Source organism: Phacochoerus africanus, chromosome 9, assembly GCF_016906955.1.
Source record: "Phacochoerus africanus isolate WHEZ1 chromosome 9, ROS_Pafr_v1, whole genome shotgun sequence".
Lineage (NCBI taxonomy): Eukaryota > Metazoa > Chordata > Mammalia > Artiodactyla > Suidae > Phacochoerus > Phacochoerus africanus.
Genome location: NC_062552.1, coordinates 99,505,937 through 99,728,646, shown reverse-complemented (window position 1 = coordinate 99,728,646; position 222,710 = coordinate 99,505,937). Strand labels below are relative to the sequence as shown.

General features: G+C 44.2%; 6 protein-coding genes and 1 long non-coding RNA gene across 17 annotated transcripts; 3 read left to right on the top strand and 4 right to left on the bottom strand.

Annotated features, from left to right (window-relative positions):
* The first annotated feature begins 477 nt into the window (after positions 1-477).
* Positions 478-73,279, top strand: MIDEAS (mitotic deacetylase associated SANT domain protein). Of its 5 annotated transcripts, none has more exons than XM_047796763.1 (13): positions 478-977; positions 48,030-49,707; positions 51,340-51,639; positions 57,772-58,117; positions 60,399-60,465; positions 60,955-61,097; positions 61,191-61,294; positions 62,012-62,087; positions 62,789-62,877; positions 65,421-65,570; positions 67,220-67,432; positions 68,956-69,152; positions 69,714-73,279. In XM_047796763.1, the coding sequence occupies exons 2-13, from the start codon at positions 48,265-48,267 to the stop codon at positions 69,892-69,894; spliced, it is 3,309 nt and encodes a 1,102-aa protein (XP_047652719.1). In that variant the 5' UTR covers positions 478-977; positions 48,030-48,264; the 3' UTR covers positions 69,895-73,279. The 5 variants fall into 5 exon arrangements, with proteins under 5 accessions (XP_047652719.1, XP_047652721.1, XP_047652718.1 ...); XM_047796765.1 differs by lacking the exon at positions 478-977 and adding an exon at positions 1,851-2,601; XM_047796762.1 differs by lacking the exon at positions 478-977 and adding an exon at positions 28,893-29,430.
* Positions 73,280-73,892: 613 nt separating this feature from the next.
* PNMA1 (PNMA family member 1) lies at positions 73,893-76,156 on the top strand. The gene has a single exon (XM_047796768.1). The coding sequence runs from the start codon at positions 74,683-74,685 to the stop codon at positions 75,742-75,744; it is 1,062 nt and encodes a 353-aa protein (XP_047652724.1). The 5' UTR covers positions 73,893-74,682; the 3' UTR covers positions 75,745-76,156.
* Positions 76,157-83,508: 7,352 nt separating this feature from the next.
* On the bottom strand, positions 83,509-127,323 carry DNAL1 (dynein axonemal light chain 1). Its single transcript, XM_047796780.1, has 8 exons — positions 127,250-127,323; positions 113,320-113,358; positions 107,634-107,743; positions 104,607-104,662; positions 97,356-97,411; positions 89,872-89,998; positions 88,858-88,998; positions 83,509-83,781 (listed from the first exon to the last, which is right to left on the bottom strand). Exons 1-8 carry the CDS (start codon positions 127,250-127,252, stop codon positions 83,741-83,743), a joined length of 573 nt encoding a protein of 190 aa, XP_047652736.1. The 5' UTR covers positions 127,253-127,323; the 3' UTR covers positions 83,509-83,740.
* Positions 127,324-137,191: 9,868 nt separating this feature from the next.
* ACOT6 (acyl-CoA thioesterase 6) lies at positions 137,192-143,400 on the bottom strand. 3 transcript variants are annotated; one of them, XM_047795219.1, is made up of 4 exons: positions 142,944-143,400; positions 139,647-139,849; positions 137,810-137,852; positions 137,192-137,400 (listed from the first exon to the last, which is right to left on the bottom strand). In XM_047795219.1, the coding sequence occupies exons 1-4, from the start codon at positions 143,398-143,400 to the stop codon at positions 137,324-137,326; spliced, it is 780 nt and encodes a 259-aa protein (XP_047651175.1). In that variant the 3' UTR covers positions 137,192-137,323. The 3 variants fall into 3 exon arrangements, with proteins under 3 accessions (XP_047651175.1, XP_047651174.1, XP_047651176.1); XM_047795218.1 differs by having other exon boundaries at positions 137,192-137,852; XM_047795220.1 differs by lacking the exon at positions 137,810-137,852.
* Positions 143,363-217,416, top strand: LOC125135273 (uncharacterized). 5 transcript variants are annotated; one of them, XR_007136939.1, is made up of 6 exons: positions 177,760-177,869; positions 207,874-207,933; positions 208,230-208,449; positions 212,606-212,710; positions 216,504-216,602; positions 217,303-217,416. It is a non-coding gene; the product is annotated as an uncharacterized LOC125135273 (long non-coding RNA). The 5 variants fall into 5 exon arrangements; XR_007136936.1 differs by lacking the exon at positions 217,303-217,416 and having other exon boundaries at positions 216,504-217,266; XR_007136937.1 differs by lacking the exons at positions 177,760-177,869; positions 216,504-216,602; positions 217,303-217,416 and adding an exon at positions 143,363-143,419 and having other exon boundaries at positions 212,606-213,411.
* LOC125135271 (peroxisomal succinyl-coenzyme A thioesterase-like) lies at positions 174,124-177,671 on the bottom strand. Its single transcript, XM_047795222.1, is given in 4 exon segments — positions 174,124-174,446; positions 174,448-174,876; positions 175,666-175,868; positions 177,209-177,671. Coding segments are annotated over 4 exon segments (1,257 nt in total). The 3' UTR covers positions 174,124-174,284.
* LOC125135272 (peroxisomal succinyl-coenzyme A thioesterase-like) lies at positions 214,235-218,378 on the bottom strand. The gene is made up of 3 exons (XM_047795223.1): positions 217,806-218,378; positions 216,640-216,842; positions 214,235-215,314 (listed from the first exon to the last, which is right to left on the bottom strand). The coding sequence occupies exons 1-3, from the start codon at positions 218,260-218,262 to the stop codon at positions 214,724-214,726; spliced, it is 1,251 nt and encodes a 416-aa protein (XP_047651179.1). The 5' UTR covers positions 218,263-218,378; the 3' UTR covers positions 214,235-214,723.
* Positions 218,379-222,710: the final 4,332 nt, after the last annotated feature.

Sequence of the window (222,710 nt, the reverse complement as noted above, 5' to 3'; positions counted from 1 at the left end):
AGAGTTACCAGATCAGGAATTCTTCCCGAAAGGCTGCTCTTTAACTACTTTGTTGCTATTTATCAGAAACCAGAAAGATAGTTTTTCCTGTTATGCTTTTTAATACGGCGAGCAAATTTATTTTGAGAATGATAAATTTCAGAATTACTCCTGCCTGAAGCTCCTCTTGTCAGGGCTCCACCCTACCCTCCAAGTCACTTTTGGTCCATGACGAAACACGGAATGCATCAGGCCCCAAAGAGATCTGTGAATTCAGTGTAAAGGAGGAGGTGGAAATCGCGGGGGAGGATTTTGAAACTATTTTGCAGCCCCAACTTGGGCGCTGAAAGAGCCCCCTGAAGGCTGATAAATACGGAACGTCCTGTGCCCATATGATCAGTGGAAATGACGAAGAACGTGCAGATCCTATGAGGGGATGTGAGGAGAGGAGGCTTGCGTTTTAAGGTCCAGTTTAGTCATTATTTGGTTAAAAACAAAAAACAAACCAAAGCAAATACACAGAGCACTCTGCTCTCTAGCACGACCTAGCCTCAACGCCACACTGAAAAAACTTTCTCTTCCTACTTCCTCACCCTTTGTTTCTCCTGGAACCTCAGCTTTGGGTCCCTGAACCCCAACACCATCTCCTCCACCACCCAGCCTGAGAGGAGGCGCGACTTCACTTCTTCCGCGCGAAAACGACCCGGCTGGAGCGAGCTTGACCGCGAGGGGTGCAGGCTCGGCGGACCGCTGCCCTCTTCCTCCCGCAGCCGAGGGCGCGCAGAGCCGGGGGCGCGGGCGGCTGCAGGGCCCGGCGCGCCACCGCGCGCGAGCTGCTGGGTCACAGCCCGGGCCGCGCCACCCGCTCCGCGAGGAAGTGACGACTGCGCCGTCCCGAGAGCAACAAAGTTTGAGTCTGCGGGCCGTGTCTGCGGGCCGTGCTCGCCTGCGCCCCGCGCCTCGCACCCCTCTGAGTGGCCCCGGGATCCAGCGCGCAGGTGAGCCGCGGGGCTCGGCGCCCCCTTCGCTGCCGGGGCGCCGACGTGGGGCTGGGAAACGTTCCGGGCCGGAGCTTGGCCGCGCGGGCGGGGATTTGGCGGGCCGGGCAGGGCCGGCTGCGCTGGGCTTGCGTGCGGAGGGCGCTGCAGGGAGGGAGCTCGGCCGAGAGCCGGGCCTCGAGCTGAGCCCCAGTGGTCGCAGGTTTGCCGCGGGACTTAAATCAGCCAGGGCTGCAGCCGGGCCGCTCCAGGCGCCGTTGGCGAGCGGAGGGGTGCAGGGAAGGGGCTTCCCGCGGCCTGCGTCCCGGGCTAGTCGTCCGCCCGGCGCCCCCCATCCCCACAGGCTGGGCGCAGCCGCCCTCGAGTCCCCGCCCGGTGCTTCCCAGGGAAGCGTGCTCTTCCTCTTCGCAGCCCTCGCTGAGGTCGCAGGAAGGAAGTTAAAGGAACTTTCCCCCCATTTTTCTTTGCTTGGCCCCTCAGTGACGAAGAGCAGAGCAACTAGGAAGTTTGGGAAAACAACCCTACGCATTTCCAAAAAGCAAATCCAGAATTGCCCCTTAAGTCCCTTTTGAATAAATTCCGCTGACACCCCCCCACCCTTTCTCCTCCTACACCACGTCCCGAACCTGACAGTAATCACTAAGTCCTAACACTTTGCAATTTAGCCATAAAAACTGTCAGCACACCCACGTACATATGTGAGTGTTTTCTATATAAAACTGCAAAACCCACTTCCAGTGGACTCTGTGGCATCTCGCTCTTTACTGTTTGCAAAAGCTGCTAGGGCTTCGTGAATGTGCTTGGGAACTTTGGTGGTGATTCCCGCCGCCCTCTGTAGCCTCGTGGCGCAGGGTTGCTTTTTTTTTTTTAAAGAACAGCTGAGAAGTTTGTGACATCCCTGCAAACTAACTTGGGACTGGCGGACCTATGCCGGGTGGCTCCCAGGCTCCCTGGTTTGGAGTCTGCAAGTGCAGTAGCAGCGGCCCGTGGTGAGGACGCGTCAGTGTGTGCAGGAATGTAGGTCCCTACCGTGGAGACTCCGACATGGGATGTCTAGAGGTTGAATGGTGCAGTTCCTAGCATCAGCTTCCTGCCGGCCTGTAATTACAGCGTGATTGCACAGTCAGGCATTGTTGGCGTGGATGTTTATACACAGGCTATTGTGCAAGACCTCGGTGGCAGCGAGCAAAACGCAGATTTGCATTGCAAATCCCCAGAACAGATCTGGGCCTGAGCTGCAGTGGCCAAGTTCTTTTTGGCCTTTCACCTTAGCTAGATGATTTATTTCCTTGCCTCTCCCTTAACCTCGGACAATTTGCCACACGCCAGAGACGTGAAGTGTACCCAGGAGGGCAGGATCCGTTCACTCCTACCTCAGGCAGCCTGAACGCTGTCCCAGGATTTGTACCCTTATTTGTGCCTGTAGAAAATGTGGGATGACATCAGCAGGAAGAGGAGATGGGAGATGGCTATCGACCTCCCCAAACGGGAAAGCAGTTTGAATTAGCAAAATTGCATGGTGGCTGGATCGGGGCCTGCTTGCAAAGAGGACACGTCAGACATGTGTGACTGGGCTGGTGAGCTAGACTTTGAGCCTTGAAATGTCAGCTGCAGAAGTATATAGGTGGGTCCTAATTCCTTTATTGTGTTCTGGGCAAAGGGGAACAGTGCTGCAGCTTTTGAGACTGTGTGTCTGTGACAGTGTCTGGGCTGGGGGTGGGGGAGGCGGAGGAGTGACTCATGTTCATTTTCTCCCAAGGAGTCCCGGGGCCCCCTTCGTGAGTGAAGCCTGCTGCCCAGAGCAGGTTGGGGGTCCACACACCCATTGAGCCGCTGGGCCGCAGGAAGGGAGCTAAGCTTTCAAGTGTGGAAAGAAGGCAAACAGGTTCTCCCTGAAGGCCTCAGAGGTGGCTGACTGTAGCAGAGAGATTTAAACACAGTCAAAAACATGTACAGGATGCACGCAGGGCCATTCTTCAAACATGCCAATTCTCAGCCCATTCTCTCCTTGCCCTCGGCAGAAGACTCTGCCAGGGCAGCGCTTGGCCCTGCTGAGAGTACTGTATGAGTTGGTGGCACCGCCTTGCTGCTGGGCTGGGGCAGCCTCTCTGCTCAGTGTGGCAGGTACTGATGGCTTTGGCACCCCAGAGCTTCCCCATGCCTGGCCTTCTCCCCAACCAGGTGACTGAGTTTCACCTGGGGGGAAATGCACTTTTGCAGTCTTGTTGTGCCAACTGTGTGTCATGGGCACAGTGACCATGTGTCAAGTCAAAGTGTGTGTCAAGGTTGTGTGCTTCCAGAGACTCAAGGAGAAACCTGTGAAATCAGGACATTTCTGGAAAGTCGGGGACCTGCAGACATAGTTGCCACAGGGGAATGAAGGTTAGAGTAAAAATATCACTCAGGTAGGAGTTCCCATGAGTTGCACAACCCTTTGTTTTGGGTACATCTGGGCTTTTACTGGATTTGACTGTCAAGGTCCTGTTAGCTGTAGCCCCAGACTGGGGCTGCTTTAGTAAGAGCCTAACTGGAGTCCAGCACTAGTCTGGAGGGGCGGAAGAGGGGAACGAAGGAAAGGCAGCTTTTTTTTTTTTTTTTTTTCCTGCTTTTTAGGGCCACACCCGTGGCACATGGAAATTCCCAGGCTACGGGTACGAATTGGAGGTACAGCTGCTAGCCTACACCACAACCACAGCAACTCGGGATCTAAGCTGTGTCTGCGACCCACACCACAGCTCACGGCAACGCTGGATCCTTAACCCACTGAATGAGGCCAGGGATCGAACCCGAATCCTCATGGATCCTAGTTGGGTTCATTAACCGCTGAGCCATGAAGGGAACTCCTGGGAAAGACAGCTTTGCCTTTGCAGTCCTTTGTGTAGAATGTGCAGAGACTGAAACTGCTCAAAGGCCCTCAGGGAGTGTGGGCGGGAGAGTGGAGGAGAGGAGCCCCTGGCAAAGGCCAGAGAAGGGGAGTTCCTGTTGTGGTGCAGTGGTTAATGAATCCGACTAGGAACCATGAGGTTGCGGGTTCGACCCCTGGCCTCCCTCGATCAGTGGGTTAAGGACCCGGCGTTGCCACGAGCTGTGGTGTAGGCCGCAGATTCGGCTTGGATCCTGCATTACTGTGGCTGTGGTGTAGGCCAGTGGCTACAGCTCCAATTAGACCCCTAGCCTGGGAACCTCCATATGCCGTGGGAGCGGCCCTAGAAAAGGCAAAAAGACAAAAAAAAAAAAACCAAAAAAACAAAGGCCAGAGAAGGAAAAGAATGGATGTGTGTACATGTGTAACTGAATCACTTTATTGTACAGCAGAAATTATCACAACATTGTAAATCAACTATACTTAAAAAAAAAACTTTAATTAAAAAAAAAAAAAAAAGGCCAGAGAAAGAGGACCCTCTGGAATTGTGGAGCCATCTGGAACAGTCACCCACCTGCCTGGCTTCAGTTCAGCCAGGCTCATTTTTGTGCATAGCTCGGGCCCTTCCCTGGCTCTCTCAGCTTTGCCTCTGCATTCACAGAGCTTGCCCTGAAGTTGTACACAGCCTAGTTTAAGACCGGAAACTTAATCCTGACTTCCTCTCCCACCTTACGTAAATGCTGATTTATGGCCTAAAGTTGCTGCCCAGTTCACAGTCCCAGAGCAGCCCTGCCCCCTGCCTCACCACCCACAATTAGGAACACTGTTCAGAAAGTTCTGGAGTTCCTGTTGTGGCACAGTGGAAACGAATCCGACTAGAAATGATGAGGTTGCATGTTCGATCCCTGGCCTTGCTCAGTGGGTAGAGGATCTGGCGTTGCCGTGAGCTGTGGGATAGGTCGCAGATGTGGCTTGGATCCTGCGTTGCTGTGGCTGTGGTTTAGGCCGGCAGCTGTAGCTTCAATCGAACCCCCAGCCTGGGAACCTCCATATGCTGCGGGTGTGATCCTAAAACAGCAAAAAAAGAAAAATGCTCTGAATCCAAACTTGAGAATTTTTTAAAAAATCATTGTATTGTTTTAAGAGGAGAAGCTATTTGGGTAGTTAGGAAACTCCCAGCAACTTTGGCAAAAACGCCAAGGCGCCACGGAGAGAGGCAGATGGAGAAGTGCCCTGCAAGAGGGCGGTCTTCGTATGGAGGCCTTTTATGCTCTCCAGGCCCAATATTTATATTTCTGTTCATCTGCCTCCTCCCAGCTGCCTCCCTACACCACAGTCCTGTGTTTTGACATCACAACTAACCTCCAAAAAAGGAGGCAGAACCCTTCCAGCCAAAAGAGGGCATTCCAGACTCTGAAGAAAGTACTGCCGTTTTTTCCAGACGCCTGGGAGTTCTAGCCTGCAAATGTTTCCTTCTTTAAAATGTACGTGCCTCCTTTCATTTCTCATTCTCACTGAAGCATCTCTTTGTGAGACCTTAAACCTTTTTTTCTTTCATCTCCGTGACACAGGGCAATGCTTTACGACTTTCTGTCTCAAGTGCCACTTGAAATACACACAGGTCTTTGAATAAGCCTGGGATAAAGGGCTCCTCTGTAATCTCACTTAAAACGCCTGTTTGCAAGGGTCACCCTCCTGCTCAGCAACCTTCAATGGCTCCCCACTGTCTACACGGCAAGGATCAGACTTCTAGGCTGATAGTCAGGGCCTCCCACACAGGGGTCTGGCCTCCTCTGCTCTCCGGCCCTAACCCTCTGCTCTGACCCAGTGACCCACTCTGTGTGTTTGTCCAGACTGCTGGTGGCAAGCACTCCTACCTCTCAGGCTTCCTCAGACGTCTGGAAAGCCTCCTCTTTCCTCTCTTCCGCTTGGCTCATTCTTGCTCTCCTTTGTAGCCCTGTTCGTGTTCCCGTCCCTAAGAATTTCCTCTCTTCCACCCTGTGGGCCTCTCCCTGGGACTCCAGTAACATCGGGGCCCCCGATAAAGAAAACCTTGAAACCCGGTCTAACGGATTTTCAGCTTCTCCTTTGGACCATAGCTCTGATCATACCCTTCATTTAGCATCTTAAATGTGCTTTCGGGTGGATCAGTGTTACCACTTTTTATTTAAACGGCAAGTCCCTGTTTTAAATATCTTTGTATCCCCAGCCCTGGTCTTCAACTCATAGCGACTCCCAGTGAATGTTTGCTGGTGGTGAGGAGGAGGAGGAGGATATAGCAGATGCAATGGCCTTCAGATAGTGATCACTGTACCTAGGGATACACACCCAAGCCAAGCACCAAGGACCATGGTTCCCAGTCTTTATGTTCTGAACATTTACCTGGCCCTGCCTCCTTCTGCCTCTTAGACCCTCTCTGGGGCCTCCTGGCTTTGCACCTCATCGTTCTACTTCTTTTCCAGCACCTCATCCCTCCAGGTGCCAGACAGTGTCTGTCCAGCTTCAGCACTGGCTCCTCCTTGTCCTGATTTGGGCCCAGTTGACGTGGCCCACAGTGTCCTATGCCTGAGCACTGGCTCTCAGGGGAGAGCCTTGGTTACCCGCATTGGCCTGGTCTTCCAAGAGAACCAGACTGATAGAAGGAGGTAGGGCCAGCTCCCAGGCAAGACTTGTGAGGAAGGTAAAGAGATGCCTCCTGGTTGATTGCAGCTTTGAGTTGCCTAAACAGGTACCAACCTATAAAACTAGGCCAAACTATAAAACTGAGTCTTGGGGAGATCCTGGCTAAACCCTCACCTCAGCCTTAACTAGGAGGATTCTGTTGTCTCCTCCCAGTTCTCATGCTATTAATCTCAACCTTGCCATATAAGCTTTCTTTTTAAATAGAGATATAATTCACACACCATAAAATGCATCCTATACACTAGATTCCTTAAAATTTCTGTTTTATTTAAAAATAAAACCTGATAGACCCCCCTCCCCCCCCCCCACTTTTCTACTTGAAAAGATAATATACAACCCAAGTGCCCATCAACAAACGAATGGATTGGATTTCTCTTTGGGTCTAGGGAGTTAAGGATCCAGTGTTGTCACTGGGTCAGTGCTGTGGTACAGGTTTGATCTCTAGCCTGGGAACTTCCACATGCTGTGAGAATAGCCAAAAGCAAAACAAAACAAATGAATGGATAAAGAGGTGGTGTATATATACAATGGAATATTACTCAGCCATAAAAAAGAATGAAATTCTGCCACTTGCAGCAACATAGATGGACCTGGAGAACACTATGCTCAGTGAAATAACTAAGACAAAGACAAATACTGTATGATACCACTCACTGTGGAGTCTGAAAAAAATAATACAAATGATCATATATGTAAAACAGAAACAGACTCACAGATATAGAAAACTAGTGTTTACCGAAGGGGAGAGGAACGAGGAGGGACAAATTAGGGGTATGGGATTAAGAGATACAAACCACTGTGTGTAAAATAGATAAGCAACAGGGATATATTGTATAGCACAGGGAATTATAGTCATTATCTTGTAATGACTTGTAATGGAGTATAATCTGTAAAAAAAATCCTGAATCATTATGCTGTACACATGAAATGAATATACTACTGTAAATCAACTCTACTTCAATTTTTAAAAAATGGGTTTAGGCATATATGTAGTTCAAAATTCAAAGCAGGTAAGTTATTTAGTATAAAGTAAGTCTCAAAAATAGTTTCAACATTGATGGTAGATTACTGTATAGACATATACATACATACATAAATGCACTAGAATTAGAAAAATAATAAACACCTACTTTAACCTTGAGGGAAGGAAGGAAGACCTTTTTAAAGAAAGAGACAAAACATAACCCATAAAAATATTGATAAATTTGATAACATAATACTTTGAAAAAATGAATTTCCCATCCTCTAATATTCCCCATTTCTTCAATCCTTCAGTGTCCCTGTCCTAGGCAACGACAGTTTGTCATCTTTCAGCTATGCTTCCAGATGTAGTTTCTGCACATGGAAAATATGAAGGAAGTTCCTGTCGTGGCACCATGGAAACAAATCCAACATGAGGATAGAGGTTCGATCCCTGCCCTTGCGCAGTAGTAGGTCGGGGATCTGGTGTTGCCGTGAGCTGTGGTGTAGGTCGCAGATGTGGCTCGGATCCACATTGCTGTGGCTGTGGTGTAGGCCGGCAGCTGCAGCTCCGGTTTGACCCCTAGCCTGGGAACTTCCAAAAAAGCAAAAAAGAAAATATGAATAAATAAATACATGCTGGCATAGTATACACAGCGTTCTGCATTCTGTTTTTCACTTTTAACGTAACTAGGAGATTGTTCTCTATCAGTGCCCAGAGAGCTGCCTCATTTTTTCCATTGCTTAACTTGTATTCCACTGTATGAAAATACTGTCCTTTACTTAACCAGTCTACTTTTGAAGACCGTTTGGGTCGTTTCCAGTCTTTGGCTATTTTATATAGTGCTGCAGTCAATATGTTGAATTCCCTTTTTTTTTTTTTTTTTTTTTTTTTTGGTCTTTTGCCCTTTTAGGGCCGAACCTGCAGCACATGGAGGTTCCCAGGCTAGGGGTTGAATTGGAGCTGTAGCCACCGGCCTACGCCAGAGCTACAGCAACTCCAGATCCGAGCCATGTCTGCAATTTGCAACACAGGTCATGGCAATGCCAGATCCTTAACCCATTGAACAAGGCCAGGGATCAAACCTGCATTCTAATGGGTTCCTAGTCGGATTCGTTTCCACTGCGCCACGACAGGAACTCCTGTTAAATTCACTTTTAATTGAAAAGTCTTGATGAACATAGATGAGTGAAACTGGGATTTACCTAGAAAACCTTTTCTGAAAAGTTATGCATAAACTGCACTTCATAAACCAATATTGTTTAGAATCTGCTGTTTCCCCAAATAATCTGCTTTTAGAACTCTGGGACCTTTTACAACTTTTAGGATCTCAGGGACTGTTACCATCCAGCTCCTGGTTTTTGTTGTTGTTGTTGTTTGGCTGTGGCTATGGCATGTGGAGGTTCCTGGGCCAGGGATTGAACCCATGCCGTAACGGCGACCTGAGGCACAGCAATGACAACGCTAGATCCTTAACCTGCTGAGCCGCCAAGGAACTCCAGTCCAGCTCCTGTTTTGTAGGAACTGCAGTTCTCAGAGAATTTAAAGCTGGGAAGGGTAACGGCAGTAAACTAAGATTCAGAGAGGATGAGTTACTTCTCTAAAGCCAAAAGTATTGAATGAAAGAGTCAGAGCACAAAGCCCACGTTTATTTCCTTTCACCCTCCTGCCTTGATCATCTTAGCATAGTCATCCGTTCCAGCCTGTCTATTTGTAAACCGAGGATTTTGTTTACATTTTCCCATCTCTTCAGTTTCCCTAAGACAGTACACAAAGATTTAAAAAGAAAAAAAATTTGTGGGGGGCGGGGGGGAAACACACCAAAAGCCAGGTGGAAGCAAGGTCTTTAAGAAGAGAGTGGGATGCTAGAAGGCCCGGGAACATGGCCCCAACACCCCTGAGGATGGCCAGCATCCTCACTGGCCATTTACAGAACAGCAGCAGGGCTCTCAGCACTGCACGTGGCACAGCAAGGGGTGCAAAGTGGGGTCCCACCAGCCCCTTCCCTCAATGGGAGCCTGGCAGTCGGCTCTGAAATAGGTTGTACCCAAAAGGAAAAACAGACTCAAGGTGGATCTGTCTCCTAAAAGGATGGAATTTGGCGGAGTTGCATTTTCTGGGGGTCAGGTTCAAAAGTCAGTGGGTCAAGGAAAAGTAAGAATATGATCCAGATTAACCTCGGAAGTCCCCTCGAAGGGCACCAGGTGGGCGGCAGACATGCTGGCTCTTGATACTTAAATTCATCTTAGGCTGTTCCTCTAGTTCTGGAAGAAGTTGCAGTTTCTGAGGTTGAGCACCAGATGAAGTAGTTGGCTTGAGTTTGGTATGAGATGTGTGTGTGTTCAAATACTACAGTCTCGCTCAGCCTGCTCAGATGCTCATACTGTGGTATCCTGCAGGCAGCAGGCTTGGGGCTCTTAGCCCACACCCACCCGTGAATAGATGGCGGGTTTCTAAGTTAGGACATAATCAGAGGCGGTTAAGCAAGAAAGGCTCTGAGGACAGGTGAGCAGGGTGGAATGGAGAGCTCCATGGAGTGGGTTTTACCTGCAGGATTGCAGAGGAAGAATTATGCTTGGGGTGACCTGTCCTTGCTGTGGGGCTGGGAGAGGGCAGTGCCATGTGGAGCAAACGCTTCTCTCTGCTCTAAGGCCCTAGCCCCCCGTGTCCTCCCCCTTCTCCAGTCTCCCCTCCCCAGCCTACCTACTGCAGGCCACTGTCACAGGCCTGCAAGGAATCTACCGCGTGAGTGTCCACTTCCTCTGTGGCCTCCCAATAGCATGTGTTTGGGACAACTTAGAAGCCAAAGCCACTCCCTGCTGCCCACTTCCACTTGCACTTGAGGTGGGGAAGGGCTCTGGATTTTCCGCAACGAGACTGTGCTGACCTACCTGGTAGGCATTTAGGATCCGAAATCCCAGTTACATAGAAAAAGGCACCTGGCCTCAGCAGTAGCAATAGAACCCCACCCATCAGTGGTTTGTGGAGTACTTTCCCTCACGTTCTTTGTTCTTCCATTTGCTCCTGCCATGTGCATTTATTGAGTCTCTATTGTATACTTAGCTCTCTGCTAGGTACTGAGGGTACAAAGATAAAGAAGAGTCACCTTCCCCCTTTAAGGTGTTCAGTCTGTGAAAGAGACAGACATGCACAAAAGCCAAGAGCCGTCAGTGTCACGGATGTCAGTGTGGAAGTGTTCAGGGGATCTACAGGGCTCAGCGGAGGGACTGGTCACTTCTGCCAGGCCAGAAGGGAGATGACTATTCAGGAAAGTCTAGGAGAGCCCCAGTGCCATGCATGGTACCTGTGCTTGGTGAAGGCTGTGGAGGTAATGAATGAGAGGCTTTTTGGAGGAGCTAGTGTTTGTGTCCTGAGAAATGAGTAGGTGTCCACCAGGTGGCCAAGGGAGTCCTGGCATTCTAGGCACAGAGAGCAGCTCGGGCAGGGCCTGGAGAGGAGGCGTGATGCAACTTTGTCTTCTCTGGAAACTTCAAGCAGCGGGAGGTGATGTGGCCCTGGTGGGAGAGGGTGTAGGAAGGGGCAGGCAGGGGCCAGGTCATGGGCCAGTCATTTGTGTCAGTGAAGAGGTTTGGATCTTACTCTGAGGGCAGTGGGAAGCCACTGAGGGCCGATGGCGTGTGTGTGTGTGTGTGTGTGTGTGTATGAGAGAGAGAGGATCAGATTTCCTTTTTGAAAGCTCACTCACGTGATGTGGTGGATCGACTGGAGATGGGAAAATGGGCAGCAAGAGACCAGTGGGAGGTCCCCAGGGTGAGATGGGCATCTGTGCCAGGGTGGTGGGAGAAAGAGGAGCTGGATTAGGAAGGTGTCAAGGGCGTTGGGTTGACAGGCCTTGAGGACCCACCAAATGTATAGGGCAAGAGAGAAGTCAAAGTGTTTGCTTGGGTTTCCACTTGAAATGGAGGAGGAGGAGGGGTGGATTTTAGGAGAGAGACAGTGGGTCTAATTTCGGCCCTGTTGAGTTGGAGGTGCCTGCGGGACATCCAGGGGAGCTGTCTAGTGGGTAGTTGGACGTATGAGTCTGGGCAGGAGGCATTGCCCCCTCCTTGAACTCTAACCGAGCTACTCCAAATAAACATATCATTTAAGTAAAAATGATTACTTTCTGGGCAGCTACGGCTTCAAGACAATATCCAGACAAACCCGATTACCTCCTGTTAGCCCCCTCTGTCTATCAGGCATTCTGGAACAGATGCTCGGGAATCACCAGAACACAGAAGGCGATTGGAGCTGGGGAGCTGAGATGCTTTCCACCTGTGGAAAGCATTGGGGATCAGCATTTAAGGGATACAGTGTGAGGGAGTCAGCAGTGGAGACCAGAAAGGAACCAGTAGAGAGGAAGAAAGCCAGGGGAGCATGGTGTCAGAAGCCAAAGGAGGAAGGAGCTTTGCATTTTATGACATCAGGGACCACAATTTTGTGCAGCTAGTATCACACGCGGTAGAGGGAAAATTCTCTGTGAGTCTGTATCACACTGAGTTGAAATTGACCAACTAGTGATCATTGAGGACATCAAGAAAGAAAGGACTGAAAAGAATGATTGACTTAGCAATTAGAAGGTTACTGGGGCTTTGCCATGCATGGGGGCTTCTCATTTGATTTAACCTCCCTGAGAATAGGTATCACCTGCCCCAGGTTTGGAGTGACAGGTGCACGTTCTAGAAACCAGATTTCTTGACTCCAAGTTCACCTTTCCCTGAGCTGATGGGGAAATAGGGAAGAGTCCAAGGGAGTGGTAATCCTTTTACTATTTGATACTAAGGCCGCAAATTGGGGCCTCTGGTCAGAACCAGGCTTAGGGTGGTTGTTCTATTCAGCATTTACCACATTTGTTCATATTTGCCACTATCAGGCGGCTGTGATCTTCTCAGATGTGTGATTATTTAAATGAGACTCTTGGAGTTCCTGTGTGGCTCAGAGGTAACAAACCCCACTCATATCCATGAGGATGCAGGTTTGATCCTTGGCCTCTCTCATGAGCTGTGGTGTAGGTTGTAGATGCAGCTTGGATCCTGAGTTGCTGTGACTCATAGGCATAGGGCAGCAGCTGCAGCTCCGATTGGACCCTAGCCTGGGAACTTCTGTATGCCACAGGAGTCGCCCCCAAAAAAAGACAGAGAGAGAGAGAGAGAAAATAAATATAGGAAACGCTGTCCCCAGAGGAAAAGATAGAAGCTTGAGCATAGGTGTTGTGTAGGGGGTCAGAGGAGTCAGTGTGGAGGTAGAAGAACATGTTGAGATAGTCGGGTCTTTGATCTGTAAACAGCAGATACTGACTCTGGCTAAATTAATAAGAAAAGGAATGTTTTGGAAGGATATCTGGTGACTCACTGAATATCCTGAAATCTGGAGAAGCAGGCTCCAGAATCAATCAGGACCTGTAGGAAGTTGAGTAGCTGGAACCAAAGACAAGATGATGATGCCACTGGCCTGGCATCACTGCTGCCAGCTAACCTGAATGCTGCCACCACCTCTGGAATGGGTTCAAAACTCCCTGACTCTTTGTGTCACTCAATCCAGAGGCAGAGCCCAGGCTGAGCGTCCTATTGGCCAGCTTAGGTCACATGCGCATGCTGTCATTGTTGGGGAGGAGAGGTTACAGCTTCCCCAGTGGCAGGTGGAACTCTCCCATCTCCAAGGGCTCACAACGCCAAGTTCCTGGAACCTGGGAGAGGTGTCCACCACAGAAGCCAGAGCCATTCTAGTCTCAGACTGGGATGATTGGGAAGTACTGGACATGGGAGGAGGTGATGGGGCAGCCCCCGTAAGCCACTGAAAATCCGTATCTTTGTGTGTGTGTGTGTGTGTGTGTGTGTGTGTGTGTGGCATATGGAAGTTCCCAGGCTAGGGGTTGAATTGGAGCTTGGAGCTGTAGCCGCCGGCTTATACCACAGCCACAGCAACACAGGATCCGAGCTGAGTCTGTGAACAGCACCGTAGCTCACGGCAATGCCTGATCTCTAACCCACTGAGTGAGGCCAGGGATCAAACCTGCGTCCTTATGGATACTAGTCAGATTTGTTTCTGATGAGCCACGACGGGAACTGCCATATCTTAATCTTTTTGGACATTTTTCTGAATCCGTTAGTCTCCAGCTAAACCTTAGGATTCTTACGTGCTGTGGAGATCTGGCCTTTCATTAGCAGTTGGATTTCTCCTCTGGAATCTGAAAGATTCCAGTGGAAAAGAGAGCTCACCCAGCATCTGGACCCTCCCTGCACATTTGATGCCACTGGGAAAAACTTCAGCGCTGCCTTGTAAGGACAGATGCCAAGGCTTGGCTCTCTCTGGCCAACAGGCAGCTATAGCATGAATTCTGCTTCTCCGCTGGGGTTGGGCAAGACCCATAGACCCTGAGATGTGCGAGAGGTGCTACCTGGCTATTGACTGGAGGTTGGAGTTTGAGCTTCAGGATTGGTTTGTGAAATGATTAAGGTCCAAAGCCAAAGGACTGGCCCTTTTTGTGTTCTGAAGATGTCACCCTAGTGGAGATGTTCTAGCCAATATCCTGCCTGAGAGAGAGCTAAGGGCGCTAGGGCTTCATCTGCCTGGGGCTGTCAGCATCGCCAGTCCCATCCCTGCCTGGTTTCTGCATCCGAACACGGAGGTGGTGTTGGTTAGGTGAGTGCCAGCTCCCTTCTTGCCCTCGGATCCTCTAGTTATAGCTCTTCAGAGGAAGGACACTTTGCCTGAAATCTTGGTCATTCATTTCCAATAACCTTAGACCAAGGAATTAATTTCCCTTAAAAAGAAAATGCAGTTCTGAACCTACAAGACTCGTGGCTGTGGTGTCCGCCGGTGTTTCAAAACCATTTCCCTGGTGCCTGGAAATGGGGAGCTGCTGCCTCCACGGAGCTGGGTGTGTCAAGGGCCGGGTTCTTGCAGCCCACACTGGAGGTGATTCTGGAGGCTGAGGCCTGATCACCCACGTGGGGTCAGGGCGGCCCCCGGGTGGAGGGACGGAGCAGAAGAGTTCCCAGCCAGTGTTGACTCAGGCACAGTTTATACTGACTTGCCCATTTTTGTCCAGATGAAATGGAATTATGTTAAAAACAACATTGAAGTGGAAAAGAAGTCTTGAAGGATCTGAGTTACTTTATTAAAACACAGCTTTGGGGAGTTCCCATGGTGGCACAGCAGAGACAAATCTGACTAGGAATCATGAGGTTGTGGGTTCGATCCCTGGCCTCACTCAGTGGGTTAAGGATCCGTCGTTGCCGTGAGCTGTGGTGTGAGTCGCAGACGCGGCTCGGATCTGGCATTGCTGTGGTTGTGACATAGGTCAGCAGCTGCAGCTCTGATTGGACCCCTAGCCCAGGAACCTCCATATGCTGTGGGAGTGGCCCTAAAAGGACAAAAAAGATAAAAAACCCCAAAAAGCAAAAAACCACAGCTTTGATCGTGTTACCCCTCTTAAAAACCTTTGAGAGCTGCCCAGGTCCTGCTGGAGAAACCTCACACTCCTCAGAAGGGCTCCCAAGGGCCTCGTTGGTGCCCAGCCCACCTCTGTACCTCTTCTCCTGATGCTTCCCCTCCCCCAGGATGGCCTGTATGTTTTCCATGTGCCTTGTGCATTATTGTCCTTCTGCCTAGAACATTCTCCCTGCCCTTTTCCTTCTGGCGGACGCCCACACCACCAACCAGAAGTCACCTGCTTCCTTGCTGCCTTCCTGAGCTGCCACTTGGCATATCTGCAGGCAGGCTTCCCCACGGGAGGACATTGGCATCAGCTGTGTGCAGCTCCTCCCTGGCCTGGCATGTGTCTGGCACACAGGTGTCCTGTGCTGGGACTGGGAGGGTGCCTTGAGGGATGTGAGGGTGCAGTGGGTGGGCCCAGAACCTGGCCTAGGTCAGGGGGTGCGTGAGATTGGTGAGCTGACAGCCTCCCTTTGAACCTGCTGGTGGAGCGACTGTCGTGGTGGCTTTGCTGTTTCTCTGAGCCTGAGTGAGACCCTGGTGAGGGTGGGAAGGGGATTTAGGGCCTCAAAGCCCAGCACCCGGGCCCCCCCTTACCCTGTGGCGGGAAGCTGGTTTAAAGGTGACAGAGACTTCCCTCCCCATCAGCCCAACCCTTGAAGAAAGATAAACACCAGTTGCCCTTGGCGGACCCTTAGCATCCATGCCTGCGTTGTCTGCTGGCTTGGCATGGAGAGGGTATTAGGGAGAACATGTCGGCAGACCATGAGAGGGGACATTGAGGCCCTAAACTGCAAGCCCCGTTCAGCAGGGCCCTGGTCAGGACAGGCTGTGTCTCTTCCTGTTAGAGGAGGAGGAGGAGCGCTCCCCTGACAGTGACTGCGGGGTGCAGCCGGAACCCCAAAGCAGGCACTTGGGGTCTGTTAACATGAGACACTTAGACCACACGTGGTTCTCTACTGCTCAGAAATTCCTTCAGCCTAGGCACGGAGTCTGGCAGGTGGTGTTTTTATGGTGCCTCACGGTGGGACCTGGGCTTCCTCTCAAGGGCCTTCTCAATAGTTATCTGGGGTCTGCACCCACTTAGAGAGAGCCATGGGGGAGCATTTTTCTGCCATGGCTGATGAGGTGGACTTTCTTTCTTAAGAGAGTTTCTTTCTCCAAGTTGTGTCTCCCTGGAGGCTGAGCCCACGCATGGTTGGGCCTCCTTGACTGCTGATGAACGCGTGGCTTCTGTTGTTTGCAAAATATGTTTCCAGAACATGAAAGCACATGGTATTTCTAAAACCTCCTTTAGGAACCCCTTGACGTGTGTCTTTGTTCTTGGCCTGGAAAATCAGCTCAGAGGAAGCTTGGGTGGTGGGGTGGGTTTGATGTCCTCGGGAGGTATTGGCCTGTTAGGGGAGGGATCTCTTTGGGGATCTGCCTCCGTGGGGTCTGCCCCCTCCTCCTTTCCGTATCCATTCTCCACTTTCCTGTCCACATCTCTGCTCTCCTTCCTCATCCCTCCCCATTAAATCAATAGAGACACCTCCAATTTCCATTCAGTCATGGGGTTTGGGAGTTCCTGCTGTGGCTCAGCAGACGAACCCATCCAGTATCTATGTGTATGCGGGTTTGATCCCTGGTCCTGCTCAGTGGGTTAAGCATCTGGTGTTGCCTTGAGCTGTAGTGTAGGTCACAGGCACAGCTCAGGTATATCGTTGCTGTGGCTGTGGTGCAGGCGGGCAGCAGTGGCTCCAGTTGGATCTCCAGCCTGGAAACCTCCATGTGCCACACCTGTGGCCCTTAAAAGACAAACAAACCCATGAGGTTTGTGCTCCGGATGCCTGACCCACTGGGGAGTTGGGAAAAGTGGATTTTAAGGGTAGACCTTGATTGATTGGAGATGCCATCAGGTAAACTACTTTGGAAAATAGTCCAGGTAACACGTACAGAACAATGTATTTTTAAAATGTAGAACCTGAAGCTATAAAAATGTTAATTTCCTTTCACATATTAGTTTTACTTTTGGGAATTTATGCTAAGGAAATAATTCTAGAAAGGAAAAGAGCTATACGCACAGAGATATTTATAGCAACATTGTTTAAAATAGCAAAAAACTGTAAATAGCCTGAGTGTTCCACAAGGCTGTGTAATCTGTGACACCTAGACTCAGTGGAATATTGTGCCGTTGTTCAATTGATATGAAGACGATAGGGATTCATGGGAAAATGTTGAAGAATTTTCGTGAAAAGATGGTTTCTGTTTTAGCAGGTGAAATCGTGCAGACACTTGATGAGTGTATGAAAATGGATTACATTGGCTCTGGTATAAATTGGCATAAAGTTCACTTATGATGGAGCATGATGGAGGATAATGTGAGAAAAGAATGCATGCATGTGTGTGTGACTGGGTCACCTTGCTGTTTAGTGGAAAATGGACAGAACACTAAACCAGCTATAATGGAAAAAAAAAATCATTAAAAAAATTGGCATAAGGTAAATGCAAGATTTAGGTGAGGTGGTTATGAATGGAGTGTTTGAAATTACTTTATATATATTATATTTTATATACTTTTATATATTATACAATGTATAGTAATATACTTTATAATACTTGTATAATATACACTTGTATTTTATATATTGTATCCTTTTCTTTTAAAAAGACCTTAACGTATCAAAGTCTTTGGATCTGAGTGGGAGGGAGGCCAGGGGGAGGGACTCCAAGCCTCTCATCTGTTACCACCTAAAAGAAGGAACTGCTGTGTCTTATCAGCCACCAGCACTGCAGGGGCTGGCGAACTCAGATTGGCTAACTGAGTCTTTTAGGAACCAGAAGCCTGACTTCATAGGCTGGCTAACTGTGTAACTTCAGGGTTCCCAGGGTGGACGCTGCCTGGTGCAGGTGATCCCCAAGTGGCCTCAGAGCCCAGGTGATTGCTCACACCTGGGTTTCCAGGGAACCAGCCCAGCGAGCACGTGTGGCCCTGAAGCTCTGGCTCTGAGCCGCCCACTCGCCTTGAGGCTGCCTGGTCCTGCAGGCCCAGCTGCAGAGGGAGGCAGATTCTTTCTTCTGCAGTTCACACAGGCAGGGAGCCGGGAGGGTATGCTTTGCAAACTGACCTCCTGCAGCCCTGCCTGACCCAGATGGAGCCCCAGTGAATTCATGTCTTGGGTGTTTGCAGTGTGGCTCATCTTTATTAGAGTGGTGAAACTCAGAGTTGCCCTTTAGTGCCAGCCTCATAAAGCCCCCCCCCCCTCCCCCCATGCATCCAGTCTACCTCTGGCTTGGCTCTCTGGGCCCTCTGACCGCTCCCATCTTGCCATGAACTCTGCTGGGACTTGCAGCTGCAGGTGTGGCCTGTGGCCGAGCAGCTGACTGTCTTCTGATCACCTTCTGACCACCTGCTCGTATCTCTGGCATCTCAGAACCTTGGGACGCCTAGTGAACGGCCTTCTGACCCACCACTCCTCTTGGGTTTGCCTCCCCATGTGGAGCCTTTGGTTCTTGGTGGGGGGCACGTCCTTGCACACAGAGTGTCTGTTTGGAGGGCCCATGATCATTCTTTCCCTGTGACTAGGGCAGTCCAGGGCGGGAAGTGGAGACTCCTTGTATTGTTTGGACTCCCGAGGTGGGTGGGAGCTGGAGAGCCCTGGGCAGGTTGGAGCCTGCTAACACAGAAGCCTCCACAACAGAACGTGTGGAGAGATGGATTATCACAAGCATATATCCGCTAAAGCCTGATTCCAGAATTGTCAAAGATTTGGAGTTTGTTGTTCCACGATCAGACTGAAATAGGGCCTTGTAGCTGGAGGTTTGCCAGGGTCAGAGCGAAACTGGAGAGTGTGTTGGCGCCGGGCTGGCCTGGATACTCACAAGGGGTGCTCAGGCCAGGTTCCCGTCTTCCAGAACACGGAGGCTTGGGGGTGGGTTTGGAGGCAGGGGTGGGTGTGAGGGGTATCCATGTGCTTCCCTAGAGTATGGTGTTCATGCCTAGATGTTGTGGTCCCATCCCCACCCCCTCCAGGGACCGGGGGCCACCTCCAACCGGATCATGGCTGGTGGTGTATTAACTGACACAGAATCTAAGTAACAAGCAAGCTGCCTTCCTGAGCCCAGGACCCAGCTATAACTGCTCGTCTCAGTTCCCTAATTTAGAGACCACGTGTGTGCCCCAGGGTTGTCAGCAGCTCAATTTCTTGATGCTTGAAACACATTTCCATAGAAACAATGCTATAAATGGTGGTTGGGTTCCTAGGCTAGCCCGCAAAGAGGACCAGTGTCACCTCTGAAGTTGCTGAAATAAGGTATTAGTAAAATTGAGAGCGCAAATGCAGCAGTAAGAGTTAGCACTCAGGACGTTGGGGGTTAAATGGTGTGGGTTTATTTGTGTAACTTTGATTCTTTCATGAGAGGTGTCTTTCAGGGCTCTCCTGATAAGGGAAGCTCTGGGGCCCTCCCCCTGCCCACAGTCATAACCCCTCCTCTCCTAGTTTACATTCCTTCTTCCTTCCTCATCAAGCCTGGGGCCTGAGCCTACCTGTGCCCTGGGACCCGGGCTGGGGTATTTTTATGCTGAGGAAATCCTGTTCAATGGCCTTTATATCGTCCATAGCATCGTCATCGCAACATCATTATTGAACCCACTAGATCCACTTAGCAGAGTAAACAGTACAACTTAGCAATTTACATTGTTCTGAATTCTCCTCCGATAGCTGCCAGTGATCCTGTGGAAGTTCTAACTTTATGATTCTACCTCTATGCTTTCTCTCTACTGCCTCTGTCGCCTAGCATGATTTCATCAAATGGTTTCATCAGATTTTTTCTCTATGTCAATCCTTTCATAGTTCGTTCTGTTACTATACCGTATTGTTTATATGAATGGATTTCCTCTTGGGGAGTCTTTATACAGGTGCTATGAGCATCTTTTGTAAAAACTCCTTTGTGGTGGCATTTTAAATTGTTTTCATGGGTTCTGGTCCCCTGACCATAATTGCCTGGTCAAGTCTGAAACACTTGCCACACAATGCCGAATCAAATTCTAGAAAGATGACAACATTGTAAAGCAACTACACTTTAATAAAATTTTTAAAAATGGAAAGAAACCCCCCCACACTAATTCTAGAAAGATTTGAATGGCTTATAATGGCACAGCAATGTATGTGCAGCTGTTTCCTGATGACCCTGCCAGTAGCAGCTTTCTTGTTTATTTACTGATTTTCAGGTTGACTCTGGCCTTAATGGGTCCTTAATGGTGTTCTAATTTGCATATCTTAAACTACTGCTGAGACAGTACATTTTTCCTCCTGATGACTTACTGCTCATGTTTCCGTCCGTGTCAAACCCTGCTCGTCTTCTGGGGCTGCAGAACCTCCCCACTCACATTTATCTCCTTGAGCCACTTTTCTGTTGGGAAATACGAAGTCCTGCCTTCCTCCAGCCTCCCTCCCTGGGTGGGGCCCCGCCCCTTGACCCAGGCTCACTCACCTCCACACCTGCCTGGTTCACCACCGCAGCCGCTCCCTCCATTGCCCGCATGGCTCAGACTGGCTGGCGCGGTGGGCATGGGGATGGGAGTGGGAGAGGTTGGGAGGGACAGGCGGGGGGTGGGCTGCGATGGAGGCAGAGGGGAGGTAGGTGCAAAGCAGCACTTGCTTGTCTGAGTGGGTCATAAGTGACCTCCTTGGAAGAGGGCCGAGCTGGGAGATTTTGGGAGGAGCCACAGGTTGTGAGGGCTGGAGAGGGCGCTGGAGTTCATCCGGTGTAAGGGTCACCCACTCAAAGGCCTGTAGGGAATGGGGGGGATCGCAATAGCAGAGGCCGGCTGGTGCAAGAAAGCAGCACAAGAGGGATGATAAACAACCGTGACCCATGGCCCGAGAAGGGGTGGAACCTGCGTGTGCCCCATCGCGGTGCCTCCTGTGGCAGTGCTGTTTCCTTTAGAAGGCCATGCCCTTTGTGCTGCTGCTTGGCTGCAACCCCAAGAAGGAGGGAGTGTGGCCAGTGTTCCAGTTTTTTTCGTGGCAAACTAGAAACTCTGATTTTTAGCTTAAATCTCCTGATGTAAATAAACATTGACAATAAATGTAATTCTATTAAAATAAAACACATTCATTGAGTCAAATATGCTATATCTGGGAGTGAGAATGGCTTGTGCGTCTCCAGTCTGTGACCCCTCATTATTTGACTTTTTTACTGGGCAAGCGCAGGCCCAGAGAGGCATCCTTGTACAGCAGAGAAGGACCCAGAGAGCCCAGTGGTGAAATTCCACCTGTCTGACTTTGGAAGAGCTGTTTAACTTTTTTTTTTTTTGTCTTTTTAGAGCTGCACCCACGGCATATGGAAGTCCACAGGGTAGTGATTGAATCAGTTACAGCTGCTGCCCTATGCCACAGCCACAGCAACTCAGGATCCAAGCCTAATCTGCGACCTATACCACAGCTTATGGGAACGCTGGATCCCCAACCCCCTGAGCGAGGCCAGGGATCGAACCGGCATCGTCATGGATGCCAGTCGGATTCATTTCCGCTGAGCCACAACAGGAACTCCGGATTAAGCTCTTTGAACTTCAGCTTCCTTGTCTATCAAATGAGGGTGATGGCTTCCTCTCAGGGTGCTGGGTAGATCCACTGGGCTTACATTGTGTCAGGCTTAGTTGGTGCTCAATAAACGTGTTCCTAGGTCTTGTGTGGGGTCATCCAGAAAATGAGCAAGAATTAGTCTTAGATCTTTGTTCTCCCGGCTCCCAGTCCAAAGCTTGTCCTACATCACCTTGCTTTCATGGGACTTTCCCTAGGTGTCCAGACACAGGGGTCCTATGATCCCTGGGGAACCGCAGTTCACTTTATGAGAACTTGCCCGACAGCTCCAGAGCTCAGGTAATGGGGACTTAAGCTCTGTGGACTTTGCCCTGAAGTCTCCAGAACCCAGGAGATCTCAGGAGGAGTAACAGTAGCAGTAGTAATAGTAATAGCAATCATGATGAAAATAATATACACCATTGAACCAAAGAAGCCTGTGATTATAAAATGACCATTCTTTTGGAGCTCCCTCTGTGGCAAAACAGGATAGGCTGCGTCTTGGGAGAGCCGGAATGTGGGTTTGATTCCCGGCCCAGCACAATGGGTTAAGCATCCAGCATTGCTTCGTTTGAGGCTGCGGCTTGGATCCCTGGCCCCAGAGCTCCATATGCCGCGGGGCGGCCAAAAAAAACCCCCAAGAACCCAACACCATTATTTTATGCACAGCTATGAAAGTTGCTTCTGATTAAACCATAATGTGCTCTCAATTGTCAGATGTATCCTGATTTCAGAGCTAGTAAAATGGGGGAGGGAATGTGCATTTTAGAATGAAAAAAAATGAAATAGTAAGGAAAGCAGTGATAATCGTTACATTTTATGGCTTACCTCAGCTTTTCACAAACATAATTTTATGCATGCGTTTATCAACAAGCATTAACTCAGCACTCACCATGGTCAGGTGCTTACAAGGTGACTAGGATCTAGGCTGTGCCCTTTATTTTAACTCCACGGCGCAGGAAGCAGTGCTAGGACAGTGTGTAGGAGATGGAGTCAAGGTAAACAGAGGAGGCCATGGGAATAAAAGAGAGTGGCTGTTCTGATCTTTAGGGACAGAGACCGAGACAGTTTGGGGTGCCTGAGATTGATTTAGGACCTCTTCTCAGGAAGAAGGGAATGAGGGAAGCCGATTTGGATTGAGGAAGAAGCTACGCCAGGAAGAATGTGTTGCAGCTGGAGCTAGCTTCAGCCAGCTCCCTCAGGGAGCCCTGCAATGTGAATTGCACCACTGCAGATTTATCCTCCCTGGAGGCAAGGGGGTGCTGACCTTTTGGACCCCCTCCTCTGCAACCCTCCCACTCAATCATTGGCTGCAGTGCTCTCTCCCAACAAAGGTGATCTCTGAGGAGGGGTCAGCTGTGAGCCCTTAGCAGCCGACATTCACAGTAGCTGGGACATGCTGCACCAAACTGATAAAGGAGCCCTGAGAGGGCTCCTGCAGTGTACACTCCAGTGGCCATTCTCTGCCTGGAGGAGTCAAGGGAGGCTTCTTGGAAGAATCGCCATGAAGCTCAAATCAAGACCAGGGTGTGTGTTTAATTTAACTTTGGACGAAAGTGAAGGGGGGAGGAGCATATGTGAGAAAGCAAGCATATTGGGAACTTCGGGCTGTTTGGCTGTGTGGGCCTTGGGCTGGAAAGTAGAGCAGAGCTGGATCATTCCAGAAGTGTAAGCGCCGTACAGTCTGGCTAACAGTGTCAGCTTTTGCAGTAGCTGAGGGGAGCTATTGAAAAGGGCTGTGATCACTCTGGTGTCAGTGTAGATGGTTAAGTGTGCAAGACTAGAAGATCAGTTGGGAGATGAGAAAAAATGGTAGCCAACATTTATAAAAGACTTATTATACACCAGATGCCTTTTTTTGTTTTGTTGTGTTTTGGGTCATTTGTTTGTTTGTTTGTCTGTTTTGGCCACCCCTGTGGCATATGGAAGTTCCCCGGGCCAGGGATCCAAGGTATGCCACAGCAGCGACCTGGGCTGCTGCAGTGACAACATCAAATACTTAACCTGTTGTGCCACAAGGGGACCCCCAGACACTGTTTAAGTTCTTACGTATCATTCCCCATTTTGCACATGAGAAAATCAAGTGGGGAGTTCCTGTTGGGGCTCAGTGGTAGCAAACCTGACCCGTATCCATGGGGACTTGGGTTCCATCCCTGGCCCCACTCAGTGGGTTAAGGATCTGACATTGCTGTGAGCTGTGGTCTAGGCCTGTGGCTACACTGCAGCTCTGATTCAACCCTAGCCTGGGAACGTCCGTATGCTGCAGGTGCAGCCCTAAAAAGACAAAAAAAAAAAAAAGTCAAGTGGTTGAATAACTTGCTCAAGGTCATCCAGCCGGTGTGAGCCAAGATTTGGACTCAAGTCTCAGCCTGTACATTCCCCTGAATGTGAAGTTTGCATTCTAGTTCAAGATGCAGCATTTGTATTCGTTTTCATTTACAAAATACTGCGTTAAAGCATGCTCAGTGCACATACTCGCTCTCGGAGGTCTAAGTTCCTCCCGGTGCACAGACACAAGGTAGGACAGCCGAGCTTCAGAGAACAACCAGAGAAGGAGTCTGTCGGGGGCTAGTTCTGCAGGGGATGCGGGGCTTGCAGAAAAGAGGTCTTTGGGAAGCTGACAGCTCTGGTTCTGTGAAGAAAGGGAGTTTCTGTCCCCGTGGCCCTGCTGGCCTGCCCTCCCTGGCGGCCACACCTGTTTTGTCCTTCTCTCTATACCCAGCCAGACGTCTCTCCCAGAGTGACAGCAGCAACTGGGGACATCTGCAGAATCTCCCTCTCAGGCTTGACAAAGGCACTCAGAACCTGGCCCAGGCCTGTGAGAGAGGGAGGTGGAGGTGGGGTAGGTGGCGGGGGGTGGGTGGGCACTGGATGGGGACAGCTGTGGGCTGCTGTGGCAGGCGTGGCCCTGCCCCGGAACAGGTGAGGTAAATGTGAACTGGGGCGGAGGCCCCCTGGGCTTTCAAGGGTGAAAGAGAAGACAGTGTGGGACTTAAAGAGAAGACAGGGTGGGACCTCTCAGGACACGGTGGCTTAACCTCATGGCTGGGGTTATAAGCTCCCTGCTCCCTCGGAAAGGACGTGGTAAAAAGGGGTGAAGAGAAGACTCAGGTGTCAAAGGAGTGTCCCTGTTCAGGATGGGTGGGCGCACTGAGGAGAAGCTTGGTGGGAAGGACACAAAGGGCGGGAACTGTGCAGAAGCCTGGAGAGATACCGGGATGGGTCCCTGAGTCAGTTTTGGATGGAGCCCAGCAGAGGGTCACCCTGAGTTTAGTGGGGGTGGATCTGGGGTTTTTTTTTGGCTTTTTTGTTTGTTTGTTTGTTTGTTTTAGAGGAAAAAGAATATTGACTGGGTTAAGTTCTTGAAAGGGAGAAGCCAGGTTTGGGAGAAAGGGATATAGGCTAAAACAGTTAAAAAAAAAAAAAAAAAAAGTAACCTCTTACAGGCACATAAGCATGATACAGTTATAAGGTAGTTTTTTGTGTTTGTGATTCTCCAAAGTCTCTAGAAGGTAGGCATTCTTTTATTGTTTGTGCAGCAAATAATTACACGCATCCCTTAGGGACCCAAAACATGAGAACGTGTCAACTTTCCTAAGATCACACTGTGGACGGGCTTCAGGCAGGTAGGACCCAAACTCAGTCCTGGTTCTTTCTACAACCTTCTCTTTCTTCCGTCGTAACTGTACGTAATGAGGTCTGAGAGGTAATACTTGTATTCTGAAAAGGGAAATGACAACAGGGACACAGGGAACATAAGAGACGTAAAGAACCCAGCATTGTGGCCTTGTGATTTCCTCAAAGGTCTTTGTACCCCCAGTTCCCCACATTCCTGCAAAGGTTGGTTATTCACTTGAGCAACCATGTGTGCTCGCCTTGATGAAAAGGCCTGACAGAGAAAGGACAGTGGAAAAAGGACAAGAAAGTAGGCATAGAGTTTGGGGTGAAGAAAATGTCTTTTTTTTTTTTTTTTTTAAAGGATCACACAGGTGGCATATGGAGGTTCCCAGGCCAGGGGTCAAATTGGAGCTGCAGCTGCTGGCCTACATCAGAGCCACAGCAACAGGGGATCCAAGCCATGTCTGTGACCTACACTACAGCTCACGGCAACACTGGATCCTTAACCCACTAAGCAAGGCCAGGAATCAAACCCTCATCCTCATGGATACTAGTCAGATTTGTTTCCATGGCGCCACAACGGGTACTCTGAAAATGCCTCTTAAATCATGAATGATGGAAGCAGAACATTAATAGAGGCAGGTGGTTGGGGGTGAGAATCTGGCTTCCTTGGAAACTCTTTTCTCCTTTTAATAACAGCTTTATTGGGATATAATTCACATACCACAAAATTCACCCTTGGAAGCTTCTCTCTCTCTCTCTTTTTTTTTCTCCTAAAATGTCATTTGATTGTCTTTTGGTTGCTTTCAAAAAAGACTTAGAAAAGAACTTTTGGGAGCCTGAATTGAGCCCTTCTTTCCTCTGCAATTCTATTTTTTAAAAATTAAAGTTGAGGTACAGTGTTGTGTCAATTTCTGCTGTACAGCAAGGGGACCCCGTCACACGTGTATATATACATTCCTCTTCTTATATTATCTTCCGTCATGGTCTATCCCAAGAGCATCAGCCTTGGAAGCTTCTTAATGGTCTCAGTTTGTCCCAGAAGTGGACACTGGTGATGACCGCTCAGGGCAGTGAGGGATCAGTCTGAGCGGAGTCCAGAGAGCTGATGTGGTTCTGGCAAGCCTCTCTAATGGCTTCTTCTGCCATCACTGGGACCCAGGGTTTGGAATCCTGTCTAGGGTTCTTTGCTTCCTGGAGCGCTTCTCAGCCATCACTTGCTGGGAACGGGAGCTCTGTACTCCTTTCTTTCCTCCAGTTTGTAAAGAAGCTTGATGGTACAGAAACGCTCGCTGTGTTCTTAAGGTCCCTGGACCACCACTTTTTTTTTTCCCCTTCCCCTTCCCCAAAGATCACCCTTCTTAGCTGCTGCTGTAGGAAGAGCTGGAGCTTCTAAAACCAAAACTTTCACTTCACACGTCAGTGATTCTGCACTGTCATATCTGCAGCAAAACTGACCTCCAGGGCTTTCCCGGAAGAGCTGCAGCTTTCTTTACACATCCTCATCTGCCTGCCTTTGGGAGGGAGACTTCTCCTGCCAGGCACAGGCCATCTGGGACCGTCTTGGGCCCTCCTCCCCGACACAGGCACATGCCCCTTCTCCTCTCTGCTTCCTTTGTGAGGTGACCTGCATTTGGAAGTCTGAATTGGGGTGAAAACATGTGCTGCCCCAGCAGGGCTGTTCCAGGTCACCAACTTCAGGTTCTCATGCATCCTGCCATCTACCTCTGCTCCCTGTGCTATTTCCTGGGCCTGGCCCAGCAGCCCAGCGTGGGACAGGGAGGAAGTCCTGACGGGACAAGGCTGAGGAGTGCCCTTTGGAGTGGCTCCCTCTTGTTCCCTGGAGCCCAGGCCCTGGCTCCATGGCGGCAGGTTCTTCGAGGAATGTGCTCCCCAGCCGAGGTTCTGCTTGGTGGGGAACCTCCCTGGGCTGGTCTGCACTGGCTCTCTGGGGGCTGGCTCTGGGCCTGGGGGAGGTCAGGACACCTGCAGGTCTGCAGAGGAAACTGGCAGCAGTGGCAGTGGAGACCAAATGGCTTGGCTTTTGCTTCCCTCACTTGGATGAGGTGTCAGTGGGAGAAACAAAACAAAACAAAACAAATAGAGAAAACAAAAAGGCTTTATACTGAGCCTCTGCCAAGAGGCCCGAGAAAGTCTAGCCTCTACTTAGGGGCCTGCATGCCTAAGCACCCCAGTCCCTCAGCTGCTCACTGCCTTCCTCTGGGGGAATTGGGAAGAGGAACAGAGAGGAGGAAAAAACTATAGGCTTGCCTTGTGATCGTGTGCAAGTCACACCACCTCTCTGAACCTCAGTGTTCTCATCCATACAATGAGCAGGCCGAGACGCCCTCACACACAGGGTTGCTAAGAAGGCTGTGTGTGGGGACATGCTTTCAGAATTGTCAGGAACAATACTGTCAGAGCAGATGCTAAATCCAAGAGTCTGGGCTTTTCTTTGTGGGTTTCCCTGGCTCCCCCCCTTCATTTTTTACTATGACAGAATCATGGATTTTAAACTGGTAGGAATTTTAAGAGGTCATCCGGTCCAGTTCCCTGGCATAATTATCTTTATTTTGCCTATAATAAGACTAAGTTGTCATTACTGTGACATGTCTGTCATGCCATGCAGACCATGATGCAAATAATTCCTTTTCCCCCTGGGTAAGGTGTGAGCTCCAGATACACACAGGTGCCCCTGCCAGCAAAGGGGTGGAAGAGGACAGGAAGGTCATACCCCTTGGGAGCAAGTGTGGTTATTGGAAGGTTTCTAGTCAGAAAGTATCAGCATTGGCTCTGTTATCCCCTGGAGGCCGGGGGAGGGGCTTGGTGGAGAAAGTCCTTGCCTGGCGGGCTCAGAGGGACTGAGAGAATTACATTCTGCTGCCCCTCTCTTTCCCCTTGAGAAAGCAGGGTGTGCACCTGCTTCTCAGGACTGGCCACAGGGGAAAAGCAGGTGCCAGGACACAGTATAGTGTTCAGTAGCTTTTCCTTCAAAGAAAAATCTCCATCTGACCCATCTCCTTGGGAGAAACAAAAAGGAGCCAGAAAAAAAGGGCTCCCTGCTCAGGACTTTTCTTTTGGCTCCTGGAGCCTCATTGTTTCGGGGGTGGGGTGGAGGGTGGGCAGCAAGAACCTCCTGAATAGCAGAAATGTTTCCCATCTTCCCGCCAGTTGAGGAGGCATCAGGGAGGGTAGGGAAGGAGGGGAAAGAGAGATATGCAGTGAAAAGCTGCCCAGCTCTGGCCTCAGTCTCCAGGATTAAACCCAGGAGCTTTCAGCACCAAAGTAATTGAGATATGGGTCTTTTATAGGGGCTAAGACCAGTTTCTCAATAACCTTTACACCACTAGGACGCTGATAATCCAAAAAGTGAAACTTGGGGAGACGGTTAATAAAGTGCCTTGGCGAGGACGGTGCATGCTTTGCCGTATCCCAAACCAGAGTTTTCTTTGTGGAAGAAAGCGACTTGTGTCCTCCCCAACATCACACACATACTTTCCTGGCAGGCCCGATGGGTTTCCAAACATTTCGTCACCGTCTCCTCCTGACCTTGGTGTGAAAGGGACGAGCCGCGTGGCCTGACGGTTCCAGCAAAGCCGTCGGGGGCGCCGGCCGGGGCTGGGGGAGGGTGGCGACTGACTCGGGAGTGGAGGTGAGGTCTGCTGGAAATCCCCAGCCCCGACAGCCGCCGGAGGTTTAAAGACGCCTTCCCGAGCCTTATTTGGTCGCAGGAAGTGGGCGGCGCCGGGCCTGCTGGCTGAGAGGCCGACCCGAGACAGTTGTGCTGATGAAGTGGTAGAGCTGGTTCCTGCTCGCCGCGGTGCCGCGCGCGCCGGCCGGCCGCTGGGCGCTCCGCGCTCCCAGCCCTGAGTTGTGCAATCCTTTGTAGCACGCCAGAGTCCTCCTCCTTCGCTGTTGCCTCTCGCTCTCTCTCGCTCTCTCTCTCTCTCTCTTTTTTTTCAAGCTGTGAGCTCAACCGATGAGTCAGAGCAGTGCAATCCTGACACTGCATCGCAGGACTGGGGGTGACACGGAGGGAGGGAGAGCAATCGCGAGGCGGACACCACTGGCGCGGGGTGCGCCGAGGCTCCTGCGCCGCGAGCGAGGGGTGACAGCCCGCGCGTCCCGCCCGGGCCCTGCCAGCAAACTTCCCAGCCTCGGGAGGCGCGGGCTGGCGGAAGCCGTGCGAGCGCCGCGGGGAGGCGGCGGCGCCTGTTTGTTTTTAAAATCGGGAGTGCGTGCAGTCGGCTGGAGTCTGGGAGGCGATCGAAGGCGGCGGCTCACGGCGGAAGGGGAACAAACCAATGGCGGAGCTCGGGCACGAGCGGGGTAAGTGGGGCTGCCGAGCCGGCGACCGAGGCCTGCACGCGGCTCGGCGCTGAGCCTTCCCTGGCGGCGGCGACCAAGGGACCCCGGGCTGCGCGCAAGCAGTGGCGGCTGGGTGCGCGGGCTGCAGCTCTGCAGGCGCGGCCCGGAGCGGGGGCGCGCGGCTGTGGGGAGCGCGGCGCGACAACTTCTGCGGCCGGGGCGGCCGTGGGAGCCGTGCGTGTGTGCGTGTGTTTGCCGCCCTGCCACCCGCCCCTCGGAGGCCCGCACCCCCGGGCCGCAGCTGCGTGTGCAGCGCCAACTCGCCGTGTTTGTGCAGCTACGCAGCTCGCGCGCGGCTCCCGCCCACCCGGGCGCGGCCCCGGCAGGAAAACCCTCCCAAGCCGCCGGGCCCGCGGCCGCGGTCGCGGCTCTGGAATACGACTGCTCCTCCTCCGCCTGAGCGAAATGTGGTGTCCTCAGAGACCCGCTTGCGTGACAGAGCCCAGGGCCGGGAGGCGCGGGAGGGGCTCACGAGCTGCGGAAATTAGGCACGGGATCCCCTTTGCCTTCCCATGTGCACGGGAACGTGGACGTGGAAACTCTGCGTCGGGAGTTGGGGAACAGAGATGTAGGGGTGGCAGACAAGCGGAGCTAGTGCAGCAGAGGCCTAAGCTGGAGCGTTTCGGGCAGGCGGGCTGGCCTGATCCCGCGCCCCCGGGCGCTGCCGACTCCTGGAGCACCTCAGACCTGTCATCCCCTCGTCCGCTCCGCACCGCCGCGGCCTGCGGAGCTCTCCCGGTCGCCTTTCCTTGTGCTGCATTTGGTAGCGCCTGTGCGGAACTCGGGAGGCCAGGTTTTGTCTGGACCCTGCATACAAGCTGGCTTGATCATACTCCTTCCAACTCACACGTCCTGGACCGTGCGCACCGGGTTGCACCTCTAGCCATCCTAGACCCCCCGCGCCCCCCCACCCCCCCGCCCCCAGCTTCAGGATAGGGGCCTGGGGCTGTCAAGCCTCAGGAAGGCAGACCTGGAGGACTGGATATTCCATCCCAGCCTCCAGAGTGAGCTGCTGGAAGGATGAAAAGGGGAAGTTACTTGCCCCCACTTAAAACTTTATTGGTCACAACTTTGGTGACTACTTCCTGCTTCCATCGCCCCACCTGGGACCTGTGTGCCATCCTTGCTCAGGGGAGGATGGGATAGGGAGAGCTGGCTGCTGGCCGACCCTGGGTGACTGTAGAGGCCGCCTTGGCACGTGTGTGCAGGGGATCCCTGTTGGCAGTTGTGGCTGGGGGGAGGGGAGGTCCGGCTCGTCCCAGTAGGGGGAGTCTGGCCTGGTGGTAGCCTGGAGGTCTGGCCTCTTCCAGGCCCTGCGGCTTCAGGGTTGAGACTGGAGGCCTGGTGAGGATGGAAGAGCCATAGCTCTAAGGAGAAGCCTCTCCTCCCTGTGGGGCCCCCACTGAGGGAAGAAAACCACCAGGATTGTTCCAGAACCTCTTGGGGATGGTGAGGCACGTGTCCCTTTAGCATCAGAGAAATGCACCCGTTTCACAGGCCATTGGAGGGCTTCAGGATGAAGGGGAAGGGAGACTCCGTCCCAGGTTGGAAATTCATGGGTCCTCTTTTTCCTCCTGCTCTGGACAGTGAATGGTAGGGGTGTAAACATTCAACTACTGTGATAAACCATCTCATTGCATGGCTCTGACTCAGTCTCCACTCTAAGTGGATTGGTCTCTGGGAGGTTACTCTGGTCTGAGTAGTTCCCACGGGGACAGGGAGCCAAGAACCTGGAGGGTCCCTACACTCCCCCTGGCTTTGTCAGCCCCTCACCCCACCCTAAGAAAGAGTACCCTGGAGTGCCCATGGGGATGAGAGTTCAACTTTTAAATGTGGGATTTAAAAATAGCTCCAGTGTTTAGCCCTGTAGGCTGCTGCTTTTAACAAATGAAGAAGAGACAATATGCAGTCACAGATTTCAGCTGAAGGCTGCAGAACTCAGGGGAGGGCTGCCCAGTGGCCTCTGAGCTCTTGAGTAGAAGGACTGGGGGAGGGGACACACGGGACAGTGTCCTGGAGGGGGCTTGGGCCCAGTCCAGCAATCTTTGGCCTTGATAGCCCCTCTCCTGCAGTTGGGTCTCCCAGAAGTCAACCTTGCTCATGGCCACCAGTGGCTGGGAGCTTCCTGCTTATCCTTCTAATCCTGTTTCAAAGGGCATTCCTTTGGAGAAGACTTAGCCTTCTTCTGAACACTCATCTCCACCTTATGCAGTCATTTGTGTACATACTGTAGTGCGGTGGTTAAAACATAAACTGGGAGCTAGAGTCTGTACCTTCTGCATAGAGTTGTGGTGAGGATTTTGTGAGTTACTACGAATATATCAAATCCTGAAGGCACATTTTCAGTATGATTGTAGCCTCTAGTATATCCCCTGTGTTATTCCCACGGTGTCCAGTACCTAGTAGGTGTTTAATATGTATTAGTTGAGCAAGGAGTGCCTGTCATGGCTCAGAGGAAATGAATGACTAGCATCCATGAGGACGAAGGTTTGATCCCTTGGCCTTGCTCGGTGGGTTGAGGATCTGGCGTTGCCATGAGCAGTGGTGTGGGTTGCAGATGCGGCTTGGATCCTATGTTGTTGTGGCTGTGGTGTAGACCGGCAGCTACAGCTCCGATTCGACCCCTAGCCTGGGAACCTCCATATGCCTTGGGTGTGGCCCTAAAAAAAAAAAAAAAAAAAAAAAAGGAGTTCCCATCGTGGCACAGTGGTTAACGAATCCGACTAGGAACCATGAGGTTGTGGGTTCGATCCCTGGCCTTGCTCAGTGGGTTAAGGACCTGGCGTTGCCGTGAGCTGTGGTGTAGGTTTCAGACGCGGCTCGGATCCTGCATTGCTGTGGCTCTGGCGTAGGCCGGTGGCTACAGCTCCGATTCGACCCCTAGCCTGGGAACCTCCATATGCCGCAGGAGCGGCCCTAGAAAAAGACAAAAAAAAAGGGTTGGTCCATGTGCTGGTGAACCAGTCTCTTGGCACTGCCCTATGACTGGCATTCTGGAGAGTGTGTCCCAGTAATCCTGCCCCCAGCTGGACCTCAGGGTGAAACAGTTTGGAGCTTCCTGCCTGGGAATCTGCTAACCTGGGCATTTCCTTTAACCAGGCCAATTGGCACCCTTCCTGCTTGTGTGTGTGCATTAGTGTAGAAGCAGCCCGGGGGCTCCCGTCTTCCCTGACATCCCAGAGGCTGCAGGAAATGCATCCAGGGGTCGAGTTCTGTTGGAAGAGTAGCTTCCGCACAGGATCGCTCTGTGTGTGGCTGAACTAAAACTCCACGAGCTGGATGGGAGCTGGGTGGAGTGTGCTGAAATCCCCAGTTCTTACTTACGGGATCTGCATTTGCATTCGAAGCAGCATTCAGGATACCCTGAGACTGTGAGCTCATTTTATGAATCAGAAGCATTACAGCATAACTTTGGTGTTGGAAACTGCTATTTGGAATCTGGATCACCCTCCCTCCACCCCAAACACACGTTCACTTACAGGGGCTCTTACAGTCACACAGGAACAATAATAGTTATGGGGCCTCAATTCAGATTCCAGAGCCATCAAGCAAAACTTGTCCACACCTACTTCCGCCCCCACACTCAGAACATCATTCCTGGATGGTGTGTGGACAATAACTTAGGCAGTGAGTCTGAAGGAAGCCTGGTGGGTGCACAGGAACCAGGCCTGGGCAGACCTGGGTTTGTACTCCAGCTTCCCCACTTGCCGTGTGGCTTTGGCATTGGTTAATTTCCTGAGCCTCAGTTTCCCTGCCTATATAATGGGAATGATAATAATTCCTCATAGGATTGCTGCGAAGGTTAAATAAGATTCTGCATGCAAAACGACTGGCACATAGTAGGTGCTCAACAGATGACGGCTAGCATTTTACAGGTTCCTACCATGCCCAGCTCCTGTTTGCCTTTTGCCCCTTCCAGGGAAGAGGAAATAAAGGGGGCGTCTCTTTTGTGGTCGGAGGGCACTGGGGCTTGTGTAAATGAAGCTCATCTCAAACCCCCTAAGCCCTGGGCACATCTGTGGGATATGCCCCAGCCTAGATCAGCCCAGACCCTGGTGCCTGTGAATTTTTGCAAGAGATCTGTCCCTGCAGCCAAGGGTTAAGGGCTCAACTTCCCAGAGCTCAGATTGTGCTCTCAGGAACCTATCTGCCCAGGCCTTAGGTGGAACTGCTCACGTGAGTGGGAGGAAGTCAGCTTTCTCAGCCAAGGAAAAAGTCCCCTTGTCTTCGCTTCACCTGCAGCCTCCCAGTATGACCTCAAAGGAGGTCTGGGTGGAGCCTGTGGTGGGATCTGCTCCTAGGAGCACTTTGGCTCTTTTCCCAATTGAAGTAGCAGGGGCGGGGTGGGGGGCACCAAGATAGTATCTAAGAAGAAAGTTGCCACATGTAAGAAGAGAGCTGGGCTTTTGCTAGAGTGAGGGTCTGGGGCTCCCTGACCGACTGGACTTGCTGGCTTTGCTGCGGCCGGTGGGGAGGAGGGGGGCTGGAGGCCTGGGGCGGTCCTGGCCGGGGTGCTTGATCTTGCTCTTCCTGGAACACAGCCCAGTGCTGTGGCCAGCTGGGGAGGGTGCTCCCTGTTCCCTCCGCCTTTCTCTCCAGCCACAGGGAGCTCCCGGTGAGTGTTATTTTCCAGGCAACACTTCTTCCACCAGGAGTCCTGGGAAGGGGGGAGGGGGAGCAGAGCAGCCGGGGCAGGTTTGCTGAGGCCCAAACTTGGAGAGAGGCAAGTCCACCAGGCTGGCAGCCAGAAGGGGGTTCCCTTCTGAGGCCCCCCATCTTCTCTGGGGAAATGGGGTCCAGAGGGGAGGAAAAATACTGAGGGATTTCGAGTCCCAGGTTTTTCCAGCAGCTGGGCAAATGGGGGCCCCGGTCTGGCCTGCTGTTGCCAGAATTTGCCAGTTCCTTGGAGGGGAAGGCCCTGGAGCTCAGAAGGGAGCTGAGAAGCGTGTGTGAGTGATAACTCGAGATCCCCAGTGTGCATGGAGGCTGCTCTCCCCGCTGCCTCCTCCCAGTCTGCTGGCAGCTCCTGCAGCCGGTACTGGCTGGCCTCAGCTCCCTCCCTGACTTTGTTTTGTCTGACCTCCCCTGCTGGCCCTGGGTCATGGTCCTGGGCTCCCCGGCTCCCAGGAGTCATCCCAGAGCTGGAGAACGCTTTGGAACCTCTAGTCCAACTCCTTCACTTTCAAATGGGGAAGCTGAGAGGCATCGGGTTCCTTGAGGTTCACTGTCCCCACTTTCGCCTCAGAAGCCAGGAGAGAAGAGCTGCTCCTGTGTCCTGCCCCTGGTCCCTGCCCCTCCCAGTTTGGAAACAGGGAGGGCCACTTCAGTGCAGGAAGAACCCAGAGCAATACTGTCTCAGCTCCTGGGTGTGGCCCAGTCTTCAGCTGGCTCCATAGTTATTTATTTGTCTGTGTGTGTGTGTGCAAGTGAGTTTTTTGCGGTTGGGAGACTGGATCTGTCTGAAAGCAGAAGTACCCATGCTCTGTGGGCTGTGCAGCCTGCAGCTCGGACCGCACAGGGACAGTCGGGAGAGGAAGACAGGGGGCAGAGGCCCCTCTGCCTGGTGGCTGCTGGTGCTCTTTTGTCCCTGCACAGTGCTCGCAAACACTGTGAGCGTTAACAGTGTAAACAGTCTTCCCATGTTGCTAGCAGCTGCCTTTCCCTGCTGGCTTTGGGCAGAAGAGCTGCCAAAAATAACCAGGCGGGCACTTCCACTTGTGGGACATTCACTGTGGTGGCCTCGGGGCAGACTTACTTGCCCCCTTCAGGCTCTGGTGCCTCTGGTGTCCCTGCTCGGACTTTCTGTGGCCACCCTCTCACCAGCCCCCCTCAGGTGATGGCACTTTCTCTTTTATTGCTCTGAGAATGAGCCCAGGAGGGTGGAGGCTCCATTATGGGCTTGGAAGCCCTGCCAGGTTCTATCTGGAGACTCTTGTCCCACCATGTCCCTGCAGGCCCTGCTGGCACAGCTGGGTCCAGGGGAGGCCTGTGCTGAGTGTGCTCCTCCTGGGGCCCCAGGCCAGATGCCCTGCGTGCCTGCAGAGCCCGGCGCTGTTGCTGGGACTCCTCGTCTCCGTGTCCTGTTCCTGCCTGGCTGTGGAACTGGAAGAGTCAGACCATTTCATTCCCTGCCAGATGTTGGAGACTGATAATGATCTGTCCCCTGCCCAGCAAGGAAGAAATGAAATCATATTTATTGAGCCCTGTAGATCAACGATAATAGAAAAAATAGAAATCTTTTTAAAACATTTATTGAGCCCTTACTTTGTGGCAGGCGTGTATATATATGCACACACGCATCTCATTTAAGCACACAACTGTGAGATGAAGATATTGTGCCCATTCACTGGAGAACTGAGGCCCACAGAAAGGCAAGTGATTGGAGAAGCCGGGATGCACAGAAAGGCAAGTGATTGGAGAAGCCGGGATGCATTCTGTTTGACCCTGAAAACCCTGTCTTTTTACTGTGCAGCTCCTATACTTCTCCAGGCTGTTTTTGTGTACACAGGGAATGATGCCTTGACTCTTGGAATGATGTGTCGATGGTAGGAATTCAGGCACCATGAGAATGGCTGATAGGGGAGATATTTTGGGCTGGGGTGGGGAAGACCCCTCCAAGGCCTCCCTCTCCAAACACTTCACAGGGCAGCCAGAAGCCCTGCCTGAGCCACAGGGCCCTGCTATGGAGGGTGACAGGCACCTGGGGGTGGCTAGAGCATCACTAATGCATGGGTGGAAAGGCTTAGTTGAGTCCTCGCAGAGACCTTCCAAACACCTCCTCCTCCCCAAGTATCCCAGCCTCTGTCGTCCTGAGAACAGCACTGGGACCATAGGCCAGGGTAGGTGGGATCCTGGGCTTCACTTCCTGGCTGCTGGATTTGACCCCAGGGCCCATCATTCCAGCTGGCTTGGCCTGGGTCCCAGAGAGCCTGGTTGGTGTGTACTTGGGGCTTGGACTGGATGCTCTGCCAGCGCCCAGTGCCAAAGGCCTCTGGGTGTATTTCAGGAACAATAAAGAATAAATCAACACAGGAGGAAAGGGCCTGCCACAGCTGCTCAGAGACTGGAGAAACGCGAGGAATGTGTGAGCATTTGGCAGAGGCCCTGGATCTTGACCGGGGCCTGAGAAAGGCCATGGCACTGACTGGGTGGCTGGGCGGGTGGGACAGGCAGCTGGCTCTCTGTGCCCATTCTGCAGCCCATCTAGGGGGCCCCAGCCAGCCTGTGGAGACCAACCCCCTCTGCTGGCAGCAAGCTTTTGTGTTTCTTGGTCACTAACAAGTTTTGGGGAGCCATATTATCCCTATTCTTTTCCTCTAAATAGCAGGATACCCCCCACCCCCCGCAAAACCCCTCTCTTCAGGCCATAAGGTAGGTCTCGGCCCCTTCTAGAGCTGGCCAGGCAGAGAGCCTGAGCTGATGAAGGCATCACACACCAGACACCCTTCCCCACCCCCGCCCGCTCCGCCTCCCTGCTGAGAAGGAGATGCGGCAGCGCAGGTCTGAGGGTGCGTTGAGTGTGAGAACATCCCTTGGGTGGCCCTGACCACAGCTCTACCCAAGTAATCAGTTGCGTGTTCCTGGGCAAGTCACATTACCTCTCAGGGCTTCAGTCTCAACAGCCGTGAAATGGAGATTTGGATCCATGATCTTTGGGGTGGGTGGGCACTATCTGTGTCCCTTATTCAGGACGTGCAATGAGCAGCCATCACTTAGGAATTGAAGTTCTTAAGAAGAAACCCTTCCGAGGGTGGGGGCCGGTGCTCACAGCCCTGGTGGGGGTCATTTATGCTGGTAGGAACCCAAGCATGGACTGACTTGACCCAAACTCCGGGATGCCAGGGGACGGGGCAGGAGCCTGGGCCCCATGGAGATTTGGGGCGAGTCATGGCTTTATTTTTAAAGAGCTATAGGCCAACTGTGGGTGTGAGGTTGGAGAGTGTGGGAGGGATGTGGTTTTCTCTTGAACTGAAGATGTTGAGCCTTCACAGGGTGGCCCAGTGGCAGTGATGACCAGTAGCATCTTCATCTGCAAAGCCACTCGCCTCCCAGGCCTCTCTCACTCCCCTTTCTTGGCCAGCCACACTTCCAGGACAGGACAGTGGTTTTTAGGCCAGTAGAAGCTGCCCTCCAGGAAGAAGAGATGAACAGCCCAGAGGCTGCTGCCATTCATCCCAAAGAGCCTGATGTGAACCCAAGCAGGAGGCTGAGCCTGAGGCCCTGAGAAGGGGCTCTGGGTTCCCAGTTCTGGCATTCTCTCTATCCTCCTGTGACCTCAAGATCTTCAGGTGCCTCCTTGGGAAAGGGGAGCATGAGAATCCATGTCATGAGGATTAAACAGGATCATGTGTGTAGAAGGCTCAGCACCGGACTTGGCACATAGGACCCTCCAGAAACGTCAGAGGTGGTGATGATGGCAAAGTAGAAGCCTTATTTTTGTGATGTTGGGATATTACTTTGGCCCCAAGTCCTGCCCAGTATCTTGCCAAAAGGCGGGGCCTTCTGAATGGAGGCCTGAAACCTTGTTATCGGAGTCCTGGATTCTGGGCTGTGCCTTGCTCCTGGCTGTCGATCTGCAGGCAAGTTTCTTTTCTTCTCTGGGCTGCTTTGTGGAATGAGGAATTGCACTGAGTGAATTCCAACACCCTTGATATTTGGAATCTGTTTGGCTTGCTCAGCTGGGCCCTTCTTTGCTGGTTGGCTCTAGGGAGAGGACAAGCCACCTTTCTCCATGTGGTGTGGAGGCCTGTCCTCCAGAGGGAGGTTCTGCTGACTCTGCAGCTTCCAAATCACCTCTGCACTCCTCCCACCTCAAAACACCATGGGCTCTCTTAGCTTCCAGGGAGTCTTACAGGTGCCCACGATCTTGAGGGGAGCCTGTTTCTGCAGACTGGGGCTGGGCCTCTGTCTTGGGGGGAGTGTTAAATACTACACTCTACTTGGAAATGGCCCCAGGAAAAGCAGCGCTCTGGGAGGGAGCCTGAGAAAGGGGAGGGTCCACAGCTGGCTTTGTGGGGTTCTCATGTAGCATTCCTTCTGAAGTCCACAACAAGTGTAGGTTTGGAATTTTTCTGATGATGCAAAGACCAGAGACATTGAAGGCCGACGAGATTGTGAATCTTGCTTCTGCCACCTTAATAACAGAGCCTCAGTTTCCCTTTATGGAATGGGGTCAATAAGATCCCTGGATGGGAAGTTTGTATACGTGGATTAGGGTTTGTCAAGTGCCTGGCGTGGGGGAGGTGCTCTTTAAATGTTAGCTTCCTTCTTTTGGGAGAGATCTGCCTTCTGGACATTCTGTAGACTGTCTGGGGGAGTGAAAATATTTGCTTGTGGCCATTTTCCCAGGGAGAAGCAGGGCTGCATAACAAGCTGTTACAGCCCTAAAGGACTGTCCTCCCTCCATTCTGGGATCAAGCTTGGGGTCAGGTTCAGTATGTGTCTGGTGCGGGAGATGGGAGAGGGGTTACCCAGGCATTTGCAAAAGTCTGAGGTCTGTAGCTTCCTAGCCCTGTGCACAAGGTGTGGAGAACTTGGGCTGAGTAAGAAGGGAGTGGTCTTTCTGCGCTGTGAGAACTTGGCAAGTTACTTCTAACCTTCATTTCCTATATAAATTCCTCAAATTTCCTTCTATTTTGGGTTTCTAATTTTATCTCATTTTGATTGGAGAACATACTTCATATGATTTCAGCATTTTTAAATTTATTGAGACTTGTTTTTTGGCCTAATTTATGAGCTATCCTGGAGCATATTCTGTGTGCCCTTGAGAAGAATGTATATCCTGCTGTTGTTGGGTGGAATGTCCTGTGGATGTCTCTTAGGTCTATTTGCGTAATAAATAGTTTTCAAGTCTTCTGTTTCCTTGTTGATTTTCTGTTTAGTTCTAGCCATTATTGAAAGTGTAGTAGTAACAACTGTTATTGTTGAATTGTCTCTTTCTCCCTTCAAATCTGACATTTTTTTGCTTCATGTATTTTAGGGGCTCTGTTGTTAGGTGCATATATGTTTATAATTGTAGTCTCCTCTTGATGGGTAGATAACGTTTATCATTATAAAATGTCCTTTTTTGGGGGGTCTCTAACAAGAGTTTTTGTCTTAAGTCTATTTAGTCTAATATTAGCATAGCTGTTCCAGCTCTCTTTTGGTTGCATGGTATATCTTTTTCCATCCTTTATTTTCAACTTATTTGTGCCTTTGAAGCTAAAGTGTCTAAAGTCTCTTGTGAATGTTTTTTTAAATCCATGTTTCCACTTCTGCCTTTTAACTGAGGTGATTACTTTTAAAGTAATCATTGAAAAGGTTGGATTTATGGCTGCCATTTTTGCGATTTGATTTCTATCTATCCAATGTCTTTTTTGTTTCTCTGTCACTCCTTTGTTGTCTTCTTTTGTGTTAAACAGACACTTTAGAATATACTTGTCTTATAAAATGAGACAAAGAAAAGTGAGGGTTAAATAAGATGTTGCTTGCAATGCACTCAGCACAGTGCCTGGCAGATAGTAAGTGCTCAGTAAACATGGGCACTCAGTTGGGTTGTAAGCACTGTATGAGCCACAATCAGTCCCAGGGCTCACAGGACCCCTCATGCCTCCTGGGCAGGGCACAGCACATTGGTAGGTAGCTCCTGGCGGAGTGAGAACACTGGATCCTTGGAAACTGCACTGTGCCAGACCCTGACCCTCTAGCCTTCTCCCTGCTCCAGTGCCTGGGACCACCTGGGCTGCTCGGGAAGCACTGTGGATTTCACACCTTGATCCTGTCCCCTTTACCAGACCCATGAACCAATGACAGCCAGCAGGGTGCGATCCAGACCTGGTCTGGAGTTGGCAGGTTTGGATTCGAATCCTAGCTCCTCACTTGGGACCTCGGGCTGTGACCTGGAATAGGTTACTTTTTAGAGCCAAACTTTCCTCACTTTCTCAGACGGGAATAAGTGGTTATACAAGTAATACTCACATACATTGGGCACTTGGGCAGTGCTGGTGGCTACCATTTATTGTGGCAGCTGCTCATTACAAAGATGATTCCTGGACACAGCCCCCCTGCTCCATCCCCAGCTCCGAAATTCCTCAAAGACAGAAACCAGTGAGTGGCGGCTCCTGGACCAGACACCTGATTACCTGACAACCAGTTCACTGCCTTCTCCATTGGGCCACACCGCCTCCAGGCTCTGCTTCTCCCAGCCGTGGTGCAGAAGCAAAAGGGAACTGAAGAAGCATTGTGGGATGGTGGTAAATGCCAAGTAAGAGCATGAAGATTCAGTCAGAAAGGGCGAGAACAGTATGTGCCGGAGGGCTGCCTGGAGGAGGTGTGCCTTAAGGGACAGCAGGTTGTCAGCGTGGAGGCAGGGCTTCCAGGCAGAGGGAACAGCCTCCAGCAAAAGCTCAAAGTCAGGGAACTCTCCCAGGGTCACCTGTTCCTTCTGTGTATCTCTAGCCCCAGGACAGGCCACCTTGCATTATAATCAGTGTGTGTTTCTGTTTTTCTCTCCTGTTGGACTGGAGCTCTGTGTGGGTGGGGACTGTACCTCATCTTCTGTGTCTCCCCAGAGCCTGACTTAGAGCCATTGCTCAGCAAATGCTTGTTGAGTGGATGAAGGGACAGTGGGCAGGCCTGCTGGGCTGTGGAGGGTGTGTGTACATGGGAGGAAGGGGTGTAGGCAGGGCAGGTTATGTTAAGGGAGGTGCCTGTGAGTGGCTTTCTCTGCATGTTGGTTTGGGGCAGAATCTGGCTTTGGGGCTCAGGCACAGACTCTAGGGAGCCCTGCCCTAGACCTGCTGTTGAGCCAGGCCCTTCCAGGAGGGGAGGGCTGAGCTGGAACAGCCTCTTGTGGCGTGAGCCCTGTGGAGCACAGAGAGGTTGTAAGGTCCCCATGAAGCCCTCTCCAGAGGCTCAGTCACGGAAGGGCTGACTGCAGGGACACTTGCTTTGTCTTTTCTGGAGAGAGCCCAAACCTGCCACCTGCCACTTTCCCCTCTGGGAGTCCTGAGTTCTGTGGAAGGGATTTCTTGGGCTGCCTGTGATCCTCTGTGGCCCTGGCCTAGGGGGGAGGCAGCCAGTACCCCAAGCCTCCTGCCCTCGAGCGTGGGTGAGAGCTGGGCCCAGAGGCTCTATCCTTTCCTGGCTCTGCCTGGGGACTTGATGGTGTCGTGTCTTTCTGCCTCAGCTTCCCGCCTATAAAAAAGGCCCTGGTTATCCTGGCTTTCACAGACATCCTGGGGGTATTCGTGGGGCAGTGGGGGAGGGGATGATAAAGGTAGACACCCGAATGAAGCCCTGGGGGCCTCTTAAGGCAAAGGATTGCCCTCGCATAGGTATCCCTTTACAAGCATCTCAGTATTGGCATCTCTATAGTCAGAGCTCAAACTGCAGCCAGCTCCAACCCCGGCCAGGCCTTCTAGCTTGATGGCTGAGACCCCCGGGACTCAGGACGCCCCGACCTATCAGCCTTTGGATTTCAGAGCTGAAGTTCAGTCTGGAGAAGTGATAATCCGGGGGACTCCCTCTGGGCAGGGAACGGGTACATCACAGGGCCTGCTCTCTCACACCCCTGGGGGAAGTGACACTTGCAGAAGGCAGGTTCTCATCGCTGTGGCTGGCGTCTCCTTCCTTACTGGTTTTACCTACCCCTTGAGAATGAGACTTGTGTGTCCAGTGGCTTGGAGAAATGGGGCCCTTCAGCCTGGGTGTGAACTCCCAGTTAGAAGGGGCCACACAGCATTGCAGATGACTGCACTGTGCCCACACGGAAGGTCTGTCTAGAGCCTGGGCAACTCTAGTTGGCCCAAGATGGCAGTTCCAGGCCACTTGCCCAGACTGGCTATAACCAAAGGCCCCAGAGTATCTGGAGAGAGTTTTTCAGGATCTGAGCCTGGATTAGATGGCCAGCTGGGCCATGCTGGGCTCCTCTCATCACTGTCCCTGGCATCCTAGCCAGACACCTTGGTGTCCTGAGGCTTAGCCCAGCTGTGCCAGGGCAGGAGGTGAACAGATCCACAGGCTTGTGTCCCTGGCCTTGGTCAAGACAGGGTGGGAAGCCTTGAGGAAGAAGAAGGGGGCAGCCGTGGGGCTGGCCCTTTCTCAGTTGTCCTGCATGTAGTTTGGGGCAGTGAGTGACAGTCAAGGGGCAAGTGGCTTATGGGCCTGCAATTGGAGAAGGATTTGTGTTCAGCTTCGTTGAACTAGGCCTGGGCCTACTGATGGGGTGGGCTGGGGTGGGGCTAGGAGGCTGGGCCTCTTCATCTGAGCATCATGGGGCATGCCGGTGTGCATCAGGGAGAGAGACCGGAAGTCAGGGTTGGGTAGGAGCCCAGGGTGGGTGGACACACTGGCCATGAGTAGTGCCTCTGCCCAGGCATGGCTCTGACTCACCTTGGGTGCAGTCTTGAATGAGCAGCCTGAGAGGTTCCTCTACAAGCCATGTGCCAGGATGACGATCTGCAGACTCTGTCCCCTGGAACTTGCTGTCTGCTGCAGACTAAGAAATAGGCACCTGGAATTCAGTATGCTGAGCCCAGCCGGTGGGGGGCGGTTAGGAGGTATTATGGGCTCAGAGTGTAGTTCCTGGCTCAGCCTTGGGGTGAGGGAAGACTTCCTAGAGGAAGTGGTGTCTGAGACCTGAAGGATGAATAGGATTTGGTCAGATGGAAAGGGTGGGAAGGTGTGCCGGGCAGAGGTACTACCTGATCAGAGACCTGGAAACAAAGTAGGAGCAGTGTACTCGAGTGGGAATAGCACGGAAGGATGGCTCCAGCATGGGGTGTTGAGAGAAGTGGCAGGAACTTAAGTCTGCAGAGACTTGTGGGCCTGATAACGAGTTTAGACTTTGTCCTAAGACAGCCTCATTGGTGCTCAGGGAGCCGGCTGGAGATTCGGGGCCTTGTTGGATTCGGGGCCTAGAGATTCGGGGCCTTGTTGGATGCCATCTCTTGGTCTGTTTTGCCTCTGGTTGGAGATGCATGAGCTCTGACTCCTCCTCTTCCTAGTACAGAGTTTGTGGGGCTAGGGGTGGCACAGGTAAGAACATTAGCCTGAGGCTTGGAGCATTAGCCTCCAGGGGTTGGGGCGGGGGGAGGGGGAGGCTTCAGTCTGCTCTCATCCCCAGATCAGGGCTCAGGTCCTGTGGCTGCTGGGAACCAATCCGGGTACCCTTTTCCTGGTCTGTGTAACCTTGACTCACAACAGTCTTGCCTCTCGGATGGCTGCACTGAATGCCCCAAACTTGTGAGTTGCTCTGGTCCCCTCAGGGGTCACTAGGCCTGGCCCCATTGCCCTATGGTAAGGGCTCACTGGACTGTCCCAGCCAAAGTTGGGCACATGGCTGGGCTACTGATGGCCTTTGGGGGGGGCGGGGGGCAGCATGTGTTCAAGTTGCCATCCTTGGAGGGCCTGGTGTCGCCACCAGCACAGAACACCCAACGGCCTTTGCAGCACCTTCCTTCGTGTCTGAAAAACACATGTGTGGGTTCAGCACTGTTTTCTTAGTGCACATGCTTTCCTCTGCATAGAGAAAGTGCTTCTCACCATAGGTCCTCCTGAAAACCCATAGGTCCCTGGCGTTGAGATCAGATTCTTGCTGTATCTTCTGCCCAGGACTGTTTGTGGTGTGGTCAGAGACTGGTTGCAGCAGTGAGGCTCTTGGAGGAAGGGAAGAGTGAATTGAGCCTTAACAGACAGTCAAACAGACTGATAGAGTGGGTGTAAGTGTCTGGGGCCCCATGATGTCTGTGGGTTTCCTTTTGCAGTGTTTCTGCATCCGTTGTCAGAGGCCCCGTGGCTGGTCCCAGGGGCGAGCTGCCTTACAGGAGTTCCTCATTAGACCCTCCTCCCTGCAACCCCAGGGAGTAGGCCCATCAGTCGGCAGCCTTCGGAAAGGATGGCTTCCTTCCTCTTCCTCCCTGTGAGGAAGGCCAGGCTGACTTTTCTACCTGAGGGACAGAGGAGGAGGGCTGGGGCAGAAGAAATAGGAGGAAGTGGCTCAGTCCGGCCAGGCTGCAGGCTGAGCGGTAGGAGTAGGGTATGAAAGCTGGAAGCCCCAGCAGCAGCAACCAGAACTGAGGCAGGGCTGGGCTTGCAGGGGCTGGAGGGTCCTGGCCTGGAGAACGAGGCCAAAGCGGCCAGTGGACTCCCCTGCCTGTTGGCATCTCTATGGGGAGGTCTCTTCCCTCCCTCCCTTCCCATAGGACTAAGGGTCCCAGCTGTACAGGGCCGGATAGGAGAGGTTTACCTGCCAACAGTTCAGATGAGGGTAAGGGGCTTCCCAGCGCCAGTGAGGAGGGATATCTGTGTTCAAGAAAATCCTTGCTCTGAGACCAAAGATTGGGAGCATGCTGTGGAAAGGAGGTGTGCAGAGAGGGCCCTGACGTCCTAGCCCCCTGTCTTAGGGATAAGGAATAAAAGCTTGGTCTTGGAGTCAGGCAGACCTAAGTTCAAGCCCTGGCTCTGTAACTATAATTTTCATGAGACCACTGGCAAGTTACTCAACCCCTCTGCACCTCATCTAACTCAGCCATAAAATGGAGGTTAAAATGCCAGTGCTTCCTGCTTTAGCTTCATGCTGTCTTGAAAACATGTGCAGCACACTTAGGATCTGCCTGTACCTGTGGCATAGGGAGGTTCCCAGGCTAGGGGTCAAATGGGAGCTGCAGCTGCTGGCCTACGCCACAGCCACAGCCATGCCAGATCTGAGCCGCATCTGCAACCCACACCACAGCTCATGGCAACACCGGATCCTTAACGCACTGAGTGAGGCCAGTGGTGGATGGAACCTGCATCCTCATGGACACTAGTCAGGTTCTTAACCCACTGGGCCACAATAGGAACTCCTGTTGTTATTATTATTGCATATACTAGCTGCTGCTGCTGCTGCTACTACTACTACTACATGCCCTGGTGCCTCTCCTCCTACCTCTAGGGTTCCCAGGCATCTTCCACTCTTTTTCCATCCCCCTAGTTAACCACCTTTCTTCTCTGAGGGTCCCAGGCCTGGGTGTCTGTGCTCTTAGCACTGTTAGCAGCCTTCCAATGGGGGTGACAGGGAGGCCTCTGCAGAAGCTTCAGCCTCTCTTGAATTGGCCCTTTGATTTCTTCTAAACAATTCTTGGCCCAGCTTTGGAAACCTACTGTGGTGTCCAGACGAAAGGCCCTCCTTGTTGTGCACAGTGGGGGATGGGAGGTAGACCAGCTGAGCCTGGCCCTTCCTGGCCTGACCAAGCAGCTGCAGGTGAGCCGGCCTGGAGCAGGAGCAGCCCTGCCTTGGATCCCTCTTCACGGACTCCACCCGCATCTCCCCTATCGCTGAGCGGCCATCCTCGTGCCTGGGTACCCTGCCTCAGACACACACGTGCACCCAAGCCCATCTGCCACGTGGACCTTCCCTTCCTCCAAGCCCCAAGCCTGTGCTGTGGCTCACAAGGCGACAGGGCTGTGATGTGATTGGGGGGGGGGCTGTCTGTGTACAGTAGGGGAGGGGAGGCTCCCAGTTCACGGGAGGCACGTGGACCTGCGCCCTCCACCTCCCCCCTTCCCTCCCTCCTGCACGTTCTTCCTTCCTGGGTCTTGCGTCTGCGGACACACACATACTTATAGCTGGTTTGTGCTGACTGGAGAGGCAGAGCCTGAGATCTGGAGCCGGGACAGTCCCACCCTGCAGCTTCAGGATGGCGCCCGGGGTTATTTTCGGTCTGGCGGCTGGCTGTGGGGCTCTGCTCTGAATTGGGCTGGCTGTCAGGGAATGAGGGTTTAAAAGCAAGAGGGCGGGAGGGGGGGGTGTTCGGGGAAGCGGTTTCCGTGGCCTCAGCCGTCTCGGCTGGTCCTCGTCCTCCCCGTGTGCCGGGGCCTGGGTGACTGGGGGTCCGCCTCCTCTCCCCCTCCTGCAGCTTCCAGAGGCGAGACAAAGCGGGGCGGGGGGGGGGGGCGAGCAGGGAGCGTCGCTCTCGCGGGCTGCAGGGCCTGGGAGCTGAGGAAGGAAATGGAGGAGGAAGTTCCTCCCCTTGGGGTGCTGGGTGAAAGTGAGAGGCAGCAGGGGGCGGGAGCGCGGCACGCCCGCTGCTCCTGGAGGGGAAGGGCTGGGGAGCTGCGGAAGCCTGCGGAGGAGCGATAGCGCGGCCGCCTCCCGGGGGTCGGGGCATCGCCGGGGGCAGCCAGGGCTTCGTACTAGAGCCTGCCCGTGTGCCCAGCCCTGCTCCGCTCTCGGCGGCTTTCCTAGGAACTCCCGGAGCTGCTAACCGTGACCTCGAGCTTCTCGGTTCTGACGTCTGAGGTCAGCCTGGACCTGCAGATCCAGTCCCCAGGGCTTCCTGAGCTCTCTCCCCCGCCCCCCCAACCCCCTTCTAGACTGAGTGGCTCAGGATCAGAATCCTCTGGCAAAGAGGTGGGTCTTGTAGGTGCTCCCCCTCCCATCACCAACCTCCAGGGGGGGGGCACCCCTCACACAGTAAACAACAGCAAAAAAAACCCTCTCTGAAGAAAGAAAACGTCTGAATACATGCAAGTGATAGGTGTCAGTTATAACCTGCATGTAAGTAATAAAAGCACATGTAAATGAAAAATACTGGTCTCAGTTCTTTCCATTGTGTAGCAGGATAAATAGAGCAACCTGGTTTTGTTTTTGTTTTTAAAATCAAGTTAGAAAACAAACACAGGAACACTGTGAGCCCTTAGTCACGCCATGTCCTGGAGAAACCTTCTGGACCTGAGAAGTTATAAGCAGTCTGCACACCCGCAGTATTGCAGCTCTACTATTCCTTTACTCCAGATGCCAGGCACTCTTTGGCAGTGGCGGAGGCGGGGTGGGAACTGTTGACCAGCCACCGGGCTGGATCCTGTCTCCAGCCAGCAGAGGTTGCAAAACAGGTTCTGTGCTGTTAGGGGAAGAATCAGCAGCCATAGTTCCACCCAGCAGCTCCTCCCAGGGGTGGGGCTAGAACTGCACACACCCTTCTGGGGCCTTACCTACCACCGGTGCTTGGGCCTGGGACTCTGCAAGGGCCTGGTGGGGCTTCCGACCCTTGGGCTGCACAGTTGGGAATGGCTCCTGTTTCCTCCCCTTTCCGTCTGAGGTCTCAGAGCAGGAGTGTCAGAGGAGGCAAAACTCCTGCTGGGTCTGGTGGGGAGGCTACTGCCTGGTCAGATGTAAGAGGACCTGCCTGGCTGTCCAGGGCGTTGAGGCCTGGCTTCAGAGGAGAAGAGAACCCAACATGGCCGTTGCCACTCCTTATCCCAGCTTGACCGAAGGCGATCAGGCTGGATCTCAGCCTTGGCAGGTGTCTTTGTGCTGCATGCAAGTTACATAACCAAATGCAGCAGTCCTGGAGCCTAACCAAGAGGGCGAGGTGGTGGGACAACAGGAGAGCCCCAGGGTACCCTGAGAGATGTTGCTGCCTTCTGGTGGCTCCCCCGTGGTCCTGGCTCCTGCCTCACCAATACTGCTCTGCACCCTTGGGCTTGTCCCCAGGAGGCCGTGGAACCGAAGGGCCCTTGAGGCCCTCCTCTCACACTTGTGCTGACCTCTGGAGCATCATGGGAGACTGTGGCTGATGCTATTGCTCTTCTGTCTGCAGGCTCCAGAGCCCTGTGGAGCATCATGAACTGCGAAGAGTAGAGAAGCCCAAGGGCCTCTCTACAGCGAGGAAGGAAGAGCCAGCAGTTCCTTCTCCCTGTGCCTGACTACATCATCCAGCATTTTCTCTGCCCCCATTGGCTGCCGGACTAGGGCCAGGCTTCGAGCAGGACCATCCCCCAGGGGATGGGCAGCCGGTGAAGTAGGTCTCACTCCGGGGCCCCGTTGGCCACACCATGAACCTCCAGGCCCAGCCCAAGGCTCAGAACAAGCGGAAGCGTTGCCTCTTTGGGGACCAGGAACCAGCTCCCAAGGAGCAGCCCCAAGCCCTGCAAGCCCCCCAGCAGCCCCCGGCCCCTCCTCAATCCACCAGAGTCAAGGAGGAGCCTTACTTTGGGCAAGAGGGTCCAGCAGGGGCTGTCCCTGCCTCCCAGCCTGTGGAACTGCCCCCTCCCAACAGCCTGGCCCTGCTGAACTCTGTAGTATATGGGTCTGAGCGAACCATGTTGTCCCAGCAGATGGGCTCAGTCAAGTGGCCCAACTCTGTGATGGCTCCAGGGAGGGGCCCAGAGCGTGGAGGAGGTGGGGGTGTCAGTGACAGCGGCTGGCAGCAGCAGCCCGGGCAGCCTCCACCCCACTCAACGTGGAACCGCCACAGCTTGCCCCTCTACAGTGGACCCAAGGGGAGCCCTCATCCTGGCATGGGGGTCTCCACCTACTATAACCACCCCGAGGCACTGAAGCGGGAGAAGGGAGGGGGGCCGCAGCTGGACCGCTATGGAAACGCCGTGCGGCCAATGATGCCACAGAAGGTGCAGCTGGACGTAGGGCAGCCTCAGGCGCCCCTGAACTCTTTCCATGTGGCCAAGAAGCCCCCAAACCAGACGCTGCCCCTGCAGCCCTTCCAGCTGGCATTCGGCCACCAGGTGAACCGGCAAGTCTTCCGGCAGGGCCCGCCTCCCCCCAACCCTGTTGCCGCCTTCCCGCCGCAGAAGCAGCAGCAGCAGCAGCAACAGGCAGCCCTGCCCCAGATGCAGCTCTTTGACAACTTCTACCCCATGCAGCAGCCGCCTTCTCAGCAGCCCCAGGACTTTGGCCTGCAGCCGGGCGGGCCACTGGGGCAGTCCCACCTGGCTCACCACAGCATGGCACCCTACCCCTTCCCCCCCAACCCTGACCTGAACCCAGAACTGCGCAAGGCCCTCCTGCAGGAGTCAGCCCCGCAGCCTGTGCTACCTCAGGCCCAGATCGCCTTCCCCCGCCGCTCCCGCCGCCTCTCTAAGGAGGGCGTCCTGCCTTCCACCGCCCTGGATGGAGGTGGCACCCAACCTGGGCAGGAGCCCACCAGCAACCTGTTCCTACATCACTGGCCTCCGCAGCAGCCACCGCCTGGCCCCCTGGGGCAGCCCCATCCTGAAGCTCTGAGATTCCCACTGGAGCTGAGGGAGTCGCAGTTGCTGTCTGACGGGGACAGACTGGCACCCAATGGTCGGGAGCGGGACGCTCCTGCCATGGGCAATGAGGAGGGCGTGCGGGCTGTGGGCACAGGGGACTGTGGGCAGGTGCTACGGGGCGGGGTGATCCAAAGCACGCGACGGAGGCGCCGGGCGTCCCAGGAGGCCAATTTGCTGACCCTAGCCCAGAAGGCAGTGGAGCTGGCCTCACTGCAAAACACAAAGGTGAGAGGGGCGTGGGCTGGGGGCAGACCTGGCAGAGGGCAGGGCGAGCCGTGTCTGGGGCCAGGGGAGAGCAAGCGACTCCAGGTTCACAAGGGCACTTTTCTCACTTCATTGAAGGAAATAAAGAACCCAGCCATTGCAGGGAGTTCCCACTCTCTGCATGCGAAGAATCTTTTCACAGGTGTATCCATACCTGAAGGGAAGATGGAGCTTATACACACGCAAGGTCGCAGGGCAGGAAAATTCAATAGACCCTCATGGGCTGGCTTCTTGGGGACTTTGAGGGTTGGGCGTCGGGGGAGAGGATACCATTTCCAGATCCAGTATGCTAAAGCTCAGGACTGTAGCCGGGCTTACACATGTGGTTCGACTTGTCAAAATGCATTTAACTGTAATTGAAAAGAGGTGCATTTTGTTGTGTCTAAATCATATGACCAAGTTGATTTAAAAGCAAGGACAGTCTTGGAGTTCTCTTGTGGCACAGCGGGTTAAGGATCTGATATGGTCACTGCAGTGGCTTGGGTCACTGCTCTCTGGTGAGGGTTTGACTCCTGGCCCAGAAACTTCTGCATGCATGCCGCAAATGTAGCAAAAAAAAAAAGAAGAATAAAAGAAAAGACAGGCTAAATAGGGAAGAATGAAGAGAATTTGAGCACCTATGTTGTACTACTTTCTTTTTTCTTTCTTTCTTTTTTGGCTGCACTCATGGCATGTGGAAGTTCCCGGGCCAGGGATCAAATCCAAGCTGCAGCTGTGGCCTTTGCCACAGCTTAACCCACTGTGCAGGGCTGGAGACCGAACCCACACCACCACAGAGACAACCCACTGCACCAGAGGAGGACCTCTTGTACTGGGAGTTTCTTATACCCGACCACACATAATTTCTCATTAAACCCTCATTTTATTGCTAAAGAAGCTGAGACCAGGAGTTCCCTTGTGGTGCATGAGTTAAGCATCCGGCATTGTCACTTCAATGGCCTGGGTTGCTGCTGTGGCACGAATTGGATCCTGGCCTGGGAACTTTCACATGGTACATGCGTGGCCAAAAAAATAAAATAAAGGAAGCTGAGATCCAATTGGGGAATTTCCCAAGGTCACAAAGGTAGGATAGAAGCCTAGTGTCTGATCCAGAGGTGGTGTTTGCCCCTCCCTTCACCAGAGACCTCAACCCCCAAAGCCTTTAGGGCCAGACCTATACATAGGCGGCTGCAGAATGTGACCTCACTCCAGCCAGTTGCCAGTGGGGTGATAGGTACAGGGCCCACCCTTACCTTGTCACAGGTTCCGTGCTTAACTTTCTTTTGTAGTGATAAGTTTTAAATACTTAGATACTATTTATCTGCCACTCACTGCGTAGGACAAATAAAATCCATCTGTAAGTCACTTGAGGCCTGAGATGGCTATCTGGGGACTCCAGCTCCGGGCCAAGACGGGAAGTCTTGGAGCGTATTTAGGAATAGGGTGGGGAGGGGGTAAAGGGTGATCAGGGAAAGGCCAGGTTGCAAAGACCACCGGGAACGGGTCACGGATGGGTGCTCGAGTCCCTGAATCCAGTGGCAATAAGGGTCTCAGACCAGCAAATCAGTACTTACCTTCGAACCCTCTCCATCTTCTCTCCATCTCCGTCTCTAGGATGCCAGTGGCTCTGAGGAGAAGCGGAAAAGTGTCTTGGCTTCAACTGCCAAGTGCGGGGTGGAGTTTTCTGAGCCTTCCTTAGCTGCCAAGCGAGCCCGGGAGGACAGCGGGATGGTACCCCTCATCATCCCCGTGTCTGTGCCTGTGCGGGCTGTGGACCCAACTGAGGCGGCCCAAGCTGGAGGTGTAGACGAGGATGGAAAGGGTCCTGAACATAACCCCGCTGAACACAAGCCATCGGTCATCGTCACCCGCAGGCGGTCCACCCGTATCCCTGGGACGGATGCCCCAGCTCAGGTATGAGAGGCGCCCCCTGCAAACACCTCCAGGACCTGAGTGCTCTTGGGGGGCCTAGTACCTGATGGGAAAGAAGAGAACATGGCAGGGTGGGAGGGAGTCAAGCAAGCTGTGAGGATATCATTTCTATTTTCCAAATGAAACTTGGACACATGCACTCATGGGGGACAAAGAGACAATTTTATACTTGAAATTGGGACTACTTAGGAAAACCTAGGATATGTGAGTCTCTGATTTTAGGTCAGCACATTTTGAGGGGGCCTCTGATAGGGGTCAGGCCCTGGGCTAGGCCCCCGAATGTAGAACCAGTGGCTTGTTCTGTCAATCAAAACGTGTATATTGAAATCTCCCGCTAAGATTGAGGTTTTATCTCTTTCTTTTTAGTTTTGTCAGTATTAGGGTTATACATTTGGATGCAGTGTTAGTTCTATTCATTTAGAACTGGATTAGACACTATTATCATGAAATACTTCTATCTTTAGTAATTTTTTTTTCTTTTTAGAGTCTACTTTGTCAGATATTTTGCTTTCTTTTGGTGAGTGTGGGGTGGGAGGAGGATGAGATGTGTATCTTGCATCTTTTTACGGTTTAGCCTTTCTGTATCCTCTAATTAAGGTGTGTCTTTCAAGGGGTATATAGTTGGGGTTTGTTACTATCTGTTCTGACAAGCATTATCTTTTCATTAGAGCATTGATACAGTTTGCATTTAATGTAGTTACTGATAAACTTTGGTTTAAATCTGCCATCTACTCTTTGCTTTCTATTTATTCTATCTTGCCTTTTCTTCCTTTTCCCCCCTTTTTTGTTTTCCTTTGGATTGATTGGGTTCGTTTTTCCATTCCCCTTCTCTATTGATGTATCAGTTATATACTTATGTGTTGCTTATTTAGTGATTGCCATAGCAGCCTTTCTTACCTGGAATTCTATGAGAGAACGAAGCCCTACGGAAGTCTGAGTAGCTGTTTTCTCAATTATCTGGAGTAAGGTACATAACCAGCACCACCATAGATGTGTAGGAGAGAAGTTAACTCATCAGGTAATGAATGCCTGTGATATTAGAGCTTGATTCTCTTGTTGAGAAGGAATCCTAGAAGTGAAAATGCATTGGCTGGAGTTTCTGTTGTGGCTCAGCGGGTTAATAAGAACGTGATCGAGTGTCCATGAGGATGCAGGTTCGATCCCTGGCCTTGCTCAGTGGGTAAAGGAGCATTGCCACAAGCTGCGGCCTAAGTTGCAGATGTGGCTCGGATCTGGCATTGCTGTGACTGTTGTGTAGGCTGGCAGCTGCAGCTCTGATTTGACCGCTAGCCAGGGAACCTCCATATACTGTGGTTGCAGCCCTAAAACTAAAAATAAAATAGTGAAGTAAAGTAAAATAAAATAAAATACTGACTTACTGAAATCTAATATGTTAGTGTTTTTCTGCCCCCCTCCCCTTTTTTCTTTTTGGCTGCACCTGTGGCATGTGCAAATTCCTGGGTCAGGGATTGCACTCACGCCACAGCAGTGACAATGCCGAATCTTTAACCACTAGGCCACCAGGGAACTCCTACTTTACCTCTTCCTGGACAATGCAAACTTCTTATAACCCTTTAACTGCATTTTTTAAATTTTATTTTTAACTCCATTTTCCACCAATCCCTAACATGTAGAATTATTGACATGAATTTTTATTCTCTGTATATGTTAACATTGACAGGACCGTATAACACTATTATTATTTTCTTCAGTTGTTGTTCATTTTAGATTTATTCAAATGTTAGTGTTTTGTTGCTTTTTTATGTCTTCTCATATCTCTAAGCTTCCATCTCAGCTCCTTTATATGCTGCTTGAAGAACACTCTGTAGTTTTTCCTTTAGTGTGAGTCTGAGGGTGATAAATGTTATTAGTCTTTGATTGTCTGAAAATGTTTTTACTTCATCTTCATTTTTGAAAGATAACTTTGCTGGGTAAAGAATTCTGTGTTGATAGTTTGGTTTTTTTCTTGGCACTTTAAAGACATCCTTCCATTGTCTGCAGGCTTCTATTGTAGTTACAGTGTTGAGAAATCACTATAAGCCATATTATTCCTCCTTCGAATGTCAGGTATCTTTTTATCTTGTTGCTTTTAAGATTTTTGGTGTCAATTGGTTTTCAGCAGTTTTTGCTATAATACCTAAGTATTGTTCTTTTTTGTATTTATCCTGCTTAGCTTCTTGAATAGTTCTTCTGCCCCATTTTCTCTCTCTCCTTCTGGGACTCCAATTAAACATTTTGTTAGCGCTTCTCACCATATTCCTTATTTTTGTCTGTCATGCATTTCTCTGTTTTCTACTTTTTTTTTTTTTAGTCTGACCTATCTTTTAGTTCTCTAATTCTCTTTAGCTGTGGTTAATCTGTTGTTAAGCCCATTCATTGAGCTCTGATCTTCAGTTATTTTATTTTTTAAATGAACTTTTGGTTTGTTTTTAGAGTTTTTAGTTCTTTGATGAGATTTTCAACTTCGCCTTTTATATTATTGCACAACTTAAACCTAGTTTTCTTAAAGTTTATGTATCACTCCATTAATGGGATCCCTGTTTGTCTGTATCTATCATCTGCTATTTCTTATATTTCTTGTATTCATTTATTTATTTTTTCTTATGGCCATACCCATGGTACAGGAAGTTCTCAGGTCAGGGATTAATTCTGAGCCACAGTTGCGGCAATGCTGGATCCAATCACCCGCTGCACCAGGCCAGGGATCAAACCCACAGCCTCCACAGGTGCTACAGTCGGATTCTGTACTCACTGTGCCACAGCAAGCACTCCTACTATCTCCTTCTTTCTTTCTTTATGGCTGCGCATGAGGCATACGGAAGTTTCCAGGCTAGGGGTCGATTAGAGCTGTAGCTGCTGGCCTACACCACAGCCAGAGCAACAAGGGATCTGAACCACATCTGTGACCTACACCACAGCTCACAGCAATGCCAGATCCTTAACCCAGTGAGTGAGGCCAGGGATTGAACCCGGGTCCTCATGGATACTAGTCAGGTTCATTACCACTGAGCCATGACAGGAACTCCCTCTGGTTATCTCTTATTGAATGTCAGACATTATATGAAAAATTGTTGAGGTAGTTAAAGACTGGATGATATTTGTCTTCTACTGGAGAGGATTTGTTTTCGCACCTGACAGGTAGGAAAGAGCATAAATGATCCTGGATTACTTCAATTTAATCAGATGATCTGAAGCTGGGCAATTATTCCATTCTTTTTTTTTTTTTTTTTTGCTTTTTAGGGCTGCCCCCATGGCATATGGAGGTTCCCAGGGTAGGGGTTGAATCAGAGCTGTAGCCTCTGGCCTACACTACAGCCACAGCAATGCCAGATCCGAGCTGTGTCTGCAGACTACACCACAGCTCACAGCAATGCCAGATCCTTAACCCACTGGGCAAGGCCAGGGGTCGAACCTGCGTCCTCATGGATGCTAGTCAGATTTGTTTCTGCTGAGCCGTGACGGGAACTTCGAAAACTAGTCTATTTCTGATTTACCTTTATTCTAAGGATACAGCCCTTTGCAGTCCCAAGCCAAAACCTGGGGGTTTACCAGGCTCTCCTTCCTTGGCAAGCTCTAAACTCCAGTTTTTATTCTGCTGGCTTCTTGAATTTATGAAAAGCTCTACTCAGTTTCTCGGCTTCTCAGTGGCCTCTTCCATGACAGCATCTATCTCTAGGAAAGACACAAATGCTGGTTTCACCTCTTTGGCGTTCCTTTTTTCCTTGGCTCTTGACTCTTGAATTCTTTGCCAGGTAATTTGCTCTTTGATACCTCCAGAAATGTGCTTTTCCTACTGAATCTGGATTTTTTTTAGTCATTCTCAGCTGGAGAGTTGGCCTGCATGCCTCTCGTGAGGAAGGAGAGCTCTGTGAACAGCAGAGTCTCTGCTCTCTGGATCTTATTCTCTGGTTGGAGGCTGGAGGCTAGAGACCTGGGCACTTGTCCTGAGGATGGTAGGAAGGAGCCTGAGCAGCTGCACAGTCCAACCTGCCCATTTTAAAGATGAGGAAATAGGTCCAGAAAAGGCTAGACACTTACCTAAGGCCATACAGCCAAGGAATAACAGAGCTCGCCCTGGAATTTTTATCTCTTGAATCCTGCCTGAGTATTTTCACTACACCAGGCTTTAAGGAGGCCTGTCTGCCTATTTATCTATCTGTCTGTCTTTGTATTATAGACATTTTCAGTCATGCGCAAAAGCGGAGGGAATGGTATAACGAACATGGATGTTTAGCCATCCCCCTCCGTTTACAGTTTTCAAAATACAGCCAGTCTTCTTTCATTTGTACCTGCACCTTCTCCCGGCTGGTCTTCCCTGTGCACTGACCCCTCTCCCACATTCCCTGTCGCTGTGGCAAAAAAAATCAGTTTTTTTTGAAGCAGATTCCAGATATCACATCATTCCATCCATAAATACTTGGGTTTTGTACTTGAAGTACATCATATATAAGGATTCTTTTCCTTCCCTCCCCTCCTTCCTTCTCCCCCTCCCACTTCCTTCTCCCCTCCCACTTCCTTTTCCCCTCCCCCCTCCTTCCTTCCTTTCCCCTCCCCCTCCTTCCTTCTCCCCTCCCCCTCCTTCCTTCTCCCCTCCCCCTCCTTCTCCCCTCCCCCTCCTTCCTTCTCCTTCCCCCTCCCCCTTCTTCCTTCTCCCCTCCCCCCTCCTTCCTTCTCCCCTCCCCCTCCATTCTTCTCCCCCTCCCCCTTCCTTCTCTCCCTCCTTCCTCCATCCTTCTCCTCCTGCTCTCTTTCTTTCCCTCTCCCCCTCCCTCCTTCCTTCCCACAATACTACTATCACACCTAAAAAATCAATATGAAAAATATTGGCAGGTATTCAGAATAGTAGAAATCCATTTCCTTATAAAATCACAAATTACTACAGCTAGCTGAGTTCATGTTGGACTTCTTGTCTAGCAAGTTCGGGGCCTTTGGCGCCACTGCATTTTTTTCCTGTGCGTCATATCATTCCCCTAAGGGGGGAAGCATGAGCAGTGCCATCTCTTCCTGGTCTGTAGCGGAGCAGAGAGGGCACAAATGGCTAAAAGACACAGCCAAGGCCTCACAGGAAGTCACAGCCCTCCGCCTGAAGGCCTTGTGGGAGCTGGAACTGGGGGTGGGGTGGGGAGAAAGCCTGTTGTTCCCAGGCCCACGCAGTCAACATGGCCAGTCTCACCTGCGTGCCCAGGGCGCTGGTCCATGTCACTCACCCTGGAGGGCCCCCTGCTCTTGAGAGGATGGGGATGGAGCAAGGAAAGGCCTCTGTCCTGTTCGGCCTGCCTTCTGCTCTGTCTGGAGGCCCATGAGGCATACCAGGCAGGGAGGCGTGTAAGCCAGGGGCGCTAAGCTTGGACAGCACCAGTAGGTTGGCCTGTGATAGCAGGACTAAGACTATGCGAATGAAAGTTCTTTAAGGACAGGACCGTCCTGTTCATGTGTGAGTCCATGCCCAGCTCAGGTCTTGGCACACAGTACAGCCGCCATCTAATGCAGAGCTTTGAGTTTGTACTGACAGTAGCCAATGTGGGTTTTTTTTTGGTTTTTTTGTTTTTTTTTTTTTGCTTTTTAGGGCTGCTCTCGTGGCATATGGAGGATCCCAGGCTAAGGGTCTAATTGGAGCTGTAGCTGCCTACACCACAGCCACGCAGACTCCAAACCGAGTCTGCAACCTACCCTACAGCTCACGGTAACACTGGATCCTTAATCCACTGAGTGAGGCCAGGGATCGAACCTGCATCCTCATGGATGCTAGTCAGATTTGTTAACCACTGAGCCACGACGGGAACTCCTGACAGTAGCCAGTATTGATTAATTACTATGTACCAGGGACCGTCTGAGTGACTGCCACGCATTAATTCATTTAGTCCTCAGAGCCACCCCATTAGGTAGGCATTTGTTATTCCCATATTAAAAATGACGATGCACAGAGAATTAAGTCATTTTAAATGGTCAGTGAAGGAGGCAGATCCTTGTCCAAGCCATCCGGTTCCCGCGTCTAGGCCTGGTGTGTGGTGGGCGGACTAAACTCCAAAGGTGAAGCTGGCAGGCAGTGGTCAAGACTCTAGTTTTCCCAGGACGTAGGAGGCTGAGCCATCTCGGTTCTCTTTCCTTCTCCAGGCTGAGGACATGAACGTCAAGTTGGAGGGAGAACCTTCAGTGCGGAAACCAAAGCAGCGGCCGAGGCCTGAGCCCCTGATCATCCCCACCAAGGCGGGCACTTTCATCGCCCCTCCTGTCTACTCCAACATCACCCCATACCAGAGCCACCTGCGCTCCCCCGTCCGCCTCGCCGACCACCCCTCTGAGCGGAGCTTTGAGCTGCCGCCCTACACACCACCCCCCATCCTCAGCCCCGTGCGGGAAGGCTCCGGACTCTATTTCAATGCCATCATGTCGACCAGCAGCATCCCAGCCCCTCCTCCCATCACGCCAAAGAGTGCCCATCGCACCCTGCTCCGATCTAGTGAGTGACCCCCCCCCAATCTCCTGGGCATCCCTGGGGGCAGGAAATGTGGGAGGGAGGGCGGCGGGCAGGGAAGATGCAGCTCATGGGGCTGCTGGGGACTGGGCTGCAATGCTGTGGGGAAAGGAGCTTTGCTCCCTCTCTTCTGAGAGAGAGAAGGAGGTTGTCCGGGTTCAAGGACATGTTGGGGTCAGGGCAAGGAGGTGTCAGCCCAATGGCTTAGATTTAAATTCCAGTTCCATCTCCTTAGAAAAGAAAATCATGGACTTGGAGAAGAGACTTGCAGCTGCCTGATGGGAGGGGGAGGGAGTGGGAGGGATCGGGAGCTTGGGTTTATCAGACACAACTTAGAATAGATTTACAAGGAGATCCTGCTGAATAGCATTGAGAACTTTGTCTAGATACTCATGTTGCAACAGAAGAAAAGCTGGGGGAAAAATGTAATTGTAATGTATACATGTAAGGATAACCTGACCCCTTTGCTGTACAGTGGGAAAATAAAAAAATAAAAAAATAAAAATTCCAGTTCCACCCTATACTGTTACATCCCCTGTGGCAGTCGTAGAAACTCCCTGGACCTCAGTTTCATCAGTATTTGAATAAGGATATCAGGAGTATTTGGTTAATGGTGAAATTACTGATATGTAGTGAGCTATTTTCTAGAACCACAAATAGCAGTTTCCTATGGGTCAGCCTAGTGGCTACCTCACGGGGTTGTGGTGAGTTTCGGATGCATTAACATACATAAAGAAAGCACTTAACATGTGCCGGGTGTGTCACATTTGTTCTTAATATTATGTGGCAGATCCTTTCTCCTGAGTCTCTTAAATAGTCATTTGGGCCAAAGCAGATCTTTTGGCTGACCTGGGTGGTGAATTGCTGAAAAATGCGGCTCACTCCACATAAGAATTCATTGCCCTTGAAAAATGGGCTAATCCTATCTCAGGGTGATGGGGGACTAAGGGAGATAATTGACCAAAGGCAGCACCAAGGTGAGGCAGTGCCGGCCCTGGATTAACCTTTGACCCTGACCTCCCCGTGGCACGGCTCTCTGGTGCCCCCTGGTGTCTGTGGGTGAGAAATGGCTCACCCTGGGCTGGCTGGCCTCAGGCTCTTCCACTTCTGCTTGGAAGCTTCCAGGCTTCTCTCCCTGCCTGGGTTGTGCAGAAAGACACTGTGGACACCAGATTGGTGGCAAAGAAGAGGACTGTCCGTGCATGAGTGTTTTTCTTGCACTAAAATAAAGCCTGAACTGGGTCCTGTGAGGGCACCAGTAATGTGTGGGACCCCAGGGTCTGTCCTAAAGAAAATGCGGGTTCATTAGGGTGTTGCCATGGATGCTTGGGAGACAGGAAAGCAGAAGTTCCAGGCAGAGTGGGATCAGCAGTCAGTGAGACCCTAAGCTCAGACTGCAGAGGCTGCTAGTCTGTGGTGGTGAGGAGAGCTTTAATTTAAGAGAGGGTGGGGCTACAGCTGAGCTTGAACTAGGAAGCAGCCAGAGGGTGGGGAGGGCACACTAGGCAGATGAAAGGAGAGTGCGGAGGCCCAGAGGTGGGTCTGTGCAGGGAGCAGGAGGGGCCTCGAGGGAGCCGTCTGCTAGGATAGGGGTCCGGGCAAGGCCGTGGCGGGAGGCGTAGTTGGAAGGGAAACTGCCTTGAATGCTGCGCTGAGGAGCTGAGCTTTTCTCTCAGGTTGCAGAGGGGAGTCAGCAGAGATGTTTGTTTTTGGAGCAAAGCAGTGTCTTGATCGTGTAGGGCATTGAGATTAGCTCAGGAGAACCCCAGGCCGGGAAGTGAGAAGATAATGAAAGAGTGATCTCCTTCTCCACCTCGCTTGCTCGCGTGGCAGAAGTTGCAGCCTTTCTACCAGAGCAGCCGTAGCTGAGAGTTGGACCTGATGTTGCAGCATGGGAGCTTCCGGGTCGGGACCTGGCTCTGGTAGTGGAACTGGTAGTAGTGGTAACAGCAGTAGCTAACATTTACTGAGGGCTGGGCTTGGTGCATGATTTCATTCAATCCTCACATCAGCCTAGGAAGACAGGTAGTAATAGCCCCTTATAGCAGGTGCGAAAATGGAGGCACCCACACATTTGGTAAAGTCACAGCTAGTTGTCACCGTTGCAGGCTGCAGCCAGGACTCAGGGGGACTGATTTTGCAGCATGAACCTCTGTGAGTCACTGCTGTGGCTCTGGTGCTTACACAGCAGCCACCTAGGGTTGGGGAGAGTGGCTCTGCTGAAGGGAGGAGGGTGCCATTTACTAACCTGCCTTTTGTCCCATAGACAGCGCTGAAGTCACCCCGCCTGTCCTCTCTGTGATGGGGGAGGCCACCCCAGTGAGCATCGAGCCGTAAGTGCAGCCCCGCCTCGCCTGGGGGGTGAGGAGGCCCCCTGGGGTGTAGTGTGTGCAGGTGGGCCCTGAAAGGAGGAAGGTTCTGTGGGCTGAGGGCTGAGCAGGCCGTGCTGGGCTTTCGCAGTCAGCCCTGGGCTGCGCCACGGATCCCTGCCCCCAGCTTCTGTGCAGAGGTCACAGGGGAGGAAAGGACCAGCTCAGAGTGAATTTTCCCCTGAGGAGCCATAGAAGGGTAGACCAAAGGACTCTCCCTGCCTGTAAACCTGGAGCTGCTTCTCCCCTTTTCAACCTCTGGGCCTTGCCTTTCTGGCAGCACCAGTGCTGCTTGTCAGGGCGTCTCCACAGGGGCCTTTCCCTGACACTGTGGCCTTACCGTGTCCAGCCTCTGCCAACCACCCCCTGCTTCTTCTCCATCCCCAGGGAGAAAGTCAGGTTCCCCATCCCCACACGGTGAGGCCTCAGTCCCTACCCCTTCCACCCCTGCAGGCGGATCAACGTGGGCTCCCGGTTCCAAGCAGAAATCCCCTTGATGAGGGACCGCGCCCTGGCAGCTGCAGACCCGCACAAGGCGGACTTGGTGTGGCAGCCATGGGAGAACCTAGAGAGCAGCCGAGAGAAGCAGAGGCAAGGTGAGAGGGGACAGGCCAGCCATGGGTGGCGAAGCCCTGCCCCGTCCCAGCCCAGCCCAGCCCTAAAAGCACTCTTCTTTCCTCCCTCGGCAGTGGAAGACCTGCTGACAGCTGCCTGCTCCAGCATTTTCCCCGGAGCTGGCACCAACCAGGAGCTGGCCCTGCACTGTCTGCACGAATCCAGGGGAGACATCCTGGTGAGACAGCGGTTGGGGGAGGGCCCTTCGGGGAGGCTGGCACAGATCCCTGTCTACTGCCACAGAGCCAGGCCTGCTGATTTGAGGCAGGCGGGAGGGTCTGACCAAGCTGTGGATGGTAGTGGGCTGGCCTAAGGGAGTTCTGGTTCCAAGCTCAATTCTTTGCTGTGTAAGGTCCACCACAGGCTCTGCTTCTGGGTAGTGGGTCCCTATCCTCAAACAGGGCCTTCTGTCTGTGGCTGCCTGCCTTGGGGGCCATATGTTCCCTTTTATTTTTTTATTTTTTATTTTTTTGCTTTTTTTAGGGCCGCACTCATGGCGTATGGAAGTTCCCAGGCTTGGGGTCGAATCAGAACTATAGCTGCCAGCTTACGTTACAGCCACAGTAACGCAGGATCCCAGCCATATCTGTGACTTACACCACAGCTCATGGCAATGCCGGATCCTTAACCCACTGAGAGAGTCCAGGGATCAAACCCGCAACCTCATGGATGCTAGTCGGGTTTGTTAACTGCTGAGCCATGACGGGAACTCCCCGTATGTTCCCTCTTAAGAGGCCCTGAGCAGCCCAGCCCCTGTGACCTTGCCATCCTGCCAGACTTCTTGCCCTTCTGCAGTTCAGGGGGCCAAGAGTAAGTGCCCACCCTTCGCAGAGGCCTGAATTTTGCCCATAAGACCCCTGCCAGGGCCCTGATCTTTCCTTCACTTCCCTTTCAGGAAGCGCTGAATAAGCTGCTACTGAAGAAGCCCCTGCGGCCCCACAACCACCCCCTGGCAACTTATCACTACACAGGTGGGCTGGCAGGGTGGACCTGGGGCCGTGGGGGGACTCCTCAAGGGGCCGGCTCGGTGCCAAGTCACAACCCGGGGTAGGGTAGGGGTGGGGAGGTGGCGGGTGTATAAGCCAGGAGCCAGAGTGAGGGAACGGACACCAAAGCTGGGGTAGCTTTCAAGGGGCTTCCTGGACCTGCAGGGAAAGGGAGACGGCTGGGAGCAGGTGGGAGCCCATCTTGGCAAAAAAGCCCAAGGTGGGGGCATAAGGGGCAGGAACCCAGTGAGTGCCATATAGACTGGCACGGGGTGCCTGGAACTTAGACGACCCCTGGAGTGCCACACCCCATTCTGGGTGCTGTGCTTTTAAAAGGGACATTGACCAGGTGGCATAATCAGAGCCGTTGGCATCACCCCTTGCTGAGTGGTACATCCCGTCTGTGTCAGGCAGAGCACCCAGGGATCCTCGTGCATTGTCTCAGGCTGCGCCACGGCTGGTGAGGTGGCGTCTCTCATTAGTTCCCATTTCACAAGTGGGGAAAGTGAGGCGCAGGGGCTAAACGACATGGCTAGTAAGTGGCCGAGGCAGAGCATGGAGCCCGCCCTCAGTGGCTGCACAGCTGGCGGATGGATGACCTCGTCCTTTGCTGCTGGTCAGACTTGCCCCCGCAGGGCTCACAGTCCCGCCCCCCTCCCCACCCCGCCTCCCTCTCTGCCCTGCAGGCTCCGACCAGTGGAAGGCGGCGGAGAGGAAGCTGTTCAACAAGGGCATCGCCATCTACAAGAAGGATTTCTTCTTGGTGCAGAAGCTGGTGAGCTGGGGCTCAGCTGTAGGGGCAAGTGAGGGGCAGGAACTGGCTGCATGATCTGGGGGCTCCTTCTGCCAGTCGAGGGGCCCTGCAATTGCTTGTCAAGCCCTCTTAAAAAACCCATCAATGGAGTTCCCTTCGTGGCTCAGTGGTTAGCGAATCCAACTAGGAACCATGAGGTTGCAGGTTCGATCCCCGGCCTCGCTCAGTGGGTTAAGGATCCGGCGTTGCCACGAGCTATGGTGTAGGTCACAGACATGGCTCTGATCCTGCATTGCTGTGGCTGTGACGTAGGCCGACAGCTACAGCTCCAATTAGACCCCTAGCCTGGGAACCTCCATATGCCTCAGGAGCGGCCCTAGAAATGGCCAAAAAGACAAAAAAAAAAAAAAAAAAAAAGATCAACACCGCTAAGTGGCTTCAGAGACATTTTTCTAAACAAAACCAGAAGGGAAATGATCAGGCCTTTGCCCCCTGCTTCTAGCCCCTTTCCCTCACCTCAGGGTAGTGTGGCCCTACCCTGAAGCCTCAATCCAGGGGCGGGGGGTGAGTGGGCTCCAGAACCAGTGGTGCCAAACTTAAAATAGTGACTTGCCTCAGGGAGAAGGAGAAGAGGAGGGGCAGTGAGCCATACCCGGGGCTGGAGTACTTGGAAAGCCACAATTAGTATCTGGGAGGAGCGGTCACCCTGAGAGCTAGCAAGGGACTGGAACTGCCCTGGCGGACCTCTGCCCACTTCCTGTCGGACCCAGGGTTTCCTTCCAGTAACTCAGCTGATCGAGGAGAGGAGCGTAGTTTTCCTAGAGTTCTCTTGTCCTCTCTGCATGTCCTTCTGGGAGAGTAGAGCCTTGCTCATCCAAGGACTTGCATCTTCCCACCAGCTCTGTCTCACGATGCCTGGGCTGTGGGGAGAGTGAGCCGTGTGGACCGCTGAGGGAAAAGAGCTTCCCAGAATGTGCTCCTTCCTCCTGGGATCGTAGCTTGTGCCAGGGACACCCCGGGCCCTGGACCAAGTGCTGATAAATTCTCCTATAAGGGCCCTGTTGTGATGATAGTCGTTTGCTAGCTCTCTGATTGGGCAAGATTGCCGGGAAGTGCATGCCTGTGAAGCTCACTGAGGCGCCCCTAATGCCTTAATGAAAAGAGCAGACCATTAGTCAGGCAACCAGATGATCAGAGGGAATTGATAGTAAAAGTATAAACAGGATCTAATTAATAAATTCATGACTTGGCCATTCCTGGGATGAATCATGTCTGTGTCCTGCTCACGCACAGAGGGCCCCCCGACCCCTTGGACCCTGTAGACAGGACCCCCCAGCTGCCAGTGGCAGCCCAGCAGTTGGCTGAGCAGTCTGGGAGCCTGGGGGGAGCGGGGAGTCTGACAAAACAGCTCTGTGTGGGGGAAAGTCATCCAGAAATGAAGCCTAGTGGCTAAATGGATTTGTGAAATGAGAGGGCTCAGGTTTCAGAGCTTGGGGATCATCTCATCTCACTCCACTCACCACACCAAGGACTCCAGACATAGCCATTTAGTGGCCGAGTTAGAAACAAGACTTGGCCTTCTGGAGTTCCCGCTGTGGCGCAGTATGTTAAGAACCTAACTGCAGCAGCTCGGGTCACTATGGAGGTAGGGGTTTGATCCCCTGCCCAGCCCAGTGGGTTAAAGGATCCGGTGGTGCCGTGGCGTAGGTCACAGCTATGGCTCAGATTCAGTCCCTGGCCTGGGAACTTCCGTATGCCGCAGGTGCGACCATAAAAATTAAAATTAAAAAAGACTTAGCTCCCTGCTTCCACTTTAGATTTTCCAGGGCTTTTGTGTTGGTCTCCCGAGTTCCTCCCCAGCATAGGACACCCTGACAATTCTCTGTCCTCATTTGTCCGTGGCCGCTCCCTGAAGAGGAATGAAATTGTTTGCCTGGACTGATGTGGAGAGGCTGTGTTGCCAGGTCTAGGCTGGCTTCAAATGTAGATGGTGCCCAGACTTTTTTCCCTTTCTTTTTATTTTGAAAAATCTCAAGCTTATAGAAAAATGGAAAGAATAGTAAAATGAACACTCAGATACCTCTCAGATTTACCAGCTGTTAACATTTGCCACATTTGCTGTCTTTCTGTGTCTCTATATAAACCCACACGCATATTCTCCTTCTGTTTTAATTAATCATTAAAAGTAAGTTACAGACCTCATGACACTTGACCTGAATATTTCCTGAAACAAGGATATTCTTCTATAAAACCATAGCACCATTATCACACCCAAGAAATTTAAGTTGATACAATACTCTCTAATATGCAATTTGTATTCACATTTCCCCAATGGCTCCATGTTGCCCTTTTAAGCTTCTTAAAAAAATTAGTGCTGAAGCGTTGGTTAATTGGTCAGTGGTCTGTGCAGAGCAGGTGTGGGAGACATGCTTGTATTTCCTGGGTTCATGGGGTTTAGTGTCTGCTAAAGTTAAGGGGGACATGCAGAGATAAGAAGGGCTGGCATACCCCCAGGCAGGTGAGCTGAACCAGGATGTCTGACCCCAGTTTTGGCTTCAAACCAGATCCAGACCAAGACCGTGGCCCAGTGCGTGGAGTTCTACTACACCTACAAGAAGCAGGTGAAGATTGGCCGCAATGGGACTCTAACCTTCGGGGATGTGGATACAAGTGATGAAAAGTCGGCCCAGGAGGAGGTTGAAGTGGATATTAAGGTGACTCCCTTCCCAGCCTCAGCTGCTTAGGCTGAACTGGGAGCCTGAGGCCAAGCTCTCCTGGCGGCTCTGGAGGGCTGAGAGAGGAAGGCAGTGTCCCTGACAGCCCCAAGGAGCTGATATCCTGGGCACTGGCCCTGAACCTTTGGGTTCGCCCTCTCTGTGCCAGTGTCATCAGAGTAGTACACTGTGTTGATGCAGAACATTGGGGATATTTCACCAGCATCAGCTTATTGTCCCGTCAGAGCCGAGCTCTCACACTCTTGCCCAAGCTTGAGGCCTTCCTGCATCACCCTTATGAATTCTGCTATATCCGCATCCTACCACCTGTTGTGATGACTGTATTTGTCATGTCCACACACCACCTGTGGTATTACTTAATATTTTTCTTTAAATCAACTCATTTTTTACTCAAAAAGGAAGCTTTTCATCACAGTCACAAATAGAAAACCAGTGCTGCTTGCCACAGAAAGTACTGGTAAAAATAAATATATATGGAAACCAAACAATGTTACTAAATTTTAGCTGGATACTGTTAGCCTCCAAGGCTCTGCAATGAAGCCTGACTTCTCCTTGTTAAGTCTAGAGAAGTATTAAAAGACACGTTAGGAGTTGCCATTGTGGCTTAGCGGGTTAAGCACTTGACTAGTATCCATGAGGTGCAGGTTTGATCCCTGGCCTCTGTGTAGGTTGCAGATGTGGCTCAGATCTCACATTGCTGTGGCTGTGGTTCAGGCCGGCAGCTGCAGCTTCAGTTCAACCCCTAGCCTGGGAACCTCCATATGCCACAGGTGTGGCCCTAGAAAAAGAAAGAAAGAAAAAAAATGACTATTAACACCAGCTTGAGACCCTGTCCTTGACATGATCAGGATTGGCAGAAAATTGAAAAGGAATGTTACTGAATTCTGTGTCCATGTATCCACCTAACATTACCTTGGGGGTCACAAGTCCACACTTGCTGACATGCTGCTCTAAGACAGGGTGTGATACAGTTCCCATTTTGCCGATGGGAAGGAAGTAGAGATAAAGAAAATGTTCCCCTCATGGCGCAGTGGAAATGAATCCAACTAGGAACTGTGAGGTTGGAGGTCGATCCCTGGCCTCGCTCAGTGGGTTAAGGATCCAGTGTTGCCATGAGCTGTGGTGTAGGTCACAGACGCAGCTCGGATCCCGAATTGCTGTGGCTGTGGTGCAGGCCGGCGGCTACAGCTCCGATTCGACCCCTAGCCTGGGAGCCACCATATGCCCAGCGGGTGCGGCCCTAAAAAGAAAACGTTACAGAGATAGTTTAGAATGGAGTTCAAGGCTGCTGCCTGGCTCCACCAGACCACCCTGTCTAAGGATGTGCCTGTTGGACACTCCCAGAAGGACAGGTGGCCTGTGGGGAGGGACTGGCATGCTCCCTCCCTGCCCAGCTCCGTCTCAAGGGCTCAGTCTTGTCCTGAGAGTTTTTTGGCCTCAAGACTCCCTCTCCTCTTCCAGACAGGCTAGCCATGGAGGGTACAGAGTCCTAGCACAGAAGGCTGCACTGGGCCAGGCCAGGCAAGCAAGACCAGCAGGGGCTACTGAGCCCGTGGATGGGTCAGAATTGGTGCAAATGGCTGTGTGACCGAGTTAGAGGCTCACCACCCTATTTTTGTCCCCGATAGACTTCCCAGAAGTTCCCAAGGGTGCCCCCTCCCAGAAGAGAGTCCCCAAGTGAAGAGAGGCTGGAGCCCAGGAAGGAAGTAAAAGAGACCAGGAAGGAGGGGGAGGAGGAGCTGCCAGAGACTCAGGAGAAGGGGGAGCAGGAAGAGGGGCGAGAGCGAAGCCGGCGGGCAGCGGCCGTCAAAGCCACGCAGACACTACAGGCCAATGAGTCGGTAAGTGTGACCTCCACTGCGGGAGCCCCAGGCCGGGGGGACAGCTGGAGCTGGGCCCGGGGGCTGTGGGAGGGCAGAGCGGGAACGTGCCGACCGTGATCATCATCGTGGTAGGAAAGGTACCAAATACTTTATGTTACGAACTCATCTTATCCTCCTAACCCCACCTGGTAGGAATTGTCATTATTCCCATTTTACAGATGAGGAAATTAAGGCCTAAGACAAGACAGCTAGTAGGCAGCCTGACTCCAGAATCTGCTCCTAATTTTACACTACACTGCTTCTGTGTCTGAGATACAGAGGACAAAGTCTTTGTGAAAACCCATAAGGTGTGTGGGACATTGGGGGAGGATTCCTTAGAGCTCAGACAGTGCCCCTCCTAAGAAAGCTGGGTCCCAGACAAGAATGTCTGAACCAGAGCCGGGACAATGGAAAGAGCAGTAATGGCCACCTGACACATGCGGTCTGCAAAGTGCTTTCCTTTTCTGTCCATCATCTCATTCATTCCTCACCATAATGCTGTAAAGTGTCAACCCCCACCTTGCACACGGAGGAAACTGGGTTCAGAGATGCTAAACGGCTTGCCTGAGGTCCCACCCCAGGTCCTCCTAGTGCAGTGCTCTGCCCACCACATCACAGGCTAAGAAGCAAGACCTAACTGCCAGAGCAGTTCCTTGTCAGAGAGAGGTTCCCCCAAGAAAGAGTAGGTATGGGAACAGTCTGTTGGGGAACTACCAGGAGAGTCTTTGTTTAATTCGTGCTCTACCCTTAGGCTTGCAGGAAAACCCCTATGAACTGCACCTACACAGCTCTTTGCTCCCTTCTGATCCTTGGCTGTGCTCTTTCTCCAAGAGCTGTGCTCTGTGTACACACTCCATTGAGTTCTGCTGAACTTGTATAAACACCTTCCTGTGCGGTTGACACAGTGCACATGCTTGTGACTTACAATGACCATTAGGGGCTCCCCTACCCAGGGGCCATGGTTCAAAACCCTGAGCAGCACCTCTCCAGGTCTGCGCCAGGGATCCTGTGCTCTCTGGCACCTGCTTGGCATTTCCCATGGTGGCTCATGTTGTCAGGAGCTAGTAGCTGCCTGCACATCTATCCCTTTACACTGGAAGCTCTCTGACAGCAGGGGCTCCCACCATCTCTATTCCCAGCACCTGGCCCCTTACTCAGGTGTGAAGGTCATTTATGAAACAAAGTCATGTACAGATTGACTGAAAACATGAACACATGTCATTGACTAAGATACCAAGACCCCAGCCGGATGCACCAAGGAGCCCTATAGCAGCCAGGGCTGTCCCGCAAAATTCCTGTACCAGCAGCTTTGTTCAAATAGACCTAGTCAAAGACTGAATAGGTTTCCAAAAAGGCAGTGAGTGGAGATTCTAGGGGAAGATTCTAGGGGACCATTTGGCAGGAGTGTATGATCCTTAAGAGCCTTTGGTTCGAGAAGATTCCAGAATTTGGAATCCTGCCTTCTCCAAGTGTCTCAACTCTCCTTGTTTGACCCTCTTCAGGCCAATGACATCCTCATCCTCCGAAGCCACGAGTCCAACGCCCCTGGGTCTGCGGGCTGCCAGGCCTCAGAGAAGCCACGGGAGGGGCCGGGGAAGTCACGGAGGGCACTACCTTTCTCGGAGAAGAAGAAAAAACCGGAAACGTTTAATAAGACCCAGAATCAGGAGAACACTTTCCCTTGTAAAAAATGTGGCAGGTAAGAAGGCGGGCCCAGCCTCCCCTGGGACCTAGCTGGTTGGAAGCGGCTGGGAGTCATCCCAGCTTTCCCCTCGTCTCTGAATTGGTTCAGAGAGTTTCCAGGGCAGTGACGTTCCTTGGCAGCTTTTAGAGGAGGGTTTGATGGGGAGTCCCCTTCATGGCTCAGCGGTTAAGGAAGCCCCACTAGGGTCCATAAGGATGCAGGTTGGATCCCTGGCCTCGCTCAGTGGGTTAAGGATCTGGCGTTCCCGTGAGCTGGTCGCAGACAGGGCTCGGATCCAGCCTTGCTGTGGCGCAGGCCGGCGGACTTGCCCCCTAGCCTGGGAACGCGTGCAGCCCTAAAAAGCACAAAGAAAAAAAAGAGGGTTGACGGAGGTGAGTCTGGAGCGTGTCCCTCCGCTTAGTGCCGGGCACATCCGGACAGGGCAGGGCGGGGGGGGGGGGGGGTCCCCGCCCCTCCCGCATCCTGCACCCCCTCCCCCAGCACGCATGCGCGCCCCGGTCTGGCGGTCCCAGGAGGCGGGGGCACCTCTCTCACCAGAGCCGCTCCCGCCTGCAGGGTGTTTTACAAGGTGAAGAGCCGCAGCGCGCACATGAAGAGCCACGCAGAGCAGGAGAAGAAGGCGGCTGCTCTGAGGCAGAAAGAGAAAGAGGCCGCGGCCGCCGCGGCCACCGTAGCCGCCGCCTCCCCCCACCAGCCAGCCCTGCGGGAGGAGAGCGGCGCGGGCGAGAGGGGCTGATGCCCGGCGCTCCGAGCCCTGTCCCAGCCTTGCCTGACGCCTGCCAGCACCGGGAGAGAGCGATCACCTGGACTTGTCTCTGCGAAACGAACATGACAGTTAAATAAATGGCTCTTTTATTTATAAAGGCCCCGGGAGCAATGGAAAGGGCTGCGGGATCCAGTTCTTCTTGCATTTGGTCTGTCGGAAGTTGTCCTCGTGCTTTTCTGGGACTGGGAGAGTCCCTGCTCCCTGGGGCTGCCCTTCGGGAGGGGCTCCGGCGCTGCCACCGCTGCCTCTCACGTGGATCTCTGCTGAGCAGTCTCATCGCTCCCTCTTTCTTATCCGGCTCCCGTTGGTCACCGTGGAGAGCCAAGCACAAGCGCACCCCCTTTGCAGCATTAATTCCCCACGCCAGGGGACCTGCACGGGCCCTGCCCCATGCCCCGGAAAGAGGGACTCCTTGAAGGGAGACTAGTGACCAGCTCTGAGAGAGAACTCAAGCCTGGCACGCGTGCTGTCTCTCGCATGATTGTCCAGGCCATACTGCGCCAGTGACTGTCCTGAGAGAGGCCACCTCCTCCCTGGGAAGGAGTCTGCCAGAATGGGTGCAGGGAGAGAGACCAGGACTGGTACCTATCCCTTTGCTGCTTGCTAGCAGCCTGCTGGGGCTGGAAAGTTTTCTCACATCTTTGGGGAAGGGGCCGGTGTTTCTTTGCAAGCGCTCAGCCTCCTTGAGGAGAAGGGACTGTGCGGAGGATGGACGCTGCAGGGTTGCTACGGGGCTGGGCCTGAGGGAGCTGTTGAGAGGTTTTGGCTCTTCCTGCTCCCCACCTTTTTGCCACATGCCTTTGGGCCCCGGAGGCTGCTAAGGGAGCTTAGCCTACACCCAGCCCGCTCCTCCTTGGTGCAAGATCCCTGCCTGCCTCAGTCTTGACCTTGGCAGCTGCCACCTAACCCCACCCTACCTTGTCTAGTGCCGAAATCCACAGCCCAGCCCTCAGTCCTGCATGCTGGAGATTTCTGGATCCTTCCCTGGGAGGGGGGAGGTCTCCTAGCCAGATTGGACAGGAGCCTTCATTCCTTGACTTGTGTCATTTGGGAGCTATTTATTTATTCTTAATATTTAATTTTTAACATCCTCTCAGGGACCAGGGGCTTCCTTCTTTCCAGAGGCCCAAGTGCATTTATCCCAAAATAAGGCACCTTCTTGGCACCCACCCCCAACCCCCAGTCCCAAGACCCTGAAGTCCCTCGCCTTGTTGCTCTGGAAATTTTGCCAATAGGAATGATAGTAGCACTGAAAGATGGTGGAAAGGTGGAAGGTGTCACAAAGCCACACAGACTGGGAGGATCAAGGGAGAGCAAAGGCAGTTCTTGTTGCTACCTCTTCAGCAGACTGTCAAGTTGCCTGAGGGGACTGGCTGGAAGCCAGAATTCTGGTTTCGTTTCTGGCTTGAAGAAGCCATATTTGGCATCTCGCTACTGAAGTGAAGGGGCTGGAGGTTTCTGGAGGCCCCTTCACTTGCCAGTCCTATAGGAAGACTGAGTTACTTTCCTGATCTCGTTATTCACCTTTAGCTGCGTAAAAGCAGTTCTGGGTGCATGCAAGTATATGACAGGTTAGGAAGGAGCCAAGAAATATTCATTCTGATCTGCCAATGAGATAGCCTAAAGGCATCAATGTTGGTAGCTGGGAGTGGGGAGGGAGTTTTGTTTCTAAACTATGCACTGTCAGGTCTTTTTTCGCATTCACTTATGTATTCATATGGTTATACAGCAGGAGCCCTGCTATGGAAGTAACAAAATTCTTTCCCTTCCCCAGTTCCTGATGGCTACCTAGGGACCTCTAGCTTCCCGTTAGTTTCTTCCTTAGGCTTCTATAAACTCAATGGCCCAAGATTGCAAAAATCTGACATACTTTCCAAAAATAAGAGGGTAGCAAATTTAGGCTCTCTTCTAAATCACTTGTGTAATATGAGTGCCTTTGCAGCTTCTCCCCAAAGTGCTACTTACGTTTCCCAAGGTTTTTTCTATTTGAATTATGTTTCGTTTCAGGCCTCTTTTTTGGACATGTGGCAACAGAAACCTCCTTTGTCTAGAGTGATTCTCCTCTTCTAAGCCCAGAGAGACCAGACCAGGTGAATGTAGGTGGAAAAGATCAAGATGGTACCTCTCTGTATTAACCCCAACTGACACCATGTTTTGAAAGGGTTTACGATCCAGGATGGATTCATATTTAGAATGTAATGCGAAAGGTAAACTGTTTAGAGGGCAGATGCAATTGTGGCAAGTGACCTGCCAATAAAGTAGGTGCAGCCATAGAAGCTGGCATAGGCTTACCCTTTATGGTGCTTTCTCTCTGTGAACATATCAGGCTCGTGTTGTTTTTTTCTTTTTTCTTTTCTGTTCAGAGCTGTTTGCTTTAAGAAGTTAAGTGAAAACACCTTCAGCTTTATAATGTCCTCTGTACACCACCTTACATACCCATCTCGCAGCCTCCAGCTACACTCACCTAAGGGCATGAGATTAACCTAGTGCCTGTGTTCTAGACCATTTCTGAGGTCTCTTAGCCACCCAAGGAGACAGGGCTTCGGCACTGTCCTCCATGCCTTCAGCAACCCCTGTCACAGCTAAGGTACACACCTATCCCTTTGGCTACTCCACTTCCACCCCTGGCACAGAGGTCGTGTGCTGCTTATGTCTAAAGGGATCCCCTATATTTAACTGCCTCAATGACCTAACCTCTTTCTTCTCATGTGCCAGATGTTAAGATGAAGGAGGAATACAACACATACACAAGCCTCAGCTGTTTAAATATGTTTTTACCGGGGCTCAGTTTTCTCAGATGGTATTTATTACCAGTGGCAAGCCTAACTCCTTAGGTTTACAGGAAGTATGCATATTTTTATAAAACAATTGTATGTCCTCCCCATATTTTGCTGTATTAATATTTGCCTCTAACTAACAATTTGCAGCTGTTTCACCTTTTCCTCATTTGTCTCTTAGTCAAAGGCCTTGTTGGAGGGGACAGAGCACAGGAACAGCCTTGATAGTCTGTAATTATTGTACAAATATTTTAATAGCATATAAATAAGTATATTCCTTTTATTTTGAAAAAATCAGACACTGCCTTTTGTGTGTTTGCTGCCTGTGGCACCCTTTTTTAAAAGACTGTTACATATTAAAATAGTGTACATATATATAAATATTACCTCTTTTGCTGTACAGTTGTGATAGACCAGACGGAAGATTTTATTTTTTGTGTGCTTTTTATAAAAAAAAAAAATTAACACACTAAAGAAAATCTTGCTGATGTGATTGTAATGTACCTATGTAACTTATTTACTTTTGAATGTTCTTCTGTATCTTTAAACCTTTTATTAAATAAGGTTTTAAAAATTCAGAGTTGAATGCTGTGTCCTTTGGGGGAAAGATTTATTATCTCACCATCTGGGATTGTAAGTGTGCCTTGGTTTGCTTCCAAAGGATACTTGACATTTTTGAACCATAAGGCCTGTTTTATCCATGATGCCAGGGCAGGGGAAATAACACACTAGCGTTTGCCGGGTTACTATTCGTAGAGATCTAGATCTTTTTACAACATTTTAGACAAGAAGAAGTCTCAACTCACTGGGATAAAATTTAGAGGGTGCAGAGTGCAGTCAGGTGGTACAGGGTATTTTCTTATACAGCATTGCCTCTGAACGAGCGACGTGAGTAGACAAGTCTTTCTTGACGGACGGATATCATCTTAAATCCACTCCAGAATTATATTATCTTTTAAACACAGTGCTTTGTTAAGAAAAAAAAAAATCTGGAAAATGCGAAAAAGGAAATGCGCGGTAAAGGAAATTAACGCCCGCGGCCCCAAGCTGCCACCATGGCAACCATTCGCCCCTGCAGGCCGCTAGAGCTCCGGCGTCTCGCGTCGGTGGTTGCCGTGGCTACGCTCGCGCTGGCAGGGCCGCGGGGGGCGGGTCGAGGCGGGTCGAAGGCCGGCCCCGCCCTCCACTGCGGCAGTCAAGACTAGGCTGGCTGCGGGTGGGACCGAGGCGCAACTGTGCAGCTCCAGCCCACCTCGGCCCGCGGTCGCCAGCGTGCGGGGCTGCCGCGGCCTGCCTGCGACTGCGCCTGCGCCTCCTCTAGCCTGGCTTCCGCATCTTTCCTCCGCCTCTGCTGCCTGTGTTCTTGGTCCTTGGCGTCCTCGCCGCCCAGAGGGATACGTTTGCCCACGAAGAAGCGCTCTCGGGCTGGCCTCGCTGCCGCCGCTGTCTTTCCCTTAAGACAGTCTTTCCCTCCGGGGGCGGCACTAGTTCTTGTCTGCGGAGAAGCGGCTCCTCGCTCGTCTGAGGCGTGCTCCGCTCTGGCAACGAAAGCTTGCACCCTCCGGGAGCAGCAGCGAGTGCCTGGCGCCCAGGCTGCGAAGAGGCGGCCACGTCCCGCGATCAAGCCCAGCGGCTCCTGCTTTCGCCGCCCGCCTTTTTTCCTCGCCTCTGCGCTCCGACGCGACACCTTGCCTGTAAGTGGAGGACCCGGCCTGCGGACCCCGACCGGAGACACAAGATGGCGATGGCCATGTGACTGAGCATCCCCGAGGCTTCGTTCCGAGAACGCGGAGGCCTGGCTTTGAGGGGCAGCGAAAAGAGGAGAGCAGGACACTGGTGTCGTTTGTTAAACGTGATTGACTCCCTCGGGCATATGGGGGGAGGTGGCGGTGGGAGCGTCTGCTATTGTCTTCAGTTTTAGAGCACAGGGAGCCACAGTCTAATTGTATTTGTAGAATTGGGGCCCTTGATAGTTGGGAAAATGGCGATGACACTGCTGGAAGATTGGTGTAGGGGGATGGATGTGAACTCCCAGAGAGCCCTGCTGGTCTGGGGGATCCCTGTGAACTGTGATGAGACCGAAATCGAAGAGACCTTTCAGGCTGCTATGCCCCAGGTGCCCTATCGAGTGCTTGGGAGAATGTTCTGGAGGGAAGAGAATGCCAAAGCAGCCTTGTTAGAGCTCACTGGTGCTGTCGATTATGCTGCGATCCCCAGGGAGATGCCAGGAAAAGGAGGGGTCTGGAAAGTAGTCTTTAAGCCCCCCACTTCCGATGCTGAATTTTTAGAAAGGTTGCACCTCTTCCTAGCAAGAGAGGGGTGGACCGTGCAAGATGTTGCCCGTGTCCTTGGGTTTCAGAACCCCACTCCGGCCCCAGGCCCCGAAATGCCGGCAGAGATGCTAAACTATATTTTGGATAATGTTATTCAGCCTCTGGTTGAGTCCATATGGTACAAGAAGCTGACGTTGTTCTCGGGAAGGGACATTCCGGGGCCAGGGGAGGAGGCATTTGATCCCTGGCTGGAGCACACTAATGAGGTCATAGAGGAGTGGCAGGTGCCTGATGTAGAAAAGAGGCGGCGGTTGATGGAGAGCCTTAGAGGCCCTGCCGCTGATGTCATCCGCATCCTCAAGACCAACAACCCTGCGATTACCACCGCTGAATGCCTGAAGGCGCTGGAGCAGGTGTTTGGGAGCGTCGAGAGCTCTAGGGATGCGCAGGTGAGATTTCTGAACACATACCAGAACCCGGGAGAAAAATTATCTGCTTATGTGATTCGTCTGGAGCCTCTGCTGCAGAAGGTGGTTGAGAAGGGGGCCATAGATAAAGATAACGTGAACCAGGCCCGCCTGGAGCAGGTCATTGCCGGGGCCAATCACAGCGGAGCCATCCGAAGGCAGTTGTGGCTGACCGGGGCTGCTGAAGGGCCGGCGCCCAACCTCTTCCAGTTGCTGGTGCAGATCCGCGAGGAGGAGGCCAAGGAAGAGGAGGAGGAGGCTGAGGCCGCCCTCCTGCAGTTAGGCCTGGAGGGGCACTTCTGAGTCCCAGGAAAAGGGGCGTTAGTTCAGACCTAGATCACGGCTGCTTTCATTGTCTCTGTGATGTCTTACAGGTGTGTCTCCTGCTAGTAAAGACTAAGCGGTGTTTTTTGTTTTTGGGCGGGAGAGTCCGGCCTGGGTATTCATGTGTCATTAGCACAATCGTGCAGGGGAGCACCAGATCTGCTGCAGCGCTCGTGGGTCATGCTAGCTACAATGCCAGGGAAAGGCTTGGACGTGAGTGCTCATTGCAAGCTATCATCATGGCACCATCATCGGTTGTGAAAAATGTGGTCTCGTGACTCTTCCCATCAAGGTAATTAGATATGAAATTGCATGTTCAGATGTATAATGAGTGCAGGGCCTGGATACCAAAAGAACTGTTCAGTAAAAAATGTCAACTGTTTACTCTTAACTGTGGTGAATAGTTTTTGTGTCTACCGTAAATTGTTCCTGGTTTATATTAATGGAAAGAAATGTGAATAAGATATTATTCAGCTTTACAGTGCAGATTTCTTATTGTACATCTTTAAAGATCTAGATCAGTTTAATTGAAAAGTGTTCTGAGACTACAAAATGGGGTGTTAGAACGATACTGCGCTTACAGAGCTGTGTAAATCAAGTTTTCACTGTGTAAGATGCAGATATAAAATGCATGGGGAGGTTAATAGGAACCAGTTACAGCATCTATTCCCCCATTTCAGATCTTCGTCATTGAAGAGTAGTTTACCATGTTCATGCTGATTCTAAATGTTTTAAATTCAAAGTTATCAAATACATGTATATTAATAAAAATATTTTTTAAATTCTCTTATTTTTCTGCAACGTATAAAAATTTTCAGTGTAATTAAGCTCTGTATCTTCATTTTTTCAGGAAGATTTCCCCCAGCACTAAAAAAATCCCCCAAACCTTAATTATTTTACTTTAAGCTTTGTATCATACTATGTAAGTTTAAATTGCAGTACTTTTTAATATATTCAATTTCTGCATATTTTCTACAAATGTTAGAAGGCAAAATAGTGAGTATTAACTTATTATAAAATGTTATAACATCCTGAAATAGGGTTCAGGAAGTTATCTAGCAATGCCTTTTCCTCCCCTTTCAAATTCTTTTTCAGCTAAAAATGTTTCACAGGAATAATAACTCATTATATCTGCATAAAATTGTTTCAGTTTTTCAGCAGCCATTTTATATCGAGTTTAAAAAGGGACATATGGCTCAATAACATGTTTATTTGGTTGTAGAGAGATTCAGTGACTGAAGATGTTCATCTTTTGAAATTCTAGTAAATCCAGAAGTGATTAAAGGAACATAAGTGTTCAGTGGGGGTTTTCCCCTAGTGACAAGGCTTTAAATTTATAGTCAGCCTTTGCGACAATCGTAAAGTAAAACATTTATTTATACGGGCTAATATTGGTATATGTGCCAACAGATTTTTCTTGCACACGTGTGTCCTCACTTCCCATATCTGTACCTCCCTGTCTCCTCTCAACACACGCATCTCTACAGCTTTGACCTGCACAACAGATAATGCAGATCTTCGCATATCCCCCCCACTCCCCCCCTTCCCCGCTCATTTCCACAGGAATGGCTCTGGGTACACTTTCCTCTCCTCTCACAGTCTTATCTTCACACATTCACTCCCATCATAAACATACTCTCTCCTCCCACACACACATATACACACATTACACTCAGAGCAAAAACAAATGATGGCTTTTTTTTTCACCCAGTAAATCATGGGCGTCCTTCTATGTGTACATAGGGATGGACCTTCTTTTTATGGCTGCTGAGCTGATTGCATATTAGGAGGGACGACCATCACTTAGGATTCTTTTATTATATATAATACTGTATATAGCTACATGCACATATTTAATGCAATACCATATACACAGAAAACAATGTCAGGATTCCTGATGTTTACCTTTTGTTCTATAAAACAAAGAAAAATAATGTGCTGTTTATGATCTGAATTAAGGTTTTCTCTTTATAGGCTCAAATTTAAATCTTTATGCTTTTTAAAGGAGGACAGCAGAAGAAACAGCCTCATAGCCAAAGAATTGTGGACGAAAGAAGTAGAAACTGCACTATAGTCTCATTCTGTGACCAAAATTACATTTGACTGAATGTGTGCTGGGAAAATGTGTAATATTATTGCTACTGTTGAGTTCTTCCCGTTTCTTGTGTATCATAAAAGGACTGGCCAATGTCAGGTTACTCCAGACCACAAATCAAAGGCTTATCAGCCAGCCTTTTACCTTGTACACTCCTGGAAGTGAGGAGAGGACTAGGAATGGCCACGTGCAGTAGTAACTTGCTATCCCTGGAAGTGCCCTTTCCAGGATCCTAGTCATTTGAGATGGTGCCCAGAGAACTTCTGGGGAAGACTTAGAAACTTGAGAGAGGAGACTATCATTGTAATAAACCACTGAAAAACAAGTTTAGCATAAAGAAATGAAGGAGTTCTTGTAGTGGCTCAGTGTAAACAAATCTGACTAGTAACCATGAGGTTGTGGGTTCGATTCCTGGCCTCGCTCAGTGGCGTTGCCATGAGCTGTGGTGTAGGTCACAGACACAGCTCAGATCTTGCATTGCCGTGGTTGTGGCGTAGGCTGGCAGCTGTAGTTCTGATTTGATCCCTAGCCTGGGAACTTCCATATGCCATGAGTGCGGCCCTAAAAAAGCAAAAAAAAAGAGAAATGAGTCAATACCCCCCCCAACCCTTTTTACACACAGAAGCTGTGTGGAATGTTATCCAAAGGCTGTATTTCTTCGGAAGTGAATATCATTGGAAGTTTATGTGGTTGGTTTATATTAGCTAAAATTAATGGACATGTAACCAAAAAAGATACAAACTAATTTTTTTTATAAAATAAGTTTATTACTATTTTAAAACAAATCTGACAAAATAACACTCAGAAACTCAACATTTCTAAATAAGTTAACACAATAAGTTTAGTCATAAAGTCATGCTACAAAAATCCTGCATATAAAAGATTATTACCAAAGTATTAATAGATGTTAAAATGTTCTTCAGAATGGAGTTGGTGCTAGAAGCCAGACATTCTGGAATGATGCCCGTGATCATGACTGACAGCCTAGGAGACATAGCCGGCCATGTGTATATTCTCTACAGCTACCAACTCACCAGTCTTTCGACAGGATTGATCCCTCTAGGCAATAGCACCTCAGAGGCAGGAACCCTGCTGATCAGAGGCAAAGAACTTCCCACTCTTGTAACATTAGCCAAACTAGCCAACATCTACATTAATTTTTTAAAATCTAGATGTAGGAAAGATAACTCACAAAGTTTCTATTCTGAGTAGGAGAATTCTACCTGACACATCTGCTAGAGGGGATGACGTGATGTGGCAGACATGGAAGACGGCACCACGGACGGAAACATGGAAATCGTGACTCTGATTATGTCAAGAGACAACTACTGCTCAGGTGGGCTTAGAACGAGCAAAGATGAGGTTTGATTGGCCAATATCCACATGCAGGCTAGGTATTTCACCATCTGCCCTTTGGGAGTACTTTCCACCAACATCCAGTTCATTTTAAAGTGCAAATCTACTGAAAAATAGTTTACTCTCCCCCACCCCCTTGTTAAATTTGCTAGGTCATCATTTGGTTGGCTAGTTCCCCTGTAACTTGCCCAATATGGGAAAGTAATTAGAATTCTGTTATGACTTCTCCAAGTGTCTAGTGAAAATTTCTCTTAGGTCTGAAAAAGGTAAGATTCCGTCTAGTTTTTTCCTTTCAGTTTTCTTTCTTTGCAGTAACTGGTAAACTTTGCAATAACTTTATAAAAAGGCAAGCATAGAGATATAGATGTGGGATTTCTAAAAGTTCAGTGATTTTTTTAAAAAGCATACCCTTAATTTTTTTTATTGCACTTATTTTATAGTTTAAAAAATTTCATGCTCAAGTGAAGATAAAGGAATATGGTCAAGTTAGCTGTATGAGAAGTTCCAACTCTGCTACACTGAATCTTGTTTCATATTTAATTCTTTACAGACACATTAAGCAGCCCAAATAAAGAAAATGTGTGTCAGAGGAACTAATTTCTGGTAAAGAATAACTTTCAGTTTAGCAGTTAGTTTTCTCCCTTTACCAGTACTTATAAATGTTAAGGTCCTGGTGAACTGACAGATTGCAGTTAGACTAACGACTCATGATTGATATTCTGACACTTCTCAGTTTTTTTAAGGTAATGGTTAATTCCAGCCTTTCAAGGCCCTATACTTTTTCCTTTTAGTCCTAAGAAAAATCCAGGTGGAAGTCCTGGGTCATAAATTACCACCTTCAACTCTACTTACACATCACCAACTCTGAGAGTAAGTCAACAGTTGATTTATTTCTTACTCTTCCTTATTCTACTTCAGACCACTGGTAAGAGGTAACAGAAGAAGCATTTATTCAAGTCAAAATTCCTCTTTCTACACAGGTACCACATTTCTGTCTTACACCACCTCTATTTGTAGAACAGGTCCAGTACCCATACCAAAGTTACTGCCTAGTTATCATGACCAGACATTCTTCTGATCACATTCAAAGTCAGTGTCTACAGCAGCTACTTTCATTTATGATTACCAAATTTTACACAATATTTTTCTGTATTTTGTGATGCTACAGTCTGCAGACTTTGTGCATTATTGGATAAGGAATGAGTACGTTAAATAGACATTTAAAAGAATGATGATCCATTTTCTAAAGTACACTCAAAATGTTAGAGACAAAGCAACATCTATCATAAAGTTGGACTCTGTTGATAGTAAGAGAGAGGTAGGTTAATAATTATTGTCCTCAGATAAGCAAGAATGCTAAATAATCAAAGCTGAGATACTGCTGAAAAACATAAATTGAACCTTCCAGCCCTGAGTTTCTAATGTTATGTGAAAATTATTAAAATAAGCACTACAAAAGGAAACACTTGTGACCATTTCTTTCCATCCATGATTATTAAATACTCCATCTTCTCTTAAATAACAACTCAGGTAGCACAAGGCTGCAGAGTGAAAATAAATGGACCCTGGACAAAAGGAATGTCGCTATAAAGCACTAGTATTAACCAGGAGCGAATTTATTCCTACCCTTCTGCCCCAGAGGAGAGATGGCAATATCTGAAAACACTCCTGGTTGTCACGACTTGGGAGGAGGTTCTACTGGCATCTAATGTGTAAAAGCTAGAGGTGCTGCTACACATCCTATATGACACAGGACGGCCCCCCACTACATTATCCAGCTGAGAATATTAATAATGCCAAGGCTGAGAAACTCTGGTTTAAAGGAACAAACTCCTATTAACAGCGAACATAAAACCCTTTCAAGCCCTGACTAGGTAATAACAGCCATAAGCTTAGAGTTAAGGAACATGGGAAAGTTGAATTCCTTGGTAGACTAAAATAACATTTCCTATGAAAAATAATGTAGACTCCATTATTACAAGAGTAGAAGAAACAGAATGATCCACTAGAATGGCATAATGCTTTACAAAGGGAGCACAGAGAGAATCCATTCCAAGCAGGTCAAATAGCTAATCCGAGAAGCATAAACCAAAGGCATTTAATATCAGCTAAATTTGCAGCAATAAAGGACAATTTAAAGAATGATTCAAGAGAACATTCTGAACTTTTTCATCTACCTCATCTTCCATTTTCTAGTCAGTGGATTCTGACTTTAGTTCCAAGAAAAGGATATACAGAAGTCATTCAAATATTTGTTGAATAGAACGGAGTTATAAATTTTGTGGGAAATGGACACAGAAAAGCACCTTACACTTCTCTGAGAACTACCAGTGATTAAAAGACATTAAGAAACAAGTAGAAACAGAAAATTAGTTTCTATATACAGAATTCAGAAAAGCCAAACACCAATACTGTAAGACATTTTATAAATAAATTCAGTATGAAGTCATTCACTCTCTATTATATTCACTTCCAGAGTAACTTCTAGAAAATACATCCATACATAGCAATATGGCTTCAAGCTTACCTACTAGATGAAGTGCAAAGGACAATAAAAGAAGATCATCTTCCCTCTTGGTTAATACAAGGGACTTAAACATCACCAAGGGAACTTCTCATTGCCTATGGTTCACAAAAGAAATACCCAAAGGCTTTGAATGTATAAGACAGTAAAGATTTCTTCCTATCAGATGATAAGGAAGAGCTAAAAGCTAAAAAACTGTTAGACTTTTATTTAGCACTGATTGTCAAAGCAGTGGTCCCTTTTGATCAGAGTAACTCGGAGAAAAATCACATAATTTCTACTTAAATGATAGCTGAAAACATCTGAAAGCCAGGACTACTTATTCAAACACCTTTAAAGAACAACTCTCCCCTCTAGACTGATTTATAAAAGGAAATGGGAAAATAAGAATCAGCAGTCTCTGGTTGAGGGACGACATTAGGCACACTTTGGCAGAGGGCCTCTGACTTTTGCAGTCTATCACTGATTTGGCCATGGCCTGCTATGGACTACACATCCGGTTCCCAACTACCATACCTCACATTTTCCAAAAACCATTTTTTTCTTATAAATTCTAAGCTTGGCATCCAACTATCGCTCTGCAACTTTGAGGTTAAACCACCTGCAATGCTTTACAGAAGAGGCAATCCTCAAAATACTGCCGTTTGCCTAGGATTCCATAATGAAACATTCCTTTTCCCTCTAAAACCATTTATATAATGCATTTGAAGAGCTGTTTCAACTTAGAATTTCTCTAAAAATATAATATTAAATTTCACTTATTGAAAGATACCAAATCCAGTCTTTAAGTGCTACACCCCTATAACAACCACTTCTCCCACATGAGGGACCCAACAGACCCAAGTTATTAGGGCAAATTTTTAAAACTATGAATGGCCAATATTTCAGCTAGGAATCCAAATATAACTACTGCTTATATATATTTCTTTATATAACATATAAGAACTATAAACCAAAAAGTGTGCCTAAAATCAGGCCCACATGTGTAACAAGGCCAAAGTATTAGTTAAAGGAGTGATCATGACAGTCATTTTAACCACTGACCTGGGTCACAGAATGACTGGATGACTGTGCATAGGACTTGAGTGGCCATGCAGGTAAACACCAGCTAAATTCCAGTTGACAATGCACATACTTTTGGAACAACACATAATTAAATATAACATAGGCTATAAGGCCTCCAAGATACTCATTTTTCCATTTTTCACTATAGCTTTTCCATTGGACTTTGGAGTCTTGATTCTAGGGCTGCTGCTATATTTCTCAGAGGAACTCTTCCCAAACCAAAGGTATGACACATTTGTGCTTCAGTGTTATAAAGAGATGGACCTTTAGGAAAGACAGTCTACAGACTTAAAAGTTAAGTATATATTTTTAAATGCCTGACCTAAAAAAAACCTAAGCAAAGAATAAAGAACCACGTTTGTTCCTTTGTTGTTAAAAATGACTGGTCTATAAAGGTTTCAGTAGATGGGGCCACAGCAGTATGGAATGGAGACTGAAGACAAAAATTGAAAATTTGTAGTTTCTAAAAAGAGAACTAGGAGTTCCCACATGGCTCAGTGGTTAATGAACCCAAGTAGCATCCATGAGGACGTGGGTTTGATCCCTGGCCTCACTCAGTGGGTTAAGGATCTGGTGTTGCCATAAGCTGAGGTGCAGGTCGCAAACACGGCTCAGATCCCAAGTTGCTGTGGCCCTGGCATAGGCCAGCGGCTACAGCTCTGATTTGACCCCTAGCCTGGGAACCTCCATATGCTGCAGGTGCAGCCCTAAAAAGACAATTAAAAAAAAAAGAACTAGAATATATAAAGTTGGTGTAACTGTTTTGGGTGAGAGACACTGAATAGGTTAAGAGAAAAAAAGGTAGGAATGAGAGATTGGTTTTATCTTAAGAATCATTTGCCCCACACAGAATCTTTAAAATAGACAACTATATAAAACTTATCTATTGTTCTTATGACATTTAAATAAGTTAACACAAAGTGGAAAATGTAGTATTAGTTATCTTCTTCCTCATCTTCTTTAATTACTGGGGTACCTAAAATAAAAAAGAAAATTATTTCTGGTCATTCTCAACAGATTATTAAATTCTAAATGAAAATATTTTTCTATTAACCTGAGGAGCTCTGAGATGCTGTGAAGTATGCTGTAATAAAAATAATAACATAAAATAATCTTTTTAATTTCCAATTATCCAAAAAGCCTCTCAGGAGAATTCTCAAATGAATTAGTAAAAGTAATTATAAATATTCAGCTCCCAAATTCAGAGTTGCAAATTAAAACACCTTTAGGTACTAGGTAGAAAGATAAAGCCCTATAAACACTAAAAACTTTGTATGTAAAATATAGAGGAGTTCCCTGGTGGCTCAGTGGGTTAAGGGCCTGGTGTTGTCACTGCTGTGGTGCGGGTTCAGTCCTGGGGCCTTGAGCAGATATGACCAAAAAAACCAAACAAGCACAAAGAAATGTTCATTTTTCACAATAAAATATTCAATCCTAGTACTGTCAGAATTTGAATCTTTATGTTACTCTTCCAAATATTAAGCACTGGGAGGAAATGGTGTTGGGGGGGGATAACAAAAGCACAGAAAACAAAATACATCTGCAGGCTCTCACTGGGCCAAGAACCACCCATTTCCAAACTCTCACATTTGAAATGTGCCCACAATCTGACCCTAGTCAACTATTCAGGCAGACACCCTCCACTCCACATAAACCAGTCAACTCATAGTCTCCCAAACTTGTGCTGCAAACTCCTACTTCTGGACTCTTGGTTAACAAAGTTCCTCCACTTTGGAATGCCCTCCCCAACACCCCTTCCATCTAGGCCCTACCTTTAATTAAGAACCAACTCCAGTGCCTCTTCCTATATGATGATTCTTTATGGCAATGAGCAGAGTTTTACCTCTCTGCACTCGCCACAGCATGTTTGTGGTGGTGGGGGGAAGAGTGAATGGTTCATTGAAATATACATAAAAAGCACACAAATTATACATGTACAGATTGATAAATGCACACAAAGTGAACACATCTGGTAACTCTTAGGTGGAAAATGAAACAAGGCCTGAGAGGACAAAAAGTCAGCATAACCCAGCTGAATCCAGACTTGCAGACTCCTTATTGAACAGGCCCATGTAACGGACTGAGTTCCCTAGAATAAAGATAGCCCCAAGGCCACAGACTACATGGCTCAACAAAACGACCCCTGTCTATAAAAACCCAAGCACTACCCTGCAGGGGGAACCTGAGCCTTGCTTTCTCAAAGCTCCTGACCACTCCGTAGGTCAATAAACCCTGCTTGCAATCTCAGTGCTCCAGCCTCTGCTTCCTTCTTCCCACCGTTCTAACGTTCTTGGTGCCAACACCTGGGAGGGTTACCTGGCCCTCCTTTTCAATCCCTTGGGTCACCACGAACACTCCAGGCTTGAAGGGACAACTGAGGACACCAGCCAGAGCTACTCTCTGGGGTGTTCCAAAGGTCCCTCTAAGTCCTAGGGGCAAGTAGTTTCAGCCCAAAAGAGTAGAAGCCTGCCCTACTCATCCCCTCCAACCTCTTCTCCCTCCCCACCCTAAGAGTGCCCATGTGTGAATAGACATGTCCCAGAAACGAAGCAAGTGTGCAGTCCCAATCCGCAGTTCCATTCATATCTCTTGGTGACTTCATAAGGCATAGGCAGTCCTTTTGGCCCAGCTGGGCCAAAAGACCTAGTCGGGGGTCTATACCAACTTGCCAGTAGCTAAGGATTTCTTGCAAGGGAGACGGACGAAGCAAATATCTCCTTTCGCCCTAACCCAGGCTTCCATAACACATTTTTTCCTCACTTTCGACTGACTGAGCTCTGAAACTGCAAGCACCCACTGATGATTCCTGCCACTCCGCACCCCACGTCAGCCTCCAATTCACAACGGGTGTAAGAAAACCATCGAATCAATCACAGACAAAAGGGTAAACTCCATTCTGGCCTTACAGACCTATAGATACCACCAGATTCCTCCCCCCACCCACCACAAATCGACGCCCCTATTCAGGAAGAAGCTATAGAAAAAGAGACTTTCGCCCCTTTTCCTACTAAAAACAGGGAGGAATCTTAGGCGGAAAATGAAACAAGGCCTAAAAGGACAAAAAAAATCAGCATAACCCAGCCAAATCCAGACTTGGCGACTCCTGCTTAACGAACAGGCCCAAGTAAGGGATGAGTTCCCAAAGACAAAGAGAGCCCCAAGGCCATAGACTACAAGGCTCCAAAAAGTGACCCCTGTCTATAAAAGACCAAACACTCCCCTGCAGGGGCGGGGGCTGAATCCTGCTTGCTCAGAGCCCCTGACCCACTCTGTTGGTCAATAAAGCTGCTTGCAATCGCACAGCTCCAGCCTCCGCCTCCTTCTTCCCCACCATTCTAACAGTAACCAGCTCACAGATTAAGAAGAGAATGGTACTGGAACCACCAAACCTTCTGCAGCCCCTTTCCAGTCACTGCCCCCCCCACAAAAGGTATATTCTATCTTTTTTTTTTTTTTTGGTCTTTTCTAGGGCCGATCCTGCGGCATACGGAGGTTCCCAGGCTAGCGGTTGAATTGGAGCTGTAGCCACCGGCCTACGCCAGAGCCACAGCAACGTGGGATCCTAGCCGTATCTGCGACCTACACCACAGCTCACAATACCGCATCCTTAACCTACTGAGCAAGGCCAGGGATCGAACCCACAACCTCATGGTTCCTAGTTGGATTTGTTAACCACTGAGCCACAACAGGAACTCCACAAAAGGTATATTCTATCTTAATGTCTAACATCATACATTATTTTGCCTACTTTTTATGTGTGTAGTGAGAACTTTTAAGATCTACTCTCTTAGCAACTCTCAAGTATACAACACAATATTGTTAACTACAGTCACTATCATATGATTACTATCTTAATTGTGATGGTTTCAGAGGTATATACATATGTCAAAATATATACTTTAAATATGTGCAGCTAACTATATGTCAATTATACATCAATCAAGCTGTTAAAATGTTTTTGGGAGTTCCCGTTGTGGCACAGAGGAAATGAATCCAACTAGGAAATATGAGGTTGCAGGTTCAATCCCTGGCCTTGCTCAGTGGGCTAAGGATCCAGTGTTGCCATGAGCTGTGGTGTAGGTCGAAGACGTGGCTCTGATCCTGTGTTGTTGTGGCTGTGATGCAGGCGGCAGCTGTAGCTCCGATTCGACCCCTAGCCTGGGAACCTGGCCGCGGGTGCGGCCCTAAAAAGCAAAAAGAAAAATAAAGTTTTTGGAGTAGGAAAAGAGCTATTTAAGAGCTTTCTACGTCAATAATTCCCAACTGGAGGACAGATGAGCACATCTCTAACAGGGAGCCATACCAGAATCACCTGTAAAACCTTTTCAAACTGTCTAGACCTCCCCGACTCTTTCCTCAGGGATTCTAAAATACCCCTCCATAGAGATGCAGTCTCAACAGCTGTCATAGTAAGCTGGGGTGGATAAAAGGGGTGAGTACTGAGCTTTAGATAGAGATGGTAAGGGAGATATGGAAAGATACTGAATAGGAAGGGCACAGTGGCAGGGCATCAGGGGTGGTTAGGAGGGGAGAGGAGTTTTGTTTTGGATGTGAATATCAGTATGAGTATGGTGATGAAGATATAAGGAAAATGTACATTTGGTACATGGTTGATAAAGATGATCATCATGTAGCTGGATAATTTGTTTCTTCTAAATATTTTCCTTTCTCCTCCTTCAGTCAGGTAGGCTAGTCAGCTCTGTGCATCATTGCTTCGAGGGTAGTGTGGAAAAGCAGAAACAGACCATCAGACTTACTGGCCTTTGTCTTTGAAAAGCCCAAGAAGATCACTGGGAAGACAGAGTTTGTGAGAAGATGTAGAATGACAAGGAAAAGAAGGAGGGGATAGTGAGACAGTCTAAGGAGGGGGATCTCCTTAGACTAGAAAGATATTTTCCCGGGCTGGCAGAAAAGAAGGAAGTCTGTGGTTCTACAACAGTCAGAATCCCAGCCGGGCTTCCAGATAGCCACTGGGAGAAGGAAAGACCCAGAGAGGTTTGTGACTATTATCTTTTCCAGTTTGTTTTTTTATTTTTGTTTTGTTTTGCTTTTTAGGGCCATACCCACAACATAGGGGAAGTTCCCAGCTAGGGGTCAAATTGGGCTGTAGCTTCCAGCCTACACCACAGCCACAGCAACACAGGATCTGAGCCACGTCTGTGACCTACATCACAGCTCACAGCAACATCGGATCCTTAACCCACTGAGCGGGGCCAGGGATCGAACCCACATCCTTATGGATATTAGTCTGATTAGATTCTGCTGCTGCACCACAATGGGAACTCCTATCATTTCTAGTTTTTAGATCACAAATAAAAGTGTTTGGTAAGGTTAATTAACTATCACAATGACAAAAAAGCTATTAAGTTATAGAACTGAGACTTGAAGCCAGTCAGTCAGGGATCTCTCCTGACACTGACACATATCTTAGATATTGAGAAACTAAAATTATGGGGAGAGAGAGAACACTAAAATTTTGATGCAACTGTGAAAAAGCAACTGCTCACCATTCATGTCTAATTATTTTGCAAAATAATATCTTTGGGACTTGAGAATAAGCCTAGGTTTCTTACAAGCTTTTGGTTTAGGGGTAATCTTATACCAGTCTAAATATTCTAGAAGTTTTTCATTTCACCTTGGCCCAAACCTGGACCATAAAATTCTATGGGAGTTCCCATTGTGGCTCAGTGGGTTAAGAACCTGACATAGTATCTGTGAGGATGCAGTTCGATCCCTGGCCTCATTCAGTGGGTTAAGGATCTGGCGTTGCTGCAAGCTGCAGTGTGGGCTGCAATGACGCTCAGATCTGGCATTGCTGTGGCTGTGGTGTAGCCCTTAGCTGCAGCTCTGACTCGATATCTAGCCTGGGAACTTCCATATGCCACAGGTGCAGCCCTAAAGAGAAAAAAAAAATTCCTATAGACATAAATGGCCTTGTAGATGAGAGATAACCTATCATTTTCTTTAGTTTTGTTCCTTTTCATGATTCTATTCTAAAAAATTAAATTCTTATACCCAGATAACATTTGCAAGCTGGCCCAGAATCACTTACCATCTAGCTTTTTCAGTTTGGGCACTCTCTTGGTTGCCTCTTCAATCCAGTTCCCCTCAGCAGAATGTTTCTCTTCCAAGGGATTGCCTACAAACACCAGGTCTTCTAGGCAGGGCAGTTCTGCCAGCTTCACAAACTCAGCTATAAGTACAAAGAATATATTCCATATATGGCAGTTCCATTCCAACTTTGACTATTATGATTTTGGGGGTGAACTCCAATATTACTAGCCCTCAGCTTGCAACTATTCAGAACAATTGTTGTTTAAGATTTTGAAGGAAGAGAAGTTATACCATATAAAGTCATTCTCTGAAGACATTATGAAAAGGGAGGAAAAGGGAGACATACCTCTTCTACCTTTATGCTAGTCTAAGGATGGGATAAGAAGAGGAAATGAGGTTCAGAATAAACAAATCAGTTGCCAGTGACATGTCTTCTCTATGCTGTACTGCATCAGTACGGGCTAAGCTAAGCTGCCTTTGTCTCTGCCCCTTCCCTCATCTCTGAGTTCTTAAAGCAACTCATTTTAGCTTCTATTGTATAACTTATCACATAGTTTTATAATTATTAATTTATAGGCTAACCTTCCTCACTGAACTGTGAACTCCTTAAGGGCAGGGATAGTGTCCTATTCAACTATGTATCTCAAGAGCCTGGCATAGTTCATGGCATATAACAGGGCTTTAAAATGCTTAATGGATAATGTACAGTAAAGAAGAAAAGTAGTATATATGTAAAGTAAGTCTTCCATCTAAGAATTATTAGACTGATTCCTTTTAGCCTTTGGACAATAATTTAATATTTTCATGATTAATAGGACTAGGACCTATTCAATTATAATCATTCTAAGTAAACATTTAAATATAAATTTCAAGTGTTTAGCTGAAAGATAGGAATTATAGGTATTTCCTTCTGTATTTAGAAAGAGATGTCCCCATTTTGTATCTTGTTCCCTATTGGGCTATTTTCTATAAACACAAGGTAGAAGATTAGCAAAGAACCAGCCTTACTTACCCCAGTCTTTTACCAGATTATTAGACATATAGAGAATCTTCAATTTCTTCATTACATGGATCCCTTTCAACTTCTCAATAAAATTATAGGAAATCCACAGTTCTTCTAACGTATCCCCTACTGCTTCCTGAAAAAGAAAGCAATTTAATTTACATGTTTATTTTTAAGTTTTCCTTCTGTCCCTTTCCTTTAAACATAAAGACAATGGCCTTCAGAGAGAGCTGAGACCTACTTGTCCCTGGCAGGAGAGCTGAAGGCTGCGTGGGAGTTTTTTCTCACTAAGAAAGCCAAGTACAACATTTTCTTCCTCTCTTCCAACTGATATGAACTAAGAATAGTTACTGAAATCACCAAGAGGGGAAATAATAGCATGATTTTATCACTTTTATTGAATAGTATGCTTTTCGAATTACTTCCCTATACCTGTATTATTTTAAAACATTTAGGATAGGCAAAGGCTATTTGATTTCTGTTATAGACAGATTAAGGTCTTTTTATAAGATCACAATGCTATTAAATAGCATTGGTCTAAATTACCAGGGTGGTTTTTTTTCAACTATTTATTATGGAAACTTTCAAACATAAGTTGAAAGAATATTACAGTAAACACCCATATATCCACTACCCAGCTTCTACCATTAACATTTTACTGTCCTTTTCCTATCATGTATCTGTCCATCTTTCCATCTTGCTATCTGTTCATCAATTCACCTTATTTTTTTGATGTATAAAACAAAACCCATAGTCCTTCAGTTATAGTATAAAGATTATATCACACTGACTCTTTTTTTTTTTTTAATGTCTTTTTGCCATTTCTTGAGCCGCTCCCTCGGCATGTGGAGGTTCCCAGGCTAGGGGTCGAATCGGAGCTGTAGCCACCGGCCTACACCAGAGCCACAGCAACGTGGGATCCGAGCTGCGTCTGCAACCTACACCACAGCTCACGGCAACGCTGGATCCTTAACCCACTGAGCAAGGGCAGGGATCGAAATTGCAACCTCATGGTTCCTAGTCGGATTCGCTAACCACTGAGCCACAACGGGAACTCCCACACTGACTCTTAAACACTCTATATAATCAATGGTGACACAAAAACTTTTCCTTCTTTCATATACAAAAGACAAAATGTAGAGATTATTTCTTCTTTAAAAAACAAACAAAAAAGACTAGGCAGACTCAATCTTAATGGAAAGGAACTGACCTACATACACATGGTAACTTGTAGAATGCAGGGCCCAAAGACAACAGAAAGAATAAATATACCCTGGATAAAAATCCTTAATGCATTTCCCATACTGATGGAACCAAGGGGTAAAGCTGAGAATGGAGTGGCCTGAGTTAGTTGTGTGTGTCATCCCAAGCCCGAAAATTTATCTTAGTTTCAACTTTCTGAGTAGAAGAAACAACAGTTCTCAAAGTACCATCCTGGCACTTTTATATCAGAATCTTGTGATTTAACCAACTCCCCTCAACTACTATTCTGATATCTTCTCTCAAAGGATCTAATTAGTATATAATACATATCTTTCAGAAGAGGGGAATCAATTTTCATATAATTTAAACTCTGCTGCATATATTTTCATTGCACTGTAGCCCCATCCATCTCATGTCTCCAATTTAGAAAGTGTGAGACAGTAGGAAAAAAGAGTGATTAAACACTAATTGGAAAATGTGGGCTCAAGCCTGGGTTCTGCCATTAATTTAGTGCCATTTTACATGTGCAAATGAGGACTCCTGATCAATTTCACATAGCCAATTTGATTAATTCCTCAAATAGCCAATTTGCAGAATCTAATCTTTTACTGATTTACTGAGAAATTGTTTAACTACCTACAAATTATAGCAATTTGTTTTAGATAGGGTAGGATAGGCTAGAAATTACTTTAAATAGGATAACTTCTGAAGATGTCTTTGTGCTTTGTTGTTGGCTTTTTTTTGGGGGGGGTCATACCCAGGGCATATGGAGGTTCCCAGGCTAGGGGTCTAATTGGAGCTGTAGCTGCTGCCCTGCACCACAGCCATAGCAATGCAGAATCTGAGCTTCATCTGCAACCTATGCCACAGCTCATGGCAACGCCAGATCCTTAATCCACTGAGCAAGGCCAGGGATCTAACCTGCGTCCTCATGGGTACTAGTCAGATTCGTTTCCACTAAGCCACCAAGGGAACTCCTGAAGATGCCTTTGTGCTTTGTTCACTCACTAGAGGTGAGTTTCAGTTTAGTTTTCAACCATTTGTATGCAGCTGTTTTGCCAAATTTCAGTACCTCTGGGGACTTGGAAATGTAACTTTGCAGAATGAGAATTTCTTATGCATACTGATAACAAATGTTGTATAGATTTTGTCCAGAGCATAGTTCTGTCTTTCAGTACATTTTCAATCTATTCCACTGCCTTTTGTACTTCCCTAAATTAGATTACTGTTTTCATGTGTTTTAGTCATCTGAGAAGTGATCATTATCTAAAATATGAAACTGAGGAGTTCTCTTGTGGCACAGTGGGTTAAGGATCTGATGTTGTCCTGCAGCAGCTTGGGTCACTGCTATGGTGCAGGTTCAATATCCCTGGCCTGGGAACTTCCACATGCCACAGGTAAGGCCAAAAAAATAAATAAAATATGAAACTGACATTCTACGAAGACGGACTGACAAATCCAACAACTGGGATAAAACAGCTGCAGTACAATTAACACTAAATAAAACCTTAAAAGTTCAAAAGGTGTTGAAACCATTCCAAGCAACAAAATTCTCTATATATTTGTAAGCAGGAAATAAAGACAAAATTTTGGTGAAGAAATCTGGTAAATGCTAATCAGCAAAATCTGGCTAAGTCTGTGTGGATCAATTTAGTGAAATCTGTCATTCAATAAACTAGCCATGGAGGTCCCTTCATGGCTCAGCAGTTAACGAACCCAACTAGAATCCATGGATCCATGAGGATCTAAGAGGATGTGGGTTCAATCCCCAGCCTCGCTCAGTGGGTTAAGGATCCGGCATTGCCATGAGCTATGGTGTAAGTCAAAGACATGGCTCAGATCTTCTGTTGCCGTGGCTGTGGCACAGGCCAGCAACTATAGCTCTGCTTCTACCCCCAGCCTGGGAACTTCCATATGCTGCACGTGAGGCCCTAAAAAGCAAAACAAACAAACAAACAAACTAGCCCTTTGGAGAACTGGACACTGTTATGGGAAACAGTTCTGCGGTTCCTCCAAAAATTAAAAACATTTGAACCAGCAATTCCCACAACTGGGCATACACCCAAAAGAACTGAAAGCAGGGTTGCAAATAGATATTTAAATACTCATGTTCATGGTAGCATTTTTTACAACAGCTAAAAGTTAGAAACAACTCACGTATCACCTATATTGATCAGCATGTTCTCATGGAAGGATATTCCTGATATATTATTGAATGAGAAAGCAGGAAAAATATGCCCAATATATTATCAATATAAACATATGACACACACGCACTCACTCATACATGAATGAACATGCACACACACACAGATATCTGTTAATTTGGATGTGCATGGAAAAAAATTTAAAGTATACAAATATTATTTCTGTTACTGCATGGAGTTGGGGAGTGAGGTAGGGAGAGGAACGACTTTCACAGTGTACTTCTATATTTATGAATTGATTTGTTTTTTACAATTATAGCTAATACTCTTACACCTAAAATTTTAATCTGTTTTTGTAGTTAATAATAAAATACATGGTCACTCAGTAAATATTTATAGAGTGCTTACTACATGATCAAGCACCAGTGTAGATGCTGATCTACAAAACTGACATATTTATCAGGATTCGTATGTGTGACAGAGAGAGAGACAGAAGACAGAGGTATTATCTAGCTGAACCATCACTTGCTTATTATTTTTTATTGATTGATTTATTTATTTCACTTTTGGCCGCCGCACAGCATGTGGAGTTCCCCAGCCAGGGATCAGATCCGAGCTGCAGTCTTGACCTAAGCCACAGCTGCAGCAACACAGATCCTTAACCCACTGTGGACTGGGGTGCAGTGCTCCCAAGACACCGCCAATCCCCTTGTGCCACAGCAGGAACTCCCTAGTGGACTGTTTTAGATATGGGGTAGTTAGGTATCTTTTGAGGAAGTGACATCTGAGCTGAAGTGTGAAAGTTAAGAAGAAGCCAGTAATGTAGAAATCCGGGGTAACAGAGCTTTTTTTTAAGGCAGAGGAACCAGCAAGCACAAAGGGCCTTAGTTAGGAATCAACAACACAGCATGTTCAAGGCAGAGAAAGAAGGCCAATGGCTGGAGGTTGAACTAGGAAGAAGAGTAATATGAAATGAGATCCAAAAGGAAAGCAGAGGCTGGCCAAATCCCATATAATAATGGGCTTGTAACATACCTTAATAATTTACCTAAGTAGTTTTAAATAGACACCTTTCCTAGATTCCATGTTTCACTCATTAGAGTAGTCATATTTAACTTACTGAGGCAGCTAGTCAAATCATGCTATGAGGCTGATGTGTCTAGATGAATAAATCAGTTAGTATGGGAAATTACTGGAAGTCCAGCTTCTCTATCCCTATGCAGATTTATTTTCTTTTCATTTACTCATAAGTAGTAAAGCTTTGGACTGGTTAAATGTTATTTTTGGTGTGTGTGCGTGTGCGCACGCGTACACACCCCCCCCCAGAAAGAAAACCAACTGTTGGGCATTATTGATAGGAGTCTCTAGAAAGTAAAGAGATCTAAGCAAGTGATGGTTCAGCTAGATAATATCTCCATACATGCCTTTAATCCTACATCTCCATACATGCCTTTAATTCTACATCTAAATTTCTTTGTGGTTTCAAGGTATATGTTACATTCCATGGGAGAAATTATATACCACACCAATACTTGAGAATGTGGTGTTATGTAAATACCTGGGGGAACATCAAGCATCTATCATATTGGTCCTAAAAATCTGGGGGTTCATTTCATTGCAAACTTTCTTTACAGATACTTCAAAGTCATGTTTAGTCTGAAGTATAATAAATTCAGAATTTTGGTACTACAATTTAATATTTTACCCATTATGAGTATGTCCCTATATTTGACATTTTTACCATCTAAGGCTCAAAGAATGAAGGCCAAATGTTTTAAAATTTACCAATTATTTAGAACATAAAAAATATTTTTTATGTATCATCGAGATTTTACTCATCATGTCTAGCTAGAAAGCAAACAATTCATCTACTGGTTATTGTTTTGGAAAAGAAAACTTCTTTTGTTTAACTAAAGAATGTATTCTCTAAGAATCTGTAAAATATTTTATAAATTTCATTTTATTCCTTTTTTTTTTTTTTTGCTTCTTAGGGCCATACCCACAGTATATGGAGGTTCCCAAGCCAGGGGTCTATTCAGAGCTACAGCTGCTGGCCTACACCACAGCTACAGCAATACCAGATCCAAGCCACATCTGCGACCTATACCACAGCTCAGGGCAACGCCAGATCCTTAACACACTGAGCAAGCCCAGGGATCGAACCTGCATTCTCATGGATCCTAGTTGGGTTTGTTAACCACTGAGCCACGAAGGGAACTCTAGCACAAGCCAAATTTATGGGAGTGGGGCAGAGACCAGAGGTACAAACTATTTCAGAATTTTTATGAAATATTTAACAATAAGAACTTTTAAAAATTATTGTCTTTGGGGGAACGTACACAAGAAAAAGAAATTAGCTTCATCTTTTCTGAAATTGCTTAGTTTTACAATATTGTTTCATCTCAACATCTTTGCAAGGAAATTTAAATGGCCAATAAATTTACAAATACACTATCAAAAACTTAAAAATTTAAAAATGCCCAAGACTGGTAAGGGAAAATGGGAACCCTCATACATTACTGGTGGTAATATATGAGCTATCCAAAGAGTAACTTGATAATACGTCACAAAAGCCTTAAAAGAAATTTATACCTTTTGACCCAGCAATTCCATTTCAAGGAATTAATCCAAGGAATTATTCATAGATGTGTGTAATAATATAGCTAAAAGGAGATTCATAACAGCATTGATTATAATAACTCCAAACTGGAAATAAATAAGTAACTGATTTAAATAAATTATGGTACATTAATAGAATATTATGCTGTCATTAAAAAAAGAATATGGTTGAAAATTATTTTAAAAACTTAAGTCAGGAGTTCCCGTCGTGGCGCAGTGGTTAACGAATCCGACTAGGAACCATGAGGTTGCGGGTTCCGTCCCTGCCCTTGCTCAGTGGGTTAACGATCCGGCGTTGCCGTGAGCTGTGGTGTAGGTTGCAGACGCGGTTCGGATCCCACGTTGCTGTGGCTCTGGCGTAGGCCGGTGGCCACAGCTCCGATTCGACCCCTAGCCTGGGAACCTCCATATGCCGCGGGAGTGGCCCAAGAAATAGCAAAAAAGACAAAAAAGACAAAAAAAAAACCTTAAGTCATATCCTCTGATAAAAAACCTCCGATGCAGAGTTCCCATTGTGGCACAGCAGAAACAAATCCGACTAGGAATGATGAGGTTGCAGGTTCGATCCCTGGCCTTGCTCATTAGGTTAAGGATCTGGCGTTGCCATGAGCTGTGGTGTCGGTCGCAGATGCAGCTTGGATCTGGTGTTGCCGTGGCTGTGGCTGTGGCTGTGGCTGGCAGCTGTAGCTCCAATTCAACCCCTAGCCTGGAAATTTCCATATGCTGTGTGTGTGGCCCTAAAAAGCAAAAAAACAAAACAAAACAAAACCTCCACTGGCTTTCCAAGACACTTTGGAAAAAAAAATCTAAAATCTTATCATGTCCTGTAAGGACTGGTTCTTGGCTCCCTCTCCAACCCCACTGAGAGTAATTCTCCCTCACTCAACTCTTGCTCTTACTCCAGCATACCAAATAGCTTCAGTTTCAGGACGTTTGCACTTGCTATCTCTCCTCAGTCTGGAGCTCTTGTCCCTTGGTTACAGTCTCACTATAGCTATAGCTTACATCCACACTTCCAGAGAGGACTTCCCATCAATCTACATTCTCTTTTACACCTTGCTTTTATTATATTCATCACCACCTGATATATTATACAATTATTTTCTAGTCTGTCTCCCTCCACTATAAGTTCAATGAGAACGATATCTTTATTTTATAATCCTGCTATATCTCCTCTAGTACCTAGAACAGTGCCTGACTTAGAGCAGACAATCAGAAAATACATTTCATGAATTTGTTGAATGAATGAGTGACATGGAAGAAAATTACCTTTATGTTTAAGTTAAAAAAAGAGATGCAAAATAATATGTTATAGTATGATTTCAATCTCAAAGATATCAAAGAATAAAAAAAAGGCAAGAAAGATGTCAGTCAAAATGTTAGCAGTATTTAAATTGTCGGTGGTTTATAGGTACATTTTATAGTTGTTTTTCTACTTGTAAACTTTCTGCACCAGACAAGTATTATTTGTATACTCAAGAAAAAGAATGTATGATTTTTTTAAAGTAATAAATAACGACCTACCAGTCCATTTAAGTTCTTTATGTTATTTCTTCCTAAAGACAATATCCTCAAGTTTTCTGTATAAGAAAGAAAGCAATTTTTGGTTTGTTAGAATCAAACTACACAATTGCTATAAATCTAATATAATAAAGCCTTAACAAATGTTATATAATAGATATCCTTATATAATGACTGTATTTTAAAAAAAGTGGTAATTGAATAGGAAAAAACATCTAAAGTAAACACTGCAACTATAATTGCACATCACACTAATATTAAACTGTAAAATGGCTAGCTATTTGAGGAGTTCCAGTGTTGCCGTGAGCTGTGGTGTGGGTCACAGATGTGGCTCGATCCTGCATTGCTGTGGTGTAGACCAGCAGCTACAGCTCCGATTCAACCCCTAGCCTGGGAATCTCCATATGCTGAGGGTGTGGCCCTAAAAAAAAGACAGAAAAAGGAAAGAAAAAGAAAATTTGAACTTTAAATTTGGGAGCATATATATTTTAAATATCTTATATTATGAGGACTTCCACTAGAAAACAGAAATTCATGCATAATCCACCTTACTCCACAAAGGAATAGAAGTGAAATCAAATAAATTAGTATTTTAAAAATCTTTTGCTTTCATTTTTTAAAATAATTAGATTGTGATTTGGTTTTAAAATGTCTATTTGTATTTTTTAAAGGATGTTTCTATTTGTACATCTATATGCTAATTCTAGAAGAGAAGAAAGTAGAAACAGTGGTTGGTTTTGGGGAGGAACTGAGAATAAGTCTATGGTCAGCGGAAGATATTTTTAATTGTAACTTCTTTCGGACTATTTGCATAAAACCATGTACATATATTGTTTTAAAAAATTAAAGTAAAAGACTTCTAGTAAAACACAGGCAGCCTCATTTCTGTCCTAAAAAACTACTGTGATTACTTACGCACAGGTTATATATTCAGTTTTCACAACTTAAACTTCTATAACTATGCTGTCCAATCTGGCAATTACTAACCATGTGTGGCTATTAAATTTAATTAAAATAAGTACAATTAAAAATTCAGTCACACAAATCACATTTCTTCAAGAGCTTAATATTGATATACGGCTATTTGCAACTGTATTGGGGCAGCGCAGATAACTCTATCGTTTGGCCTGTTCTGTAATGTCCATAATTCACTGGCTAAGAACATATTTCCAGTTAACTGAGTTCCAATCCTAACTCTCTAGGGAAGCAACCAAACCTCTTTGAATCTCAGTTTTATCATATGCAAAATAAGGAAATATAGTATCTTTCTTATAAGAACACATGGATTTAAATGAGATAATTGTCTCAAATATTCATCATAATGCCTAATCCATGGTAAATACACAATAAATGGGGTGTGTGTGTGTGTGTGTGTGTGGTGTATACAGTTATATAAACTTTGGTTTTAGTTTTAGTTTAGTTATATAAACTTTGGATTTAGCTTAATTTAGTTTAATTTAAAATTTGGTTAATTTGGTTAAAATTTGGTTCAATTTAAATTTAGTTTAGTTTAGTTATATAAACTTTGGTTTTAGTTTAGTTTAATTTAAAATTTGGTTTTAGTTTAACTATAAATGATTTTAAGTTATCTTTTTTTTTTTTTTTTTCTGGCCTTCCCGGGCCAGGGATAAGACCTGAGCCGTAGTTGTGACCTAAATCACAGCTGTGGCACTGCCAGATTCTTAATCCACTGTGCTGGGCCAGGGATCAAACCTGCGTCCCCGGTGCTCCCAAGATGCCACCAATCCTGTTGTGCCACAAAAAAGGAACTCCCAGAACAAGGTATTTTAAAAGTGATCTAATTCATGCAAAATAATTTAAATATTGAAACAGACCTCATGTTATAAGCTGAACTGTCCACCCCAAATTCATATGTTGAAGTGCTAACCCTCAGTACCTAAGAATGTGACTGTATTTGGAGATATGTGACATCATTTTAGGTAAAATACAGTATGACTGGTAATCTTATAAGAAGAGGAGATTAGGACACAAATGGAAACAAGCCATGTGAAAACAAAGGGAAAAGTAGGCCATCCACAAAGCAAGGAGAGAGGCCTCAGAAGAAATCAATCCTGCCTATACCTCAGTTTCAGACTTTTAGCTTACCCAACTATGAGAAAATAACTTTCTGTTGTTTAAGCCACCCAGTCAGTGGGATTTGTTATGGCAGTCCTAGCAAACTAATTCTATATAACTATAAATGTGTAAAAATTAAATATTCGACGAGTTCCCACTGTGGTGCAATGGGTTAAGAATCCGACTGCAGTGGTTTGGGTTCCTGCTGTCATGGAGCTAATATTTGGCAGATAATAAAACGAATAAGTATATTAAAAAAAATAAGTATATTAGTGGCAAGTGTAAAGCCGAAAGAAAAGCAGTTAAACAGAATGAAATGTTACAGGGGTGGGAGCATCTAACATTTTAGATAGAAGGTGACTTCTAAGTAAAGACTCAAAGGAAGTGAAGCAGCTAGCCATGAGGATTTCTTGAGGAAGGACAGGCAGAGGGAGTTTCAACTGTAAAGGTTTTAAAGCAGGAACCACAGCATAAGTAGCTGAAAGAATGAGAGGAGAGTAATAAGAGATGAAATTAGCAGGATAATAGCCTTACAGGGGATAATGTGAGAGAGAAGTCAAGAAATTACCAAAAAGTTTGGCTTGAACAGCTGGAAGAATGGAGTTATCACTATCTGAGACAGACATACAAGAAGCTGGGTTAGCTATGGCTGCGGAAGGCTATCAGGATTTAGTTTTGGATATTTTAAGTATGAGAGGTTCACCAGACAGCCAATGGAAATGTCAGGCAACTGAATATGTGAATCTGGAGTTCAGAGGTGATACCTGGACTAGAGATATAAATTTTGGAGCCATTAGCATATAGATGGTAAAGCCATGAACTGGATGAGATAATCTAGGGAGGAAGTGAAGATAGAAAAGAGAAAAGATCCAAGAACTGAGTCCTGGGATTCTCCAACATTTAAAATTCAAGGGCACCAGACTGGGAAGAAGTAGCCAGTATGGCTAGAGGAAATCTGAAGGGTACAGTGTCCTAGGAACCCAATACTGAAATTGCTTCAAAGAGGAAAGAAATCAACCAAGTCAAAATACACCCAGGTCAACTAAGATAAGAAGTGAGATATGACCTCAGAAATTGGAGATAACATATATGCAAATCTTTAGAAGATAATATCAATCTTTATATATGTAACTCCTGGAGTTCCCACTATGGTTCAGTCCATTAAGGATCTGGTGTTGCTGCAGCTGTGGCACAGGTCACAGCTGTGGCTCGGATTCAGTCCCTTGCCCAGGAACTTCCACATGCTGCAGGTACAGCCATTAAAAAAAAGAATAATAATACAGCTCCTTTAAAAAAATACACATGAAAACAGTAATGAAAGTCTAAGCTATCTTATTTATTGTTGTATAGGGAAGTAAATCATGATATCAAAGTTAATAGATTAAATGTTCTAACATTACACCACTATGTATTTTCCATATTTTATATGCTGCATAAGTAGAGGACCCCTAGAAGGAAAACACTTTTTTGCTTCTTAGGTCCTGATGAAAATCAAAACAGTGTCTTAAAGTTTTACGTTTATTTATTTAGTAAACTGAAAGAATAAAGTATACTTTTTTACCAACAAAATTTACTTTCTAATTGTTAATATTAATTAATATTCACATGGTACAGCTTTTTGGTCACACTTTTGAACATAGTCATGTCATACAGTTTTCTAGTCACAGATTTGGTACAATAAATATAAATTGCCGTTAGGATTATTCTGCCTTATAACCCCCCTGTTAAATAGGAACACCTGCTTATTTCAGATCCTCTCATCAGAGCATGGGGGTAAGACTACAGTGCTCATGAAAGGAAAGGGGTGGGAGGCAAGCTAGACTCATATATTCAACCTTTTATATGGATCAGTTGGTTTCATTTTGTTTCACAATCACAGAACATCCTCTCTGTAAATTGCAAAAATACCGTTTGTTACAAGCAGAACTAAAATAAGTCAAGTATAGCAATACCTGGTACAAATGTCTATACTCTCTCATTCCACAACTACATCAGACATCAATAATTGATCAAAGTACTCTTTTCCTCTGTATTTTTGGAACTCTTCGTAATACAATTTTGCTAAGAGCCTATTACCAATTGACCAAGGAAAATATGAATTAAAACACATTATCTGCACTATATAGAAGATTATCCATTTTCATATTGTCATAGTCATATTTTTATGAAAGGAAAGCATGTTATTGATGCTGATAAATGTTATCAATTTAGTCTCACTTAAGCAAGCTATTTCAATTACAGACAAACTGAAGTAGAGAATAAAATGAAATATCAAATTATTTAATGAGTCAGTGAAAATTGGAATAGAATCATCTTATACACATCTCTAATAGTAAACAACACTTCCTCACTATATAAATACTGAATAAAACTCTGAGTACAGTAGAGCGGAGGAGATGGCTTTTTAGAACAGAAGATAAAAAGATTAACAAGATGTGATCCTTGCCCTCGAGGAATTATCTAAAGATACAGAACATATTCCTTAATAACTATAATAACAGCTAAATTTTTTGAGTATTTATATACATTAGGCACTATTCTAAGCACTTTAAACACACTAACTCATTGAATTGTCACAATAACTATATGAAGTAGATAATTGTTATAATCCAAGATAGACTGTTATAAATCTTCCCAAGAAGGAGTAATGACGATGGAGATGAGAGAACTCTTTAGAAGTCTCCATCTAAATGATGTTTAAACTTGGCATTCTTAATCTTAAATTTTGTTTCTTATAAGGTTTTCCTGTTATAGGAAGGGCTTGTTCTCAATAAAAAGCACTGCATTAAGAAGTGCACAAGGAGTTCCCGTCGTGGAGCAGTGGTTAACGAATCTGACTAGGAACCATGAGGTTGCGGGTTGGATCCCTGGCCTTGGTCAGTGGGTTAAGGATCCGGCGTTGCCGTGAGCTGTGAGCTGTGGTGTAGGTTGCAGACACGGCTCAGATCCTGCGTTGCTGTGGCTCTGGCGTAGGCCGGTGGCTACAGCTCCGATTCGACCCCTAGCCTGGGAACCTCCATATGCCGCAGGAGCGGCCCAAGAAATAGCAACAACAACAACAACAACAACAACAAAAACACAAAAGACAAAAAAAAAAGAAGAAGAAGTGCACAAAATCATAAAAAACAATGATGTTTTGGGGTGTGAAGAGGGTATTAGATGCTTTTGGATGACTGAATGCAACCTTAAGGCATTTGGTCTTCTACTAAGCAAGGGGGAGTCATTAAAAGTCTCTGATCTGGAGGAACAATAACGAGAACTGTATTTTTAAAAGAAAACTCTCATGTCAGTGCTGAAGGTCAACTGAAGAACGGAAAGATAGACAAGATCAATTGGAAGGGTATCACAAAAGTCCAAAGTGCTTTTTCAAACTGTGGGCCATGTGAAATCAACTTGGTGGGTTGTGACAAGCATTTAAAAAATGTGAAATCACACTAAAAAATTTTATATTGGAATCTATGCTATAAGGGTAAATACTCTTACAGATTTTAAATCAGTTTATATGAGTATGTATATTTGATATATGTATTCATTGAATGCATGTACTAAGCATTAAATTTTTTTTGGCTGTGCTCACAGCATGTGGAAATTCTGGGCCAGGATCAAACCTGTGCCACATCTGTAACCAGAACCACAGCAATGACAATACAAGATCCTCAACCTCCTGAGCCACGAGGGAACTCCTCAAATATATTTCTTACTGTAGGAAGTGCTAAAAAATATTTGAAAAACATGATCTATGGGGGAGATGATGAGAGTCTACATTAAAGCTGTAGCGTCTGGAAATGGAAAAGCAACAAAATATTTGGGAATTCTTTAAAGAGTAGAGTTAACAGAATTTAGTGATGAACTTGGACTGTAGAGTTTGAGAAAAGTAAAGGGAAAATATGATAGGCTAAATAATGGCTCACCAAAAGATACCTACATCCTAATCCCTGGAATCTGTGAATATTACCATATATGGGGAAAAAAGTACTCTGCAGACATGGTTAAGTTAGCATCTGAAGATGGGGAGAGTATCCTTGATTATCCAGGTGTTTCCTAAATGCAATCACATGTATCCTCATAAGAGGGTGATAGAGAAAGATATAACACAGACCAAAAAAAAAAAAAAAGAGAGAAGGCAATAAGTCCACAGAGGCAGATACTGGAGTGCTACAGTCACAAGCCAAGGTATGTGGCGGCCATTGGAATTTAGAAAAGGCAAAGAAGAGATTCGACCCTAAAGCCTTCAGAGAAAGTGTGGCCCTCTCAAAACCTTCATTTCAGCCCAGTGAAACTGATTTCAGACTTTTGACCTCTAAAACTGTAAGGAAATACAATTTTTTTTTTCCTTTGGCCGCATCTGCAGCATGTGTAAGTTCCCGGGCTAGGGATCAGACTTTTGCCACAGCAGTGACCCAACTGCTGTACTGACAATGCTGGATCCTTGACCCACTGCACCACAAGAGAACTCCATAAATTTCTGTAGTTTTAAGCCACCAAGTTTCTGCAGCCACAGGCAGAAACTAGCACAGTTGCCTTGGCAACTGAGAAGTTGTCAATGTTATTAACAAAGACAAGGTGCACAGGAGAAACAAAGATGGTGAAGAATAAACTTTTAAATATAACAAGTATGAAACACAAGATAAATCTGAACATAAAAATATATAATAAAACTCTGATTTTTCTAGTTAAGATATTTCAATTCTAATTCTATAAAGGTTTTTAAATGTCTTTAAACTGTTCAGGTGTCACGTTATCTCTAATTCTTTGGATAATCAAACTTAAGACAATATAGGATTTCCTGTCGTGGCTCAGTGGTTAATGAATCCGACTAGGAACCATGAGGCTGCAGGTTCGATCCCTGACCTTGCTCAGTGGGTTAAGGATCTGGTGTTGCCATGAGCTGTGGTGTAGGTTACAGACATGGCTCTGATCCCGCATTGCTGTGGCTGTGACGTAGGCCGGCTGCTACAGCTCTGATTAGACCCCTAGCCTGGGAACCTCCATATGCCTTGAGTGTGGCCCTAAAAAGACAAAAGACAAAAAAAAAAAAAAGACAATATATATTCTGTTATCTGACAATTACTGTGGTTAAAACAGGTGCCAGCGTCTAGGATAATGTAGTGTCTCTGGAATGTCTATTCCAAATAACTAAAAAAATCCAAGAACCATCTGTTACTGTGCATCACTTACTTAAGCCATTCAGGTTTGCAATTTTTTCAATGCAGTTTGTAGACAGTGAAAGTTTCCTAAACAAACGAAAAAAAAAAAAGCAAAAAGAAAACTTGAATTAATAAGAAAGAAAGTTAATGGTGTATCAGAAATTATTCAAGTGCCCATAGAAGATGATACTGAAGTCATGTCTTGTTTTTACACTGAATCCTTTTTTTCCTCTCAGACATGGTATGTATTCCTTCATTTTGAAATCTTCACACTTTTTTGTGATTATAGAAGTTAATATGCACTCATTGTGTAAAATTTAAAAAAAACTCTTTGAGGGAAATTTGATGTTATCTATTAACTTTTTAAATGCATGTATTCTTCAATATAGTAATTCATCTCTAGGAATATATCCTATTGAAATACCAATGCAAATGACTAAAGATACATGAATTAGATTATTTATTATTATTTATTATACTATTATAATAGAAAAAAGTGGGAAAAAATCTATAAATATCTATCAGCTGAGGAATATAGATAAGCAAATACTATACTACCACTAAAACCAGCAAGATTGGGCTATAGATGCCAAATTGGGAAAATATTCATGTGTGTATTGTAAAAAATCATATGTAATTCTAACCAACCCATGCATTTCCCCAGAGATAATTACTTTTTAATAGTTCATACAAGTTTTTCCAGATTTTTTCAGTACATACTTTAACTGTTTAAAAAAAGTTTTTAAAGAGATCATAATTACACATTCTTAGTCTTCCTAACTTTCTTTCTTTTTTTTGTCATGCCTGCAGCATATGGAAGTTCCAGGCTAGGGATTGAACCCATGCCACAGCAGAAACAATGCCAGATCCTTAACTCACCAAGTCACCAGAGAATTCCAATTAGTCTTCCTTTCTTAATAAAAATGTTTAATGTCTTAGTAAATTTCATGCAAAGAATATAATAAAAGCTAACTTTATTGAACATTTTATGTGTCTGTAATATGTATTAACTTACATATTAACTTAGTTAATATGTATTAACTAAGTACTTCATATGTATTAACTATTTTAACCATCATAACAATCCTATGGAATAAGTATAATTATCCATATTTTATAAACAAGGAAACTGAGGCACAAAGATGCAATTTGCCTAATATTACACAGTCAGAAAGCAGCAAAGTCAAATTTAAAACCTAAAATAACTGGCTTTAGGACCTGTGATCTTATCCTTTCTGATGTGACCTGAGAGGAATTATTCATTTTGGGGGGCTTGAAACAGTAAAAGCCATTACTGTACAATGTAAATTACTGGTCAAATCTGTGTATTTTCTAGTTATTCCCCACTCCTAGAACTACCAGTGGAATGAAAAATGGAGTGGGAAATCTGGGAATATGGTTGGGGAATAATTATTTAATTGTTGTTTAGACAACCTTCCCAAAGACTGTCAGAAAAAATGAATATGGTGACTCTTTCTAAGCAGTTTTTAAGAAGGTACTTTATTATGGGGTACAAAACCTTCTCAAATGCTTGCCTTTGAAATGGTTTTATGATAAAAAGACATTTGGCCACTTTGAAATAATACTCTTTGAAATCATGATTTTGAAGCCAAAAACACATCTAAGGTGGATTTTTATGTAATACACTGTGTTCTCATCACAAAGGACAGGGTGCATACAGTAACTAAAGATGCTTGCTTTTCCCTTTAATTCCAAAGACAGGCATTAGTCTAACGCATGGTTTCACAAATACATGTCTAAGAATCACTCAGATTGCTTATTATAAATACAGATACTAGTTTCATCAGTAGATTCTATTTCTGTAAATTTGGAGTGGGGCTTATCTCCTGCACAAGATTCTTATGTAGGTAGTAAGGCAACCATCCTTAGGAAAACACAGGATGAAGAAATCAGAAAGAACCTCACGTGATTCTGTAACATTCTACAGCCCTGACAAGACAGTGCAGCCTGAGAACATGGTATAATTGTCTCAAATTAGCCACAGAATCCTGTTAAAAAGCACATATTTAGAAAATAAGTTCAAAAGGGAGTTCCCATGGTGGCTCAGCGGTTAGCAAACCGCACTAGCATCCATGAGGACTAGGGTTTGATCCCTGGCCTCACTCACTGGATTAAGGATCTGGTGTTGCCCTGAGCTTTGGTGTAGGTCGCAGATGCAGCTCAGATCTGGAGTTGCTGCGGCTGTGGTGTAGGCCAGTGGTTACAGCTCCTATTCAACCCCTAGCCTGGGAACTTCCAAATGCCGCGGGGCGCGGGGTGGCCCTAAAAAAAGACAAAAAAAAGGGAGGGGGAATTAATGTAGATCTGATACTTAAAAGTCATGGGAAAATAGGATTACAAAATAATAAGTGTAACTTGATCCCAGTTAGGAAAAAGAAAATTGGAAGGCTCTACATCAAAATGTTAACACTGATCCTCAAAGGGCGGTGCAATTTTGGTTGCTATTATTTCCTTTTCTTTGTGCTTTTAATATTTTCTAGATGGTTTATGGGGTATTTTCATAATTTGTCAATACTATACTTATTTAGAGGCATAAGAGATTAACACTGCAGCTCCGATTCAACCCCTCGCCTGGGAACTTCTATATGCCACGGGTGCAGCCCTAAAAACTGAAAAAAAAAAAAAATTCTAATATGAATGTCATCTGAATTTCCATATTAAATATAAAAGTGCTGTTTCTCTTCTAAAAACAAAGCAAAGAAACTCTCAAGAGCTTAACTTAGGCAACATCTGCATGAACAAAACCAGCATTGATTAATAAGCTGAATTTGGCATGCTGATGTAGGTTTTAATAAAAAAAAATTCTACTGTAAAAAATATTGTATTGTTCAGAATTACTCTATTAATAATCGTATAAATTAATAATCTTTTATGTTTGGCCTTGTCAAAGGGAGAATCACATTAAGCAAAAGAAAAAAAAAGATAAACAGAAATGAAGATCACAGAAAACAAATATGTTTTTCTAGTTTGTGTATTTGGAAAAGGAAGGGAAATTTAACAGCAATACAGAAGGAGAAAAAAAGACATGAGAACTTACTCGCAATTAGAAAGTGTGGACAAGGATGCATCCATCTTCTCTATAGGGGGAATCTGAGCATATAGCTTTATCTCTCTGGCTTCGGATGGCTTCTGACTGGTTTTTTCTTCCTATAACAAAAATTAATTCAGAATGAAATGTTCTCAGATTGTAGTGGAACTAAAAAAGCCAGAATTTCCCAAGGCTTTTCAACATTTATTCAAAACAATTATTAAAATATATTAATTCTATACATTCTTGAGAGTTCACTTATTGATATTTAACTGAACCTGATAACTAGGCTTATGTGTGGCTGATTCAGAAAATTTACTGCTAGATCTCAACCAAATGGAAAAGAGGAGTTAATAAAACTGTTGGAGACCAGTGAACTGCTGAACTCGGCAGAAAGCAAACTTGGTGTGGCAAAGCCAGAAAAGCATGTATGCCTACGCAGAATTCTCAAGTACAGGGTGTCCTTCAAAGACAAGATAAGGGACTTATGCATTAACCACCCCTGTTCTATAAACAGCTGCACTGTGTCCTAAGGGTATGCACCAGTAACTTCCATGCTAGTAGTTCCCTTTGATATCCCTAGGAAATAGCTTTGTCATTGCCTACGCCTGTTCTTGCCCACTAATTGCATCACCTTCCTTAATCCCACCAATCTCATCACCTTCCTTAATAAAAGTCATGTGGGCTAAAGCCTAGGGCCTTTGTTCTGCTGAACAAAGTGCCTCCTGGTACCCCATTTTCTAAGTGTAAAAGAGTCTTGTGTGTTTTGTTATACTTTGCCGTCCCTCTTTCGGGATCTCCCATTGCCCTGCAGTGCTGGATGCAGCATAAAGCAATTTTTATTCCTATAATTTAAAAATCCTTTAAGAGTCTATCAATTAATAAACAAAAATAAAACACAATAGGAATTCCCATGGTGGCTCAGCAGTAACGAACTAAACTAGTAGCTATGAGGATTCAGTTCGATCCCTGGCCTCAATCAGTGGGTAAAGGATCTGGTGTTGCCGTGAGCTGAGATGTAGGTCGCAAACATGGCTCAGATTTGGTGTTGCTGTGGCTGTGGTGTAAGCTGGCAGTTACAGCTCTGATTCAACCCCTAGCTTGGGAAATTCTTTATGCCACCCTAAAAAGAAAAAAAAAAAAAAAACCCACAACATAAAAAACATTTCCCTGGGAGTACCCATTGTGGCTCAGTGTTAATGAATCCAACTAGGAACCATGAGGTTGTGGGTTCGATTCCTGGTCTTGCTCAGTGGGTCAAGGATCTAGCGTTGCCGTGAGCTGTGGTGTAGGTCGCAGACGTGGCTCGGATCCCGCGTTGCAGTGGCTGTGGCGTAGACTGGCGGCTACAGCTCTGATTGACCCCTAGCCTGGGAACCTCCATTTGCCTCAGGTGCAGCCCTAGAAAAGACAAAAAAAAAATTTCCCTGGGAAGAATTCCTTGTCCTTAAATAACCTTTTTCTAAGTATCAGATGCAGATGTGTAAGATCAATTGTTTTTGTCATCTCATCTTCCTCTTCTATATACAATTTAGTCTGAGTTAGAATCCTCGAATACCAAGAATTTTGGAAGATTAGCCTCTTTACAACATACCTGAGGTCAAATTTATTTGGTCTACAATAATTTACTACTAAATTCTATCTTAGAGTTTAATTTCAGTACTAAGTACACAATTTAAACTTGAACTTCCAGGATACGCTGCCTCATATTTTCTAGTTCTCTCTCCAACAAAACAATAAAAGAAGTTCCTCCAGTTTAGGGACCATTTTCTTTGCTTTCCTATGTTTTCTATAAGCTAGTGTAACATAAGACACAGACACAAAAGAAGCTTATTTTAAAAAAATCAAATCCTAACACATCAATAATAGAAAAATATATAATCAGTTGAAAGAGATCTAGTACACACCCACTCAGTACTTATTTTTGTGCTATACATTTGTAGGTTAGAAGAGGGGAGAGAGACATCTATAAATCCTCAATAAATGTTTAGTTTATCAGTGCAAGAATGAACATGGGAGTTCCCGTTGTGGCGCAGTGGTTAACGAATCCGACTAGGAACCATGAGGCTGTGGGTTCGATCCCTGGCCTTGCTCAGGGGTTAATGATCCGGCGTTGCCGTGAGCTGTGGTGTAGGTTGCAGACACGGCTCGGATCCCGCGTTGCTGTGGCTCTGGCGTAGGCCAGTGGCTGCAGCTCCGATTCGACCCCTAGCCTGGGAACCTCCATATGCCGCGGGAGTGGCCCAAAGAAATAGCAAAAAGACAAAAAAAAAAAGAATGAACATGATGTCTTCAAACAATCTTAAAGTCAAAGATTTATGGCCATAATGTAATCTAGAAATAGAACCTACAAACCAAACCAAAAAACCAACCACTTGTTATTATAAATAGATAAAGTACTAAAATCTGATTCAAGGAAATTGAATCTAATCCTCAGAATACTCAATACTTTTTTATTAAACAAAACAGATTTTTCATTAACCAAGCAGAAATGAGTTTTTAAAATGCAACCAGGGCAGTTCCCATTGTGGCTCAGCATGTTAAGAACACGACATATTGTCTGTGAGGATGTGGGTTTGATCCCTGGCCTTGATCCAGCATAGCTGCAAGCTACAACGTAGATCACAGATGTGGCTCAGATCTAGTGTTGCTATGGCTGTGGTGTAGGCCTCAGCTGTAGCTCTAATTCAGCCCTTAGCCCAGGAACTTCCATATGCCAGAGATGCAGTTCTAAAAGGAAGGAAAAAAAATTAAAATGCGGGGTACACAAAAGTTTATAGCCTCTAAAACAATAATTTAAATACTTCATTATCCTATTACTTTGTCTATTTTCCCTAGACACCAAATTTCTTGAAAGACTTTTTATTCAAAGCCCAGCTACAAAAGCAAAAGGTACATTGTTATATAAAAAACAACTGATAGATAACATAGTTAAAGAAGTTATCACTGGGCATAGAAATTGAAGATCCATTTCTATACTCTATGGAAATTCTACCTATAATGCTGAATTACCACTGTTCAAACTTCATAGAATGTTATAATCAAAATATTTGTCTATATTTAAGGCACTTTTTTTTTACAATGTGGTTTTCTCTCTAATATTACTTTTTTTTTTTTTTGGCTATTCCCAGGGATCAAACCCATGCCACAGCAGCAACCAGAGCCACAGCAATGATAATACCAGATCCCCAACCCACTTAGCCACCAGGGAGCTCCATGACATGCTTTTTAATAATGTATTTTGTGTGTATATTATGCATTTTTTCTAGATATATTTAAAAAAACTTTTTTTTGGCCGAGCCCACAGCAGGTAGAAGTTCCCAAGGCAGGGACTGAACCTGCACCACAGCAGCAACCCCAGCTGCTGCAGTGACAATGCCAGATCCTTTACCTAATCTAACCTAACCTAAGCCACAGGGAACTTTGAACTGAAATGTTCCAGATATAATTAAATGTTCCAGATATAATTAAAGCACTAAATAAGTTTAAGATATACAGCATAATGATTTGAGTGCATAATCATGAAATGATTACCACAAGTTTAGTGAACATCCATCATCTCATATATATATATAAAATAAAAAATTTTTCCCTTGTGATGAGAACTCATAGGATTTACTCTCTTAACAACTTTCATATATGACGTATAGCAGTGTTAATTATATTAATCATATTGTACATTACATCGCTAGTACTTATTTATCTTGTAACTGGAAGTTTGTACCTAATGACCGCCTTCATTCAATTCCCTCTCTCCCTCCCTCCATCTCTGGTTATGTCTCCTTCTATGAGTTTCTTTGTTGAAATATAATTGACCTAGAATACGATGTTAGTTCCTGGTGCAAAACATAGAGATTCAGTATTTCTAGGAGTTTCCAACTAGTTCTGAGTAGCATCCATGGGGATGCAGGTTTAATCCCTGGCGTTGCTCAATGAGCTGGGGATCCGACATTGCTGTTAGCTGTGGTGTAGGTTGCAGACATAGCCTGGGAACCTCCAATGCCTTGAGTGGGCCCCTACAAAGCAAAAAAAAAAAATTCTATACATTGCAAAATGATCATCACTTTTTACAGATTTATTGGGATATGACTGACACATAACATTGTGTATGTTTAAGGTATATAATGTGATGCTTTGATACTAACCTTATTATGATAATCATTTTGCAATATACATATATTCGCAATATATATATTGCAAAATTATTACCAGAATAAGGTTAGTTAACACACCCATCACTTTACATAATAATTTTTTTGTGTATGAGAACATTTAAGATCTACTCTCTTAACAACTTTCAAGTATATATATAATACAGTATTATTAACTATAATCACCACGTATATATTAGATCCCCAGAACTTATTGGTCTTATAACTGTATGTCTGTACCCTCTGTCCAATGTTTCCCCATTTCCCCCACTCCCCAGTTCTGGCAACCACTATTCTAATATGTTTCTATGAGTTCAGCTTTTCTAGATTCCACATATAAGTGAGATCGTATAGTATTTGTCTTTATCTAATTTATGTCACTTGGCTGATGCACTCAAGGTCCATCCGTGTTGTCACAAACGGAAGGATTTCTTTCTTTTTATGAATTAGTAATATTCCATTATGTATAAATACATATTTTCTTTATCCATTCATCCTGTGATGGATATTTAGATTGTTTCCAGGTCTTGGCTATTGCGAATAATGCTCCAATGAACATGGGGTATCTCCTCGAGATAGTGATTTCGTTTCCTTCAGATATATCCAGAAGTAGGACTGCTGCATCATACGGTAGTTCTACTTTTAATTTTTGAGGAAACGCCATACTGTCTACCATAGCACTGTACCAATTTACATTCCCATCAAAGTGCAAAAGGGTTCCTTTTATTCCACATCCTCACCAACACTTTCCTCTCATTTTTTGGATGACAGCCAAAACAGGCATGAGGTGATATCTCATTGCAGTTTTGATTTGCATTTCCCTGTTGATCAGTAATGTTGAATATCACTTTAGTATTTTTATTTGATGTCTTTTCAGTTGTCTATGCATGATTTTCATTTGTCCACATTGACTGTTCCTGTTCTAACCTCCAAGAGGTTAAAATCATTTGTCTAACACCTAGATAATCCATAACACATATCATTCTATCACCTGAAAATGACGTGTAGTTTAATGATGATAAAGTTGAAAAAGAAAATGTATTATAACAGAGATTCCAGCCACCTTAAAGTAACAGATGGATAGTCCTTCCATATTTAAAATTTTCAATGGCCAGATTTTTTAATTGAAATATTTATTCAGATATTTGAAGGTCCATCTGCAGTTATAAAAAATAATACAGAGAAAAAAAATAATACAGAGATATCCCTATACACTTTGCTCAGTTTCCCCCAATGGTAATATTTTAAAAACTATAGTATATATCATAACCAGATATTGATATTGATACAATCCACTGATTTTAATCATATTCCCAATTTTACTTGTACTCATTTATACATATGAGTGTGAATGTATTTGCATGTGTGTATTAAGTTGTATACAATTTTATCACATGTGGACTCATGTATCCACTACCATGGTCAAGATAGCTAAACAGTTCAAATAGTACAAAGATAAATGGTATTAAATGGTCAGATTTAAATGACTATCCAAAAATTCTCCTTATATGGTTTCTAAAAGAAGTAAAAACTCATAAACTTACCCATCTGGTGAGGGCTTCTTTGATTGTTGTTGCTTTTGCCTTAAAAAGAGGAGAAGAAACAAAGCTGTCTTTATTGGTGTGATTTGTTGATTCAAATTTCATGTAATAATTATTATCACTGGCATCTATCATTAAAAATTTAACTTCTGGGAGTTCCCATTGTAGCTCAGTGGGTTAATAAGGACCTTCCTTGTATCCATGAGGATGCAGGTTTGATCCCTGGCCTTACTCAGTGGGTTAAAGGATCCAGCATTGCTGTGAGCTGCGATGTAGGTTGCAGATGCAGCTTGGATCTGGCATTGCTATGGCTATGGCATAGGTCGGCAGCCGCAGCTCTGATTCAACCCCTAGCCCAGGAACTTCCATATGCCAAATGTGTGGCCCTAAAAAAACAAAAAAACTAACTCCTTTCTTTGAAACTTTATATGCAAAGGGAATGTTTTTTGTTTGTTTTTGCTTTTTTTGAGCTGTACCTGTGGCATATGTAAGTTCCTGGGCTAGGGGTTCAATGGGAGCTGCAGCTGCTGGCCTTTGCCACAGCCACAGCAATGTGGGATCTGAGCCACGTCTGAGGCCCACACCACAGCTCGTGGCAACACTGGACCCTTAACCCACTAAGCGAGGCCAGGCATCAAACCTGCATCTTCATGGTTACTAGTCAGGTTCATTACCACTGAGCCACAACAGGAACTCCTGCAAAGGGAGTGTTTTAATATTCTGAAATCAAAATGACTTCTTTAAGTAACTCTGAGAAATTAAGGAAATCATGATGTAATGTCATATACTTCACTTCCACTTGGTTTATAAAAAACATACAGCTTTCAACATTGATATTAAAACATAGGTTATTTCAGTGATGCTAGGCTTTACATCTTTTTTACATTTTAATATCTTTGAAATTTGGATACATCTTTTTTTTTCTTCTTTTTTATTACTCAAATGAATTTAGGATACATCTTATAACTAGGAAATTTATAAGTGCTGCAGCCAGGTAGAACTGATGAAGTTTTAGAAAAAAAAAATTTTTTTTTTTTGGCTACACTGGTGGCATGTGGAAGTTCCAGGGCCAGGGATCAAACCTGTGCCACAGCAGTGACCTGAACCACAGCAGTGACAATGTCAGATCCTTTCCCATTGAGCCACCAGGGAACACCAAGAAAAATATTAACCATTTTATTTAATATACATGCTGTGCTGATTTTTATGTTTGTCAAAGGGTGACGTGATAAAAATGAATTCCGGAGTTCCCGTAGTGGCGCAGTAGTTAACAAATCCGACTAGGAACCATGAGGTTTCGGGTTCGGTCCCTGCCCTTGCTCAAGTGGGTTAAGGGTCCGGCGTTGCCGTGAGCTGTGGTGTAGGTCACAGACGCGGCTCGGATCCCGCGTTGCTGTGGCTCTGGCGTAGGCTGGTGGCTACAGCTCCGATTCGACCCCTAGCCTGGGAACCTCCATATGCCGCGGGAGCGGCCCAAGAAATAGCAAAAAGACAAAAAAAAAAAATAAATTAAAAAAATAAAAAATAAAAATAAAAATGAATTCCCTAAATACATATAAAATAACTCTGTCAATAAGTCTAAAATAAAAAATCCTAAGTGATATAAAATTATGTCCTAGTTTAATTCCAACTTTTTCTCTTTCTTAGAAGAACATAAAATAATGTGCACCTTATAATCAATAGTGTCTTAGATTCAATTTAACATGACATTAAAAACTTTAAAAGAAAATGAAGACATCTTATGGATCATTCCTGGAGCTCATGAAAAAGAGAGAGAGAACATTAAACAATAACAAAAGGAATTATGTCTACAAAGTAGAGATATACTAATAAATAACACTTGAGTTAAAAAGAAAATCATATGTTAGAGAAAAATCATGAAATAAAAGACAAAGAATGTTAAAATATAAGGAACATAACGCTTAAAAGCAAACATGCATCAATACATGTATTTAAAAATAAGAGGGGGAAAATAAGACGATGGAGTCGAATGACTCAAGCTCAACTCCTCTCATAAAAACACCAAAATAGCAACCATCTAGTTAACAAGCATCCACAAAATAGACTGGAAACTACCAAAACAGATATCCTACACCCAAAGACAAAGAAGAAACCACAATAAAATGGTAGGAGGGGCACTTTCCCAATATAAGCAAAACCCACACTCACCAGGTGGGCAACCTACAAATTAGAAAATAACTATAGAATTTCCCGTTGTGGCTTGGCAGGTTAAGAACCCGACTAGTATCCATGAGGATGCAGGTTCAATCCCTAGCCTTGCTCAGTGGGTTAAAGATCTGGCATTGCCACAAGCTGTGGTGTAGTTTGCAGATGCAGCTTGGATCTGGCATTGCTGTGGCTATGGCCCCTAGCCTAGGAACTTCCATATGCTGTAGGTGTAGCTGTAAAAAAAGAAAAAAAAATGAAAATAACTATATCACAGAGGCTCTCCTACTGGAGTAAGAGTTCCAAACCCCATGTCAGGCTCCCAAGAATGGGGGTCTGGCATTGGGAAGAAGAGACCCCCAGAGCATTTGGCATTGAAGGACAGTGGGGCTTGAGCATAGGAGCTCCAAAGAACTGGGAGAAGCAAAGACTCCACTCTTGGAGCGTGTACACAAAGTGCCATGTGCACTTGGTTTCAGGGCAAAGCAGGGACTCCACCAGAAACTGGAATGAGCCAGACCTGCCTGTGGGTCTTGGAATGTCACTTGGGGAGACAGGGGTTTCCTACAGCTCTCTGTTGGGGAATACTGGATACTTGAGGCAGAGGTCCCAGGTGTTAATCATAGGTATGAGGGCTCCTGGAGGCTGCCATTTTGTAAAAACTGACCCCACCCAATACCCTGCAGGTGCCAGTGCTGAGAAACCCCAGGCTGAAAACCTGACAGGGTGGGAACACAGACCCACCCATCAATAGACAGGCTTCTTAAAGACTTCCTAGGCACACTCACATCTAATCCTGCCCTTTGACACAGACCTATCCACCAGAGAGAGGAGACCCAGCTTCACACACCAGGGAGCAGGCACCAATCCCTCCCATCAGGAAGCTGGCACAAGTCCCTGGATCAATGCCACCCACCGGGGGCAGATACCAGAAGCAAGAGGAGGTTGTAACTATGCAGCCTTCAGAAAGGAGACCACAAACACAAAAAGCTAGAAAAAATGAAATGGCAGAGAGTTACATTCCAGATGAAGGAACAAGACAAAAATCCCAGAACAACTAAATGAATTGGTGACAGGCAATCTACATGAAAAAGACTTTAGAGTAATGAGAGTTCCTGCTGTGGTGCAGTGGAAATGAATCTGACTAGTATCCATGAGGATGCAGGTTCCATCCTTGACCACGTTCAGTGGGTCAGAGATCTGGCATTGCTGTGAGCTGTGGTGTAGGCTGCAGATGTAGCTCTGATTCAGCCCCTAGGCTGGGAACTTCCACATGCCAGAGGTACAGCCCTAAAAGAGGGGAAAAAAAAAAAAAAGACAATAGAGTAATGATAGTAAGGATGACCTAAGATCTCAAGAAAAAAATGGAGGCAAAGATCAATTAATTACAAGAAATATTTAACAAAGAAATAGAAGATTTAACAACAGAGAGAGATGAAAAATACAACAACTGAAATGAAAAATACACTAGAAGGAATCAAAAGCAGAATCCATGAGGCAGAGGAATGAATAAGTGAGATGGAAAACAGGCTAGTAGAAACCACTAACACAGAACAGAATAAAGAAAAAAGGATGAAGGGAGGAGTTCCCTTTGTGGCTCAGTGGTTAAGGAACCCAACTTTGATCCCTGGCCTCTCTCAGTGGGTTAAGGATCCAGTATTGCCATGAACTGTGGTGTAGGTAGCAGATGTGGCTTGGATCTGGTGTTGCTGTGGTGTAGGCCAGCAGCTGTAGCTCTGATTCGACCCCTAGCCTGGGAACTTCCATATGGGGCAAATGCAGCCCGAAAAAGAAAAAGAAAAGAGAAAAGGATGAAAAGAAATTAGTATAACCTACGAGACCTCTGGTACAACATTAAATGCAGCAACATTTGCATTATTGGGGTCCCAGAAGAAGAAGAGAGAGAGAAAGGTCCTGAGAAAAATATTTGAAGAGATAATAGCCAAAAACTTCCCTAACATGGGAAAGGGAAACAATAATTCAAGCTGGGGAAGACTAGTGAGTCCCATATAGGATAAACCCAAGGATGAGCACCCTGAGACACATATTAATCAAATGACCAAATTTAAAGACAAAGAGAAAACATTAAAAGCAACCAGGGAAAAGCAACAAAAAACATACAAAGGATCCTCAGAAGGTTATCAGCAGATTTCTCAGCTGAAACTATATAGGCCAGAAGGGAGTGGCAGGATATATTTAAAGTGATGAAAGGGAAAATCTACAACCAAGAATATTCTACACAGAAAGGCCTTTGTTTGTATTTGACAGAGAAATCACATTCTTTAAGACAATCAAAAGCTAAGAGAGTTCAGGACCACCAAACCAGCTTTATAACAAATGCTAAAGGAATTTCCTTAGGCAGGAAAAAAAGGCCACATCTGGAAACAAAATTCAAATAAGAAGCTTCACTGGTAAAAGAAAACATAAGTAAAGGTAGGATATCATCCACACGCAAATATGATATCAAAACCAACAATCAGGAGGAGTTCCCAATGTGGCACAATGGGATAAGTGATGTCTCTGCAGCTCTAGGATGCAGGTTAGCATCCTGCACACAGTGGGTTAAAGGATCTGCCATTGCTGCACCTGCAGCATGGGTTGCAACTGTAGCTCGGATCTGATACCTGGACCAGCAACTCCATATGCCATTACGCAGCCAAACAAGAAACAAAACAACAACAAAAGCAATCATGAGACAAGAAGAGTATGACTACAGGATACTGGAAAGGCATTTAAAATTGAGACAGGGAGTTCCCGTCGTGGCACAGTGGTTAACGAATCCGACTAGGAACCATGAGGTTGCGGGTTCGTTCCCTGCCTGTGCTCAGTGGGTTAACGATCCGGCGTTGCCGTGAGCTGTAGTGTAGGTTGCAGACGCGGCTCGGATCCCGCGTTGCTGTGGCTCTGGCGTAGGCTGGCAGCTACAGCTCCGATTAGACCCCTAGCCTGGGAACCTCCACATGCCATGGGAGCGGCCCAAGAAATGGCAAAAAGACAAAAAATAAATAAATAAATAAATAAAATAAAATTGAGACAGCAACTTCAAACAATCTTGTATATAAATAGATTGTTATATCAACACTCATACTAATCACAAACCAAAAATCTACAATAGATTCACAAATAAGAAAAAGCAACCCAAACACAAAATAAAGATAGTCATCAAACCACAAGAGAAGAGAACAAAAGAGGAAGGGAACAAAAAAGACCAACAAAAACAAACCCAAAGAAGTAACAAAACAGCAATAAGAACATACATAGCAATAATTACTTAAAATGTAAATGGATTAAATGCTCTAAGTCACAGTATGGCTGAATAGATATAAAAACAAGATCCACATATATGCTGTCTACAGTATACCCACTTCAGATCCTAGGGACATATACAGACTGAAAGTGATAGGATGGAAGAAGATATTCCAGACAAATAGAAATATAAAAAAACTGAAGTACCAATCCTCAAATCAGACAGATCAGACTTTAAAATAAAAAAGGTTATAAGAAACAAAGAAGGATTCTACATAATGACCAAAGGATCAATCCAAGAAGAAAATATAACAATTGTAAATATATATGCACTCAACATAGGAGCACTTCAATGTATAATGCAACTGATAACAGCCAGGAAAGGAGAATAACACAATTATAGTGGGGGACTTTAACACCCCACTTTCAGCAATGGACAGGTCATACAGACAGAAAATCAATAAGGAAACACAGGCCTTAAGTGATGCTTTAGATCAGAAAGACTTAATTAATATTTATATAACATTCCATCCCAAAGCAGCAGAATACACATTCTTCTCAAGCACACATGGAATATTCTCCAGGATAGATCACATTTTGGGCCACAAATCAAGCCTCAATTAATTTAAGGAAACTGAAATTGTATCAAGCAACTTTTCCAATCACAATTCTATAAGATTAGAAATCACCTACAAGAAAAAACTGTGAGAAACATAAACATGTGGAGACTATACAATATGCTACTGAACAACCAATGGATCACTGAAGAAATCAAAGAAAAATTTTGAAATACCTAAAGACAAATGAAAACAAAAACACAATGATTTGAAACCTATGGGACACACACAGCAAAAGCAGTTCTAAGAAGGAAGTTTATGGCAATACAACCTTACCTCAGGGAACAAGAAAAATATCAAATAAACAACCTAAACTTATACCTAAAGCAACTAGAGAAAGAAAAACAAAGAAAACCCAAAGTTAGTGGAAGGAAAGAAATAATAAAGGTTAGGGCAGAAATAAAGGAAATAGAGACGAAGAAAACAATAGAAAGGGTCAAAGAACAAGCTTTTATTTGAACAGCTTTTGTTTGATCTTTGAAAAGATAAAAAAAATTAATAAATCTTTAGCCAAACTCATCAAGAAAAAAAAGGAGAGGGCTAAAATTAATAAAATTAGAAATGAAAAAGGAGAAGTTACAAATGACATCACAGAAATACAAAGGATCAAAGTAGACTACTTACTGAAAGCAATTATATGCCAATAAATGGACAACCTAGGAGAGATGCACAAATTCTTACAAAGGTACAACCTTTCAAGATTGATCAAGAAAGAAATGGAAAATAAGAACAGAACAATTACAAGCACTGAAATTGAAGCTTTGATTAAAAATTTCAAAAAAAAAAAAGTCTAGGACTGGATGGTTTCACAGGCAAATTCTATCAAATATTTAGAGAAGGGATAATACCTATCTTTGTGAAACTATTCCAAAAAACTGCAGAGAAAGGAACACTCACAAACTCATTCTACGAGGCCACCATCGCCCTGAAACCAAAACCAGAAAAAAACAAATCACAAAAAAGAAAACGATGGGCCAATATCACTGATGAATATAGATGCAAAAATACTCAACAAAATATTAGCAAACAAAATCCAACAATTCATGAAAAGGATCATACACCATGATCAAGTGGGATTTATCCAAGGTATGCAAGGATTTTTCAATATCTGCAAATCAAGAGGTATGATAGATCACATTAACAGATTGAATAAGCACCATACGAACATCTCAATAGACACAAAAAATTTTTTTCCTTTCCTTTTTCTTTTCTTTTCTTTCTTTCCTTTTTTTGTGGCTGCACCTACAAAATATGGAAGTTCCCAGGCTAGAGGTTGAATCAGAGGTTCAGCTGCTGGCCTATACTACAGCCACAGCAATGCAGGATCCAAGCCACATCTGCAATATATGCCACAACTTGCAGCAACACTGGATCCTTAACCCACTGAGTGAGGCCAGGGATTCAGCCCACATCCTCATGGATACTATATCAGGTTCTTATCTGACTGAGCCACAAGAGGAAATTTCAGAAAAACTTTTGAAGGAATCTAATGCCCATTTATGATTAAAAAAAAAAAAAAAAGTTCCATGGAGTTCCCTTCGTGGCTCAGTGGTTAACGAATCCGACTAGGAACCATGAGGTTGCAGGTTCGATCCCTGGCCTTGCTCAGTGGGTTAAGTAAGGATCTGGCATTGCCATGAGCTGTGGTGTAGGTTGCAGATGTGGCTCAGATCCTGCGTTGCTGTGGCTCTGGCGTAGGCTGGTGGCTACAGCTCCGATTAGACCCCTAGCCTGGGAACCTCCATATGCCGTGGAAGCAGCCCTAGAAAAGGCAAAAAGACCAAAAAAAAAAAAAAAAAAGTTCCAGAAAGTGGGCATAGAGGGAACCTACCTCAACATAATAAAAGCCATATATGACAAACCCATAGCAAACACCATTCTCAACAATGAAAAGCTGAAAGAAATTCTGCTTAGAACAGGAACAAGACAAGGATGCCACTCTCACCATTTTTATTCAACATAATTTTGGGAATCCTGGCCATGGCAATCAGAGAAGAAAAAGAAATAAAAGGAATCCAAATTAGAAAAGAAGTAACACTGTCTATGTTTATAGATTACATGGTACTGTATATGCTATACACAGAAAGTCCTAAAGATGCCACTAGAAAACTGTTAGAGCTCATCAATGAATTTGGAAAAGTTGGTGGATAGAAAATTAATACACAGGAGATCCCATTGTGGCACAGTGGAAACGAATCCAACTGGGAACCATGAGGTTGTGGGTTCGATCCCTGGCCTCACTCAGTGGGTTAAGGATGCAGCGTTGCCGTGAGCTGTGGTGTAGGTCACAGACGCTGCTCGGATCTGGTGTTGCCGTGGCTCTGGTGTGGGCTGGCAGCAACAGCTCTGATTGGACCCCTATGGGCTGGGAATCTCCATATGCCATGGGTGCAGCCATAAAAAGACAAAAAGACCAAAAAAATAAAGAAAGAAAGAAAGAAAGAAAGAAAAGGAAAAAATTAATACACAGAAATCAAGTCACTTCTATAAACTAACAATGAAAGATGAGAGTGAGAAATTAGGGAAACAATCCCATTTGCCATTGCATCAAAAACAATAAAATATATAGGAATAAACCTACCCAAAGAGACAAAAGACCTGTACTCTGAAAACTATAAGACGCTGATGAAAGAAATCAGAGATGACACAAACAGATGGAAAGAAATACCATGCTCTTGGACTGGAAGAATCAAAATTGTCAAAATGACTATACTACCAAAGACAAGCTACAGATTCAATGCAATCCCTATCAAATCACCAATGGCATTTTTCACATAACTAGAAAAATATATTTTAAAGTTTGTTTGGAAACACAAAAGACCAAGAATAGCCAAAGCAACCATGAAAAAGAAAAATGGAGCTGGAGGAAGGCTTGAGACTATACTACAAAGCTACAGTCATCAAAACAGTATGGTACTGGCACAAAAACAGAAATATAAATCAGTGCAACAGGATAGAAAGCCCAGAAATAAACCTGCCCACCTATGGTCAACTAATCTATGACAAAGGAGGCAAAAATATACAGTGGAGAAAAGCCAGTCCCTTCAATAAGTGATGCTGGGAAAACTGGATAGCTACATGTAAAATGAAATTAGAATATTCCCTAACACCATACACAAAAATAAACTCAAAATGGATTAAAGACCTAAATATAAGACCAGGTACCATAACACTCTTAGAGGAAAACCAAGCTAAACACTCTCTGACATAAAACACAGAAATTTCTCTTCTCAAATCCACCTTCTAGAATAATGACAATAAAAATAAACAAATGGGACCCAATTAAACTTAAAAGTTTTTGCACAGCAAAGGAAACCCTAGACAAAATGAAAAGACAACCCACAGCATGGGAGAAAATATTTGCAAATGAAGCAACTGACAGGGATTAATTTCCAAAATATACAAACTAAACATGAAGCTAAACTAAAAAATATATATATACAAAAAAACATCAGAAGGCCTCAATAGACAGTTCTCCAAAAAAAACTACAGCTGGCCCCAAAACACATGAAATGATGCTCAACATCACTAATCATTGGAGAAATGCAGATGTAAACTACAATAAGGTATCACCTCACACCAGTCAGAATGGCCATCATCAAAAAGTCAATAAACAATAAACACTGGAGAGGATACAGAGAAAAAGGAACCTTCCTACACTGTTGGTGGGAATGTTATTTGGCATTACCACTGTGGAAAACAGGATGGAAATTCCTCAAAAAACTAAAAATAAAACTACCATATGATCCAGCAATCCCACTCCAGGGCATATATCTAGAAACTCTGACAAAGAATGGGTATATGTACATATGTAATGGAATCACTTTGTTGTACAGCAGAAATTATCACATTATAAATTAACCACACTTCAATAAAACTTTTAAAAAATAAAAAATAAAAATGAAAGATGGAGTTCCTGCCATGGCACAATAGATCAGCAGTGTCTCTGCAGCCCCAGGACACAGCTTTGGTTCCTGGCCTGGCACAGCGGATTAAAGGATCTGGTATTGCTGCAGCTGCAGCACAGATAGCAACTATCGCTTGGATCTGATCTGTGGCCCAGTAACTCCATATGCTATGGGGTGGCCAAAAAAGACACAGAAAAAATTTTTAATTTTTTTAATTAAAAATTTTTTTAAAATAAAAGAGAACAAGGGATAGAAAACAAGGAGACTAAGCATTCTAGAAAAAGTACATCATTAAGTACAGAATGTAATACAAAGGAAGAAATTAATCAAACAGAATGGGAGGAAAAAAGATGAACAAAATTAAAAGTTGGTTCTTAAGTCTCTGGCAAGCCTGACTGAGCAAAAAAGAGAGATATTAAAAAAAAAAAGCAAAAGGAGTTCCCGTCATGGCTCAGCAGTTAACGAATCTGACTAGCATCCATGAGGATGGAGGTTCAATCCCTGGCCTTGCTCACTGGGTGAAGGATCTGGCTTGCTGTGAGCTGTGGTGTAGGTCGCAGAGACGGTCCTGCATTGCTGTGGCTGTGGTGCAGGCCAGTAGCTACAGTTCTGATTTGACCCCAGCCTTGGAATCTCCATATGCTGTGAGTGCGGCCCTAAAATGCAAAAATAAAAAATAACATAAAATTTTTAAAAAGAGCAAAATATAGAATAAATAAGTGGAGGGATGGATGGACTGAGGGTTTGGGATTGGCATATGCACACTGTGGTATGGAATGGCCAACAGGGACCGGCTGTACAGCACAGGGAATTCTATCCTATATTCTGCGATGATCCATATGGCAAAATAATCTGAAAAAGAGTGGATGTGCGTACATGTGTAACTGAATCATTTTGCTGTATATCAGAAACTATCAAAACACTGTAAATCAACTATACTTCAATAAAACTTCTTAAAATGAAAAAAAGAATAAGGGGGAATAACAGATACCACAGAGATTTTAAAAATAAAATATTATAAGCAAGTATATAGTAATAAGTTTGAAAATCTAGACAAAGTATGCATTTCTATAAAAAACAAAAGTACCAAAACTGTCATAAAAAGAACCAGAAGTTTTGAAAAGACCAATAACAATTTTAAACATTAAAAAGCTAATCAAAGAGATTTACCCTCTCTCTCCTCCCCTAAGGCTCTAAGCCTAGATAAATTACAAGTGAGTTCTACCAAGCTTTCAAGGAACAGATAGATATTCCTTGTTACACAAGTTGTTTCAAAAACCACAAAAAGGAGACACTGCCACCATATTTTATGAAACTAGAATAACCTTGATGCCATAACCAGATAAGGAGCCCGCTTTTACTTTGCACACAGATTTGAAAATCCTAGATACAATATTAGATCTCTGAAAGCCAATGGTGTATAATTATCATGGTCAAAAACAGCATATTCCAGGAACATAAGGATTGTTTAACAACAGAAAAATCTATATATGCAAATCATTTATTAGTGGATTAAAGGGGGAAAATCACATTTATTACAGAAAAGTACAGAAAAAGCACTTGATAAAGTTCTATATGTCAGTAAAAACTCTCAACTAAGGATTAAAGTGAAATTCCTTACATGATAAAAGCTACATATCAAAAAGCTTTAACAAATACCATACTTAATGGAGGAATTAATTTATTTGAGCAAATACTCATTATTACCTCCTATGTAATCAATAGTGAAAGAAACATTCTTTCACTTGCTTTGGATAGATCAGTGAACAAAACAAAGATCCCTGCCTTCATGGAATTTACATCTATTGGTGGGAGACAGATGGTAAATAATAAATACGATAAATAAATAAATAATACAGTATAGTATATTTAGGAGGTAACAATTACTAAGGAAAAAGAAAAAGCTGAGCTTGGTAAGGAGTATTAGGATGTGTGTATATATGTGTGCAGGACATTTATTTTAAATAAGGTAGTCAAGTTGGCCCAATTAGGAAGTTAACATTAAAAGTATTCTTGGGTGTTCCCATTGTGGCTCAGAGGAAATGAATCCATGAGGACACAGGTTTGATCCTTAGCCTCACTCAGTGGGCGTTATCATGTGCTGTGGTGTAGGTCACAGACGTGGCTCAGATGCCGAGTTGCTGTGACTTTGGTATAGGCCAGTGGCTACATCTCCGATTCCACTCCTAGCCTGGGAACCTCCATAAGCCTCTGGTGCGGCTCTAAAAGACAAAAAGACAGAGGAAAAAAAAAAACAAAAAACAAAAAAAACCTTACCCTAATATTACATTTTCTCAAATAAGAAAACTTCATTCATGGAAAGTAATACACTTATGTACCATTAAAAAAAGATGCTGGAGTTCCCGTCGTGGCGCAGTGGTTAATGAATCCGACTAGGAACCATGAGGTTGCGGGTTCGGTCCCTGGCCTTGCTCAGTGGGTTAAGGATCTGGCGTTGCCGTGAGCTGTGGTGTAGGTCGCAGACGTGGCTCGGATCTTTCGTTGCTGTGGCTCTGGCTTAGGCTGGGGGCTGCAGTTCTGATTCGACCCCTAGCCTAGGAACCTCCATATGCTGTGGGAGCTGCCCAAAGAAATAGCAAAAAGACAAAAAAAAAAAAAAGATGCTGCCAATTATATCACACCATCATATTTCATAATACAAAACTATGAAAAAAGTGTCCAATTTCTGATTTTTCAAAGAAGTCAGAAATCTATGTTATGATGTAAAATATCATTTCATGACATTGGAAGCTAATTTTTTAAAATTAAAAACATTTGTGGGACTGTATTTATGTATTTCTAGAGGGACCCAGAACTGGAAGTTTGCTTCCTCTAATTACTAGTTTTGATTCTTTATTTGAAGATTTTCAATAATTCTCAGAGTTCATCCTTCCAGAATTATTTAGGGCTGGTTATTCCTTTACCTGAATATAAATCTAGATTCCAGAATTTTTTACTTTCCTTGGTTTTCAGCTAAACATCTGTGGAATAAAGTAAGGAAAGCAGAGGGGAAAACTTTTTTAAAGAGTAGCATTTAATCTCATGGTTGAGGGCAGGCATGGTTTCCTCATCATTTCAATGTCTGTCCACTTACATAGTAATGGAATCACGAAAAGAAGAAAACTAGTTAAACTTATTTTTACAAACATCTCAACAGGCAGGAAAATCACATACTTTGCTAAACAGCTTTGGCGGGGTCTGTAACCAACCAACAACATTCCTTTTTAAACTACTAGTTGGAACTACCAAGTATGTAAGCATGACAGTGCTCACTGTAAGAGTTGAGGAGCATCACTAGGTAAAATCATTAATTCATTAAGAGCTTTGATTGGATAGATTTCATAACCAAGACAGCAGTATTTCTCAAAGTGTTGTGGGGCGCCCTTCGATTTTAGATTCACTTGAAATGCATATTCCTGAACCCCATTATATAAAAAATTCATAATCTGCACTCCGATTTAGGCCAAAGTCATACCTATGCATACTGAAATTTGAGAAACACTACCCTAATATATTCTATCTAGAGAGGGTTTTACAATGTCACTAATAACTGAACTGACAGGCGTTCAGAAGGCAACCTGAGCACATCACAGGTTACAAATACGGCACTCAGTGTTACACATATTCCTCTGGTAACCAACACACACACACCCCATCTCACCAGGGGGAATTTACTTCTCTGTAAAAAGATATCCTTATTCACACTCTGCCCTCCATCGCCTTTCCCACTCTAGAGCGCTCTTTTTCGAGAATTTTCTGCTCTGTACCCTCCACTTTCTCTGCCAGAGTCTCTCCACATTAAACCAACCTCCAACCCGACCCAGGCCGTCCTTCACCGCAGACCACCCGGTGCCACGGCTTCTCTGAATCCACCGAGCTAGCATCCGGCTCCCTTCCACTGTTCAAGGATCATCCCCACCATCCACTCTCCGCCGTTTCCCTTTTCCATTTCCAATCTTCTCTCGGCTTTGGCTACGAGGCCTGGAGGGTACTCACCATTCCGGCGGTTGCTACTGTCACTGCTCTGGTTGCTAGGGCCCGCCGGGGTCAGTGCGCACGCGCACTTCTCGGAGCTCGCCGCGGATCTCTACCCCGGCAGCGATCTTTTCTCTCCGCCCTCGGGGTGGCGCGAGCGGGGCATTGTGGGACTGTGCGACCTTCACCCGGGTCCTCCCGCTCCACGGCTGCCTGCTTCCCAGAGACTGCAGGGCAGCTACTGGTGACGTCAGGAGGGCTCGGCGGCTTAACTTCGTAGAGAGGTCAAGAGATGGCTTTTTCTGTTGTGAAAGTAATTTCAGCTAATCTAGAGTGACGTACCTGTCTACATTTTAAAACTTTAAAACCTCCCAGTAACAATTGCCCCTCCCATGAAGGAACTTTAAAAATCCATTGCCCTTGCAGATTGCCCTTCCCGTTTCTTGACTCCTTGCTGTCATTCACTTGGCCGTCTGACTGAGAATACCTGGACGCGGCTGAATTTCTTCAGTTAGCTTCCCCCAACCCCTTCAGGCGGCTGAAAGCATGAAATGTTGGTTTTACATAACCAAGGTTTCCTTTTTTTACCCCCAACTATCGAATTAGCCAAAAATCGTAAAAATACCCAGAGTTGCTAGGGGTATGGAGAAGGGGGGACACATACATACACTGCTGTTTGTAATTGATACAGCCTTTCCCGAGGCTGTTGGCAATAATGTTTTAAAAGCTTTAAAAACTTTTGCACTTCTATGACCCAGCAGTTCCACTTCTGGGACTTCATCCTGAAGAAATAATCAGACAAATGCACAGAGATATACATTCAGAGTTTTAATAGCAGAAAGAAAACCCAATGTCAACAAAAGAGGTATTATTAAGCATCCAAAAAGTGAAATAAATACTTCCATTTAAAATGTTGCCGAGGGGAGTTCCCGTCGTGGCGCAGTGGTTAACGAATCCGACTCGGAACCATGGGGTTGCGGGTTCGGTCCCTGCCCTTGTTCAGTGGGTTAACGATCCAGCGTTGCCGTGAGCTGTGGTGTAGGTTGCAGACGCGGCTCGGATCCCGCGTTGCTGTGGCTCTGGCGTAGGCCGGTGGCTACAGCTCCGATTCAACCCCTAGCCTGGGAACCTCCATATGCCGGGGGAGCGGCCCAAGAAATAGCAACAACAACAACAATAACAACAACAAAAGACAAAAAAAATAAAATACAATAAAATAAAATGTTGCCGAGGGAGTTCTCCGATGGCCTAGCCGGTTGAGGCTCCTGTGTTCTCTCCACTGTGGCTCTGGTTGCCGCTGTGAGGCCTAGGTTCAATCCCTGGCCCAGGAATTCCCATATGCTGCCTGTGTGGCAAAAAAAAGGGAGAAAAAAATACAAAATAAATAAAAATTAAATGTTGCTGAAATGCATCTATTCACATGCAAAGATAGTCATGATGTATTAAAATGCAAGTTACCAAACAAAATGGTATCATCCTCTTAAAAATTACACATAGCACACCATATATACGTAACTGAAAGGATATCATGAGTGTTTAATGGCTGTTATGGACTGAATTGTGTCCCCTCAAAATTCATATGCCTTTACGGAGGTAATTAAGGTTAAATGAGACCATAAGTCTGGGGCTCTAATCCAATAAGGACTACTGTCCTTATAGGAACAGGAAAAGACACTGGGAATGGTATGCAAAAAGAAAAGGCCGTGGGAGGACACAGTGGGAAGGTGGTCATCTGTAAGTCAAGAACAGAGGCCTCACCAAAAACCAAGCCTATCTGTTCCTTGATCTTACATTTCTAGCCTCTAGAACTGTGAGAACAAACTTCTGCTAAGCACCCAGTCTGTGGTATTTTTATGACTTGCAACACGAGCCAACTAATACAATGATCATTTTGCTTGTCTGTTTTCTTTTTTGGTTGTGCCTGCAGTATGTGGAAGTTCCCAGGTCAGGGACTGAATCTGCACCACAGCAGTGACCCAAGCCACTGCGGTGACAACACCAGATCCTTAACCTAATTTATCTTCCTGTGCTCTGTGAGATGCTACATCACCATAAACAGAGCCCTTCCAAGGCCTGCCATCCTTGCTCACGATAAAAAGGAAATGGGCACTGGGTTTTTCAAAGGGCATACACCTTTCCCGATAGGCTGGATCCAAGGGGTCTTCCACTGTTTCTTTAACATCATATACTCCTGAATCAGTGACAGAAATTTTGTCTAGGTTAAAAGGCAGTCCTGACAGGATTAATCTACCACATGTACCGGCAGTAGTTGTGTTAGAGATGCAGTCACTGATGCTCACAACTGCAGCTGTATTTGGGAGAAATCTTGCCACAAAAACACCAACTCTGACCTTTTGCCAGAACCAGTCGCTCCCATGCTTGGACCTTTGACCTGGAGATTGAACAAAAAGAAGACAAATAGTTCCCTTCGTGGTGCAGCGGAAATGAATCCCACTAGGAGCCATGAGGTTTCAGGTTCAATCCCTGGCCTCACTCAGTGGGTGAAGGATCCGGTGTTACTGTGAACTGTGGTGTAAGTGGCAGACAAGGCTCAGATTTGGCGTTGCTGTGGTTCTGGTGTAGGCTGGCAGCTGTAGCTTCCATTAAGCTCCTAGCCTGGGAACCTCCATATGCTGCTGGTGTGGCCCTAAAAAGACAAAAGACAAAAAAAACTGATTTGAAAATTGGTAAGACTAAATCCTATATCTCCAGGATTCTTTTATACATCATACAAAGATATTATATAATTATATAATTTTTTAAAAGATACTATATAATTATGACTATATTCCCCACAATGTACACTTCACACCTGTGATTCATTTATCTTACAACTAGAAGTTTTCACTCCTTAATCTTCCTCACCTATTTCTCCTCCTCCCTCTCCCCCTGGGAAAACACCTGCTTGTTCTCTGTATCTATGATTCTGTTTCTGTTTTGCTATGTTTGTTCACTTGTTTTTTTTTTTTTAAGTTTTAAGTATAGTTGATTTACAGTGTTTTGATAATTTCTGCTGTACAACAAAGTGATTCAGTTATACATGCACACACATCCATTCTTTTTCAGATTCCTTTGCATATAAACCATCACAGAGTATAGGGTAGAGTTCCCTGTGCTATACAGCAGTTCCCCATTGGCTAGACATTCTATATACCACAGTGTGCATATGGCAGTCCCAAACCCTCAATCCACCCTTTTACCTACCTGTCCCCTTTGGTAACCATAAGTTTGTTTTCAAAATCTATGCATCTGCTTCTGTTCTGCATAAATTCATTTGTATGCTTTTTTTAGATTCCACATATAAGTGATATCATATGATGTTTGTCTTCCTAGGTCTGACTTACTTCACTTAGTACAATAATCTCTAGGTCCATCCTTGTTGCTGCAAATGTTATCATTTCGCTCTTTTATATAGCTGAGTAATATTCCATTGTATATATGCACTGCATCTTCTTTATCCATTCTGCTGTCAATAGATACCTAGGTTGTTTCCATGTCTTGACTGCTGTAAATAGTGCTGCAATGAACTGGGGTGCATATATCTTTTCAAATTATGGTTTTCTCGGCCTAGACACCCAGGAGTGGGATTGGTGGATAATATGGTAGTTTTTTGTTTGTTTGTTTGTTTTTTGGGGTTTTTTTTTAGTTTTTTGAGGAACCTTCATACTGTTTTCCATAGTGGTTGTACCAATTTACATTCCTACCAACAGTGACCCAAGCTTCTGCAGCTGAATTCTTAACTCACTGAGCCACGGCGGAAACTCCTTCTTATCTATTTGATGACAGCCTTTCCAACAGGTATGAGGTGCTAACACACTGTGGTTTTCATTTGCCAAATGAGTCCATTTTAAATACATTTCTCTCTACCATTCCACTTACCTTTGAGTGACTTTGCACAAATGTAGCTGTATCCTCAAAGTAATCTAAATTTAAGTCTTTTATGATTGGAGGTAGATCTTCATAGCCAAAATATGGCAAAGCCAGAGTAGCAAAACCTTGACAAGACAGGAGACTCACTCAAGATTCACTTAACCCTCCATCATGAAACATGTCAAAATTAAACCAGGAAAAGGACTATCTCTACAGGAGAGTAGTTTAATCCTGGATTATATGACAGAACATTTAATGGACTATGATACTCAGCTAACATTTTCTAAACCAAATTCTAGTTGTATAGTTTATCTTTTTTGTTTTTTAAACATTTGCCTATCTGCTTTGAGAAGAAATACCTGTTTTGGTCAAATGGGTTTATTGTTGTGGGTGAAATAGACAAACAGTCTATGCTGAAGTTGCAAACATATAAAAGTTTTTATATTTTTCCCTCCATGAGGAAATCACTAGGAAATGGAAAAAATTATGAAAATTAGCTTCCAAGAAATGGAAAGTGTTTTGGTTTGAAGTCTAAGTCCTGGAAAATTTAAGTAAATAGTTCTGCAGGATTTGTGAAAGTATAATATCTCATTAAAAAAAAAAAGATCCTGGAGCTCCCTTGTGTTGCAGTAGGTTAAGGATCCAGCCTTGTCACTGCAGTGCCTCGGGTTGCTGCTGTACCATGGGTTCAATCCCTGGCCAGGAGAACTTTCACATGGTGTGGGAGTGGCCAAAAAAACCCTGAGAATTTCTGTTTATTTTGTTTCTTTAACTTAATCCCCAGTATGGAAATTTTCTAGGGTCTTATAGGCTATTTCCAAAAAATCCCACTCTCTACTCCCCAGCTACAAAAACGTTAAATCTCTCATTTAAAAGGCTCTTAATTGTTCCTAAGGATCCTGAAGGTGAGAGTAGGGGACAAACCAGTCTGGGCTTTTAAAAACCAATTTCTCTCATTGATTTGCTCACTCAGCCTGTATTTACAAAGGTCAGAGTTTAGAGAGCTCAAAGACTTTGCACCCTGATTTTAGCATCACCTAGCTGTGTCATTTGGTTAAAACACTTTAGGCCTTGGTTTCCTCATTTATACTATAGACAGACTGTTCTCTGATCTATGAAATAAGCAACACAACAGTTTTCTCATCATGGTGAAAGTCTCCAAGGTATTAGAGTATATCAGACAACAACAAAAGGTCATCCTATCTTAACATGAAGGCAGTGCAAAAAAGTGACCAATATGGTGTGACTTCAGTCATTTTAGGGCTTGAACAGATACCACTGACAGATAAAATTTGTATCCAATATTCTTGCCATTTTTTTTTTCAAGAAATGATAATGAGAAAGTTTAAACAAAACTCTGCCTTCTGGAGTTCCCATCGTGGCTCAGTGGTTAACAAATCCGACTAGGAACCTTGAGGTTGCGGGTTCAATCCCTGGCCTTGCTCGGTGAGTTAATGATCCGGCATTGCCGTGAGCTGTGGTATAGGTCACAGACGAGTCTCAGATCCCGCGTTGCTGTGGCTCTGGCATAGGCCGGCAGCTAGAGCTCTGGTTGGACCCATAGCCTGGGAACCTCCATGTGCCGCAGGAGCGGCCCTCGAAAAGGCAAAAAGACAAAATAACAACAACAACAAAAAATCTCTGCCTAGCAGAGAAAGGCAAACAAGCATTTAAAGCTACAAACTGTATAGCAATTTTAAGTTTACTAAGAGCAAACCTGCAAGGTATATGCTTGCAAGCAATAGCTTCTATAGACTAGGAGTTAGGATGGGCAGCTGGCAGAAGAGAGGTATCCAAGCAGATTAAATTTAAATATCCTGGCCATCACTTAGGGGAATGAATGTCCCATCTGATGTCTAGGCAACAAAATAAAGGAATTAAGACACTCGTGTTATTTTCAGTTGATAAGTTAGCTAGCAAAGCCAGTTTCATAAATCCATTCCCTAAATTTACAGGAAGGCCCTCTGCATAAAAGGCCTCACATACCAGGGGGCAGAGAAGCTGTGCAGGCGGCTAGCTAGCAGACCAGTGGGGTGAGTGCACTGTTTTGCTTCTAAACTGCTTCTCTGTGTGCTCTCAAACATGTGCAGTGCTTATAATAAACTATGTATTTTATAGAGTCTGTTTCTTCATAAAATTCTTACTTACAATGCAGATAAGATCTAGAAACTCTGCATCCAGCCACTAGCCTCTGATGGTTCAGCTGCTAGGATTCATGGTTTTCACCCAGGCTGCTCAGTTTCATCTCCTGGGCAGGAACTAAGATCTTGCTTCAAGTCATCATTCACTGCTGTCTCCTGGAGATCATTTGGAGAATGTAAGGCTGACTCCTAGTTTTAGAAAACAGCTCAAGGAATTTTGAATCTGCTACTCGTATCCACCATCCAGTGGCCATGAATATTGGATTTTGTGCATCTTTGCACATGCCATCTGAAAAAACAGAATGCCTTCCACAATCTTTCATCTTCCCTGTGTTCAAAGACCATTTAAAATAAATGTAGACAATACCTTAGTCGTGATACTTTGAAAGAATTAAGAAGTCTTTGTGGTTTCCAGTTGGCTGAAATTTGTAACAGGTTGATACAAATTTTTTTTTTTTGTCTTTTTTGTTGTTGTTGTTGTTGTTGCTATTTCTTGGGCCGCTCCTGCGGCATATGGAGGTTCCCAGGCTAGGGGTCGAATCGGAGCTGTAGCCACCAGCCTACGCCAGAGCCACAGCAACGCGGGATCTGAGCCGCGTCTGCAACCTACACCACAGCTCACGGCAACGCCGGATCGTTAACCCACTGAGCAAGGGCAGGGACGGAACCCGCAACCTCATGGTTCCTAGTCGGATTCGTTAACCACTGCGCCACGACGGGAACTCCTGATACACATTTTTTTAAATGACCAATGGTTGACAAAAACATGTACTTGCTTTCAAAATGGTTCATTGCAGAGTTCCCATCGTGGCTCAGTGGCTAGCAAATCCGACTAGGAACCATGAGGTTGCAGGTTCGATCCCTGGCCATGCTCAGTGGGTTAAGGCTCCAGTGTTGCCGTGAGCTGTGGCGTAGGTTGCAGACACGGCTTGGATCCCGAGTTGCTGTGGCTCTGGCGTAGGCTGGCAGCTACAGCTCCAATTCAACCCATAGCCTGGGAACCTCCATGTGCCGCAGGAGGGACCCAAGAAATGGCAAAAAGACAAAAAGACAAAAAAAAAAAAGCTTCATTGGCCTATCTCACCTTGATGGAAGTCACAGGCATTAGGTGTACAAAGGAAAGAACAATGGGCTGAATTTGGTTTTATTTTCTGATTTTTGTTTTATTTTTTTGAAAATATCTCCAATTAAGTATCTTTAAGCTTCAACTTCTTTGAACCACTATGCTTCAAGAAAAAATTACTGACAGCCATTTAAAAATAAAAACCAATATGTTAAAAATGGTCACATTTCTTTTTTCTTTCTTTTTTTTTTTTTTTTTTTTTTTTTGCTTTTTAGGGCCAAACCCTTGACATATGAAAGTTTCCAGGCTAGGCGTTGAATCAGACCTACAGCTACAGCTGCCAGACTACACCACAACCACAGCAATGAGGGATCTGAGCCATGCGTGTGACCTATACCACAGCTCATGGCAATGTTGGATCCCCGACCCACTGAGCAAGGCCTGGGATCAAACCCGCATCTTCATGGATACTAGTCGGATTCATTTCCACTGAGCCACAAGAGGAACTCCTTCTCATCTTATTTTTAAATTATTTTATGGTTGCACCTGTGGCATATGGAAGTTCCTGGGCCAGGGAATGAATCCGAGCCACAGCTGCAACCTGCACTAGGGATCGAACCCCCACCACCACAGCAAGCCAGGTCACTGCAGTCAGGATCTTAACCCACTGCACTACAAGAACTGCTATTTCTTTCTTTCGCTTTCTTCCTTTCCTTCTTTTCTTTCTTTCTCTTTCTTTCTTTCTTTCTTTCTTTCTTTCTTTCTTTCTTTCTTTCTTTCTTTCTTTCTTTTCTTTCTTTCTGTCTCTCTGTCTGTCTGTCTGTCTTTTGAGGGCTGCACCTGTGGCATATGGAGGTTCCCAGGCTAGGGGTCCAATCAGAGCTGTAGCCACCAGCCTACACCACAGCCACAGCAATGAGGGATCTGAGCTGCATTTGCGACCTACACCACAGCTCACGGCAACGCTGGATCCTTAACCCACTTAGGGAGGCCAGGGATCAAACCCACAACCTCATAATTCCTAGGCAGATTTGTTTCCACCGTGCCATGATGGGAACTCCAGGAACTGCTATTTCTTATCATTTTAAATATGAACTCTCCAATTTGGTTTATGGAGCCTCCATTATGTGACCCTCAACTTCGCTTTGACTTACCGGTACATCAGGCAGCTCTGCACTATTGGATCTTATTTCAGCCTGAAAGGCAGTAGAGCCAAAGGAACCGTGAAGGCCATGGACTTCAGAGGTAGACTGACTCAGTGCTTACATCAGCCAGATATATTTCTTAACCCTCCAGGGTCACAATTTCATAATCTGAAATAATAAGAGCTAGTATTTGAGAGTTTAGATATGTTAAGTGCTTTACTTAGATTATCTAATCACAACAGCCCAATGAAGTAGTTTCTGTTATTATCATTATAATTATCCCCACTTTATAGATGAGGTATTAACTTTTTAGCCCTTACTTTTCTCACCATCCTGGCCACTTTCCTTATAATTTCTTCCTATGATCTCCTATTCCAAAGGAATCTCTAGAACAGCAGGACCACCTGGGAGTGAGTTAAGCAGAGGCTCCAAGGATTCAAATCACAGAAAATTATAATACATAGTGAATAACTACCCTCAACACATATTTATACCAAATGGTCAAAATTACCTCTAAGGAATCCTTCTTTTCAATAGTTAAGATCTAATCGGTATTTACTTGTATAGACACAAATGCTGAAAGACAGCCCAGCAAACCAAGTGATGTGACTCAGAAAAATGTTCTTGTACTTGGAGAAGACCCTCCATTCTGGTCTCATGACTCTAGACAGTGCCCAGTACAAGGCAGCGGATTGATACGACTGATCTCAGTCCTTTGCAGGAGGAAGGTAACAGGAACAGATGGTGCTGGGAAGAAGTCTAATTTGTCAGGTAAATCCTGACATCAAAAGATTGTGTCGAAAATCTGCTGGCATCAAGGAATGTCTCTAGGCAAGGCAGCCAAGAACTGAGATTGTTTTTTGTTTTTTGTCTTTTCTAGGGCTGCATTCGTGGCATATGGAGGTTCCAAGGCTAGGAGTCTACACCACAGCCACCAGCCTACACCACAGCTACAGCAATGCGGGATCCAAGCTGCATCTGTGACCTACACCACAGCTCACAGCAATGCCAGATCCTTAACGCACTGAGTGAGGCCAGGGATCGAACCCACAACCTCATGGTTCCTAGTTGGATTCTTTAACCACTGAGCCACGACGGGAACTCCAAGAACTGTGATTGTGAATTCAGATGGTAAATGCAGAGGAAGTATGTCAACCGTATGTAGCAATAAACTGTTTTGCTTACAACAAATTTGGTCATAAAGGATTCGATTTTACTTTGTAACATATCCTTTACAAATTCAAAATTTGTAAAGTTTGAATTTATCAGTAAGGAGTAATTGAGGTCTAGGGCTTCATTCATAAAATACAAGCAAAGCTTAGGATACTAAGTATGTCAGTGCCCCCCAAACTTCAGAGCAGGGTTCAGAGTCTATTCTTTAAGGGACTTGAGTGGGCAGGTTCCCAAGATTCAGACATGGTCAGTTAGGGCCCAAATATAGTATATGAGACTCTTAGCAGTAGAGAAACTCAGCCCTTGGAATGAGGACACAAGGCCAAAGCTAGGCCAGCAATTGAGAGTTGAGCAGGCACTTCTTACATTTTTCCTGCTTAAGGTTAAGACTGGTCCTATAGGTAAGATCAAAGTTAAGCCTATACCTTGGGAAAAGTTCAGGGAGGAAGGGGATGGACCCAGCAGTGAAGAAGGTAGGACTGCTAAGGCTGAGAATACAGTAGGTCCTAACAAGGAAACCAAGATGATTGCTTTATCACAAAAAGGTTCCTAGGTGCTCTGGAAAACCCAATTCATGTTTTATGAGTACGATTTTTATTAATAGTATATGGTTTATGGTTACAATGTTACAATTTGCTGGGCTTGACAGATTTTTTACCATTGAGATGTTTATGGAAGAAAGTTTGGATTTGCTGCCATGCATCTACCTGTGCCCTTGAGTGAGCCTTTGGCTCACCTCCATAGAAGATCGGTTGGTCCAAAACTGCATGCACAGAGGCTCTACAAAGAGGAAAATAAGGTGGGTCAATGCAATGACCAGTTCCTGGGTAGTAGATTATCTGGGGTCTGTCTTTCCCATGAGCTTGTAACCGTTCAGAGGCTACATGAGCATAGAATTCACTCTTCCAGTTATGATCATCCATGCCAACAATAAACAGGAAGGGGCCCTGGGCCTTCTCCAATGGAATAAGACTTTGTTGGTTGGGTTTCTCCAGTGGATTGTTCCAAATATCCATCAAATTTAAAAAGCCTGACTCAGTGATTGTATATTTCCCCGGGTCACTGCTGAGATGAGGAATAATCATATCCTTATAACGCAGAGGAGCTATTGTGTTGGCCACACAGGCATTGATAACTACAGTGGCTGTGATGCCCTTCAAGAAAGAGGCCATTGAGAGGCACAGGTCACCTCCTTTGGAGAAGCCAAGAAGTCCAACACTAGGGCCTTTCACCTGATGAAGAGAGAGAGAGAGAGGACATGACTAGAGTTCAATAAATAGAGAACTTTAATTGTGATTTGACATTCTCTAGGCAGCTGTCTAAAATTCCATTTGCTTTCCTTCCTTATACAACAATCCACAAAGTTCAAATGTATCTTCTAAAAAGCAAATCGGGGAGTTCCCATCATGGCTCAGCAGAAATGAACCTGATTACTATCCATGAGGACGCAGCTTGGATCCCTGGCCTTGCTCAGTGGGTTAAGGATCTGGCGTTGCTGTGAGCTGTGATATAGGTCACTGATGCAGCTCGAATCTGGTATGGAGGTGGCTGGGGTGTAGGCCGGCGGCTACAGCTCCAATTCGACCCCTAGCCTGGGAACCTCCAAAAGCCGTGGGTATGGCCCTAAATAGACCAAAAAAAAAAAAAAAAAAGGAAATTGATTAATCTCCTAGTACAAAGACCCTCCACTAATATTTATGGCAATGGGGTCAAGACTACACACAGAGGCCCACATACCCTATACTTAATTATTTAAAAGTTATAAATATTTAAAAGTTAAATAAAATATATTATTTTTTCGTATCTTGAATAAATATACCTCCATAACAACTTATAGGTTCAGGTTCAAATTTTAAATCTTGCAACTCCTTGAAGTTCTGCAAGAGAACATGGCATGGGGGAGAGCCAGCCCCTGGTCCCAGTCCCTGGTCCTTGGCCAACTCTCCTCTTTCTATCCCTGGCTCCATTATGCATCTTGAGGGCCCTCTCACAGACATGTGTGAACACACCAGCCTTTATGTTTAAGGCTTAGGTATATTCATATAAATGGTCTTGGAGAAGAGGCATAGGGCCTGGAGCAGGATCAGAGCTGACTGGCAGACAATTCTAGGGTTCCAGATCCAAAGGGCATGTTAGGAAGGGCTCCTGGGTTCCAGGTAGACACATTCACTAGGTCCCTCAAACTCTATACCCTGTGGGCAAGGATGCAGCCAAAGAAAGGCCAGAGTATAGTTATCTAAAACAAAAGGTCCAGAGCAGAAGCCCCTTGTGCTTAGGTATAAGGGCAGAACTGACAGTATGGTGTCTTCTTGTTCCTGGGACCTGATCTCCCATAAATAAACAAATCATCACAGTTTAAGATCATACAGGTTTTAGCAGTTCTGCTGAGACCAGTCCCTGAATTCTAAGAGTTAGAACTTGCAGAACATCTTATTCTTTTAACATTACAATGTTTGGGTTTAAGTCTAGATGTGGCAAAGAGTATGTATTCCATTTATAATCATGCCAAACTAGCTTAATTAATTTTTGCAGTCTCAGAAAAGGAATTTCTTGACAAAAACATAGTATCATTAACATACTTAAAATTAATGAGTCCTTAATATCATCAAACACACAGCCCCTATTCAAATGTCACCAGTTGTCTCAAAAATCTCTTCCAACTTTTTCCTTTATACATTTACATTAAACTTATACATGAGAAAAACTGAATCCCAGAAAGGGTAACTGCCTTATTCAGTATTATAAGGCCACTTAGTGGTAGATGCAGAATGAGAACTTAAGGTTAGTAACTTTTGAGTCCAGCTCTTTGAATTCTGGTCAAGAATTAAAGGGAACTAAACAGTTGAGTCCTTAGGGGTTAAAGGGAGAGAGGTAGAAATGAAAATAATAATCCTAACAACTTTTGAATGAGCCTTTGTGTCTCATGGCAGATTTCCAGCCCTGAGTGTCCTGGTAGATCTTTTGGCTCTAGCCCTGTGTCTGCTCTACCCTCTTTCCTCCGCATTCAGGCAAGCACAAGAACATACCTTCGAATGCTGTAGCATAAAGTCCACAGCTTCTTCAAAGTAGTCCAGGCTCACATCATTCAAATATTCAGGGAGGTCTTCAAATCTAAAATAAGCCAGAGCAAGCACAGCAAAACCACGTCCGGCCAGGAGGCTGGCCCTGTATTCACAAAGGCCACCACCACTTCCAAACAGATCGATGATTCCAGGGAAGGGTCCTGTGTCTAGAGAGCACCACAAAAATCATAAGGCATTTTAGACTCTCAAAAGACATTCTTTTTTTTTTTTTTTGGCCACACCCATGGCAAGCAGAAGTTCCAGGCCAGGGATCACATCTGTACCACAGAAGTGACAACACCAGATCCTTAACCTGCTAAGCCACCAGGAAACACTTCAAAGGGCTTTTTTTTTTTTTTGCTTTTTAGGGCCATACTGGTGGCATACGGAGATTCCCAGGCTAGAGGTTGAATCGGAGCTACAGCTGCCAGGCTACACCGCAGCCACAGCAACACAGGATCTGAGCTGTGTCTTCGACCTACACCACAGCTCACGGCAACACCAGATCCTTAACCCACTGAGCGAGGCCAGGGATTGAACGCACAACCTCATGATTCCTAGGCAGATTTGTTTCCGCCACACCACAATGGGAACTCCTCAAAAGGCATTCTTGAGTTTCAGATTTTGGCAGTCAGCAAAGAGAAGTTTTTAAAGAAAGGAAGGTTGGAGGAGGAGGGGTTAGTGGAAGAGGACCCTTTTTGTCTTTTTTTTTTTAATAACCTTCGGGGAGAAGGGAGGGGAGCAAAATAACACGGGATTAGGTGTACATTTTTTTTTGCCTTTTTTTTTTGCTATTTCTTGGGCTGCTCCCACGGCACATGGAGATTTCCCAGGCTAGGGGTCTAATCGGAGCTGTAGCCACCGGCCTACGCCAGAGCCACAGCAACGCGGGATCCGAGCCGCGTCTGCAACCTACACCACAGCTCACAGCTCATGGCAACGCCAGATCCTTAACCCTCTGACCAAGGCCAGGGATCCAACCCGCAACCTCATGGTTCCTAGTCAGATTCGTTAACCACTGCTCCACGACAGGAACTCCAGGTGTACATTTTCAATCACATTTTCCTCAAAAAAAAAAAAAAAACTGTGAATGCTTTGACAGCCAGAAGATGCTCTACATATACAAGGCATTATTAGACTATGCCCCCCACCTCCTTATATGCTCGGCTCCAGCCTTAAAGAACGCCATCCCTGAATGTGCCATGTGCTCTTTGGCCCCTGAAAATGGTATACACTATTCTCCTCCTCTCGCCACCTTTTTTTGACTTGGTTGCATCATCAAGCTTCAAATCTAAGTTTAGATCTCCTTTCCTGGAAGCCATCCCAGATCCTGCCTAAGGCTGAGTTGAATTAGATAGCCTTTTATATGTTCCCACCAACATCCTGGGTCTGTATTTCCCCTTTCATAGCATTTGCCACACTTACAGATCCCAATACAGTTGCCTGTATCCTGTATTAGGCAGTAGTTGCAGTGAGGCCCATGTCTGATTTTGCCAACTATCGCCCCTTGTATGTAGCATAGTCCTGGGCTTTATAAGTATTTGTTAAATGAGAGAACTTTTCTGCATTATTTACAAAAAGCTGTTCAGTCAGAAAACAACAAATTTTAAATGGATCACATAGTAGATACTAAAAAAGTTAACACAAGATTGACTTGATTTAAATATCAGGTACAGGAGTTCCCGTCGTGGCGCAGTGGTTAACGAATCCGACTCGGAACCATGAGGTTGGGGGTTCGGTCCCTGCCCTTGCTCAGTGGGTTAACGATCCAGCGTTGCCGTGAGCTGTGGTGTAGGTTGCAGACGCGGCTCGGATCCAGCGTTGCTGTGGCTCTGGTGTAGGCCGATGTCTACAACTCCGACTGGACCCCTAGCCTGGGAATCTCCATATGCCGCGGGAGCGGCCCAAGAAATAGCAAAAAGACAAAAAACAAAACAAAATAAATATCAGGTACCATAACTGGGCAGTGAAAGATTTTTTTTTTTAATGAAAGTCTTTAGAAGATTCTTATTGAGTCAGTCAGTATGATATTTATTGAGCTCCCATTATATCCCTGTGTGAAGCCTCTAGGAATATGGAGATATAAAGATGCATAAGACCAAATTCCAGGTCCAGAAGTTTACAACTGAGTGTGAAGTGACTAGTAAGTTATGAACTGCTGAAGCAGTGAAAGAACAAAGCAGGGCCTCTTGTTTTGGAGAATAATCACAGAATTCATTTAGGGATTCTGTGAGCAGTGGCAACTCCCATTATTTCTATACAGCGGACGTTTCAGTCAGGAAATTTGTGTGTGTGGGTTTTTGTTTTTGTTTTGTTTTTTTTTTTTTTTTTTGCTTTTTAGGGCCACACATGTGGCATATGGAGGTTCCCAGGCTAGGGGTCAAATCGGAGGTGTAGCTGCTGGCCTACACCACAGCCACAGTAACACTGGATCCTTAACCCACTGAGTGAGGCCAGGGATCAAACCCGAAAGAAACCTCACGGTTCCCAGTTGGATTCATTTTCTCTTCACCACAATGGGAACTCCTCAGTCAGGAATTTGCTTGGGGGTGTTTCAGGTGTCTTGCTTACAGGCCACTTTTACATAGAATAGAAAGTACCTTGTTTTTACTTAAACTAAGGATTTTTAACCTCAGCACTACAGGCATTTTGAGTAAGATATTTGTTCCGTGGCTGTGCATTGTGGAAATTCAGCAGCATCCCGGGCTCTACCTGCCAATAGCACCCCTCCCCCAACCGTAACAATCAAAAATGTCCCCAGATATTGCCATATATCCCCTTGACAGGGGTAAAATCATCCCAGGTTGAGAACCACTGACAGACTGTTTATGAGAGGGGGAGGGGATCTTCAGGGAGTTTTTTGGTTTTTAGTATTATGGGACACTGCCTCTATCTCCAGGTTTGAGTGTCCTTGGAAGTTTGTTGTGAAAGAAGGCAAATATCACTCTTGCACACCAGAAGGCATTGCCTATTATTGGCATCTTAGAGCTGCATGGCTGGCACAGCAGTTCTCAATAAATACACTTTGAGTATGCCGAATGCACTTTTCAGCATACAGCTAAGGAAGTGGCAGTATCTCCAGGAAGTGCCCTGAAATTTAGGGAAGAAATTTCCACCCAGAATCGATGATAGACTCTGGAGCTTAGGGACGAGTTTAGGAAAGTTCCACAACTACTGGGTCCGCACGCCAGGAAAGGGGCCGCCCAGCGTATCGCGGACTCCAACGGCTTTCCATACCAGCCTGGGAAACTGGCGGCTCACCTGGAGGCAGGAAAAGCGTGGCGCGCACCCGGCCCGCGCGCACCGGCTCGCGCCGAACCCCGGGCGGCAGGAAGTCGCGCTCGTGCACAGCCCGGCCCAGGAGCCGCCCGCCCTCGGGCTCGTGGCCCTCGAACACCTCCAGCTCCACGGCGAAGGGCGTCTGCACGTCCCGCTTCACCAGCCGTAGCAAAGGCTTCTCGGGCTCCAGAGCCCAGAAGAGCCCCATGGGCTCGAGCCCCACGAAGCTGCCGCCCAGCGCGGGCGCGCGCGCCAGGTCCAGCTGGCCGTCGGCGTCGGCGCAGTAGCGCGCGTGGGCCCTGAAGAGCGCGCCCTTCTCGTCGCGCAGGGACGCGCGCAGCGTGACCGGCTGCTCTGGGGCCAGGCCGCGCACAGCGATGCGCACCGGCTCGTCCCAGCAGCAACGGCCCGCGGGCTCCAGCGTTACGGTCGCCGCCATCCAGATCCTGGCGGAAAAGGTGAGGCCCAACTCGGCTTGGCAGTCACGGGCTGGGCCCGGTGTCTCTCCACCTCCCTGGGAGGCAGGCTCAGTTGGAACCTTGCGCTATTCCTATTGGGTGGCTGGGGGGATACTTGCTAAACCGCTTTGTGAGGACTCCTAGAGTTTGTGCAGTGCACTATTGCCTGAATGGAAGAAAGTATCGGTAAAATAAAAGTTATGGTAATTATTAATCCTGCAGTTCAACGTGGAGAGTGTCGAAATAGAGGTGCAGAGACTGTTAGAACCAAAGGAGTGGGAAAGACAGTGGCAGTTCCAAGAATCTTGAGTTGCTTTTTTGTTTGTTTTTGTTTGTTTGTTTTGTCTTTTCTAGGTCTGCACCTGGAGGTTCCCAGGCTAGAGGACTAATCGGAGCTGTAGCGGCGGGCCTACGCAATAGCCATACCAGATCGGAGCGGCGTCTGTGACCTAGCACCACAGCTCATGGCAACGCTGGATCCTTAACCAACTGAGCAAGGCTAGGGATCTAATGGCAACCTCATGGTTCCTAGTCAGATTAGTTTCCACTGTGCCACGACGGGAACTCCTTTTGTTTTTAAATTCTTTAGTACCCAGGCCAAGGATGAAACCGGTGCCACATTAGTGACCCAGGCCATAGGGGTGACAATGCTGGATCCTTAACTCACTGAGCTTCCAGAGAACTCCAGAATCTTGAGTTTTAGAAAGCATCACAGAAGTTCCTGACTTGGCTCAGTGGTATAGGAACCTGACTAGTACCCGTGAGGATGCAGGTTCTATCCCTGGCCTTGCAGTGAGCGGTGGTGTAGGTCGCTGATGCGGCTCGAATCTAGCATTGCTGCGGCTGTGGCATAGGCTGGCAGTTACAGCTCCTATTTGACCCCTAGCCTGGGAACCTGGGAACTTTCATATGCCACAGTTCTGCTCTAAAAAGCCCCCTCCCCCAAAAAAGCATCCCAGGTGATTATAATTAAGGGAGCGGGCAGTGGAAATATAGTCTCAATCCTACCCTTACCCCTCAATCCCTTATCAAGCCTTTTTCCTTGAGCTAAGGATATCTACAGCAGATTTCAGATCAGGTAGATACTTACGGAGTGAGACCTCTGTGGGTTCCAGTCTGACCCTGCTCTTTAATAACTTGGTGTGCCTTAGAAAGTTATATAATTAAGCCCTGAATCCAGTTTCCTCAACTGTAAATAATTTATTGTGATTGTAAATGGGCAAACATGTGGCTTACCATTGCACTGATACTGAAGTAGGCACTGAGGAAGAGTTTTGTTCTTCAGCTCACTCATCTGCTCACTGGCAGTGTCAGTTTTGAGTTATATGGGGGTTCTGGTTTTAAAACTGGGTAATTGGAGGAGAGTTTCATAAAGGGACTATTGGCAAAGGCATGGGCAAAGTTAAAACAAAACAAAACAAAAACCAGTAAGGTTTGCTGCAGAACCTTGGGCCCCAAAGGCTTGAAGGGGAGAGGGTTGCCTGCAGGAGCTATGGCTTTCATGGAGGGAGGGCAGGCAACTTGTGGTGAAGTGGCAAGAGTAAAAAGTATAAACACCTTGATCTCACTCTCCTCTGGCCATTTAGTAACTTGCGAATGCCTCTCTTTGTCTGATCACAACCACTCAGCTCAGCCTATCTGGATACAAAGCAGGGTGAATAGAGCATGTAGAAAATGTCCAGGAAATGGAAGCTCAGTAAATACTTATTAACTGGACAATAAAAGATCAGAATAGACCTCAGACCTCAGAATTCCATGAATTTTTCCTGTTGCACCTCCTGAAGTAATTATTGCAGCATGTTTTAAATATGTGTTGTTTAAAGTGTTATGGGGGTTCCTGTCGTGGCACAGTGGAAATGAACCCAACTAGGAACCATGAGGTTTCGGGTTCGATCCCTGCCCTTGCTCAGTGGGTTAAGGATCCGGTGTTGACTTGAGTTGTGGTGTAGGTCAAAGATGCAGCTTGGAGCCCGAGTTGCTGTGGCTGTGGCGTAAGCCAGTGGCTACAGCTCCAATTAGACCTCTAGCCTGGGAACCTCCATATGCTCTGGGTGCAGCCCTAAGAAGCAAAAAATAAATAAATAAAGTGTTATCATCTTTCCTCAATCTAGCAACACTAAACTTACAAAGAATTTACGTGGGCTTCAGTAGCCACCAGCACGGTTGCATTCAGATTCCAGAAAAGCTGGGAGAAAAAGGGCCTCTTCCTTCCCCTTCTCTGATGCCCAGGGTGCTGTGAAGAGGCACTGAAATGGCTCTCTGGCATATGAAGGAAAAGCAGCTAAAAGGAGTTTCCGTCATAGCTCAGCAGTAATGAAATTGAATATGTCATAAAAACACTTGCTACAAATAAAAGTCCAGGACCAGATGGCTTCACAGGCGAATTCTACCAAACATACAGAGAACTTATACCCATTCTTCTTAAACTTTTCCAAAAGGTTGATAAAGAAGGAATACTCCCAAAGACATTCCATGAAGCCACCATCACCCTAATACCAAAACCAGACAAAGATACTATCAAAAGAGAAAATTATAGGCCCATGTCTTTGATGAATATAGACACAAAAATTCTCAACAAAATTTTAGCTAACTGAATCCAACAGCATATAGAAAAGATCATACACCACGACCAAATGGGATTCATCCTGGATTCACAAGGATTGTTCAACATATGCAAATCAAACAACATCATAAACCACATTAATAAAGAAAAAGTAAAAAACTGCATGATCATCTCAATAGATGAAGAAAAAGCATTTGACAAAGTCCAATATCCATTCATGATAAATACTCTTACCAAAGTGGGTATAGAAGGAACATAATGTAATAAAAGCTGTTTGTCATCGCTTCACTCTTCACAATAGCCAAGACATGGAAACAACCTAAATGTCCAATGACAGATGAATGGATTAAGAATATGCGATACACACACACACACACACACATACACACAATGGAATACTACTCAGCCTAGAAACAAAATAATGCCATTTGCAGCAACATGGATGGAACTAGAGACTCTCATACTAAGTGAAGTAAGTCATAAAGACAAATACCATATGATATCACTTATATCTGGAATCTAATATATGGCATGAATGAAACTTTCCCACAGAAAAGAAACTCATGGACTTGGAGAACAGACTTGAGATTGCCAAGGGGGAGGAGGAGGGGGAGGAGGGTGGGATGGACTGGGAGTCTGGGGTTAATAGATGCAAACTATTGCATTTGGAGTGGATAAGCAATGAAATCCTGCTGTATAGCACAGGGAACTATATCCAGTCACTTGTGATGGAACATGATGGAGGATAATGTGAGAAAAAGACACACACACACATATATATATATATGACTGGGTCACTTTGCTATACAGTAGAAATTGACAGAACACTGTAAATCAACTATAATTGAAAAAATAAATCAAAGTTAAAAAATAAAATAATAAAAAATAAACCCCACTTTCATAGGTTATGACAAATGTTGAGAATTAAAATATCAACAGAGATAAATCACTGGCTGCTGAGTGAGAGCAAACTGCTGTTGATGTTTAAAATATATTGGGATTGAGGAGTTCCTTTATGACCCAGTGGGTTAAGCTCTTTCTATAGAGAAACAATGTCAGCCATAGTTAACATAAAATTCATTGTTTGCTATAATCCTCAGGCAACATCCCAGATCCATCTACTTTTCTGATAACCCAACTGAATTAAAGGGGAAAAGCCTGAAGGTGGGGAAAGACTCCCAGTTACTGTAGTATCATAGGTATCAACTCACTGGTGATCCTGGGCCTGGTGCTATTTCCTATTCCCATTTTGGTAGGACAAGACAGTTCCCTGTTTATGTTTTTAGCAACCAGTGTACTATCCATTTAAGTATATTCTTTCTCCAAGATAGCAGTAACTTAACTTCAATAATATACTCATGGTTGTATCAATGTTAATTTCCTGATTGTGATATTTTTACTATGGTTATATAAGATACCAACATTGAGGGAAAATAGATGAAGAGTATAGCTAGACTATTTTTTGCAACATTTTTGTAAGCCTAAAAGTATTGCAAAATAAAAAATGTTTAAAAATCTCAGAGAGTAATGAAACCACCCTAGTGGATTCCTTTGGTCCTCTGTTGGATTAGTAAGACCTGTCCACCTCAGATCCTTACTCCTCCATATCCTGAACACTTAGTCTTTCCAATTTGATTGAGGTTTTCAGGAATTTGAATTATGTATGATCCTGTATCTGAAAATCTTGAATATTTCTCTTGTCCAGAACGTCTGGACTAAGGCATTTGGTTTGTACAAATAAATCTGATGTTGTAATGCATCTAGGGAGAAAGGACATTAGGGTCACATGTCTCTCTCTTTGAGGGGCCTTATCCTTAGAGTTTAAGGGACGGCTCTCTACATTCAGAGAGATTAGGTTAAAAAGAAAGCACAGTTTTCAGAACAGCCACTTGCTGTCTGGGTACAAAAACTGTTTCATCCTTATCCTAGTGAGCCCTCTCTTGGCTCATTTCCCAGAACTTTGAACTATGGAACTTACCAAATTGAGAGCTTGCCAGAGTTTTGCCCTAGCTGCCGCTGTTACTAGGAAGTTCAGATGCTACATCAATGACTTGTAATTTTATTAAATCACCCATGAGCAATGTCTAGGTATTTTGGCCAAGCAACTGTTGTATGGACAGAATGAAACACTGGCTCACAAAAATACATTCTTCTTTGCCAATTCTTTGTTTATCATCAACATCATCCATCCCTTGCAATAGCTCTGGCTCTAACTCTTTGTAGAAATAGTTATATGCAATGGTAGGATATAAATCTTTAGGAAAATAGAAATGTCAATTTCTTTGTATTTTGGTGAAAAGCAGATCATTTGGGCAACTGGGTCAGCCTGCCTCACGATGATTAAATGGCCTCTTTAAAAAAGTAATACATGATTTCTTCTATTATATTGCTACAGTCATTCTCTAACATCCCATAATTAGGGTCATGGTAATCTCATGGAACCCAGAAACAGGGCATCCAACTCTTAATGTCACATTCAGAGGAGAATCCTCACTGTGAGACTCTGCCTTCCCCAGGTTAACCTGGTCAAGGTGAATATCCCTCTGCCTTTATCCTATGAGCCTAGTACCATATAACATAGACTTTCCAGAAGTCTGGTAGTACATTATAATGAGAACTGGGTTTCCTAATGAGTCATCAGACTTCTTCTCAGAACTGCATCTATTAGTCGGCCCTTGGTAGCCTTCCTCTTTTACTGCTACTGATTAGTGGGTAAGTTTGAGGTGATTTAATAGAGAAGAACTAAGTACATGTATAAATAAATTTGACCTTCAACATCCTGAAAGGAGAAGTGAGACAATCCAGCTGAATGCTCCCTGCCTGCTCTGGTTTCTTTGACCAGGAAAAACAGCCAGGAGACACAGTACCCATATCTTCCCATCCCAAGCTTTAAACTCTAAATCTTCTGCCCAGATAGACCTTCTTTTCACAATACCACAATTTTATGTTATTCCAGGTTCCCCCTATTTGAAAGCTGATTTATAAAGATTTGTATCTTTATAAATCAGCTTTGAAATAGCTGATTTATAAAGCTGATTTATAAAGATTTGTATCTTTGAATTTGCCTTGGGAATATTTGCATTTATGTTATCATATGGGAATAGCATGGTACAAGCCGTGATGTTCCATGCTCTCCTAAAGACTGGTGAATGAAGAAACCTATATCACTGCTATTGTCATTTTCTTATCAGCCCCTGTCCTATCCCCCATCGGTGTAGAACTTATATACTTCATTACTATCCTTTCATTGGTTAACCTAAAAATATAAACATACATGCTTAATTTACCAAAGGCTCAAGTTAACCAATATTGTTACCTTCTTTCTAAAAATACCAGGCCCTCAGTACATTGTATTTTTTAAAATTTCAATGAATTTTATTATATTTATAGTTGTATAGCCATCATCACCACCTCATTTTAGAACATTTCTGTCCCAAACCCCCAGTCTATCCCTCCCCCTCAACCTGTCTCCTTTAGTAAACATACATAAGTTTTTCACAGTCTGTGAGTCTGTTTCTGTTCTGCAAATAAGTTCATTGTATCCTTTTTTTTATATTCCACACATAAGTGGAATAAGTAGATAGCATATGATGTTTGTGTCTCACTGTCTGACTAAATTCACTTAGAATGATAATTTCTAGGAGTTGCTGTTGTGGCTCAGTGGTAATGAACCCAACTAGTGTCCATGAGGATGCAGGTTTGATCCCTGCATCAGTGGGTTACGGACCGGGTGTTCCGTGAGCTGTGGTACAAGTTGCAGATGCAGCTTGGATCCCACATTGTTGTGTCTGTGGTGTAGGCCGGCAGCTGCAGCTCCAATTCAGCCCCTAGCCTGGGAACTTCCATATGCCATGGAAGACAAAAAAAAAAAATGGAATGGTAATTTTTAGGTCCCTCCATGTTGCTGCAAATACCATTATTTCATTCCTTTTATGGCTGAGTAATATTCCATTGTGTATATGTGCCACACCTTCCTTACCTACTCCTCTGTTGATGGACATTTAGATTGATTTCATGTCTTGGCTATTGTATACAGTGCTGCAGTGAACACTGGGGTATATATATCTTTTTGTGTCATGGTTTTCTCTGGATAGAGGCCCAGGAGTTGGACTGCTGGATCATATAGTAATTGTATTTTTAGTTATTTGAGGACTCTCCATCCTGTTTTCCATATTGGTTGCACCAACTTACATTCCCACCAACAGTGTAAGAGGGTTCCCTTTTCTCCATACCCTCTCCAGAATTTATTGTTTGTAGACTTTTTGATGATGGCCATTCTGACTGGTGTAAGGTGGTACCTCATAGTAGTTTTGATTTCTCTGATAATTAGTGATGTTGAACATCTTTTCATTTTTTTTTTGGCCATCTGTATTATTCCTTTAAGAATTGTCTGTTTAGATCTTCTGCCCATTTTTTGTTGGGGTTGTTTGGTTTTTTGGTATTGAGCTGCAGGAGGTGTTTATATATTTTGGATCTTAATCCCTTGTCAGTCTCTTCATTTGCAAATATTTTTTTCCGTTCTGTGGGTTGTCTTTTTGTTTTGTTTATGGTTTCCTTTGCTATGCAAAAACTTTTACATTTAACTAGGTCCCATTTATTTATTTTTGTTTTTATTATCATTACTCTAGGAGGTGAATCTGAAAAGATATTACTGTGGTTTATGTCAGAGAGTGTTCAGCCTATGTTTTCCTCAAAGAGTGTTATAGCATCCAATCTTATATTTAGGTCTTCAATCCATTTTGAGTTTATTTTTGTGTATGGTGTTAGGGAATGTTCTAATTTCATTATTTTACATGTAGCTGTCCAGTTTTCCCAGCACCACTTATTGAGGGACCTGTCTTTTCTCCATTGTATATTCTTGCCTCCTTTGTCATAGATTAGCTAACTGCAGGTAGGTAGGTTTAATTCTGGGCTTTCTATCCTGTTCCACTGATCTATATTTCTCTCTTTTTCTTCCTTCCTTCCTTCCTATGTGTGTTTGGGACCATACCTGCAGCATATGGAGGTTCCCAGGCTAGGGGGTCAAATCAGAGCTGTAGCTGCCAGCCTGCACCACAGCCACAGCAATGCCAGATCCAATCGGCATCTGCAACCTACACCACAGCTCACAGCAACGCTAGATCCTTCACCCACTGAGTGAGGCCAGGGATCAAACCTGCGTCCCCATGGATGCTAGTCAGATTCATTTCCGCTGAGCCACGATGGGAACTCCATCATTAGGGGATCTTGCTGAAATGCAGATTCCAAATCAGTAAGTCTGAGGTGTTATCTGAGATTCTGCATCTATAACAAGGTCCCAGGTGATGCTGATCCTCCTGGCCAAGGACCACATTTTCTTTTTTTTTTTCTCTTTTTACAGCCACACCTGTGGCATATAGAAGTTACCTGGCTAGGGGGTCGAATCAGAGCGGCAGTTGCAGGCCTATGCCACAGCCATGGCAACACTGGATCCAAACAAGCCACATCTGTGACCTATGCCACAGCTTGCAGCAATACCAGATTCTTAACCACTGATCAAGGCCAGAGATCAAACCTGTGTCCTCACAGAGACTACATTGGGCCCTTAACCTGCTGAGCCACAATGCGAACTCCCAAGGACCACATTTTAATGAGCTGAATTTTAGAAAAATTACTTTAACATGAGGATGAAGATAATGTGGAAAAGAGATTAAACTGCAAAAGCAAATAAGAGATGAAAAGAGCACCTGATATGAAGCATGGCTATAGGGTAGATATGAGGGGGATAATATGAGAAAGGAGGGATATACTTGGGTCTGTTGATGGGTATGGGAGGGAGGCAACGGGAACAAGTTAGTAATCAACAAACAACTGTTGTCTGTTTTGGTTTTCCTGAATGCATTTTGATATCTGTGTGGAATATGTTGTCTCCAATATTAAGAGTTTATTCATTTCATTCCTATTATAATTTTAAATGATCGCCTTTAGACAATACAGGTTATAAGTATGTGGAAATGAATTTTGTTTCCTAATTCCAGTTTATATAGCTCATTCCAAGTTTTGAACAGTCTTGAATTAAGGTATGTTTACGGGATTTAACAATTTTAATTATAAACACACACACAAAGGTGTATGTCCTCAATCATTATTTAAAGTATATATTTTTTCCTATAGGTTGTACTGAATGAAGTTTGAAAAACATTGGAGTGAAAAATGGTTATTATTGTCTAATAATAGGGTACTGTATCTATAGTACTAGAGCACTAAATTTCTCTCCTACTTATTATTATTTTTGTCTTTTTGCCTTTTCTAGAGCCGCTCCTGCGGCATATGGAGGTTCCCAGGCTAGGGGTCTAAGAGGAGCTGTAGACGCCGACCTATGCCGGAGCCACAGCAACGTGGGATCCGAGCCGCGTCTGAAACCTACACCACAGCTCACGGCAACGCCAGGTCCTTAACCCACTGAGCAAGGCCAGGGATCGAACCCGCAACCTCATGGTTCCTAGTCGGATTTGTTAACCATAGTTCCACGACAGGAACTCCTCTCTCCTACTTACATATCTGAGATACTTAGATGGTACCTGGCTTTGAGATCATCTCTCAACTCACCACTCTCAGCAAATTGTTCCATTTTGTTGCTTGTATTATTGTTAATAATTCTGGTGAAATATTATAATTTGCGTCACTTTTTTTCTTAAAAATCATTATCCAAAGAACCAAGCATTTATATTTTAAGGACAAAGATCCCTCTTTTATCTGCAAACAAATAGTAAGAGAAAAATTTTCTGTTTTATACTAGTTTATCAGCTTCCTATCTTTTGTGGTCAACTCCAAGGCATAGTTGGAATACCGTGTTATGGTGGAATACATTGTATTATATCTTTATAAGACTCCTAGAGGAGACCAACCCAGACAGGAGACTCACTTGTCTTCTTTATTTGCAACTGTGCGTATCTTGGATAAGATTTTTTCAGGGGGCAGTAAGTCAAAGAACTCTATTGTTATCACCTAGAATAAAGAACATTGAGTGGGATAAGATTGGTTGTCAGACAACTGCATAGTTGGATTTTCATATATTCCAAGGGCTACTGCCTATAAGTTGTATATATGCCATGTGTTTCATAACTTGGATGATCATCAATAACACCTTTTCTAGAAGGGACTGTCCAACCCCTGAAACGGCTAAAACATCCAGCCTCAAGTCCTCTTTCCCCAGTCAAAAGTATTTAGGAATCTGGGAGTTCCCATCGTGGCTCAGCAGAAACGGATCCGACTAGAAACCATGAGTTTGTGGGTTCGATCCCTGGCCTCGCTCAGTGGGTTAAGGATCTGGCGTTGCCATAGGTTGTGGTGTGGTTTGCAGACGCAGCTCGGATCTGATGTTGCTGTGGTGTAGGCTGGCAGCTATAGCTCCAATTAGACCCCTTGGCTGGGAGACTCCATATGCCACGGGTAAAGGCCTAAAAAGCAAAAAAAAAAAAAAAAAAGTATTTGAGAATCTAGACATTGGGTTTCCCATCCAGTTGGCATCAATACTTGTGAAATCTCAAATACAAATGGAAGCACTTGGTGGTATCTGCCCTCCTAAAGAGATAGTGGTTATGCATCAGTAGCATGGAACTTGGGCACTTGCTCAATTATAGGCCATTCCTGCATGGCATCTCTTTCCCTCTGGTCCATCTGGAGAATAAAAGCAGAATGGGAGCTCCTGTTGTGGCATAATAGGATTGGTAGTGTCTTGGGAATGCTGGGATGCGTGTTCAATGTCTGGCCCAGCACAGGGGGTTAGGGGTCTGGTGTTGCTGCAGCTGTGGCTTGGTTCATGTCCAGGGTTTGGATCTGATCCCTGGCCTGGAGCTCCATGTGCCACAGGGAAGAAAAGAGAGAAAGAAAGAGAGAGAGAAAGAAAGAAAAGCAGAATGATATCATACCTGTTGGACTGTGAGGTGAGTACAGCCTTCGAGAAGGCATGAAAATCTGATCCTGGCATATCCTCTCTCTGATCCACAAGTGTAGTTCAGGTTTAACTTAGGAGGCCAACATTTATTGCCTGCATCTCTGCAGTATTGTCACTATCAGTCAGACCCAGATGCTGCTAACTGAAATGGTCTTTGCTAATGTCCTTCCAATGTTTCTTTCAGTTTTGCAACCTAATTTTTGCCTACCCAGTAGACTAAAAATGAAAAAGAGATTTAGACCACAAAGCATTGTTCCCACTGGTGGTCCTTTGCACCTTGAGTGTGGTCCTTAATTAGGATTTCTGTACGATAGGACCTTGAACATCTTAATGAGGTGATGATATCCTTGGATAAACTGAATGGCATTTGCTATGTCTTAGAAGACGAATGCTCCAATTGTCGAGAACAACATGTAAGTAGAAACTTGGACTTCCCAGAAAGAATTACTAGAAGGTAGTAGGAATATCATTGTTGGTGTATGATCAGCTACACTGGGACTAAGCAATATTTACTTTAACCAGTGCCAAAGCTTATATGGTGCCAAGCTTTGGCCACACCCAAAAGAAAACAAAAACTACCATTGGAATCCAAAGATTTTAAGGAAAATGCAGAAAATTAGTACCTTTATACAAACTGTATATAGTTCACCCAGAGTGGACCAAAGCCTTTTCATGTCTTTATGAGTATGAAGTCAAATAGATATGTGGCAGCTGGCTGGCATTTGTGTGATGCGTGAAGATCTCAGAAGGGATTATGTAATATAGAGGACACTCCTTGTGATGTACTCTATCATCCCTTCTCATCCTGTAAGATTAAAATTTAATGGAGTTCCGGTCATGGCTCAGTGGTTAACGAATCCGACAAGGAACCATGCGATCCCTGGCCTTTGTTCAGTGGGTTGAGGATCCGGCATTGAAGTGAGCTATGGTGTAGGTTCCAGGCGAGGCTTGGATCCCGCGTTGCTGTGGCTCTGGCATAGGCCGGCGGCTACAGCTCCGATTAGACCCCTAGCCTGGGAACCTCCATATGCCGCAGGAGTGGCCCTAGAAAAGGCAAAAAAAAAAAAAAAGGACAAAAAACAACAATAACAACAAAAAACAATAAAATTTAAAGATGTTTGAAATTTCAATTATGGTGGGCAAGATATTGTATCTCAGAAGTGCAGGGTAGTAGAGAACACCATAGTAAGACAAGAAGATCATCACTGTAAGAATACCAGTCATTCATGTATTTATGAGAAAGATATAGAGGAGTTGCAGTACTGGTGGACATTTCTACACATAGTAGGAAGTTCAAGGAGTCCAGCAGAAGGCCCAAAGCCTACCAGTCAGTAGTTATCACCAATTTATTTAAACTCAGTTTACAAGTTTAAACTGATATGTGTAGAGAATTAAAATTACTAGTTCATTCTCACATGATATGTAAGTTTATCTGAAAGAACCAGGATCATAAAGGAGATATTCCTCATTGAAGACCATTATTTGTTGCTCTTTTTGTAATAAAAATCCTTTGGTATTTGTATGTTGTTGCTGCTATGGTATATAAATATCTTGGATAAATTTAAGACATGAAACACTTCCAGGGGGTCATCTCAGGCTGTCATAGGTTGGGTAGGGAAGGTCAGAGGAAATCAGACTAGCCAGGATATCTCAAAGATAGACTTGAGAAGCAGGGTAAAGAACTCAGAAAAACAAAGTGGAGATGGATTGCTCTTCTTGAAGTCAGTATTTCTGTCATTAAAAGGATGAAATGCAAAGATGTAGTAGAAATAGAATGCAGATATCAGATAAAGATGATAGAAATACATCTGCCAACCATCCTTTGAATTACAACTTCCCCCACTGCTCCTTTTTTGTGAGTCACTTGGGGATACATAATGCAGTTCCAAATGCTGGTGGGGTAACTAAGATGTGCAAGAAGCAGAAGGTTGTAACCTGAGACAGGCAACTTCCTTGGAATTTTAAAAATCTGTATTCCTTTTATTTTTCTTTTTTCCTTTTTTTTTTTTTTTTTTTTTGGCCATCCTGCAACTCCTTGGAGTTCCCTTGGCCAAGGATCTGATTTGATCCACAGTTGCAACCTACACCTCAGGTGCAGCAGTCCCAGATCCTTTAACCTCCTTTGCTGTCCAAGGATCGAACCTGCAACCTGGTGCTGCAGAGATGCTCCCAATCCCGTTGTGCCACAGTAGGCATTCCTGTATTCCTTTTTTTAAAAATTAAATATTGAGGAGAAGAATAATCTGTCACATAATAAAATATGTGAGACTTTAAAGAAAAATAATATGACTAATACCTAGGATTAGTAACAGAACTTAGCTTTACTTCTTATTTTTTTTTTATTTTTTATTTTTGTCTTTTGTCTTTTTAGAGCCACGAATGAGGCATGTGGGGTCCCCAGGCTAGGGATCGAATCCTAGCTGTAGCTGCCAGCCTACACCACAGCCACAGCAATGCTGGATCCTTAATCCACTGAACAAGGCCAGGGATTAAACCCTCAACCTCATGGTTACTAGTGGGGTTGGTTAACCACTGAGCCACAATGGGAGCTCCCTCCTACCTTTACTTCTGAAGCACCCATATGTTCCACTCTGATCCCACTCAAAGGTAATTACTTTCTTCAATTTCATGTTTATTATTCCTTAGTTTTCTTCATACTTTTATCATATTTGCATCTTCATTTATTATTGAATTATAATTGACTACAATATCATATCAGTTTCAGATGTACAAAATAGTAATTAGAAATTTTTACACATTACTAAATCATCACTATAATAAGTCTAATTATCATTTGTCAGTATGAAAAGTTACTACAGGACTGTTATTGACTATATTCCCTATACTGGACCTTACATCTCCATGACTTATTTACTTTATAACTGGAAGTTTGTACCTATTAATTCCCTTTCACCTATTTCACCTACTCCCTTCCTCCCCCTCCCTTATAGCAACCACCAGTTTATTCTCTGTATCTGTGAGTCTGTTTCTTTCTTTCATTTTTGCTTTGTTTTTCAGATTCCACATACAAGTGAAATAATATAGTGTTTGCCTTTCTCTGTCTGACTTCTTTCATTTAGCGTGGTACTCTCTAGGTCCAACCATGCTGTCATGAATGGTAAGATTTAATTCTTTTTTATGGCTGAATAATATTTTCTCTGTGTGTTCATATATAGATGAATGGATAAAGATGTAGTGTACACGTACGCACACACACACAATGGAATACTACTCAGCTATAAAAAAGAACAAAAATTTTCCATTTGCAGCAACATGGGTGGACTTAGAGGGCATTATGTTAAGTGCAATAAAATACACAAACTAAAAAAAATACAACAATCTAAAAAATACAACAAACTAGTGAATATAACAAAAAAGAAACAGACTCACAGATATAGAGAAAAAACTAGTGGTTACCAGTGAAAAGGGTGGAGAATTGTTAGGGTTATCTATATATAGTATCATGTCATCTGCAAATAGTGACAGTTTTATTTCCTTTCCAATTTGAATGGCTTTTATTTCTTTTTCTTGCCTAAATGCTGTGGCTAGAACTTCTAATGCTATGTTGAATGAAAATGAAAAGAGTAGGCATCCTTGTCTTGTTCCTGATTTTTTTTTGGGGGGGGAGGGGGCGTGTTCATAGCATATGAAAGTTCCCAGGCTAGGGGTTGAATGGGAGCCACAGCTGCAGGCCTCCACCACAGGCACAGCAACGCCAGATCTGAGCCCTGAGTGTGACCTACACCACAGCTCATGACAACGCTGGATGCTTAACCTACTAGGTGAGGCCAGGGATGAACCCACATCCTCATGAATACTAGTCAGGTTCATTTCTGCTGAGCCACATTGGGAACTCCTGTTTTTTGTTTTTTGTGGTTTTTTTTTTTTTTTTTTTGCCCTTCTCATGGCATGTGGAAGTTCCACAGCTATGGATTAAACCTGTGCCAAAGCAGTGACAATACCAGATCCTTAACACACTGAACCACCAGGGAACTCCTTGTTTCTGATCTTAGAGGAAAAACTTTCAGTTTTTCACCATTGAGTACGATACTAGTTCTGTATTTGTCATATATGGCTTTTATTATTGAGATATGTTCCTTCTTACCCCCTTTGTTGAGTTTTTATCATGTATTGATGTTGAATTTTGTGAGATGCTTTTGCTGAATCTAGTGAGGTAATCATATGACTTCTTACGCTTTTTTTTATTAATGTGGCATATCACATTGATTGGTAGATGTTAAACCATCATTGCTCCCCTGGAATGAGATCCACTTGATCATGGTGTATAATCCCTTTAATATATTATTGGATTCATTTTCCTAATATTTTGTTGAGAATTTTTACATCTATGTTCATCAGGGATATTGGCATCAGGGATTTTCTTTCCTTTTTTTTTTTTTTTTTTGGTCTTTTTGTATTTTTCTAGGGCTGCACCCATGGCATATGGAGGTTCCCAGGCTAGGGGTCTAATTGGAGCTGTAGCCAACGGCCTACGCCATAGCCACAGCAACTTGGGATCTGAGCTGAGTCTGCAACCTACACCACAGCTCATGGCAATGCTGAATCCTTAACCCACTGAGTGAGGCCAAGGATCAAACCTGAAACCTCATGGTTTCTCATCGGATTCATTAACCCCTGAGCCACAACAGGAACTCCAAGGGATTTTCTTTTTTTTTGTAGTGTCTTTGTTTTAGTAACAGGCTAATGCTGGCCTAGTAAAATAAGTTTGGAAGTGTCCCTTTCTCTGTACTTTTTTGGAATAATTTGAAAAGTAATAGTATTAACTCTTCGTTAAAATGTTTGGTAAAATTCACTTGTGCACTCATTTGAACTTGACTTTTGTTTGTTGGGAGGGTTTTTTTTCGTTTTGTTTTGTTTTTAGGGCCACACCCACGGCATATGGAAGTTCCTGTGATAGGATTTGAATTGGAGCTGCAGCTGCTGGCTTACGCCACAGGTGTAGCAACACCAGATCTGAGCTGCATCTGTGACCTACACCGCCACTTACAGCAATGCTGGATCCTTAACCCACTGAGCGGTGCCAGGGGTTGAACCTGCATCCTCATGCATATTTGGGTTCATTATGCTGAGCCACAATGGGAACTCTGATGTATCTTTGTCTCTTGTTTAGAGGTGCATGTTCTCAGGTCCTTTTCAGAGGAAAATTATTTAGAATGTAGCCATAAATTTGTTATGTCCATGGGAGGAGGTGATTTCAGGGTCTCCATACACCTTCTTCGACTGCTCTGTTTCACCGTATTTTTTTCTTTTGCCAAATTTTGAATCTTACATAAATGAAAATATTTATTATTTTCACTTGATCAAAGTTAATATTTATTAGCTGTATGCAAATCTTAGGAGTGCATTCCACTCTAAAAAATAATATCTTTATGTGGTCTAATGTATATAGCATACAACTCATTTATTTAAAGTGTATAATTTTGTGTTTTTAGTATTCACAGCTTATACAACCATCACCACTACCTAATTCCAGAACATTTTCATCACCCTCCCCAAAAGAAGCCCAGTACTCACTAGTAGTCACTTTCCATTTCCCTACAACTGTTTCCATTCCCAGTCCTAGGCAATCACTAATCTGCTTTCTGTCTCTATAGATTTGTTTATTCTGGGTAGTTCTTATACATGGAATCATACAGTATGCGGTCTTTTGTGACTAGCTTCTTCTATTTATAATGCTTTCAGGTTTCATCCATATCATAGCATGTATCAGTACTTCCCTCTTTATTGCTAAATAGTTTCTTATGTGGATATACCAAATTTTATTCATTCATTGACTGATGGACATTTGAGTTGTATCCACTTTGGCTGTTAGGAACATTGTTGCTGTGAATAGTCAGGTATAAGTTTTTTTGCATATATGGTTCTCATTTGTTTTGGATATATATCTAGGACTGGAATTGCTGGGTCATATTGCAATTCATTGTTTAACTTTGGAGGCAAAGCCAAATTTCCTAAGTGGCTGCACCACTTTACAGTTCTACCAGCCAAGTATGAGGGTTCCAATCTCTTCACACCCTCACCAACACTTCTTTATATCTTTTTTATTATAGCCATCCTAGTGAGTATAAAGTGGTAGCTCACTGTGGCTAAATTTGCCTTTTTCTGAAGCCTAAAGCTATTGAGAATCTTTTCATGTGCTTATTTGCCATTCGTATATCTTCTTTGGGGAAATATCTATTTAGAACCATTGCCTATTTAAATTATGTTATATGTCTTTTTTTTTTTTTTTTTGGCTGTGCCCATGGCATGTAGAAGTTCCCAGGTCAGGGATCAAACCCACATCCCAGCAGTGACTGCAGTGACAACACCAGATCCTTTAAACTCTAAGCCAACCAGGGAAATCCAATCATTCACTTTCTAGATTCTATCCTTTAAAGTGGAAATTTTTTTTATTTTAAAGATGTCCAACTTATTTAGTGCCTTGCTTGTGTTTTTTGGTGTCGTAGTTAAAAAAACTTTTTTTTTTTTTTTTTGCAATTTGCTTTTGTTACTTAATATTTCCCCTGACATTCGTCTATTTTATGTTAGGCTGCTGCCACTTATTAATTTTCACTGCTTTATGGTACTATGTCTTTTGAGTAGTCCACAATTTATCCATTCTACTGTTAATAGTCATTTTGATAGCTTCCAGGATTTTGCTAGTATAGTGCTGCTATGAATATTCTTAGTTTTGTTCCGGGTGCATATATAAAGAGTTTCTCTAGGATAAGTGTTCTCAAAGTTGGTCTACAGACCACAGGGTAAGGGTCAAACCAATTTAACAATAATAGTAAGATAATATATGCCTTTTTTACTGTGGTGACATTTGTACAGATGTTGCAAAAGCAAGGATGAGTAAAATTGCTGCTGCTTTATCAGTAATAAAGGCACTTTAACAGTGTCAGCAATTATTGCATTCCTCACACTAGCAAGAAAAAGAAAAGAAAAATGCCAGTTACTATTAGGAATTCCTTAATGAAACTGTAAAATTTATTATTTTTAGTAAATTTTCATCTTCAACTTTTTCTTTCTTTTTTTTTTTTTTTTTTAAGGGCTGCACCTGTGACATACAGAAGTTCCCAGGCTAGGGGTCAAATCCAAGCTGCAGCTGCCGGCCTATGCCATGGCCACAGCAATGAAGGATCCAAGCTGAATCTTCGACCTACACCACAGCTCACGGCAACACCAGATCCTTAATCCACTGAGCAAGGCCAGGGATTGAACCCACATCCTCATGGATACTGGTCAGGTTTGTCTCCACTGAGCCACAATGGGAACTCTCACATTCAACACATTTTTAAAATATTGCTTGACAAATTGAGAAGTACACCACAAGTACTTCTGCTGCAACAGAAGTATGATGGTTATCTTAAGTAAAAACATTTCTGTGATTGAGTTGTGGGCTAAACTAGCCACCTTTTTCATAAAACACCAATTTACTTGAAAGAATGATTGACAAAGTATGGTCATTAAAGCTTGGGTATTTGGAGACATTTTTCTTTTTCTTTTTTTTTCTCTTTTTGAGATTATCATTCTACTTATTTTTTAAAATGACTTTTATTTTTTCCATTATAGCTGTTTTACAGTGTTCTGTCAATTTTCTACTGTACAGCAAAGTGACTCAATCACACATACATATATACATCCTTTTTCTCACATTATCCCCCATCATGCTCCATCATAAGTGACTAGATATAGTTTGAGGACATTTTTCTTTTCTTTTTTTTTTGAAATTTTATTTTTATTTTTTTTACAGAATAAAATACATATATTTAAACACAGTTACATTCACACAGATTATTATATCATGGATCTTAAGGAAGAAATTAAGTGACTCCCTCTGGAGAAGTAGAATGGAAAATATGCTGAGACGAATAGGAAATTTATTCTATACCTTATCCCATTTTGTATGGCTTTCATCTTTACTGTTTAGTATTATCTATTACATTTCAATTTTTCTTTAAAAATTAGCATTATATTAAAATTGTGTATATTATGTAACTAAAATTTATAAAGAAGAAAGCCTTATATACCATTAAATATTTTATATAGCATAATAAAAAAAATAACAACTGGTAAGAATAACAAAAATAATACACCCTCTGAAAATAAGTAAAATATGAAATGCATAAATTTGTTAAAAAACAGTGTAACTATATAAATATGTCCTCACAATTTGTTACATCTTATTGATTCTTCAGTATAGGCATTACACCATTCTAGGTGATGTGATAAACAAGACATTATAGACATTACATTGTACCATGGAGAGGAATGGTTATTAATAATACAATTGTAGAACTGTATTATTTAATTGTACAGTTGCATTATTTAATTATAATTATCAAAAATTCTTTGATGGAAAGGAAATAAGAATCAGATCTAAGAAGACTTCAGCATTCCAAGAATGATATCAAATGACTCCCTTCATGGTGGATTATGCACTTACTTACTATGAGATATATTTCTTCTCCAGAGATTCCTTGTTTGTGTATCAATTGTAGATTTTTGGTTTGCAGTTATTCTGAAGTTTTGATGTAAGAGTCTGTATGTATATGAGATTGTTTTAAGCTGTTGTTCTCTTAATTGCAAGTTCATCTTCAGTGTCCTGCATTTGTACCCACCTCTTCTCATGATTTCAGATTTTGGTGGTATAATTGTGCATGGATTATTTTGTATCTTTACTGTATATATACCTTTACTGGTGAGCCTTGTCATTTGTGGAATTTTTGTTTTCCTGTTGTTGTCTTTTCTTTTCTGCCTAGAGAAGTTCCTTTAATATTTGTTGTAAGGCTGGGTGTTCCTTTAATATTTGTTGTAAGGCTGGGTTTAATGTTGCTGAATTCTCTCAGCTTTTGCTTATCTGTGAAGGTTTTGATTTCTCCTTCAAATCTGAATGAGAGACTTGCTGGGTAAAGTAATCTTGGTTGGAGGTTTTTTCCTTTCATCACATTAAGTATATCATGCCACTCCCTTCTGGCCTGCAGAGTTTCAGCTGAAAAATCTGCCGATAACCTTATCGGGGTTCCCTTGTATGTTACTTGTTTCTTTTCCCTAGCTGCTTTTAAGATTTTCTCTTTGTCTTTAATTTTGGTCAGTTTGATTAATATGTGTCTCAGTGTATTCCTCCTTGGGTTTATTTTATATGGTACTCGTTGTGCTTCCTGGATTTGACTGAGTGGTTCCTTTCCCATGTTAGGGAAGTTTTTGGCTATTATCTCTTGGAATATTTTTTCTGTCCCCTTCTCTCTCTCTCTTCTCCTTCTGGCACCCCTATAATACGGATGTTGGTGCATTTAATGTTGTCCTAGAGTTCTCTGAGACTCTCTTCGTTTGTTTTCAATCTTCTTTCTCTTTTCTGTTCTGCATCCATAATTTCCACTAATCTGTCCTCCACCTTGCTTATTCGTTCTTCTGTTGCAGAAACCGCAAAAACTGTGGCAATGGAAGGAGACAAACAGCACTCGGAGATATGGAAAAGCAAGGTTTATTCAGCACCAGTGCAGGCTCAGAGGAGTCACCTCCAGAGTCTGAGCACCAGGTCTTTGTTCTCAGTAACTTTTATACACTGCAGGGTCTTGATTTTCCCATGTAAGCATCCCGGACCTCCCCCATCCCCAAGCAGACAGTGTTCCTCCCTAAGAAACTGAGCAAGCAAGGTTACAGAAGTGGAACTGATAAGCAATGCTGGGTACCTAATTAGCAGGGCTGCTGGCTTGGACAGAGAGCACACAGTTGTTACATTATTACAAGAAGGGTGGCATAGTGATGAGCACAGCTGGAAAGGCTTGCAGCTGCCTTCTTAGCCAAGGGGGGGTTGTTCTTTAGTTAAAACTCCATTTCACTTCTGCCTCCTGTATTCTGCTGTTAGCTGCTTCTAGGGTATTTTTTATTTCAGTTACTGTATTTTGCATCTCTTCTTGTTGAAGTTTTATATCTTGTATCTCTTTGGTCAGTGTTTCCTGTAAGTTAATCCATCTTTGCCTCCAGTTTATTTCCAATGTCTTGCATCATCTTCAGCATCAACAGTCTAAAGTCTTTTTGCTGGAGGCTGAGAATCTCCTCATCTCTTAGCTGATTTTCTGGGGTTTTTCCTTTCTCCCTCATCTGAGTTATCGTTCTCTGTCTTTTTGTTTTTATAGGTTTTTGGTGTGGTGACGTTTTTACAGATAATAGAGTTGTAGCCTCTCTTACTTCTGATGTCTGCCCCCCTGTGGCTGAAGTCGGTATGGGGGGCTTTCTGTAGGCTTCCTGATGGGAGGGGCTGATGCCTGCCCACTGGTAGGTGGAGCTGATTCTAATCCCTCTGGTGGGTGGGGCTTAGTCTCTGGATGGGATTAGAGGCAGCTGTGTGCCTGAGGGGTCTTCAGTAGCCTGTTTGTTGAGGGGCGGGGCTGTGATCCCACCTGGGTTGTTGTTTGCCCTGGGGCTTCTCACCATCTGACTGAGGGGTGGGGCCTGATCTTCCCTAAATGGCCACCTCCAGAGAATATTTCCGAGAGCTTTGCTTTCAGTGTCCATCCCCTACAACAAGCCACATTCAACCCTGTTTTCCCAGGATGTCCTCCAAGAACTGCAGTCAGGTTTGACCCAGGTTCCCATGGAGACTTTGCTTTGCCCTGGGACCCAGTGCACGTGAAAGTGTGTGTGCGCCTTTTAAGAATGGGGTCTCCGTTTCCCCCAGTCCTGTGGAGCTCCTGCGCACAAGCCCCACTCGCCTTCAATCCCAGATGCTCCAGAGCTCTTTCTCCCAGTGCCAGATCCCTGCACGTGAGGGTTTGATGTGGGGCTCAGAACTCTCACTCCTGTAGGTGAGTCTCTGTGAACCAGTTAGTTTTCAGTCTATGGAGCTTCCTACCCAGGAGGTATGTGGTTGTTTATATCACAAAATCGCCCCTCCTACCTCTTGATGTGTCCTCCTCTTTTTCTCCTGGAATAGGGTATCTTTTTAAGGTTTCCAGTCCACTTGGGTAGAGTGCTCAGCCTTTAGTTGTGAATTTTGTTGTTTTTAGGAGAGAAGTTGAGTTCCAGTCCTTCTATTCCACCATCTTAATCCCCTCTCCCCCAAACTAGTGTACACTTAAACTCAAACTAATACCAGGACATTTTTCTAAACTGAATTTAGCTTACTGCTTCAAAGAAAACAACTTTGTTATCAATGATGAAATTTGACCTTTAAAGAGAAAATTAGCATTTAGGAAAAACTGCCTATCACTGTGAGTCTGATAATTTCCTGATACTTAGACTTTTAATTAATTTATTTTTTGGCTGCACCTCTGGCATATAGAAGTTCCCAGGACAAGGACAAAATCTGAGCTGCAGCTGTAACCTATGCCACAGCTGTGGCAATACTGAATCCTTAAGCTACTGCCCCACAGTGGGTACTCCTTTGGCTTTTTAAGTAAATGAGATCGGCAGTATGTAATCACTACTGTGATTTTTTTTTTTTTTTTTTTTTGTCTTTTAAGGCCACTCCTGTGGCATATAGAGGTTCCCAGGCTAGGGGTTGAATTGGAGCTACAGCTGCTGGCCTGCACCACAGCCTCAGCAACACCAGATCTGCACCGCATCTGCAACCTATACCACAGCTCATGGCAATGCTGGGATCCTTTGACCCACTGAGTGAGGACTGAGTGAGGTCAGGGATCGAACTTGTGTCCTCATGGATACTAGTTGTGTTCATTACCACTGAGCCACAACAGGAATGCTACATGTATCTTTTTTTTTTTTTTTTTTTTTTGCTATTTCTTGGGCCACTCCCGTGGCATATGGAGGTTCCCAGGCTAGGGGTCGAATCGGGAGCTGTAGCTGCCAGCCTACACCAGAGCCACAGCAACGCTGGATCCGAGCCGCGTCTGCAACCTACATCACAGCTCACGGCTACGCCAGATCCGTAACCCACTGAGCAAGGGCAGGGATCAAACCTGCAACCTCATGGTTCCTAGTCGGATTCATTAACCACTGCGCCACGACGGGAACTCCCATGTATCTTTTTGAATGAAACTTTTGTCTGGATATCCGCCTAGGAGTGAGATTGCTGGATCATGTGGTAGTTCTATGTTGAGTTTTCTGAGGAACTTCGATACTATGTTCCACCCTTTAACATTTCTTTTAGGGTAGGTTTACTATTGATAATTTTTTTTTGTTTTTTGTTTTCTTTTCTGAGAAGTTCTTCATTTCTCCAAATCTACATGATAATCTTTCTAGGTAGAGTATCCTAGGATGAAGTTTTTTCCCTTTTAGTATTGTGAATATATCATTCCACTTTCTTCTGGCCTGCAAAGTTTCTGCAGGAAACTCAGCAGATAGCTTATTGAGATTCCCTTATATGTGACTCTGCTTTTCTCTTGCTGCATTTAGAATTCTCTGTTTAAGTTTTGCCACCTTATTTATGATATGTCTTGATGTGGGTCTGTTTAAGTTTATCCTTTTTGGAAACTTCTATGCTTCCTGTACCTGGATATCTGTTTCCTTCTTCAGGTTTGGGAGTTTTTCAGCAGTGATTCATCAAATACATTTAAGAGCCCCTTCTCTCTCTTCTCCTTCTAGAACCCCTATAATGCAAATTTTGGTACACTGCATTTTTCAAAAAGTGGTAAAGATATTGATTTATATTAGATAGTTGATAAACCAACAGAGACCCACTACAATGAGGTAATAGAGGAGGAAAATGGGACATTTTTTAATCCAAAAGAAGAGAAAAAAAACACAACCATAAGAGAATACTATGAACAATTCTATGCCAACAAATTTTATAACTTAGAAGAAAACATACTGGAAAATCCCACTAGAAAAGGAAAATATGTAGTGAGGGCTGAAGGTTAACCACTTTAAGGAAATACAATGAAGATTCAAAGGCAAAAATACTGTAAAAGCAACTATAACTACAGTAAACAGTTAAAGGATAACCATAAACATGTAAAATGTGACATCAAAACCACAAATTGTGTGTGAGAGGAGTAAAAATATAGATCTTTTCAAATGTGTTTGAACTTAAATGACTACCAGTTTAATAAAACAAGTAGATATAGATATAGGTCATCATATATGACACCCATGGTAACCACAAAAACCTACACTAGATATGCAAAAACTGAATAGAAAAGGAACACAAGCACACTACTGAAGAAAATCATCAAAGCACAAGGAAAGAAAGAAAAAGAAATAGAGAACTACAAAAACAACTGGAAAACAAATAAAATGACAATAAATACATACTAATAAATAATTACTTTAAATATCAATGGACTAAATGCTCCTATCATGAGACATAGCTGAATGGATAACAAAACAAACAAACCCAAGACCTATCTGTGTGCTATCTACCAGAAACTCAGTTCCAGCTAAAGACACACACACAGAATGAGGTTGAGGGAATGGAAAAAGATATTTCATGCAAATGAAAACAACCAGAAAGTGAGGGGTAGTGATAATCATATCAGACAAAATAAACTTTAATACAAAGGCTCTAACCAAAGACAAAGAACGGCATTATATAATGATAAAGAGATCAGTATAAGAAGAGAATGTTATACTTGTTATCTACTATTAACCTTTTTTCACTATATTCCATTTCCTCTTTTATTTCTATGCTTCTACCTGAGTTGTCTTCTTTCTTTTTTTTTTTAATTTTAATTTTAATTTTATTTTTTTGTCTTTTTGCTATTTCTTGGGCTGCTCCTGTGGCATATGGAGGTTCCCAGGCTAGGGGTCTAATCGGAGCTGTAGCCGCCGGCCTACGCCAGAGCCACAGCAACGCAGGATCTGAGCCACGTCTGTGACGTACACCACAGCTCACGGCAACACCGGATCCTTAACCCACTGAGCGAGACCGGGGAGCGAACCCACAACCTCATGGTTCCTAGTCGGATTTGTTAACCACTGGGCCACAACGGGAACTCCTAAATTGTCTTCTTTCTAATTGAAGAACACTTTTTAGTTTTTCTTCATTGTGGGTACACTATAACAATTCTCTCAATTATTATTTTTCTGAAAATAACTTTTTATTTTATTACATTTTTTCAGTCAATTTTATGAAGAATAAATACTTCCATATTTAAGGACCTATTTTGCTAGAATATGCTTCCCGGTTGTCAGATGTTTTCTCTCAACACTTTGAGAGTTTTCCAATGGTTTATGGTTTCCATTATTGCTTTTGAGTAGTCAAGTATTAGACTTATTGTTACTCCTTTGCATGTTGCCTTTTTTCCTGTGGTTGCTGGTAAGAGTTTTTAATCTTTGCCTTTTTTTTCAGCAGTGTTGCATTGCTTGTTGTTACATAATAAACAATTCTGTGGGCAGAATGCATTTTCCAAAGATGACTGCAACAAATAACTCCCATCTCACTTGCCCTTCTAGAAATGTGCCATTCTCCTATCACTTGATAGAATCTGTACCTATTTCCCTTGCACCTGAGGTCTTTGTCTCTACCTCAACCAGTAGTACAGCTGAAGCAATGCTATGTGACTTCCAAAGCTAGGTAATAAAAATGCCATGTATTTTTGTCTTTTTATCTTGGAACTTTTTTTTTTTTTAATGGCCACACCTGCAGCATATGGAAGTTCCCGGGCTAGGGATGGAATCAGAGCTGCAGCTGTTGGCCTAGACAAGAGCCACAGCAACACTGGGATCTGAGCCACATATGTGACCTATATCACAGCTTGCAACAATACCAGATCCTTAACCCACTGAGCGAGGCCAGGGATCGAACCTGTATCCTAAAGGACACTATGTCAGGCTCTTAACCCACTGAGCCACAATGGGAACTCTGGAACATTTATTTTTGAAACTCAGATATCATGCTGTGAGAAAGCTCAAGCAGTCTATGGAAAAATTCACATGCACAGGAATCACAGGTGGCTCTAGGACTAAGTGGCAGGTGGAACTTGGAAGGGCTCCAAGGAAACTATTAGTGAAAACCTGAAGGGTCTCATGAAGGCCATTACTGATGGCCTAAAGGAAAGCAAGATAAATTATTTGAAAACTGGAGGTGATATAAAAAAGGGAAGATATACCTAATGAATTAAGTGATCTAGTTGAAGTGATTTCCCAGCAGAGTACTGACAGTTTACCTGGATTCTCTTGTTGCATGTGACAAAATACAAGAGCAAGAGGTGACTTAAAGAATGAACTGCAGCAGGGAGTTTCCTGGTGACACAGCCGGTTAAGAATCCATTGTTGTCACTGTTGTGGCGAGAGTTCAATCCCTGGTCTGGACACTTCCGCGTGCCATGGGCGTGACCAAAAAAAAAAAGAACAGATTGCTAAATCAGAGGCAACCAGGACTTGATAAGTTTGACAATACTGTTTCTCCTTTCCAGTTTCTCCCTTTGGTAAATTATTCTGTAATTAAGACAGGGCTTTGGGAGTTCCAGTTTTGGCTCAGCAGGTTATGAACCCGACTAGTATCCATGAGGATTCAGGTTTGATCCCTGGCCTCATTCAGTGGGTTAAGGATCTGGCGTTGCTGTCAACTGTGGTGTAGGTCGAAGTTGAGGCTCAGATCCCAAGTTGCTCTAGCTGTGGCATAGGCCAGCAGCTGCAGCTCCAATTCAACCCCTGACCTGGGAACGTCTATATGCCACAAGTACAGCCCTGAAAATCAAAAATCAAAAAAAAAAAAAAAAAAGACAGGGCCTCAGAGCAAAGTGTAATCCAGGGTGGTTCTGTGCCAGAGCCTTTTGAAGACCTCAGAAAGATTCAAGGTAGTGCTTCACAGCGCATTTCAGGATGACAAAAGGCCCTCAAAGATTTTAAAGTGTACATAACAGATCCTGTCTATTAGGTAACAGAGCTTCTGAGAGTCTTAAGGATGTTGTCCTGCAGCATCCTCGCAAGGAGCCCCAGATAGAGAAGTTCTTATCTCAAACAGATGTGTGGTGGTGTATTGCCTAATGAAGTGAACCTCCACTCATATTTTTAGAAAACCAACATAGTTCTTAAGAGAAATATTCTGAAGGAAGCACAATGAGTTTGAACTAAAAGAGAAAAAGTAGTAAGAGACTTTTGAATGCATCATCTTTGGAAGCAGATCCAGCAGGATTTCTAGTTGCCTATTTATATTTCTTATGGGAAATGCAGGTTTCCACTCAGGGGGCAGAACCAAGAGCTACAGAAAACAGAGTAAACTGAGCACCAATGGAAGGAAACATGTTCTCAGCTGGGTTTCAGAATTGCCAGGGGCTAGACTGTGATGTGCCTTCCATTTTCTCCATTTTTGAACAGGAACTGTCTGTAAGAATTCTCTCATACTTGCCCATGATTGTATTCTGGATATGTGTGTGAGAAGACAGTTAAGTTAGTTGTTTCTTTAGTTCAGAGGTCTTCAAATTGAGAAGAAAGATACTCTAGGATGGAGTTCCTGTCATGGCTCAGCGGAAATGAATCTGACTAGCATCCATGAGGACACGGATTCAATCCCACCCTCACTCAGTGGGTTAAGGATGTGGTGTTGCCAAGAGCTGTGGTGTACGTCGCAGACACAGCTCGGATCCCATGTTGCTGTGGCTGTGGAATAGGTTGGCAGCTACAGCTCTGATTTGACCCCTAGCCTGGGAACTTCCGTATGCTGCATGTGTGGCCCTAAAAAAACAAAGAAAGAAAGAAAGAGGAGTTCCAATCATAGTACAGCAGAAACGAATCCGACTAGGAACCATGAGGGTGTGAGTTTGATCCCTGGCTTCACTCAGTGGGTTAAGGATCCAGTGTTGCCATGAGCTGTGGTGTAGGTCCCCGATGCAGCTCGGATCTGGTGTTACTGTGGCTCTGGCATAGGCCCCCAGCTACAGCTCCAATTAGACCGCTAGCCTGTGAACCTCCATATGCCGTGGGTGCGGCCCTAAAAAGACAAAAGACAAAAAAAAAGGGAAGAAAGAAAGATACTCAGAGAGCTATACCCAAGCAACTATACCTGAGCAGCTTCATCTGCACCTGATCCTGACATAAATGATACAATCTTGGGCTTTGAGCCTGAGCAGAATGTTATAATGCAATGAGACATTTGGGAGAAATGTGAAGGAGGGGTCAGTATGTAATACATGTAGGAGGAATGTGAACCACTGTAGCCAGAAGGCACATTTTCTGAAGATTGTTACAATGTTTTCCATTCCACATACTCTTCTAGAACATTTCTGCTCTCCTTTTGAGAGGTGGACTCTATATTCTCCTTGAACTTGGTGGGTTTTTGTGATTGCCTTGACCAGTAGAGTACAGCAAAAGTGATGCTACGTAACTTCCAAGACTAGGTCAAAAATAGGTCATGCGATTCCGCCTTGCTATGTTGGGATGCTTGCTTTTGGAACCCAGCCCAGTTAGCCATTGTAAAAGGCCACAGGGAGAGGACTGAGACCCTGTGAACCCAAAGCCCTCCCTGAGGTCCTGGCAGACAGCCAGTACAACTTCCCTGCCGTGTGAGTGAGAAAAATGAATGGATAACGTTTTAAGCCACTCTGTCTTGGGGTGTTTTTTTACATAGAATAGATAACTGAAATGCACTCCAGAACATAATCATGTAAACAATATTTTGTTCCTAAATCCACAGTTTGGACAGCGATTGACTGGGACAAGTATTCTCTGCCTCAGGAAATCTTAAGTCTTCACTGGGCAGATTCAAATAGCTGAGGGCTAGCATCTTCTGGAGGTTCTTTCTCACTCACATTTCTAGTACTCGGGCTGTGATGACCAAAGGCTGGGCTCCACTGGAACAGTCACAGGAAGTGCTTACACTTTGCCTCTCCATGTAGTTCGGGTTTCCTCACAGCATCACAGCCTCACAGTAGTCAGACCTCTTAGGGTGGTTCAGGGTTCCAAGAGCAAGTGTTTCCAGCAGACAGGGTGGGACCTTCATGGCCTTTATGACCTGGCTTCTGAAGTCATCAACTCTGCTCTACTGTACGAATCGAAGCAGTCAGAAATGTATGCAGATTTGAGGGGAGGGGACATAGATCTCTCACTTCTTGGTGGCAGGAATGTCAAAGAAAAGAATTTATGGCTATGTCATGAAACTGTCACAAATGAGTTTTCTGTGATGTGTTAAATATCGTTTTCTATGTAGTTAAATTGAAGTTTATAGGTGTTAGGAACTAAGTGTCCCCCGTCCTATTCATATGGTAAATCTGAAACCCCAGTGCGATGGTACTTGAAATAAGGGCCTTTGGGAGGTTGTTAGGTCTAAGTGAAGTCATGAGAGTGAGTCCCCCATGACAAGATTAGTGTCCTTATGAAAAGAGGAAGAGAAACCAGAGCACCCTCTCTCTCCAACAGGTAAGGACACAGGAAGAAGGCAGCTGTCTGTAAGCCAAGAAGAGGCCCCCACCTGGAACTGAACCTGCCAGAACGTTTATCTTGGACTTTACAGGTTCCCGAAATGTGAGAAAGAAATGTCTGTTGTTTAAGCCACTCCAATTACGGTATTTTGTTATAGAAGCCTGAGCTAATAGACAGTGCTTCTGGAATATGTAGCTTGATGTCTTTGTCAGTTTTCAAAAGTTCTCGGCCATACTCTCTTCAAATACACTTACACAGTGCTTTGTAGACTTGATACCGCTAAGAATGTCACAGTATGCTTTTCCAAAGTCTCCCCTTAGAGCCAAGAAGGAAGAAGGAAAATAGGTCACAGTCACTCACCTTTGGAAGAGAATTTAGATTTAATTATTCCAGAGCCAGATGCTCCCCTTCTTTTTTTTGGCGGGGGGGGAGGCTTCACATATCATGCTGAAGTTCCTGGGCCAGAGATCCATCCCATCCCACAGCAGTGACACCACCAGATCCTTAACCTGCTGTGCCACCAGGAAACTCCTGGATGCTCCCATTATGCTAACTCCTCCTCCCAAAGTATTCTTCTCCCATCTCCATGAGAAAAAGGTCATTTGTCTTTCCTTCTATCAACACCTTTTGGTAAACTTTTGGTCAACAGAATTTCTACCCTGCTACCAGTAGTTCAACCAGTAGTAAACACTGGATGGCCCTTCTCTCCCAGTGATAGAAGAAGTAACCCAGTATTTGTTCAGCTTTGAATTTCATCTGTGCCTCAAAGTGTTAAGTAAAAACATCTAGATGAAAACACCAATTTTAATAGGATGCTTTTACTACTTTGATACCGCTAATTGAATCTTCTTGAGTAGGCATGTGTTACATTAGAAAAATTAGTGAAAAAGTAACACTCAACAAAATTACCTGAGATACATCATTAATACAAATGACATGAAATTTTTTTTGGGGGGGGTCTTTTTGCTATTTCTTTGGGCCACTCCCATGGCATATGGAGGTTCCCAGGCCAGGGGTCGAATCGGAGCTGTAGCCGCCGGCCTACGCCAGAGCCACAGCAACGAGGGATCTGAGTCACGTCTGCAACCTACACCACAGCTCACGGCAACGCCGGATCCTTAACCCCACTGAGCGAGGCCAGGGAGCAAACCCGCAACCTCATGGTTCCTAGTCGGATTCGTTAACCACTGCGCCACGACGGGAACTCTGAATTTTTTAAACTTTATTGAAGTAGAGTTGATTTACAATGTTGTGTTTATTTCTACCCTAAAGTGACTCAGTTATACATATATATTCTTTCTCAGTATTGTTTATTGCAGGATATTGAATATAGTTCTCTGTGCTATTTGGTAGGGTGTTGTTTTTTATCCATCCTATATATAATATTTTGCCTCTGCTAATCCCAAACTCCCCATACTTCTCTCCCCTCCCCTCCCCTCTTCCCCCCTCTTCCCCCTTGGCAACTCTAAGTCTGTTCTCTATATCTGTGAGTCAGGTTTGTTTGATAGATATGTTCATTTGTGTCATATTTTAGATTCCATATATGAGGGATATCAATATGGCATTTGTCTTTCTTTTTCTGACTTACTTCACTTAATATGATAATCTCTAGGTCCATCCATGTTCCTGCAAATGACTTTATTTCATTCTCTTTTATAACAGTCCATTGTGTGTATATTACACACACACACACAGACACACACACACTCCAACTTCTATATCCATTTATATGTCAAGGGACATTTAGGTTGTTTCCATGTCTTGGCTGTTGTAAATAGTGCTGCTGTGAACATAGGGGTGCATGTATCTTTTCGAATGATAGTTTCGTCTGGGCGTATATCTAGGAATTGGAGTCCTAGAGCATATGGAAACTCTTTTTTTAGTTTTTTGAGGAACTGCCATACTGTTTTTCGTAGAGGCTGTGCCAGTTTACATTCCCACCAATGATGTAAGAGAGTTCTCTTTTCTTCATACACTCTCTAGCATTTTTTATTTGTAGACTTTTTAACGATGGACCAATGACAAGAGTTTAATGTTACCCAGAGGATAGTTGATTCACAGAAAAAATATTAAACACTAAAATCTGATCTTGAATCTCTCTTGTCAAATAACAGACCAGTGCATTACAATTTGGGGGAAGCTCCAAGGTGTTTGGAGAAGAAGGTTAGAATTTGCTTCCAAGCATCTATCTGGGCCTTAGAGTGAGCTCTGGGTTCCCCACCCCAGATCACCGGTTTGTCCAGTAATCTGTGCAGGGAAGCTGGACACATGGGGAAGTAAGGAGGGCTCAATGTAATGCCCAGTCCCAGGGTAAGAGATGATCTGGGCTTTTCCCTTTCCATGGGCCTGTAACCGTTCTGAGGCTATCTGGGCATATAACTCACTCCTCCAGTTATGGTCATCCTGACCAACAATGAAGAGGATGGGCCCCTGGGCCTTCTCTATTGGAATCATGCAGGGGTTCTCACATCCCCCCACAATATCATTCCTTATATCCACAATGTCCAGGAGGCCTGAGAAAGCTACCTTCACTCTCCTCAGGTCATGGCCCAATGGTGGGATGCTAGTCTCCTTGTAGTATATGGGTTTGTTTCCATTAAATCCAGATCCATTGATGGAAACTGTGGCTGAGACGTTCTTCAAAAATGAGGCCATGGAGAGACAAATATCAGCCCCTAAAGAAATTCCCAGAAGCCCAATGCCTGGGCCCTTTACCTGTAAGACAAGAAGGGAGAAGAATCAAGAGTCATGAACCGACTCAATAGAAAAATGTTTTTCTAAATGCAATTAGAGATGCTGCTAGTTTTAATTTGTGAATTGGCCACAGAGACTCAACCTCAGCCAACAGAGGAGTTTCTTCCCAAGTAAAGACCATCTTGCTGGACACATGGCACACAAATCTTAAACTCACTGGACAATTTGGAAATTGGCTGCAAATGTCCAGAGAGTCATCCACTAGAAAATGCTGAGTCATAGAGCCTGTGAAGTTCAGAGTCTCATTTAGGTGGAATTAAAGCGTCAGTGATCCTGGGTATCTATGTGGAACCAAATTCTGTTCTAAGAAGTGAATCATTCATCAGAGTCCATCTACATATACATTGCCCAATGATTGACTTGATAGAAACCAAGTAAGACTTCATAGTCCAATTGAGTACTTCTTAGCTTCTGAAATGGGTGGACAAGTTTTAATCAAAATCTGAGAACATACCCTGCTATCAGAAAAATAAAAGATTAAAAAACAAGCAGGCCAAGCTAGAAACTCCACTTGCTCACAAGAGGAATTTTAACATTACTACATCATTCCTTGAAATAAACTATCCATGAATTTTACAGTGAATTCTGCATTACTAATCCACCTTTTTCCACAGTGAAAATAGAGTAGGAGATAAAGCCAAAGAAGTCTCCAAAAGAAATCTCAGAAAGAAGAGATCAGCATCAAAGCCCACAAAGTGATGCCCTCTCTAGAGGTATTTCTAGAGATATGATAAAGGACTTTAGGAGAACCTGGGTGTGTTGAAGCATGTAGCACAGGGCTTCTTCAAAGTAGTCCAGATGTATGGTGTCGAATTTCTTGGGGAGATCTTCAAAGTCGCAGTAAGCTAGCGCCAAGGTAGCAAAGCCATGGCCAGCTAGAAGACTGGCCCGATATTCCAACAGGCCTCCTCCCATACCAAAAATGTCAATGATCCCTGGGAAAGGTCCAAGTCCTAGAGAAAGTAATAGTATAAAGGAAAGATATTACATAATTTAAAGAATTCGCTTTCTGGAGTTCCCATCGTGGCGCAGCTGAAACGATCCAACTAGGAACCATGAGGTTGCCGGTTCAATCCCTGGCCTCACTCAGTGAATTAAGGATCCAGTGTTGCCATAAGCTGTGGTGTAGGTCACAGGTGCGACGCGGATCTGGCGTTGCTGTGGCTCTGGTATAGGCCAGCAGCAACAGCTCTGATGAGACCCCTAGCCTGGGAACCTCCATATGCCATGGGTGCAGCCCTAAAAGGACAAAAGACAAAAAAAAAAAATTTCACTTTCCTTTTAGAGAGCTTTCTAAATTATTTGGTAGGATCCTGTGAATCAAAGGAAAGACAACTCCAAGTCATTCCCGAAAAGGGGTACAAATTCCTTATGTGTGTGGGGGTGATGGTGAGCGGCAGATGTCTACAAGATACCTTCTCTTCAGTGAGTTTATCCTCTACATGAATTTATGAGAAATTATCTCCAAGGTCCTAAGAATCTTTTTTGGGGGGGAGGGGGGGCCTGCACCTGCAGCATTTGTAGGTTCCCAGGCTAGCTATCGAGCTCAAGCCTCAGCTGCAACCCAAGCACTGCAGAGACACCATCAGATCTTTAACCTGCTGCTCCACAGGGGGAACTCCCTATGAATCTGTAAGTGAGAGCAACCAAGTCTAATGACTGACTACCTCATAAAAGGAGGAATTTCACGTTTTAGACAGTGTTGATTCTCAGTGTTGGACACAGAAATTACAATCCTGAAACAAAGTTTTATGTTATGTTCCACCAACTCTTGGTGTTATTTTTGGTTCAGGTGACTACTTAAAGAAAAGGAAATACCAGACAAGGCTTTAAGTGAGGAAGGCAGTGAAGTCTGAAAAGTGATCTGTGGTAGACAGGAACATAAGTGAATAAGGGGCCCAATCTAATCAGGACACTACATAGGGAGATAATAGCAATAGATTCCTTAGCCATCATCATTTAGTGCAGCAGCGACTGGCTGATACCTGCTGAGATCTGTAGGGTAGTTATTAGTAACAAAGTGAATCTACCGCCCCAAATCCAGTCTTTTCTTATCTTCATAACAGTGCCCACTTCTTTGGGATATTATAAAAAGTAAATGAGGTAATGCAAACAAAACGCATAGAACAGAGGCTAACGTATCAAAAGCCTCTATTGCTGCTGTGAGGCAACTGATTTAGTTAAGACCTGCTTCCGTGATCATGCTCCAGAGCCTAACTCCCCGGGAAGCAGTATCCAAAACCACGCGGGGCCTAGGGAACACATTAGCGCGCCCCAAGCACCCCAGGCTCACCTGGAGGTAGGAAGAGCGTGGCCCGCACCCGGCCCGCGCGCACCGGCTCCCGCCGAACCCCGGGCGGCAGGAAGTCGCGCTCGTGCACTGCCACGCCCAGGAGCTGCTCCGCCTGAGGCTCGGGCTCGTGGCCGTCGAACACCTCCAGCTTCACGGCGAAGGGCGTCTGCACGTCCCGCTTCACAAACCGCCAAAAAGGCTTTTCGGGCTCCAGAGCCCAGAGGAGCCCCATGGGCTCGAGCCCCACGAAGCTGCCGCCCAGCGCGGGCGCGCGCGCCAGGTCCAGCTGGCCGTCGGCGTCGGCGCAGTAGCGCGCGTGGGCCCTGAAGAGCGCGCCCTTCTCGTCGCGCAGGGACGCGCGCAGCGTGACCCGCTGCCCCGGAGCCAGGCCGCGCACAGCGATGCGCACCGGCTCGTCCCAGCGACAGCGACCCGCAGGCTCCAGCACCACAGTCGCTGCCATCCCAACCACCTACAACAGCGGTCTGGACCTTGAGAGGGGACGTGCAGGCGGCTGAATTTTGTACCAGACTGCGTGGAGCGTCCTGGGAGGCCGTTCGGGGTCAGGCGTCGCCTGGTCCGGGAGCTGTCGGAGGATGAGCCGCCTCAGCAACGTCCTCGGCCTTCAGGTTCGGGACCCAGCGCTCGCGACTGATCTGAGGTAAAAGCACCAGGTCGTTCTCCAGGGGCGGGGCAGGGCGCGGCGCACTGGGGCGACCTGCAGCCCGGGTTTGGCTCAGAACCCACCCGCCAACGCCTCTTCTCTACCTCAGTCCTCTCTCATTTGTTGAAGTGAAACTTGTTGGGTATTGATTCATGGTGGAACCAGAGCTGAATGGCTTTAGGCAAAATTCCAAGAATTCCAGCCTCCCTTAGGAAAAGGACAACCTAAAACAAAAAAACAAAAAAACAAAAAACGAAAAAACCGTTAATGAGTTATACATATAAAAATGCATAAATCTTAAGTGTACAGTTAAATGAATTTCACAGCTCGAACATACTCGGGTAACGAAGCATAGCGTTCCAGACGCATCACTACCAGCGTCAAGGAAAAGAATCCGTAAGCAGTCTAAAATAAGAATAGAAAAGTTTTCTTCGAGCCAAACTGAGGACTTAGTCCGGAAGCCAACTTCCCAAATTACTCTGAGAAACTGCTCCAGAGAAGCAGGATTTTTAGCATTGTTTTATATCTTGTGGGAACAAAGAAGTTTTAACAAATTGTTTACATTTCTTAATTCAAAAAGAAAGAAAATACACACCAGTACATGTGAGTCAGTATTGGTCTTGGCACCCAAGGATGGAGTCTTGTCATCTTGTCATCAAAGGAGTACCAGCATTGGCATCCCAGGAAAAGTTAATCTTTATTTTTAACATGGCCATTGTTTTACTTCTGGTCAATATGTCCTTTTCTCTAATAATTAAAGTAGGTGTACAATGTGCGTTTAAAAGACCACAGACAGGCTATTTTAGTTAGCATAAAATTCAAGTTAACTCATATATAAACCAGAATGACTTCTTGTATCTCAATATGTGAAAATTTCTTTCCTTTTTTTTTTTTTTTGGTCTTCTGTCTTTTGTCTTTTTAGGGCCACATCCACGACATATGGAGGTTCCCAGGCTAGGGGTCAAATCAGAGCTACAGCTGCTGTCCCACACCACAACCACAGCAACACCAGATCCTTAACCCTCTGAGCGAGGCCAGGGATTGAACCCCAACCTCATGGTTACTAGTTGGGTTCATTAACCACTGAGCCACGACAGGAACTCCCTGAAAATTTCTTTTAATCATCAGCACTCTAGAAGTCACCCTAATTCCTGTGCCAGGTACTTTCCCTTTCCCCAAGGGACTCTTCATTACGACAAAACAAGCTAATTTTTCCCAACTCTGCATTTTATGATGAGTCCTACAGTGTCCCTTTTTTTAATGTCTACTTTGCTTGCTATTATATATTGTTATTGTCGTGTGCAGTTGTAGATTGCTCATGAACACTGCTAAATAGTGTTCCATTTTGTGATCATAAAAAAAGTATTAATTGGCGTTTCCACTGTGGCAAAACAGGATCAGCAGCATCTTGGGAGTGCTGGGACACAGGTTTGATCTCCAGCCAGGTACAGTGGTTAAGAATTCTGCGTTACCACAGCTGCAGCTTAGGTTGCAGCTGCGCCTTGGTTGCAACTGCGGCTCAGATCTGATCCCTGGCCTGGGAACTCCATATGCTGTGGGGGGGGGCAAAAAAGAAAAACAAAAAAGAGTGTCAAATTTTACTGCCTGTGAACATTTGGTAGGACCTAGTTTGGGACTCTTAAGAGTAGTGCTCTGAGTATTCAAGAAGGTTGTTTTTTGTTTTGTTTTGTTTTTTTGTCTTTTTGTCATTTCTTGGGCTGCTCTCGTGGCACATGGAGGTTCCCAGGCTAGGGGTCTAATCAGAGCTGTACCCACCAGCCTACGCCAGAGCCACAGCAACGCAGGATTCGAGCTATGTCTGCAACCTACACCACAGCTCACGGCAACACCGGATCATTAACCCACTGAGCAAGGGCAGGGACTGAACCCGCAACCTCATGGTTCCTAGTCGGATTCGTTAACCACTTCACCACAATGGGAACTCCCATCAGGAAGTTATCTTTTGATAGTCACATGTGCATTTCCATGGGGTTAATACCTAGGAGCGGGGAATTCCCTTTATGGTGCAGTGGCAATGAATCCAACTAGTAACCATGGGGTTGCGGGTTTGATCCCTGGCCTTGCTCAGTGTTAAGCATCTGGCGTTGCAGTGAGCTGTGGTGTAGTTGGAAGATGTGCCTTGGATCCAGCATTGCTGTGGCTGTGGCATAGCCCTGCAGCTGTAGCTCCGATGGAGCCCTAGCCTGGGAACCTCCATATGCAGCGGGTGTGGCTCTAAAAAAAGCAAAAAAAAATCCAAAAAACCCCTAGGAGTGGAATCGTTATGTCATAGGGAATAAGAATGTTGGGCCTTAGAAGACGCTAAAGGTCAACCTTTTGAATGTGACGCTGGAAGCAATATAGGTATAATATTTCAGGGATGCCCAGCATTTTTATACAGTATAGAAATAGGTACATTTTAGCAATGTCCCACCTGTTTACATACAAAATGTAACAAGTTCATAAAACACTGGGAATATTTTTCAAATATTGGGGAAGAGGAACCTGAGGTTTTGAGAATGTTAAGCTGCTGGGGACTAGCCTCTAACAACTGTCAGATCTTGACTAACTGCAAATGTGAAATTCAGCAATGGGCAGCAGCATTGTGGTGAAACATAGAGTCCAGCTCTGGCTTCAGCATTGACTAGTTCTGTAGTCTTAAGCACGTTTGTCTTTGGGGGTTTCAGAGTTCTTGTGTGTTAACATGATGAAAGTTTCCTATATGGGGCTCAAAGTGATAATGTATGTGAAAGTCTTGGAAGAATACTGAGAAGGAAAATGTAATGTTTGATTTCATAGTAGTCAGAGAGTGAGCCCACCTGTGTTTTCTTTCTCATGGTCTCGATATATTTGCCAAAGGTTTACATACTGCTTTTAAATTCCTTTTAAAGGAAAAAACAGGGAGTTCCCATTGTGGCTCAGCAGAAACAAACCCTACTAGTATCCATGAGGATTGAGGTTCACTCCCTGGTCTTGCTCAGTGGGTTAAGGATCCAGTGTTGCCGTGAGCTGTGGTGTACGTCACAGAAGCTGCTTGGATCCTCTGTTGCTGTGGCTGTGATGTAGGCTGGCAGCTCCGATTCCACCCCTGGCCTGGGAACTTCCATATGCCACTCTGCAGCCCTAAAAAAAAAAAAAAGAAAAGAAAAGAAAGAAAAGAAAACACATGTTTTCCAAAGCAGATGTAAGCAACACTGAAAAGTTTACAATGTAGAATGATGTCTTTTCTCTATCCATGTTACTTTCCCTCAAAAATGAGTGCATCCAACTAGATTTTGATTCTGAATGTTTAAAGTAGGTAAATATATCGGTGTGTGAATACACTATAGTATTATACTTTTTGTCATTGTTTGCTTGCTTTTTAAAATTAAAAACAAGTTACATTTTGGAGTTCCCGTCATGACACAGTGGTTAACGAATCTGACTAGGAACCATGAGGTTGTGGATTGGATCCCTGGCCTTGGTCAGTGGGTTAAGGATCTGGCGTTGCTGTGAGCTGTGGTGTAGGTTGCAGATGCGGCTCAGATTCTATGTTGCTGTGGCTCTGGCGTAGGCTGGTGGCTACAGCTCCGATTCGACCCCTAGCCCAGGAACCTCCATAGGCCATGGGAGCGGCCCTAGAAAAGGCAAAAAGACACAAAAAAAAAAGCATATTACATTTTAAAATTATTTTCTCACTTCATCCACTTTAATATAAATTTTAATTTTTAAAATACTACGGACATTATTTGTTAAGAAATTTTAACTTTACAGTTAAACAGAAAGTATAGAGAATTCCCAGATCCCCACTTTCCCTTCCCACACAATTTTCTCTATTATTAATATTTTGCATTACTGTGGAATGTTTGTTACATTGGATGGGCCAATTTGATGCTTTATTAACTTAAGTTTAAATTCAGGTATACCTCCTTTTATTGCTCTTTGCGGATATGGAGTTTTTTACAAATTGAAGGTTTTTGGCAACCCTGCATCAAACAAGTCTATCGGCATCATTTCCCAACACCATTATTTTTAAATTAAGGCATGTACACTATTTTTAAAGACATAATGCTATTGCACATCCAATAGATTACGATATAGTATAAACATAATTTTTATATGCACTGGGAAACCAAAAAGTTGATGTGACTGGTTTTGTGATAGTCTGAAGCCAAACCTGCGGTATCTCCAAGGTATGCTTGTACCCTTCCGTAGAAATTGGCAAATGCACAATGTCATGTTTCCACCATTAACAGCTTCCTACGGAATAGTTTCATTGACCTGAAAATCCTGTGTGCTTCACCCACTTGTACCCTCTTTCCATCTCAGGCAACCACTGATCTTTTTACTGTATAGTTTTTCCATTTCCAGCATGTCATATAGTTGGAGTTGTACAGTATGTAGCATTTCATATTGTCGTCTTTCATTTAGCAATATGCATCTAAGCTTTTTCCATGTTATTCTGAAAATTTATAGCTTACTGCTTTTTATTGCTGAGTAATAGTCTCTTGTATGGATGTACAGTACATCAGTGTATATGATTTGTTTATCCATTCACATGTTGAAACACATCTTTGTTGCTTCCAAGTTTTGGCAAATCTGAGTAAAGCTGTTGTAAACATCCATGTGCATTTTTTTATGTGGACATAGGTTTTCAGTTTATTTAGATGAATACCTAGGAGATTGATTGCTAGATCATATAATAAGGCTACAATTAGCTTGTTTATTTATTTATTTGTCTTTTTGCCTTTTCTAGGGCCGCTCCCGAGGCAGGTGGAGGTTCCCAAGCTAGGGGTCTAACCAGAGATGCAGCCACTGGCCTACACCAGGGCCACAGCAATGCGGGATCCGAGCCGCGTCTGCAACCTACACCACAGCTCACGGCAACACCGGACCCTTAACCCACTGAGCAAGGGCAGGGACCAAACCCGCAACCTCATGGTTCCTAGTCGTTAACCACTTCACCACAGTGGGAACTCCAACGATTAGCTTTATAGAAATAGGTAACTGTCTTCCAAAGTGGCTGTACCATTTTGCATTTTTACCAGCAATAAATGAGAAGTCCTCTTGCTCCATATCTTCTCTAGCATTTGCTTTTGTCAGTATTTTAGAGTTCAGTCATTTTAATAGGTGTATAGTATACGTCATTGTTATTTTAATTTGCAGTTCTGTAATGATATATGATGTTGAACATTTCTTCATATGCTTGTCATCTATCTTCTTTGCTGAGGTATCCATATCTTTTGCTGGTTTTTTACAAATTGTATAATTGATCTACACCTTATGTTAGTTCCAAGTGCATAACATAGTCATTCAATATTTCTATACATTAAAAAATAATCACTTCCATAAATCTAGTTACCATCTGTCACCATACAATGTTATTACAATATTATTGACCATATTCCCCATGTTATACATTTCATTCCTGTGACTGAATTACTTTGTGATTGAAGTGTGTGCTTCTTAATGTCCTTTACCTGTTTCACTGAACCACTTATCCTTCCCCTCTGACAACCACTCATATCTTCCCTGTATCTCTGAGTCTATTTCTGTCTTGTTTTGTTTCTTTGTTTCTTAGATTCCTTATATAAGTGAAATTATACAGTATTTCTCTTTCTCTGTCTGATATATTTACTTAGCATAATATCCTCAAGGTTCATCCATGTTGCAGTAAGTTGCTGGATTTCATCCTTTTTTATGGCTCAGTAATATTTCAGAGAGAGAGAGAGAGAGAGAGTGTGTGTGTGTGTATGTGTCATCTTCTTTAATCTGTTGATGGATATTTAGGTGGCGTCTGTATCTTGGCTATCGTAAATAATGCTGCAGTGAACATGGCGTACATGTTTGAATTAGTATTTTTGTTTTTTGTTTTCTTTAGGGAAAAAAACTCAGCAATGGACTTGCTGGATCTTATCAGTATGCTATTTTTAATTTTTGAGGAACCTCCATACTGTTTTCCAGAGTGACTGCACCAATTTACATTCCCACCAACAGTAGAGGAGGATTCATTTTTCTCTACTTTCAAGCTGGCACTTTTTTTTTTTTTAACGTTTTGGTGATTACTCTTTATTTTTAAAATTTTTAAAATTATAGTTGATTTACAATGTTGTGCCAATTTCTACTGTTCAGCAAAGTGATCCATACATACATATGTATACATTCCTTTTCTTATATTATCTTCTATCCCAAGAGATTGGATATAGTTCCCTATGCTGTATAGTAGGACTTCATTGTTTATCCATTCTAAACATAATAGTTTGCATCTACTAATCTCAAACTCCCTATCCATCCCACTCCTTCCCTCCACCTTCTTGGGAACCACAAGTCTATTCTTTATGTCTGTGAGTTCATTTCTGTATTGTAGATAGGTTCATTTGAGGCTGGTACTTGTTTGTGGTCTTTCTGATAATAGTCATTTGACAAATGTGAGGTGATATCTCATTGTGGTTTGATTTTCATTCCCCTGATGATCTGCATGTCTTCTTTGGAAAAATGTTTATGCAAGTCGTCTGCCCATTTTTTTAACAAGTTGTTTGTTTTTGTCATGATGAGTTCTATGAATATTTTAACAATTAACCCTTTATCAGATATATTGTATGCAAATATCTTCTCTCATTCAATAGGCTGTCTTTTCATTTTGTTGATGGTTTCCTTTGCTCTGCAAAAGCTCTTTAATTTGATGTGGTTCCACTTGTTTATTTTTACTGTTTCCCTTTAATGAAGAGACATATCCAAATAAATATTAAAAGGAATGGATATATGTATATGTATAACTGGTTTACCTTGCTGTACATCTGAAACTACCTAACTTTTTAAGTCAACTATAATCCAATAAAATTTTTAAAAATATTGCTAGGACCATTGACAAGGAACATACTGTCTATGTTTTCTTCTAGGAGTTTCAGGTTTTACATTTAAGTCTTTAATCCATTTTGGGTTTATTTTTGTGTATGGTGTGAGATAATAGTCCAGTTTGATTTATTTGCACTAGCTGACCAGTTTTCCCAGCACTATTTATTGAACAATCTATCTTTTCACCATTATGTATTCTTGTGCCCTCTGTCCTAGGTAAATTGTCCACATAAGCATGGATTTATTCCTGGGCTTTCTGTTCTGTTCTATTGATATATGTGTCTGTTTTTACACCAGTGCTATAATGTTTTGATGACTATAGCTTTGTAGTGTAGTTTGAAATCATGGAGGATGATCACCCCACCTTTGTTCTACTTGCTCAACATTGCTTTTGGCTATTCTGGGTCTTTTGTGTTTCCATAAAATTTTAGGATTATTTGTGCTAGTTCTGTGAAAAAGGACCTAAGCCACAGCAGTGACAATATTGGATCTTTAAGCTGCTGAGCTACCAGGGAACTCATAAAGTAATTATTGATAAATATGTACTTATTGCCATTTTATTAATTGTATTCTCGTTGGTTTTGTAGCTCTTTTTTGTTTCTTCCCTTGTGATTTGATGACTATAGTGTTATATTTATTTACATTCCTCTCTTTTGTGTGTGTTTGTTTATGTATCCATTATAGAATATTGTTTGTGGTGGCCAGGAGGTTTTTAATCATAGAAATCCACATGTATATGTGATTATTTGAGTTTCTCATATCTTAATTTCAGATTCATTTTAACCACTGTCCATTTTTACTCTCTATACCCCACCCCCACTGTTTCTTGTTTGTGATGTCATATTTTACATCCTTTTATTTTGTGTATATCTTTTTTTTTTTTTTTTTGCTTTTTAAGGGCTTCACCTGCAGTATATGGAAGTTCCCAGGGTAGGGGTTGAATCAGAGCTACAGCTGCTGGCCTACACCACAGCCACAGCAATGCGGGATCTGAGCCACATCTGCGACATATACCACCGCACACTGCAGTGCTGGATCTCTGACCCACTGAGTGAGGCCAGGGATCAAACCCGCATCCTCATGGGTTAGTCAGATTTGTTTCCACTGTAACACGAAGGGAACTCCGATTTTGTGTATGTCTTAACTTTTTTTTTTTTTTTTTTTTTTGCTGCCCTGCAGCATATGGAGTTCCCAGGCCAGGAACAGATCTGAGCTGTGATTATGGCCTAAGCCACAGTTGTGGCAGTGCCTTTAACCCACTGTGCCAGGTAGGGATGGAACCTATGTCCTGGCACTGAAGAGAAGCTGACAATCCCATTGCACCACAGCAGGAACATTCTTTTCATATTCTTTTACATTATGGTTTATCAAAGTATAATGAATGTAGTTCACTGTGCTACTCAGTAGGACCTTGTTGTTTATCCATTCGATATATGATTGTTTGCATCTGCTAACCCCCAATTTCCAATCCATCCTTCCCCTACCCCCCTGACTACTTTGTCTTTTAACTTTGCTTTATAAGAGGTTGATCTACCCACCTTTACTGCACCTTTACCAACAAGATTTCTTCTTTCATACTTTTAATATTTCTAGTCGTGGCCTATTCTTTTCTGCTAAGGAAAGTTTTTTTTTTTTATTGTTTCTTTTAAAGTAGTTTAGTAATGCCAAACTCTTTTGGTTTTTGTTTGCCTTTAAAACTCTATCTCTCCTTCAAATCTGAGTGATAGCCTTGCTGGGTAGACTGTTCTTGGTTGTAGGTTTTTTCTTTCATCATTTTAAATATATTTTGCTGCTCCTTTCTGGACTGCATAGTTTCTGCTGAAAAGTCTACTGACATTCTTATGGGGGTTCTCTTGTATGTTATCAGTTGCTTTCTCCCTTGCTGCTTTTTACTATTCAGATGAAAGTTCTTTATACATTCTAGATACAAGTCCCTAATATATATGCGATTTGGAAATATTTTTTATCATTTTGTGAGTTGTCTTTTAATTTTTAGTAGTATCCTTTGATGCATAAACATTTTCAATTTTGATATCCAATTCATTTATTTTTTTCCTGGGAGTTCCCATCGTGGTTCAGTGATAATGAGCCCAAGTAGTTTTCATGAGGATGTGGATTCAATCCCTGGCCTCATTCAGTGGGTTAAGGATCCAGTGTTGCTGTGAGCAGTGGTGTAGGTCACAGACACAGCTTGGATCCCTAGTTTCTGTGGCTGTGGTGTAGGCTGGCACCTATAGCTCCAATTCAACCCCTAACCAGGGAGCGTCCATATGCCACAAGTGCAGCCCTTAAAAAAAAACAAAAACAAACAAACAAAAAAACCCAACCATTTATTTTTTTCTTTTGTTGCTTATACTTTGATGTCAAACCATTACCTAATCCAAGGTTATAAAGATTTACTTCTTTATTTTCTTCTAAGAATTCTGTATGAGTAGCTCTTACATTGATGCCTTTGGCCCAGTTTTTAGTTGATTTTTTGTTTGTTGTGAGGTGAGATTGAAATGCATTCTTTGCATGTAGCTGTCCTATTGTGTCAATACAATTTGTTGAAAAGATCATTCTTTCCCCCTTGAATTTTCTTGTCAAAAATCATTGTAAATGTGAGAATTTATTTCTCGAATCTCATTTCTGTTCCATTGATCTTTTCGTCTATTCTTAAGCATATACCATGTTGTCTTAATTACTGTTGCTTTCTAGTAAATTTTAAAATTGGGAATTGTGAGTCATCCAGCATTATTTTTCTTTGTCAAGATTATGGGTTTCTTGAGTTTCCATAGGAATTCTAGGATCAACTTGCCAATTTATGCAAAGAAGCCAGCTGGAATTTTGATGGCGTTTACCTTGAGTCTGTAGATCAATTTTCAGAGTCTATTAGGTTGCCAGGTCTTGCAGCTACAGATAGAGTGGCTGAAACAACAGAAATTTATTTGGGGGCAGTTTTGGAGAGTAGAAATTCAAGATCAAGGTGTCAGCATGTTTCATTTTTCCTGTGCCACGAGGGAAGCATCTTTTTCAGGCCTCTCTCCTTGGCTCATGGATGACCATCTTCTCCTTGTATCTTCACATGCTCTTTTCTCATGCATGTTTGTTTCCTAATCTCCTCTTCTTATAAGGACACCAGTGATATTGGACTAGGGCCTACACATATGACCTCATATACTTTACCTCCTTAAAGGCCCTATTTTCAGTACAGTCACATTCTGTCATACTGGGGATTAGAACTTAAACATATAAATTTCAGGGAGCCACAATTCAGCCCATAATAGGAAGTACTGCTATCTTAATGTAGATCAGCTAAATTAACTAAGACTTAATATGAAGTCTTCTTTTTTGTTTGTTTTTAGGGCCGCACCTGAGGCATATGGATGTTCCCAGGCTAAGGGTTGAATCCGAGCTACAGCTGCTGGCCTACACCACAGCTCATGGTAGCACTGGATCCTTAACCCACTGAGCACGAGGCCAGGGATTGAACCTGCAACCTCATGGTTCCTAGTCAGATTTGTTTCTGATGTGCCACAACGGGAACTCCAGAACTTAATATTAAGTCTTTTGATCCATGAAATGAGATGTCTTTCCATTACTTAGGTCTTTTGTTGTTGTTGTTGTTGTTGTTGTTGTCTTTTTGTCTTTTTTCCTTTTTTTAGGGCTGCACCTGAGGTATATGGAGGCTCCCAGGCTAGGGGTCCAATCAGAGCTGTTGCTGCCGGCCTACACCAGAGCCATAGCAACGCCAGATCCGAGCCACATCTGCGACCTACACCACAGCTCATGGCAATGCCGGATCCTTGACCCACTGAGTGAGGCCAGGGATTGAACCCACAACCTCATGGTTCCTAGTCAGGGTTCGTTTCTGGTGCACCACAACGGGAACTCCGTAAGTCTTCATTATTTTTATTCAACAATGTTTTTAATTTTAGGGTCTGCTTTTGAGCAAACCCAAACATAAATACTCTTCAGATTAAAAAAATAAAGTTCCTATATTTTCTTGAAATACCTTTATCCTTTATATTTTGATCTTATTAATTGCAACAAGTTTAGAATTGTTATATTTTCTTGGCGAATTGAACTTTAAAAAAAAATCATCATCTCCTTTACCTATAATTATACTTTTTTGCCTTGGACTCATTTGGACTGATATTAATACAGTAACCCCAGTTTTCTTTTTCTTAGTATGTACTTGATGTATCATTTTCTCGGTTTTCCTTTTTAAAGTTATACACATACACACACACACACATTTTCATGGCCATGCCCATGGCATGTGGTTTCCCAGGCCAGGAATTGAACCCATGCCATCACAGTGACCCAAGTCATTGACAAGACAATGCTAGACTAGTCTGACAATTCATTTATGTTAACAGGCAAGTTTGATCCATGAATAATTATAATGACTACTGATATATTCAGATCTTTCTACCATTTTATTGTATGCTTTCTCTATGCTTCTTTTTTTTTTTTTTGTCTTTTGTCTTTTTGCCTTTTCTAGGGCCGCTCCCGCGGCATATGGAGGTTCCCAGGCTAGAGGTAGAATCGGAGCTGTAGCCGCCGGCCTATGCCAGAGCCACAGCAACTCGGGATCCAAGCCGCATCTGTGACCTACACCATAGCTCATGGCAATGCTGGATCCTTAACCCACTGAGCAAGGCCAGGTATCGAACCCTCAACCTCATGGTTCCTGGTCGGATTCGTTAACCACTGTGCCACGACGGGAACTCCCTCTATGCTTCTTTTGTACTTCTTTCTTCCCCTTTTTGGATTTGATAAGGTTCTTTTTTTCTTGCATTTCTCTTCTCTTCATATGTAAATGAAACATTATTTTATTTTAGTAGTTATTTTTAAATTTTTGTTTCTTTAATTTTTTATTGTAGTTGATTTACAATGTTATATCAATTTCTGCTGTACAGCAAAGTGACCCAGTTATGCATATATATATATACACACACACACACATATATATATACACACACATTCTTTTTCTCCTATTATCCTCTATTATGTTCTATCCCAAAAGACTGGATATAGTTCCCTGTGCTGTACTGTAAGACCTCATTACTTATCCATTCTTTTTTTCTTTTTTTTTCAAGAATGAGGATAAAAACATTTTAATATATACAAGGTCCTAAATTGCACTTCTCTTTCACTCTTTCTTTTTTTTCCATTATGGTTGGTTTACAGTGTTCTGTCAATTTCTACTGTACAGCAAAGTGAAAATTTTTGAAAATGTAACTACTTCTAATGGTTACTATTGAAATGTTAACAGAGTGGACAGTTAGAATCTTTACCTTTTTCTCAAATATGACAGATCTTAGAATAAATTTGTCCATCAGTATCCCCTAAAGATACCAAAATCTACAAATGATCAAGTTCCTTATATAAAATGGCATAGTATTTGCATATAATCTATTAACATCCTCCTATGTAGTTTAAGTCATCTCTAAATTATTTACAATACTTAATATAAAATGTAAATACAGTGTGAAAGCTGTTATTATTTGCCTGAATAAGCAAATTCAAGTTTACCTTTTGGGAACTTTTTGGCATTTTTTCCCTAATTTTTTTTTCTTTTTTTTAGGGCCACACGTGTGGCATTTGGAAGTTCCCAGGCTGGGGATCAAATTGGAGCTGCATCGGCTGCCCTATGCCATAGCCACAGCAACACAGGATCTGAGGTGTCTTTGACCTACACATAGTTCATGGCAACCACGGATCCTTAACCCACTGAACAAGGCCAGGGATCGAACTTGCATCCTTATGGATAGTAACTAGTCAGGTTTGCTCCCTCTGAGCCACAATGGGAACTCCTCCCTGAATTTTTTTTTATTTTTATTTTCCCACTGTACAGCAAGGGGGTCAGGTTATCCTTACATGTATACATTACAATTACATTTTTCCCCCAGCCTTTCTTTTCCCTGAATATTTTCTGTGGATTTTAGTTGAATCCACAGATGTAGAACTCATATATTTGGGGGGCTGGTTGTACTTTAATTCTGATCAACCTTTTCATTTTTCATATTATTGTTTCTTCCTCTTTTCTGTGTCTGTAGTATCTGCTTTACTTTTTTGTCAGTGCCTTCTTTCTTTCATTGATATGGTTAAATTGTTAAAACTTTATTGAGTTGAATGATGAGGGTTTTTTTTTTATATACTAATAAGTTGATTTAGGGCTATACTTCACTTCTCAATACCAGTATGGTTACATTTGATTTTATATGAAGTACTGTTGACCCTTAAACATCTGAGGGGTTAGGGGCAGCAACCCCCAGTGCAAACACCTGAGTATAACTTTACAGTTTGTCTTCTTTATCTGTGGTTCTGCATCCACATATTCAACCAGCCATGGGTGGTGTAGTACATATTTATTGAAAAAAATCCATGTATAGGATTTCCCATCTTGGCTCAGCAGAAATGAATCTGACTAGCATCCATGAGGACACAGGTTCGATCCCTGGCCTTGCTCAGTGCGTTAAGGATCTGGTGTTGCCGTGAACTGTGGTATAGGATGCAGACAAGGCTTGGATCTGGCATTGCTGTGGCTGTGGTGTAGGCTGGTGGCTACAGCTCTGATTAGACCCTTAACCCAGGAACTTCCATATGCTACAGGTGTGGCCCTAAAAAGACCAAAAAAAGAAAAAGAAAAAAAGAAAAAATTCCATGTATAACTTGTTCTATTCAGTTCAAACTTGTGTTATTCAACAGTTAACAGTATTTTTTCATTATTGTTTCCTCATAATTTTCAAATAGCTTTCAGTTTCCTATAGCTACTTTTTAATCCAAGTTATTTAGAAGCAGCTATTATATAAATTGAAATTTTAAATTTTTTCTCAAGTAATTTCCACATTGTAGTAAGTATTAGGATAGGAAAGAACATAAAATGCAACACAGCAGTCTTCTTTTCCACCCCTTCTCTGTCCCAAAATCTCATGTTCTTTGAGTAACTTCTTTCAAGTGTCTCTGTTTTCTGTTTTCGCTAGTTTTTATGGTTACCTCCATTATATTATGTAGTGTGCCTCTTTTTCTAATTCTTTTTTTTTTTAAGAGCTGCACCTGCAGCATATAGAAAGTTCCTGGGCTAGGGGTCGATTTGAGCTGCAGCTGCTGGCCTGTGCCACAGCCAGAGTGATGCAGGATATCAGCCACATCTATCTGCCTCAGCTTGCAGCAATGCTGGATCCTTAACCCAAGGGAGACCAGTGATCAAACCCACATCCTCTCAGACAACATGTTGGGTTCTTAACCCACTGAGCCACAACAGGAACTCTGTCTTTTTCTAATTCTTAATTTTTGCATATTAGAATTGTTCACAGTCTCAATTCGCTTCTTCTTTCTTCCTCTTCGCAGTGTTTGATAAATTTATTATTATTTTTGGCTCTTCTTTTGGTTGTTTTTTTTTTTTTTTTGGTCTTTTGTCTTTTGTCATTTTAGGGCCATACCTGCGGCATATGGAGGTTCCCAGGCTAGGGGTCTAATCAGAGCTATAGCTGCCAGCCTATGCCAGAGCTACAGCAATGCCAGATCCAAGCCGCGTCTGCAACCTACACCACAGCTCACAGCAATGCCAGATTCTTAACCCACTGAGCAAGGCCAGGGATTGAACTGGCAACCTCATGGTTCCTAGTTGGATTCATTTCCACTGCACCATGACGGGAATTCCTCTTTTGGTTGTAATTTTAAGTAACATTTAAATCTTCTTGTTTTACCAACTTTTAATTAAATCTGTGACTTTAGAAGATAGAGCTATTAGGAGCTCCTATGTTTTCCAAAGTGTTTAAAGTTCCACTTTTCATCTCTCCCAGAAGGGTGTTAATACTCCAAGAGGGTTGTAAATCTTTATTTCTTATTTCCTTAAATGGTATTTAGAGCACATAGTTTGTATCATAATACTCTTGGGCCTTTGTTGAATTTTTTAATGTTCTATATACATTGTCAACTTTTATAAAGATTCCAAGATTATTTGTAAAGAACATGTATTATCTGTTAGGAACAAAGTTTCCAACTCTCTTTTTCTCTCTGGCTCTGTCTCTGTCTACTCAAATTTATTACTGATATATTCATATCTTCTATATACTTATTGTTTATCTTATATCTGTCAGTCTCCAATTAGTTTAAATACTGATATGATTATTGTAGATCTTTAGTTTTCTTTTTGTTTTTCTAAGATATTTTCTTTATATATTTGAAACTGTATTTTTGGATATAGAAATGTCTATGACCATTCTGTTGTCTTGCTAGATTGCATATTTTAAGATTACATAGCTACCAGAAATAAACACTGTATTTCCCCACCTCCCTTGCAGCTTGACATGGACACATAACAAAGTTCTAACTAATAGCATGGAGTCAGAAGTAGAAGGTGAAAACTTAGGAAAGTATTCTCAAGGGAGATAGTGTGCCCCTCCCCTGCCCCTTTCTTCTTCCTGCTGGCTAGAATCCTACCCAGTAGCTGGAACTGGAGCAGCTAGCTTTCTTTGTACCATGATGGTGAAGCTACTTAGTGATGACAGCAGAGCTAGGGCACGTGACACTGCAGAAAATAATCCTTGCACCCTGCCACTTACCTGCAGTTTTTGTGAGAGAGAAATTATCTTGTTTAAGCCACCGTTTGAGGGATTTTCTTTCACTACCAATCATCTCTACCTCTAATGCTCTTTCTAAATTCTGTTGTGATAGTTGGGCCCTTTATCACAGCACATCTCATAAGACTAAAGAAACTGTGGTAACTCAGAAAGGAGGTTCATATGATAGGCAGCCGAAGAAATGATCCGTTATCTACTTCATTAGAATTGGTGCAGAGTGGGGAAATTTCAAAGTCAGAAGGAACAGTTCTTAGAAAAGATCACTCTCACTTTTGACACCAATAGTAAGTTTGGGTGAGGCTGGGGTTCCCAGAACCACCTACCATTTCAATGATTTTCCTGGAAGGACTCACAGAACACAGTGAAAGCTATCATATTCCTGGTATGACTTATTACTAGAAAAGACACATATTAAAATCAGCCAAGGGAAAATGTGTATAGGGCAGAGTCAGGCATATTTCTGAGGTGAAGCTTTTGTTATCCTCTCTGGTAGGATCAAGACATTACTCTTGCCCACTTTCCTTGGATTGTAAATATGTAGCCTACCTAATCCTTGGGGCAGACCCTCCTTGCCTGCCTGCCTGTATCCCTCACAAGTGTCCTATCTTAATAAATCTATTCCTTGACTATCAAACAAACAAACAAACAAACAGACAAACAAACAAAGACATGTTACTCTCCTGGCCTTGATGTGCAGTAATTTGCACAAGGAAGAAGCTCACTTTAACCCCAGTGTTTAGAGTTTTATTTGGCTTCATTACATAGACATGATTGATTGATTGTACACATGGTTGATCTCACCCCTCAGTCTGCAGGATGGTTTGGTATCCAAAGCCCCCACTCTGAATCACACTATTGGTTTTCTGGTGTGGACAGCCCACACCCTAAATCATCTAGTGGGACCCAAGTCCCTCTAAGGAAAGATACTTATTCAGCTATAACATTCCAAAAGCCCAGAGATTACCTCCTTGTAGCTAGGGTAAAAACCAGGCCTCTCTTTTGGTAGTGTTAATTCTTCAACACACAATTGGAAAATTGTTAAGACTTTCTTTTCTGTATAGAGAGAGGCTTTTACTTTGAAGCCAAAAGTTGTCTACAAATACTCAGCCTCATCTCCGGTGACCACATGCATCCCAAGTACAGAGTGATTTTATGTGGTGGCTGTGTTTTCTCTTAAATTCTTTATCTTAAATTCTTAAATCTAAGTAAACTTGGTGCTGGATGAAGTCTGTTCTGTGTTGTAAATGGGTTAATCCCAAACCACAACCATTGCTACTAGTAGAACAGAGTAATGTTATTGTCTTCTATGCCTTAATTTTTTATCGTACACATCCCATCTCCTGTTTCAGCAAACTTGTAAAAGCTTTTCTCATCTCTTCCTTCCTATCCCTAATTTAGCTGTTAGTCATGTCTGTTTTCTTTTTCAGCTTATCTACTGAATTGTGTATCTCAGTAATCATATTAGTCATTTCTAATAAATTCTTTTCTCAGATTTAAAAAATTTGCAACTTTTTCTTCTTTTCTGATAAAATATTCTCAATATCAAATCCTAGGATGTCAGTGACAGTTTTTTCTAAGAGATGTGATTCCCTGGATAATCTGTGTTTACTTTTAGATCACTGATTCTGTTTGTTCAATGTGGTTCTTATGGTTCATGCTATTGGTTTTCCTTATAGTCCATTTATATTTATAAATGAAGGGTTAGACTAGTGAGGTTAGGTATAGCTTGCATGTTTCTTCTGAACTTGTAGAAGTCTTTTTTACCCCCCCAACAGGCCTCCTCCTGAATGAGAAGTGGTTGTAAGTTCTATGTAAATGCGTGGGGTGTGTGAATGTCACTACATGCTTAACATCAGGTCCCTGAACAAGCAGACTCACTGGGGACAACCTTCCTGTCTCCATTTTAAAAATGGGGTGGGGGGGCTTTTTTCCTTTCTTCTTGAACTGGAGGTATTTCGTGTAGTCCTCCCTACACACACCTACTCCTGCCTTTTCTCCTCCCTGCCACACCCCCGTCTCTGTCGCCTCTGTCCATTGTGGAAATATTAAGTCCATATATTTACCAGTGTGCTTCCCCAAGCAGATTATTCACATTTTATCGAGTGTCATCTCAAGTATTCCCTGGGCCAAAATGCCCCAGGGACCCGTAGCTCAGTTAGGATGTGTTTTCAGACAGCCTGATTGGTTCCCAATGCCATAAGCATCCTGAATGCACTTTCTGGGGGGCCGTGCCTGCTGGCCTTTAGAAGTTCCTGGGCAGGGATCTAACCAGAGCCATAGCAATGACAATGATGAATCCTTAACTACTAGGCCACCAGGGAACACCCTGAATGCACTTTTACATTAGTTAATGCTACCATTTATTTCTCCTTCCTGGAAAATAGAACGACAACAATATTTCCTGGCCTCCTCTGTAGTTTTGAAATTTATATAACTAAGTTCTGTCAGTGGAGTGAGGGCAAAATGATGCCCTCTAGGCTGGACATAAAACATGATTCCCTATACTCTTTCCATGCCAATCTTGGAAGCCAGTGTAGGTGTTCTGGTTGGCAAAACTACGTCATTAAAAACAGCCTGAATTCATAAATCAAGGCTTATACAAGAGCTACTGAAGATTGGTGCCCAACTTGCTTCAAAATGTGAGAAGAGTGATAAAACTTAGGTGCAACCAAGATATCCTTCAGCTTGTCTATCCAGTAGGTTTCATTGCAGACAGTGGACTATTATTCAGCAATAAATATAAAATGAGCTATTAAGCTATGAAAAGATGTGGTAGAATCTTCAATGCATATTCCTAGTTGAAAGCCACCAATCTAAAAAGGCTACATTCTGTACAGTTTCAACTTCATGACATTCTGCAAAAAAGCCATGTTATGATACTTTTGACTAAAGTCATAGAATGTATACCACCAAGAGATAATCCTAATGCAAACCAGGGACTTTGGGTAACAATAATGGATCTGTGCAGTCTCATCAATTAGACTAAATGTAGCACTGTGATGTGGGACGTTGATAGTGAGGGAGGTTGTGAATGTGGTGGACGGAAGGGCATGTATAGGAAATTGCTGTATCTTCTCAATTAACTGTGAACCTAAAACTACTCTAAAAATAAAATCCTTACAGGAGTTCCTATTGTGATTCAGAAGGTTACAAACCCAACTAGTATCCATGAGGATGTGTGTTTGATCTCTGGCCTCACTCAGTGGGTTAAGGATCCAGCGTTGCTATGAGCTGTGGTTTAGGCCAGCAGCTGCAGATCTGATTTGATTCCTAGCTTGGGTATTCCCATGTGCTGCAGGTGTAGCCCTAAAAAGCAGTAAGTAATAAGTAAATAAATAAATAAAGTCCTTTTTAAAAAATAAGGACATTTATTGGATAGAAAGTCAGGAAAAGTCCTGGCTTCATATTTGAGTGATCCAGTAGCTCAATGATGACACCAAGAATGGTTTCTTTCTTTCCACTCTGCCATTCATAATGTCATATGGTGGCTGCTAGAATCATTGGGGCTTCTTGTATCTTTGTCCATGTTTTCTGGGAGAGAGAACATCCAGAATTCCATATATGCCACCTAAATCACATAGTTTCCCCTGGATAGAATGTTGCGATGGACCTAAACTGAGAAGGGATCACTATCATTGACCTTGCGGTCTCAGTGGGGGTAGCATTCCCTGATGCCTATAGCTGCAGGAGATGGCCAATTCAGGAATGAAAATCAGGAATTCTTTTTTTTTTTTTTTATCTTTTTGCCTTTTCTTGAGCCGCTCCCGCGGCATATGGAGGTTCGCAGGCTAGGCGTAGAATCGGAGCTGTAGCCGCCGGCCTTCACCAGAGCCACAGCAACTCGGGATCTGAGCCGCATCTGCGACCCACACCACAGCTCACGGCAACACCAGGTCCTTAACCCACTGAGCAAGGCCAGGGATCCAACCCGCAACCTCATGGTTCCTAGTCGGATTTGTTAACCACTGCGCCACCACGGGAACTCCCAGGAATTCTTATACCAAGGAAAAGGGTAATGTTGCTGGGTAAGCACTTTACAATATCCCTGAGGGCACTGGAGGAGATACATTATGGTATTGAAGTTAGAACCAGAAAGGAAATTTTTAGAATTTAGAGAAAGAAAATATGGGATTAACAGGCATTATAACTATTAATAGGACCAATTAGGAATGTGGAAGTTGGTTTTTGTTTGTTTGTTTTTGGTCTTTTGTCTTCGAGTGGAAGTTCAATCAGAGCTGTAGCCACTGGCCTATGCCACGCCACAGAAACACAGAATACAAGCCATGTCTGCAACCTATACCACAGCTCACGGCAGCTCACGGCAACGCCAGATCCTTAACCCACTGAGTGAGGCCAGGGATCGAACATGTGTCCTCATAGATACTACTTGGGTTCGTCAACTGCTGAGCCACAATGGGGAATATGGAAGTTGTTTTTAGAAGACTCTTGTGCTTTAGATTTTAACTCAAAACTTCATATTAGAAAAAACATGTTAGGAAACAAGAAGAAATTAAGCACATAACAGTATTTCACAAGATGAAAGTTCTCCCTCAGTTTATCTTCATTTCTCAAAGTCAAGTCACTGTGGTGAAGGGTTCAGGGGATGACACACCAAGATATATCACTTTGGCATGTTGGTTATTTTGAGCTAAAGGCACTCGGAAAAAGGCAGGTGCCAGAAGGGCATTCATCTCTTTTTCTCCTTGAAAGCAGAAGACCAAAATCCCATGTAAGAAGTGCCCTTCCTATATCTGCAGGAAAGTTCAGTCTTATCACCAGAAGTAGGACTCAAGGCTGAGAGAATCCTGTACATGACCTGGTCACAGTAATTTTGCTTCCTTTAGTCTCTCTACATATTTTACATTTCCACAGTTTCTACGCTGTTCAATCTAGTATTCTACTCTGTTCAGTCTAGTGCTTAGGTTTTTCCACTTTGGGTCTTTTTTCTTATTGAGACTTCAATGTACATGTAAAAATAAACTTGGTATGCTTCTCTCTTGTTAATCTCTCTTATGGCAGTTTTACTATAAAGCCCACCCAGAAACTCTAAAAGGGTAGAGATAAAGTTTTGTCTGCCCTACACAGGTGAGATAAGGTAAAACCACACACATTCCTAGTAGAAATTTTGTTGATATTGAGAAAGTAACAGGTACTAAAATAGAGGACAAATAGAAGTTTCCAAAATGAAGAGGGAGGCAAGAAATCTGTGTCAAATTCCTAGAAACTCTTCCAGATGAATCTCTCAACAAGTATGGAAGATACAATATTCTTGTCAGTAAGCTCAAACAGCAGGCTGTCTGAACTCTCTGAATTACAGAGAAGGGATGCCCCCAAGAGGTATATATATATATTTTCCCATTAATTAATTAATTTATTTTTCTATTTTATTTTTTATTACTCAATGAATTTATTACATTTATAGTTGTACAGTGATCATCACAACCCAATTTTATAGCATTTCCATCCCACAACCCCAGTGCATCCCACCACCCCCAACCTGTCTCCTTTGGAAACCATAAGTTTTTAAAAGTCTGTGAGTCAGTATCTGTTCTGCCAAGAAGTTCATCGTGTCCTTTTTTAAGATTCCACATGTCAGTGAAAGCATTTGATGTTGGTGTCTCATTGTCTGACTGACTTCACTTGGCATGCTAATTTCTAGGTCCATCCATGTTGCTAAAAATGCTGTTATTTCATTCCTTTTAATGGCTGAGTAATATTCCATTGTGTATATGTACCACCTCTTCTTGAGCCACTCCTCTGTCAATGGACATTTGGGTTGTTTCCATGTCTTGGCTATTACAGATAGTGCTGCAATGAACATCGGAGTACATGTGTCTTTGCAAGTCCTGGTTTTCTCTGGATAGATGCCCAGGAGTGGGATTGCTGGATCAAATGGTAGTTCTATGTTTAGTTTTCTGAGGAATCTCCATACTGCTTTCCACAGTGGTTGCACCAATTGACAGTTCCACCAACAAGGTAAGAGGGTTCCTTTTTCTCCACACCCTCTCCAGCACTTACTGTTTGTAGACTTTTTGATGATGGCCATTCTGGCTGGTGTAAGGTGGTCCCTCATTGTGGTTTTGATTTGCATTTCTCTAATGATGAGTGATGTTGAACATGTTTTCATGGGTTTTTTTGGCCATCTGTCTGTCTTCTTTGGAGAACTGCCTGTTTGGATCTTCTGCCCATTTTTTGATGGGGTTGTTTGTTTTTTTGGTATTGAGCTGTAGGAGGTGTTTATAAATTTTGGAGATTAATCCCTTGTCAGTGGGTTCATTTGCAAAGATTTTCTCCCATTCTGTGTGTTGTCTTTTTGTTTTGTTTAGGGTTTCCTTTGCTGTGCAGGAACTTTTCAGTTTGATTAGGTCCCATTTGTTTATTTTTGTTTTTACTGTCATTACTCTAAGTGGTGGATCTGCGAAGATGTTGCTTTCGTTTATGTCAGAGAGTGTTTGGCCTGTTTTCTGCTAAGAGCTTTATAGTCTCTGGTCTTATATATAGGTATTTGATCCATTTTGAGTTTATTTTTGTGTATGGTGTTAGCAGTGTTCTAATTTCATTCTTTTCCATGTGGCTGTCCAGTTTTTGCAGCACTACTTATTGAAGGACTGTCTTGTCTCCATTGTGTATTCTTGCCTCCTTTGTCATAGATTAGTTGGCTGTAGGTGCGTGGGCTTAATTCTGGGCTTTCTATCCTGTTCCACTGATCTATATGTCTGTCTTTGTGCCAGTACCATACAGTTTTGATGATTGTTGCTTTGTAGTAGAGTCTGAAGTCAGGGAGCCTGATTCCTCCAGCTCCATTTTTCTTTTTCAGGATATCTTCTGGGTCTTTTGTGCTTCCAAACAAAGTTTAAAATAGTTTCTTCAAGTTCTGTGTAAAATGTCCTTGGTAATTTGGTAGGGATTGCATTGAATCTGTAGATTGCCGTAGGTAGTATAGTCATTTTGATCATATTAACTCTTCCAATCCAAGAGCCTGGAATGTCTTTCCATCTGTTTGTGTCATCTTTGATTTCTTTCATCAGTGTCTTATAGTTTTCAGAGTACAGGTCTTTTGTCTCTTTAGGTAGGCTTACTCCTAGGTATTTTATTCTTTTGGATGCTATGATAAATGGGATTGCTTCCCTAATTTCTCTTTCTGCTCTTTCATTGTTAGTATATAGAAATGCCATTGATTTCTGTGCATTAATTTTGTATCCTGTGACTTTGCCAAATTCGTGGATGAGCTCTAACAGTTTCCTGGTAGCGTCTTTAGGATTCTCTAGGTGTAGTATCATGTCATTTACAAATAGTGATTGTTTTACTTCTTCCTTTCCAACTTGGATTCCTTTTATCTCTTTTACTTCTCTGATTGCTGTGGCTAGGACTTCCAAAACTATGTTGAAGTGTAGTGGTGAGCGCAGACATCCTTGTCTTGTTCCTGATCTCAGCGGGAATTCTTTCAGCTTTTCACCATTGAGAATGATGTTCACTGTGGGTTTGTCATATATGGCCTTTATCATGTTGAGGTGGGTTCCCTCTGTGCCCACTTTCTGAAGGGTTTTTATCAGAAATGGGTGTTGGATTTTGTCAAAGGCTTTTTCTGCATCTATCAAAAGTTTCATATGATTTTTATTCTTCAGGTTGTTAATGTGATTGATTTGTGGATATTGAAGAATCCTTGCATCCCTGGGATAAATCCCACTTGATCATGATGTACAATCCTTTTAATGTATTGTTGGATGCAGTTTGCTGGTATTTTGTTGAGGATTTTTGCATCTATGTTCATCAGTGAAACTGGCCTGTAGTTTTCTTTTTTGTGGTATCTTTGTCTGGTTTTGGTATCAGGGTAATGGTGGCCTCATAGGATGAGTTTGGGAGTATCCCTTCCTCTGTGATTTTTTTGGAGTAGTTTCAGAAGGATAGGTGTTAGCCCTTCTCTAAATGTTTGATGGAATTTGCCTGTGAAGCCATCTGGTCCTGGACTTTTGTTGGTTGGAAGTTTTTTAATCACAATTTCAATTTCAGTTCTTGTGACTGGCCTGTTCATCTTTTCTATTTCATGTTGGTTTAGTCTTGGAAGATTGTATCTTTCTTATAAGAATTTGTCCATTTCTTCTAGGTTTTCCATTTTGTTGGCACATAGTTGCATATAGTAGTCTCTTATGACGCTTTGTATTTCTGTGATGTCTGTTGTTACTTCTCCTTTTCCTTTTCTAATTTTATTGATTTGAGTCCTCTCTCTTTTCTTCTTGATAAGCCTTGCTAGGGGTTTATCAATTTTGTTGATCTTTTCAAAGAACCAACTTTTCATTTCATTGATCTTTTCTATGGTTTTCTTTGTTTCTATTTCATTGATTTCTGCTCTGATCTTTATGATTCCTTTCCTTCTGCTAACTTTAGGTCTTGTCTGTTCTTCTCTCTCGAGCTGCTTTAGATGTAAAGTTAGGTTGTTTATTTGAGCTTTTTCTTGTTTCTGAGGTGGGCTTGTATTGCTATAAACTTTCCTCTTAGAATGGCTTTTAAAAAAAAAAAGAAAAAAAGAAAAAAAAGAATGGGTTTTGCTGCATCCCGTAGGTTTTGGAGTGTTGTATCTTTGTTGTGATTTGCTTCTAGGTATTTTTTAATTTCCTCTTTGATTTCTTCAGTGATCCATTGGTTGTTTAGTGGCATGCTGTTTAGTCTCCACGTGTTTGTGTTTTTTGCAGTTTTTTTCTTGTTGTTGATTTCCAATCGTATAGCATTGTGGTCAGAAAAGATGCTTGATATGATTTCAATTTTCTTAAAGTTACCAAGCCTTGATTTGTTGTCCAGGTTGTGATCAATCTTAGAGAATGTTCCATGTGCATGGAATATGTATTCTGTTTCTTTTGGATGGAATGTCCTATAAATACCTATTAAATCCATCTGATCTAATGCTTCATTCAGGGGCTGTGTTTTCTTGTTGATTTTCTGTTTGGATGATCTGTCCCTTGCTATATGTGGGGTGTTAAAGTCCCCCACTATTATTGTGTTATTGTCAATTTGTCCTTTTAAGGTTGTTAGCAGTTGCCTTATATGTTGTGGTGAACCTATGTTGGGTACGTAGACATTTAAAATTGTTATATCTTCTTCTTGGATTGATCCTTTGATCATTATGTAGTGACCTTTTGTTCCATCCTCTCACTTTCAATTTGTATGTGTCCCTATAAGTGAAGTGGGTCTCTTGAAGACAGCATATATATGGGTCTTGTCAATTTTGTTTTTCTTTCTCAAGATTATTTTGGCAATTCGGGTCTTTTTTTATTTCCATATAAATTTCTTCTAGTTCTGTAAAAAATGTCATGGGTAAGGTGACAGGAATTGTATTAAAAGTGTAGATTGCCTTGGGTAGTATGGCCATTTTAACAAAATCAATTCTTTCAATTCAATAACATGAGACATTTTTCTGTTTCTTTGAATCATCTTGAATTTCTATCATTTTATAGTTTTCAGAGTATAGGTCTTTCACCTCATTGGTTAGGTTTATTAATAGGTATTTTATTATTTTTGAAGTTATTTTAAATTAGATTGAGGTTTTTTGCTTTCTCCTTCTGATAGTTCATTATTAATGTAGAGAAAAGCAACAGATTTCTGTATATTAATTCCTGTATCCTGCAACTTCACTTAACTCCTTAATTCTAACAGGTTTTTTGGTGGAGATTTTAAGATGTTCTGTATATGGTATCATGTCATCTGTAAAAAGTGATAGTTTTAATTCTTCCCTTCCATTTGGATGGCTTTTCTCTTTCTTATTTGATTGCTATGGCTAGGACTTCTAATACTATGTTAAATAGAAGTGGCAATAGTGGGATTTCCCACTGTGGTGCATTGGGTTAATGATATGGCTTGGTCTCTGTGGTGTTGCCAGTTCAATCCCTGGCCTGACACAGTGGATTAAGACTCAAGCTTTGTTGCAGCTGTGATGTGAATCACAGATGCAGCTCAGGTTCCATTTCTGGCCTGGGAACTTCATATGCCACAGGTGCAGCCAAAGATGGAAAAAAAAAGTAGTAAGGGTGGACACTCTTATCATATTCCTGAAAGGCTTTCAGATTTTCTTTGCTTTCATATGATGGCAGCTGCAAGTTTGTCATAAATAGAGTTTTGGGGGGTTTTGTTTGTTTGTTTGTTTGTTTTGTCTTTTTGCTATTTCTTGGGCCACTCCCATGGCATATGGAGGTTCCCAGGCTAGGGGTCGAATTGGAGCTGTAGCCACCAGCCTACGCCAGAGCCATAGCAACGCAGGATCCGAGCCGCGTCTGCAACCTACACCACAGCTCGCAGCAACGCCAGATCGTTAACCCACTGAGCAAGGGCAGGGACCAAACCCGCAACCTCATGGTTCCTAGTCGGATTCGTTAACCACTGCGCCACGGCGAGAACTCCAAATGGAGTTTTTTAATGTTGTGAAATATTCCTTCTATAGCAACATTGATGAGGGTTTTTAATTAATGTAGGTGAATATATCAAATGCTTTTTCTGCATCTCTTGTTTATTTTTATTTTTATTTATTTATTTTTTAGGGCTGCACCCACAGCATATAGAAGTTTCCAGACTAGGGGTCGAATCAGAGCTACAGCTACTGGCCTAGGCCACAGCCACAGCAATGTGAGATCCAAGCTATGTCTGCAACCTACACCACAGTTCATGACAACGCCAGATCCTTAACCCACTGATCAAGGCCTGGGATTGAACTCACATCCTCGTGGTTATTGGGTTTGTTACCACTGAGCCACAATGAGAACTCTTGTGATGAGCATTTGATTTTCATCCTTCCTTTTGCTATCATGGTGTATCACATTGATTTCTGAATATTGAACCATCGTTGCATCTCATAAATAAATCCCACTTGTGGTGTATTTGGTGTATGATACTTTTTATATATTGGGGGATTTGATTTCCTGATATTTGTTGAGGATTTTTTTATGTATATTTATTCAAACTATTGGCCCGTAATTTTCTTTCTTTTGTTTTCTTCTTTTTTCTTTGTAGGGCCATGCCCACAGCCATGCCCATGGATTCCAGGCTAGGGACCCAGCTACAGTTGCCAGCCTATACCACAGCCACAGCAATGCCAGATCCCCAACCCACTGAGCAAGGCCAGGGATCAAACCAGCATCCTCATGGATACCAGTTGGATTCATTTCCACTGTGCCACAACAGGAATTCCCTAACTTTCTTTTTTGTACAATCTTTTGTTTTGTTTTTTATGGCTGCACCTTCGGCATATGAAAGTTCCCAGGCTAGGGGTCGAATCAGAGCTGCAGCTGCCAGCCTATGCCACAACCATGGCAATGCTAGATCCAAGCAGAGTCTATGAACTACACCACAGCTCATGGAAACACCAGATCCTTAACCCACTGAGCGAGGCCAAGGACTGAACCCAAATACTCATAGATACTAGTCAAGTTCATAACCCACTAAACCACAACAGGAACTTCCGTACTGTCTTTATCTGGTTTTGGTATCAGGGTAATGGTGGCCTTGTAGAATGAAACTGGAGTGTTTTGTCTTCTTCAGTGCTTTGGGATAGTTGGAGGAGAGGTATTAGTTGTTCTTTGTATGTTTGGTAGAATTCCTCTGCAAAGCCATCCAGTCCTGGACTTTTGTTCGCTGTGAGGTTTTTTTTTTTTAATTACAAATTCAATTTTATGAGTTCCTGTCGTAAAATTCTCAGCAGAAACTAATCTGACTAGGAACCATGAGGTTGCAGGTTCAATTCCTAACCTTGCTCAGTGCGTTAAGGATCCGACATTGCCGTGAGCTGTGGTGTAGGTTGAAGACACGGCTCAGATCTGGCATTGCCGTGGCTCTGGCGTAGGCCAGCAGCAGCACCTTCGATAGGACCCCTAGCCTAGGAACCTCCGTATGCTGCAGGTGCAGACCTAAAAAGACAAAAGACCAAAAAAAAAATTAAGTTTTAGTAGTGGTGATTGGTCTGTTCAAGTTGTCTTTTTCTTCCTGGTTCAGTCGTGGCATAGTATATGTTCCTAAACACTTGTCTGTTACTTCTAGGTTGTTCAATTTGTTGGAATATAACTATAGTATTTTTTAAATTATTTTTTGTATCTTTGTGGTATTTGTTGCTGTTTCTCTTCTTCCATTATTTATTTTGAGTCCTCTCTATTTTCATCTTTTTTTTTTTTTTTTTTTGCCTTTTCTAGGGCCGCTCCTGTGGCACATGGAGTTTCCTAGGCTAGGGGTCCAATCGGAGCTGCAGCCACCGGCCTACACCAGAGCCACAGCAACGTGGGATCTGAGCCGAGTCTGCAACCCACACCATAGCTTACAGCAACACCAGACCCTCAACCCAACAAGGCCAGGGATCGAACCCACAACCTCACAGTTCCCAGTTGGCTCCATTAACCACCCCGCCACGATGGGAACTCCCTCTCTCTTTTCATCTTGATGATCTTGGCTAAAGGTTTCCAATTTTAGTGTATCTTTAAAAAAAAAAGTTCTTGGATTCATTGATCTTTTCTATCATTTTTTTGATTTCTATTTATTTCCTCTCCAATCTGTAGTGTTTCCTTCCTCCTGCTGACTATGGGCTTTGTTTGTTCTTCTTCTCTAATTCTTTAATGTTAGGTTCTTTATATGAGATATTTCTTGTTTCTTGAGGAAGGCCTTTATCACTGTAAACTTCCCTCTTAGAACTGCTTTGTAAAGAGATCTTTGTGATAACATCAGGTGTATATTCAAAGTGCTAAAAGGGAAAAAACCTGCATCCTGGGATAGGCTACCAGCGTGATTATAAATCACAATTAAAGGAGAAATAAAGACCTTCTCACATAAGCAAAAACTAAAAGAGTTCATCAATACTAGGCTTACACAGAAAGAAATATTAGAGAGTATTTTCTAAGTGAAAAAGAAGACTATATAGGAAAAAGAAGAGTTCCCGTTGCAGCTCAGCAGGTTAAGGATCTGATGTCTCTGTGAGGATGCAGGTTAGATCCCTGGCCTTTCCCAGTGGGTTAAGGATCTGGCATTGCCACAAGGTGTGGCATAAGTCACAGATGCGGCTCAGACCTGGTATTGCTATGACTGTGGCATAGGCCTTAGCTGCAGCTCCAATTTGACCCCTAGCTAGGAACTTCCATATGCCTCAGGTGTGGCTGTAAAAAGAACAAAAAAGAAAAAGAATATATAGGAAAGAGAAAATCTCACTAGGAAAAGAAAATATGTAATAGGAGCTGAAGATCAACCAATTAAATAAGCTAATATGAACATTAAAAGACCAGAAATTGTAAAAGCAACTAAAGTACAATAAACAGTTAAGGAATAACACAAAAATGAAAATATGACATCAAAAACACAAAATGCATGTAGATATTTTAGAATATGTTTGAACTTAAGTGACTACCAGTTCATAACAAGTAAATATAGGTATAAGTCAATATATATGACCCCTGTGGTAACCGCAAGTCAAAAACATACAATAGGTACCACAAAAACAAAAAAGAAAGGAGCACGAGCATATTTCTATAGAAAACCATCAAACTACAAAGGAAAAGAGAAATGAACAGAGAAGAACTACAAAAACAACCATAAAAAAAGAAACAAAATAGCAATAAGTACAAACCTGTCAATAATTACTTCAAATGTCAATGGATTAAATGTTCCTATCAAAAGACAATAGAGTGGTGGATTGGATTAAAAAAAAACAAGTCTCATGTATGTGCTGCCTGCAAAAGACTACTTTCAGAGCTAAAGACACACACAGACAGAAAGTGAAGGAATGGAAAAAGCTATTTCAAGGAAACAGAAATGACCAGAAAGTGGGGGTAGTGATATTCATATAAGATGTGATAGACTTTAAAAGAAAGGCTATGAACAAAAGACAAACAAAAGAGATTATATAATGGTAAAGAGTTCAATACAAGAAGAGGATACTATACTCATTAACATATATGCACCCATTACAGGGCACCTAAATTTATAAGGCAAAACTATTAATAGACAAAAAAAGAAAAATTGGCAATAATACAATAATAGGGGACTTTAACACCTTAATTACATTAATGAACCTATCATCCAGAAATAAGGTAACAGTGGTCTTACATGACACAATACACCAGCTGGAAATAATAGATATCTATGGGACATTACATCCCCAAACAGTAGAATAGGAATCCTTTTAAAGTGCACATGAAGGAGTTCCCATCATAGCTCAGGGGTTAACGAATTTGCCTAGGAACCATGAGGTTGCGGGTTTGATCCCTGCCCTTGCTCAGTGGGTTAAGGATCTGGTGTTGCCATGAGCCATGGTGTAGGTTGCAGATGCAGCTCGGAACCCGCATTGCTGTTGCTCTGGCGTAGGCCTGTGGCTACAGCTCCAATTTGACCCCTAGCCTGGGAACCTCCATATGCCGTGCGAGTGGCCCAAGAAATGGCAAAAAAGACATAAATAAATAAATATGAAATGTTCTCCAGGATAGATCACATGCTAGGCCAGAAAACAAGACTTGACAAAGAGGATAGAAGCTATACCAAACATCTTTTCTATGTATTTTAAGCCCCACACTATATTACTTACAAATATTTATATTTATTTACATATTTAACCTTTTTCATTGCATTCCATTTACCAGCTTCCACCCTGAGTCATCTTCATTCTGATTGAAAAATACTGCAGTTTTCCTTTATTGCAGGTATGCTCTATTAATTCTCACAACTTTTATTTTTCTGAAGATGACTATTGTGATTTTATTAAAAATTTTAACTCAACTTTATGAAGAATATATACTTTCATATTTAAGGATCTATTTTGCTAGAATAGGCTCCAAGTTTGTCAGATGTTTTCTCTCAACACTTTTAAGGTTTTTCAGTGGTTTCTGGTTTCCATTATTACTGTTGAGAAATCAATTGTTAGACTTACTATTGCTCACTTGAAGGTTGCCTTTTTTCTGTGGCTTCTAGTAAGAGTTCTTAATCTTTGTCTTTGCAGCAATGTTCCATTTCCTGTTGCTACAGAATAAAAAACTCTGTGGACAGATGTAATTCTCCAAAGATGTCTGCAACAAATAACTCCCATCTCACATGCTCTTCTAGAAGCTTGCCATTACTCATCAGGTTATAGAGCCCATACCCATTTTCCTGGCACCAATGGTTTTTGTGTCTGCCTCAACCAGGAGTACAGCTGAAGTGATGCCATGTGACTTAAAAAGGTAGGTCATAAAAATGCCAGGTATTTCTGATGGTTTTTTCTTGGTGCATTCTTTTTTTTGCTTTTTGCTTTTTGTTTTTTTAGAGCCATGCCTGAGGCATATGGAAGTTCCCCAGCTAGGGGGTTGAATCAGCTGCAGCTGCTGACCTACAGCACAGCCACAGCAATTCAGGATCTGAGCCCCATCTGTGACCTAAATCACAGCTCACAGCAACGCCAGATCCTTAACCCACTGAGCAAGGCCAGGGATCAGGCCTGAGTCTTCATGGATACTAGTCAGATTCATTACCACTGAGCCACAACGGGAACTCCCAGCACATTCATTTTTGAAACCCAGATATCATGCTGTGAGGAAGCTTAAGCAGCCTGTGAAGAAATTCATATGCACAGGAATCACCAGTGGCTTTAGGACTAGGTGGCAGATAGGGCTCCAGGGAAGGGTTCCAGAGAGACTATTAGTGAAAGCCTAAAGGGCCTCGTGAAGGCTATTATTGATGGCCTAAAAGAAAGCAAGATATATTTACTAAAAACTAGAGGCAGCACTGACACTTGCAATAATGTGAAAAAAGAAAAAGGTACCTATTGAATTCAGTGATCTAGCTGAAGTGATTTCCCAGCAGGGTACTGACAGTGCTACCTGGATTCTTATTGCTGCCTATGACAGAATATAAAAGAAAGAGGTGAGTGGAGTTCCCATCATGGCTGAGTGGTTAAGGAATCTGACTAGGAACCATGAGGTTGCAGGTTCGATCCCTGGCCTTGCTCAGTTAGTTAAGGATCTGGCGTTGCCATGAGCTGTGGTATAGGTCACAGATGTGGCTTGGATCTGGCGTTGCTATGGTTCTGGCGTAGGCCAGCGGCTACAGCTCCAATTATACCCTTAGCCTGGGAACCTCTATATGCCATGGATGCGGCCCTAGAAAAATACAAAAAAAAAAAAAGTAAGAGGTGAGTTAATGAACTGCTAAAAAGGAAGCATCCAGAACTTGCCAGGTTTGACAATAATTTGTCCTTTCCAGCTTCTCCAGATGGTAAATTTTTCTGTAATTAAGACATGGCCTCAGAAGTTTCCTGGTGGTGCAGTGGGTTAAGAACCTGGTATTGTCACTACTATGACTTGGACCACTGCTGAGGCTCAGGCCACTGTCGTGATGCCAGTTTGATCTCTGGCCCAGGAATGGCTCAGGAGTGAGAAAAAAAAAAAAAAAATACAGGCCCTCAGACCAAAGTAAAATCCAGGGTGGGTCTGTGGGCGAGCCTTTATAAAGACCTCAGAAAGAGTCAAGGTAGTGTTCCACAACACATTTCCAAGTGACAAAAGGCCCTCTAAGGATTTTTTTTTTTTTTTTTCCCTTTTTAGGGCCGAACCTGAGGCATATGGAGGTTCCCAGGCAGGCTAAGGGTCCAATTGGAGCTATAGCTGCGGGCTTACACCACAGCCACAGCAACACCAGATCCAAGCAACTTCTGTTACCTAAACCACAACTCATGGCAACGCCAGATCCTTAACCCACTGAGCAAGGCCAGGGATTGAAACTGTGTCCTCCTGGATGCTAGTCAGATTTGTTTCTTCTGAGCCAGGACAGGAACGCCCCTCTGAAGATTTTAAAGTGCACTTAACAGGGAGTTCCCGTCGTGGCACAGTGGTTAACGAATCCGACTAGGAACCATGAGGTTGCAGGTTCCGTCTCTGCCCTTGCTGAGTGGGTTAGTGATCCGGCGTTGCCGTGAGCTGTGGTGTAGGTTGCAGGCGCGGCTCGGATCACACGTTGCTGTGGCTCTGGCGTAGGCCAGTGGCTACAGCTCCGATTCGACCCCTAGCCTGGGAACCTCCATGTGCCACGGGAGCGGCCCAAGAAATAGCAAAAAGACCCCAAAAAAAAAATAAATAAATAAAATAAAATAAAGTGTACTTAACAGATCCTGTCTATTAAGTAACAGAGCTTCTGAGAGTCTTAAGGATGTTGTCCTGCAGCATCCTCGCAAGGAGCCCCAGATAGAGAAGTTCTTATCTCAAACAGATGTGTGGTGGTGTATTGCCTAATGAAGTGAACCTCCAGTCATATTTTTAGAAAACCCACATAGTTCTTAAGAGAAATATTCTGAAGGAAGCACAATGAGTTTGAACTAAAAGAGAAAAAGTAATAAGAGACCCTTGGATGCGTCATCTTTGTCATCTAGGAAGCAGATCCAGCAGGATTTCTAGTTGCCTATTTATATTTCTTATGGGAAATGCAGGTTTCCACTCAGGGGGCAGAACCAAGAGCTACAGAAAACAGAGTAAACTGAGCACCAATAGAAGGAAACGTTCTCAGCTGGGTTTCAGAATTACCAGAGGCTAGACTGTGATGTGCCTTCCATTTGCTCCTTTTTTTTTTTTTTTTTTGCTCTTTGGTAGGGCCTCACCTGCAGCATATGGAGGTTCCCAGGCTAGAAATCCAATCAGAGCTGTAGCTGCTGGCCTACACCACAGCCACAGTAACGCCAGATCTGAGCCGCATCTGTGACCTACACCACAGCTCATGGCAACGCCAGATCCTTAACCCACTGAGCGAAGTCAGGGATCAAACCCACAACCTCATGGCTCCTAGTCGGATTCATTTCTGCTGCATCATGATGGGAACTCCACATTTTCTCCATTTTTGAATAGAAACTGTCTGTAAGAATTATCTTCTACTTGCCTGCAATTGATTGTATTCTAGATGTGTGTGTGTGTGTGTGTGTGTGTACAGTTGTTTCTTTAGTTTGTAGATCTTCAGATTGAGAAGAAAGATACTCAAGGAGCTATACCCAAGCAACTATACCTGAGCAGCTTCATCTGCACCTGATCCTGACATAAATGATACAATCTTGGGCTTTGAGCCTGAGCAGAATGTTATAATGCAATGAGACATTTGGGAGAAATGTGAAGGAGGGGTCAGTATGTAATACATGTAGGAGGAATGTGAACCACTGTAGCCAGAAGGCACATTTTCTGAAGATTGTTACAATGTTTTCCATTCCACATACTCTTCTAGAACATTTCCGCTCTCCTTTTGAGAGGTGGACTCTATATTCTCCTTGAACTTGGTGGGTTTTTGTGATTGCCTTGACCAGTAGAGTACAGCAAAAGTGATGCTACGTAACTTCCAAGACTAGGTCAAAAATAGGTCATGCGATTCCGCCTTGCTATGTTGGGATGCTTGCTTTTGGAACCCAGCCCAATTAGCCATTGTAAAAGGCCACAGGGAGAGGACTGAGACCCTGTGAACCCAAAGCCCTCCCTGAGGTCCTGGCAGACAGCCAGTACAACTTCCCTGCCGTGTGAGTGAGAAAAATGAATGGATAACGTTTTAAGCCACTCTGTCTTGGGGTGTTTTTTTACATAGAATAGATAACTGAAATGCACTCCAGAACATAATCATGTAAACAATATTTTGTTCCTAAATCCACAGTTTGGACAGCGATTGACTGGGACAAGTATTCTCTGCCTCAGGAAATCTTAAGTCTTCACTGGGCAGATTCAAATAGCTGAGGGCTAGCATCTTCTGGAGGTTCTTTCTCACTCACATTTCTAGTACTCGGGCTGTGATGACCAAAGGCTGGGCTCCACTGGAACAGTCACAGGAAGTGCTTACACTTTGCCTCTCCATGTAGTTCGGGTTTCCTCACAGCATCACAGCCTCACAGTAGTCAGACCTCTTAGGGTGGTTCAGGGTTCCAAGAGCAAGTGTTTCCAGCAGACAGGGTGGGACCTTCATGGCCTTTATGACCTAGCTTCTGAAGTCATCAACTCTGCTCTACTGTACGAATCGAAGCAGTCAGAAATGTATGCAGATTTGAGGGGAGGGGACATAGATCTCTCACTTCTTGGTGGCAGGAATGTCAAAGAAAAGAATTTATGGCTATGTCATGAAACTGTCACAAATGAGTTTTCTGTGATGTGTTAAATATCGTTTTCTATGTAGTTAAATTGAAGTTTATAGGTGTTAGGAACTAAGTGTCCCCCATCCTATTCATATGGTAAAATCTGAAACCCCAGTGCGATGGTATTTGAAATAAGGGCCTTTGGGAGGTTGTTAGGTCTAAGTGAAGTCATGAGAGTGAGTCCCCCATGACAAGATTAGTGTCCTTATGAAAAGAGGAAGAGAAACCAGAGCACCCTCTCTCTCCAACAGGTAAGGACACAGGAAGAAGGCAGCTGTCTGTAAGCCAGGAAGAGGCCCCCACCTGGAACTGAACCTGCCAGAACGTTTATCTTGGACTTTACAGGTTCCCGAAATGTGAGAAAGAAATGTCTGTTGTTTAAGCCACTCCAATTACGGTATTTTGTTATAGAAGCCTGAGCTAATAGACAGTGCTTCTGGAATATGTAGCTTGATGTCTTTGTCAGTTTTCAAAAGTTCTCGGCCATACTCTCTTCAAATACACTTACACAGTGCTTTGTAGACTTGATACCTCTAAGAATGTCACAGTATGCTTTTCCAAAGTCTCCCCTTAGAGCCAAGAAGGAAGAAGGAAAATAGGTCACAGTCACTCACCTTTGGAAGAGAATTTAGATTTAATTATTCTAGAGCCAGATGCTCCCCTTGTTTTTTTTTTGGGGGGGGGGGGCTTCACATATCATGCTGAAGTTCCTGGGCCAGAGATCCATCCCATCCCACAGCAGTGACACCACCAGATCCTTAACCTGCTGTGCCACCAGGAAACTCCTGGATGCTCCCATTATGCTAACTCCTCCTCCCAAAGTATTCTTCTCCCATCTCCATGAGAAAAAGGTCATTTTGTCTTTCCTTCTATCAACACCTTTTGGTAAACTTTTGGTCAACAGAATTTCTACCCTGCTACCAGTAGTTCAACCAGTAGTAAACACTGGATGGCCCTTCTCTCCCAGTGATAGAAGAAGTAACCCAGTGTTTGTTCAGCTTTGAATTTCATCTGTGCCTCAAAGTGTTAAGTAAAAACATCTAGATGAAAACACCAATTTTAATAGGATGCTTTTACTACTTTGATACCGCTAATTGAATCTTCTTGAGTAGGCAGGCATGTGTTACATTAGAAAATTAGTGAAAAAGTAACACTCAACAAAATTACCTGAGATACATCATTAATACAAATGACATGAAATTTTTTTTTTTGGGGGGGGTCTTTTTGCTATTTCTTTGGGCCACTCCCGTGGCATATGGAGGTTCCCAGGCCAGGGGTCGAATCGGAGCTGTAGCCGCCGGCCTATGCCAGAGCCACAGCAACGAGGGATCTGAGCCACGTCTGCAACCTACACCACAGCTCACGGCAACGCCGGATCCTTAACCCACTGAGCGAGGCCAGGGAGCGAACCCACAACCTCATGGTTCCTAGTCAGATTCGTTAACCACTGCGCCACGACGGGAACTCCGAATTTTTTTAAACTTTATTGAAGTAGAGTTGATTTACAATGTTGTGTTTATTTCTACCCTAAAGTGACTCAGTTATACATATATATTCTTTCTCAGTATTGTTTATTGCAGGATATTGAACATAGTTCTCTGTGCTATTTGGTAGGGTGTTGTTTTTTATCCATCCTATATATAATATTTTGCCTCTGCTAATCCCAAACTCCCCATACTTCTCTCCCCTCCCCTCCCCTCTTCCCCCCCTTCCCCCTTGGCAACTCTAAGTCTGTTCTCTATATCTGTGAGTCAGGTTTGTTTGATATATATGTTCATTTGTGTCATGTTTTAGATTCCATATATGAGGGATATCATATGGTATTTGTCTTTCTTTTTCTGACTTACTTCACTTAATATGATAATCTCTAGGTCCATCCATGTTCCTGCAAATGACTTTATTTCATTCTCTTTTATAACAGTCCATTGTGTGTATATTACACACACACACACACTCCAACTTCTATATCCATTTATATGTCAAGGGACATTTAGGTTGTTTCCATGTCTTGGCTGTTGTAAATAGTGCTGCTGTGAACATAGGGGTGCATGTATCTTTTTGAATGATAGTTTCGTCTGGGCGTATATCTAGAAATTGGAGTCCTAGAGCATATGGAAACTCTTTTTTTAGTTTTTGAGGAACTGCCATACTGTTTTTCGTAGAGGCTGTGCCAGTTTACATTCCCACCAATGATGTAAGAGAGTTCTCTTTTCTTCATACACTCTCTAGCATTTTTTATTTGTAGACTTTTTAACGATGGACCAATGACAAGAGTTTAATGTTACCCAGAGGATAGTTGATTCACAGAAAAAATATTAAACACTAAAATCTGATCTTGAATCTCTCTTGTCAAATAACAGACCAATGCATTACAATTTGGGGGAAGCTCCAAGGTGTTTGGAGAAGAAGGTTAGAATTTGCTTCCAAGCATCTATCTGGGCCTTAGAGTGAGCTCTGGGTTCCCCACCCCAGATCACCGGTTTGTCCAGTAATCTGTGCAGGGAAGCTGGACACATGGGGAAGTAAGGAGGCTCAATGTAATGCCCAGTCCCAGGGTAAGAGATGATCTGGGCTTTTCCCTTTCCATGGGCCTGTAACCGTTCTGAGGCTATCTGGGCATATAACTCACTCTTCCAGTTATGGTCATCCTGACCAACAATGAAGAGGATGGGCCCCTGGGCCTTCTCTATTGGAATCATGCAGGGGTTCTCACATCCCCCCACAATATCATTCCTTATATCCACAATGTCCAGGAGGCCTGAGAAAGCTACCTTCACTCTCCTCAGGTCATGGCCCAATGGTGGGATGCTAGTCTCCTTGTAGTATATGGGTTTGTTTCCATTAAATCCAGATCCATTGATGGAAACTGTGGCTGAGACGTTCTTCAAAAATGAGGCCATGGAGAGACAAATATCAGCCCCTAAAGAAATTCCCAGAAGCCCAATGCCTGGGCCCTTTACCTGTAAGACAAGAAGGGAGAAGAATCAAGAGTCATGAACCGACTCAATAGAAAAATGTTTTTCTAAATGCAACTAGAGATGCTGCTAGTTTTAATTTGTGAATTGGCCACAGAGACTCAACCTCAGCCAACAGAGGAGTTTCTTCCCAAGTAAAGACCATCTTGCTGGACACATGGCACACAAATCTTAAACTCACTGGACAATTTGGAAATTGGCTGCAAATGTCCAGAGAGTCATCCACTAGAAAATGCTGAGTCATAGAGCCTGTGAAGTTCAGAGTCTCATTTATGTGGAATTAAAGCGTCAGTGATCCTGGGTATCTATGTGGAACCAAATTCTGTTCTAAGAAGTGAATCATTCATCGGACTCTCTCTTTATCTCTCTCTCTCTCTCTATGTGTATATATATATATATACATCACAATAATTTACTTGTTAGAAAACCAAGTTAAAACTTCACAGTCCAACTGAGTACTTCTTAGCTTCTGAAATGGGTGAACAAGTTTTGATCAAAATCTGAGAACATACCCTGCTATCAGAAAAATAAAGATTAAGGAGTTCCTGTTGTGGCTCGGTGGGTTAAGAACCCGATGTTGTCTCTGGGAGGATTCAGGTTTGATCCCTGACCTCGCTCAGTGTGGTAAGGATCAAGTGTTGCTGCAAGCTGCAGTGTAGTCGCAGATGTGGAATGGATCCTGTATTACCATGACTGTGGCCTAGGCCGTGGCTACAGCTCCGATTCAACCCCTTCTATGTGCTGCAGGTGCAGCCATAAAAAGAAAAAAAAAAGGTTAAAAACAAGCATGCAAAGGTAAAAATTGGAAACTGCATTTGATTATAAAAGGAATTTTGTTTTGTCTTTTTTTTAGGGCCGCACCCACAGCACATGGAGGTTCCCAGGCCAGGGGTTGAATCGGAGCTGTAGCTGCTGGCCTGTCCCACACTCCCAGCAACGCCAGACCCAAGCCACAGCTGGGACCTACACCACAGCTCATGGCAACAGGGGATCCTTAATCCACTGAGCAAGGCCAGGATTGAACCTGAGTTCTCATGGATACTAATCAAGATTCATTTCCACTGAGCCATGACAGGAACGCCAGGAATTTTAACATTACTACATCATTCCTTGAAATAAACTATCCATGAATTTTACAGTGAATTCTGCATTACTAATCCACCTTTTTCCACAGTGAAAATAGAGTAGGAGATAAAGCCAAAGAAGTCTCCAAAAGAAATCTCAGAAAGAAGAGATCAGCATCAAAGCCCACAAAGTGATGCCCTCTCTAGAGGTATTTCTAGAGATATGATAAAGGACTTTAGGAGAACCTGGGTGTGTTGAAGCATGTAGCACAGGGCTTCTTCAAAGTAGTCCAGATGTATGGCGTCAAATTTCTTGGGGAGATCTTCAAAGTCATAATAAGCTAGTGCCAAGGTAGCAAAGCCATGGCCAGCTAGAAGGCTGGCCCGATATTCCAACAGGCCTCCTCCCAAACCAAAGATGTCAATGATCCCTGGGAAAGGTCCGGGTCCTAGAGAAGGTAATAGCAAAAAGGAAAGGTATTATATAACTTAAAGAATTTGCTTTCCTTTAGCGAGTTTTCTAAATTATTTAGTAGGATCCTGTGAATCAAAGGAAAGACAACAACTCTCTGAGTCCTTAATGAAAAGGGATATTTAATTGCAAGGGAGAGTAACAAATTAAGAATGTTGTTTATGTGTGTGGGTGTGAGAGAGAGAGAGAGAGATTGGAGGGCAATGAAGTCCGAAATGTGACCTGTGGTAGACAGGAACATGAAAAAGTGGGCAAAGGGCCCAGTGTAATCAGGACACTAGAAAGGGTGACTTGGCAATAGCCTCCTTGACTGTCATCATACTGTGTAAGACCTATCCGGCTGAAACTTTTGGAGATCTGAAGGGTGGTTATTAATAAATAGCAAAGTGAATCTATCGACACTGAGCCAATCTTTTTTTTTTTAATCTGCATAATAGCAGTATCCACTTCATTGGAAGAAAGAGATTAAATGAGATAATTCAAGAAAACGCATAGCCGCATAGCAAGTCAGCCATACAATGAGACACCAACATCAAATGCTTTCACTGACATCTCGAATCTGAAAAAAAGGACAGACTGAACTTCTTTGCAGAATAGATGCTGACTCACAGACATTGAAAAACTTATGGTCTCCAGAGGAGACAGTTTGCGGGGTGGGGGTATGTGCTTGGGCTGTGGGGATGGAAATCCTGTGAAATCAGATTGTTATGATCATTATACAACTACAGATGTGATAAATTCATTTGAGTAATAAATTAAAAAAAAGAAAAACGCATAGCACAGTGTAGAACATATCAAAATCCTCCATTGCTCTGAAGCATCTGATTTAATCAAAATCCTTTTCTGTGACCCTTGTCCCCAGCCAAATTCCCTGGGAAGCGGTACACGAAATCAAAGCGGCCCAGCGAACATGTTAGCGCCCCAAGCACCCCAGGCTCACCTGGAGGCAGGAAAAGCGTGGCGCGCACCCGGCCCGCGCGCACCGGCTCGCGCCGAACCCCGGGCGGCAGGAAGTCGCGCTCGTGCACAGCCCGGCCCAGGAGTCGCTCTGCCTCGGGCTCGTGGCCGTCGAACACCTCCAGCTCCACGGCGAAAGGCGTCTGCACGTCCCGCTTCACAAACCGCCAAAAAGGCTTTTCGGGCTCCAGAGCCCAGAGGAGCCCCATGGGCTCGAGCCCCACGAAGCTGCCGCCCAGCGCGGGCGCGCGCGCCAGGTCCAGCTGGCCGTCGGCGTCGGCGCAGTAGCGCGCGTGGGCCCTGAAGAGCGCGCCCTTCTCGTCGCGCAGGGACGCGCGCAGCGTGACCCGCTGCCCCGGAGCCAGGCCGCGCACAGCGATGCGCACTGGCTCGTCCCAGCAGCAACGGCCCGCGGGTTCCAGGGTCACCGTCGCAGCCATCCCCGGCACGCAGAGTCGGGGTCTGGACCCTGACCATAAAAGGGCAGGCGCTTCCGGTGTCCAATCCAAGGCCGCTCTGAGCGCCCGGGAGGCGGTTCGCGATCAGTCGCCGCCTCCGCCTGATCTCGGAGCGTTCAGGGGATGAACCGCCTCTGGAGTGGACCCCGTGCAGGGACTGGGCAAAGGTAAAAGCCCAGGGACAGGCCTGATAGGAGTCTGGCTGTGGCTGCGTACCGGCTCCCTAACGCCTCAACCCTCCCCCGCTCCTTGAAGTGAAACTCGTTGGGTATGTATTCCTGGTGGACCCAGAGCTGAGTGGCTTTAGACAGAATTCAAAAAAAATGTTAGTCCTTCTAAGGGCAACTTAAAAAAACAACTCTTAATGAATTATAATGTTTATACAAAAACGTGCGTAAATCCTAAGTGTGCAGTGCGTTTCAGAACGTATCCAGGTAACTAAGCACAAGGATCCAGAAGCATCTTTACCAGGTCTCCAGAAATCACGCTCATCCATGCTCCACTCACTTTCCTCTTCCCCGAGCTACTCTATCCTGAGTCCAACAAATACTCGTTTTTCCCCATTCTGTATTTTATGGTGAGGAATCCTTCGATGTGCCTTTTTGAGTGCCTCTCTGCTTTCGCTCACCAATTTCGTTTTTGAGATTCATCCTTAACTGTTGTGTAGATTGTTCATTATCACTGCTCGATAGTGTTCCATTGTGTGATCATAAACATATTTGACGATTTTACTGCCTGCGGGCATTTGGAAGTTCCCAGTTTGAGACTCTTAGTAACAGTGCTCTCTGAACCTGAACAATCAAGAACGTTATCTTTTGATGGCCATGTGTGTGCATTTCTATGGGGTGAACACCTAGGAGTGGAATTGCTGTATCATAGGGAATGAGACTATTGAACCTTAGAAGACACTAAATGTCAACCTTTTGAATGTGACCCTGGAAGCAATATAGGTATAGTGGGTCCCAGGATTTTATATATAGTGTAAGAACAGGTACCGGAGTTCCCGTCGTGGCACAGCAGCAGAAACGAATCTGACTAGGAACCATGAAGTTGAGGGTTCAACCCCCGGCCTCACTCAGTGGGTCCAGGCTCCAGCATTGCCCTGAGATGTGGTGTAGGTTGCAGATGCTGCTGGGATCTGGCGTTGCTGTGGCTGTGGCATAGGCCAGCAACTGTAGCTCTGATTAGACCCCTAGCCTGGGAACCTCCGCACGGTGCGGGATGCGGCTCTAAAAAGCAAATAAATTAAATAAATAAATAAATAAATAAAAGAATAGGTACATACAAAATTTAACACCAGGAGTATTTTTCAAATATGGGAGAGGAGGAAACTGAGGCTTGGAGAATGTTAAGCTGCTGAGGACTAGCCTCTAATAAGTGTCACAGCCTTGAGTAACTGCTAATGTGGAGCTCAACAGTGAGCAGCAGCATTGTGGTGAAATGCAATTAGCGTCTAGCTCTGGCGTTTGCATCGACTCCCTTTGAGTCTTAAGCAAGTTTATATCTTTGGGGGTTTCAGAGTTCTTGTATGTTAACATGATGAAAGAAAGTCTCCTGTGTGGGGCTCAAGGTGATAGTGTATGTGAAAGGCTTGGGCGGATACTGGAAAGCAAAAAATTATGATTGATTTCATAGTGTCCAGAGAGTGAGCCCATGTGTCTGTTTTGTTAGTTTGTTTCTTTTTCATGGTCTCGAGATATTTGCTGAAGGTTTGCATACTGCTTTTTAAATTCCTTTTAAAGGAAAAAACATTTTCCAAAGCAGATGTAAGCAATACTGAGAAGTTTACAGTGTGGAATGATAGTCTCTTCTCTCTCCATTTCTTACTTTGCCCCAAAGATGAGTGCATCCAACTAGATTTTGATTCTGAATGTTTAACGTAGGTAAATATTTGGGTGTGTGAACACGCTACGGTAATATACTTTTTATCATTGTTTGCTTGCTTTTTTTTATAATTTTTTTATTTTCCCACTGTACAGCAAGGGGGTCAGGTTATCCTTACATGTATACATTACAATTACATTTTTTCCCCAGCCTTTCTTCTGTTGCAACATGAATATCTAGACAAAGTTCTCAATGCTATTCAGCAGGATCTCCTTGTAAATCTATTCTAAGTTGTGTCTGATAAGCCCAAGCTCCCGATCCCTCCCCCTCCCTCCCCCTCCCATCAGGCAGCCACAAGTCTCTTCTCCAAGTCCATGATTTTCTTTTCTGAGGAGATGTTCATTTGTGCTGGATATTAGATTCCAGTTATAAGTGATATCACATGGTATTTGTCTTTGTCTTTCTGGCTCATTTCACTCAGTATGAGATTCTCTAGCTCCATCCATGTTGCTGCAAATGGCATGATGTCATTCTTTTTGATGGCTGAGTAGTATTCCATTGTGTATATATACCACCTCTTCTGAATCCAATCATCTGTCGATGGACATTTGGGTTGTTTCCATGTCCTGGCTATTGTGAATAGTGCTGCAATGAACATGCGGGTGCACGTGTCTCTTTTAAGTAGAGTTTTGTCCGGATAGATGCCCAAGAGTGGGATTGCGGGGTCATATGGAAGTTCTATGTATAGATTTCTAAGGTATCTCCAAACTGTTCTCCATAGTGGCTGTACCAGTTTACATTCCCACCAACAGTGCAGGAGGGTTCCCTTTTCTCCACAGTCCCTCCAGCACTTGTTATTTGTGGATTTATTAGTGATGGCCATTCTGACTGGTGTGAGGTGATATCTCATGGTAGTTTTGATTTGCATTTCTCTTATAACCAGCGATGTTGAGCATTTTTTCATGTGTTTGTTGGCCATCTGTATATCTTCTTTGGAGAAATGTCTATTCAGGTCTTTTGCCCACTTTTCCATTGATTGATTGGCTTTTTGCTGTTGGGTTGTATAAATTGTTTATATATTCTAGAGATTAAGCCCTTGTCGGTTGCATCATTTGAAACTGTTTTCTCCCATTCTGTAAGTTGACTTTTTGTTTTCTTTTGGGTTTCCTTTGCTGTGCAAAAGCTTTTCAGTTTGATGAGGTCCCATGGGTTTATTTTTGCTCTGATTTCTATTGCTTTGGGAGACTGACCTGAGAAAATATTCATGATGTTGACGTCAGAGTGTTTTGCCTATGTTTTCTTCTAGGAGTTTGATGGTGTCCTGTCGTATATTGAAGTCTTTCAGCCATTTTGAGTTTATTTTTGTGCATGGTGTGAGGGTGTGTTCTAGTTTCATTGCTTTGCATGCAGCTGTCCAGGTTTCCCAGCAATGCTTGCTGAGTAGACTTTCTTTTTCCCATTTGATGTTCTTGCCTCCCTTGTCAAAGATTAATCGACCATAGGTGTCAGGGTTTATTTCCGGGTTCTCTATTCTGTTCCATTGGTCTGTCTGTCTGTTTTGATACCAGTACCACACTGTTTTGATGACTGTGGCTTTGTAGTATTTCTTGAAGTCTGGGAGAGTTATGCCTCCTGCTTGGTTTTTGTTTCTCAGGATTGCTTTGGCGATTCTGGGTCTTTTGTTGTTCCATATAAATGTTTGGATTGTCTGTTCTAGTTCTGTGAAAAATGTCATGGGTAATTTGATAGGGATTGCATTGAATCTGTAGATTGCTTTGGGTAGTATGGCCATTTTTACAATATTGATTTTCCCAATCCAGGAACATGGAATATCTTTCCATTTCTTTCCATCTTCTTTGATTTCTTTGATTAAAGTTTTATAGTTCTCGGCATATAGGTCCTTTACCTCCTTGGTCAGGTGTATTCTGAGGTATTTGATTTTGTGAGGTGCAATTTTAAAAGGTATCGTATTTTTGTATTTCTTTTCTAATATTTCATTGCTGGTATACAGAAATGCAACTGACTTCTGAATGTTCATCTTATATCCTGCTACTTTGCTGAATTTATGAATCAGTTCAAGTAGTTTTGGGGTTGAGTCCTTAGGGTTTTCTATGTATAGTATCATGTCATCTGCATACAGTGACAGTTTGATCTCTTCTCTTCCTATTGGATGCCTTTTATTTCTTTTGTTTGTCTAATTGCTGTGGCTAGGACTTCCAAAACTATGTTGAAGAGCAGTGGTGAGAGTGGGCATCCCTGTCTTGTTCCAGATTTGAGTGCTTGCTTTTTTAAATTAAAAACATGCTACATTTTAAAATTATTTTCCCCACTTCATCCACTTTTTTAATGTAAATTTTTTTATTCATTTATTTATTTTTTGCTTTTTTTGGCTGCACCTTCAGCATAGGGAAGTTCCCAGGCTAGGAGTCGGATTGGAGCTGCAGCTGCTGGCCTACACCATAGCCACTGCAGTGCAGATTCAAGCCATGTCTGTGACCTGTACCACAGCCCATGGCAACATGGGATCCTTAACCCACTGAGTGAGGTCAGGGATCAAACCTGGATACTAGTTGGGTGTGTAACCCACTGAGCTACAGTGGAAACTC

What these genes read in the sequence shown, in the direction of transcription:
- MIDEAS (XM_047796763.1), top strand. Translation starts at nt 48,265, where the DNA reads ATGAACCTCCAGGCCCAGCCCAAGGCTCAGAACAAGCGGAAGCGTTGC. An exon ending in CCGAGAGAAGCAGAGGCAAG is followed by an intron (nt 61,098 to 61,190) that starts GTGAGAGGGGAC and finishes CTCCCTCGGCAG; the next exon opens with TGGAAGACCTGCTGACAGCT. An exon ending in AATCCAGGGGAGACATCCTG is followed by an intron (nt 61,295 to 62,011) that starts GTGAGACAGCGG and finishes CTTCCCTTTCAG; the next exon opens with GAAGCGCTGAATAAGCTGCT.
- DNAL1 (XM_047796780.1), bottom strand. An exon ending in TGCAAACCTGAATGGCTTAA is followed by an intron (nt 97,412 to 104,606) that starts GTAAGTGATGCA and finishes TTTCTTATACAG; the next exon opens with AAAACTTGAGGATATTGTCT. An exon ending in TAATCTGGTAAAAGACTGGG is followed by an intron (nt 88,999 to 89,871) that starts GTAAGTAAGGCT and finishes TTGTACTTATAG; the next exon opens with CTGAGTTTGTGAAGCTGGCA.
- PNMA1 (XM_047796768.1), top strand. Translation starts at nt 74,683, where the DNA reads ATGGCGATGACACTGCTGGAAGATTGGTGTAGGGGGATGGATGTGAAC.
- ACOT6 (XM_047795218.1), bottom strand. Translation starts at nt 143,400, where the DNA reads ATGGCGGCGACCGTAACGCTGGAGCCCGCGGGCCGTTGCTGCTGGGAC. An exon ending in CACGCTTTTCCTGCCTCCAG is followed by an intron (nt 139,850 to 142,943) that starts GTGAGCCGCCAG and finishes GGTGCTCTCTAG; the next exon opens with ACACAGGACCCTTCCCTGGA. An exon ending in TTATGCTACAGCATTCGAAG is followed by an intron (nt 137,853 to 139,646) that starts GTATGTTCTTGT and finishes TCTCTTCATCAG; the next exon opens with GTGAAAGGCCCTAGTGTTGG.
- LOC125135272 (XM_047795223.1), bottom strand. Translation starts at nt 218,262, where the DNA reads ATGGCTGCGACGGTGACCCTGGAACCCGCGGGCCGTTGCTGCTGGGAC. An exon ending in CACGCTTTTCCTGCCTCCAG is followed by an intron (nt 216,843 to 217,805) that starts GTGAGCCTGGGG and finishes TACCTTCTCTAG; the next exon opens with GACCCGGACCTTTCCCAGGG. An exon ending in ACATGCTTCAACACACCCAG is followed by an intron (nt 215,315 to 216,639) that starts GTTCTCCTAAAG and finishes CTTGTCTTACAG; the next exon opens with GTAAAGGGCCCAGGCATTGG.